The 262578-nt window shown below is 33.3% G+C and overlaps 6 protein-coding genes across 8 annotated transcripts; 2 read left to right on the top strand and 4 right to left on the bottom strand.

Moving 5' to 3' along the window:
• Nucleotides 1-1803: 1803 nt before the first annotated feature.
• Bx42 (Puff-specific protein Bx42) lies at nt 1804-8995 on the bottom strand. Its single transcript, XM_072541198.1, has 4 exons — nt 8094-8995; nt 3023-3274; nt 2440-2836; nt 1804-2169 (listed from the first exon to the last, which is right to left on the bottom strand). Exons 1-4 carry the CDS (start codon nt 8866-8868, stop codon nt 1983-1985), a joined length of 1611 nt encoding a protein of 536 aa, XP_072397299.1. The 5' UTR covers nt 8869-8995; the 3' UTR covers nt 1804-1982.
• Nucleotides 8996-9769: 774 nt separating this feature from the next.
• Nucleotides 9770-10754, top strand: LOC140448624 (gamma-secretase subunit Aph-1-like). Its single transcript, XM_072541722.1, has one exon. The coding sequence runs from the start codon at nt 9903-9905 to the stop codon at nt 10629-10631; it is 729 nt and encodes a 242-aa protein (XP_072397823.1). The 5' UTR covers nt 9770-9902; the 3' UTR covers nt 10632-10754.
• A 5046-nt stretch (nt 10755-15800) lies between these two features.
• On the bottom strand, nt 15801-32392 carry LOC140448120 (protein CREG1-like). The gene is made up of 6 exons (XM_072541197.1): nt 32290-32392; nt 28135-28265; nt 23948-24102; nt 23525-23644; nt 19034-19115; nt 15801-16075 (listed from the first exon to the last, which is right to left on the bottom strand). Exons 2-6 carry the CDS (start codon nt 28259-28261, stop codon nt 15930-15932), a joined length of 630 nt encoding a protein of 209 aa, XP_072397298.1. The 5' UTR covers nt 28262-28265; nt 32290-32392; the 3' UTR covers nt 15801-15929.
• Nucleotides 32393-39926: 7534 nt separating this feature from the next.
• Nucleotides 39927-40895, top strand: LOC140448623 (gamma-secretase subunit Aph-1-like). Its single transcript, XM_072541720.1, has one exon. The coding sequence runs from the start codon at nt 40044-40046 to the stop codon at nt 40770-40772; it is 729 nt and encodes a 242-aa protein (XP_072397821.1). The 5' UTR covers nt 39927-40043; the 3' UTR covers nt 40773-40895.
• An 8861-nt stretch (nt 40896-49756) lies between these two features.
• On the bottom strand, nt 49757-75938 carry LOC140448622 (protein CREG1-like). 2 transcript variants are annotated; one of them, XM_072541719.1, is made up of 6 exons: nt 75796-75938; nt 58612-58742; nt 55062-55216; nt 54699-54818; nt 52928-53009; nt 49757-50011 (listed from the first exon to the last, which is right to left on the bottom strand). In XM_072541719.1, the coding sequence occupies exons 2-6, from the start codon at nt 58736-58738 to the stop codon at nt 49839-49841; spliced, it is 657 nt and encodes a 218-aa protein (XP_072397820.1). In that variant the 5' UTR covers nt 58739-58742; nt 75796-75938; the 3' UTR covers nt 49757-49838. The 2 variants fall into 2 exon arrangements, with proteins under 2 accessions (XP_072397820.1, XP_072397819.1); XM_072541718.1 differs by lacking the exon at nt 75796-75938 and adding an exon at nt 62885-63014.
• A 52777-nt stretch (nt 75939-128715) lies between these two features.
• On the bottom strand, nt 128716-260993 carry LOC140448119 (forkhead box protein L2-like). Of its 2 annotated transcripts, XM_072541195.1 has the most exons (5): nt 260638-260993; nt 209671-209770; nt 147659-148050; nt 145894-146123; nt 128716-139761 (listed from the first exon to the last, which is right to left on the bottom strand). In XM_072541195.1, the coding sequence occupies exons 1-5, from the start codon at nt 260719-260721 to the stop codon at nt 139536-139538; spliced, it is 1032 nt and encodes a 343-aa protein (XP_072397296.1). In that variant the 5' UTR covers nt 260722-260993; the 3' UTR covers nt 128716-139535. The 2 variants fall into 2 exon arrangements, with proteins under 2 accessions (XP_072397296.1, XP_072397297.1); XM_072541196.1 differs by lacking the exon at nt 209671-209770.
• Between the last annotated feature and the right edge of the window lie 1585 nt (nt 260994-262578).

Genomic DNA, 262578 nt, shown 5'->3' with positions numbered 1-262578 from the left:
TATGGAAACTCATTAAAAGAATAAGGCTGGATGAGGAGTTTTAGCTCCACAAAGGTTGCACTGTTTCAGGCCGAAAGCTGCTGTAATTGTAATCTGTGATATACTTCAAAGATGTCTCTTTAATTTCAGCCAGAAAATTTAGAATTACTTGTAGTAGGTAAAAAGAAATAAATAAGACTTCTTCTTCTTCTTCTTCTCGTGCCACTCCTAGCGGAGATTGGAAATCATCATGGCCACTGCGACTTTGTTAGCAGCGCGCCTAAAAAGTTCAATCGAACTACACCCGAACCATTCACGTAGATTACGAAGCCACGATATTTTTCTTCATCCCACACTTCTTTTGCCCTGCATGATATTTCTTAAAAGTTCGTACTTTTCACCTCTCACAATGTGCCCCAAGTATTCCATCTTTCTAGTTTTTATCTCATTTAGAATTTCGCATCTTTTGTCTAAAGTTTGGAGTACTTGCGTGTTAGTGACGCGGTCCATCCATGATATTCTGAGAATGCGCCTATAGCACCACATCCCGAAAGCTTCGATGTTTTTTGTGGTCAACTGTTTTAGTGTCCAAGCCTCTACCCCATACAACAGGGTAGAAAAGACATAACACCGCAGCATTCGTATTCGTAACTTAATATTGATATCACGATTGCAAAAGAGTTTGCGCATTCTATTAAAGACTGATCTAGCGATTTCTTTTCTACATCTAATCTCTTTTGTTTGATCAGTATCGTCTGTGATCCAAGCACCTAGATATTTATAACAGGACACACGCTCAATCGTTGTATTGTCTATTACAAGATTAGCTCTGATGTTCTTTGATTTCGTGATTACCATAAATTTAGTTTTTTTCAAATTAATTTTCAAGCCGTAACTGTTACAGTATATATTGAGACTTTGAACGAGATGTTGTAGTTCTACTAGCGTTCCCGTTAGGAGAACCGTATCGTCAGCATACCTTATATTGTTGATAGTCTCACCATTTATTATCAGACCAAGATCTTCTTCCTCGAGTGCTTGTTCACAAATAGCTTCACTATACAGATTAAATAAAAGTGGCGACAAGATGCATCCCTGCCGGACTCCTCGACGGATTTGAATTTCTTCTGTTAGCCTACCCTCAACCTTCACATTTGCTGTTTGATTCCAATATAGGTTGCATATAATTCGAATATCTCGGCTGTCTATATTTTTCTTTATTAGAATTTGTCTTAGTGGTTCATGTTGTACTTTGTCAAAGGCCTTTTCGAAATCAATAAAGCAGGTGTAAATTTCTTGGTTCATGTCTAAGCATCTCTGTGAGAGAACGTTCATTGCAAACAGAGCCTCCCTTGTACCCAGCCCTTTTCTGAATCCCATCTGAGTGTTACTGATGTCTACGTCTAATTTCCTATAGATCCTATTATGGATTATTTTCAGGAACAGTTTTAGAGCATGACTCATCAAAGCTATCGTACGATATTCGCTGCATTCCCTTGTATTTGCCTTTTTTGGCAGTAGTAAATAAGACTTACAATCAATTTAATTATACTACCAACGACCGGTTTCGCATACTACAATTTGCTATGCATCTTCAGGTCTAACGGTACCTGGTAAATTCTTGTACCGGCATCATTTAATTTACCAGGTACCGTTAGACCTGAAGATGCATAGCAAATTGTAGTATGCGAAACCGGGTCGTTGGTGGTATAATTAAATTGATTGCGAGTAAGCCTTATTTTATTTCTTTTCGCCTATTTGAAATGGATTCACACAGGCAACACATTCACGAATTACTTGTAGGTTGTAAATATATAACCAATATTGTATGTTGTAGATATTTAATTGTAATCTTAATTCACAAAAATTACCTGACAAATGTGTTGTTTAGTTTACCTATTAAAATTAATGTCAATATAAAATATAACTATTTTAAAACAATTTAGAATTATTTATACCTATATTTAATATATAAAGGTTTCACAAAGAAAATGTAAAAACTTCTATTCTCTTCTTTTCCTCTTATCCCTGTCGTCCCTTTTTTCAGGTTCTTTTCTTTTACTAGCTCTTTTAGCTTGCGACAAGAACTGATCCAATCCGAACGGATCCTCTTCTTTTTCAAATTGTACAGGTCCTGATCGACCAGCTCCAGAACGATCAGTACCCCCAAATTCTTTATCTGGTACAAACCTAAAACAAAGAAAAAATCGTGTTTCTAATACTGTGTTAATAAACTATTAATTTTAAGCTACTTTATTAAGGTGTATAAAAAAAGCAGTTTTGAATTGATAAAAAATTAGTTAACAAGTTTTATAGTTTTTGGAATTTTTACTTCAATAGGCTAAAATCATTTTCTATTAAGAGTTATAACAAAAAAATATTCGACAATTTTGTCCATGCATGTATATAATAAAACTTGTATAGAAAATTGTGCAATAAATAAAAATTGAAACAATATACCTATTAGTTCTAATAGCTTTTTCAATGTCTTCTCCACCATACATATCTTTATCAATATTTTTACTTGGTCTGTAAATGTGATTTGCCATGGAACCTCCATCTCTCCAAGGTTTATCGTAGACATTATATGCTTCATCGTCTCCATAGCCGTGCCCAAGACCCTGAGCCTGACCAAATAATCTTTGATCAAACTGAGTTTCGTTGGATGTAGCACCCTTAGCTGGCATACCAAGGGCGATTTGTTCCGAAATATCTCTTTCGCGTTCTCGCTGAAGTTTACTGCGCTTATCGGGAGCTGCCCGTGCTAAATTACGATCTCGAGCACGCTCTTTATGACGATCTTGACGAAGCATGTCTCTTTCATGTTCTTCCTCGTCCACACCTCCCTTGGAATGACCTACAATTTCAATACTTCGAATTAAATATTGAAAATAAATAAATTGAATATTCAGATAAACAGATTTTATAGACCTGGGAACAAAAAGAAATAAAAGCGGAAAAGTTTCAAGAAAAAAAAATGAGTTTGTGATATCTCACTTTTTCGTAAGGTACTAATAAACTTCACTAAACAAAAAACACTTACCTGGAGCCGTTTTAATTCCAGCTCTCTCGTCTCTGGCCCTTTGGGCTAATTGACGTAGATGTTCTTCCTTTGCTTCTTTTTCTTTTTGGGCTAGTTTCTTTTCTAATTGTGCTCTAGTTTCAACTGCTTCTCGAGCCTTTCTGTCAGCTATATACAAAGCTTCTGCCAGTTTGGCAAAATTTTCATTAATATGTAGTTGCTGTAGGCCTCTACCATCAGCTGCCAGTCTTTTGTCCAGTGGCACAGTGTAACCTAAAAAATTAAATTTTCAACTATTTTATTGATATTTATTACACATGATATTGGGTGAATGGATATTTTTAATAGTAAACATGCTATACTTAAATATACAAAAATGTTTTAAAATTACTTTTGGAAGAACAAGAGAGTTTGTAAATTATGATTATTGTATAAATAATGTACCTTCACGTACATAATATTAAAGATTTAGGTATAAATTTTGATTCTAAACTAACTTTTAAATATCACATTAACGAAACTTCAGCTAAAGCTTTAAAAATTTTGGGATTTATTCTTAGAAACTGTAATCAGTTTTCAGTACAAACTTTAAAAATGTTATACTGTAGTTTAGTTCGATCAGTTTTGGAGTATGGTTCTCTCATTTGGTCTCCTTCATATAACAGTGACATCTACAGTATCGAGAGAGTTCAAAATAAATTCTTAAGGGTATGTGCTTACAAAATTGGTTTTATTAGACATCAATACACATATGATGATATACTGTCAATACTAAATATCTCATCACTACATGATAGAAGATGTCAAGCGGATTTATGTTTCCTTTTTAAAATTATAAATGGATATGTTCAAGATCCAGAGTTACTAAGTTTAATAAATTTTAATGTTAATACTAGAAGAACTCGTAACACTGAGATTTTCAACATTCTATTCCACATTACGAATTATGGCCAAATGAACCCATTACAAGAATTTTACGAACTGCCAATGAACACAGCAATAGTTTAGAGTTATTTGGAATATCTACAGCAACATTTAAGAAATCATTTGAGAAATTTTGAGCATTATTTAATAACTTAAGCTACTACTTTAATTGAATTTTGTTTGATTTTAATTTTGGTTTGTTTTTTATTAACGCAACCTATATATAAGCTTTGTAAAGGTTGACATCATATTTCTGTAAAAATGGTATATCCGTTAATTAAATAAATTAAATAAATAAGTATTATACAAAATAAATAATGACATCCAATAGAGGCGAAGCTTCCTCAGATTTATATGTAAACTTTAATTAGTATCCATAAAGCATAATAACCACTCCGTTATATTACACATCTCCTTCCTTAAAAACTCTTAATGTGGTTCTAAGGCCACATATGTTAAGCTCAAACAGAAGCTTATTCACCATGGTTTATAAGTCAATTAAGAAAGGAAAAAAATCAAATATTTTTGGACAAAAAATGGTAGTCTATTTGAGAAAATCTGAGGATTCGGAGCCTGACTGATGAATTCATTATGAATTTATATTCATAATGAAGACATAATAAAGAAACAAATATAGGTCAGTGACAATTATAGTAAGATTTTAAATTAAAAATGGCAAATGAATGTAAACTACAAAGCCAATCTATGTTAGATAAAGTTCAATGTAGTAATAGTACTGGGTTTAGTATACAGTGTAGGTAAAAGTTTATGGTCAGTATAGTAGAATTTAACAGGATATCTAACACAGATATAAAATCATATTTTCAGCAAATAGACTTATTTCCGATCCAGCTTATATGTAAGAAACAGCGGCAGGGTTGCCTTATTACATATTTGAATTAAAACATTGAATTGATTCGAAAAATTGGCGATTGCCATTCAAAACTGGATGATGATATTAAAAATGAAACACTAATTGACACAAATACTGGTACAAAATTTCTTAAATCCATGAGAAATTTACAGATTCGAATTTTTATTTGACGAAATTGTAGCCTAATTTCCAATAAAACAAGATAATTTTGGCAACATCGCCATTCGTCCGTTCGTTTCAATGGTAAACTGCATACAAGACAGGCCGAACGCTATGCTATGTATTCCTTTTTGGAGGTAACCGCGTAAGTGTGAAGATAAAAATTTGATATGCCGACTGTTTATACAACAGAAGAGCAGGTACAAATAATAAAATGGTACTTTTAATTTATTTATTATAGCTTTTGAAAATAGGCCAATACCTATAGAAAAAACTGTATTGGCAATTATTCATCAATTTGAAAAGTTTGGCTGTACTAATGGCAGATGTAAAAAATGCTGCCCATCAGATACACCTTGTCAAAAGAAAATTTCTCAAGAACGAGAAATTAGAAAAATTCAAGTTTGTGCATTGGCTGAAGCGACGCCGTGTTGAAGTAAACAAATTGCAGTTTAAGTTGATTTGAATGCAAAAACAGTGAGGAATATTTGGACATGAAAGACGTCATGCAAATAATAATTTTTTGAAAAATATTTTGTTTACAGATGAGTCCTCCTTCACAATTCACAAGATTCACAACATAATCCATCCATTGTACGTTATTGGTCTCAGGAGAATAAGCATTTTAGTGTGTCTGTGCGTAGTAGTATTTTAGAAGTATATTAAGCAGTATCCACAAACATTGAATGTTTGGACTGGAATTTTGGGAGACCATATTATTGGTTCTGTTTTCATTGGAGGCAATTTAAATGAAGTCAAATGTCTCCAATTACTGCAAAATCAAATTATTCCTGCAATTCATCGTCTTCAAATTAACTTCAACGAAATTTGGTTTCAACAAGATGGCTCTCCTGCACATAATGTAAAAGCCATTAGAGACTATTTAGCGTTCATTTTTGCTAAACGTGTCAGTACAGGCGGTACAATAAATGGCCCCCTCGATCACCCGACTTAGCTCCTCTAGATTTTTATTTTTGGGGGATGCTAAAAACGAAATTGTACAGGCATTAGTTCGAGCGAGCCACCAACTTGGAGGAACTGAAGGAAAAGATAATCCAACTTAGCCAAAACAATCGGCAGACGAACTTAACTCCATGAGAAATGCGATGTATAATAGATTGAACATTTAATTACCTAAAAATTTGGTTTAGAATTTCTAATTGCTTGGAATAGAATTTAGAAAAGAATTGGTTTAGAATTTCTAATTGTTTGGAATTATTTTTAATTTAAACAGTAGTGCTGGAATTATTTTTTATTTGATTTCATTTTTATAGAACAAATTTTATACTTTTCTACTAATTTTATCTTTTTTTGTTTCATTTTTATAGAACTAATTTTTATTTTCACACCTACTACCTCCAAAAAATCTAAACGAAAATATGGTTTCAAAGATATTATTTGGAAAATACCAAATAATATCTTATTTTTAATTAAAAGTTGTAATTTTTCGTCCAGTTTAAATGTAATATAAGACATCTACTCCTTCCTAATGCTTTACTAGTACTATCTTTATTTATTATGCTTTATAAAAGATCAACCCACTAACCCATGCAATATGCATGGCATGCCAAACTAGTTCTGTTCTGATCGTTACCACAGTATTAAAATCAAAGTGTTGTTACTTTAACAACGCGACATTGCCAAATAATTTTGTATGAAGCTTTTTTATTGTGGCGTCATAATGCAGTTTATTATTTTTATTGGGAATAAGGCATAATGTGACTTTAAAATAAGCTTATTTTGATGTTTAGATTTCCAATTTGGAAATCGTACTTAAAATACAAAACATTAATAAATTTTATTTATATAAAACAATTTCCGAAGTCGAAATCAAAATGTTAAATTAAACTTATTATAAAGTTATTATGGTATCAATGAACCAACTACATGATTGGTCCGGAGTGCTAATAGCCTACCAAGACAAATGGATATTTTTGACTCCAAAATTAGTTTGTTTAAAAAACAACTAAAAAGTATCTTACAATAAGTTTGTGGTACATCTGTATTATTTTTATATGTTTCTATTATTCTGAGGTGCTTGTTATTTTAATAATTTATTGTTGTTAAGGTGTAACTTTGTAAAACTTGTGATTGTTATTTTAATAATTTATCGATTGTAAGATGTAACTTTGTAAAAATTGTAAGTAAATGGATGCCGTATATAAATAAATAATAAAGTAAAATTGTGGCATATTCCCAATAAAAAACAGTAAGCTGCCATTTAAGTCAACTCACCCAAATTTGAATATCTTAGAACATTGTTCAAATGCTAAAAAGACAACAGGTCAAATAAAACCAATAAGTTTGACAACACTGAACTTCCCCTCTTTTATTATTTCCACTAATGCATTTTCGACAATATAAAGGGCGGGTCTGATATACCTCTCTCTTTTTAAACAGGTTTTTTTTACTCCATCTCACCTAAGATCCATACTGACCACAAACTTTTACCTACACTGTACTTTACTTATATGCTCAATCAATGAGACATAAGATTCTAGAACTGGAAGGATTGGTAATTAAGTTGAATAGACCAGATGTAATTGTAGTGGCTGAATATTGGTTGAGAGCTGGTAAAGAACCATATTTTAATGTGGTGGTGTTAATATTACCCTCAATCCAAAACATACAAAAAAGGCAATAACAATTCATGAGTTACAATCTCATAATTCTACATTCAATAGAACTGAGGACATATCTAATCAATTAAATCAATATTTTGCACATGTAAAAAAATCTCTAGCAAATAACATACCACCTCCATCAAAACTTCTAGTAAATATAAAGCTAAGAAAATACATATTTGAATGGCAGCAAGTCTCAGAAAACTGTATTAGAGAGGTCATAAGGCAATTAAAAAAGGAAAATCTCCAGGCTGCTATGGCTTTGGTGTGGATGTTATTAGAGAATTTGCAAAGATGCTACCAATTATGTCTAGATTAGGTAACCTCTCTCATTAAGCTCATTAATTAATAAGGATTAATCCTTAAGGATTAAGGATAGATAACTATGACTGTTTTACCAGAGGCATAGTGCAAAAGAATCATCAAATAAAAAGTCACAAGAGCCACAAAACCTAAATTTGCGTTAATCTAACCTCTCTTCACATTGTGACCACTAAAATGGTTTACTTACCTTTTGCGTTTTTCCAGTTGGAAATACATGGAGGTATTTTCCATTCTTTTTGTTCTTTAACTGTTACCCGCCTGGTTGGACTATGTAAGACAGGTGCAGGAGGTGAAGGGGGACCCCTTGGAATTTTTTTATTAATTTTAAATCTGGGAGGTTCCATTGGATCAACTTGGGCATCTACAAGTCTGATAACTCTTTGTTTTGCTCCTGAATTAAAAGCAGCACCTTGTTGTGATGGAGTATATCTAATAAATTCAGCTGGTGCTAATTTATCAGCAGCCCTAACTGGCATAGCCGCTGCTATTTTAGAGTTTGTAATTTTCATCAATGCTTGCCTAGTTCTTTCTGTCAGATCATCAATTTCTTCTTGGTCTGGTTTTTCAAGACTAGGATCATTTTCATCTACTACTTCTACAGGTAATAAGTCAGATAATTTTGAATACACTATTTTATCTTTACCGTGTCCTTGTCTAGCTATGGCATCGTATTTAACTTTACCATCAGATCCCAACTGAACAGCTAAAGCATTTGAAGAAGCATCTTTCTTTTTACCCATATCCAAAGGATATTGGGCAACATGAATTTCTGGAAAAGCACCTCCATCTCCGAAATCTGTTACACTTCTGGGAACCCAACCACGTCTTTGACCATACGGGGGTGCAACATTTTGGGTGCTTATTAACTGTTTAGAGGATAAAAATGCTGATTTTTTGCGTCGCTCATCATCGCGGTCCCAAATTGATTGTACTGGTGCAGGAAGAATGCTTGATAGTTCCATGCTTTAAACAGAACTTTTTTGTTAACTAAATATAATATATTAAATCAAACAAACTCATTGAAAAAATGATTACAAGTAAATATCTTCCTCTAATTCTGCCAGTAGTAGGAAAGTAGAAAATCAATCAAATGTCAAATGTCACTTCTGACACAAGACTTGACGTCTGTGAACGTGAACTTCACTACTAAATTTCCAGGCCTGAACATTACACGTTGAAAGATTGCCAAGCTGTCGAATATAAGACCTATTTACATGTACAATAGTGGACCTTTAGCAGGAAGAATATAATTATTAAAACTTATAATATTTAAAAGTAAAGTTTCTATACTAGCGTTTTCTATATTATATGCTAAGGCGAGCGTCACGGAAGTAGTACCACGAAATAGCGGTCAGAATTAACAGTTGGAAGACTCCATTTATGTGACTAGGAGTATCCGTATACAACATGTAAACTTTTTCAATTTTATTAAAATCTATAAAAATATAATAAAATAATAAAATTATTTTATTTAATTTTAAAAGTATTTAAATTTTAAAATTACAGAAAACATAGTATAAAGCTTCGCGGTAATTTACAGTACCCTTATTTGACCACTTTTTGAATAAATAAGTGAACAATACAGTTTGTTTTGTTTATAAAACTGAGGCATGCTTTAATATACAAAATATGCTTAGTGTAAATCCAATATAGATCACAAAATTAACGATAACGAAACTACTAGGAAATGTATATTTAAAGTAGTTTTGGCATGTCCATAACATATTGATTCAAAATGCGAAGATAAAACCAAACACTTAACGCGAATTTGGTATATTTTATATCTTTGGCGCTTAAAAATTGCATAGAGTATTTTCCCATCTCTAGTAAGAGTGAATCATTACTCTGTGAGTCATTCGACTTACTTAGTAATCGTTCGGTTGTCATCATTTTAGAATCGATATCACTTCTTTATTTTTTGTTAAAATTAACCAACAACATATTTACAGAAAATGTATTTGTAATTTGTGAAGTAACAAAAATTAATGAAAATAAAATGACCGTTGCCGAATTTTTTGGATGTACGTTTATGGCCTTCGGGCCACCTTTTGCAATGTTTATTTTTACAATTGCCCATGATCCAATAAGAATAATAATTCTTATAGCTGCAGCATTTTTCTGGTTGGTGTCTTTATTGTTATCATCAATTATTTGGTCTGCGATACCATTAAAAACGCATCTTGAATTTGCTATATTTTACACTGTTTTGTTCCAAGAAGCTTTTAGATTTGCAATTTACAAAATATTGAGAAAAGCTGAAAATGGCTTGAAGAAAATTACTGACAATAGTACAACTTTAATTGAAAATAAACACATATTAGCTTATGTAAGCGGCTTAGGATTTGGAATTATGAGTGGTGCCTTTTCCTTAGTTAATGTTTTAGCGGATGCAGTTGGACCAGGAACAATGGGGTTAAAAGCTGGAAAGGAAACATTCTTTATAACTAGTTCATTAATTGGTTTATGTTTTATTTTACTGCATACATTTTGGAGTGTAATATTCTTTCATGCATGTGATAATAGGAACTATTTACATTTGGGATATGTCATAATTTCACATTTAGTTGCCTCTTATCTAACATTATTAAATAGTCACTATGAATATTGGGGATCAATTACAACTTTGTATGTAATACTCACATTTACAGGATGTGCAGCATTTAAAGTTGCAGGTGGGACAATTGCTTCATTAGTAAATGGGCTTAATTTTAAGGCTATTGTTTAGAAAAATATGTTATTAATAAATATTTCAACTACTAATGTATTTATTACATTTTATTTCCGACTTACTGTATTATATTTATTTATATTTGTATTAATATAGAAATAAACAAATAATCAAAACTTTTGATTTGTTTATTTTATTTAATCGCCTTAAATTGTGTTAGTTGTAAAAACACATTTTTTACAATCTCTATGTTCATAATACTATGCAATTATGAATATTCAATATTTATGGAACATTTTCCTATACAGATTGAAAACTATCCTCAAAATAAGTAATTTACCTCTATGCTATTGTTTTTAACAAGTTGTTGAGTCAATATTACGTAAAACTTAAGATATTTTATCAAATGTAAACTAAACCCAAACCATATACGCTGTTGAACAAGCTTTAAAACTAAAATGGAGATGAGGTGAACTTATTCAATATAATAAAATAAATATCAAATGGTATACAATTGAGATATAGTGATGATATTAAGCGAATTGCAGGCTCGATGTGAATAAGACATGAATAAATGGTTAATAATGAGAGACATCTATATTTATAAAAAAAAATATCGTAACAGGCTGTAGATATATAATATATAATGATTCCTGGATAAACTTTATATAAGAATAAAATTTCTATTATAGTGCATATAATTTTTTATCTATATTTTTTGAACAGATTTCGAATTACAAATTAGTTGTAGACTTTTTACTATTTATTACTAATATTTCTTTTAGCTTTTATTCACTATATGGCTGCTACACAAACAGCCTAATGCTTAAACAAATTTTACTATAATATGTATTGAAAACCCAGAAAAAATATATGTTTGATAAAAGATAATACTTTGTAACTGTTTAGTTAAATTTGTAGATTAGCAATTTATTATTTTGTTCTATTGTACAAATTCATTTAAATATAAAGAATTTAATATTACATTTTTAATTTATTAATGATCAATTCGCATCAGGTATATTAGGTGACATACCAGCTAAAATTCTCAAAATTGGAGGACATACACTGATAGGTAGTTTTCATAAAGTAATAATAGATGCAATTATATGCGCAATCTACAAGAAGGAATACAAACTCAGTTACAAAAACTACAGAGGCATATCCTGACTCTGTGTGAGATGTAATAGGAAAATACCAGGCAGATTCAGACCAGGATGGTCTAATATTGACCAGATATTCATGATATAGAAATCCACCAAATCTTTGTAGATTTTCCAAGAAACTTAGAGTCCAAAACAGAGATGGACTCTGTTTAGTATATTTATGGAATATGTTATCAACAAAAAGTCTATAAACCCAAAAAAAATATTGTTTAATAAGTCTAAACATATGATGATGCACACAGACGATATAAACTTGATAGACTGAACCATAAGAGATATCACAGAACTGTGTGTGGAGCTTGGAGAAAATACGAAAGAAATAGGGCTGTGAACGTAGATAAAACTAAAGCCCTAATACAAGCAAAGAAACAATGAAACTAGTAAAATTTGACAATAGACGACGCAAATATTGAAGTTTAAAACAGCTCACATACATGTGCCACAATGGTATATATAAAATAAGGTTCAACCACGAGTTATATCAATATTATAAAGAACCCTCTATAGCAAATTATGCAAGAATATAAATATTGCGCTGGACAGGTCATCTTAACAAATAAGAATGGTTAATATCAGAACACCTAGTAGAACGCTTAGTGGATCTATGGTGCGATGTCGGCCAGTAAGAAGACCAAGGAAGAGGTGGATAGACGAAGTAAGAACCGATGCGATGCTAAAGTGATATTGAGGGTGGTTAACTGGAGGAGAGCAGCCAAGGAAAGGTATACTTAAAGGCAGATGCTGGGGAGGTCATGTCATGCTTTGGGCGTAGCGTAATTGACAAAAGTGAGGTATATTAGTTGACAAGGGGGAGTGAGTAATATGGATCAAGGTATTTGAAGGTGAATTTTCGTCTTCCACTCTACCATTATATGCTTCAAAAAAGTCACTAGATTATCATCAACTTTTTATATTTTCAATATATCTATAAGCTATTCATGCGGCACTGAATCAAAGGCCTTCTTGTAGTCAATGAGGGCAGTAAAAAGGTTCCTTTTTTTGGTGTATGCTTGGTTGGAAATGTTACTATTATCCAGATTTAGCCATACGGCTCACACTCCCTCTAAGGGGAAAATTCACTCATCCCAGATACCTACGGTATCAAAAGGATTGAGGTGACCATGTTATTGTTATTTATGGAGATCAACACTACCCGGGAAAAATAAGAGAAGTAGAAGAAAATAAGGCGTTTGTTAGTGTTATGATAAACATCAACTTTAATTCGTGGAAATGGCCAAATAAGGAGAATGCAATATGGTATGATCATACTGATATTGTGGAGAAGATCAACGAACCAGCAAGTTTAAATAATCGTAGAATGTACAGAGTTCCAGAAATAATAAAGTTTTCCTGTTTTAATTAGATATTTGATTAAATTGGTAATTATTTAGTAAGCCGGAACGCCTCAAAAATGCCAAATTTTTTGTGGACTTAGCCGAAAAAGTGAAAAAAATCTCAAATTTTAATGTTTTCTTTGCTTTAAACTAGTAAAAGTGCCCAAATAATCAAAAATACAGAAAAAATAACAAAAAAAGTAGTATGAATAAAAAAAAATTACATAAAAAGCAAAGAAAAGTATATATACATGTCTTAATAAAAAAAAAACGTAACTAAAACATATTAAATCTCATTGTTTTTTACTGTTAAATTATGAAAAAATGGGTAAAATTGTTTAAAATAATCAAGATTTTTAATATTTCAAAACAATATGGCGGCCATGCGCAAGAAGTTAAATTTTATGTACTTTTGACATTGTTGCCAGTTTTAACCTTTAAAAGATCTAAAAATTTCATGAAAATTACCTTAATTAAAACAGGTGGATACAATCTTAATACCCACGTGCAAAACGAGTTAACCATCGTCTTATTTTATTATTAAAAATGTAAACTAAAAAACCAAATCTAACCTAACACTGGTAAAAAAAAGCAGTAATATAAATAAATAAAATGTTATAATATAATTAAAAATCAAAATTTTTATATTTCATAAGAAAACATGAAATTAAAACTAAACCAACGTAACCAAATCTAATCTAACGCTGGTAAAAAAGCAGTAATAAGAATAAAATTTTGTATAATTAAAAATCAAAATTTTTATATTTCATAAGAAAACATGAAATTAAAACTAAACCAACGTAACCAAATCTAACCTAAAGGCAGCTTTACATCTAGGCTATGCAAGTCTCATGCTATGCAAGTCCGTCTTGCATGGCACATCTCTTGCCTAGCTTGACCTTTTTACATCTGAGATACATTCTGCTGAGATATTTCTGTGCAATTTTACAATTTTAGATCCCACTTTCATTGTTGCCAACAGAGAAAATATTTATCAATTTGAGGTTATTTTATTTTAAATAAATATAATTAAGTACTAAAATAAATAATATAATAAATAAATATACACTATTTATGGTTATTAAAAGGGCGAAGGATGTCAACCAAAGAAAAGAAAACATTGTTATTGTTGAATATTGCTGTTGTAGCAACAATCAATGCTGAGTCAAACCTTGGTTGAATGCAGGACTGGGAAATTTGAAGTTACCCCAAGAGTTCTTGGATGCTAGAGACGTTCAAAGTTTTAAAAACTTTCTTCGAATGAACGAGTCCACTTTCCTTAAGCTCCTGGAAAAAATTAATCCCTTAATTCAGAAAAGAGATACCAATTTTCGCCAGTGCATTCCATCAAGGACAAAATTAATTATAACTTTAAGGTATCTGGCAACTGGTGAAACGTTTCGATCTCTAAGCTGGTAAAAAAGCAGTAATAAGAATAAAATTTTATCAAAATTTTTATTGTTCATAAGAAAACGTGATAATAAACGTATAGTAACGTAACCAAATCTAAACTGACCCTTATAAAAAAGCTATACTTTTCAGTTAAAAGTAGGTAATAATTTATTCGTTTTAAGTTTTAGGTAAATTTTTATTTTTCATTAGAAAACATAATTTTGAATAACTATGGCAACACTGGTTAAAATTACCCTTCTTGATCATAAGAAACAGTTGTCATTCCTGTCATTTCTTGTTGTTTCATGGTAAATAATGGCGGTGGCTTTTAAAAATCGGGCATATTTTAAATCGGAATTATATAAAAAAGAACGCTTTGCACCGAATAAAAATCATTGCACAATCATTAGTAAGTGAAGGAGAATTCATTGATATAAATTTCATCTTCGTAGACACGGTTCCGGTTTATTAAACTAGTACCAAGTTGGTTTTTTTTATTTAAATACCTTTTTTGATATGCCAGGTAGGTGTTGGGTATTTTTTTGGATTCTGCAAAATTTGTAATGCCAGCAGGTATTGGGGACAAAATTTTTTTAGGCAGGATTTATTTAAATCAAATCTCCTTTTACATGTACAATTAGTAATAAACTTAATCATACATTTTGCTTAAGAGAACAAAAAATCTGAGTAAAATTAACGTTGTAATATCAGAAAATGCATCTTTCTGGTCTTAGAGTGTCAGGTACTGGCCTCTACCTTATTAGGTAGCAATGTATCTTTTTTGTTTTTGATTTTTCCAAGTTTCTTTTATTTCGTAGATAACTTCAAGTCAGTTACCTATAATGGACCGTGGAAGTGATGACGTAGATTTTATTGACATATGTCAGTTTCACTTTCCAAACAAACCTTGTTTAGTGTGGATAATTTGTATTTTTCGTTATTTTTTCATTTTTTTTACAGAATCTTTCCGCTTTTTGCAATATCTAAGTATTCTAATAGTTACTACAACAATTTTACAAGGTTGTGTAAACAATAAAGCATGTTGTTTTATAAAAATAGAATAAAATGCATGTATCAATAAAGTAAGGTTAGAATGTCTTTAATTTAAACTTTTAAACTATATTTCATAGAAATAGAACACTGAATTATGATGGTATTATCTTAAAAACACTATACTTAAAAGAAAAAGCAGCAGAGGAAGCAAAATGTTAACTTTATAGAAATTAAAAAGTCTTGAGATTGGACATTTCAACTTTTGTTTGGAAAGTAATTGACAGTTGTGACGTCACACTTCCACGGTCCATAAGATTATCAAGTTATAAAAATATAGCAACTATGAATATATAGTTTTATTTATAAGCATAGTTTACAAGGTTTACAAATATATTAGTCTACAAAGACTAAAAATATGATATTTTAGAAATTTTCTATTTGAATTACAGATACTCTAGAGAAAGGTCTATCTAAATTGAATGATAAGTTGTAAAATTGATAAGATCAGTTATATTGGCACTGAAGTAATCATCCACTGTGACAAATTTTAGGCCTCCAAAATAATCCAAAACTTCGATTTTTTGCGGAGAAACTTTCGCTACATAAAATTGGTGATCTGTAACATAAAAATGTAATTAATGACAAGAACTTAAGAATTACTAGAGTACATTATTTTTAGGATTAAGCATTATCCATTTAAATGGTAACGTTCGTTACTCAGTGCAGCTGTAAGCGGGTGTTTTCATTTTTAGGGCATCCTGAGCTGAGCGTGCCTAATCTAATCGTACCTACAAAAAATTGCATCTGTCATCCCGGGTTTAGTTAAAAATGTGAAGTCCTTTAGGATAAGGGTGTTTTGAAAAATGCAAGAAATTCAATTTATGGAACGGTGGTGTATGTATCTTGCAAAATAACACAGTCATAATTTGCCTGCAGCATTTAAACGACAATACGATTCAACATAATTACCATATTTTTTATATGCGTCATCTTCGGCAACGTAGGTTAGTTCTTAGCAATGATTTATCGACTGTTTGATCGGGCAGTCCAAATTTCAAATGACAAGCTGACTTGATACATATAAATTGCTATGAAGTGTGGAGATGGAACAATTCTAGTATGTATTTTTTGTGATGTTGATTAAAAATATTTTCTAACGAATGAATTGCGTACAAGGAATCGGTGCACAGAGCTATACTTTGATGACTGTCAAAAGGAAATTCAAGACCAACAGCCAACTCCATCTATATTTTGGGGTGCATCGACATAAAGCGCCTTACCATAATGGGACGTATTCACAAAATCCTTGAAAGCTAGTCGAAAAATGATACGTGTTTGTTGCTTATTTAATTTACAGAGGGAAGTGTTTATATAAGAAGCTGTTCTGGACCATGGATGGGTTTCTGATTTTATAGATGCAAGTGTTTGAGATAAGTTTTTGTCTTAGCACAAGGGTTGTAGGATCTGTGGAATTGAAACGATACATTTGGGCGAGTTTAAGAGTCCAGATATTGGTCTGTGTGATATTGGCCAAGAATAAATGCTGGGTTTGTCGGATCGATGAAATTTTACTGGCATAAAACAGGAGTAGTTGCTGCGAAATAGAGTGGGAGTTCATGAGATTCACAATAAAGACTTTCAGTGGGGTTGGATCGAAATGCGCCTAAGCATATTTGGAGAGCTGCGTTGTGAATACAGTTTAACGATTGTACTAAATGATCATATGGGGACGCAAAAACTATAGAACCACAACTTGTTAAACTGTTTGTTCGGGCTGTTATTCCGTTGTCTTATAAGATTAGTCCTCAACGTTTCGTCAACACTAGGTGTTGGCATCTTCTGAAGATGTTACGGCTTCGCTTGTAACCTGAAACTGACGCCGCGGTTTACTACGGAGCCATACATTGCTAGCTAAAGGGGGAAATTTTGCGATTGCACCCAAAGTTATACCCAAAGAAGATATCATCGCTAATATCGAGTCTGCGATTCGCAACTTACCAATCAAAGCTAAAATACCGAAAAATATCCTGAGTCACCAAGAAATCCGTGCCATAAAATCGTTAAACGCAGACAAAGATGTTGTAATTTTACCAGCAGACAAGTGAAACGCCACCGTCGTAATGAAGACAGCCGACTACAAAACGAAAATATAAAATCTTCTAGATCTGCGGTATATAAAAGACTTAAAAAAGATCCCACAGCAGTCATCCTATGGAAAATCAATAGACTTAAAAAAACTTCGTCCATAACAGAGGATATAAAGCCAAGAATATACAACAGCGAAGCAGTCCCACCACGCTTGTATGGCTTACCGAAAATACACAAAGACAATGTACCTCTACGCCCTATTGTGAGCTCCATAGGGTCTCCGTCTTACAGCCTTGCTAAATATCTGGCCAATATTTTACAATCACACGTAGGAAAAAACGATGTCTTTGTAAAAGACTCCGCCCATTTCATCCAGAAGATCAAAGGAATAACTTTACAGGAACATGACATTCATGTTAGCTTTGATGTTATTTCCCTATTTACAAGATTTCCCCTAGAAGACGTTCTAAATTTAATTGAGGGACTAGTTTCCAAGGATATGGTGAAATTATACCGTACTTGCCGCACTACCACCTACTTTTCATGGAAAGACCAGATTTATGAACAGGTAGATGGAGTAGCAATGGGAAGCCCACTAAGCCCGTTCGTAGCCAACCTTTTCATGGAACATCTAGAGAACAGGGTAATGAAGTCAGCATACAAGCCAAGGGTATGGTTTAGATACGTCGATGACACTTTTGTGATTTCGCGGAGTAGAAAAACTTAACGATTTCCTGTCTTATATAAACACACTACATCCAAATATTCAATTTACATGGAAACAGAGAAAGATCAACAACTAACTTTCCTAGATGTATTAGTAAATCGAAAGGAAGGTTACTTAGGACATAAAGTGTATTTCGATACACTTACACGAACCTACACCTACATACAAAAGCTACGAATGACGACACGCTCCCTCACGCCGAAACCAGTATTGGGGTGACGAGTAGAAAATATAAATATGGCCTCCGTAGTACAACACGGCGTCAGTTTCAACTTACAAGCGAAGCAGACATCTCCGGAAGATGCCAACCTCTAGTGTTGGCGAAACGTCGAGAAATAATCTCAGAAGACAACGACCTAACAGCCCGAACAAACATTTTAACAAGTTAGACGATAGCCGTGAAAGCCTAATGGATTTTATAGAACCATAGTCTAGTTTGAATCATATTAAAGTTCGGTATATTTTGAGTAGTACACTTTCATCGGCACCCTATTGATGGTGGGACAATTTTTTTAACAGATTCATTCTGCTTAAGTAGTTGCCTTTTATTTTATTGATATGATGACGCCAGGTGAGTTCATTATCGACGATTAGTCCGAAAAACTTGTAATGATCATTTAACTCTAAATTTGCTCCGTTTAGTGTTATTTTGGATATTTATGGGATGTTGTATCTCCTGGTTAATTTATTTATTTTAGATTTATTGACACTAATTGAAATAATATAACAAATGAAAAATACATTTGATAAATGTCTTACCTGTCGGCCATTTTCTCATAGAGGGATGTTTTTGAAATAAAGCCTCTTTTCCGAACTCATATTCCGGAGATGATTTATTAATCTAAAAAATAATATATACTTAAATATAAAGCCTTTTTTGTCTTACTACAGCTCATTGGTTTATTTTACATTTATATGTTGTAGTGTTAAGTAATTACCTTTTTACTAATATATGAATAAATGACTTGGTAGCTCATATTGATAATTGCTGCTGAATTCATAATTCACAAGCGTAGATCAAAAAAATTCTACAATAAATTAAAAAGAGAAAATAACCAAGAAACAAAAGCGAAAGAACCCCATGTGCTAGCAATAGCTTTTGATTATGCAAAATATTCCATTGCCCATGATTCCAGTACAGTAAACCTTATATTTGAGGCAACTAACAGTGAATGTGTTTTGCATTCATGATGTAAAAAGCAGTAAGTCTCATATTTATCTATACCACGAAGGGACCACCAGAAAATGTCCAGATGAAGTTTGTTCCTCTTCAGTTTACTGGAAGTCCACATTTATTCGGATAACTGTGGAGGTCAAAATAAGAACCATACATTAAACATAGTGTTTTTAGTCCTTATCGACAGTGGTCGGTTCAACCTAATTGAGCAGTATTATCCCATCAGATGACACTCTTACCTTCCTTGTGATAAAGATTTTTCAATCATCAAGAGAAAACTAAAAAGACATGATAGGGTATACACCTTACACCAAATAACCGAAATTATCATTACTTTATAGTGACAGAAGTTAGCACAGAAAATATACTAGATTTTCAACATTGGTGGCCAACCTACTATAAAAGACGTGCATTTCTTAGGAAATAAGAAGAAAAAGTGTTCCTGCTAAGGATAAGATATCTTTTGGCATAAGTTTCTTAATGTATTTAACTTATGGAACAGCTCAAGGTGTGATTGTTTGTAGATCTTTTATTGATGGGTTATCGGAACACACCTATAAACTTTCTCAAGTCAGCAATCAATCAATTGAATTCCCCACAATACTTTGTTATCCATCCGATAAAGTACAACTTAAAAAACTGAAGCTCCAAGATATTGGTAAGCTGTTCCCTAAATAGCGGATAGTGTCAGACATTTTTATTACGAATTAATGGAGTGACCAACAACTGATAATCCCAATTCTGGAGAAGAAGAAAATGACATCCAATAGGAAGACACATGGCATTCTGAAGCATTCAAAAAATTACTGACTATTTGTATTTAAAATTTTTACTTAAAATCGTATTTTTTTAGGTTAAATATATTTTTTTTTAAACAAAATGTGTTTTTTTGTATCATTTTCTAAATGTAAAAAAAAGTTCTAAGTCGACAAAACTTGAATATTTGTGTCTCTTTTTGTTTACACCGATTCATTTGTCTTTCTATCTTAATTATATAATTATATATTATAAAATAAAAAAAATTAAGTTTAAAATATTTTGGAGTCTGGAACAAGTTTCTACATAATTGATTTATATCGAGAAAGAAGCTGTTTATATAATGTGAATAATCTACATTATTATAATTATTTCAGCCTTTTTATTTTCATTGTGGATAAGAAAAATTTGAATCGTAAATAAAAATAACTATATATAGTTATTACCTAAGAATATGTTACCTAAGAGTAAGAGGTAAGTTTTTTAACATCAGTCTCATCAATGTACATGCCCCAACCGAAGACAAAGAGGAGGATGTCAAAGATCAATTCTATGAGGAAGTAGAGACCATCTACGATAGATGTCCCAGAAACGACATCAAGATCATAATTGGAGATCTTAATGCAAAAATAGGGAAAGAAAATATATATAGTCCATACATCGGAAAATGCAGTGCTCATGACGTCACCAACGACAATGGAAATAGAATAATAGGATTTGCAGCATCCAAGGGCATGGTCGTTGGAAGTACCTACTTCCCCCATAAGAACATCCATAAAGTAACATGGACGTCGCCTGATGGTACAACCAAAAATCAAATAGATCACATCCTAATAGAAACCAGGCACTTCTCTAATCTAATGGATGTACGTACTTATCGTGGAGCTAATATAGATTCAGACCACTTCTTAGTAGGCGCAAAAATAAGAGCAAGAATCTCAAATGCAAAAAAAGAAAAGGGCAAGAAAAGTACTCGCTACAATTTAAAACTCTTGAAAGAGCTCCGTGCACTAGAAAGGTATCAAAATTACCTTGAACATGAAAGCACAACAGATGAGAATTTAACAGCTAGCGAGCAATGGGATATATGTAGAAGAACAATTAAGGAAGCGGCAAACAACGTCCTAGGACCAGAAGAATCCACTCCACGCAACAGTTGGTTCGACGATGAATGTGAAGATATCACTAAAAGAAAAAATTATGCATATAAACTTATGCAACAAAGAAGAACACGGGATAAGGAGCAAATGTACAAAGATCTTAGGAAGGAGGAAAAACGCATACATCGAAGGAAAACGCGGACCTTCGAAAACCAGATTATGCAAGAGCTTCAATCATTAAAGGGGCAAAATGAAACTAGAAAGTTCTATAATATCCTAAATAAGACAAGAAAAGAATTTAAACTACGGCTGACGATGTGTAGAGACAAAAATGGACATATAGTCAATACCGCTGACGCAGTACAAAGCAGATGGGTTGAGCACTTCAAAGAACTACTTGGTACCGAAGTGGAAAATGATGCGTCACCCCAAAAACCAAGAAATAACACTCACGTAGAACCTCCTTCAATATTTGAAGTGAAAGACGCAATCACACGACTCAAAAATAGCAAGTCCCCAGGAGTGGATTGTATCCCCGCAGAGCTCATCAAACATGGAGGTAACAGCATTATGCACCAAATTCACAACATAATAGTCAAAGTCTGGGAAGAAGAACGAATGCCAGAGGAATGGTGCACTGGAATCATATGTCCACTGCACAAAAAGGGAGATTTGTTGGAATGTAAAAATTATAGGGGTATAACTCTTCTGAATACAATGTACAAAATATTCTCCAACACCCTGTACAGCCGTTTAAGTACGTACGTGGAAGAAATCCTTGGTGAGTATCAAAGCGGTTTTAGGCCAGGTAGGTCAACAATTGACCAGATTTTTGTGCTACGTCAAATCTTAGAAAAAACCAATGAATTTAATATTGACACGTTCCATCTCTTTGTGGACTTTAAGTCAGCGTATGATAGCGTCCTAAGAGGTAAATTATACGAAGCCATGAATGAACTTAACATTCCCCATAAATTAATAAGGCTCGTAAAAACAACTATGAGTAAAGTGATCTGCAGAGTGCAAATACAAGGCGATATGTCACAAGCGTTTGAAACATATGCAGGGTTACGGCAGGGAGACGCGCTGGCGTGCCTTCTCTTTAATATAGCGTTAGAAAAGACTATAAGAGATGCCGAGTTACACAATAGGGGAACAATCTTTAATAAATCAACGCAGATTATGGCTTACGCTGACGATCTGGATTTGATCGCACGTACTACACGAGGACTTAAAGAGATGACTTCCACCTTCTTGACAGCCGCACAAAATATGGGCCTTAAAATAAACGAGGAAAAAACCAAAATGTTAGCATCTATTCCAAATAACAGAGATAGAGCTAGAAACGCCGAAGAAAACTTCAGTATAGACCAATATAATTTTGAGGTAGTAAATAAGTTTACATATTTGGGTTCTCTCATAACAAACGATAATGACACATCTGAAGAAGTAAAACGGAGGGTACTGCTAGCAAACAAATGTTATTTTGGACTAAGCAAGCAGCTAAAAAACAGAAATTTAAGCCAGAAAACCAAACTAATAATATATAGAACACTCATCCTACCAGTGCTGACATATGGGTCAGAAACATGGACCATCTCCAAAACAGACGCAAATCTTCTGCTCGTCTTCCAAAGGAAGATACTAAGAAGAATAATGGGCGCATTCTTTGAGAATGGTATTTGGAGAAGGCGATATAATTTCGAATTGTACGAGAAGTATAAAAAAATAGTAAATGGTAGAGATGTAATATCCTTCATAAAAATAGGTAGGCTTAGATGGGCTGGACATGTGTCAAGAGCAAATGAAAATTACCAACCCAGACGAACTCTATTATCGGTTCCAGTGGGAAATAGGAGTAGAGGCAGACCACGACTGAGATGGAGGGACGGTGTGGACGAGGACGCAAGGAAAATCGGCGCGGCAAATTGGCAACGGTTGGCGATGAACAGAAACGACTAGCGAAATAGACTGGGGAAGGTCAAGGCTCAACTAGAGCTGTAGCACCACTGATGATGATGAAATAAAAATAACTAAGCAAAAAAACAATTCATTTCATTGACATATGTCAATTTGAACAAATTTGAATGATCGTGTAACAGGTAGATTTTTTAAATTTGAACAAACTGTAATTATGACGTCATTACAGTTTACTCAAACTAGTTATCAAAAATTTGACCGTCTGACACGGACTTTTAAAGATCAAACACAAATTACCTTTTGTAAAGTTCCACTAATAAGTACCTTGGCACATCGTGGGTCTTGTGGATCAAAATGATCAGTTACACAATAGTTAGTTTCTGCAAGTGTAGCCATTATCGTAACTCGATTGTCGCTCTAAAAAATATTAAATTTTATTTTCATATATTTATATTTATATATTTAAATTACAGTTATTTAATTTTTTGTAATCTCAACGTTACTTTCTTAACTTGATTTAGTTCAAAAAATAATCTACAAAGTTTTAAATTCTCAATGGAGAAATATAGGGATACAATGGGATCTTAAGTAAGTAGGTATATTGTAATAATATTGCATGAGCCGAATAATGCTATAAGCCGAATCTTAGTGATGTTTTAGCATTTCAAATATATCTTTAATACTGTTCTAAATTGTTACATAAATTATTTATTATTTTACCTCTATATCCTTGCCTGTAACATCCATTTCAGTCATGTAGAGGTAAGGGTTACCAGTTGAATTTGTAGCAGGTCCATCACTTAAGGATTTTAAGCTAATAAACGGATATCCTTTTATTGACGACTGCGTAGATATTGTTGCTATCGAGACCCAACCTAAAACAATTAGGAACACTTTTAAATATAAAAGTTTAAGTAGAAATAAAAGGGACATTATTATTCAACCAATCATAATAAATCCTGGTAGTATGAATAGCTCAGATTTTGACAGTAAAAAAATTTTAAATTTATGATATACCAATAAAAGTAATAATAAATTATTTTTTCTGCAGCCGTCCCGAAAATAAAACTTTCGAAAGTAGCTACTTTCGGGACTAATTTTTTCACTTTCTTGACGATTTTGGGTAGCTAGCTAAGAATAATGTTACGATAAATATTATGGCGCACAAAACTTTAAATATATTATTCTTTTCTGTTCTAGTATTTTCTCTGAGCCGCTATAAAAAACCAGTCTGAGTTCCTGTTCATTCGAGGCAATTCAGGTCAACACCGCTACGACCGGTTTTCCCCCATGTTCGAGCCAATTCATGTCTGCTTCGAGGGAATTCCGGAACTAACGGCACTTTATATTTAAAGAAGGAACTTTTCTGAGAACAGTTAGTCGAAAATAAATTGTTGTATCGAATAAGTTGTAAAATAAATTAATATAAATTATTGTGTTTATAGTCAATTAGAATAAGTGTAGAAGACTGTAATAAATTAGAATAAGTGGAAATAAAGATTAAATAAACTAAGTGTTAGAACATTTTAATAATAAATAAAGACAATAAATTAGATTAATAATAAAAATACAACAATAACATCAACTTTGTATTTTATTATGACAACGCTTGTCATTTAAGATTTGTGTGTTTTCCCTGTTTTTGTTTTTCAATTCCATGAAATGGAAATCAGGAATGAAAGTGAAGCCGAAATGATTCCAGATGAGATTAGGAAAACTGCTAAAGCCGCTATTTTTGAATTATTGCCGGTAAAGTCAAGAAAAAGGTATGAATTGGTCTACGATTCATTTCAAAAATGAAGCAATGATAAAAATGTACATACTATAAATGAAGAAGTCATTCGATATGCAATCTAATGGAAAAATCTAATATCTTGAAAGCCATCAAGCCTTTGAAGCAATTACTGATGCTTAAGTCCACACTGAACATTAAAAATAATATAGATATAAGCTGCTATCAAAAAGTTATTGTTTTCCTTAAAAGAAAATCCATCAGCTACAAACCAAAAAAATCGAAAGTATTGAATAAAGAAGAAATACTTTTGGAAAACGATCTGTATAGGAGTTAGACAGGGATGTGTTTTATCGCCACTTTTGTTTAACTTATATTGTGAAGAAATTTTCCAAAACACGCTCAATAATATCAAAGCGGGAGTTATCGTTAACGGAAAATTGATTAACAACTTACGGTATGCAGACGACACCGTGATCATAGCAACGAGTATAGAAGATCTACAGCATCTTATCGAAAGCTTAAGTATGAATAGTGCTGAGATGGGAATTACCTACTATAAACGCTAAAAAAACGAAGTACACGCTAATTACAAAAAGGCCACAAAATATACATCACCTATTGACAATCAATGGTAACGTGATAGAACAAGTAGAAAAATATCAGTACTTGGGAACTTTGATCAGTGAAAACATACTGCAGAAATAAACAGGCGAATAGAGATTTCCAGATCAACATTTATACGAATGAAACCACTCCTAACGTACAAAAATCTAAATTTGGAGATCAGACTACGTACTATTCGCTGTTGTATATTTTCAATATTGTTTTATGGAGCTGAGACTTAGACATTAAAAAAATGCAATTTAAAAAGAATCGAGGCTAATCGAACTCTGATTATACCGCAGAGTATTAAAAATATTATGGACTAATAGAATTACAAATAAAGAAGTACTGGAGAAGGTTGGTAAAGAAATAGAACTAATCACCACTATACAAACCAGAAAACTGGAATACCTAGGCCACATGATGAGGGGACCAAAATATGAAATTTTGAGACTCATAATACAGGGAAAGATTCAAGGAAGATCTGTTGGCCGAAGGCAGAACTCACGGTTGAAGAATCTACGTGATTGTTATCAATGCAGATCGATTGATTTGTTTAGAGCAGCAAGTTCAAAAATAAAAATAGCCATATGATTGCCAACCTCCGTAGGGAGACGGCGCCCTAAGAAGAAGAACTTTTGGAAAAATCGCCTGCACTATTGCTGGAATTTCTTAAATTACCGTATCCCAAAGAATACACCGGGCCGTGTGCTATTTAAACAATGGTAAAATCATTTATTAATTAATTATGAAAAACATATTTAACACTGAATAAACAAAATGATTAAGACGATAGAGCCCTGAAGTAGATTTTTATTCAGTTTTTTAGATATATTTACTTATATGCAATAAAAACACTTTTATTTCTGATTACTCGGTTTAAATATTTATTTACTGTTAATATTATTGGACAACCTGTTTCCAAAAATTGGAAAATCCCATTCATAAATGTATGTAAAATTCATAAATGTAATACAAGAGAAGTATATAAACGTCCATTGTAAGATTACCCATTTTCTAATTCTTAAAAGCCACGTACGTTTGGCTCACATGTTTTGGTTTATTTACGAATCTTATCTATCTTACGACAGAAGTAAGATAATTGTCTGTTCTTTAGGGTGTTAATATTTTTTAAGTGAAATCAAAGAGAACAATGTAACTCTCCTCCTTCGATGGTGACCGTCAAAAGTTGATTTAACGAGTTTTAACGTGGTCGCACGTTAGTTTGATAAGTCACGTCCAGGGGCGTGAAAGTGTCTAAAGGGCTACCACATAAGACAACGCAAAAAAATCCAGGATTTCGTTTTGGCAGATCGCCCATTGAACGTGCTCGAGATAGCGAAGACAGTAGGCATCTCAAAAGACTGCGTGGATTATATCCTACATAAAATTTTGCGCATGAGAAAGCTGTCGACGCGATAGGTGCAGTGTTTGCTCACTTCGGACAACAGCTGTAACCATGAGACCACTTCAGAGCAGTATTTGACGCTGTGTAAGCATAATCCAAAGGAGTTTCTGTATCGTTTTGCGACCGTTGACGAAACGTGAGTGCACTGGTTTACATCAGACACCAAGGAACAGTCGAAACCGTAGACTTCTCCCAGCCAACGTACTCCGATGAAGGCAAAGGCTGTTTTATCACTCTATATTAAGGGAGATCAACTTATGGCACTTCTTCTTCCTTTGCCCTATCCGTTTCGGACGTTGGCTATTAACAAGGCTATTTTGACTTTGTTTACGGCACCTCTGAACAGTTCGGTCGATGTTAGTCCGAACCATTGTCGCAGGTTATGCATCCATGAGTGTCGTCTTCTTCCCGGTCCCTCCTACTGTCGATTCTTCCTTGAACTATTAACTGTAGCTGCCGGTACTTAGTATGCCTCATGACATGTCCGAAGTACTCAAGCTTCCGTTTCTTTACGGTGAAGATTATTTCTTTGCTTTTGCCTATTCTCTGCATCACTTCCACGTTAGTGATGTGGTCTGTCCAGGATATCCGAAGAATACGGCGATATATCCACATCTCAAAGGATTCTAGTTTTTTCAGGGTGGCTTCCGTTGTGGTCCATGCCTCTGCTCCATAGAACAAGACCGGGAAGACATAACACTTGACCAGTCTTAATTTTAGTTCCAATGAGATTTTGCTTGTGAACCACTTTTTCATATTGTTGAACGCGTTTCGCGCTTTTTCAATTCGTGATATTATTTCTGTTGACTGGTCCCATTTTGTGTTGGCTGTGGTTCCAAGGTATGTGTATGTCTCGACTTGTTCTATTTTTCGGATGTTTAATGTCAATTGCATCGGAGGTTGTTGTGTTCTGCTGATGAGCATGCATTTAGTTTTGGTTGTATTTAGTTCTAAACCACTATTATGGCACTAATTAATTTATAAATAAAAAGAAAATAAATTAAGATGGATAGATCCCGTTCCCGTTGGAATAATAATCAGCAAATACATAGAATGTCCAAGTTACGATTTCCTTATATATAAAAATGTATTTGTGCATAATATATAACTGTCCAAAACCATAAAAAACTAATTCAACACTTTCTTCACATTTGAAATTACCTGTATTGTGGATAATATATCTAGCCATAAGTGCTGCTTGCCATGGAGGAGGTGGATCTCGTGGAACAAGTAAGGTTTCGGTAAAAACCGCACACAAACATGTAAAGAAGAAGCTGGTTAAGTACATCCTCCTAAAAATAATTAATTAAATTATCTAGTGACAATTGACATCTATTGGGAGTAACGATGCAATAGTACATTACATATTTTTCAAAAAATTTGTCATTACAGCAATCTTCTTTTTCTTTAATGGCGACTCCACTAATGAAGGTTAGCTATAACCATTAATGTCACGCTTAAGCTTAAACGTATTAGAAAACCCCAAAAAAACTCCAAAATTAGATGTTAGAAAACTGGATGAAGCTGACATAAAAAACAAACTCAATCAGAAAATATACGAAAACTTTGATAAATTAGATACTAACACCTACGAGATAAACTAACAATGGGAAACTTTAAAAAACTGCCTCCTCGTTCCATGGAAACAGTTATGAAAAGAACCTATAAGAAAGAGAGACAACTGGATGATCGACGAAATACTCGGCAGGATGGACCAAAGAAGATAAGCCAAGAACAAAGACAGTCACAATTACAAAATCATGAACAATGAAATCAGAAAAATGAAAAGAGAGGCAAAACAAACTTACTATGAGGAAAAATGTAAAGAGATAGAAGATTTTCAGAACAAATACTCAACCTAAAAATTTAAAGAAATGGCAGGGCTGCAAAACAGAAACCATAACACAACTCTTTTAGATAAAAATGGAAATAATATGATAACGACTGACGACAAGGTAAAACGATGGGAAGAATATATGGAAGAACTCTTCGACGACGAAAGAGGAAACCTACAAGACATATCTTTCGAAGACAGAGAAACAAGAATAGAAATTGTGAAACAAGTGAAGCATGGACACTTAACGCGTCGACTACTAAAAAGTTGGAAGCATCTAAGGAACTATGGGTGTGTAGAAGAATCCTGAAGATGTCATGGACCGAGCATGTAACAAACAACGAAGTCATGAGAAGAGTCAACAAAAGAATGGAAATATTGGAAACCATCAAGACACGAAAGCTGCAATACCTGGGGCATGTTATGTGTAATGAAAGATACAACATACTTCAATTAATTATACAAGGGAAAATCCAGGGCAAGAGAAGAATCTCATGGTTGCGTAACTTGACGGAATGGTACGGATGCACATCAATGGAACTGTTCTGAGCGGCAGCATCTAAGATCATTTAAGATCTAAGATTTAAGCATGTAAAGAAGAAGATAAGCATTTCCAATTCGTCTCTATCTGCTGCTTTTCTTAAAAGCGTCTTTGTGTTCAACCCGGTCCAGTCGCGAATAATTTTTAGCTAGTAACTCGATAAAATAGCCCTAAAAACACCAATACTGTAGGAAAGTTGTTTTAGAAGACCAAAACTCCATCGACCCCTTTAGAATATACAAATGTTGTCTATTATTTACCCAGTGTAGAGTGCAACTCCTGCTAAATTGGCCAGACCAGCCGCTCTCATTAAGGTCGCATAAGTTCTCATAAAAGAGACATTAGGATTTTCAAACCCTCTTGTGCCCTTGCACAACATGTCATCTCAACTAAACATCAAATCGACTGTACAAATGTCAAAATACTGGCCAAACAACAAAGTTATCATAACAGATCCCTCCTTGAAATGTGCCGTTTTCCCTAACATCCATTAGCCCTAAATAAACGAACCGACATTGATAAAATTTGAGCCAGATTTATCACTCTCGTATCTTACACAATAAATAAGAATCACATCATACTCCTTATTCCGAGTTAAACAAATAGTTGAATATTAGTCCGCCATTCAAAACCTCCCATCATTTATTCCATGAATTCCGTATACTTCTTCGTCAATTCCTTTCGCCAATTTGGACCGTTAAGCCATGACCACCCACTTAGGGATAGAATATACACATCTTCTTCTTCTGCTAGTGCCTATCCTCTGTGGATGTTGGCTACCACAATGACCCATCGTAATTTATTAGCAGCTGTTCGAAATAGGTCTATGGTGGTCATGCCTGTCCACTGTCTCAAATTCTTAAGCCAGGATATTCGGCGGCGTCCTGGTCCTCTATTTCCTTCTATTTTCTCTTCTAATATCAATAGTAGGATTCTGTATTTATTTTCATTTCTCACTATATGTCTGAAGTATGCTAACTTTCTTTCGTTCTTTAATGGATTTCAAGACTTCAGGTTCTTTTTGTAAACGTTGCATTACTGCGTCGTTAGTTATATGATATACGTATGATATTCTGAGCATGCGACGTGAGTGTTCGTGCCTCTGCTCCATGTAAGTTGGTAAGAGATGTAAGTTCAAGGTTAAATTGCAGAGAACTTTCTTCATCTGTTGAAAGGCACTCCTTGCTTTTTCGATCCTACATTTAATCTCGTATGAGTGATCCCAACTGTCCGTGATGTTGTATCCTAGGTATGTTATTTTTTCTGTTCTATCCAATACCTCATTGTCTGCCATAAAATTTGCATCTGTATCTTGGTTTTTGCTTATGATCATAATTTTCGTCTTCTTATTATTAAGTTTCATTCCATATTTTTACTGATGTTAACTACTTGATCTATCAGTCTTTCAAATCCTTCAGCACTATCCGCAACAAGGACAGTGTCGTCTGCATATCTTAGTTTATTTATTACTTCACCGTTAACAATCACGCCATCAGTCGTTTCTCCCAAAGCTTCTCGAAATAGATGTTCAGAGTATGCATTAAACAGCAAAGGCGAGAGTATGTAACCTTGTCGTACTCCTCTTTGTATTAGGACTTCATCGGATAATTGATTGTATACTCGAATATTGGCTACTTGTTTCCTATAGAGATTGGCTATTATTCTTATATCCTTGTCATCGATTTTTGCGATTCGCAAAGTTTCAATGGGCCTCTCATACTGTACTTTGTCAAATGCCTTTTTGAAGCCAATGAAACAGGCAAAGACATCTGTATTGACATCTCTTGCTCGTTGTATCAATACTTGTATGCTAAAAAGTGCTTCTCTTGTGCCAAGACCGCTGCGAAATTAAAATTGTACATCAGCAATACCCTCCTCCAATTTCTTGTATATGCGAGCATGGATGATGTTTAAGAATATTTTGAGTGAGTGGTTCATGACGCTAATGATTCGGTGTTCTTCACATTTCTTGATATTTGCTTTTTTTGGCAGTGGTATAAATATGGACATGTACCAATCTTTTGGTAAAGTTCCATATATAAAGATAGTTGGTAAAGTGTTTCATATATACGGTTAAATAATTCGGTCATAATGTAAGTTGATTATCTTCTATCAATTTCAATACCTCAGCATATATTCCATCAGGTCCTGGCGCTTTGTTGTTTTTTAGATGACTTATAGCAGATCTTACTTCTGATTTTGTTATTGTTGGTCCATTCTTGACGTTGTCATATATTTCAATGTGTTGGTTGTCAGTGAACAGTTCTGATATATATTCCTGCCATCTGTCCAGTTTTTCTTGCGTATTGAATAGTATGTTTTCATCTATCAAACAGTGCAGTGGGCATTGTTGTTCTATATATTCCTGCCATTTCTTTGATTTTCCTGTGCATATTGAATATATCATATTTTTTCTGTAGGATCTGTATTTCTAAGCATTTCTCTAACAGCCAATATACACATACAATACATCTGTTAATTTCTGTCGGCAGAACTAGATAATTTAAAAATAAACTGAAGATAGTGGTTACTTTGAGAAAGGCCTATGTTCAACAGGGGACACAGCAAGCTGGATGATGAATGGTAAGTTCAGGAAAGTATTCTAAGGAATTAATATCGTATAATAATAGCATAATAAACTAAAAAAGGTGAAACATTAAAATGGAAAAAATTCAATAATTTTTCATTAACAATAACTTTGTTCAATGTCAACATGTCTTTGTTAAAATCAGTAATGTGTTTGTTATTGTAAGTTATCTGGTTTGGGGAAATACGTATATACGTAAATATATATCTTAAAAATAAAACAAATACTATTTCAAATTATTAAACGAATATACATAAATATTCTAAGTAAACAATTTTTCCAAAACAATTTGATTTTTTAATATTAGTGATAATGTGTAATGTAATGTAATATTAATAATAGTGTAATCCTTACCTTTATTGTTAAACAATATTCCAAATAGAAGACTATATCTTTCTAAATAACAATGATTACTGATTTTCCAGTTTATTTAAAATGAACTAAGGCAAAGGTTAATATAATCAGCAATGTTGATTGATAGCGCGATTTTTATTTTTATTCCGCCATATACGAGGTATAGGCAAAAAAATTTTCAGACAACTATTAACATTACTTTTTAATATATTTAATGTACCTAATAAATACCAAATTTCACCTAATATCTTCCTTCTTAAGTAAATAAAACAATATTACAAACAACAAACCAAAAAACATCAAGTTGTCTTCTAATTCAAACATACAAACGCTTACTAATAAACTAAATAGCTTCCTAAAAAGTCAAAATTATGAAAATTATTGGTTCCTACAGCCCCCGCTGCTTCTCGCATTTCGACCGCCATCGTTTTCTGTCTTCATCATCCATTCGTCTTCTTTGATGGCTCCATCTCCCATTATGTGCCGTACATTTTCTTCCCAGGCAACTGAAGGCCTTTCCCTTCTTCTTCTTTGTTTTGGTATGTATGTAATTTAAAGCTTTCTTTGGCCATCTATCTTCATTAATTCGCTTCACGTGACCATGTGTGACCATACCACACTAGTTGTCTCGTTTCAATTCTGCCTACACTGGAATATACAGTATTTGTCCTCCTTCTAATATCTTCATTCCTGATATGATCTTTTTTGGATACACCACACGCTTTCCTTAGAAATTCTACTCCATTTCTACTACTTCTATTCTTTTTCTATTTTTTTCGTGATCTGCCAAACTTCTGCCCCATAAGTCATAATAGGCTCTACCAAGGTTCGATAGATTGTCAATTTTGTTTCTTGTCTAATATCTTTAGACAATAGTAGAGAGTTTAGAATGCCTACTGCTTTTTTCCCTGCTGTGTTCTGTTTTGGATGTCTCTTTTGGTAGTGCCTTCTTTAGATATTATAGATCAGAGATATTTATATTCATTTCATGTTTTTATGTTTCCAATTTCTAACTTTGGATCGTCTTGATCATCTCCTATTTTAAGATACTCTGTCTTTGACATATTCATATTGAGGCCCCATTTTTTATATTTTTTCTTTAGTTTTCTAAACATGTAGTCCATCTTCCATATTATTCGCTACGACTACCTGATCATCTGCGAAAAATAAAGTTGTTAGACATTTACCACCGCCTATTCCCATTCCGGATACTCGTTTCCTCTACTACTCTAGCTATAATTGAATATATATTTTAAATAAGGTCGGAGATAGACAATATCCTTGTTTAAGCCCCTTTGTTATTGGAAATGATTCAGAAATAAAGTTTCCTTCTTTACCGACACTTCTTGCATTTTTGTATACATTGGCGATAACATCCACATACCCTCTACTGAGACCCAGTTTCGTTAATGTTTGAAACAGTTTTTTCAAAGGTACCGTATCGTATGCCTTCTCTAAATCTACAAAAAAATATGTGGAGCCTTCCGTTTTTCGATTACCTGCTGCAGAACGAATATACATCAGTGCACGATCTTCCCGCACGAAATCCATTTTGTTCTTCTATGTCTTCGTATTCTGATTCTATTCTTTCTTTTATTATTCGACCGCACAACCTCCCCACTGAGCTGGTAACAGTTATTCCCCTATGATTAGAGCATTTGAGTGTATCCCCTTTCTTGAATATTAAGCTGATGTATCCAACATTCTAATCATCAGGGATATTTTGTCCTTTTAAGCATTTGTTAAATAGTTGAACCAACATTTCATGTAATATTTTTGGTCCATACTTTACTAACTCAATTGGGATGTCTCCAGGTTCTGGATGTGACTAGGAGTATCCGTATACAACATGTAAACTTTTTCAGTTTTATTAAAATCTATAAAAATATAATAAAATAATAAAATTATTTTATTTAATTTTAAAAGTATTTAAATTTTAAAATTACAGAAACCAGTATAATAGAGTAAGATCCCAGAGCGATCAGACATAACTTATTTTCACACAGATGAAACCTTAGAGCCTCAGTAGCGTATCGCGTGCTTTGAATACCTGCGTATTTATGAAACTTGCTGAGTGACACCTGGGCAGGTACCAGGTGAGAAAGGTAACTAAAAATAAGAACTATTTAACTTAAATTTACATAACTGATTTTTATACATATTTTGTAGAATATTATTTTGAAAATACTGTAATAAGTGTCAGACACCTGTCATGGACCAGAACTTTTGTCAGACGCTTTAAAGCTCCACTAAAATTAAATGAACTTTACTTACTTTTACATGTCTGATTTTTAAATATATTATTAATAGAACTATAATAAAGTTATGTTTAATCAGTCAGACAAATTAGAATGACCAAATATCACTCAAACACAAAAATTAGTTAACCAGAAGTATGAGCGCGAGAGTGCTGTGTTTGCATTTCAGAGTGAGTGAGACATTGCGATAATTATGTTACGATATACGCATAGTTTAAAAAATGATGATTCGAATGTATTTTTAAACACAGGCACCGGAAATAACCAGAGATACATTAATTTGACAAAGGTTTACGAGTATTTGGGACCATCTTTATGTAGAAGTTTGCCAGGGTTTCACGCTCTAACTGGATGTGACTTTAATTACGCCTTTTTTAAAAAGGGTAAATAAAGACCATTCAATATATTAATGAAGAAACATGAATATCAGCGAGGTTTCATGCAGTTTGGAGAATCAGAGTTGTTTACCGATGAAGCCACCCAAAAAGATATTTTCAAAATAATCCAAAAATTTATCTGCGAAATTTATAGTTTTCCTGATACGTGCAACATTAATGCTGCCCGGCTTCAATTGTTTTTAAATAATTACAGCGTATCTAATATTAACGAAGAATTCGATCGCAAAAATTTAAAAAATTTTGATGCTAGCAGTTTACCACCATGCTAAAGTGAGTTATTCCAACAATTCCGCCGTGCTAATTACATTTTTAGCATATAGAATAATGCAAATGCAAAACAACCAACCATTTTAACTCCTGAACACAATGGGTAGAGATTAGAAGAAAACCAATATCACTTTCATTGGTTTGATGGTGACCAATTACCAGCAAACGTGAGTGAATTCCTTCAAACTTCAGGTATTATACTTTGTTTTCAGGTTTAGAATTTATTATGTTTGTGATTTTCTGCTTTTTAATTCTTTGAATTATTTTTTGCAGAACAACCAGCCAGCAACAACATAACTGATAATGACGAAGATGATGACTCGGATGAGCAGCATCATGATTGGTTGAATGATGAAAATTGTAATAATTGCGACAATGAATATTATGATAATTAAAATATAGAAAAATGTTTGTTTCAATCAATCCCAGTTGAAGATTTTTTACAAAAATTATTTCTTTTTAAATTATCCTAACTAGTATCTTTTTTACAATAAAGTAAATATAATTTCTTATGAAACCAAATTGCTCCGAATTAATTAATTATCCCAAATATATTCAATACAATAATTTACTTTAATATTTATCTTAATGCTAGAGTTCATCATATTAAAATAGAGATGCAAAAATATTTAATCGGATCGAAAACAGTAAGTATTCTTAATGTATTTGAATTTTTTACTCTGAGGCTTATACGCACAGCACTCTCGCGCTCATACTTCTAGTTAACTAATTTTTGTGTTTGAGGGATGTTTGGTCATTCTATTTTGTCTGACTGATTAAACATAACTTTATTATAGTTCCATTAATAACATATTTAAAAATCAGACATGTAAAAGTAAGTAAAGTTCATTTAATTTTAATGGAGCTTTAAAGCGTCTGACAAAAGTTCTGGTCCATGACAGGTGTCTGACACTTATTACAGTATTTTCAAAATAATATTCTACAAAACATGTATAAAAATCAGTTATGTAAATTTAAGTTAAATAGCTCTTATTTTTAGTTACCTTTCTCACCTGGTACCTGCCCAGGTGTCACTCAGCAAGTTTCATAAATACGCAGGTATTCAAAGCACGCGAGACGCTACTGAGACTCTAAGGTTTCATCTGTGTGAAAATAAGTTATGTCTGATCGCTCTGGGATCTTGGACTATAAAGCTTCGCGGTAATTTACAGTACTTTTATTTGACCACTTTTTTGATTAAATAAGTAAAAAATACAGTTTGTTTTGTTTATAAAACTGAGGCATGCTTTAATATATAAAAATATGTTTAGTGTAAATCCAATAAATATTACAAAATTAATGATAACGAAACTACTAGGAAATGTATATTTAAAGTAGTTTTGTCATGTCCATAACATAATGATTCAAAATGCTAAGGTAAAACTAAACACTTAACGTGAATTTGATATATTATTATTTTGTAACTTTGGCGCTTAAAAATTGCATAGAGTATTTTCACATCTCTAGTGAGTCACCCATTTCCAAAATCAGTTAAATCCACTTGAAAAAATTTGTGGGAATAGGCCAATAACTAGTTGCGTACCTACCGTCATAGGGAACGTGATAAAGTTGTTATCAAAAAAAAATTAAAAAATAAAGCTTTTTCCTAATAAAAATTGTATAAAATTAAAGAAAAAATGTAGGCACTGTAAAATATTAAAAATTTATTATAGCTGATTTTGGAACAGTAATAGGATTTAACTACTTTTGAAACTATTATGTCATAGTATTATATTGTTGTGAGGGCAAAATTTTTGCTTTAGTTAGATTGTTACAATAATGAAGCAATTTTTACTGAAAAGTTTTATTCGTACATTTTTTTAATAGTATTTGGTGTCTATTTTTTTAATCAATAGATTCGTCCTCAGCATTCAGTTCAAAATCATCTTCTTCGTCATCTACAAAGTCGATTGGTTGTTGCAACATTTCCTCAAAAAACTTTAACTTCTGGTTGTTTTTCCAGTCTGTTCCATAATGGAGATCCAATAAACACTTTATATCTTTAATTTTCGCGTCTTTAACTGCCACACCTTCTGGTATTACCGGAACAGCTTGATTTCCGAAAACTTTTCCTCTTTTTAAAACTGACTTGGGCTCACCCGTTTCAAAGTTGTAGTTGGCCTCTCCTTTGATCATAGCTGTGTTTGGATTTCTTGTAGATCGTGTGAAAATGAATTTTTTAGCTTTTTGAAATTGGAAATGCCACTGTCCTGGAGGTTTTACCACAGCTTCTGTGACACTTTTCCAGTTACTGACACAGCAGTCTGCACCCAGCTTTATCACAGTACAGGTATTTTTAATGATATCAGTGTATTCGTCTGGATTGTTGATAACACTGAAATTTTGAAACTGTCGTTCTAAAATTCCAAAGACTCGGTCTGGCGGGATGAACGAATGTCCGACTACAGGAAAGTATAGTACCACCTTATTCACGTTACGAGGAGCATCCTTAATAAGCCAACTGATAAGCATACCAACAACAATGGTGTTTTTATTTTGTCCCCCACAACTATCAGAAAAGAGTTTGACTGTGGTGACATTTTCAAAGTTCGAGTTCTGTAATCTATGGTACAAAGCAGATGCTATTTGATTGGATCCCTTTTGATACTGGTTTTCTGTCCAAAGATAGGAGAATGTGTTGTGGCAATTTCGTGTGGCTTTGGAGTGCCCCTCACATATAACAAAGTTATAAAGATACAACTGACGCTTATAGTACGCAGCCTGATCAGGTATTTTAGGCAACACCAAGTTTTTTTGGCAGTCATAGCTGAACACAAGCTCGTTATCATTGTTCTCTCGTAAGAACATATAAAATTTCTCAGCACGAACTTTATGGACTTTCAACTCCAATTTTAAAGCTGCTCGTTTGTCACCATCCTTTTCGGTTGCTGTCTCGCATTCAAGTCGTATACATGTAGAACACTTATCAGTGTATGGGGCATCAAACCCGATATTAAAATTGGTGGAAAACACGTTTCTGAAGAAATCATACTTGCATGTTAATTTGGGAGTTGGATGTTGCTCACTGTACATATACCACATTTTTTTAATGCTCAGTTCACTCGGAAGATATTGTCTGTGTTTGTTCTTTGCTCTACAGTAGTGTTTCTGCACTGGTACAAAAGATTTAATAAAAGTTTTGATGCTTTCTTTCTTTGTGTTAAACTTTTCAACGTGGCGGGCTCCTCCACGAGTTTCAGATGGGAGTACACCTGTCTGAAGAAATTTTTGGCAAAGTAACTGCACCCGGTTTCGACTTTCTTGGAGTATTGCAAGTAATGCCGCTCGACTCACTTTAATATTTTCTGTTTTATTGTGTCTTTGCTTAGGTAAGTAGAAACTAGTGCTTACCATTCTTTTTGAGGTACGTTCTGGAATCCGGGTTCTTTTTGCAGAAAAAACCATAACATGTTGCAGAATAAATTGTGTCTTCGATTGTAGGTCCGCATCTTTGTAATATCTGCGATGGATTTTTGTTACGTCTTGCAAGGAAAGCTCTGAGCATCGATACTTGCTTTTGCTTGGATGTTTGCAGTTTGGCATTTGAGGAAATCCCTTTGGACGGTGCCTAAAAAAACAAATTTGTTACACTTTCAGTTACCTAATCGCTTTCGCTGTAGTTGACGTTATGAGAGTTTAGGAAAGATTAGCCTGAATCTAAAGGTATAAGTAAAGACGAATAATAACGGATTATAAAAGGTGTCTCGTAAATGTGCCAATAAATTTCAGGGGATAAAAGTATACCTCTAAAAAACATTAAAAATGGTTATGTTAACATACCATTCAAAATGTGTCGTTGTTGAGATACTTTTTTTGTATTGTTTGCCGATATCTCTTAAAATTTTAGTACCTACTGTAGATATGATGAAAGTTTGTATACTAGTACTACTTGATAAAACAAGCATTTTTTTCTAAATTGATCATTTCCAGAGGCGCAGATACAGAGTAAATTTTGGGTTTTTATCCCAATAACTTCTACGTCACTGTAAAATAATGAAGGTTGTTGGCATATTGACGAAACACTGTATAAATTTTTATTATAATAATTACAATTAACTTACCTAGATACTTTTGCAATGGTTTTTTTCCAAGTGGAAGGATTGCTTTTTCGTTTTTTAGCCAAAGAACCAGTTGCCTCTGCTATTACTTCAACATTATCAACGATTTCAGGATTTTCCGCTGGCCCCTCCATGATATTAAGAACTGTATCGTCCAGTAAAAGCACCTGTTATGGTTTATTTTAATGTTTTGAAAAAAAAAATAGTGTTATGCTTTTAGGTTTGTCTCAATACTACAATACAAGCGCTTCTATTTCTCACAAAAAATGTTTAACTACCTGCTTCGGTGGTCGATTTGTAACTAACAGTGGCTGTGGCACCGAACTCATGGTCATGTGGGTTTAGTATTTCTTTTAACTTGTTTTGACACCGTGACAGATTTAACTGGTTTTGAAACCGACCACCGAATACATTTAACTGCTTTTGGAACAGTCCGAACTTTTCAGCCGGTATTTTCAACGCAATGTAACTGAGTTTGGAACAGTTTGAAGATACACACATGTAAGGAGACTAACAAAGAATTCATTGAAATCATAACGTCCATTTTTTTAAATTTTGGATTTAACTGATTATGGAACTGGGCGACACTAGTAAAAGTGAGACATTACTCTGTGAGTCATTCGACTTGTGTTAGTGTTAGTATTAGTAATCGTTCGGTTGTCATCATTTTAGAATCGATATCACTTCTTTATTTTTTGTTAAAATTAACCAACAACATATTTACAGAAAATGTATTTGTGATTTGTGAAATAACAAAAGTTAATGAAAATAAAATGACCGTTGCCGAATTTTTTGGATGCACGTTTATGGCCTTCGGGCCACCCTTTGCAATGTTTATTTTTACAATTGCCCATGATCCAATAAGAATAATAATTCTTATAGCTGCAGCATTTTTCTGGTTGGTGTCTTTATTGTTATCATCAATTATTTGGTCTGCGATACCATTAAAAACGCATCTTGAATTTGCTATATTTTACACTGTTTTGTTCCAAGAAGCTTTTAGATTTGCAATTTACAAAATATTGAGAAAAGCTGAAAATGACTTAAAGAAAATTACTGACAATAGTACAACTTTAATTGAAAATAAACACATATTAGCTTATGTAAGCGGCTTAGGATTTGGAATTATGAGTGGTGCCTTTTCCTTAGTTAATGTTTTAGCGGATGCAGTTGGACCAGGAACAATGGGGTTAAAGGCTGGAAAGGAAACATTCTTTATAACTAGTTCATTAATTGGTTTATGTTTTATTTTACTGCATACATTTTGGAGTGTAATATTCTTTCATGCATGTGATAATAGGAACTATTTACATTTGGGATATGTCATAATTTCACATTTAGTTGCCTCTTATCTAACATTATTAAATAGTCACTATGAATATTGGGGATCAATTACAACTTTATATGTAATACTCACATTTACAGGATGTGCAGCATTTAAAGTTGCAGGTGGGATAATTGCTTCATTAGTAAATGGGCTTAATTTTAAGGCTATTGTTTAGAAAAATATGTTATTAATAAATATTTCAACTACTAATGTATTTATTACATTTTATTTCCGACTTACTGTATTATATTTATTTATATTTGTATTAATATAGAAATAAACAAATAATCAAAACTTTTGATTTGTTTATTTTATTTAATCGCCTTAAATTGTGTTAGTTGTAAAAACACATTGTTTTACAATCTCTATGTTCATAATACTATACAATTATGAATATTCAATATTTATAGAACATTTTGGTATACATATTGAAAACCATCCTCAAAATAAATAATTTACCTCTATGCTATTGTTTTTAACAAGTTGTTGAGTCAATATTATGTAAAACTTGGAGATTTTATTAAACATAAACTAAACCCAAATCATATACGCTGTTGAACAAGCTTTAAAACTAAAATGGAGATGAGGTGAACTTATTCAATATAATAAAATAAATATCAAATGGTATGCAATTGAGAGTGATGATATTGTTGTGAATTTATTAATTGTTAAGTCTTTAATTTATAATGTCTTGTTCTTATCTTAATTCATTAAAAAGCACAATGACTGATATTTATTTATTTTCACTAAACATACATAATTTATTAAAAAGCGAACGTAACATTTTATCGCGAGCGCGTCGTCCGAATTAACTGCCCTCCATATAAAAATGTTGTATTTATATACGAAATCCTGATATACTAGAACAGCATCGAAAGATCGAGAAGCTTGGCCGGCTCATTCACCATAATTTTGGTTCTAGACTTCCACCGAAATTTCTACAATAAAACAGAATAATTAGTCATAAAAGTTAGGCCAGTATATTTATCGTAACATTGCCCCCCTCTTAAAAGATGGTTCCTCCTGGAACCTTGTCGGGACTGGAACCGGAACTGTATGCTGGTATCGGCAACTGGACCCTCTTTTACAACTTCCAGTTGTATAAAAATGACAAGGGACGGTTTTCTCTCCGCACCAGTAACTATGCGGATTGCAACAGACTAACACCTGGACTTCGGTGTCTTTAAAGATCTCCTCCACCATATTTCGGATAACCCTCCAATCTAATTGGCGGCACTCCAACTTTGGCATGGCTAACTTTTGCACGTCGGACTCTAGTACGTGCTCTCTCAATTGAAGTAAGGCTTCCCATACATCTCGGTAGGTAGGTTGGTCACGGGCAGTGTCTTTTGTTACCAGGTAGAAAAGGTAACGTGATGCATCTTGGAGTTTCAAGGTTTTACCGGGAGCTGGCACCTGGCATTGAAGTTCTGCAACTCGACCAAACTTCCTTCGAAAGACGGATGCCAACCCTGGTGCGTCTTTGATACTGGCCGGGATGGTAAGGGCCAGCGAGTAGTCATCGGGGAGCGCGAGTAGATCTTGCTTTTCTTCAGTGGTAACACCATGTCTTGCTTTACCGGTACCTCCATAGGCACCCATGAATTCCTCAAACGTGAGGTCAAACACATCTTGGACTTGGTTTACTTCCACTTCTTCATCTACGTCGTGGTCACCTTCGAAAGATGCCAACCGGTTATGGTGTACTATCATCGGCTTTCCCCTCGGAATCTTGCTTATTCGGTAGATGACATCGTTGATCTTCTCCATGATGAGGTATGGACCTTCCCAAAACTGCTGCAGTTTGGGAGAACAACCTATTCGCTTCTTGGGATTATACAGCCATACTTTGTCGTTCTTCTTAAAGCAACCCTTTTCGGCTTGTGTATCGTACCGTTTCTTCATTCGGTCGCTAGCGATCTGAAGGTGGGAACGGACCAACTCATGTACATCGTCCATTCTTCTTCGTAATTCGATCACATAATCTTCACCTGCTACATCTTCTCCAGGTCGACACCCAAATTCTAGATCACAAGGTAGTCGCATTTCGCGTCCGAATAGGACTTTGGCTGGTGTCTGGCCTGTTGATTCGTTAACAGCAGATCTGTAGGCCATTGTGAAGAACGGAAGGTATTGGTCCCAGTCTCGCTGATGATCGGACACCATCTTTGTCAAATACTTGCCAACTGTCCTATTCATTCGTTCTACCATACCATCCGATTGCGGATGATACGCGGTAGTTCTTGTTTTCTTCATGCCTAGTCTATCACATATTCCTTGGAATAGATCACTTTCGAAGTTCCTGCCTTGATCACTATGGATCTCCAAAGGCACTCCAAATCGGCTGATATATTCTTGGATCAACTTATCTGCAACGGTGGCGGCCTTCTGGTCTGGAAGTGCGTAAATCTCGACCCACTTAGTGAAGTAATCCATTACTACCAACATGTACTTGCCCCCATTTTCACTTTCTGGAAATGGCCCTGCAATGTCCAAAGCTATTCTTTCAAACGGGCTTCCAACATTATATTGTCTCATAGGAGCTCTCCTTTTCCGGTGAGGCCCGTTACTCGTAGCACAAATAGTACATTTCTTACACCAGTCTTTTACGTCGTCGGAACTGTTCATCCAATAAAACCGTTCCCGAATTCGCTGAAGGGTTTTCCTTACACCAAAATGCCCTCCCGATGGACTGTCGTGTAACTGACGAAGTACTTCGGCTATTCTGCTCTTTGGGATCACCAACTGTCTTCTCTTCTCTGAACCGTCATCATTTTCCAGGACTCGTTTAAGCAAGCCATCTTCGATGATAAATGAGTCCCACTGGGCCCAATACGTCTTAACTACTGAGCATAGGTTTGATATTTCCTGCCAAGGTGGTCGACGGTTTTCCTCTTTCCATTTTCGGATTTTCTGTATAACTGGATCTCTCTCTTGTTCTTCCCTTATCTTAGTAGGCGTCCAGTCGTCGTTGACAATCGTCGTTCTTAGCACTGCTGCTTCCTTGGATTCCGTTTTGTTGCAGTGGGGACACTCTGCTGGGCATGGCCTTCTGGAAAGAGAATCAGCGTTTCTGTGGCTAACTCCGGCTCGGTGCTCAATCTTAAAATCGTATTCTTGGAGTCGTTCGATCCACCTGGCTATCTGACCCTCTGGATTCTTAAACTGCATCAACCACTTAAGGGCGGCATGGTCGGTTCGGATTAGAAACTTTCTGCCATAGAGGTATTGATAGAAGTGCTCTACTGATTTAACTACTGCTAGAAGTTCTCTCCTCGTGACGCAATAATTCCGCTCAGGTTTTGAAAGAACTTTACTAAAATATCCGAGGACTCGTTCCTGTCCTCCTTGAATCTGAGACAGCACTCCTCCAATTCCCACATTACTTGCATCTGTATCTAAGATGAACTCTCCTTCTGGCAGTGGATACCCTAAAATTGGTGCTGTTATTAAATGCTTTTTTCAAGGTCTCAAAGGCATTTTGGCAGTCTGTATCCCAGCGGTAATCTCTTGCTTCCTCCGTAAGTCGCGTTAATGGCTTAGCGATATCTGCAAACTTCTTAATAAACCTCCGGTAGTAAGTACATAGTCCAAGAAAACTTCTCACTTGATGTTTGTCAGTTGGTTTTGGCCATTCCTTAATGGAATCGATTTTTCCTTTATCCACGGCCACTCCTTCTTTACTGACTATATGACCCAGATAATTGACTTTACCTTGAAATAGCTGGCACTTCTTGGGGTTTAACATCAATTGGGCAGCTTTAAGTCGATTAAAAACGTTTTCTAAATTCCTCAAATGATCTTCGAATGTCTCCCCCAAGACGATTATGTCATCTAAATAAACCAGGCATGTTTTCCAAGATAACCCTCTCAACACATTTTCCATAAGCCTCTCAAATGTCGCAGGAGCATTACAAAGTCCAAATGGCATAACGTTGAATTGCCACAATCCAGATCCTGTGGTGAAGGCTGTCTTTTCTTTATCGACTGGGTCCATTTCTACCTGCCAGTATCCAGACTTCAAATCTAAAGTAGAAAACAATTTACTTCCAGCCAATGTGTCCAATGTGTCATCGATCCGAGGCAGAGGATAACTATCTTTCTTGGTAACGTTGTTCAGCAAACGGTAATCCACACAGAACCTCGTCGTTCCGTCTTTCTTCTTAACCAGGACCACCGGAGAGACCCATGGACTCGTAGAAGGTTCTATCACCCCGTCTTTCTTCATTTCCTGAACAATCGTTTCAGCTTCCTCTCTCTTCGCCTGTGGTAATCGTCGAGCTGTTTGACGAATTGGCTTAGCATTACCAGTATCAATTTTATGCTTAACAACGGTAGTTCTTCCCGTCTTTCCTCCTTTCGGTACGAAAATATCACGATACTGCCGCAGAAATTCCCTTAATTTCCTTTTCTCCATCTGATTTAGAGACTGTCCTGCAACTGCAACCATTTGGTCGAATTTGTCGTTGGAATTATCAGATGTTGTCGCCTGACGGATTATGGATGTCACAGGTACACAAGTTCCTACTTTTGTCTCTTTCTTTATGGTCACTGGGTAGTCGTTGACATTGATAAGTCTCACAGGAATTTCTTTAGCCGAAGTCACCAATTCCTTTCCAATTATGATTCCACGGCCAACCTCATCGTCGTGGTTCCAAGGCTCCATCATAACAGGTCTCCCTTCGTCTACAATTCCCTGTAGTCGCGCTACTATGATCGTTTCGCTTCTCGCAGGCACGACTGTATCTTCTGTAATGGCTGCTTGCACAGTGTTGTCATTATGTGGATGGAGAAATACCTCCTCGTTGCCAACTTTGATTACCTTATTCTTAAAATCCAATTGGAATCCATGCATATTCATTACGTCCATTCCTAATATAACATCCTCTTCGATGTCAGCAACTATAACAGTATGGACAAACTTTTCTGCCCCAATTCCCAATTGTACCTGGATTTCTCCATGAATGTTGGCATTTTCACCTGTAGCGGTCCGAAGTCGTAACCTCGTTGGTAACAGTTTCTTTCGGCTGTTTATAACTGTCGGGCGTATAATGGTTCTGGTCGCTCCGGTATCCACCAACAACGTATGCTTTTTACCATTTATGTCTCCATCTACATATACACTATCTTCACGACATTTCAAAGAAGCTATTAGTATAAGAGGGTCTTTGGAAGAGTTCCGGGTCGAAGCTGCCCCCCTAAGGTTGACTCGTTCTGGTTTTCCTGATGGTGAGTTTCTTGATTTTATGGTCTTCTTTTTCTTGCATGTCATGCTTTTCATCAAATTAAAGAGCTGGTCAAGTTTATCTTCGTCTCCTTCCTCTTTTACAGTCCTAACTTTACTGTACCCGCCAGAGGCCTGCGTAGCTGACTCGTATTCGAGGGCGGCGGATAGGACATCAACCAGCGTCTTGTGACGAGCTAATCGCAGTGTTCTCTGCATTTCATGATCACGAAGACCATCAATAAACGTTTGAACGGCCAATTTTTCCATCATGTCTTCGGGAGCTGTTGGATAAGCATATCGTACTAATCTGGCAATATCTACCTCATATTCTTGAAGAGCCTCATCTTTCTTCTGTCTACGATTTTTAAGCTGTGACTGATATACATGCTCCAAATGTTCGTGGCCATATCGCATATTTAACCTCTTCTTCAGTTGTTCGAAATCATCGGTCTCCTCTACGGCTATGGTCTGAAGCACATCTAAGGCATCTCCTCGAAGAGCGATAGTCAGGTTTACAGCCTTTTCTTTTTCAGACCATCCATTTGCTCTTGCGGCTGATTCGAACTGTTTCATGTAGTTGTTCCATGATGATTTTCCGTCGAAAGTTGGGACTTTAACATGAATAGAACCTCCACTTCCTTCAAATTTCGGCCGTGTCTCCAACTTAAATTTCGTCTCGTCTTCTTTTATCTCCACTGTAATCGGATTGTTACCTCTCTCTGCTGTCCCTGTTTCTTCCATCTTCCTTTCCATCTCTTTAATCTTTTCTTCGAAGGCCAACTTATCGGCAGCAACTTGGTTTTTTAACGAAGATATTCTATCGTCCAGGGCAGACATCTCAGAAGTGACTTTAGAGATTTCCGAAGAGATGTTAGCAGAGACTTTGCTTTCCAGAGAAGAAATCTCGTTAGAAACTTTGCTTTCTAAAGAAGCGATGTCGCCGGATACTTTGTTCTCCAATTTCGAAATCGACGAGATGACAGCATCATGTTTGTCTTCAAATATATAAGTCTCTGGGTCTAGTCCTTCTTCTAGCAAAGCGTTCTTTAGTCGTTGGACTAACTCAGCCTTTTTTCCGGTGGAAGATAATTCTCTGTCTTCAAGATGTCTTCTTAAATTAGTCACTGTCAGCTCATAAATCGTAGCCATTTTCACAATTTATTTTATACACTTGTATTATTATTATAAGTCTAATTTATGTTCGATCTCACTCTGACACCATTTGTTGTGAATTTATTAATTGTTAAGTCTTTAATTTATAATGTCTTGTTCTTATCTTAATTCATTAAAAAGCACAATGACTGATATTTATTTATTTTCACTAAACATACATAATTTATTAAAAAGCGAACGTAACATTTTATCGCGAGCGCGTCGTCCGAATTAACTGCCCTCCATATAAAAATGTTGTATTTATATACGAAATCCTGATATACTAGAACAGCATCGAAAGATCGAGAAGCTTGGCCGGCTCATTCACCATAATTTTGGTTCTAGACTTCCACCGAAATTTCTACAATAAAACAGAATAATTAGTCATAAAAGTTAGGCCAGTATATTTATCGTAACAATATTAAGCGAATTGCAGGTTCAATGTGAATAAGATAGGAATAAATGGTTAATATTGAGAGACATCTATATTTAAAAAAAAGTAACATAACAGGCTATAGATAGGTGAAAACTTTATTTAAGAATAAAATTTCTATTGGAGTGCATATAATTTTTTATCCATATTTGGAACAGATCTTGAATTACATATTAGTTGCAGACTTTTTACTATTTATTACTAATAGTTCTTTCAGCTTTTATTCACTATATATGGCTGCTACACAAACAGCCTAATGCTTAAACAAATTTTACTATAATACATATTGAAAACCCAGAAAAAATATATTTTGGATAAAAAATAATACTTTGTAACTGTTTAGTTAAATTTGTAGATTAGCAATTATTATTGTATTATATCGTACAAATTCATTTAAATATAAAGAATTTAATATTACATTTTTAATTTATTAATGATCAATTCGCATCTGGTATATTAGGTGACATACCAGCTAAAATTCTCAAAATTGGAGGACACACACTGATAGGTAGTTTTCATAAAGTAATAATAGATGCAATTATATACTCAATCTACAAGAAGGAATACAAACTCAGCTACAAAAACTACAGAGGCATATCCTTACTCTGTGTGAGATGTAATAGGAAAATACCAGGCAGATTCAGACCAGGATGGTCTAATATTGACCAGATATTCATGATATAGAAATCCACCAAATCTTTGTAGATTTTCCAAGAAACTTCCATTCCAATACAGAGATGGACTATGTTTGGTATATTTATGGAATATGTTATCAACAAAAAGTCTATAAACCCAAAAAATATATTGTTTAATAAGTCTAAACATATGGTGATGTACGCAGATGATATAAACTTGATAGACTGAACCATAAGAGATATCACAGAACTGTGTGTGGAGCTTGGAGAGTTTACGAAAGAAATAGGGCTGTGAACGTAGATAAAACTAAAGCCCTAATACAAGCAAAGAAACAATGAAACTTGTAAAATTTGTCAATAGACGACACAAATATTGAAGTTGTAAAACAGCTCACATACATGTGCCACAATGGTATATATAAAATAAGGTTCAACCACGAGTTATATCAATATTATAAAGAACCCTCTATAGCAAATTATGCAAGAATATAAATATTGCGCTGGACAGGTAATCTTAACAAATAAGAATGGTTAATATCAGAACACCTAGTAGAACGCTTAGTGGAACTATGGTGCGATGTCGGCCAGTAAGAAGACCAAGGAAGAGGTGGATAGACGAAGTAAGAACCGATGCGATGCTAAAGTGATATTGAGGGTGGTTAACTGGAGGAGAGCAGCCAAGGAAAGGTATACTTAAAGGCAGATGCTGGGGAGGTCATGTCATGCTTTGGGCGTAGCGTAATTGACAAAAGTGAGGTATATTAGTTGACAAGGGGGAGTGAGTAATATGGATCAAGGTATTTGAAGGTGAATTTTCGTCTTCCACTCTACCATTATATGCTTCAAAAAAGTCACTAGATTATCATCAACTTTTTATATTTTCAATATATCTATAAGCTATTCATGCGGCACTGAATCAAAGGCCTTCTTGTAGTCAATGAGGGCAGTAAAAAGGTTCCTTTTTTTGGTGTATGCTTGGTTGGAAATGTTACTATTATCCAGATTTAGCCATACGGCTCACACTCCCTCTAAGGGGAAAATTCACTCATCCCAGATACCTACGGTATCAAAAGGATTGAGGTGACCATGTTATTGTTATTTATGGAGATCAACACTACCCGGGAAAAATAAGAGAAGCAGAAGAAAATAAGGCGTTTGTTAGTGTTATGGTAAACATCAACTTTTCGTGGAAATGGCCAAATAAGGAGGATGCAATATGGTATGATCATACTGATATTGTGGAGAAGATCAACGAACCAGCAAGTTTAAATAATCGTAGAATGTACAGAGTTCCAGAAATAATAAAGTTTTCCTGTTTTAATTAGATATTTAATTACATAAGTTTTTGGGTATTACAATAATTACAGGTATTGGGTATTTTTTTGGATTCTGCAAAATTTGTAATGCCGGGTATTGGGGACAAAAATTTTTTTAGGCAGGATTTATTTAAATCAAATCTCCTTTCACATGTACAATTAGTAATAGACTTAATCATACATTTTGCTTAATAGAACAAAAAAATCTGAGTAAAATTAACGTTTTAATATCAGAAAATGCATCTTTCTGACCTTAGAGTGTCAGGTACTGGCCTCTACCTTATTAGGTAGCAATGTATTTTTTTTGTTTTTGATTTTTCCAAGTTTCTTTTATTTCGTAGATAACTTCAAGTCAGTTACCTATAATAAGATTATAAGTTATAAAAATATAGCAACTATGAATATATAGTTTTATTTATAAGCATAGTTTACAAGGTTTACAAATATATTAGTCTACAAAGACTAAAAATATGATATTTTAGAAATTTTCTATTTGAATTACAGATACTCTAGAGAAAGGTCTATCTAAATTGATAAGATCAGTTATATTGGCACTGAAGTAATCATCCACTGTGACAAATTTTAGGCCTCCAAAATAATCCAAAACTTCGATTTGTTGCGGAGAAACTTTCGCTACATAAAATTGGTGATCTGTAACATAAAAATGTAATTAATGACAAGAACTTAAGAATTACTAGAGTACATTATTTTTAGGATTAAGCATTATCCATTTAAATGGTAACGTTCTTTACTCAGTGCAGCTGTAAGCGGGTGTTTTCATTTTTGGGGCATCCTGAGCTGAGCGTGCCTAATCTAATCGTACCTACAAAAAATTGCATCTGTCATACCGGGTTTAGTTAAAAATGTGAAGTCCTTTAGGATAAGGGTGTTTTGAAAAATGCAAGAAATTCAATTTATGGAACGGTGGTGTATGTATCTTGCAAAATAACACAGTCATAATTTGCCTGCAGCATTTAAACGACAATACGATTCAACATAAGTGGCAGTGATTTATCGACTGTTTAATCGGGCAGTCCAAATTCCAAATTATCAGCTGACTTGATACGTATAAATTGCTATGAAGTGTGGAGGTGGAACAATTCTAGTGTTTTTTGTAAATGATGTTGATTAAAAATATTTTCTATCGAATGAATTGCGGACAAGGAATTGGTCCACAGAGCTATACTTTGATGATTGTCAAAAGAAAATTCAAGACCTTTGAAATATTGTAACTGTAGTGATAGAACAACCAACTCCATCTATATTTTGGGGTGCATCGACATAAAGCCCCTTACCATAATGGGACGTATTCACAAAATCCTTGATAGCTTGAAATGATATGTGTTTGTTGCTTATTTAATTTACAGAGGGAAGTGATTATATAAGAAGGTGTTCTGGACCATGGATGGGTATCTGATTTTATAGATGCAAGTGTTTGAGATAAGTTTTTGTCTTGGCACAAGGGTTGTAGGATCTGTGGAATTGAAACGATACATCTGGGCGAGTTTACGAGTCCAGATATTGGTCTGTGTGATATTGGTCAAGAATAAATGCTGAGTTTGTCGGATCGATGAAATTTTACTGGCATAAAACAGGAGTAGTTGCTGCTCCGAAATAGAGTGGGAGTTCATGAGATTCACAATAAAGACTTTCAGTGGGGCTGGATCGAAATGCGCCTAAGCATATTTGGAGAGCTGTGTTGTGAATACAGTTTAACGATTGTACTAAATGATCGTATGGGGACGCATAAACTATAGAACCACAACTTGTTAAACTGTTTGTTCGGGCTGTTATTCCGTTGTCTTATGAGATTAGTTCTCAACGTTTCGTCAACATTAGGTGTTGGCATCTTCTGAAGATGTTACGGCTTCGCTTGTAACCTGAAACTGACGCCGCGTTGTACTACGGAGCCATATATTGCTAGCTAAAGGGGAAAATTTTGCGATTGCACCTAAAGTTATACGCAAAGAAGATATCATGGCTAATATCGAGTCTGCGATTCGCAACTTACCAATCAAAGCTAAAATACCGAAAAATAACCTGAGTCACCAAGAAATCCGTGCGATAAAATCGTTAAACGCAGACAAAGATGTAATTTTAACAGCAGACAAGTGAAACGCCACCGTCGTAATGAAGACAGCCGACTACAAAACGAAAATACAAAATCTTCTAGATCTGTGGTATATAAAAGACTTAAAAAAGATCCCACAGCAGTCATCCTACGAAAATCAATAGACTTATAAAAACTTCGTCCATACCAGAGGATATAAAGCCAATAGTATGCAACAGCGAAGCAGTCCCACCACGCTTGTATGGCTTACCGAAAATACACAAAGACGATGTACCTCTACGCCCTATTGTGAGCTCCATAGGGTCTCCGTCTTACAGCCTTGCTAAATATCTGGCCAATATTTTACAACCACACGTAAGAAAAAACGATGCCTTTGTAAAAGACTCCGCCCATTTCATCCAGAAGATCAAAGGAATAACTTTACAGGAACATGACATTCATGTTAGCTTTGATGTTGTTTCTCTATTTACAAGAGTTCCCCTAGAAGACGTTCTGAATTTAATTGAGGGACTAGTTTCCAAGGATATGGTGAAATTATACCGTACTTGCCGCACTACCACCTACTTTTCATGGGAAGACCAGATTTATGAACAGGTAGATGGAGTAGCAATGGGAAGCCCACTAAGCCCGATCGTAACCAACCTTTTCATGGAGCATCTAGAGAAGAGGGTAATGAAGTCAGCATACAAGCCAAGGGTATGGTTTAGATACGTCGATGACACTTTTGTGATTTCGCGGAGTAGAAAAACTTAACGATTTCCTGTCTTATATAAACACACTACATCCAAATATTCAATTTACATGGAAACAGAGAAAGATCAACAACTAACTTTCCTAGATGTATTAGTAAATCGAAAGGAAGGTTACTTAGGACAGACATAAAGTGTATCGAAAACCTACACCTACATACAAAAGCTACGAATGACGACACGCTCCCTCACGCCGAAACCAGTAGTGGGGAGACGAGTAGAAAATATAAATATGGCCTCCGTAGTACAACGCGCCAACGCGGCGTCAGTTTCAACTTACAAGCGAAGCAGACATCTCCGGAAGATGCCAACCCCTAGTGTTGGCGAAACGTCGAGAAATAATCTCAGAAGACAACGACCTAACAGCCCGAACAAACAGTTTAACAAGTTAGACGATAGCCGTGAAAGCCTAACGCATTTTATAGAACCATAGTCTAGTTTGAATCATATTAAAGCTCGGTATATTTTGAGTAGTACACTTTCATCGGCACCCTATTGATGGCGGGACAATTTTTTTAACAGATTCATTCTGCTTAAGTAGTTGCCTTTTATTTTATTGATATGATGACGTCAGGTGAGTTCATTATCGACGATTAGTCCGAAAAACTTGTAATGATCAGTTAACTCTAAATTTGCTCCGTTTAGTGTTATTTTGTTGTATCTCCTGGTTAATTTATTTGTTTTAGATTTATTGACACTAATTGAAATAATATAACAAATGAAAAATACATTTGATAAATGTCTTACCTGCCGGCCATTGTCTCATAGAGGGATGTTTTTCAAATAAAGCCTCTTTTCCGAACTCATATTCCGGAGATGATTTATTAATCTAAAAAATAATATATACTTAAATATAAAGCCTTTTTTGTCTTACTACAGCTCATTGGTTTATTTTACATTTAGGTATATGTTGTAGTGTTAAGTAATTACCTTTTTACTAATATATGAATATATGACTTGATAGCTCATATTGATAATTGCTGCTGAATTCATAATTCACAAGCGTAGATCAAAAAAATTCTACAATAAATTAAAAAGAGAAAATAACCAAGAAACAAAAGCGAAAGAACCCCATGTGCTAGCAATAGCTTTTGATTATATGCAAAATATTCCATTGCCCATGATTCCAGTACAGCAAACCTTATATTTGAGGCAACTAACAGTGAATGTGTTTTGCATTCATGATGTAAAAAGCAGTAAATCTCATATTTATCTATACCACGAAGGGACCACCAGAAAATGTCGAGATGAAGTTTGTTCCTCTTCAGTTTACTGGAAGTCCACATTTATTCGGATAACTGTGGAGATCAAAATAAGAACCATACATTAAACATAGTGTTTTTAGTCCTTACCGACAGTGGTCGGTTCAACCTAATTGAGCACTATTATCCCATCAGAGGACACTCCTACCTTCCTTGTGATAGAGATTTTTCAATCATCAAGAGAAAACTAAAAAGACATGATAGGGTATACACCTTACACCAAATAACCGAAATTATCATTACTTTATAGTGACAGAAGTTAGCACAGAAAATATACTAGATTTTCAACATTGGTGGCGAATCTACTATAAAAGACGTGCATTTCTTAGGAAATAAGAAGAAAAAGTGTTCCTGCTAAGGATAAGATATCTTTTGGCATAAGTTTCTTAATGCATTTAACTTATGGAACAGCTCAAGGTGTGATTGTTTGTAGGTCTTTTATTGATGGGTTATCGGAACAAACCTATAAACTTTCTCAAGTCAGCAATCAATCAATTGAATTTCCCACAATACTTTGTTATCTATCCGATAAAGTACAACTTAAAAAACTGAAGCTCCAAGATATAGGTAAGGTGTTCCAAAAATAGCGGATAGTGTCAGACATTTTTATTACGATATATATCTCAATTCTGGACAAGAACATGATATCCAATAGGAAGACACATGGCATTCTGAAGCATTCAAAAAATTACTGACTATTTGTATTTAAAATTTTTACTTAAAATCGTATTTTTTTAGGTTAAATATATTTTTTTAAACAAAATGTGTTTTTTTGTATCATTTTATAAATGTAAAAAAAAGTTCTAAGTCGACAAAACTTGAATATTTGTATCTCTTTTTGTTTACACCGATTCATTTGTCTTTCTATCTTAATTATATAATTATATATTATAAAATAAAAAAAATTTAAGTTTAAAATATTTTGGAGTCTGGAACAAGTTTCTACATAATTGATTTATATCGAGAAAGAAGCTGTTTATATAATGTGAATAATCTACATTATTATAATTATTTCAGCCTTTTTATTTTCATTGTGGATAAGAAAAATTTGAATCGTAAATAAAAATAACTAAGCAAAAAAACAATTCATTTCATTGACATATCTCAATTTGAACAAATTTGAATGATCGTGTAACAGGTAGATTTTTGAAATTTGAACAAACTGTAATTATGACGTCATTACGTCAGTTTACTCAAACTAGTTATCAAAAATTTGACTGTCTGACACGGACTTTTAAAGATCAAACACAACTTACCTTTTGTAAAGTTCCACTAATAAGTACCTTGGCACATCGTGGGTCTTGTGGATCAAAATGATCAGTTTCACAATAGTTAGTTTCTGCAAGTGTAGCCATTATCGTAACTCGATTGTCGCTCTAAAAAATATTAAATTTTATTTTCGTTACTTTCTTAACTTGATTTAGTTCAAAAAATAATCTACAAAGTCTTAAATTCTCAATGGAGAAATATAGGGAAACAATGGGATCTTAAGTAAGTACATTGTAATAATATTGCATGAGCCGAATAATGCTATAAGCCGAATCTTAGTGATCTTTTAGCATTTCAAATATATCTTTAATACTGTTCTAAATTGTTACATAAATTATTTATTATTTTACCTCTATATCCTTGCCTGTAACATCCATTTCAGTCATGTAGAGGTAAGGGTTACCAGTTGAATTTGTAGCAGGTCCATCACTTAAGGATTTTAAGCTAACAAACGGATATCCTTTTATTGACGACTGCGTAGATATTGTTGCTATCGAGACCCAACCTAAAACAATTAGGAACACTTTTAAATATAAAAGTTTAAGTAGAAATAAAAGGGACATTATTATTCAACCAATCATAATAAATCCTGGTAGTATGAATAGCTCAGATTTTGACAGTAAAAAAATTTTAAATTTATGATATACCAATAAAAGTAATAATAAATTATTTTTTCTGCAGCCGTCCCGAAAATAAAACTTTCGAAAGTAGCTACTTTCGGGACTAATTTTTTCACTTTCTTGACGATTTTGGGTAGCTAGCTAAGAATAATGTTACGATAAATATTATGGCGCACAAAACTTTAAATATATTATTCTTTTCTGTTCTAGTATTTTCTCTGAGCCGCTATAAAAAACCAGTCTGAGTTCCTGTTCATTCGAGGCAATTCAGGTCAACACCGCTACGACCGGTTTTCCCCCATGTTCGAGCCAATTCATGTCTGCTTCGAGGGAATTCCGGAACTAACGGCACTTTATATTTAAAGAAGGAACTTTTCTGAGAACAGTTAGTCGAAAATAAATTGTTGTATCGAATAAGTTGTAAAATAAATTAATATAAATTATTGTGTTTATAGTCAATTAGAATAAGTGTAGAAGACTGTAATAAATTAGAATAAGTGGAAATAAAGATTAAATAAACTAAGTGTTAGAACATTTTAATAATAAATAAAGACAATAAATTAGATTAATAATAAAAATACAACAATAACATCAACTTTGTATTTTATTATGACAACGCTTGTCATTTAAGATTTGTGTGTTTTCCCTGCTTTTGTTTTTCAATTCCAAGAAATGGAAATCAGGAGTGAAAGTAAAGCCGAAATGATTCCAGATGATATTAGAGAAACTGCTAAAGCCGCTAGTTTTGAATTATTGCCGGTAAAGTCAAGAAAAAGGTATGAATTGGTCTACGATTCATTTCAAAAATGAAGCAATGATAAAAATGTACATACTATAAATGAAGAAGTCATTCGATATGCAATCTAATGGAAAAATCTAATATCTTGAAAGCCATCAAGCCTTTGAAGCAATTACTAGATGCTTAAGTCCACACTTAACATTAAAAATAATATAGATATAAGCCGCTATCCAAAAGTGGTTTTCCTTAAAAGAAAATCCATCAGCTACCAACCAAAAAAATCGAAAGTATTGAATAAAGAAGAAATAATTTTGGAAAAAGATCTGTGTAGGAGTCCACACTGAACATTAAAAATAATATAGATATAAGCTGCTATCAAAAAGTTATTGTTTTCCTTAAAAGAAAATCCATCAGCTACAAACCAAAAAAATCGAAAGTATTGAATAAAGAAGAAATAATTTTGGAAAAAGATCTGTATAGGAGTAAATTACCGTATCCCAAAGAATACACCGGGCCGTGTGCTATTTAAACAATGGTAAAATCATTTATTAATTAATTATGAAAAACATATTTAACACTGAATAAACAAAATGATTAAGACGATAGAGTCCTGAAGTAGATTTTTATTCAGTTTTTTAGATCATAACCGATATATTTACTTATATGCAATAAAAACACTTTTATTTCTGATTACTAGGTTTAAATATTTATTTACTGTAGATATTATTGGACAACCTGTTTCCAAAAATTGGAAAATCCCAGTCATAAATGTATTTAAAATTCATAAACGTAATAAAAGAGAAGTATAAAAACGTCCATTGTAAGATTACCCATTTTCTAATTCTTAAAAGCCACGTAAAATTTCTACGCATTCTGCGAATGCTGATAATGTACAAAGATCCAGGGATCTACGTAGTCGGCTTTTTTCAATTTGTACAACGCGGCTCGATAAGTATCTAACCTCACCGCCCGATGGGACTACTATCGAGAAACTATCGTGTAGTACGGCTAATGTCAAAATTTCAGACAAATCGGACTCATAGTTTTGTCACAGAATAATAAAGAATCAGAATGCCCACTCTGCTTGAAAAAGTACGCGTATCTTGTTCGCGCAGACGGAATCAGCCATGTTTTAGTCGGAACCAGTGCTGTTCAGTGGCATTTTATCTGGTGTGCATAGAAAAATTAATCCGGTTTAATTTATTTCCGGCAACTATAGATATAATATGCACTATTTTATTCGTACTTTTAGTTGAAGAATAGATTAAATTATTTCAAATGTACTAAATTATTATTCTCTAAAAATTTTAATTACAGTTCTCTCGTAACTTGTCACAAATATCTCTTCAAGTCTATGTTTCCGTCTTAAATATGGCGATCGCACAAACTTCAAAGGCGGCATCTGAGAGTGGACATTCTGATTGTTATTTATTTTGTAGATTTGTTTTGACTGCGTGTAGAAGCGAGGGTGTCTGTGATTTTATAAAAATTGAAAAAAAAACAGTCGGTGATTAGATTCTTGTTTTTGGAAGGTGGATCTTCTTCTCCTAAAGGTGCCTATCTTTTAGTGATTTTGGCGACCACATCTTATTTTATTTACCAACTGATCTATTACCTACTCAAATAGATCAGTTGATGTTAGAGCAATCCATTTCCTAAGATTAGCCAGCCATGATATAAGTCTGTATCCAGGGCCTCTCGTGCCCTTAATCTTGCATTGTAGAATCAACCAGAAGTCGGTATTTATTATTACGCATACTGTGACAGAAGTAAGATAATTGTCTGTTCTTTAGGGTGTTAATAATTTTTTTGTCTCTTCTTAGCCTCTGGAGAATATTTATGTTGGTAAGGGAAATCACGCAGTGAAATCAAAGAGAGCAATGTGACTCTTCTCCTTCGATGGCGACCGTCAAAAGTTGGTTTAACGAGTTTTAACGTGGCCGCACGTTGGTTTGATAAATCACGCCCAGGGGCGTGAAAGTGTCTAAAACGGCTACCATGAAAGACAACGCGAAAAAATCCGGGATTTCGTATTGACAGACTGATTGAACGTGCCCAAGATAGTTGAGACAGTAGGTATCTCAAAAGGCTGCGTGGGTTATATCCTGCATGAAATTTCTCGCATGAGAAAGCTGTCGACACAATAGGTGCCGCGTTTGCTCACTACGGACAACAAAAGTAACTATGAGACCACTTCAGAGTAGTATTTGACGCTGTGTAAGCACAATCCAAAGGAGTTTCTACGTCGTTTCGTGACCGTCGACGAAACGTGAATGCACTGGTTTACATCAGACACCAAGGAACAGTCGAAACAGTGGACTTCACCCGGCGAACGTGCTCCGATGAAGGCAAAGGCTGTTAAGATGGAGAGATCCCGTTTCCGTTGGAATAATAATCAGCAAATACAAAGAATGTCCAAGTTACGATTTCCTAATCTATAAAAATGTATTTTATATGTATATATATATATATATATATATATATATACCTGATAAAAATCATAAAAAACTAATTCAACAATTTCTTCACATTTAAAATTACCTGTATTATGGATAATATATCTAGCCATAAGTGCTGCTTGCCATGGAGGAGGTGGATCTCGTGGAACAAGTAAGCTTTCGGTAAAAACCGCACACAAACATGTAAAGAAGAAGCTGGTTAAGTACATCCTCCTAAAAATAATTAATTAAATTATCTAGTGACAATTGACATCTATTAAGATTAACGATGCAATAGTACATTACATATTTTTCAAAAAATTTGTCATTACAGCAATCTTCTTTTTCTTTAATGGCGACTCCACTAATGAAGGTTAGCTATAACCATTAATGTCACGCTTAAGCTTAAACGTATTAAAAAACCCCAAAGAACTCCAAAATTAGATGTTAGAAAACTGGATGAAGCTGATATAAAAAACAAACTCCATCAGAAAATATACGAAAACTTTGATAAATTAGATACTAACACCTACGAGATAAACCAACAATGAGAAACATTAAAAAACTGCCTCCTAGTTCCATGCAAAGAGTTATTAAAAGAACCTATAAGAAAGAGAGACAACTGGATGATCGACGAAATACTCAATAGGATGGACCAAAGAAGATAAGCCAAGAACAAAGACAGTCACAATTACAAAATCATGAACAATGAAATCAGAAAAATGAAAAGAGAGGCAAAACAAACTTACTATGAGGAAAAATGTAAAGAGATAGAAGATTTTCAGAACAAATCCGACCTATTCAACCTACATAAAAAGGTTAAAGGAATGGCAGGGCAAAACAGAAACTATAACACAACTCTTTTAGATAAAAATGAAAATACTATGATAACGACTGACGAAAAGCTAAAATGATGGGAAGAATATATGGATTTCGACGACGAAAGAGGAAACCTACAAGACATATCTTTCGAAGACAGAGAAGCAAGTATAGAAATTACAAAGGAAGAAATATTGTATGCACTAAAGAACACCAGAAACAGAAAAAGCCTGGGGCCAGATAAACTGCCTATTAATATCCTTAAAATAATAGAAAATGAGTACATGGATGTCCTCTTAAAGCTCTTTAATGAAATTTATCAGTCGGGTGACATACCCAATGAATGGTTGACCTTAACATTTACTTGTCTCCCAAAAAATAAAAATGCTAGAGAATGCACCGACTACCGCACCATAAGCCTGATGTCTCACACACTTAAAATGTTTTTAAATATCATCCATAAACGCATTTACAAATACTTGATATGGGTATTGAAGAAACCCAATTTGGATTCCGTAGTGGCGTAGGTACCCGTGAAGCTCTCTTTGCATTCACCGTACTGATCCAGAGATGCTTGGATGTGAACCAAACACTTTGTACTTCTGTTTCATAGATTACAACAAGGCTTTCGATAAAGTCCGCCACAAAGAGCTAATGGACGTCCTCAAAGCAAAACAATTACAATACAATAACCTTCGAATTATAACAAATCTATATTATAAACATCAGGCACACATACGCATTAATGAACACACATCAGAAGAGTTCGAAATTAAAAGAGGAGTGCGACAGAGGTGTGTAATGTCACCACTACTACTCAATAAATACTCTGAAGAAATTATGAAAAGAGCTCTTGAGGAAGAAAAGCAGGAATAAAGGTCAATGGAACACCAATTAACAACAAAGATATGCGGACGATACCATCATAATAGCAGACAACCTCCAAGACCTCCAAAAGCTAATGAACAAGATAGTTGGGTATGGAGAAGAATATGGATTATCAATAAACATCAAGAAAACTAAATTTATGAGGATATCAAAAACCCAAAATAATGATGAAAGCACGAACAAACTTCAATAAAATGAGAAAGGACCGAACATGTAACAAACAACGAAGTCATGAGAAGAGTCAACAAAAGAATGGAAATATTGGAAACCATCAAGACACGAAAGCTGCAATACCTGGGGCATGTTATTCCATAATGAAAGATACAATATACTTATACTCCCTTATACAAGGGAAAATCCAGGACAAGAGAAGTGTAGGAAGGAAAAAAATCTCACGGTTGCGTAACTTGAGGGAATGGTACGGATGCACAGCAATCGAACTATTCAGAGCGGCAGCATCTAAGATCATCTAAGATCTAAGATCTAAGCATGTAAAGAAGAAGATAGCCATTCCCAATTCGTCTCTATCTGCTGCTTTTCTTAAAAGCGTCTGTGGGTTCAACCCGGTTCACTCGCGAATAATTTTCATCAAGTAATTCGATAAAATAGCCCTAAAAACACCAGCGCTGTAGGAAAGTTGTTTTAGAAGACCAAAACTCCATTGACCCCTTTAGAACATACAAATGTTGTTTATCATTTACCCAGTGTAGAGTACAACCCCTGCTAAATTGACCAGACCAGCCGCTCTCATTAAGGTCGTATAAGTTTTCATAAAAGAGACATTAGGATTTCCAAACCCTCTTATGCCCCTGCACAACATGTCATCTCAACTAAACATCAAATCGACTGTACAAACGTCAAAATACTGGCCAAACAACAAAGTTATCATAACAGATCCCTCCTTGAAATGTGCCGTTTTCTTAAACATCCATCAGCCCTAAATAAACGAACCGACATTGATACAATTTGAGCCAGATTTATCACTCTCTTATCTTACACAATAAATAAGAATTACATCATATCCCTTATTCCGAGTTAAACAAATAGTTGAATATTAGTCCGCCATTCAAAACCTCCCATCGAACAATTTATTCCATGAATTCCGTATACTTCTTCGTCAATTCCTTTCACCAATTCGGACCGTTAAGCCATGACCACACACTTAGGGATAGAATATACACATCTTCTTCTTCTGCTAGTGCCTATCTTGTATGGATTTTATTAGCAGCTGTTCGAAATAGGTCTGTGGTGGTCATACCTGTCCACTGTCTCAAATTCTTAAGCCAGAGCTTCTCGAAATATATGTTTAGAGTACGCATTAAACAGCAAAGGCGAGAGTATGCAACCTTGTCGTACTCCTCTTTGTATTGGGACTTCATCGGATAATTGATTGTCTACTCGAATCTTGGCTAGTTGTTTCCTGTAGAGATTGGCTATTATTCTTATATCCTTGTCATGGATTTTTGCGATTCGCAAAGTTTCAATAAGCCTCTCATGCTGTACTTTGTCAAATGCCTTTTCGAAGTCAATTAAACAGGCAAAGACATCTGTATTAACATCTCTTGCTCGTTGGATCAATACTTGTATGCTACAAAGTGCTTCTCTTGTGCCAAGACCGCTGCGAAATTAAAATTGTACATCAGCAATACCCTCCTCCAATTTCTTGTATATGCGAGCATGGATGATGTTTAAGAATATTTTGAGTGAGTGGTTCATGAGGCTAATGATTCGGTGTTCTTCACATTTCTTGATATTTGCTTTTTTTGGCAGTGGTGTAAATATGGACGTGTACCAATCTTTTGATAAAGTTCCTGTTTCATATATACGGTTAAATAATTCGGTCATAATGTCAAGTTGATTATCTTCTATCAATTTCAATACCTCAGCATATATTCCAACAGGTCCTGGCGCTTTGTTGTTTTTTAGATGACTTATAGCAGATTTTACTTCTGATTTTGTTATTATTTGAATGTGTTGGTTGTCACTGAACAGTTCTGATATATATATATATATATTCCGGCCATCTGTCCAGTTTTTCTTGCATATTGAATAGTATGTTTTCATCTATCAAACAGTGCAGTGGGCATTGTTGTTCTATATATTCCTGCCATTTCTTTGATTTTCCTGTGCATATTGAATATATCATGTTTTTTCTGTAGGATCTCTATTTCTAAGCATTTCTCTAACGGCCAATATACACGTACAATACATCTGTTTCTGTAGGCAGAACTAGATAATTTAAAAATAAACCGAAGATAGTGGTTAGTTTGAGAAAGGCCTATGTTCAACAGGCGACACAGCAAGCTGGATGCTGAATGGTCGAACTTCAAGAAAGTATTCTAAGGAATTAATATCGTATAATAATAACTAAAAAAGGTGAAACATTAAAATGGAAAAAATTCAATAATTTGTCATTAACAATAACTTTGTTCAATGTCAACATGTCTTTGTTAAAATCAGTAATGTGTTTGTTATTGTAAGTTATTTGGTTTGGGGAAATACGTATATACGTAAATATATATCTTAAAAATAAAACAAATACTATTTCAAATTATTAAACGAATATACATAAATATTCTAAGTAAACAATTTTTCCAAAACAATTTGATTTTTTAATATTAGTGATAATGTGTAATGTAATGTAATATTAATAATAGTGTAATCCTTACCTTTATTGTTAAACAATATTCCAAATAGAAGACTATACCTATCTTGCTAAATAACAATGATTACTGATTTTCCAGTGGATTTAAAATGAACTAAGGCAAAGGTTAATATAATCAACAATGTTTATTGATAGCGCGATTTTTATTTTTATTCCGCCATATACGAGGTATAGGCAAAAAAATTTTCAGACAACTATTAACATTGCTTTTCAATATATTTAATGTACCTAATAAATACCAAATTTCACCTAATATCTTCCTTCTTAAGTAAATAAAACAATATTACAAACAACAAACCAGAAAACATCAAGTTGTCTTCTAATTCAAACACAAACGCTTACTGATAAACTAAATAGCTTCCTAAAAAGTCAAAATTATGAAAATTATTGGTTCCTACAACCCCCGCTGCTTCTCGCATTTCGACCGCCATCGTTTTCTGTCTTCATCATCCATTCGTCTTCTTTGATGGCTCCATCTCCCATTATGTGCCGTACATTTTCTTCCCAGGCAACTGAAGGCCTTTCCCTTCTTCTTATTTGTTTTGGTATGTATGTAATTTAAAGCTTTCTTTGCCCATCTATCTTCATTAATTCGCTTCACGTGACCATACCACACTAGTTTTCTCGTTTCAATTCTGCCTACACTGGAATATACAGTATTTGTCCTCCTTCTAATATCTTCATTCCTGATATGATCTTTTTTGGATACACCACACGCTCTCCTTAGAAATTCTACTCTATTTCTACTACTTCTATTCTTTTTCTATTTTTTTCGTGATCTGCCAAACTTCTGCCCCATAAGTCATAATAGGCTCTACCAAGGTTCGATAGATTGTCAATTTTGTTTCTTGTCTAATATCTTTAGACAATAGTAGAGAGTTTAGAATGTCTACCGCTTTTTTCCCTGCTGTGTTCTGTTTTGGATGTCTCTTTTGGTAGTGCCTTCTTTAGATATTATAGATCAGAGATATTTATATTCATTGCATGTTTTTATGTTTCCAATTTCTAACTTTGGATCGTCTTGATCATCTCCTATTTTAAGATACTCTGTCTTTGACATATTCATATTGAGGCCCCATTTTTTATATTTTTTCTTTAGTTTTCTAAACATGTAGTCCATCTTCCATATTATTCGCTACGACTACCTGATCATCTGCGAAAAATAAAGTTGTTAGACATTTACCACCGCCTATTCCCATTCCGGATACTCGTTTCCTCTACTACTCTAGCTATAATTGAATATATATTTTAAATAAGGTCGGAGATAGACAATATCCTTGTTTAAGCCCCTTTGTTATTGGAAATGATTCAGAAATAAAGTTTCCTTCTTTAACGACACTTCTTGCATTTTTGTATACATTGGCGATAACATCCACATACCCTCTACTGAGACCCAGTTTCGTTAATGTTTGAAACAGTTTTTTCAAAGGTACCGTATCGTATGCCTTCTCTAAACCTACAAACAATATGTGGAGCCTTCCGTTTTTCGATTACCTGCTGCAGAACGAATATACCATCAGTGCACGATCTTCCCGCACGAAATCCATTTTGTTCTTCTATGTCTTCGTATTCTGATTCTATTCTTTCTTTTATTATTCGACCGCACAACCTCCCCACTGAGCTGGTAACAGTTATTCCCCTATAATTAGAGCATTTGAGTGTATCCCCTTTCTTGAATATTGAGCTGATGTATCGAACATTAAAATCATCAGGGATATTTTGTCCTTTTAAGCATTTGTTAAATAGTTGAACCAACATTTCATGTAATATTTTTGGTCCATACTTTACTAACTCAATTGGGATGTCTCCAGGTTCTGCTGCTTTAATTAGCTTCTTATGTTATTGAATATTCAAAGATATTTGTCTTTGTCTTAACCCAAATAATCTTAAACAGCTTACTTTTCAGTTTGCTTTAAAAAATAACGTAACTGTTACTGATAACTTGACCAAATTTGAGACTGCATCTGCTGACTGGCTAACAAATTTTTTAAACGCCATAATGAGTTATCCATCTGTACCCCTCCTTCCAGTTTTCTGCACATGTCTTTGTTCAAGGTCCACGATTTAACACCATAAAAAAGGACAGAGAAGACGTAGCATCGCAGCATTCTTACTTTTGTACCAAGAGAGAGGTTGTGACTCTTGAAGAAGGCCCCCATTCGATTGAAGGTGGATCTAGCTTTTCCGATGCGTGCTCTAATCTCCTGGTCGTCATTCTTCATTTATTATGGTGCCGAGGTAGTTGTAGTGCGTCACTCTTTCTACAGGGGATTGGTTGACGTAGAGTTGACCTTCTGTTATCCTTTTCTTGCTAATTATCATAAGCTTTGAGTGCATATTGTTGACTGTAATACGTGATTTTATTTATAAGAACTTGTAGGTCTTCTAGGTTGTCCGCAAATACTATGATGTCATCTGCATATCTGATGTTGTTTAGTCGGTAACCATTTAGTAGAATACCTTTTTCAGTTTCGTGCAAAGCTTCGATAAATATTCTTTCAGAGTACAGATTAAAGAGTAGAGGAGACAAAATATAGCCTTGCCTCACTCCACGCATGATTTTCACATAGTTTCACAATGTTTATTTTTCCGCGGAAAAATTATCGAGAACATTTTGTTTCCAGTGGACCACCAGAATGTATAGGAACAAGCAATGCTTCTGGATGGATGACGAAAGTGGTTCCTAGTTTATGTAAAACATTTTCATAATAATATTAACTGTTCTAAGGAAAGTCCAGTATTATTAATACTGGACAATCACTATTTCCATTTGTCGGTTGAGGTAATAGATTATTGCAAGGAAAATGGTATTGTTCTCTTGACCTTGCCTCTGCATTGTTCTCAGCGATTGCAACCTTTGGACAGATCGGTGTTTGGACCATTAAAAAAATTTATTAGCAGTCAGATGGATGGCTGGATGAAAACTCATCCAGGAGTTACAATGATAATTTATAACATTCCATCAATTGTTGGAAATGCTTTGCCGTTAGCTGTAACTCCAAAAATATACAGTTCGGTTTTACGGAGCTTCAGTCACAAGCAGCTGCACAAAATATACGAACGCCAAGTACGCCACCACAAGTTATCAACAAGGAACCAGACCAAGATCCACAACTTTCAACTTCTCGCGCTTTGGTTACAGGACTTATTAGTCCTAAAGATATTTGTCCTACACCTAAAGCTCAACTCAGAAAAAATACTGCACAAAATAGGAAACGAAGACATACGGCTATTTTGATGGGCATTTATAAAAAGCAAGCATTATTACACCAAGAGCAACTGAGAAACTTAAAAGCTAATAAAAAAAATAAAACAAAAAGTCAAAAGAAAATGAAGAATGTTTCTGAATTATATGTTGTGATTCGTACACTAAGTCAAAATCAAAAGAGAAATAGGTGCAATGTGTAGACTGTAAGGGGTTTGCGCATGAATTTTGCAGTGACGGTTCTCAAATTTTTGTATGCATACATTGCTAGTCTGATTAGTCTAATAACTGATTTAAATAATTTTTAAAAATGTCGCACAATAGTTTGCAGTTTAATAAAAAATAAATAAATAAAGTTCATTTAAAGTTTTTTCATTAAGAAAATTAAAATATTCTTGGAAAAGTATGAAAGTTACTAGTGTAACAATTTGCTCCTGCCATATAACAACTTACCCAATTGGGGGGTAATTTGATACAATTTGCAAGACTAAACAAATATATATATTTTTCCTAAAAGTGACAAGTATCTTTTAAATCTACTATTTAAAATAATTATATCAAAGTGAGTGCTTATTACACCAATTTTTATGAGGTGCCTATTTTACATATTGAATGCACAAAAAAATAAAATCTAAAAATTGTAAAAACTAACCCCGGTCTCACCTACTTTAGAAGTTCTTTAAAATTCTTCATGTGGCCATTGTAGCTATAATTAATATTTTATGCTTTTATAATTATTATTTTATTTTTTAATAATAGTTCATTACTAACTAAACACTTCAACTTCAAAATAATGCCATTATTAATTATAATTGACTCTAATGTGAGTAAATTAGTTTTTATGTTTATTCTATTTATCATTCATCAAACGGCAGATAAATCGCGAAGATGATATTGATTTGACTTGCGAGGATGATCTGTTTCTGTACCATCTCCGATTTAAAGACTCAGATGGTTGACATATTGATAAATAATTAGTTGGTTAGTTGCGGAAGAAAATATTAAGAAAGATATTTGGACGAACCAACTGCAGCCATGGTTTGTGGAGAATAAAAATGAACCATGAGCTGGATGAATTAATGCAGAACGCCGACGCCTGCCGCTTTGCCATCCTTTAACTGTGTTATTGCGGAATATACTTCCTGCTGTAATAGTATTGGTCCATCATTTACCTCTTTTAGCTCAAAGGTGTTATCTCTTTGGTCTTTAAATAGTTTTTCTAGATATTCTTTTCACGTTCTTATTTTACTCTGTTTGTCCAAGATGATGTTTAAGTGAGAATCAGTTATATTTTCTTTCTGCCTTCGTCTTAGTCCCCCTATGAGTTCTTTAACTTTCCTATGTAAATTGTGACTATCGTACTTTGACAGCAGAGTCTCAATTTCTTCGCATCTTTCCCTTGCTTATTTTTCTTTCGCTTCTCTGATTTTCGTTCTTATTAATATATTTATGGTTTTATATTTCTCTGGGTCATTTTTGGCTTCTCTTCTCTCGTCCATTAGTTTCAGGATCTCATCTGTCATCCATGATTTTTTCTTCATTAATCTATCTGTCTTTAAGTGTTTATCATTTACATTTTGCACTATTTCTATAATATGTTGGATCGTTTGTTCTTCGTTCGATTCATTCAGCATACGTAGGTCGTATGATTGTGCTTTCCTTTTCTGCACGGTTTTGAGTTTATATACTCCCACCAGTGGAACGTGGTCTGTCTCCAAGTCTGCTCCAGGATAAGTCTTGACAGATGTAAAGCTGTTTCGGAATCTTTTATTTACTAAAATGTAGTCTAGTTGATTCCTAATAAATCTCCCGGGGATTTCTACGTGTACAGCTTGCGAGGTGGTAATTGGAAGAATGTATTGGTGATAACTAGTTCTGAGTCTTCTGCGAATTTTTCTAGGACTCTCTCTTTTCTGACTCCATGAATTTTATTAGTGAACTATATTTCATAGATCAACTCAGATTATGGAATACTTTGATGATCTGCACCTGATCGCCTACACAGATCGAAAACTTAAGGAGGCACTTCTTTTCTTTTTACGTATTACATAAAATGTGGGCCTTACAGTAAACCAGAGGAAAACTAAAGTATTGATGTTACAACTTTAGCATGGGGAAATACAATTCTGAGGTTGTAAACAAATTTATCATACTAGGTTCCGTCATGACTAATGATAATTGAAAAACGGAGAAAATAAAAATACGAATATTACTAGTAAACAGGCGTTATTTTGGATATTAAACAAACACTTAAAGAAAAGGAACCTAAGACAAAAAACAAACCAATAATAGGTATATACACTTGGATTAAAATAATTCTCAATTCACGTCATATTGCCCTTAATTACCATATTTTGTACAATGTTGGGCGCTTGTGCGTTTCTAGACCAAAAGTGTAACATGGCCGGCTGACCAGGTCAGCGCTTTCTTGTTGATTTTCTGAATAAACTCTGTACTAATTCCTTCTACTCTCTTCTATATATTGCTCTGTTTTTGACTTCATCCCATCTTAGACCAATTTTTTCGTGTTCCCGGGTTATAGTTCTCTTCCAGTTGTTCTGGTCCTCCTCTCTTTCATTTTCCCCCAGGTTGGTATTCAAGTACTTGTCCCGTTATATTGTTTTCATCTCTCTTCAATCCAATGGTATGGCCAATCTATTTTAATTTTCTTTGATTGTAGCAGATATGTTAGTTTTTTTGTTCTTTCTCATAGTTCTGTACTAGTTATTTTGTTGGGACAATTTATATTTTCCATATCTTTCTTAAAGATTTGTTTATAAAAGCTTGTAGCTTTTTAGTAACAGTTTTATTATGTTTCCATGTCCCTGTTTATGTTTTGCAAGCGTTGAGTGAATGATAAATAATTATTATCTGGATATCCTGATATCGGACGATCTTCTTGGGGAGAAATGTACCCAATCCCCCTGTGTATCCGCCACTGCTTTATCATTATTTTATTATTTGGCTGGTTATTATTGTTTTCACCCATTTAACATTAAAAAAAAATGGTGAAAATCTTGAATTATGAATATCTGTCAGTCCGTCCGTCTGTATGTCCGTTAACATAACTCCTTCGTTATTAGAAAAATGAGATGTCGAATGAAAGGTGGTAACCTAAAGATGGTATTAAAGTTGAGACTTTTACCTCGGACATCCGGTTCCAGAGTTGCAACAGTAAGTACTGTTTTTAAGTCGCCGAAATAGTACAAGCGACATATTATTCGACGCACCTTAGCAGAATGAGAAGCAGTAAATAATTCCAGTTTTTATATCACTTCCAGTTAAAAAGTTATGAGCGTAACTTTGGCAACAATGACTCAAAATTAATACAATCGTAAATAAATCGACGCAAAGTTACACGGAAAGTTCAAATATCGACTTCCGGTTTTACTTTCGGTCAAGTTAAGTGAAAACCTAGGACTTACTAAGTCCAATTGCTTGTTTTTTTTAAGATTTTGGTTCTCTCTTTGGAAGTACAATATAAACTTGTCAGTTTTTGTTTTCATATGATTTCGGTGTTCAGTTAGAAAGCAGATGCCATCTGCAAATTCAACATCTTCTAACTGTTCTTATAACTTCCATCTGATATCTGTTCGACCATCAGTTACTTTTCTTATTATCCAATCTATCATAATAAGGAATAAGGTAGGGGACAATACGCACTCCTATTTGACTCCACTTTCTATGGTTATTTCCCCTGTTATTTCTCCTGAGTGTTCCAGTGTTGTATCCTTCATAGAAAAGTTTGATTCAATTAATGATTTTTCTGGTACCTATCCCATATATTCTTAAGATTTTATACATGTGTACCCTATTAACGGGTACAGATGTATAAAATTTTATACATGCAGACGAATGTTGAGGATTCCATGGGTACAAAGAGTTACTAATGTTGAGGTACTTCGTCGCATGTGTAAACAAAAAGAATTACTAAGCATAATCAAAGAGAGGAAATGCAATACTTGGGTCATGTGCTGAGAGGCGAAAGATATGAATTACTTCAAGTTATACTGGAAGGAAAAGTACAGGGCAAAAGATCAGTAGGAAGACGCCAGAACTCGTGGCTGAAAGACCTGAGGAAATGGTTCGACCGCTCATCCGCAGAGATCTTTCGCGCAGCAGTTTCCAAAACTACAATCGCCATTTGGATCGCCAACCTTCGAAAGGAGACAGCGCAATGAGAAGAAGAAGACCCTATTAACACAGACTTTTCAAAGCCCATAAAACTTAAATCTATATTTTTATTACATTCAATTGCTTGTTCCAAGATAGTTCCAAGGGTACAAATGTGGTGAAGGGTGCTTGGTTACTTCTCAGTTTCTTATCTAGTTCTGGCTTAAATTTTTACCATATGATTTTGATCAACACTTTGGATGTGGCGCTTAGTAGTGTTATTGCATGCTCAGATCCCGTTTTCTTTGAATTTTTATTATCAATCCCTTCATCCACTTCTCTGGTAATTCTTCGTCAGTCCATATCGTGTTCAAAACTTTATGTAAAATTTTTATTGATCACTCAGTATCTGCTTTTTTACAAGTTTTAGTGTGTTTTTTCCAATCTCATCATCATCATCATCATTCTGGATTTATAATCCTGTGAGGATCCTAGCGTCCTCCAGAATTTCTCTTCAGTTGTCCTTATCCAACGCCTTTCTCCGCCAAGCACATATTCCCATATTTCTCATGTATTTATCGATGTTATCAAGAAACCTTGTTCTTGTTCGAAGTTGACTCGTCTTCTCCATACTCTATTGTCATTCACCGCTCAATGGATTCGCCTTAATACTTTTCTTTAGAAACATGTTTTCATTACTTTTTGTTAGGGTCCAGGTCACTGAACCATATGTAAGGACTAGGCGTATTATTTTTTTGTAGTGTTTTATCTTTGTATTTATCGATATAATTAAGAATTTAAGAAGGAAATTGAGCCCAAAATAGCATCTGTTGGCCGTGCAAATTCTGCGGTTTACCTCTGCAGTAGTGTTATTTTCAGAGTTGACGAGCGCTCCTAGATATAGAAATTCGTTAACTGCTTTAATGACATCGTTTTCTATAACAAGTGGCCCCAAGGATTTGTGGTTGGGTACGTATTTTCATGTATTTCGTTGGTGTTTATTATTAAACTTATTTTTGTAGGCGCTTCTTTTAGTACTACATACGTGATTGTGATTTTGACATACGTATTACTTTTTTCAGAGCCAGATTGAGCAGTATACAGGAAAGAGGGTTACTTTGGCGCAGCCCGTTATCTATTTTGAAAGGTTCAGACAGTTCCCCCTGAATTCGTACTCTACAATAAACTTTTTCAAAGGTAAACTAATTTGGTACATCCGGGTCTTTCATTGCTAAATTTATGGTGGGTATCTATGCCATATTCCTGTGTGTTTTTCTAAAAGCTGTCTCAGGATTACCATCTGATGAATTGTGAATTTACCACCTCTGAAACCAGCCTGATATTTTCCTATTATTCGTTCTGCATATGGTACCATACGGTGGCATAGTATAGCAGAGAATATTTTATACGCATTATTTAGAAGCGTAATTCCTCTGTGGCTAGAGCATTCATAATTATCTCTTTTTTTGTGTATGGTGCAAAATATTCCAATACTCCAGTCACTGAGGAGGAATTTCTGTGTCCATATTTCTTGTATGAGCTGCTGCAGTGTCATTATGGTATCGTGACCACCTTCTTTATATAGTTCAGCTGAGAGTTTATCTACTCCGGCTGATTTGTTTCTGGCTACATTTTTAACTGCATGTTTAACTTCAAGAATCGTTGGTGGTTCCTCTTCCCTCTCGTGTGTTCCGCTTACCTCATCTCTTTCGTCTTTCAGGTTTTCTTCTTCTTCCTTTATATTAAGCAAATTTGTAGGGATTGAAACTAAACAAAAACAAATATAGGTAAACAAAAAAAATTAAACGGTAATAGAGGAAAATATTTAAACAAGAAGAAAATCGTATAACAAATTACTAAAAGGTAAATTATAGATTCTAGCAAAAATATTGAAGACGAAGATCAAGAAAAAATAAGAGATGTTGAGGATATAAGAAGAATAACGAAAACGTTCAGAAGAAATTAAGCTAGGTCAAGAGATGGGACAGCGTTTATTTTCTGTATACTAACATATTTACCCGCATAATCTAAATAAAGCTATCTCATAAAGGGACATAGTTCAAATAAGAACTTTGAAAAGCCATTGCATATTGTGAAAATTTTATTTGAAAAATTGTATACATTTTAGTGAAAATGCCATGAATTTTTCTTTGCTTAAAATAACTGAAACAAAAAACGATAGAAGATCTTACTTCACGTCTCTCTTACGGATAGTGTCACTGCGTACAGAACGTGTGAGCTATTAAAAGAAAGATTTATGTGAAAAAAAGCGTCTTTCCTAAATGTCTACAAATTGTCGTGGCGGCAAATGAGGCACATTTATCTTAACTCTAATACACGCATTGCATATTTCCAACGAGTCGAGTTAATTTCATGCGAACCTTATAAATCGAGGAGATTTGTTGACATTTTTATCTGTTTGGAATTTTTTGGGTTTCAAAACTTTTTGCGGAATGACTGACTTTTATTTTTGTTTTTTTAAATTATTTATGGGTAACTAACTGTTAGTTCCACATTTTTCTTACACATTTAACTTTCACTCTATTAGCACTTGTAATATAAAAATAGTTAAATCATTTTTATGAGAATAATTATTGTAGTTAGCGTTACTAGCTCGACTTTTACCTCCAGGTGGCGAATCTGGGGAAACATGAGCATGAGTAAACCTGTAGAAAATTGCGGTAACCAACTCCAGTGGAAAAAAGGGTCAGCGCTTACAATGGGAGGCGCTAACGAGAGCGGGAGAAATAGTCCTCCAAAGAATAGACTGAAGGTTAACTACCTCTTCCTAGAAAAACGATTAGTTGTGAATGCTCAATGAAGAACAACCGGACTGATTAAACGACGATGATTGTGCGAGAAAAAGGAACACGATTTGAGGTTTACGATATGGGATATTCGAACCTTGTATAGATTAGGAGCTCTCAAAAACCTCCTCAAAGAACTAGATAGATACAAAATACACAGAACTCCCATACAAAAAATAACGTGGCTTCTAAACAATATAATCGAAAAAATAAACCATACGATTTTCTACAGCTGCGATTCTAAATATCCCATCTTAAGTACTGGATTAGTACTAAACAAGAGAGTAAAACATACGTAATTGGAAATATTTTATTGTAGAATCCTGGGCTTAAATTGTTAAGCTTTAATCCAAATCACTTAAATAAAATGTGGCTCCTTACTGAGTTTTATTTAAAAACTCAGTAAGGTGCAGGGTGTTTTATTTAAAAATTATTTGTACCCAGTACTTTAAAACTATTTGACATATCCTTGTCATACTTGACAGGAAGTGACGGTACTGTACACCTTACTAAGTAATGTTAAATAAACGTTTCTGGGTACTACCAGAGGCGTACGACAGGGGAAAGTGAAAGGTTGACTCTTCCCAAATTCTACGCCCCTGGGGAATTGCTATTTTAGCGCAATTTTTTAATTCTCTAATACTTTATATGTAAATAAGATACTCTTTAAGTTAAGGAACGATTAAGTTATTATTTGTCGAGATATTTGAAGTTAGATGAAGTGATGCGGCACAATTATTTTGATTAATGTATTAATTATGTCGGTGTTTTTGGGTCATAGGATTGCATTTATTGTGCGTTTATAATTATTTTAATTGCGTAGTACTATCTCATGATAACGTATCATATCGTATTTTTTTGTCTCATGAAAGCCAGCTGTGTTCAAAGTGCAACCAAACAGGACATTTCTCAAACAATTGCTTAACTACAGTAAGTCAAGAGCCTGCAAACAATTCCAATATCTCTACCACTCGAAATGAAATTCCATACCACGACAGCTCTACAAATAAATGACAATCTTCACTTTTCCGACCTTTGAACCTTAATATAACACCAAATATACTATTATAATAATATATATATATATATATATATATATATATATATATATATATATTTAGGGATTCTACAGTATTCACTGCCTTCCCTCGCTCAACCGTTTCCATCTCTCTCTGTTGTTCCATTCTCCATCGTTTAGTCCTCTCTTACTCATGGCGTCGTCTACTTCGTTCCTCCAGGATTTTCGGGGTCGTCCTCTTTTCCTCCTTCCTATGGGGCTCCATTCGGTTATTCTCTTTATCCATCTGCTGTCGCTAGCTCTTCTTACATGTCCATACCACTTTAGTCTTTTTTGTTCTATATATGTTAGTATGTCTGTTTCTATTGATGTTCTTTGCTTTATTTCGTCATTACTTCTCCTATCCATTCTTGTTACTCTGCAGCATCTTCGCAGGCATTCCATCTCTGTTGCTATTATCTTAGTGCTGTTTTTTCTTGTTTATGGTCCAATTTTCGGCCCCATATGTCATAATACTTCGCACTAATGTTTTATAAATCTGCATTTTTGTCTTCATATTTAGGTGTCTATCCCACCATACTGAGTTAAGTTGTCGGATTGCTGTTCTTGTTTGTCCTAATCTTTGTGTAATTTCTTCCTCTGTTGTTGCCTTTTTCGTGATTATAAACCCCAGGTATTTGAATTTATCCTTTCCTTTGATTGTTACGTTGTCATCAATCTGTAGATCTTCTATGTCTTCTTCACTTGTAGATAGGTACTCTGTTTTCGCGAGGTTAATATCTAGGCCAGCCTTAGGGCCTTAGAAGGCTGGCCTAGATTATAATAATGATACAGATAAATATCTAACCACAGACATTTCTTCGCCTACCCCAGAAATAATGGAATCAAAAAATTTACATAAAACAAGTTCCAAACACAGTATTGCAGAAGTAATAACACCTCCCCCGTCCTAATAAACTGAACTTACATTTTCAGTACGAACTACCCAGAGAAAGAAGAAAACAAAAATTATTACTGAAGAAGAATCTTGCCTAAAACACTTGAACCAAAATCTAATAAAATATTGCCGTTACTGGAACCTACTCGAAGAAGAATCGTTTAAATTCAGTTTTGACCAAATTGTTTATTTCTTTGAAAATTCTAATAATGTTCATGACTTTTTAAAACTATTATCTAAAATTCACCCTTATTTCACTGATAGAAGTATGAAAAACAGAAGTACGAAAATAAGACGTAAGATTTTGAAGCACTAAAAATTCCGCTCTAGGTCCAGATGGTATACCATCAACTTTTTTGTTAAACCTACTAGAAAGTGGTCTTGGCTGTTAAAATTATACACTTTTATTTGAACAAATCAAGTCTTCCCATCTCTATGGTCACACAGCATTATAATTCCTCTGCTCAAAACCGAACAAAGGTAAGTACCAAATAAGAGAAGTATATTATAGAAGTCTTTAGTCAAAACAATGTGAACACTAAAAGAAACTAGAAAATATCTCTCTCGGAGATATCAAATTCCGTCCTATGAAATATGGAATAGGGCGTGAGTAAAAAGCAATTGACAGTATATTTTTACTAGAAGCCTGTGGTAAAGCAAGCCTTTAATGGACAAAAATTATTTACTAAGAATACAACAAATCTGTTGATATCCATCTAAAAGTGAAAAATTGTAACAATTTTTTTAATACAATATGTATCTGGAATGCTAAAAAGTGTTTTATTCCAAAAGAAAAAGTAATATTATTACAAGATAAGATTTTATATAAACATACCTGGTCCAAATGAAACAAGAAATATGGGTACTGGAAAAACTTGTGCTGATAAATTTGGGAAATAAAATAGTTTATACTTATAATATAATTATTTTGGTATAAATAGTGATTGTATTAGATAAGATATTTGATTAGATACATACATTGTAATATATACATAAATTATAATAAATAAATCCGAAAGGTTAAAATACCAAATTTTTGTGGAATTTTAATGGCTAGAATTGAAATATTCAGGTTGATTAAGTATCTTTCAGTTTATGTACCTGTTTTGAGATTTTTAATGAGATATAATCACTTGATCACAATAGGTTTAGATAAAAACAAGTTGCAATTGACAGACTAACACAGATAAGAGAAATTTTTAATATTTTTAGCAAAAACTATAATCAAGTCTTAGAAATCGTTGCAATTTTAATATTAAGCAATATACTTTCCCTAAACCCAGCAAATATAGACTATATTATTGCCAACGTTAAAATGTTTTACCTGAAAGTCGTGTCGGTGTATTTTGGGTTCCAATCTGAACGTCCCTACATAATGTCCTACGAAATACAATAGTAAAAAGCTTTGTGCCACCGCCAAATGTACCAATTGACCAATCGTTCACCAATTAACTTAGTTCTTAATAGCAATCGTTTACCAATTAAATTGGTTCATAATCTGCAAATAAAACTACATACTTACCATAGTAGGGACTCTCTGAAAAAATAAATATGGAATTGGGATGAATTTTTAGATGGTAAGAAACGGCCTCAAGTATTTTTGGTTTTCGTTCATTCAGTACTCTTGTATCATAAAAACCGAAGAAAGAAAAAATATTTCTTTTAGTGTTTACCATGTATCTCCACGGACGTAAAAATTCTTTATCGACGAAAATAAGCAAGATAATCTAACATTTTATAATAATTGCGCGATAAACACAAGACCACTGCTTTTTGAAGCAAAGCTTTTTTACTGACATTGTATTACTTTTTCTCTACAAATTTTAATGCGAGCGTCACGGAACTAGCGCCACGAGAAGGCGTCGTCAGGGGTAGTGTCATAGAGTAGCGGTTTTTGACATCGATTCACTACTCTCGATCAAATCGTTTCTAGTAATTATATATGTACTCTAAACAGGTTTAAATTAAAAACTGCTTTTAAAATTACTAACAAAATATAGGCATTAACTGAGAAGTAAAAAATTAAAAGAATATCGGTCACTGAAAATTCGATTCGTAATGATAACAATATTTAATCATTATCGTTTTAAAATAATTTCATATAAATACAATTATTATTATTAAACATATGATTTAGTTTATATAATAATTAAATTTACTATGAAATGATATTTATTTATATGTTCATAATTTCATATAAATATAATTTCTTAATATTGTTCTGAAGCTATTTTCTTGTGGCATGTTAAAGTAATTACTATTTAAATGGGAATAAGCCACAATTAAAGGTTAAAGTACGTTTATTGACGTTTCAATTTCCACTTCGGGAATTGTTCTCAAAATACAAACATTAGTAAATTAAACAAATTTTGTTTTTTTGTTACGTGATGAAATATTCTTCTAATAATTTAATTTTTATCTGACTCATTTATATTGACAATTCAGGCATACATTATACATTTTAAAGAAGACGACTTTAAAATGATATTGCCAATATTGTTGAGTTGCGTTCCTGGGACGACTTTACTTGTAAGATAGTTCATTCGATTACATGAAATCAACTTTAACTTGAGAATATCCGTCAGAAGAAAAAAACGTATTAATTAAACGTACTTTAACTTTTAATTGTGGCTTATTCCCATTTAAATAGTAATTAAATATAATTTCATATAAATACAAACATTTTAAAAAAATTCATTTTTATACAGTCACAGCGGAAGAGTCCATTTGTGTACCTATCGAGGAGATGGCCGTTAAGTATACAAAATGTCAAAACTGACCATAATTTATTATTTTGATTTTTGACATGTTTAATAATTTTTTAAAATTTAAAAATACAGATTTATATATTTTAAATGTAGCTGCAATAAATTGGTAGCTTAGCTATTAATGGGAAAAAAGTAAGCTTTCTAAACATTTCTTACGTCCAAAATTTTTAGAAAAATTGCATTTCCCAGCTTATTGAGGATCATGTTAGGGTTTGAGCTCTAGAGAGCTACGTCTCAAGACATGCACATAACAGTGTAAAAAGTGTTGCGTAACAACAACATTGAATATTTTTATTCAATTGTCACCTCGGGGGAACAAATAAGGGTCTAACCACCTTCTGTTATCTCCGGGTGCTCTGTAGAGGGCTTCGAATATAGCAGTCGGAAGCTCCTCTACCCAAGTCCATTTACTGGGTATGGACTTGTAAATATTTATCTTCTGATGGCTTGTCTTGAAAAAGACAAGATATTTCTTACATGACAAAGGTGACTTACATGACCAAGTCGAAATAAAGCATCAGGTCGTGGTCTTCTGAAGGCTTGTCTTGAAAAAGACAAGATATTTCTTACATGACAAAAATATAGGTCGAAATAAAACATCAGATTGTAGTTGAATAATATCTCAGCCACAGAGTATAATTGGAACAGCAGGAAGAAGCGCCCCACGAGCACTAAGCTCTCGGAGAGCCCGTAAGGGACTGACCTGGCTGACCTGAAAATCGCCAATATTTATATGCGCTGTTCGAGCGATAAATAGGGATTTCCAGGTCAAGAGCCAATGGGAAAATTCGAGGCGGGGCGATGCGCATCGAAGTGTGTACTATCGCATTCGATGACACAATTTTGTATCATATCATCATATCACACTGTATATTATTGTTCTGAAGCTATTTTCTTGTGTCATTTTAAATTAATATTTAAATGGGAATAAGCCACAATTAAAGGTTAAAATACGTTTATTGACGTTTCAATTTCCACTTCGGAAATCGTTCTCAAAATACAAACATTATTTATAAATATAAATAAAACAATGTTTGTATTTTGAGAACGATTTCCGAAGTGGAAATTGAAACGTCAATAAACGTATTTTAACCTTTAATTGTGGCTTATTCCCATTTTAATATAAATTACACTGTATATTAGTTTTAAGGTTTTGATTTGTAAAATTCCTTTGTACCACTTAATAATCTGTACGGGCGTCGATACCTTGTATTTAAAAGAACTTTCTAGACATAAGCTTCTAAAGTTGTCAAAGAATCATAACAACAATGAAACGATCATTAGTAATTTTCAAATGATCGGTTTGAGTCATTAGAAAAATCCCAACAGCAACGCAAGTTGAAACATAACATTTCCCATCGACCATAAACCTACTCAGGTAATTTTACCAATGAAAGGAGAGTTGAAGATTGCGAAATGTAAACAGATCCTTCATATACATCGAGGGTCAAGGGGGCAATTTCTTAATTTTAAGAAACCGTTCGGGGCCCAGCGTTATTCAAGGGGGCGAGTTGAGATCAGTTCGAATCAATCATTGGCTGAGATCACCGACAAGTTTTCTAGTTTTATTTGCACATACACTCAAGACGACTTAATTTAGTAAATCAGCTGTCGTAGGCAAATTATCGGCGTCCAAAATACGTAGTTGTAATTTTTTAAATAGACTTGTTAAAACGATCTTTGCGAAACTTTCATTTGTCCCAGATTTCTAGGTGGTCCTTCAGAAAAGCATAGAGAAGTGAACATATTTCCCTAAGGTCAAAACTTGTTTCCCAAGGTAAAAAACTAGCGACCTATGACTGGTGCACGAAACAGAGGCATCAGGTCGAGGTGTAAGGAAAAATACACCTGTATCTTCGCACAAAAAGTAAACTGAGTATTTCTGAAATTATTTTCTTGTGTCATGTTTTTCACTGAATCTGTTAAATTGTAACGTGTCGAAAAGCTTTTACGTTTCAATTTAATTATTTTCTCTTTAGTTTTCTAATCTCGTGGAATAACCTATATATTCAATTATTCCTCTGTTGTCCTTTTTATACAACGGCAAACACAAGAGTAGTTAAAATAGCAAAGGATAAATCACCAAGTGGTAGAAGAAATATCGGTTGAATGCGACAAGAGATGGAGTGACAATCTTCCATTGCAGCAGTAACTCGCCAATGAACCAGCAAAATTTCTTATATAAAGGAAGAAGAAGAAGAGGTTTCTCAATTTTGCTTTTTGTCGCTATTAGTATAAAACTAACAATTTTGCATATTGTGTTTAAATGTTTAAAGACAGAAAGGACGGTCTAGACAGACAGACCTATAGAAATACCCAGATATTAAAATACCACAACATTTGATACAAGCTGAGCCATAAAACTGTTGCTATCAATAATTTTGAAACGAAGTATAGTCGATTTTCGTTTTGAATTAGTTGGTTTTATTCTATTGTTGCTACTTATTTAATTTTAAATTTAGACCAATGGTGTATCTATTTTTGTAGATAAGTAAGGTATTAAAGACAACCGACTCCTGATTTTGTGATCCGCTACTGTATAAAAGTGTGTATAGGGATTAAATAGGAATGTTTACGAGGTGGATATTCTTTTAAAATAGCAACGCATAAGCAGTGGCACGGCGCGACAGGCCCATCTCGCGAGAGTTGACAAGACGGACTGCCAACAGCTGAGTCCCTGAAGAGTTGGAAAAAGCAGAAAGATGTGTTATAGTGAGTGATGGGACTCAACTCCTAGTGGTATGTAACTGTAAGTGGCCAAATGTCAACGGCAACTAATTTACTCTACAACACTGAAAGCAGTGCCTAAGATCTGTGCTAGCCATTTTCAGTTTTTTCTCGGTCTAAATATATAATTTATACAAAAATGTAACTTCAGTTAAATAAAAACTCATAAATATCTATAAGCTAAAAATAAAGAAGGAACTAAAAAAAATAAAGAAACATCTAAATGAGGAGGAAAAAATAGGTTGAAAAGGAACGAAAAGGAATCGAAAACAAGCAATCTTGTAATAACTATTAAAGATTGATACAAATGAAGATATAACAAGTTTTAAAAGAATACATAAACGATGAAGTAAATGCAGAAAAAGCAACAAAACGGGGGCAGAAATTTTTTTTGTTACAAATACGAGATACGTGGAAAAAAATAGAATTATGCAAAACAAGAGTCAGCTTCTCACTTAAAGGGAGAAAAGGTATTCATAAAGGATGATCTAACAACTAAAGAAAGAGAAACGAGAAAAGACATAACTGAAAAATGTAATGAACTCAGGGCAAATGATACATAAAAGGGTAAAAGTAGGTTTTAAAACATCATAGTAGACGGATGGGAGGTGGAGATGGGAAAAGAAATGCTTAAACCATTTCAATAACAACTCGTTTGACTATCCGTTGTCTGAACATGCATATATATGTACATCCTATTAGACCATCCCTCTCTAAATGTGGAGCAAACCTAAGATTAATAATCATCGATTAACATCCAATCGATGGCTAAAGATGAAAAGGTCTACGAATTAGAAGAAGAACTATCCAAGATAAAGTGGGATATTGTAGGACTGTCAGAAGTGAAAAGAAGAGGCGAACAATGCATGTATCTAAACTCTGGAAGTCGCCTATACTATATAGGGAAAATAGACGAAACATATGGTGGAGTAGGATTTCTTGTTAAAAAGTATCTCACACCATACATTTCTACATATAAAAGCGTTACTGATAGAGTAGCTTATATTATAATAGAGCTAGATAATAAAACCAAGATCAAGGTTATACAAGTATATGCTCCCAAAAAAACACACCCGGAAGAGGTAGTTGAAATGTTCTACGAAGATTTGAAAACAGCATTAGAAGAAAATAATACAAAGTATACCATCATTATGGGAGATTTCAACGCAAAATTAGGTAAAAAAGAAGAAAATACTGAAACTAAAATAGGGATACATGGTTATGGCACACGAAATGAAAAAGGAGAAAAATTATATAACTTCTCAGAACAACAAAATTTATATGCTTGTGTGGGAACAAAGACATTTTTGAAGATATAACTGCTTTCAATCGATTCACAACTGGCAGCAATCATCGCCTTTTAAGAGCAAGGATTCTTGTTAAACAGACGAAAACCAGTAGAAACAGGCCACATAATTATTGTAATCATATAGATCAAACTAAAATGCGACAGAGGGGAAATGAGTACAGAGAAGTCTTAAGAAAAGAATTTGTAGAATATTATCAACAACAATATTTCGACATGAACATAAATAATAAAGAAATGCAACGAAAGCTCTTAAAAGCAGGACTGACTGTTGCAAAGAAAACGAAAAATAAAGAAGACAGAATAAGTGTCAGAAGTGAATACAGTCAGAACGCTAATAGAAAAAGCCAATGAATATCACTTGAACTTATACATTGGCTTCGTTGATTATGAAAAGGCAGTCGACTCCATAGAACTTTGGGCAATAGAGAGAGCTATGAACAACTGCAGGATAGACTCCCGATACAGAATGCTCATACATAATACTTACAAGAAAGCTACAATGAAAATACAAATAGATGCGAAAACCAAAGCTATACCAATCAACAGAAGAGTTCGCCAGGGAGATTTTATCTCACCAAAGCCATTCACACTTGGACTGGAAGACATGTTCAAAGACACTAAGTGGGCAGATAAAGGAATAAATGTTAATGGAAGAAAACTAAGTCATTTGAGATACAATGATGACATTGTAATATTCGCTACAAGCTTCGAAGAACTACAGACCATGATGACTCAACTATTTCAAGCTTCGGAAAAAGTAGGTCTTAAGATGAACATGGAAAAAACAAAAGTAATGACAAATACACCGAACATTAGAGAAATAACGTTGAACGACATAAATTTAGAAACAGTAAGCGAATACATCTACCTGGGACAGATAATGAAAGTTAACAAAGAGTTTACGATCAGTGTATCCTCTCTATACTCACTTATGGTTCACAGACGTAGACACTCACCAAATCTAATAGGGATAAAATAGTAAAGGCACAAAGAGCGATGGAAAAATCAATACTCGGGGTGAGACTTATAGACAAAAATCAAACAAATGGATTAGAAGCAAAACCAAAGTTAAAGACGCAGGAGAACATGCTGTCAAATTAAAATGGAGCTTCGCAGGACACAATGCCTGACTGAAAGATAAAAGATGGAACCACGAAATACATAAATGGAGACCATGGTTAGGAAAGAGAAGCAGAGAAAGAGCACAAATGAGATGGGCTGATGACATTAAGAAGATCGGAGGACACAACTGGAAGCAAGTAGCGCAAAATAGAAGACACTGGATTGATTTGGGGGGAGGCCTATGTCCAAAGTTGGATTACTTAAGGCTGAAGAAGAAGAAGAAGAAGGGGGACGTAGAAACCAAAAGTACTAACAGCACATAATATAGTAATTGTCCGTCCACGTTCGGATGGAGTGGCACCACCCATTTGTTATTGTCCTCTTTTGGCATAAAATGTTCCTGAATTTTTCTTAACAGTCATTATACCAGACTCGTCCACATTGTAGATCCTATCGCCCCTAAATTTAAACTTGTTCAAAACGTCTTCAAGTTTAAAAAATATCTAACAGCTTCAGCATTGAAGGACGAAGGACTATTCGTCTCAAAATCCAAGGCATAACTCAATAAAATAAATTTCCTAACTTTATTAAGTGATCTGCTAACTCTGCTTCTTGTTCTTTTGCTTGAACAACAGCAGTTTTCAACGCGGTTGAAAGACGCTAAAGTTGTCCTTATCTTGAAAGGTAGATGGGACGAGGAAGAGGTATGCTTTCGGCCAATTTGCCTTCTTAGTTCGGTAGCTAACTTGTACGAGCAGCTAGTGGAAGGCCGCCTTGAGCGACAGCTGAAAGAAAAGCATGCACTGAGCCCCCGCCAATATGGTTTTAAAAAGGCATCATGGGAAAAAATCATGTTCGGGCTGAGAGAATTGGGGGTTAGTGAGTATCTGGTCAACGTGATTGACAGATACTTTACTGACAGGTCCATAAGGAAAAAAATCAGCATAGGTTGTCGCAGGGTGTTCCGCAGGATCCGATACTAGGTCCTACTCTATGATATGTCCTGTACAACGTGGTGTTGAGGCTACAGATGCCAAGGGGATGCACTCTTGTAGCTTGTGCCGATGACCTCGCACAAGTGGATCAGAGAGAACGATCTACAGCTAGAACCTCAGAAAACTGAGGTGGTAGTTCTTAAAGGGACCCGGAAAAATTCCTCTCTTCACTTTATAGTGGAAGGGGTGGAGTTTGCACCGGTTAAATCGGTTAAGTATCTCGGACTCTGGCTGTCGAAAGGTCTGAAGACGTTGGAACGACTGATGCCGATCATTGGAGGCCCAGGTAGCACCAAAAAAAGGGTGCTAAATGGAGTTTTCCGGTTGGTAGTGACCTACGCTGCCCCTGTGTGGTGTAGCGCACTAAACATTGCGAAATACGCCAAGCTGATGAAGACTTCGCTAAGGCGAATGTTTTTCAGGGTATCTAGCGCCGACAGGACGGTTTCAAATGAGGCTCTGTATGTCATTGGAGGAGGATGGATGGAAATATAGATGAGGAAGAGAGAGAGATAGAGAACGATAGAGGAGTGGCAGAGAGAATGTAAGTTCAGGAAACTAGACTACTTCCTGACGTAGTTTCTGACCGAACTTGGTAGTTTTGACACCTTTACAAATAGGACAGGCAAATCTGCCTCAGCAGAGTGTACTGTTTGTGGGGTGCAGGGCGCTCACGCCCACATTTCTAACTGCCAGGGATGGGCAAATGAGAGAGGAGACTTCGACAGGGAAATGGGTTTTAGGCTAGATGAAAGAAACATGGTTAACATAATGATGAGAGGAGAGAAAGAATGGAAAGAAGTACACTGCCTAATCTCTGGGGTGATAAAGAAGAAGGAGCAGGAGGACAGAGGAAGAATTGAACCAGGGATCTGAAATCTTATTTCTTTTTTCTCGAGAGCCAAGAACCAGTAAGTACCAAAATTAGTTTATGGTCTGATGGAAATATTTTCGTTCTTTTGATTTCTTTTGGTAAAAGACAGTTCTTACACAATTTTTTTTATTTATGGTGATAGGTATGATTATTTGTAAGTTTTTCCCTAATATAATATAGTTATTCTTCTTTTAAGCTGACAGTTTATATATGGATTTTGGATAACAGTGGTTAAGGTTTTATCCGGAACACGGTTAATCCAGCACGACCAGCACTATCCTGGGATCTTCTGGCCTAGTATCCTACTCTGTCGAAAGATGCCAGGGTGTCTTGCTCTGTGACGTTAGATGTCTAAAAAAGATTTCCCCCACCGCTGCCTGCCAAAATTCAATGGATACCTTCTTAGGCTCTTACTAGAATCTTGCAATACAGCAAATAAAAAAAATCATCATCTTAAATGATCACACGTACTGTTGACTCCGAAATATTAAAATTTCTAGCGGCTGTACCTATTTTAGCACCTGAGTATTGTACAAAAGTATAAGAAAAACTATCTACTTCAAGCTTCAAAACGGACAGTCGACCGTTTCTACTAGTTGCCAGCTTTCCGTAACAGCGTACACTTCCACCGAGGTAATATCGTCATCGCGCGATATTACCCCTCCTAACTCAAATGTTCTATTTTACATTTATAGACGATCTACAACCGACATTGTTAATTTTTTTTCTTCGCCTATTTTTATATTATTTATTAGTTTAAAAAAATATTTTTCCTTAATTTAACTGTTCTTTTATTGTTGTTTAAATTCATTACAGTATCATTTATAGTATCAATGAAAAGGTCATTATCTTCTTAAACAGTCTTGTAACTTAAGACTTCTATTTATTTTTCATTGTCAAGATTAAGTTATTTACGTTCAAATGTTTTTCAGTTTAATCCCAAGTATATTTTTAAATGTACCACAATGGCTATAGATATAATTTTGAACGATTTAACCGTATAAATGCTCCCATAAGATACTCTAAATACTTTAATCTCGATTTCACAATCCCGAGATCCCCTATTAATAAACACAGTCATCACTAAATCTCACCAAATGTAATACAATTTCAGTTTTTAATTCCCAAACTCTCAAATGTTTACTGTTTCTTCTGAAAATAACACCATTATTGTGGTATTTTTCTGGCAGTTGTTTTCTAATAAATTTTATAGCGATTTGCAGTCTTTTAACAAAAGACCTGGTCAACGGTTTAAGACAATGGTTATTTAATTACTTTGTGTACAAAAAACCGTCAGACTTTATATACTTCTAGAGAATTATGAAGTAAAAGGTATTACACGTGATACATAGATACAAAATGTTAAATGGTTGATAACTAATAAAATATGGTAGTAGTGGTATATTAAACTATTAATATTATTTTGAGTACACTCTCTCTAAGGGGAAAATTAACTCATCCCAGATTGTACCTACGGTATCAAAAGGATAGAGCTCTGGTGGACACTCTTTCGGTGTTATCAAACTCTAGGTGACTTGGTCACTGGAGTGTCTCCCAAAAATTTTTGTACACATCTGGACGTTGAGAGTAGTACAGCTTTCTGCATGGTCTTGTAGAGCTGTTCATTCAGACCTAGCTTTTTTTATGTTTTCTAGGAGGTTGTTTGGAATGACTACAGTAGTAGAGAGAATAATAGGTATTGCCTGGGTACTTTCCATTCTCCACTGTCTTCGTATTTGAATTTCCAGATCCCTGTACTTGGCGATCTTTTTGTTCTGTTCAACACGAAGATTATTGTTGTTGGGCATCGCCACATCAATTAGTGTTGTTTGTCTCTTTAGTTTATTAACTAGTATGAGATCTGGTCTATTATGTGCCACTGTTTGGTCTGTGAGTACAGTGCTGTCCCAGTATAGCTTGTAGTTGTCATTCTCAAGTATACTATCAGGAACGTATTGATAATATGGAAGATGGTTTTTATTTGTCCCAGGTGAAGAAGTCCCAGTTTGATAGCTATCTCTTGATGAAGGATTTTCCCTACTGAGTCGTGCAGTTCCTTATATTCAGTTGCAGCAAATGCCTGATAGCCCCGGTAAGATGTTGGATGGTTTCCTGAGCTTGACATCCATATCGGCATTTGTGATTTTGGACCTGATGGTCTTCGGATATATTTCAGGTAACTTTTGGTTAGTATAACCTAATCCTGAATGGCCAGTAGTGAACCTTCTGTTTCAGGGAACATCTTTCCTGATGTCTGCAAATAGTTCGACGCTATATTACGACATGGTCTTGACTGACCTCATTGGGATGTCGCCCGTGCAGAGGTTTACCCATCCAGGTACGTATTTTTTCGTCCTTAGTAAGATGGTTTATGCGCATTTCTGGTTCCCTCAGTTTGATCGGTGTTGTATCATCTACTAAAATAAATTCTTAAATTAGTAATCTGTTTTTCTACTTGCTCACTTATATCCATACGTCCTCGTCCTCCTAAATACCGCGGTAATGTCGTTCTTTCTACTGCACTTCGAGGATGGTGTTTTGGTGCATTTGTGAGGTGTGTTCGTACTTTTCGCTGAAGATTTTCTATATCTGTTATTGTCCACTTAACAGTACCAAATGAGTAGCTAAGCGCGGGCCATGCGTAGATGTTTAGTGCCTTAAACAAATTTTTACTGTTAAGGTGTGAACGAAGCAGCTGTTTTACCCTTCGAATAAACTCAGTAGTATCTCAGTTTTCATTTGCTTATGGTCAATCTTCCGCGCTTGCTTGATTCCGAGGTATTTATACATATCATTTTCACCTATGGCCTCGATATTCTGGCCATTTTGCATATCGAATCCGGGCTGAACCTTTCCTTTGATTATATTTAAGACACGGCACTTGTCAAGACCGAAGTGCAGACTAATATTATTAGAGAAATTTTCTACTGTTTTTAACATCTGATCGAGGTGACTTCGAGTGGAAGCCAATAGTTTTAAATCATCCATATACAATAGATGATTAAGCTTTGCAACAACAGTAGTGTTATTTTTTATGCTCAAACCTGTGTCAGTTGAGTTCAGTGGCTGGGATAGGGGGTTCATCGCTAGACAAAATCACAGTGAGCTCAACGAATCTCCTTGAAATGGGCCCCGGTTGATTGCAATATTTTCAGTTTCGGTATTGTTTTCACCAGGTATTTGGAGGTGAATTTTTGTCTTCCAATCTGACATTATATGTTTTAAAAAGGTCACTATGTTATCATCGACTTTAAATATTTTTAATATATCTATAAGCCAATCATGCGGCACTGAATCAAACGATTTCTTGTAGTCGATAAAAGCAGTAAAAAGATTCCGTTTTTTGCTATATGCTTGGTTAGAAATGACAGAGTCGATGATAGGTTGTTCTTTGCAGCCCATGGAACCCTTAGCGCATCCTTTCTGTTGACGCTGTATAATATTGTTTAGAGCACAGTGTTGGTTGATACGCCGGGCTACACAGGATGTGACCAATTTATACAGAGTTGAAAGACAAGTAATTGGGCGGTACTTGGTTGGATCTTGGGTGTTATTTTGATCTTTTGGTATTATATAAGTTGTTCCCTGGGTTAGGAAAGATGGTATTTCCTGCGGATTAGAAATAGTGTGATTAATTATTGCTGATAAGCACTCATGAATACTCCAGAACTTCTTAGCCAGAAGTTCTGAACGCCATCTGGTCCAGGAGATTTCCAGTTATGAAGATCTTTGATAATATTTGAAACTTCTTCAGTAGTGAAGGGTTCGAAGGGAGCAGTAACGTAGTGTTGGCAGTTGTGTGCCGTATCTTTGATCCATCCAGCATTGGCGTTAAGAGCAGTTTTTGCGAACGAAAAGTTAATTTCCTAAAAACTCATGGATTTTTTCTCAGCTTGGGTACCTAAGATTTATTGGCACTTTCTTCAGTAGAATTGAGTTTCCGATAGAACACCTTTTCGGCATTCTCAAAAAACGTATTGTATGAATATTATTATTATTATTATAAGTGTAATAGATCACTGTTGCTTTTTTTGAGATTTTTCAATTATTATTACACAATTATTTATTATTTTTATAGCTTCTAATGCCAGTAATATTTTTGCTGCTCTCGTAAAATTTCCAATCAACTATTATAGAAATTATGCAGTCTAAATTACGCCTATTCTATGCGTAAATGCGTGTTTGCCAAAGAGCACATATTCAATGGAGGAAATAAATTAATTTTGTAATTGTACAGTTAAACAAAAGCGCAATGCAATAACAAACATTGTAACGTCTGTAAATGATTTCTAAACCATTTTTAATACTGACTGGTATTATATGTCATTTTGGAAAAACTCTGTCAACGTTAACAAGACCACTCTAGGTTGAATTAATTGAATAAAACGGTGTTGTTGAAAGCAAAATGACTATTTGCTGTACGGAAATTAGGCCAGGTTTTTGTTGTTTTATTACATAATTTAGCAAAAATTACAAATACAAATTTTGGCGTGGAAACTTCGAATATAACTTGTAGTGAATTTCAAGGTAGGCGATATTCTATTTGATATTTTATTTTTGTACGCCTTATTGGAACAAGAACTCGTTCTGTCGTTAGTAATGTGAGAAATAAATGAATCTTTGCACCTGATAAAAGCCTACCAGTTTTAAATACAACAAGAATGCAACATTATTCAATTTTCTTACAAGGTTTGAGTTATAACATTTGTTACAAGATACAGGTTCTCATCTTAATGCTAATGCATTTTCACGTCTACCTATAAAATCAGAACAAAATTTCATACATGATGAACTAGATATTTTCGAAATAAATCAAATTGAAAATTTGCCTACTAATATTAGAGATCTAGCTTATCATACAAAAAATGATCATACTCTAAAAGAATTACTTTTTGGGCTAAAAACAGGAAAATCTGTTGATAAACTATTTAGTTTCAATATAAATCAAGCTGAATTTTCATTACAATCTAATGTTATTATGAGAGGACAAAGAGTAGTTATACCTACTAAATTGAGAAATAAAATTTTGATAGAATTGCATATTGCACATTTTGGCATAGTTAGAATGAAATATTTAGCTAGTAGTTATTGCTGGTGGCCTCTCATAGACCAGGATATTGAGTCACTTTGTAAACATTGTTTAGAATGCAATAAGCACAAGAACAACCCAACTAAAGATAACTCTCATATATGGCAGCCACCAAAATTTTTCTTTGAAAGAGTGCATGCTGATTACGCTGGACCTTTCAATGGAAATTATTATTTTATATTAGTAGATTCCTTCAGCAAATGACCTGAAATTCATTTTACAAAAAATACTACTACAAAAACTACTATTGAAATTTGCCGAAAAATTTTTGCAACTTTTGGTATTCCTAAAAATTTTGTTACTAACAATGATAGACAATTCGACTCTCATGGATTTGGAAGTTTCATAGAATATGGAATTACACAAAAATTTACTGCACCTTACCATTCAGCAACTAATGTACAGGGGGAGAGATATGTCCAAACACTAAAAAAATTGTTTAAGGACTATCAAAAGTGAGGGAAATGACAGGGAGTTCGAATTATGTGAGCTCCTTATGCAGTACCGCAGAAGTCCACATACCGTTACAGGCAAAAGTCCCTTAGAACTTATGTAGGAAGACAAATAAGGAATAGATTAGATTTACTTAAACCTTCGTGTAGTGATAGAGTTACCTATACTGACAAAAGTCTAAGAAACTTTGATATAAGAACGAGAGTTTCAGTGAGAGATTATTTTCATTCTAAATGACAATTTGGCAAAATTGTACTCAGGTTAGGGTTATTATTACGTTATTTAATTCAGTTAGATGATGGTAGAACCTGGAAACGTCATGTAGACCAAATACGGCAAATTGGTGAATATACACCATCTCAAAATAATCAGACATGCTACATTTTAGATACCATGTCTCACAATTTGGTTGCAAGGAAGGCATCCATTCCCGAGCACAGTGTCTCATCACCACCTACTGAAGTGACTACCGAGGAATCGAAAATTTCAGATAATATGGAAAGTTCCAGTATTATACCTGGGGCTCAAACTAAAACTGATGAACCCGTTTTAAGGCGTTCCAGTAGAGTAAGCAAAACTGTTACGAGATTAAATTTGTAAGTACTTTAGTTATCTTTTGTAAATCATGGTCAAGAAAGGAGGTGTTATGTTCATGAAAAACTCCCTAACAAGAAATGTAGGTTGGTATGACGCTGAAGATCGGCTGTTACTCGAGGATTCATAAAAAGGTCACGTTTGTATACTTTTCCGAAATGAAACTTAAATTATTACATTACGTTATTAGCATATTAATGAGGTGATTAATTATAATTACGTCTTTCGACGTGGCCCTCTTAAAACCAGGGAAGGATTCAGCGGATACAAAGATTTTTAGACCTGTTTCTCTTTGTGTCATCTTTTTAAGGCGTTTGAAAGAATGATACTGAACCGAGTCGCTGAAGAGGAATAGCGTGACCATATGCTAGAACACAACGAGACTCCAAAATACCTCGGCATGCGTCTAGATAGAACTATATCTTACCGACCCACTGTTAAGATACCAAAAACTAAGTAAGAGCAAGAATTAAAATCATCCATAAACTACCTGATACAAAATGAGGAGCAGAACCATACATTCTCCACATCTATGTCTTAGCATTATGTTTTGCCGCCGCAGAATTTGAAGCACCAGTATGGGCAAACTTCGCTATCGCTAAAAACGACGAATTGGCTGTCAATGAAACAGTCCGCAACGAGTTGGCTGATGTTGACTACCATCCAAGAGGTTTACTTCATTATTGGAATCGGTCCCATCACCAATCACAAGATAAGTCACGTCACAGTTAGAACGAAAGAAGCAGTTCAAAGTAGTCCCCACCTAGTAAAATGGGTAAACATGAGAGAGACCTGTACATATGAAGACCTAATTTTAGCAAATGACAGGTTAATTTATGTTAAAATTTACATTTGTTACCTGAGAAATGTGATATGTGTAAAATGTTGAGTTATTAAATTAATAAAGAATGAGATGTTAACTTATTTATGTATGGATTCACAAAATATGGAAAACTAAAAAAATTTATAAATAAAAGGAGACTGTTTTACTAAAAAAACAGATGCAATTTTATTGATATTATTAGGAAGAATAATAGCTGGCAAGAGACTGATACTAAAAAGGTGAAAAATGGAGAAAAATTGAAGTGTTTTTTAATCGTAAGGATGGTTTGAGTGTTACTGTAATGCTGTATCAAATATTCTATTGTATAATTGAACTTTAAACAAATTCTGAAATAATCTCAGTATATGTAAACACCAGGAATTTACTTGGCCATAATTATTTTTAAGTAGAATATGTATCACAGATAATTTGTATTAAATTGCCTATGTCAATACATAATTAATAATTTACATAAAATTTTTATTTCAAGAAATGACTCAAAAATACAAAAAAAGAAGAATTTTTGTTAAATTTTTAACTACAACTTATAAACTAATTTATTATCTCAACAAAATCACATGATCGGTCTCAAAAATATATTAAATAAATTATTTGTACAACACAATTTTAAGGGAGACAAATTTGGGCTTATTGAAAAACATCAAATTTTGACTTAGGCACTTCTTGTACCAAGCCACACAAATAAGAGATTAGGGTACGATTGATTGTAGATATAAAAAGTTGAAAGAAGTGATAAAGGATAAGTTTAAGAGTTTAAGAATATGAGTTCAACATATAGAGAGTTAGATATTTTGAAAAATTTTGAAAATTGTCTTAATAGAATTAGGGAAAAGTTAGGACATGTAGGATAAGATATGATTTTCAACAAGTCCTTATTCGTCCTTGGCGACTTTTCATAAGTTATTTCGGTGACTTTGACCCGGTTAGGTATCCGACAAGATTTTGAGTTTTATGGACTTCGAAAACCAAACCCTCTATGTTTTCTGTAGTGGGTTGGGTTTACTTTTTAAATTATTAAGAATTTAAAACCAGAAATGCACAATTTTAAGAACTTTCGTCTACCAGTAAAAAGTAACGCATTTTAAACGGATCTGGAGGTAAGTATCTGATACAACACATTGAAAGCTTTAAAATGGCGATTTATGAATATTGATCTATTAATTTGTTGCTTAGAAAACTGTATAAAACCTAAGAATTCCTAATTTTTAGAATTCCTAATAACTTTTGTAAAAATGAACCTACAACCTTGATACGGCGTGAAAGTTAGGTCTTGGGTCGTATAGTGTTAAAATGTGGTTAAAATTTCAAAGTGATTTGCCAATTAGTTTAAAAGTTATTTAATTTGTTTATCTTAAACAACATTTTTTTGCAATAACATAAGTAAGAAAAACATGAATGATCTTACAATGATTCTACAGATAGTCATTAGACAGAGAGTCATTATATCAAAAGAATTTAAGAAAAGTTAGAAAAAAACCATTTCCAACATTGCAAAACGTACAAAACCTGCATAAACATTGCAGTTTTTTGCTTATATACAATTTTAACTAACAAACTTTTTGCTATTACCCCGGGATAAAGTTGTCCTACAATTATTCTGGACCGAACCCACTAGGAAACAGAGGTTTTAGTTCAGATCAAAATCTTGTCAAATACCTGTCCAAGTCATAGTATAGCAGTACTTTTTCACCTTTTTTCTGGACTAATTATAAAATTTTATAATATTCACATTCTCCAATTTTCCTGGTTGTATTAGCGACTAAACTACTGGCCTAAATAATATTTTGTTAGGCACCATGCCTTACGATAAAAATAAAATTTCTACTAGTTAGTAATTTATTCGAAACAACTGGATTCATGGAGTGGGAGTGACGTTGCGATAAATTTATTTGTCCACAGATTTAACAGGCAGGCATTAGTTGTAGTGATAGATCGGTATTTTTACGTTTTAATGTGCACTGGACTGAATTTTTATAAAACAAAGATCCGTCAATTTTTAATACTTGTCATTGAGATTTTTTAAAAATAGAGAGGGTCAAATATTACACGAAGCCTATGACACTGCCTAAAAGATTTGATTTTATAGTATGTAAAAATATTGAATGTACATAATAGAATCTAAATTCGGTAATGTATATATTTTGAGAACTAATAAGCCATAATAAGATACATGCTTAACTTCATAATAACTGTAACTAAAGCGCGAGAATTTAGAGGTTGTGGATCTTGGTCTGGTTCGTTGTTGATAACTTGTGGTGGCATACTTGGTGGTGTTTGTATATTTTGTGTGGCTGCTTGTGACTGAAGCTCCATATTTTCTTGAAGCTCAGGTATATCTGTAATGGATGATGGCAGAAAATCTTCATCAGTAAAAACGTCCCTATTAAAAGGGGAAAATGCCAGTTACACGAAAACCGGACTGTATATTTTTTGGAGTTACAGCTAACGGCAAAGAAGTTCCAACAATTAATGGAATGTTATAAATTATCATTGTAACTCCTGGATGAGTTTTAATCCAGCCATTCATCTGACTGCTAATAATTTTTTTTAATGGTCCAAACACGGCAAGGTCAAGAGAGCAATGCCATTTTCCTTTCAATAATCTATTACCTCAACCGACAAATTGGAATTGTGATTATCCAGTATTGATAATACTGATCTTTCCTTAGAAGATTTAATATTCTTATGAAAATGTTTCACATAAACTAAGAATTCCACTTTCGTCATCGTGATATATCTTTGAACATTCAATAACATAAGTAGCTAATTCATTTTCTTGTAGGTCAGAGAAGATCTTCCGATTTTTTTAAACATCCTGTGGGCATGGTATTAGCATCTGAAAACAAAAAAGAAAAATTAAGGAGGCATGTGCTATATATGTGTTCATAGAAAAAAAAATTATGATTTTACTACACTCACTATCAAGCAGAATTTTCTGTATCTCTGAAGCATCATAAAATTAGTCCTAAATTCATCCGCTACTGGTCCAAGAGGTCTTTCATTTTCTATCGTCTTCTTTGCTGCAGCAATAATGATTTCTTCTGGCGTTTCATCACGCTTAGTTTTTCCTTGTAGGTTCTTATTTTGATCTATTAAAAATTTACAATTTTAAATCATGAATGTGTTGCGTATGTGAGTCCATTTTAAAAAAGGTAAAAAAGAAATAATTAGACTTACTCACAATCAGTTTAATTTTACTACCTAAGACGACCGGTTTCGCTTTCTAAAATTTGCAAAGCATCATCAGGTCGGTGGTACAAAGTAAATTAAATGCTGAAATTATAAAAAAACCCATATTAGGGTGCTGTCTTATAAGGATATAGATCAAAAAGTTATAGATAAAAAAAGCATCACAACTCCAGAAACACAATTAAGTCTTACTGTTCCCAAAGGTAAAATGTCCTCTTTGGTGAGATATATCATAAGAGGTATGCTGGTGAATCAATTGTCAAAAAACAACTTGTAATGTTGATGTTTTGGTATCGAATCTGCTAATTTGACAACCACGTTGCTGCTCACACTAAGATTTGGTGCTACTAGAGGTACAACATTACTCTGGAAACTAGCAAACAAATTAAAGTCATAGCTGTACCACTCAGACCGGAGTTTCTAATTGTAAAATCGAAGAAGGTAAATTTTCAGAACCAGTAAATTTTGTATCATTTTCTAATCTTCTCAGATTTCCTTTCATCTAATATCACAATACAATAAATTTCAATTTTTTTTCTCCGTAAAAAACTATGTTTTACTATGAAATATAACCCCAACTTCGAGCACTGTTTCACGTGGTTCAGAATTTTAAGTAGAATGAACTTGAAACTGCGCACGGCTGCCTATCTCGCCGTCAGAACTATGCCGCATATCTCGCGTACACTATTAGTACGTGTCAGATATGGGCTGCCATGCAGCTACGACAAAAATTGAGTTAAAACATTAAATAATTTTTTTTTGGTTTGTGCCATTTATGGCACATGATGCGGTAAAGGGTTATATAGACACTTTCAAATTCTCACTTTTACGCAGCACAAAGAAATCAAGAGAATTTTGTGTATGCAAACAAAAATTGTATTTTCTATCATTTTCTTAATCAAATTCTTTTTCATTAATTTGATCAGTTTTTTTGATTTAGTTTACATTTATTTTTTTTATTTAATGAATCGATAAATAAACCCCTTTTTGATTTAGTACAAATTTGTAGCAAACAGTTAATCATTAAATAGAAATAGTTATTTTAAAATTACCTTGTATATCAAATTGATGAAACATCCACTTCGTGGCGGTCCTTTTACTACCCATCCGATGATTTATGTTTGACATTTTTAAGAGCTCAGTAGTCGTCGGCAAGTTTGAGTAAAATATCTTGTTTAGTAAATACTATTCAAGTATTTAGCACTAAATGAGGAGTGTGAACGTATGGGGTGGTGAACTCGATACAGCGGCGTCCTCATTAAACATTCCAATAATTTCATACACTGCTTAAAACTCTAGGAAAATGCTTAAAAAAATCGTTAAAAGAATAATGAAAAGGTTGCTATTGTGAGCACATATTCACGAATGTTAGGGACATACGTTTTCTACTCAAAATCCATTATAGGTTTTTATTAAAGTTCGTAAAAGAGAATTTGCTTACGGTTTCGCTGTTTACACACTTTTACAGCATCTTCAGGCTTCCAAGAAACTAAGGCTAAAACACATGGTATTGAAAAGGGGAGGGATGGAGAGGGAAGTAACATCCCCCTTTTCAGGTCGATGTATATTAAGTTGAAAACCTCCAGACAATACGTTAGCAAAAATGAGCATTTGAAACACGCCATCTTAACAAGAGACCTTGTATCTGAATGTAAGTACTGCTTATAATATCTTTATACTAATGTCACCTTTAAATTCAATAAAAAAAACTACCCCCACCCTCAATTTAACTAACATTAATAATATTGGCACCTTTTGTACCATACCTGATGTAAGGTTTTGTTAAATTAGTAATATGTATTATAATATGTAATTTTTTTAGCTTTGTTAAGATTGTACTTTACCGGTGACCTGATGATGACCAGAAAACTGCAGTGTCGAAACCGGTGAATTTATGTCGCTTACTAAATAAATAAATTTCGAGTAAGTCACAGATCATTTATTTCTACTACCCAGATTAAAAATAATATTTATTAGCTTAATATTTAATTAATATTTGTATTATTTATCGTTGCATATTTATAACAGAACTTTATTTTAATATACACACATCAAAATAATTTAGTGGACACCTATATTAATAGCTTTTTTTTTATTTATTTACGCTGTAACCACCAGGGTTATTAGCGACCTAAATATATAATACAGGTAAAGTTATAAAAAATTACAATAATTAATACAGTCCTGAGTCTTTAAGATAACTTATTGTGTTTTTAATGTTCATGTTTTTTCCTAGGGCTTCCTTTATATTATTTGGTATAGTGTGCTTCTTTCTTGCTGCTTCATATGTTTTGCACTGAGTTAGTATATGCTTCACGGTGAGTGTTACTTGACAATTTTCACACATTGGCGGCACAGTTCGCGTAAAGAGGTGTTTATGTGTAAAGTTACTGTGTCCTAGTCGCAAACGTGTTATTCTCACTTGGTCCTGTCTATTCGCTGTGGGTTGGAACCATGGTTTCACTAATTGTTTGATTTCCTTGAGTTTATTTTGTGATGCACTCCACTTATTTTGCCACGCACTTAACACTTTATGTTTTATTTCTGACTTAAAGTCATCTGAAGAAACCTCATTAATAAGAATGGAGTCCTGGCTGAAGGATGCTAAGCGTGCTAGTTCATCTGCTTCTTCATTTCCTTGTATACCTGAATGTGATGGAACAAACATGAAGTCAACAGTGATCTTATTATTATTTAGAATCTCTATTTCTGATTTGATATGTGAGGCAATTGGATTATTGGTATATAAACGTTTGATAGTGTGAAGTGAGCTTAGTGAATCGGTTATTATGAGAGACGGGGACCGTTTTGACTCTTTTATGTGGATAAGTGCTTGTAATATTGCAAACAACTCCGCAGTATATGACGAAGTAATGGGCTTGAATTTAAATTTTAAGGATGTATTGGGTGTAAGGATGGCTGCACCAACACAGTTTGAAGATTTGGATGCGTCAGTGTATATCTTATAGTGATTTTTATAAGTTTCCATTTCTGTTAAGAATGATTGTTTGATCAGGTCTGTTATAGTCTCACGTTTTTTATATATACTAAGGTTAGTATTAATCTTGGGAATCGGTATTAACCAAGGTGGAGAAGTTAGGAAATTTGTTGGGAGAATTTCAGGAAATTTAAGAAGGTCATGAAGGTTTCTTCTAACTCTTTCGTAAAATGGTGGATCTAGTCTTGTTGTAGAGAAAGTGTTTTGAAATCGATCTGTGAACGTATTGGTATAAGTAGGGTGTTCTTTATTACTAACTATTTTAGAGGCATATGAGAGAGAAAGGTATTTGCATCGTAAACTTAGTGGTGGTTCTCCTGTTAAGCATTGTAAACTTTCAACTGGTGTCGTTCGAAACGCACCTGTAGCTATTCGTAGAGCTGTGTTTTGAACATTATATTAATAGCTTTAAATCAATGTAAGCTGCTAATACAAAAATAAATTTGTGTTTTTAATCTTTTTTGTTATTTTGTCCATTCTTGTACCACAACTAAGTTGTCATATGGCACATGTCATATGACAATTTAACATTTTCGTTAAGACCAGGGGCCATTCTCTCTCCTAATGTGTTAGTGTATAATTTTAAATGTTTATGACATTCTCAATATATTGTTTGATAGGTCAAATTTGACGAAGTAAGTCTAAAACGTTATATTACGTAAAAAAATTTTTATCAACCGTTAACTTCGAGTTTTTTCGAAGTAAATAATTTTCTTCAGTTGAAAAAACGTTTTTTTGGCTTATTTCAGATGCCCCCGAAGATGCTCTAGGAGGCGAAAGTACTTGGGCAAGATTTAATAAATAAACTGTGCTCGATATCTGCCTTGTATTGAATATAATTCATATTGGGCAGACGCATTTTACAACAAAATATTGCGTTCAACACAAGGCAGCAACTGTTTGAGGGCCTTTCAATGGAGTGGAACAGAATACCGTAGCAAGACATTGACGATCTGATCATGAGTTTGCTTTACAGACGTAGGGCAGTAATTAACAAGCGTGGAGGTCATACACTATACTAACTGACCGTAAGGTCTACTTTTTTTTGAGTTGAGGAGCAATACATTAGTTTGTTATTTTTTTTGTTACTATTTTTTACTTATGGAGCTCTCCTTTAATTTTCTTAAGAGCTGTCACGACCCACGATTAGTTTATCGTGAGATATATTTGCTATAAAATATCATTTTATTAAATTAAAATAATATAGGACGACAATTTTCATAGAACTATTTATTGCTTAACTATACATGTTTACAGAACTGTGTCGAATGCTACTACTAAAAATACATTACAAAACGTATAACAGAAGCCCCTAGGGAAGGGGGGTCGTTTCTAAAAACTATAAGATTTTAACTTTTAGAAATAACGTACATTACAAATTTATTCATATTGTCCTTATCAGAACCATTTACAGACGCAGCGACTGCGAAAACAATAGCCGACGGATTTGCCGGTACCTACTTTCTAAACGTAGGGTTTAATCTACAAACTTTCACCAGAAATATGTAAAACTGACAAACATTTTAATCTTTTAATAGATTTCTTGAAGCTAATTTACCCAAACTTTAAGAATTACAGATATGAATCTAAAATAATAAAATAAAATCGACAATAACATGAAGTGAATTATAATGAGACGGAACAAGAGCTATTGCGATAATTCTAAGAAAAAATGTTTATTTTATATTTGAGACAATTGTTTATAATTTTTTAATAAAAATATTTGAAATCCTTCAGTAATCTCTTATTTTGTTTTTGTCCCCTAGATTATTATGATGTGTGTATGTTTCAATGTATATATTTCAAAGAAATCAAAATTAATAACTCACAGTATATGAAAAAATATTTCAAATTATATTTTGTAACTTTTATGCAATACAACTATTTCATTTTTAGTTGAAAGAACAGGATGCTATTTCTTAAAAAATTCTGTCTTAAAAAAGTTATGAAATAAAACTGGAAATAATTTTTGTGTATTTTTTCATAATCATATTACGTGACGCCACTGTTATGAAAAGTGAAGACAAGTGTTAAGAGGGATGGAAGTCATACATTTTAAATCTGTATCCGGCAAAGAGAGGTAACATACTAAGATAACTGCTTCATCTTCCTCAGCTGTTTCTTTCATGTCTCCACCTTATGTCATTAACACGTGAACACCTTTGCTTCCCTTATAATACTTATATTTTTCGGGTAAAAATGAGCTTTTATAACGATTTTGTGTTTCAAATTATGGTAAATTAATTTTTAGACGAAAATCAAATCACAGAATGAACAATTTAAAATATGTTTTATTTGTTTTTTTTTTCAGATTGACCAATAGACACCAATTGACTGTTTCTAAAAATCTTATCAAATTAACCCACAGTTGTCTTTCTTCAACTAATAAATTATAGATCAACATTGAAGATATCTAGGCAATTAGGCAAATGTAATGCTCTTTGGTTTTACAATTGGCTGGTGTATGAGGAGAGGGATATAATATGTCGAAAAATGCGAAAAATGAGCTAACTACACAATACCTTCCAAAAATGGATATTACACCTCAAGGAAAATGTCGATATACACCATATTTAGTACATAAAATGTGTTATTGTGTCAGAATTAAGTTATACAGAGAAGCTAATACACATGTTATTGAAAAATAAAATAGTATTGTATTGCCGTCCCATAAATCACAAAAACCTGTTTTCCCAAAATTATACTTTTTTGACATATATCTCTTTCCCCATACACCCGCCAATTACTCCAGAACTCAAAATTTGCAACGACAGAAGAGAATATAGAAGGCAAACTTATAAAACGAGAAAAGAAATAAAGAGCAGAAAAAACGAATTTTTGCAAAATAAGTTGATAGCTCAAAAGCAAGGGAAGCATAAAAAATGTTCAGACAGAATAGATACGCATGTATCCCTAATAGTGAACTAAGTATATTACTATTACCATCTATTACTTGTCATTGTTAAATGACAAGAATTAAAATTAAAAATAATGTGTTACTCGTGTCTAATAATTTATTACATTATAAATTCATCTACCTACAGCAAAAAACAAAAATGTATTAGGCCAAACCTTCAAAATGCTCACGTCCAATAACATCTTAGTGAATCAGAAGGTTGTACCTTCTTTACAAAGTTTGTCAAATCATTTGAAAATAAAAAGGAAGTACTTAAAAATCAATTAGTGACAAACCTGTTCCACCGTCTTTACATTGACGAATTAAAATAATAAAACAGTATTACTAGGTGGGATGATACTTCTAGTACCGCCTTTATTATTAATTTGGTATATTCCTACCGAATTAGCAGTTCAGAACTGACTGAGTTTATGATCTTAGACAACTGTTAATCACAATAATGATCCAGAACCGCGTTAGCGGACGAGGACTATGGCGGAATTAAAAATGAAGAGGATCAATAAAAACCGTCTATACTAAAACAAAGGCCACTTATACGAAAACAGCTAGTTCTGGAATCAACAAATGTTCCAAAATTCATAAAACCGGTAAGCCGTCGTAATTTTTTTATAAATTTGTTTAAACAATTTACAAGGTTACTTTAAAATTAAATTTTATAACAAACGGCATATTCGTAATATACATAAAGAGTACATACAAATTATAAAAAAATTTTAAAATCTATCAACAAGAACCGAAGGTCTTATAAAGCTTAAGTTTGAAGTTCATATTTTATTTCTCTATATCGCCGATTTGAAAAATGTGTCAAAAAAACTTTGACACTTTTTTTTTTAATTTGCCAACTATTCGAATATGAAAAAGAATATTTCCCCGGGGAATAGCAAAAAAGTTATTCGAATTTTTATGAGCAAAAAATGGCAATGTTTTTGCAATCAAGTTCGGCAATGTTTTTGCAATCAATTTTGCAATGTTGGAAATGACTTTTTTCTTTTTTTTACTTGTTGATGTTTCTATACTGCCTAAGTTTACTTTTTTTGAAATTATTTTGATAAAGTAACTCTCTCTTACTTATGCTATACATAGAATCATTTCAAGTCTAAATTTTTCTGACTTATGGTATCGTAAAAAAAGTTGTTCGGAGTAACAAATTTAATAGCCTTTAAACTTTAACCTTTAACTCTATCTAGCCAATATCAAGGCATGAATTTTAAAGTACCCCCTCAGCTTTGCCAAGCTGAATGAATAAGATCCATATTTTAAAGCTTGATAGACGACTTTTTGAAACTTTTCTACATAAATTCAGTTCTTAATCTTTCAAATGCCGGTAATTAGGTGGGTTTCTTAATTGTTATAAATAAACAAGGTATAAATTTTGAAAAAAAGGTGACTAACTTCGTCTCTAATAATTATCATAGGACAATTTGTTTTAAATTGTGAAAAAATGCCAGGCTTTTCGAAAATGAAAAATAAATAATTCTTTCCGGGCAATAGCGGATAAGTTATTATAAATGGTTATAAGCAAAAATTGTTTTGCAAAAAACTGTTTTTGCAATGAAGTTTTGCACTGAACTTATTAATACTTTCAAATTCTACGTTACACTTAGAATTATTGTAAGGTCATTTTTTTTTACTTAAGTTTTTACAAAAAAAAGTGATACTGTAGACGGTACTGCAGACTAGCTCGAGGCTTCATACTATGTTTTCTGTACTTTTAAATTTTAAATATTTTTTTCCAAATGAATAAAGTGCAATAATTATTTATTTATTATTTTTTTTTATTTTACGTTTATTTTTACAGTCATCGATTTACAAAGTTTATTTATTTATTTTAACAATTTTTTGTGCATTTGAAAGTACATAAAACCTGTGCTAGTTAATATTCTTGTTATATATTTTAATAAAATAATTGAATAAGTTTACATGTTGTATAACGGACCCTCCTCGGCGCGTAAATGGACTCTTCCAATTATTTCGTGTCGCTTCTTTCGTGACGATGGTCTCACCATTTTACTGTAGAGAAAAAAGTACTACAACGCCAATACAAAAACTTCGCTTCAAACTAATTGATGAGTCATTCTGAAATTTTATTAACATTTTTAACCCTACAAGACCCAACTTTCGACGCAATATGGAGGTGACAAGGTTTATTTTTACAATAGTTATTAACATTTATTGAAAATTAAAGATTCTTAGGTTTTACAGTTTTTTAAGCAAGAAATTATTAAATCAACACCCAAAAATCGATAATGACGTACACAGCGGAAACAAGAGCAGATACGGTGAAAATATAAAGACTACTGGAAACAACAGAAATGAAAGTCTTACGAAAAATAACATCAACACATCGAAAGAATGACAGAAAATAGAATAGTACGAATAGCAAGAGACAAATCGCCAAATGGAAGAAGATCATTGGGACGACCGAGGAAAAGATGGTCAGACAACGTCAATTGAGGCTAAAAACCGAAGTAAAACAGGCATTTTGCCTATTTATAAAGTAGGAAGAAGAACAGAAGAAGAACACCCAAAAATCGCTGTTTTAAATCTTTAAATGAGTTTTATCAAATAATTAAGGTGTATGCTAAGCTTTAAAATATTTTTGTTGGATAGTGGGTCATATTAAAAAAGGTGTCACCACTGGAGCTATTCAATGAACTACTTGAAATTACGTAGAAACTACTAAAATAATAGCGTATTTTTACACGTTTACTGGTCAATTTAAAAAAAAAGTCATGGCGATATTTCCAACCCGTGTTGGCAATATCGCCAACCTATTATTTCGAATGCAATACGGTCTAACAGTTGAACATTATACTTCAAAATGATATTTGCTGAAAAATAACAATAAGTAAGTATTTAGGAACAATAAGGACAAATATATGATTGAACAGTGTCTTCTTTTGTTAGTCCAAGGCAGTGCTTATGTAAGTAACACAAACAAACCTTGCATAATCTCATATCGGCTACTCTATCCTCGTTACATACCTTGCAAAAACTATTTTCCTTGATACTCGAAGAACCTTTCTTGGAATTTTTAGGTAAATTGGGTTTCTTACGGGTGGTATTGGTTTTATCGGTGTCGAACAGATCTTTTGTCACAACTTGCACTCTATTATTGGCAGCGGCTTTTCGTTTTTTGCTCTTGTAGATTTTTGTGCCATATCTGGAGTGGTTAGCATACCTGAAAATGAAATTTCATGTTTTTTTTCATCTGATGTTTTCATCTTACTTAACTCTATATCATCAGAATCACTGTTGCTTGCCGATGACTCTACGGCAGAACGTATTTTCAAACTTTCGACGTACTTGGAAAAGCTGACTGCCTTTGATAAGAATGTGCTCAAAGTGGATAATTCTCGGATAATAGTTTATCGGATAAGGTGTCATGGACTTATTCCATAGTATGGAGAAAATGGTCCAAAATTCCAGTATTTTAAAACCTCATCGTACCAGAAGTGCTCGAAGGATCTAAGCCTTATCATCCTTCTTCTTCTTTATGTGCCGTCTTCTACCGAAGGTTGGCGACCATCAAACGATAGGTTTCTCGGTTTTGTGCCGCATGTATTATGTTCGCAGCTTCTGATATTTGAAACCATTTTCTCAAGTTTCAAAATTTCAAGTTTCAAAAACCCACTGCAGAAAACATAGAGGTTTTGGTTATTGAGTCAATCAATAAAACGAAAAACTTGTCAGATACCTGGCCTGGCTTATTTTTCTCTTCTTGTAAGTCAACCTAAATCTTATAAATACTGTACTAAAAACTTTAAGATTTGAAATAAAATTGTATTTCATTTTTTAAATAAACCAACCAATTATTGTGTAAATAAAAATTTGTTTAATAAATACCGTCTTATTAATTTGTATCTCGAAAGGAAAACAAATTAATTGAATATCCGATTTAAAATATGTTAAAACAAAATAGTTTTTCGTTTTCTAGCAAAAACTCAAAACATCCTGAACGAAGGGATACGCGAAACGTAACGCGTTCGCGTGCTTATTATGAAAAGTGTCAAACGAAATCTTTATGTTTAGTAAACGAAAGTGAACATTTTCAACAAACAATCATCTTTGTATTACAAACATATCATTTTATAGTAAATACCATTATTACTTATCACTTAAATGTGTTGAAGTATAGCGTGAAGTGTTTTAGACAGGTGTTGTGGGTTTATTTTTAAAACAAACTTTTTTCAGAATAAATAATGACACTCTTAGAAGTGAGAACACACGCAGATTTTTACTGTTCACTTAATAAAAATACTTTTATCTATGTATTATGAATCAATGTTAAAAATGGTTTTTTTGGCGTCAAAAACAAGGTCATTTGTAAATTTGATAATAAAGCAAAATAAAAAATATGCCGAAAATTTTGATTCTACTATATTATTCTTGCATCGGCAAATGTACTGAATACAGATACAAATATTGTAACTTTAAATACTACAGAATATCTCACGAATTTAAGTTTTTTTTGGATTAGGTACCAAAGCTTTGAATTAAACAGTCCCTTGTGCTGGGATAGTTAGTAGCAAATTCTCCCAATATTTGAAGCACTCTCGAAGACAAGCTAAAACACGGTTTTAACTGATAATGTATTTTACATTTATTTACAGAAATCTACAATTATTAGTGGAAAAATAGAAGAAAATTACAAATTCTATTGTTTCTTAATTGTAGTGTTAAGTTTTTACTGGTAAAATAATAACAATAATACTTAAAATTTTTCTTAACGAGAAAATAAAAATATATTTCCTTACAGTGTAATTAAGAATTAGATCCATACTCGTAATCACTGTCGTCAGAATCTTCATTTGGATTGTAAATAATGACTGGGTCAATTGCTTCGATGTGATTTTCTCGCATCCAACATTCTTCTATTACCTTTTCACATTTCTGCACAGTTTTTTCCCAAATGGCAGGAGTAGCAGTATTTAACGCTTCTTGGCATGTTTCCAAAGCTGCTGGGTCACTGTCACCGTTTCGTCCAATATAGTTATCGTGGTAAAAAGGAAAAGACAGTTAAGATTTGAATTTGGTTTCGAAAATTAGTCTACGATTTTATTATCGTGGTAAGTTTTGCATATTCTCCAAATATGTTCCATGAGATAGAATTCACAATGGCAAGAGGGCAGTTTTAACACATTATGTCCACTGCACGGATATAGTTGTGTATACTAGTCCTAACTGCTTTATTTTCAATCATTCTCACAATCATTTCTCACACTCTAACAAAATTCACACCTGTCTCTCTTTGCATTCTGTTCCTTTCTATTATCCATCTGTTGCACTCTAACATCGAATGTGTCAGAGTCTCCAAGTGTCCGCAGTATAGGCATTCGTCTGTGTTAGCCTTTCCGAACCTAGAGAAGTAGGGCCTAAAACACACGTGTCCTGTGAGCACCTGCGTCAGGAAATAATCTAATCGCCTGTGGCTACAGTCCACCCAATCTCTTATGTTCGGGATCAGCATTTTCGTCCACTGTGCCACATCCTCCGTGTTATTCCATTCTTCTTGCCATCTTTTAATTGACCTTTCCCTTTCCTGTCTTCTCTCGGCCATAGTAAGGTTTGGGCCTCTTCTCTCATAGAGCTCTTTTCTTTCCACCGCCAAAACATGCAACGGAACACATCCAGTGATGGTCCACAAGACTGTCGCAGACACAGTGATGTAGACGCATGCCACTCGCAACAGACTTGTTCTGTACACTCGTGTTATGAGCCTCCTATAAGCCGTTATCTCTACCGCCCCGCTCCAGACTGATGCCGCGTAGAGGACGACCGACTATACAACACCGTGTAAGACCCTCCTCCTTTCGGATTTGGGTCCCCCAATGTTGGACAATACTCTCTTTAACGCAGCTGCACTATTTTCAGCCTTCCGGGCCACCTCCCGCATGTGCTCACCCCATTTTCCATTCTGGTGCAATGTCATTCCTAGGTACTTTACGTGTTTCTTGGGTGTTAGACATGGTCCCGCACATTGTAATTCAACACTTTGCCTGCTCCTTTTACCCTTCAGAATGACGGCTTCGGTTTCCTCTGCCGCAAGTTTCAGTCAGTGCTGCGTCATCCATTTCTTTTCGACGCGGCCTACGTTCCGAACCCGGTATTTGAGATCTGGCCCATCCCGCGCCGCTACCAACCGCACAAGACTTATAAGACAACAGAAAAACATAAATGGAATGTAGATACGAGTATTATATAGATGAAATGTTTTATATTCTCTGATAATAGGGCATGAGATATATTCTCAGACTCACGACAGTGGCCCAAAAATTAACAAAACAAATGTACTTGCTAAATATTCAGTAGAATAAAAACCAAAAAAGAAGAAGAAACTGATGTAATTTACCGATTCAATTGTCTTCAATAATTTTGTCGAACAAATTAAATTTATATTCTTATATTCTATATATAAGTTTTTAATACAGAAAGTAATTTCACAAGCTTTTTCAACACAATACTTTGGACGTTGAGAAAAAAAAATACTTCTGAGATTAGGACGTGTAACTGTTCCAAGATGATTTCCTTTACAATCTATCAAATGAAGGTAAATAATTTATACTTATATCTATCTATGCAACCATACTTAATGTAAATAATTATCGTAAAACAACTACTAAATTTCTTTTATTTCTTTCGTTAACGTTTCCGCAGCTTCCTGTTGTACTACTTTGTAATCGGTTTCAATTTCTGTTAGATTTTTAAGCTCTTTTAGAAGTTTCAAAGTCAATTTGCTACAAATAAAGAAGAGTGGCCATAAGCGTGCTCAGGCAGTCTTAATATATCTCCGATCAAATATATCACACGGGACTAGTAAGATATTTCAAGATTTCAACTAATCCCGATATGAAGTTTGTGAGATCGTAATTCACTCGAACTAATCACGTCCAACATTAATGCCATTTTTTGTGACATGTTTATTTAGCCATTAAATTTTATTACAATCCAGTCAGACGGTTACTCTTTTTCGGTGTATTTATAGGCGAGGATGTGGAATTTTTCGAAAAAATATCTTCAATTTTCACTAAATAAATATTTATTTATTGAGGTACCAAAATTATTCTTATCAACTCTTAAATGATTCAAGTAAAGGTCAATAATCTTCTTACTATAATTTGGCATTAGATGTATATTACGTTTGAAAATTATTTATAGCAGTTTTTATACATAGCACAGATGAAATTGATCACTGGTCTGCAAAAAAAAATTGTCATTCTTTTTGCTTTCATGCACAATAACGTTATTTTGGTGCTTTAAACGAAAAATTTACTATGGAAATAAACCCAGCATATTTACTTTTTATATAATCTTCATTTAATCAAAAGGCGATAATATTAGAGTAGCAACTATAAAAAAAGATTATAAAGTATTTAAGTTTTACAGTAAAAAATATTATTTTTTCAGGTGCAGGTACTCAAAGTTTCACTAAATCTATCTCATTAAGATGATAAAATTTATTTTGTAGTTTTCTTCCTTTTCATTGTTTCAATTAAAGTTTATCGGTAAATCGACCAACAGACGACAGACAATCGCTCAACATCATTGCTGCTGAACATTTCCCATTGTAGCCTCTTCCAATGTAAAATATATCCCGATGAAACCTTTCACCACACTCATCTCATACGGCATCCAGATTTTCAGGAAAAAAATTTAAGTGCGAATCTAAAAAATGAATCTTGTGTGACGTTACATCCTCGATTTTTATAAACAAAGAATTTCTTGAATGATTTCTCGGTGAGCTTTCGTATTGCCAAGGAAACCAAGGACTTATAGTCTAGTGCACTAGAGGTTCTTGAAATACATTTTTAACTCCAAGTGTCAAACTTTTTCTTTTTGGCCAATTTTTAACTTCTTCTCGTAGCACTATAACCCGGGGTGGGTTTTGGCTGACTGCACAACTTGCTTCCATCTTTAACGGTCGTCCATAATATTTGGGTCAGTGGGTAGCCCCATTGTTCTTAGATCTGATCATATATTGTCTCTCCATCGCATTCGGGGACGTCCTAAGGGCCTTCTTCCTATGGGGGCTTCCTCCCATATTAGCTTGAATATGGGAATTTTTAACTACATAATGTTTATCCCTTGCACGACTGTCCCATTCACACAAAAAACAGCAACACTTAGTATGTTCTCCCTGTAAGCCAGAAAGTATAGCTATGACTTTCAGATCAGCACATTTACTCTACAGGTATTGTGAATATTTTATTATCTCAAGTAATATCTCCAAATTTGTATAATTGTCTTTCATGTTTGTTATATGCGCGAAAGGACCTGAAGGGAATTTATTACCATTGTGAAGCAAGATGGCTTTTAAACTAATCTTAAAAGCATCTACAAAAAGTCTCAATTCTTCATATTCTTCTGGGAAATTCAGTTTTTGAAGAAGCCCTGCAGCATCATTACCATACACCAAATCATCCTCTTTGGAAATGTGATTCGTATAATTTTCTTGCCTTGTGCGAAAATATGGGATTCTCGTATTCCTATTTAACAAATTCCACTGTTTTTAATCTTGAATCAAGTAATTGAGCTTTAGATTGGACTATTAAGTCCAAAATCTATAACAAGGTCATTCAAATCAAAGTAAAGATTACTTTAAAAAGTAAAGTTCTTTTGATTCTCTTAAAAATCCAGTTCAAGTGTACGAATATGTTGAAGTACATTAAAAAAAGAAACTCGATTGAATCTGTAGACCAGAAATAATTTTCTCGTTATTTGTTGGAGGTACTGAAAGCAAAGTGGTATTTATCACGAATAACTGGTCTTTTTACAGATGTGATGTTTGGATATATAATTTTATCTTTATGTTTTCTCTAGAATCCTCGTATTGATATCATACAAGAGTAGCAAAAATTTTTATGATTCTGAGGTTCAACCAAAATCATTGGTATTGCAAACGACATAGATTTGTGACTTGCTTCAAGCCTTCCTTTAACGTTCTTGAGTAACTAGTACAGCATAATTCTGGCATCCAATTTTTATCCCTTTCATTGATAGGAAGTCCAAAATAAAGCTGATAGGCTTCTCTGACGAGATCTGTTATTTCGTTTCGTTGTGTTTTCAGGGTAATTTAATTACAAATGTAACAAAAACACCGAAGCATAGGCATCAATCTTTATGGGCGACTGGACCGCAAAAGATGAGGAAGTTGGAATAGTGGGTTTTCACGGACTTAGTACTAGGAATGACAAAGGCACTAGATTCATCCAATTCTACAAAGAAAACAATATTGTAATAAAATAAGTCTAAACTTCCTAAAAGAAGACTATATAGATAGAAATCTCCTCAAGATGAAGAAAGTCATGTTGTTTGAAACAAAATATACCTATATTTACAATCAAAGCAAGATATAGAAATAGCATCGTTAATGCCAATGCCTAATACGGATTCCACTTAGAAACAAATCATAATCCCCTCGTATTAAGTATGAGAGAAGAAGTTAAAAAAACCCAAAACCCCAACATGGACAACAGAATCAACTAGATTAAAGCATTTGAAGAACAAATAAACCAATATAAGCAACATGTGAACATAACTTTAACACAAACGTAGAAATAAACAACCAAAGTTGTTAAAAGCACAAAGAACAACAGAGTGGCCACCACAATCTCCAGATGTTACACCACTTGATTTTTTTCAAATCAAATGTTTACATCGACTGACCACAAAATTTACAAGAATCAGAAAATAGAATAAGATTGGAAATTTGAAGTAAAACTCTAAAAATTATCCATAATATTCAAAAAGATTTGTCGTCTTCGGTTCAATTAACGGCAAGAGACAGGTGGGTGACAATTTGAATATTTAGTTTTTATTTTTATTTGTCAAATAATTTTTCATTTTTTCTGTTTTCGGACAGCAATGAAATGTATTTTGTATTAAATACATTTCATGCACACTTCTTCTTTTTTACTATTGGCGTGCATATCAGTGTATTTGCCAGTACATTCTTTGGTGTTTCTCATGGCAATATGCGATACTGTTTGTAAGATATTAATGAATTGGATAAAATCGTGTTGGTAACACTGTTAGTAAAAAATATAGCACAGCATTTAAACTTTTATCTCTCTGGGGCAACGGTGGAGGAATATGCAGTCTAAAAAAAGTGGTACAGTAGGCGGTACTGTAAACTAGGGCGAAGCTTCATACAATGTTTCTGTATTTTTAAATTTAAAAAAAAAGTTATAATACATTTCAAAAATCAAAATAACAAATTATGGTCAGTTTTTTTAAAAATGTTTTACTACACAATTATGTTTATATGAAATTATATTTATATGAAATTATGAAACTAAAAATAAATATAGTTTGATAGCAAATTTAATTATTATACAAACTTAATAGATGGGACAGTAGGCGGCACTGTAGACTAGCGCGGAGCTTTACTGTGTTTTTAAAATTTAAATAATATATTTAAAATTAAATAAAGTAATTTATTTATTTATTTATTTATTTTTTATATTTTAAACAAATTCATTAAATTATTATATTTGCTGCTAAAGCCACCTGTTAACGTATTATCAAAGTATAGAAGCACACGTTGTTTACTTATGAGAGACCTGTCAAATTCAGACCAAATATTTTGAACCTCTATTCTATGACGCTACCCGTGATGACGCCTTCTCGTAGCGCTAGTACCTTGACGCTCGCCTCAGCATTTTACTGTAGAGAAAAAAGTAATACAACGCCAGTATAGAAGCTTCGCTTCAAAAGTTACCTAGGGTTATAACAACCAAGAAGAGGTACAACTTTGGGTAAGTTTCTTTATAAACGTTTATATATGTTTAAATATCTTATATACTAAAAGGCTAAGCCCTTTTCTTGTGCGCAATACTCCTCCTAAACGGTGATAGATAGGAGAATATTTTTTTCAAATAATTAAACAGATTGTTGAGTAGATTCCTCCTAAGGTTTAAAATTTAAAAATTCGAACCGGTTTAAAAATGGCGGCCATAAAATGAATTTTTCCTATAGTAAAGTATAGGAATTTTACAGGTTTCATTCTTCAAAATTTAAAGTCCTAATTTTCAATGTATTTTTAAAATATGCCCGCGTCTACTTTTTTCTTATACTTACTGATTGAATTCAGAATTATGAAACCGGAAGTATTTACTTCCGGTAAGATATCCCAGCCTAACCTAACCTAACCTAACCTAACCTAACCTAACAGAATCACTTGTCCAGCTGACTGTCCTGTAAAAACTTCACATTCCAAACAATTGGGGGAAGTGATTTGATTTTGAGTCGAGTGCCATTTATGAGACCTTTTGGTGTGTTCATATTTCTCATAAGTAAAATGACAGCATTTACTTTGAGAGGAAGACGGTGTCGTGGCAAGCCTGAACCTTCTACTTTATTCAAGAATTCCGTAGGAAGTAGGAGATGTTCATTGATGTCATCACTGACGACTTTATTATACTTCTTTTTCTTAAACGTGGCATTTTGCAATCTAAAATATGTAAAAAAAAAGTTACTTCCGGTTTTACTTCCTTTTTTTATTTAAGAGGGGCGGAGTCTAACAATCATATTGTTTCCGTTTGCTAATGTAAATCTTCCTGAAAATCCTAAAAAACTACTGTATCGATTTTCAATTTATTTTTATTTTTAGGATTTTTGGAACATTTGGAACAGGCGACGGAAACGATGGATCGTTAGACTCCGCCCCTCTTAAATATCAGCAAAACTTACATCAAAACTCGATGTCGAGTTGGTCCGCTAGTGTTTTATTTATATGTTCAACTTATTCATGCTTAAAAAATGATTTAAAACTTCTATTTGTTTTTGATTAATATTTTGTAATATAACTTTGATGATAGAAGTGTCAGCTGCTACTGCAGCTTGTATTGAATTGCTTTTATTAATTGGACAATGAAGGAAAATGTGATCTAGATCTTCTTCCTGTCCGATGCGTTTAAATGTTGATTCGATGTACGAGCCCCTTCTCATATCAATTGGCCCACCTATGGAAATGGAAGTTTAAGTCGATTAACATAAACAAATTATACTCTGTATGTTTTTATAAGTTCCCATATTAATTAATATGGTATTTTTATTAATATTTATTAAAAACCTTCCCTTAAGGTTTTTATTTATTTTCAACAATAAAAAAAAATCACTAAACCCTGGCTATGCATTTACTTATGTCAACATACGTTGATTTTTTCATAATTACATTAACTCCAGAGGTAGGTAGGTAAATCCATTGTAAAGCTTTTTGCCGTTTGTGGATTGTACAATGGGTCGAGGTAAAGTTATCGATGAGAAAATTTGTTCAATCATTATTAGATTTTTTAATTCTGGAAAATCCAATTCGGAAATAGCAAATATGTTGGAATTGTCACGCTATAGTGTAAGAAATATAGTCAGAAGATAAAAAACTACAGGTTCGGTCGTGACAAATCCTAGAAATGTACGAAAAAATAAAATAAGCGAAGCAAATCGAAGGGCATTAAGACGCATTATAGTGAAAAATCAACGAAAAAATTATATAGAGTTAAGCGTTTTATGGAATGAAGTTATTGGAAGACACGTTTCTAGATCAAAATGTTACCGAGAGGCCCACACATTAGGATTTGGTAGTTTCAAAGTAAGTTTTATAGTTGAAAAAATTAGTACGAATTGTTTTTGATAAATTTCATTTTATTTAAGGCTAAGGAAAAGCCACTTTTAACATTACAACAAAAGAAAAATAGACTAAGATGGTCAAAAGAGCATAAATATTGGACTCAGTCGCAATGCGATTCAATACAATGAAGGGATAAGTCCAGATTTGAAGTGTGTGTTGGAGACAGTAGGAGTCGCGTCATTCGTAGGAAAAATGAAACTTTCCATCCCGACTGTCTGAAGAAAAAAGTCAAATTTCCTGCATCTGTCATGATATGGGGCAGCATGTCGTCTAAAAGTGTGGGAAAGTTACATTTTATCGATGGGATTTTAAACACGGACAAATATTTGAATATTTTAGAAGAATCTCTTTAACAATTATGGAACACCGTTTAACATCAGCGAAAGATTTTGTCTTCCAACAGGACGACGCAGGTTGTCATACCTCAAAAAAGAGTTAAAAAGGGATTGAAGATCATGGCATACCTCTTCTGGAATGGGTTTCTAACAGTCCCGACTTGTCCCCGATATAGACTTTGTGGCGAGAAAAGAAAACAGCTTTGAGAAAACATCCTGCCAGGTCCGTCAATGAATTGAAGAAAAAATTGCAAGAAATATGGAATTCGTTTACTGTACAATTTTGTCAGAACTTGGTAAAAACTATGCCTCGAAGAATTGTGAATGTCATTAAAAATAAAGGGGATGTAACTCACTTCACATTTTTTTTAATATTACATATTCTGTTTTTTTTTTTAAATTTATTATTATTCTGTTTAATCAATAGTTTTGATTACGTTATAAAATATTTTGTATAATTAGGAAATTCAAAAATGTTGTTCAATGCATTAAAACTTCTAAAATTTACGCTGCGCTTTTATTTTTGTTCTCTAAAATTAAATTTTCTTATCAATCTAACGTTGGGCCATCTGATATAGGAAGGGGCTCGTAAATGAGTTTCGAGTGTAAATTAATTTAATTGAAAAATTAAATATTTTTTGACCACTGTGTATAAATAATTATGTTAATGTTTATATGATTAAGAAGAGAATTAAATAACCTTTCAAATGACCTATCACACGACGCCTATTCTCATTTTTAAAAAATCATCGATTACGTCATCACGTCCAGATGGATAACGCCACTAATAGTATGATGATATATATGGCAAAAAATCATAATTTAAAAATAAAAATCAACCTATTTTGTCTCCAAAGTCGTCTATTAATATTAACTTTATTACGGCTCTGTTTAGTTTATTTTCGAAAATGCTAGCAACAGCCGTGGAAAAGTGTTTCCTCTATTTCCTAATCTAAATATCAGGAGACATTTGTGACAACGATAAATTATATTTTATGGGATTTGTTTTTTAAGTACATTAATAAATTTAATATGGTATATCTATAATCATTTCCAATGCTCCATTCCTATAAGAAATTAAACTAGTTTAATAAATTAGTAAATTTACAAATTTTTTTAACATCTCAATTTGTTGACCATCTTTAAATTTAACTTCATTTTACATAACAGTCCACAATTGATTAAATTGAATAATTGATATGTAAAAATTTAGCTGTCAAAGTCTTGTGGTGAATGTTTTTCTTTAAAACCTTTGGGATAGATTGCATGGGTAGCGCCATTTTGCGCTGTGAAGGAAATCTATTATAATGTGGCCAGGAAATAAGTATTTACGGCCAAGGAGCATATATTTTGACGTTTTTTTAGCGTTTTGACTTTAAGGTTCCAATTGTATATATGCATACAACCAAACTTATATGGAATCATCTGATATTTCTTATTATTTTAATCGAATTAAAAAACGAACCGACGAAGTCAAAGAATATTTATTTTAAAGCAATTTAATCACCAATACACAAAAATAAAGAAACCGATAAATACGAGTATCTTAAATAATAAAATTGAAATTATTTGTTTAAAGTCAATAGCATACAAAATTTCAATGTGCAAGGAATAATGTTTAATTGTTTTTATTTATTTACGTTTTTTTAGTAGTCGGTGTTACTAAGCCCTTATGCAAGTTCCAATTCGCGTGGGAATGCTCCTAAACAATTTGTCAAGATCTTATTGTGGTAGGTTGTTTCCTTTATTCAAGAGCAGTTTGTACTAGCTGTACGGTGTTTTGTGAATTATGCCGGCGAAGTCTAATTCTTTTTTAAGCATATCCCACAAATACTCTATAGAGTTAAGGTCAGGTGAGCAAGCATTCCACAGAAATATTATATCTGCTTCAAGGAAGTCTGTAGTGACTCTGCTGGTATGTGGAGATACATTATCATACACGACAATTAAATTTTTTCCACTGCACTTTTTCAGAGTCTAACTGCAGGTTCTAGAACCAAATGAACACACCTACGAGCTATTAAAGTTGGTTGAATGGAAATTAAAGGAGTTCTTTCACCGACCATATTACTTGACTAGAACATAACACTTCCTCCTTTAAGTACACGAATTCATGAGTTATATGATTTTACACTAATCCTGGTTTCGACTGAAAATAGCACATTTTGCCAATTTCTAATGTTCCAGTTTTGGTATTGAAGACACCAATTTAGGCTATCAATCTTGTGCTGCCCTTGTTAACTCGGGAACCCGTAACTATCTACTGTTGTATAGTCTTTAGGCACGAAGTATTCTTCTTAAACTTTTTTTTCATTTTTATAGAGAGGGGGTCTGTAATCTTCAAAAGACATCTCAATCCAGGACGTCGCCTGACTGACCTTAGTGCAGGATTCGTTCTTCGTACTCCCGGCGATATTTCCCGAGGTGCTTTAAAATGCCCTCTCGTCGTCGAGTCTACGCCGAACGTCTACCTGCTAAACCAGACCCTCCTCTGTATCCAGCGATCCGGAAGCGGAATGGCCGCTATAAGGTCGGCATCACTTCTGAAGCACTACCTTCATTCATTCATTCTCAATTCATCCACATCCACACTCCATTTATCAGCAAAGAGACTCCCTGTGTCGTTCCAGGTAGTGTGTAGAAGACCCTCATCGCTCCAAGTACGGCATTACTCCAAGACGTTCATTTCCTCCTTCCCCACAGTCTGACTTACACAGTCTCTCATACAGTCTGACCCACTTTTCTAGCTTCAACTTCCAGCTGCTTTCCCTCTTACCTTTGTCGTCTTTCTTCCTCTTCTTTTTTCTTGATCACTGCACGGATATAGTTGTGTACGCTAGTTCAACCTGCTTTATTTTCAATCATTCTCTTAATCATTTCTCTCACTGTAACAAAATTCACACCTGTCTCTCTTTCCATTCTGTTCCTTCTTCTTCTTCTTCTTGTGCCACTCTTATCGGAGATTGGAAATCATCAAGGCTATCCTGACCTTGTTTACAGCTGACCTAAAGAATTTATTAGTGGTACAGCCAAACCACTCTCACAAATTACGCAGCCATGACATTTTTCTACTGCCTGGATTCCGTTTTCCTTCTATTTTTCTACTATATGTGTCAGCCTTTCCGAACCTAGAGCACCTGCTGAAACTGAAACACTAAGACCTGTGCCTTCGAAAAACTGCTTTTCAAGTTGCGGGTGACAAAGTGTTGGTGTACTGTTGGTGTTAAATAGCTTTATGAGTTCAGCATATGCATTGTGAGGTCCAGGAGCTTTGCCATCTTTTAGTTGTGATATTGATTTTTCCACTTCAGCTGATGTGATTGGCAAGTGGTCATTACAGTAGGACAAAGGTTGTTCGGACCTATTATCATCAAAGAGGTCTTGTATGTATGATTCAAACATTTCTAAACAGTGACACCCTTTTCTTTTGAAGAGCTGTTCTCTTGCCTGTTTCCTTTTTGTTGTTTTATATCTATTCTTTCTTATGTTATTCATCTTCTATTCATATTCTATGAACGGCTTCTTATGTTATTCTTTCTATGATAGGCTCTTAGAGCCCATTGTGTACCGGTGTTCTAAAATTAATTCTTCACAATCTAGATCACCTTATTATGATAGAGCATAATAGCCGGACGTCAGTCAGTCCAGTCAAGTACGTGCCGAACATGCTTCAAGAAAAAAATATGTTACTTATAACGTAACATTTAAAATACATTTTGTTTGCGTGAGTTTCTAATACTAAAGTCGGCAAATATAGTTCAAGTAGACATTTACAACATAATTTTGACATTAAACGATATATGTGAAGCTAAAATCAGCCAAAGTCGTAGTCATATATTTTTTTATTGTTAAAATAAATATTGTTTTTAAAAATAAAGTACTTATAAGTACTTATAAGGAACGAAGAGAACCAAGAAATCATAAAAAGAATGGCCAAAGGTAGTAAGAGTGCTGGGAGCCTGACTAAGATACTGAGGTCGAATATAATATCCAGAACAGCAAAAAAACGAATATATACAACAGTTATCCGACCTACAGTACTCTATGCTAGCGAGACCTGGACACTAAATAAAGATATGGAAGTAAAATTAGATAGATGGGAACGAAAAATTCTTAGAAGGATATACGGAGGTGTAAAAGAGGGGAACATCTGGCGAAGAAGAACGAATGAAGAAATAATGCAAATATATGGGCAACCAAAAATAACAAGACTTGCTAAAATTCAAAGATTAAGATGGCTCGGACATATAGCAAGAATGAAGGAAGGAAGAGTTCCCAATGAATTAATAAACACGGAGGCTGGTACAAAAAGAAAAAGAGGCCGCCCCCGAAGAAAATGGCTGGAGTCGGCAAAAGAAGATCTAAAGTCGCTGCGGGTACAAGATTGGAAAAACTTAGCACAAGATAGAAAGAAATGGAAGAAAACCGTTGAAGCCTTGGGTCTTTGAGGCCTGTTGAGCTGAACTATATATATATAAGTACTTATTTATTTTTAAAAAATTGTCACTATAAACACCTATTAATATTAAAAATAAAGATGATACAGTAAGCGGTATAGTAGACTAGCGCGAAGCTTCATACTATATTTTCTGTATTTTTAAAATTTAAATAATATTTTTTAAATTATATAAAATGATTTTATTATTTATTTATTATTGATATTTTAAACAAATTATATTAAAATATTTCAATAAATTATTATGTTTGCTCCTATCGCCACCTAGTAACGTATTAACAAAGCATACGTTGTTTACTTCTGACAGATCTGTCAAATTCAGACGAGATATTAAATTAATAATAAAATATAAATATATATCATTTGATAGTAGTCACGAGAAGTGTCGTAAATTTAAACAGATGATTTAATATTGTTTTTAATTAGATGACATTTATGACTTTTAAATTTTGTCAATCGTTATGAAACGGATCTTTCATAGATATATATATTCTTTTAATTTTTTATTAATAATTTGTTGTTTGATGGTTATTTTTTATGCAGTTTTTAATTTAAAGTTACTTGGAATAAATATATGATGTCTAGAAACGAATTAATCGAGACTAGTGAATCGATGTGAAGAACCGCTATTTTGTGACGCTAGCCGTGACACCTTTCCCTCGTGGCACTAGTTCCGTGACGCTCGTCTCAACATTTTACTATAGAGAAAAACATAATACCACGTCAGTGTAGAAGCTGCGCTTCAGAATATATTTATACCAATTTCCCACTTCTCCAATTTTTTCCTAAAAATATACCAATTATTGCAGTCACACTATTATCCTAATACGCTGATCAGCTTAAGTCACTAGCTTCCTAATGTCCTAATCAGCTTAAGATGGAATACTGGTAGTTCTGTTATGACATTGTGAAGACACACTCAACTTCTAATACGGTGATTGGCTTGGGTCACTAATTACCTTATATGGTCACGAGTAGTTCGGTGATGACACATAAACACAGCGGAACGAGAGATAATAATTTAGTGTGATTTAATTATGACCATTGTGAACGAGTTTGATTTAATTTAATAAAATAGCTATATTTACGTAAATACGTGTTTTAACTATTTTAATAGACGATACTATTTTAATAGACGATATCAGAAGTGTGTTAAAGAACCTACGGTAGAATTTAGTGAACTGTTTTTAATGTTAAGTGATTGAAAGTGTCCAAAATGCCGAAAAGGAAAAAGTCCAAGCGAGATAGTAGTTCCAGTAGTGAAACCACAACAATTTCGTCTACCGATTCTTCGCCGAGAAGGTAGTCAAGGTATACAAAAACGAAAAGAACACGTAGAATGAAGTAAGTGTACTTAAAGGTTTTTACTAGTCGATATGGAAGAGAAATTTTAATAAATCATACACGTAAAATGTATTAAAGACACTTATCACCTTTTTACTGAATATGGTTTGCAGTAGTAGAAATATATTGTTGTCCGGCATAATAATATATGTGGGCTTACTTTGTTTTACATGCAACAGAACTTTAATTTTATGGAAGTAAGTAGCGATATATTGTTTTATTTGAAAACGAAAAGTTGATTAGGTGTAACTTATTTGTTTATTACACAAATTATCTGCTGAATGGTAAGTCGTATCATTTATTTGGTTTTACCTGTATGTAGAGCGGAAAAAGCTGAGAATTTTGGTATACTTAACTCAATATTTTAAAATTTGTCATTTACCTGGTTTTCGCAGTATACCGACGATATTTCAAGCGATTTCTAAGCTTAAAAGTACCGCTAAAACATGGTACGCTAGTTTTATTGAAAATGAAGTTGCATGGTCTCAATTTTCTTGGGCAGAATGGAGATCAGTGTTAGAAAATACTTTTCAAAGTACACGAAATACTTATGATCTTTTTATGAACGTAGCCCATCATAAACCAACAGAGGGTTCTTCATTATATGAATTTTATTTTGAACATTTAGCAAAAATTAATAAACTTAAAGTAAATTTTTCCGAGTCAGATAAGATTTCTTTAATAATTGGTGCTATTGGAGACGAACATATTAAATCTGCTATTGAAGTTGCTCAAATCAAAGATGTCAATTTATTGGCAGTTTATTTAAGAAATAAGCTTTATCACAAAAGTCCAGAAAAATTGCCTGATTTAACAAATCCAATTGTTTTTTCCAAATCAAAATTTGTACATAATAACAAATTTAACAAGAATAAACCTTGTATGTGCTGTGGAATTCAGGGTCATTTAAAAAAAAGATTGTCACCACAGAAACCAAATATGCAGGTTTTTTTTTTTTAAATTAAAGGTCATATTGAACAATACTGTTTTAAAAAGAACAAAGAATGTCAAGAGACAAAAGTAAATAAAACGAACAAAAATTTAGAAAAAAATAAATCTGTTAAACAAATACAGTTTGATTCATTCGAAAATAAATTTAATAAAATTATTTTCTTAAATGAGCACAGCCATACTGCATTCATTGATTTTGGCAGCGATTGTTCGCTAATTTCAAAAGAATTGGCAGATAAGTTTAAATTAGAAATACAATCATTAACTAAAGATGTAAAACTTTCTGGATTTTTGGGAAATTCTTTATCAGTTGAATATTATGTATTTGCTAAAAGAAAAATCGATTTTGTAGAATTAAATATTATGTTGTATGTCATGGATAAAGATTGGGTTATAATGACCTTCTAATAGGAAGAAATTTTACAGAAGATGTAAATATTATGTATTATAGGATAGATAATAGTTTAACATTTAAATTCCTTAGATAAAGAAAGACTTAGATAAATAAATAAGTACAGGAAATATATCTAAATACGAGAACATGGTGTTGGAAAATATTTTGCTAAATCACGAGGACTGTTTTTATACAAATTTGAAAGCTCTAAAAAAATCGCATTCTGTTGTTATGAGAATCTATATTACAAGTTCAGATGTAGTTAAGCTTCGTCCCTACAGAATACCTGCAGCTGACAAAGAAATTTTACAAAAAACAGTACAAGAATTATTGGATGCAAATATTATTCGAAAGAGTAATTCATCGTTCGCAAGCCCTTCTTTTCTTATTGATAAAAAAAAGATGTAAATTGGACATGGACATAAGAAGAAACAAAAATTGTTAAAGAAATAAAGAAAGTTATAGTCTCAGAACCAATTTTAACAATATTTAATCCGTAACATGACATAATAGTTTACACGGATGCAAGTAGAGAAGGATTTGGAGGCATAATAACTCAAATTGTTGATGGTCGTGAAAAGTCAATTGCCTATTTTAGCAAGCAAACCACAAAAGAAGAAAAGAAATATCATTCTTTTGAATTAGAGCTTTTGGCTATTGTCAAAACCCTAGAAAGGTATAGATAATATTTAGCAGGAAGATCTTTTACTGTAATAACAGACTGCAATTCCGTTAAAAATGCATTAGTAAAACAAACAATAATCCCAAGAACAGCAAGATGGGTTTTGTGTTTACAAAATTTTTGTTTTGAAATAAAACATAAATCAGGAGTACAACTACAACATGTAGATGCCTTAAGTAGGAACTTTGAAAGAACTGAAGCAGGGGAAAGTCTTGAAATTAAAGTGATGCTCATCAAAGAAGACGACTATCTAAGAGAAGCACAGGATACAGATACGGAAATAAATAAAAAAAGATTATTCTTTTGTCAGGAGATCAGGAAAATCATAAGGATACTTTCAAGAAATATGATTTAAGAGGAAACAAAGTTTATAAAATAACGGAATATGGTAGAAGATGGTATGTGCCTAAAGATTGTCGTTGGCAAATTGTCAAAATGAATCATGACGATATTGGACATTTTGCGTTGGATAAAACAATTAAAAGAATAAAAGAACGGTATTGGTTCCCACGAATGCGAAGATTTATTAAGAAATACATTTCGGCTTGTCTTGCCTGTTTATACCATAAACAACCGGGAGAAAAAAAGCCTGGCTATCTACATTCCATTCCAAAATATGCTAGACCGTTTCATACACTCTATGCCGATCATTTAGGGCCATTTGTGTTAACGAAATCTCAAAATAAATACATCTTGGTTTTGATTGATGCCTTTTCTAAATTTGTGTTTGTTGAAGCTGTCCCAGATACATCAAGTAAACATGTTATTTGTGCTTTAGAAGAATTTTTTTAAAATATTTGGTAACACCAAACGAATGATATCAGATGCACGATCAGCTTTTGTTTCAAAAAAATTTTTGAATTATATGGCAGAGAGAGGAATTAGAGTGTTTACAACTGCAGTAGGAATGGCAAGAGGCAACGGCCAAGTAGAAAGGGCAAATAAAACATTACTGGATACCATGGCCACAATGGGTGCAAAATTTGAGTCCGATATGTGGGATAAGAATTTAAAAAACATTCAACAAGGAATAAACGGAACAAAACACCGAATAACTAAATCTTCTCCCAGTGAAGTGTTTTTCGGGTACAAATTAAGAGTTGATGGAGACAAATACATAGATGATAATGATATGGACATTATTGATGTAATGTTATTGAGAAAGGATGTAGCTAAACGATTAGAAGAAAACAGAATCAAACAGAATAACGAATTTAATAAAAAAAGATGCTCTCCAGTGAAATATGCTGTTGGTGACCTGGTATTGACAAAAGTTACAAGTTTTCCAGCAAACAATGAAAGTAAGAAGCTTTTAGAAAAGTATAGAGGGCCATTCAGGATTGTTGAGGTTCTACCAAATGATAGATATCGTGTAACAGAAGATGTACATTCATCAAGAAAAAGGCGTCCTTATGAAGGAGTTGTTGGTGGAGAAAACATCAAGAGATTTAAGATTCAAAGATCTTAAAATTATTCAGGTTAGTTACATGATAGTGTAGTCATTTTGTAGAATGACATAAAGATATTCTATTGTTTAAAAGGAAAAAAATATATTTTAATTGTCATTCTGAAAAATGACAACAAAGTGTTTTAATGTTCTGAATGGATTTTCAGTTCGTCATTCTGCAAAATGACAAATAAATGTTTTAATGTTCTGAATGGATGTTCAGTTCGTCATTCTGCAAAATGACAAATAAATGTTCTAATGTTCTGAATGGATTTTCAGTTCGTCATTCTGAAAAATGACAAATAAATGTTATAGTGTTCTGAATGGATTTTCAGTTCGTCATTCTGAAAAATGACAAATAAATGTTCAATGTTCTGAATGGATTTTCAGTTCGTCATTCTGCAGAATGACAAATAAATGTTTTAATGTTCTGAATGGATTTTCAGTTCGTCATTCTGCAGAATGACAAATAAATGTTTTAATGTTCTGAATGGATGTTCAGTTCGTCATTCTGAAAAATGACAAATAAATGTTCTAATGTTCTGAATGGATTTTCAGTTCGTCATTCTGCAAAATGACAAATAAATGTTTTAATGTTCTGAATGGATTTTCAGTTCGTCATTCTGAAAAATGACAAATAAATGTTATAGTGTTCTGAATGGATTTTCAGTTCGTCATTCTGAAAAATGACAAATAAATGTTCTAATGTTCTGAATGGATTTTCAGTTCGTCATTCTGAAAAATGACAAATAAATGTTTTAATGTTCTGAATGGATATTCAGTTCACCATTCTGCAAAATGACACCCAAATATTTTAATGTCTTGAATGAGTTTGTTTGAATAATAGACAAGCTAGCAAAGGTAGCTATTTGAAACAAATTTATTCACATTGTCATTCTGAAAAATGACAGTCATATGTTTTAATGTTTAAAAATGAGCTTGTATGGATAGTTGTAGCTATCTGAAACGAATTGATTTAGACTATGTCATTCTGCAGAATGATGGAGCCTTTCTGTAAATTGGCATTCTTAATAATAAAGAACATATTATTTTTTTTTTAATAGGTGTTGTACGATCGAGGACGATCGTGACGTCAGGATGGTCGAATGCAGTCACACTATTATCCTAATACGCTGATCAGCTTAAGTCACTAGCTTCCTAATGTCCTAATCAGCTTAAGATGGAATACTGGTAGTTCTGTTATGACATTGTGAAGACACACTCAACTTCTAATACGGTGATTGGCTTGGGTCACTAATTACCTTATATGGTCACGAGTAGTTCGGTGATGACACATAAACACAGCGGAACGAGAGATAATAATTTAGTGTGATTTAATTATGACCATTGTGAACGAGTTTGATTTAATTTAATAAAATAGCTATATTTACGTAAATACGTGTTTTAACTATTTTAATAGACGATACTATTTTAATAGACGATATTATACGCAATCCTCAAGGTTCTTTACTGCTTTGCTGTATTTGGGAAGTATTAATTTATAGAAAACGTAAAATAAATCAAACCTGCTATTATACTTGTTATTATTAATACATTTGTCAACAGGTCATCTATTAATATGAATACATAAATTAGAGACAGATCCGTCTTTTCCAATATTAGCTGGGCACTAACGGTATACGAGTAGGCACAGCAGATGTTTGGAAAGTGATGTCAAACTTGTTAAATATACTGTCTCTTCATCGTGAATTATAATAATGTATAACACTATAACTACGATCCAACGATTTATATTTATATAGGAAATATTAATTGGTTATATTACGCTATAATAAAGTATTAAACAAACAAATAGACTATTAGTAACAATGCTTACATTGATTATGACTGTGTTTTGTGTGTTAATTTTGAATTGCCCGCAAAACGGTGGCTATAAAAACACAAAAGAATCGATTAATATACACGAGCGCCGTATGCGTGATTTATCCTTTGTCTTAACCCTTGAGTAATGGTGTACCTTCAAATTACATGAACAGTCGGGTGGGGTCTGTGAAGTCCAGTTTTTATTTTACACAATACATTGGAAAAGATTAAAATAAAACTATCCGATAATTGTATAATCTTTTTTTATTTCATTTTTAATACATCTTAACCATTTTAAAACCAATGATAAAATAAACAACATCTTTAAGAAAATGCAAAAAAAGTTAACAAAAATGTACATCTCTTATATTTAATAAACAAAATTCTAATCCTAATTTCAATTTTCATTGTAGTCTTCCCAAATCGGTTTAACATGCTCTAAGCATAGTCGTTTTTGGCATTTGACACAAAAATATCGTGTTTTACGATTTGGACAATAGGCGCAACGACCTCATGTATTTGGACGCAGAGGCGCTGGATCTACATGTATTCCGCTTAATTTTTGGGCGATATTTCTGATATCCTTTTGTAAATGAGGGTCTCTTGCTCTGGTTAGCATGTTCTCTCTTGTCAAGGCTAAGCTAATTGATTTCAGAAACAATCTTCGTTCCGAAATTAGGTCGTTTTCATTTGTATTACATTTATGTATGACGTGAGAGTTTATGCCTGCAATGTGGAGTAAATTATAAAAAATGACCACTGGCCATCTTTTGGTGTTTCTGCTAACGTATAAGACGCATATTTCTGATCGACTGAGTCAACGCCCGATTTTGTAATGTTATAAAAAGTAATAATATTGTTCTTACAGGCATCTCCAGAATCTTCATCAACCGAGCCATCATAGTGAAAAAATGACTCGACTCGCCACGACTTTTTTTTTCTTTGGGTAAGTAATGGATTTGGAAAATGCAAACATAGACGAGTACTGTGGTGTGCTGGGATCAAGAAGTTCCTTTGGAATCTCCCTTTTATTTTTTCGAATTGTTCCAACAATTGTAATTTTGTGCTGCTTCAGCATGCGTTACAATTTCGTAATAACTTGTAAACCAATTATCCATGGTTATATTTCTAGACGATCCAAACACAGATTCACATATTCTTTCCACTAAATTAGTGGTTTTAGTACTAACGTGATATCGCCTTCGAAGCTGAGCTCCAACGTATTCTTCCATTTTTACCGTGTAAAAACATTGGGTGTCCACTAAGGAAAATAGTTTTATATCCTATGTGGCTGGTTTATTCGTGATGTACATTCGGAATCCGCAACCTTCACAGAATAAAAAAAGCATCTCGTCTTATTTTAAGTAAGATCCAGGAACGTAATTAAGTTTGCATTTCTGATCAAATTGATCAAAAACGTTTCTTATTGGTGCAAGTTTGTCTATGGTTCTTTTTTCTTCTCTAGTATTTACGTCATCAAAACGCAAGCAACGTAGCAAGAATAAAAATCGCCTATGAGCCATAGTAGCTCGAAACACTTCTTCACCTTCGGCGGCTTTCTTTGAAAACCCCAGCTAGGTATAAGAGACCAATTAACGCCTTTACTTCCACAGTATCTGTAGGTCTGGCTTCATTCTGATCTGCATAATTGTTTCTTAGTTTAAAAATAAATATGTTTGTGTTCTGTACAAAGATTTCGAGAATATTATCATCAATAAAACATTTCCAACACTCTAAAGGATCAACTGCTTGACGAGCATTTCCTCTTAAACCTGGTAAGTATGAAATTAAATTAGAACTTCTTGTCCGAACATTTTTTGGAGGCTCATTTTTTCTCCAGGATACCACATCTTTTGTATAATAAATGAGCCGCCGGTTTTCCGTATTTGTTTTAAAATATTTTGAAGTTGCAGGTTCCTCCCCCAATCCTTCCTCCAATTCTGTTTCCAATTCTTCCTCCCATTTTTCTTCTGTGTCTGTGTTGTGGTCAATTTCTTCACACCTGTCTGATTGTGGTACATCATAGAACTGTTGTAATCTTTGAATTTCTTTCAGATAAGGATCCATCACTGAAATCTGAAATACAAGAGAAAAAAATTAAAGGCTGGAACATTACTATATGTGTATATAACCATAGGAATTAAAATACTTACTCTATGTAGGTTATACTTCCCAAAAAATAGGAAAGTAAATTTACTTGTCGAACTCACAAAAGTTACTTGAATAGTCGGGTGGGGTCTGACAGACCAGAAGTGCAAATAACTAGCAAACTATTATACACTAATGCAAACCCCGTTGTTCTCTGTTTGACATGTAGACGGAAAGGTACTGACGAACGCAGCGCACTCCGACATATAATAAGCAGTGAAGCATTAGAAATAAATTGTCGCTGGTCTCACAGGCCCCACCCGACTACTCAAATGTTAAGGTACGTCTCATTTCGAATGGAAGTGATTCTCATAGCTATTTGTATTCTGTTTACAGTTGCTCTAATTTGAAGAACACTTGAACCATTCTCTGAGATTACGGAGCTCACACATTCGTCTTGATCCAACGCTAAGTTTCCTATAATCTTTCCCTGACTGATACTTGCAGAAGCTGGTATGCTGTTCCTCTCACCTCATGTCCTAGATGTTGTAATTTTCGTATCTATATCTAATTGGCGGTCTTAACTCAGTGGCTATGTTACTAGTTTAACAAGCTGGAAGGACCGATTTCAATTCCTGGTACGACACCATATATTTTTTAAAATGTAGAATTTAACTGAGTCGCTACCGAGTTTCGGAGGGCACGTAAAGCATTTTTCAATAAAGGCATGAAATAAAACAGATTTTCACATAGAAATTATATTTACTAATAATAACTATACAATTTAAATTACATAAATACAGAATTCTATTACACCTAAAGAAAATTGAATATCTTTAACGTTTATATCGGACGGAATTTAAAAAATTAATTTATTTTTTTTACTTTCAGCGTCTTAAAATAAATGACATTGTTAAATATGTATACATTATTTTACTTTTTATACATTAATATGAAATTTGGTTTATACCTTTATTACAATAGAGCTAGCGGTGAATACAGTCAACAAAATTGATTTTCGTTTCTATATCTCCCCATCCTAACTACTTTCTGAATCATAAAATATTATAAAAACTATGAACAATCATCTTGGTTTAGTATTTATGTCGTTAAAAAATGTTTTCTTTGGAATACCAATCGGTCTAGCAATTTAACAAAATCAAATAAATATTGCCAACTATTAGGGTGGCCTTTTTTGAAAGAACAACCCTGTACGTAAGATTATAACACATATCAAAAATTAAAATATTTCTAAGTTTCATAAACTTCTAAAAAAAATCGTTCTGAATTTATTTATATTTAAAACTTGTAAAACTATTCCAGGTGTCGAAAAATTTATTTTAACCCTCCGTCGGTCGCATGTGTATCAAAATAATACAAGCTCGCCAATTATCAATACTATTATTGAACCCTAAAGTAAGGAGAACCCACCTTTATAGTACCTTCCTAGATCGGTTTAGTCTACCGCTCAGTCGTATTCGTAACGTCCTATAGAGCTATATAGTGCTTGAATGTGTTGATACAAGCGTATTGTATCATATTGATACATTGCGACATAACGTGTAAGTATTGTTTTACTTTGGTCGTATTTTAGGCTATTTTCGGCCTACTTATTATAGGTGAGTGTTATTTTATATTTTTATTTTAAGTATAATGGCTGCAAAGCGGATTTACAACCTAAATAATTTCAATGATGTAGAATGTCTTCGAAAATTTATGTTAGAAGAGGATGAAAATGAAGATGCCCCTAACCAAGTGAAAGATTTCGAGGATGAACCGGACACAGATGCGGAAGATCAGCCAACGGATGAACGGTTGGTGACTCTGATACTAAAGAGAGTGGCGCAGAGGAAGAACCAGATTTACACGACAATTTATTTTACTTTGGAAAAGATAAAACCACTAGATGGATAAAAACACCGCGCGCGAAGAAGCGATGCACTGAGCTACATAACCTGGTTACACGTCTCTCAGGAGTAATACATGTAGCACGACTAGCTAAGTTACATATAGAATGTTGGAGTCAGATATTTTCTGATAAAATGCTACAAACAGTAGTCAAGTTCACAAACCAGTACATTCATCTTGAAGTAAGGGATCGCTTTGACCGACAACGTAATGCAACTGACACGGACATGACAGAACTCAAGCCCTTCATAGACCTTTTATATTTAGCAGGAACTTTGCACGCCAACAAAATAATGTTAGAGGATCTCTGGGGTACAGATGACAACGGCGTGGAAATATTTCGACTGGTTATGAGCCTCAGAAGGTTCAAGTTTCTTATGAGATGCCTGCGTTTCGATGACCGCATCACAATACTTGAAAGGAAAGCTGTTGACAACATTGCGCAGATTCGTGAACTCTCCGACGATTTTGTTCATAATTGTAAACATAGCTATTCACTAGGATAGTGTGTGACTACTGACGAAAAACTGGAGGCTTTGAGGGGACGTTGCAGGTTCAAACAATATATCCCTTCAAAGCCATCCAAATACGGAGTAAAAATTTATGCTATGTGTGATGCAGTTACTTTTTATATTCATAGTCTGGAAATATATGCTGAAAAGCAACCCCAGGGACTCTATGAACAAAGTAATAAACCATATGATGTCGTTAGAAGATTCTTCTTCTTCTCGTGCCACTCCTAGCGGAGATTGGAAATCATCATGGCCACTGCGAATTTGTTAGCAGCGCGCCTAAAAAGTTCAATCGAACTACACCCGAACCATTCACGTAGATTACGAAGCCACGATATTTTTCTTCTTCCCACACTTCTTTTGCCCTTAATTTTGCCCTGCATGATATTTCTTAAAAGTTCGTACTTTTCACCTCTCACAATGTGCCCCAATTATTCCATCTTTCTAGTTTTTATCTCATTTAGAATTTCGCATCTTTTGTCTAAAGTTTGGAGTACTTGCGTGTTAGTGACGCGGTCCATCCATGATATTCTGAGAATGCGCCTATAGCACCACATCTCGAAAGCTTCGATGTTTTTTGTGGTCAACTGTTTTAGTGTCCAAGCCTCTACTCCATACAACAGGGTAGAAAAGACATAACACCGCAGCATTCGTATTCGTAACTTTATATTGATATCACGATTGCAAAAAAGTTTGCGCATTCTATTAAAGACTGATCTAGCGATTTCTATTCTACATCTAATCTCTTTTGCTTGATCAGTATCGTCTGTGGTCCAAGCACCTAGATATTTATAACAGGACACACGCTCAATCGTTGTATTGTCTATTACAAGATCAGCTCTGATGTTCTTTGATTTCGTGATTACCATAAATTTAGTTTTTTTCAAATTAATTTTCAAGCCGTAACTGTTACAGTATATATTGAGACTTTGAACGAGATGTTGTAGTTCTACTAGCGTTCCCGTTAGGAGAACCGTATCGTCAGCATACCTTATGTTGTTGATCGTCTCACCATTTATTATCAGACCAAGATCTTCTTCCTCGAGTGCTTGTTCACAAATAGCTTCACTATACAGATCAAACAAAAGTGGCGACAAGATGCATCCCTGCCGGACTCCTCGACGGATTTGAATTTCTTCTGTTAGCCTACCCTCAACCTTCACATTTGCTGTTTGATTCCAATATAGGTTGCATATAATTCGAATATCTCGGCTGTCTATATTTTTCTTTATTAGAATTTGTTTTAGTGGTTCATGTTGTACTTTGTCAAAGGCCTTTTCGAAATCAATAAAACAGGTGTAAATTTCTTGGTTCATGTCTAAGCATCTCTGTGAGAGAACGTTCATTGCAAACAGAGCCTCCCTTGTACCCAGCCCTTTTCTGAATCCCATCTGAGTGTTACTGATGTCTACGTCTAATTTCCTATAGATCCTATTATGGATTATTTTCAGGAACAGTTTTAGAGTATGACTCATCAAAGCTATCGTACGATATTCGCTGCATTCCCTTGTATTTGCCTTTTTTGGCAGTAGTATAAAGGTCGAACGGAGCCATTCCCTAGGTATTATTCCAGTTCTATATATTGTGTTAAATAGATCTAGGAGTATTTTAATAGATTCATCGCCCATAAGTTTGAGCAGTTCTACGGGAATTTCATCAGGACCGGGGGCCTTACCACTTTTCGCTTGTTTGATTGCATAATCTATTTCTTCTCTGATTATATCAGTCCCTGTATCATCTGTATATTCGTTTGAGATTTCTTGTCTATCTTTGTCATCAAAAAGTTGTGATATGTATTCTGTCCATCGATTCATTTTTTGTTGTAAATCTGTTATGAGTATACCATCTGTATCTTTGATCTGTCCTATCTGTGTTGTTCTTCTCCTTCCTGTCATTTCTTTAATCTTTTTGTGTACATTAAAAAAGTCATATTTTCGCTCCAGTTGTTCCAACTCCTGGCATTGCTCACTTAGCCATCTTTCTCTAGCTTCTCTTATTTTCTTTTTTATCAGTTAGAAGATTGGCACAACCTATTTATGGAACGAGGCGCAATATAATGGTAGATAATTGGTTTACAGATGTGCAACTTGTTACCGAATTAAAAATTAATAGACTGTCGTATGATGGCACAATAAAAAAAATAAAAGGGAACTGCCAGTAGATCTGCAAACTGTAAAAAGGCGACCACCACAGTCAACTATGTTTGGTTTTGGAGAACACTCCACTATTGTTTCCTACGTACCAAAAAAAGAATTGAAATGTTCTTGTTATATCTTCTCAGCATTACGATGATTCCATAGATCAGACGTCAGGACTAGCTACGAAACCAGACATGATCACATATTATAATAAAACCAAGTCAGGTGTCGACGTTGTCGATTGCGCTTCCTACAACGTTGCTAGAAACACACGTCGTTAGCCCATGGTCGTCTTTTTTTTTCCATGCTGAACGTTGCAGGCATTAATGTTCAAGTGATTTTAATCGGAAATGAACAGGAGAATATACGGTGTCGCCTTTTTCTTCGAAAACTAGGCCATGAGTTAGCCTTACCACAATTTCAAAAAAGAAGTCTTATGCCACAAGTTTAGTTGACATTTCAAGTTGACAAGTTATTTATTTATTTCGTTTATCAAGAAAATTTATCTATATTTGTGTAAGATAACATTTACTAGCATCAAGTAATATTGTTTTTCAGCTAGCTCTAACTATTACTTCAATTGCTTGTTTCAGGTTACTTCCAAAATTGTTCAAAAAATTTTTGAAAAATTAGGATTACGAAGATCATTAGTTAACTACATGACTTAACACAGATATGGCATGAATGCAGTGAAATTTATGTTTTTCCATAAAAGCATTTTTTAATAATTTAGGTAAATACTTTATTATACTAACAGTAGAATATCTGTTATTAGAACGCTGAACCTTTAAAATTATTTTTAATATACTTTAAAATATTGTACAAAATCACTAGTAGTATTTATTATAAATGCAAAAAAGTTACCAAGATATGTTTATGAGTGTATTAGTATAACACTGCTATTAAGTAACTAGTGTATTGCGACGTACGATAATTTTATGATTGCATATATATATGGAAGTACGTATTATATAGTTTGTTCTAAAACTTATTTTCTAATTTGAACACAAAAAATTCGACGATAACTCAGTAATAAAAATAAAACGGTCACGTAACAGTTTGCAACGTTCGACAAATTTCAAATATATTAATTCTTGTAACTAAGGTCTATATACACTTCCCCTATTTGTACAAAACGTCGAAATGAGGTGAACCAAATGTAGCATATTTTGTATTTATTTATTAATATTCTTTTACCTGAAATTAACAATATTATATTACAACGAAGTAATTTCTCAAATTGTAAAGGATTGTTCACATCTGAGTACAAAATCGTGTCATTTCTGAATCTTGACAAAGTCTAGATACTGTTATGTTAGCTGCGACTCTAAAATAATCTCCGACTTTCGATAAAATACTAGTAAAAACCGGTATCCATAGACGAGGGTTCAACGAGGTCAAGTTTCAGGTAAAGACTTTACGGTGCCCTGTGAAGTAACACCGAAATGGTAGCGTCCATCACTGTCATGCCATCTCACACACTCAGACTGGACTATTTGTGGCAAAACTGCCTCTCGAAAGCTGACGAGTCGCTTTAACGCTTTAACGCAAACGTCCAATAACAGAATTTTAGTGCAATACACTAGTTCTGAAGTTGGACGTAGACGTAAAAACGGATTGCAGGAACAATAGTAACTAGAGACACAGTCTTTGTCACATTTAGCTAAAAAAACACACTCTGGAAAGAACATCCCATCCAGGCAGAATCTCTCACCTCTGATTCGACTTGCCGACTCCATCTCAACAGCCTCTAAGATGCTTCACAACACACGCCTTCGTAAACTTGCCCCAGTGCCTTTTTCGGCGCTGTTATCCCTTACTGTGCTAACCAACAAACATTCAAAGCAAATCTGAAGAGGATCACATGATCCTAAACGGGGACTTGTTCAATCCTAGTAGTAATAAAGTATCCTTACCCTTATCCAAAATGAACAGTGAAGCTAAGGTAAGCTTAAGAATTAGTCTGCAAAGAGGATAAAAGGAATAAAGCGCTTAACGCTGGCCTGAATTTAAATCGGTTAGTTAAGTTATAGTTTTGGTACCCAGGACTCCCACACGAAGAGCATTTGGCTGATAGTTGTGCTCCTATTGCCCATCAGAGTGCTATAGGGGGGAAAGGGATGGTCTGGAGCATTAGAGCGTGGTAAAGTGACTCCTGTTTTACACGAATTAATACACCTCGCTCCAATATATTGTTAAACCCGAACGTAATTCTAAGGGGTGAATATGTCTCACAGGCTGGGTTTAATTAAATTGCTTGCTTGCTTGAATCAGTCTGCATTATAAACTCGTATTGTTAAGTCATAAATAAATGTATATTATAAATTAAATAAGTAATTAGGTTTTAGTATTACTGTAAATAAATTAAAATAATGTTAAAAATAACTGTAAGATAAAGACATTGGTGTAAATTTATTAATAAATAACTAAAAACAGTGCATTTCGTGTCAGAAGTGGAATATTTAAATAAATTTTGTGAAAATGACTATGAGAATCAGCGAGTTAAAGGTGACAGCGTTACGCAAGGAACTAGAAGATAGAGAACTGAATTCCATTGAAAAAAAAAGCTGATTTAGTACAACGTCTGAAGAAGAGGGTTTTAATTCAGAAACTTATGTGTTAGACAACAGGAATTCTGCTGTGATTTCGTTAATCAAATCGTTGGAAAACAAAGTTTCTGGTGATGTCTACAAAGTTTCGGCGTATATTTTTCCGTTGGAAAACAAAGTTTTTGGTGATATCATATCTTTTCGTTACTCATTCTGCAAAGCCCTTAGAGCAGCTGAAGATAGAGATCAATGGAGAAAATGTGTTAGGAGTATTTGAGGAAATCACGATACTCAGTAATGGGAAAGCGACAAGAGAGAGAGAGAGAGAGAGATAGAGAGAGAGAGTGAGAGAGAGTGAGAGATAGAAAGAGATAAGAACATTGGTTATTTTTAGTACATGTGTCTGATTAAGGGTAACAAAGATTCGTTATAAATTATAGAAGACACTTTAAACACTCCAATATTTGATTGTCATGAAACCTCTCTTTCAAGATAAACAAAATAACTCTTCTGTTTTGTTTTTACCTGAATTTTATGAATAAAACCACTAGCTGGAGTGTAACTATTGCTTTATACATACTTTTAGCAAAAAATTATACAAATAAAAATAAAAATTAATATAATAAACTTTGTTGTACTTAGAGTCAGGGAGATCGGTTTCCATAATACCCTAACTTTTGATGATATATAATAGTCTCCCGTTTTATACCGCGTCGCGGCTTTGGGAGTATAGCAGGGTAGTCTGCTATATCTAGGGCCTATGGTATACAAGGAAGGTAACATGGCCAGTGCTACGCTTCAACCGCCTATTATTACCCCTGGTTTTACCCAAGGTACTCATTTTATTCAGGCTGAGTCGACCTGGGGCCTATAAACATTTTTAAAAATGTCTAGTTGTTCTCGCCGGCGGTAGGATTCGAACTCCGGACCACCGGCATGCGAGGCAAGAATCCTACCGCTTGCCCTACTTTTGATGATATGATATCATTTATCCGTCGTACACTACTCAGTCTGTAGTGAGATCAAGAGAAATTATCTGTATATTCATTGGTATGGATTGTCTACAGAGATCATTTCTGATGATGATGCTTTCGGTTTCTGACCTAGGTGTTGCTTTCTTGTTAGTGGTTTAAACCAGAGATCATTAGATCATTTACAATCAAGTGAATGTGATCCGTCTCCTTGACTGGCTTGGCTATTTGACCGACAAATTCTGCAAACCAATTGTAAACAGTCTTATCTGATGGTGCTTCATTTCCAAAACTTTTTAGAAACGATTCGATGCATTATAGACTAGGGAGGATCTGTGAAAAAACAACTACATTTGGATGTAAGAAGTGGATTCGGATTTTTGCAGAAAAAGTTGTGAGATAATTTCAGTAATAATAATTGACTTAGCTTTCCTCGCAAAGAGGTCGCGAATATTAATAAAAAAAGTAAAATATTTAAAAATTACAAAAATACTGTTTTGGTTCCACTTTCCTTGGTTATATGCACAATACCGATTGTTTTTATTATTATAATATATATTTTAAATATATTAAAGATATAAAATTTTTTTTTGAGAACGAGCTCAAAAGAAAAAGGTATTAGTTTAAAGATTACCATCCTATTGTTTATAACTTCGTCGCAAATGCCGGTCAACTTTCTTGCCGTTGTATCTCAGGAACCAATGCTCGTAATTCAAATTTTTTTTTTAAAAGAAGAGTCTTACCAAGTCTTTGCTAACACCATGTTCTGAATTTAATTTAAACTAATATTTAGTGATATATTCTATTTGTTTATAAGCCAAAAAATTGTTTACAATTTAAAACATTCTTGAGGCCGCCAAATAATCCGTTCATTTGTATAAAGTATCTTAGATATGTGGCGTTCTTCTTTATATCTAAAAAAATTAGCAAACTTTTATATGCTCTAGTTTTTGTTTTGCAAGATTTTAAAGAATTTCAATTAAAAAAAAATTAATTGATGGATTCGACCGTTACTTGATGGAAATTCATTTTATGTAACAATAAAACACTGAAAACTTTGATTCTTCAAAATTAATTTTGTGGAAGTTTTGAAAACAAAGTTTTCAGTATTTTATTGTTACAAAACAAAATTAGATTGCAAAATCTATTAAATCGATTTTAATGAAATTTGGTGGACGGTTTGGTGGTCCATCAAATGTGGTATTATATTATAAGGATTTTGTAGGCGAATTATGAAGGTCCTAACTCCTAAGTCCTAAGTTTTTGATAAACATTGAATAAAAAAGAATTGTTTTTACCCTATTTTTTTTTGGATTTATTGCTATTTTACAGCAAGATTCTTCTTCTTCGTGTGCCTCATCCTTTAAGTACATTGGCGATCATTACGGCCCATTTTACTGTGTCTGCAGCAGTTCTGAAGAGTTGTATTGTTGTTTTTCCACTCCACTGCGTTAAATTTTTCAACCAGGACGTGCGTCGTCTCCTCAGTCCTCTTTTTTCTTTCACTTTCCCTTGTATAACCAATCGCATCAAGTCATATTTTTCATTTCTTAGTATGTAACCATTTTTCTTTATAGTGTTGATTATTTCTTTTTCTTTTTTCATCTTCCTTAATGTTTCCGTGTTTGTTACGTATTCTGTTCATGATATTTTTCACATTCTTCGATAACACCGCATCTAAAAGCTGGCAAATATTCTTTCACTTGCGTCCATAACTGTCCAGGCTTCAACTCCATATAAAAGGGCAGAGAATACCTAGCATCTCAAACAGCAAGGTTAATAAATTAAAACAATTTTGACCAGTCTAATTTAATAATGGCTATTTTATTTCAGTACGACTTTGCCCCAAAATAAATCCTTAAGCAAGGAAAATATAAAAAATGATGTTTTTAATAATTTTTAAATATTTTAATTTTTTTGTTAATATTCCCGACCTATTTGAGAGAGAGGATAAGTTAATTATTATTACTGAAGTAATCACATAACTTTTTCTGCAAAAATCCATCACCTCTCACATCCACTTCTACAAAGATCCGCCCTGATTTATTATTAGTCAGTAAGGTCTTTCTTAAAACCATAAAAAGTCATCTAACTCAACTCTTCAAGAGTAATTTTCAAATTTGCACATTTCTAAGTTGCTGCTGACTTAGCAATAACAAAATGTAAATGTTCACGAATACAGTGACGTCACAACTCACTAACGCCATCTATTCATTGGTTGTTGTAAAAGCTTAAAAGGCAAACAACGTATTTGTTTTGTGAATAGTGTGAATAGTGTGAAACATGTGAATAGTGAGACATAATGTGAGAGATATATAAAATTAATTTTAAAACATGAAGCTTATAGTTGCTTCCTATTTTTCTAAATTTTTGGTATCTGCATATACCGGAGTTTGTCATAAAAGCGGATCACCCTGTATATACATGTACCCTATTTCAGTACTTGTTGATATATAATTATCTCCAGTTGTTAGGAAAAAAATAATATTTTCTGATTAATAAATTCTGACATCACTGGTGCCAATGTCGGTAAGAACTGGATCTGCATTACCGGCAGAGATAGCAGTGTTCAAACCCAGTTAGTCAGGGTCGAATCAGGAGTGATTAATTGCAGAGACCCGATCCGTCAACTGCGCAGATGCGAGGACGTTCGAAATGTCTCGAACCTTCAACTGAAAATGTTGAGCGGGATCTTGTCTTGTCGAAAGTCTTTCAAAATCTTGTCTATCAAAGAATATATACGCGTAATGCGTCTATATTCTTTGATTCTACTTTGATCTTTGATATTGTATTTGCACGTGTATAAAATCACAGCATAGAAAATTGTTTTGAGTAGTTACCTATTTGGGTAGTTAGCAAATATCTCAGTGTCCTATTTTCAATTTGGTAAAATTTTCTCAGATCAGTCTAATTTAAATAAACATATAAAGAATATTCATGGCAAAGTATCAGTAATTAATTATGCTTTATTGTGGAAAATACGAAAAAATAGAGACACATACACGTGTATTGTTATTATTATTGTGATCGTGTAGATGTACACCGATAAAATATCGGGAAAATGTGCGTTTCAATAAGTGTCTTAAAGGTTGTAAGCCATCGTTTCAATTCTGTGGGATCTTTGAGCTGTGTAAAATAGTCTGCTGATGATTTTACTTTCAAATTGGAGAAGAATGAATTAATATCTTCAAAAAAGAAAATTTGAAAAACATGCATTCTTCTTAACAAGGAAGAAAATTCAAGCTACGATAATATGAAGCAACTGGATGCTATTGAAAAACGTGTAGTAGATGACACCCCTTATTCTAAATTAATTGTATACATGATGCATATTCTAATAATCATATTGGTACAAAAAATTTAATCTATGTAGGTATATATTGTTTGATACGCATATAACTATTTATTATTTTAGTCCAACTCACAATAATCTGCGGTGGGCATAATTTCCTTATTATAAAATATTTTCACATAGTACAAAATATAAGTGTGTATTGAAATTTTTGTGCTCCATAGCTATGTTAAAAAACTGATAATTTTATGTTATTCCTTATGCCACCATGGTGTTTGTGTTAAAGATTGCATATGCGCAGTTGACGGATCGGGTCCCTGCCATTCCTACTTTTTCCGTCTGTCAATTCGTCTTTTTTAGATGTCTTAAATCGTCTTTTTTTCCGTGTGTTTATTCGTCTTATTTTTGTCTGCCAAAAACGATTACCGAGGCAGCGCAAAAGCGAACCTAACCTCACGATGCGACCAATCTTAGATGTCACATAGAACAAAGCCAGATGGTACGATGCCCTCAGCAAGATGGCGTGATTAGTACGTATTGGTAGAATAATCGAAAATAATGTTAACAAAGTCAAATGAAAAAAGAGAGCAGTTGATAGAGAGGACATCAAGGTATATAAATCGATATCCAGTTATTGAAATATACCGATAACTGTATAATTCGTCTGCTGTTATATGATAAATGTGAAACAGCCCAACATCCACTGTTCGGCATAGACCTCCCCTAACTGCATACCTAAACTGCTCTATAATAAACACCTCCTATAATAAACGCGAAACAGCCCAACATCCACTATTCAACATAGGCCTCCGGTTAGTGTATAATATTAATATTAGTCTGCAGATAAAACGAAATCTACCCTTTATAGGATCAGGTATAAACACCTATTCGATTCTGAAGAATATTTCGTCGCTTATTCTATATTATACATACACAGTGAATATAAAATTTACTCATATTATATTACAGCCCTTGGATTTGAGAATAGTATAAAATATTGTTGAAATATTAATTTCTGATACAGAATGTAGTTTTTCTATACATTTTTGTTCTTTTTTTAAAGCAAATGAGATTACAAGGAATCCTACCTTTCACTAAAGTCGTACACTTGGTTCACCTCATTAAAATCATCACAAGAAAAAACAATTATTTTATAAAATTCATATAAACATTTCACTAGGAGAAGTGATCACTTCACTATCCCAATTTAAATCACATTGCCTTTTTTCAATAACAGTCACCACTGCAGCATCAATTGGGTATCCGTCGGGGGCGATCCGTGTGGTCCTGGAGAATAATCTCCCTCGGGGGGCCAGTACGGAGGAGGGTATCTGGTTGCGGCGTCCTGTCGTACACTACACGTACTAAAAGCTGCGGGGGAAGGATAACCTTGCTGAGGATATGCTGCTGTATTGCAAGTTGTATAAGAGGCTAGTTGAGTTTGGCCAAGCCAATTATCGTATCTGAAAAGAAAGACCGTGTTTTAATATTTTTGAATGTCTAGAATTGTATATTTAAAATATCACTCTGAAAATTTCACAGAAAGAAGAAATTGTTTTCGTAGTTCGTTATAATTCTCTAAATTTAGCAGTAAGTAAGTCATTTAGTAAGTATTAATATTAGCCAAAGAGAGAACAAATCCTACTTCTGACGATATTTACGCTGAAGTTTAAACGCACTTCTAGAACATTGGGGTATTTTTTTATTTTTGGAGGTTAATTTTGGTTGGAAGAGAACTGCAATTATAACCCACAATAGCACAGTTTCCATGAGCAATCAAATGATAACAGCAATAAGTTAAGCATAGCAAGATCACTTAGAGTTGCGGTGAAAACAATCCTTATAATGCGATAAAACTGGTACAGTAGACTCCCTCTATAACGAAAACTGAAATGACAGACTAATTACCTCGTTATAAGCCGATCTCGTTATATCAGACAATCATAATACTGTGCATACATATGAATCTGTAGTTTTCTAAACCATTAACTTCCTATAGTAAAGCCATTCGGAGCAATATAAGATGCTAATAAATATTGTTTGAATGGTGTTTTTGAAAAAAAGTTATTTACTTTTATTGTCAATGAAATATATTAAAACATAAAAGAGTTGTTTACTTTTATTATCAATGATATACGTTAAAACAAAAAAGCTGTACTTATATTTTATATATTTTCTAAAGATGTGAAACAGTTGTATTTATTCATTGTAAAGAAGTTTATTGCGGGCTGCAGTTAAGTTTATTGAGGGGCTGTTTGAAAAGGTATTTATTTATAGCCACGACCGGACTAAAAACGTAAAAAACACAGATCTTATTTTCTCTCGTTATAACCAAATTTGCCTCGCTATAGACGGTTATGGTTCAATAGAAATTTCACGGGACATCTAATGTATCTCGTTATAAGCGAAACCTCGTAATAACCGTGTTCGTTATAGAGAGAATATACTGTATAATACGCTACCAGCGTGCCTTCCTGCAACAATCTATGTAAAAAAGTTGATTTTATTTTTGTTTTTTTGCACACGTGTCATTTGGAATAAAATACTTGAACAAAAATGAACGGCAAGTCTCTAGTGTACTTTTTTCATTATTTTTTACTATACAGCGTTCCACGTTAAGAAAATAACATTAGGCTTATGGAGATCAGTGTTGCCAAAGCTCTCAGGCATGCGGTTTACTAGATTGTCGATATATTTTTCGAATTTCCATTTTCAATTAACATTTAACTGTAAAGTCAGAATTACAACTGAAGAACCACAAAACCTTATTATCATTATGTAGTCTCAGAGAACGACATAAAATCGCTGACATACGTACACCGTATTATCTTAAGTTGCAATTAGTAATTAGATATACGCATTCCAAGCGGTCCGTTTATTTGCTTTTAAAGCTTTAATAGCCGGCAAAGTGCATGATTTAACTAGCAATATTTTCTACTGATTTCTATGATTCATGGTATATGATATTCTTACCGAAAAACAAATAAACTATCGTTACTATAATTAAAATAAGATAAAATAAAATTATCTTTTGTAAATACTATTTATTTAATTAAAATAATTTTCCCTACTTTTCATCTCTTGTTTCGAATGGGCACTTTTCAATGGAATCATTTTGAGGATTGTACCAAATAAAACGTAATTTTTTGACATACTAAACCAAAAAAATGTCGAGATCGTAGTTTACACACAATCCTAAAATTTTTACAGATACGTTAAAGTGAAGTTTAGTATTTATTTGCTAGACAAGGTTCTACAAGACTTTTAATTATTAATTAGGCCTATTTGTCATTACAATTTTTCCAGTACATTATTTATGTTTTTTTAGATGTCTCAAAACCGACTGCTTACAGAAGCTGAACTCCAGTATATAGCGAATCATCTAAATGATGAAGAGTGCTGTCTTTTCGAATTTGATGGCGATGAGGAAGCGGACAACAATTTCCCTGAGACAAGCTTAATTTCCAGAACTCCGTCACAATCCTCGACTACTAGTATCGACAGCCAGTAGACATGTTCCAGTACTTCAATGCAGCACTTAAAAAGGGTGCGCCAATATACTCTTACAAGAAAGACAAATAATTCTAGTGAAAACGAAGATTTTGATAATTCGGATCAAGATCCTGACTTTGATCCAGATGATGGATTTGGTTTAAAACACAAGTTGGCTAGGTTATTTCCTAAAAAATCTTTTCTGATGAAGAAGACGAGGATGAACACCTGTTCAAGAAAAACATTCCAATTTTCCTTTTCGAATCATTTGATTTTACTGAGTCTACAAGTGCCAATGTTGACATTAATTCAAGTAAACAAATCGACCTCTTCAGAGTTTTCTTTAGTGAGAGTATCTGTCAAACAATTTCCACAGAATCGAACTCTACGCTACCCAGAAGAATTTGCAGCTTTTAATGGATATGAAAGAACTCGACGCTTTCTTGGAAATACTTGTAGTCATGAAGTTTCAGAGTTCCAACAAGAACGTCATATTAGTCCAGCAATGAAAACTTCCATGTTGAACGTGTGACTAAAGTATTTATATTAAAAAGGTTCCTGAAAGTCTTGAAATTTTTGTATCTAAATAATAATGAAAATATGCCCCAACCGAAAACTAAAGAGTTTGATAAGCTCTACAAATTTAGATCATGCATAAACCATCCTTCAGAGACCTTTCAAAATGCTTTTACGCCATATAGACACCTATCAATTGACTAGAACATGTGTGCTTTAAAAGGACGTATATCACTAAAACAGAATATCCCAATTAAACCAATAAAAAGAGGCTTTAAAATTTGGGCATAAACGGGATCCCTTCTAAATTTACAATCAATCAAATCTACTGAATCAACGTCAGATATGTTAGAACGTATTGTTTTAGAACTTGTCGAATTATCAAAATCGTGGTGCATACACTTTGATTTTTTCACCACAATACCACTGATACAGAAACTACTGGAAAAGAAAACTTTTGCTTGTGGCACTGTAAGGCAAACAAGAAAATATTTTCCAAAACAAATATTATGTGTTGATAAAGAGCTTTCCCAAAATCAGTTAGTTCTGAGGAAATATCTGTGTATAAGTGGAAAGATCTACCTAATTTTCAAGAAAAAGCACAGGTTTTGAGAACAAACCCGGAAGCCCGGAAATAGATTATGACAAATACATAACTGGATTCTATCAATATTATGCTAACTACTAGATCGTATGGAAATCCAGACGTTGGTGGGTAAAAATATTTTACCAACTTTTAGGCGCAGCAATAGTAAACATCTTTATTTTATATAAGGAGACTGAAAAAAAAAACTAAGTTCTAAGCCTATGACTGCAATACAGTTCCGCAGTGAACTAGCTGATAATTTGATTATCTCTTTTACTTTCAGAAAAAAGTCTGGACCTCCGTCAAACTCAACTTTAAATGCTGGTTCACGCTTACCCACCAAGGGAACTTATAGGCGCTGTGCTCTTTGTGATTTATCTAAAAAGAAATAAATGCACAGCAATTTAATTTATCAAGTTTGTAGCGTTGCTCTATGCAAAGACTGCTTTGTAATTGTTCTTACCGGTCGCTATATATACCATTGCCCAGTAAGTATTAGTTGTTTATCAAAATGCACACTGGTAGCTGTATATACGAGCCTAAGATAAAACTAGAAAACAGACTAAAACCTGAAGAAGTACTAGACACGAAAAGTAAACAAAGAAGAACAAGAACGAATGACTGAAGAAAGAAAATATGAGCAAAGAAATTCAAGAAGTACAAGAACTAGGTAAGCCAACAGAGACAAGGGAGTTTTACCATAAACTAAAGAAAAGCAGAAAATAATTCAAACCGGGAACAACGATGTATAGAAATAAGGTGGGTTATAATATCATATTAACAGACCAGCAAAAAATACTAAAATATGGCAGAACAATTTAAGAAAAATCTCGGGGCAGATAGGATGGAGGCGAACTCTGATATACCATTAGACCAAGCAGACAACAGAGAAAAGAGTCCACTAACAATGGTCGAGATTTGAATAGCAACTACTCAAGGAAGGAGAAGACGGATTATTAAAAAAAATACATGAGCTCATAACAAAGTTACTGTTAAATAAAAAGTTACCAGCGAAGTGGAATAGCGATAGTATTGCACATTACATAAAAAACAGACCAGAATTTGGAAACTCCTGTGGAATCACGCTGTTAAACATAGTATACAAAATAATGATATATGGAACTGTGCATACAAAACTTTCTGGTATACTAATGTCAATATATTTACATTATTGTGAGAAAACATGAGTTTTTTATAAGACTACATACAACATAACATAAGCATAAAACCAATGCAGAAAAACGCTTTTTGGGTAGTGGTTGTAAAAAATCATCAACAAGATTCCTATTTTTTTTAGCGTAGACTAGGTGTCAATCTGCCAGCTACAACATGACTAATACCTCATACATAAAAATTAAATGACCGTAAAGTCCATAAAATATCAATAACAAAGAGCTGACTAATATGATTTAAGTACTGAAATTAAAATAAGATATAAGTTAAATATCATATTAGTCAGCTCTTTCATTTCAAAATCATCAGTGTGTTCAAAAAAAAGTGTACATAATATAATTTAAAATTCTTTTTTTATGTTATCTCCTTTTTACCTATATTTTTACACAAACAAGATGATGAGGTTTTCAGAGTTCCACAGCAAACTCTTGAGCTACTTTTTACTCAATTCGACAGCTGCTTTGCTATGGACTGTCCAAGTTGCTCACCACATTTTTTTATATATATATTTTTTGATAATTGACACTACAAGACTATTTTGGTACTTGACAGAAACTTTACTAATGCATTATAAATTCTCTCATTTCCATTAGCTAAGAGATTAAGGATATTGGATGGGGCCTGTATATTGAGATCATGTAATTGTTGAATAAAGCGATCTGTTTCATCCTTTTGGCATCCATTTGAAAATAATATGATCTAAATCTCCTTTTTTGCCACAATTTTGGCAATGATCATTTTCAAAAACTTGAATTTTATGTAGATGTGTGGGTTAACAGCGTGGCCAAATCCAAGATGTGTCATAGTTGTGATATATTTTCTTGAATATTTAATGGCTGTAACCACGTTCTATTCGGTATTTGATTTTGTATACTACAGTATCTAGAATGGTTGGTATAACGTTCCAACTAACCAACATTCGTTCCAAATATTGAGATAGTTTATTCTAATATAAACTACTGCATCACAAAAACATACAGGTAGTTTTTGGTCAAACCATTTTTTACACCTTTTTTGCCAGCATATCCACATACTCGTTATGCTTAAGACCGATATGTGCTTTAACCCATACAAAATTAATGTTTTTGTTAACTTTTTGCAGTTCTAAAATCCGTTTTTTAATTGCATATATGATATAATTGGAGGAGTAACTTGGATACTTAGCCAAACCCAAGGACAGGGAGTCCAATATAATTATTGCAGAATCAATTGTAGACTGTTTTAAAAATATCAAAGCTTTGCAAATTGCAATAGGTTCAGTATTAGCAAAGATTCGTATTAATAAACCAAAATATGTTTCCTGAAATAGAAATTTTTGATTTTAGGTATATACGAATAACTAGCACTAAAAACAATTTATTACAAAAATAAATTACATGATTCGAAATTACGAGTATGTCTATGCACACGAATAGAGTTATCTTGCTCCCGTGTGCGTGCTTATACCAAATAAACATGTTTTGAAAATATTATTTATATAATTCTGATTTTGTATTACACAATTGAATATCCTTGACACATGAAGACCACGGCTCTTATAATGTATGGTATATTTAAATCAATTTTTATTTTTTAACTTTTTTGAATATATATTTTTATTTGCTAGGTACTATTTGTCTACATCTTTCCTTCCTTGAATTAAAACCCGTCTCCATCTTTGTATTCTTGAACCAGAGCCTCCTGAACAAAATTATCACCAGCTGCCACTGCATCCATGTATCACATATGATTAAGTTTCGACATTACACTTTTATTAAAATTATTCTTTTATTAGAAATTTGTATTTATTATAGCATATTATGTTAAAGGTAGAATATTTTATACTAACCTGGAATAAGCAGGGGGATACGTAGGTGGGGTAAATATATTCCTAGGTAACGGTAATCCGTGCTGGCTAAGGGTGTCCCCGAAAAAGGCTTTTGGATAAGGTTGAGCAGAGCGATAAGGTCGCTTCATTCTTCTTCGTCTTCTGTAATTACCGTTCTCGAACATATCTTCGTACTGAGGATCAAGCGTCCAATAGTTACCCTTTCGTTCACCGCCACCTTCTCTGGGTACCTATAAAGAAAAACAGTGAAAGTGGTATTTTCTTATAAGAACTTAGCATTGATGTATATTATAAAATGTTTATCCAGTCTTATAAAACAAAAGGTAAACATTAAAAATTGCAATGAATTGAAGCGAAATACATCACGAATAACGAAATTTCCGCATTTCTGCAGCAACCTTGTTAGGAGATATTTAGTTGGTTAGCTCCTCCAATTCTTCTGCAGGTGTGGTCAATTGTTTAGAGAACTTTCTCGAATTCGCTTTTCTAAGATTCCACCTAGGTCGAGGATATGATCTTATTATTGGGATTGAAAGGTCGATGTTGAATACATATGTGGGAAGTCTGTAAGCACACTTCTAGCAGTTGTTAGTGATCTATCATTGGTATCTTTTAAGACAAAGCATAAATCTGGGTTATATTGTTTTCTCCAGGCAGCTGATTTATATGTTCCTCTGTCTTTAGCATTAACAACTAGATATGTGTTGTGCGCTTCGGACCATTTGACCAGTGGCTCCCTATTTTCATTATTCGTGGTAAGTATACTATACACCATATTTCGTGGTGGCTGTTGGAAGTCGACGCAGTATATAGTAAAATGTGGATGGTTCTTTACCACATGTGGTCTCCATATAGTGGCTGGAGGTTTATGTATGTTAACTACGGTAATCTCTCCAATTTTGGTGACCACTTTATGTATATTGTTGGCAGACATTTGTTCCGTTGCTCTGCTGCCAAATTTTGCTACTAATTCATTTAACTTTATGCAGGGTGCACCACGTGAAGGCGAACTAGCATTCCAATTATTGATAAGGGTCGCGGACTGTTCTACGATTTCGTGTACGGTAGAATCAATCAAAAATAACTTAACTATATTCTACAAATTATAAATTATCTAAATAGCCTACAAATACTCTACATACATATAAAATATAAATTGCTTCGCTGTCTTAGCAATAAATTGTATTTAGTTTCTCACAAACTGGACCGAAACTGATCCGGCTCGAAGGACCAATGTATAAAATTTGATATATAAATTCGAGTATAATATATTTCGAATATAAATGCTTATGTCCGAAGTTCTCGATCGACGATGTGAAATAATTCTTGAAGTCGTGGAGTAAGTATTTTATTGGTAGCTCCAAAATAAGTATACTCGACGGAAATTTCAAACAATGACCTAACGATCTTTATCGAGGTGAATATTCTGTTAAACTGCACATTAAAGAGTTCAACCCCAATTGATAAGCCCATAAATAAAGCTACAATTCATCCAAAAGGCCATCGCCTTGTACCTTGTGACTTGCACGTTGAACCGAGTGTTTACATAAATATAATTGGAACTAGAAAGTTATTGCAAACAGAATTTAGCAACTAATATAATTCAAATCCAAATATTATCATTCAAATAGGTAAGAAATTATGTACAGGTATATAGGAAGTTAGGATTAATGTAAAATTACAAATTAAGGGGTTTAATGTATGATGAACAATGCCAAAAAATAAGTAGGTAATGTAAAGGATTACTTAAAAAATTTGTACTGACCTTAATAAAACATTCATTTAGACTTAAATTATGTCTAATGGAATTCTGCCATCCTCTTTTGTTCCGTTCGAAGTAAGGAAACTTCGAAGTGATGTACTGATATATCTCTGAAAGTGTTGCTTTTTTCAAATGACTGCTCTGGATTGCCATCGTTATTAGCGCTACGTAGGAATATGGTGGTTTACTTTGGCTGTTGGTGGAAGATGAGGAATTGGACGTCGAAGTGGCTGTTGAGGAAGATGGTTGAGGTTGAGGCGATTGACAAGATGAATTTGAGGCAGTGCGGAGTTCGTCGTTGGACTCTACTCCAGGTGTCTGTGGACCAGGAGTGGTACTACCACCGGTCAATGTTGAGTTGGCTATCGAAGTAAAAGGGTTAACAGGTGACATAGCTGAAAAAAAAAATATATAAAGTGAAAATCGATATTTTTAAAATTCTCGAGGCAAAATTATTAATAAAAGTAATTTTATATATAAATGTTATGTTTATATGAGATTAAGCTACAATTGGTTGTAATAAAATTACATTTTAAATTAACTAATGTTAGATGTTTCAGTTTCCACTCCGGAAATTGTTATATAAAAAAAACTATTTTCTAAATTGTGCAAAAATGTACGACCAACAAGTTGTTGTTAGTAGTTAACCTATTATACAAGTAGGTGTACAACGAAATAAACCTAGAAAAAGTATTATGAATTTGGGAATTTGGAACATTTAGAGAATATCGAGGAAAAAAAGAAGATCTAAAGGTATTTGAACAATTTAAAGCTTTTGTTAGAGAAAAAAATGCCTACTAACAATTGCTAGAATAATAATTGTATATCAAAAAGAGTTATTCAAAAAAAACTTCGCATGTTACTTAAAGAAAAAAGTGGAAAATTTAACTTAAAAGTGCAAAACATTTCTTCTAGCATAAAAAATTCACATTTATTCATGGAAAAGACCTACCTTAATCAAAGATCGATCATCTACTTATTTTTAAAACACGACAAAACAATGGCAGAAGTAGTAAGGGATGTTACAAAAGGAGTTAAAAAAGGAGCCAATTGTGGATCAGATAACATATTAGCACTAAGTGAAATTTTATTTACCCATTATTGCATGGAAGTCAGGGAAGGTAACGAATATGAAACGGTATATTTACTTAAATAACAGAGTATACGATTTCGGTATGTAAATAGATTAAACCAATAACTTCAGAACACTCCGATCAAAATAGATATCGAAAAAAGCACAAAAGCGTAACATAAGCTGTACATTAAGTTATTAAGGAAGCAATAGATAGAAGCTCGAGATAGAAGCTCGGCTTGAACATCGAGCTGCAGGTTGAGCTTGTGACTCGTGTCGCCACCCAAGAGAAAGTGTCTCTATGGGTGTTTGATAGCAACTTAGAGTCTTTATCTCAATTGCTATCAAACACCCATAAATACACCTTCTCTTGGGTGGCAAGCCCTGAGAGTCATGCTTTGCCATGATGTAAATCTGTTTATAACTAAAACATTATTTAAATTTATCAACAGATATGTAATAATTTACAAAGTTAACAATATTTAAAAAGTTTTTACCCACATATTAGTGACTTCACTCATGTATACCTGGTAACTGCACTGATGATGAAGTTATTAGTCAGAAAACGTTGTGTGATGTATCTCGAAAGGGCATTTTTAGATTATATATACCTTTTATAAAGGTTTTTAATGAAGGTTTTTAAGAAATATATTGTTTAATAAGTTTAAACAGATTGTGATGTACGCAGACGATGTAAACTTGATGGGGCGAACCGTAAGAGACACCACATAACGTTATGTGAAGTATGAAGAAAATACGAAAGAAATAGGGCTAGCCGTCAACCTAGATAAAACTAAAATCCTAATGTAAGCATACGAAACTTGCCAAATTTGACAATAAATCACGCAAATATTGAAGTTGTAAAATAGGTCACATACCTCGGTGTACAGATAACTTAGGACGGTAGCGAAGAGGAAATACGGAAAAGGATAATGCTTGCTAACAAAGCATCTTCTCTCTGTGTTTAGATCCGCAAATTTCAAAATATATGAAACTATCATATGACCAATAGCAGCATATGGCACAGAAACATGGATCATGACAGAAAAAAACGTTATTAATACTTTTGAAAGAAAGATAATGAAAATGATATTAGGACCCATTTGTCATAATACTATTTATAAAATAAGGTCCAACCACGAGTTATATTAATATTACCAAAAACCCTCTATACCAAATTATCCAACAATACAAAGATAGCACTGGGCAGAGAACCTTGTAAGAACAAAACACCTAGTGGAATTATGGTGGGACGTCGGGCATGAAGTAATTCGTGTACCTCCGATGTATAAAACATCAGCGGAAAGACATCAGCGAGACCTGGCCTTTCGGCATATGAACTTTCGCTAGCCACTTACTGGTAATTACTTTCAATTCATCTTAGCGTCACCGAGGTCGAAAATAAAGCATTTTAGAGTTTGCTTAGTATTTCACAGATGTGTATTTCCTTTTTATTCTTTGATCGAAACCGTTTAAAGATATTTTTCGTCGTCAAATGAACGAAATATTCAAGTTTATATGTTTTGTTTATACCAAGTTGGGAAGCGAATGATTTTTAAGAATTAGCTCACTCTCGCTGAGGCGTTGTCAGCTGCTTCTAGCGTTTGTCCAAATTGTTCGTCAAATTTGAAATGTTTCTTTGTTTTTCGTCTTATGTAATGGAAGATTAGTAGCTTTGCAGTTAATTGTGCAGTAAGTGTAACGTTACGTACAGTAGTTACAGTTTCAAGTTATAAGGTTTTAAAAGATAACCATATGCTGCCATTATATCCAGTTGCACCTATTCCTGTTTTGTAAGAAGCCAAGTCGTTTAGTGCTACTTCAACCTCACTTATTTGTGCCTGGTCGTCTTTCCAGACCATTGAAGCAGTTTTTTTTGTTTGTGTTCAGAGATTTCCCATCCAGTTCTACCCCCAGAAATTTTAATAAATCCAGTTTCCACCCTCACAAGTTTCAGTGCGTTTTTAGTGAAATCAAGGTAACTTTTTTATTTTAAACTTTAAACAAAAAATAGACATTTTTTAATATAAATAATAATTGCTTTCATTAAAATTTAAAAATATTGTAATAATTAAAATTGTAAGTTTTAGGGCGTGGTCTTAGCTGTCATTTTATTTGTTCTGTTTTTAAATTTGGCGTTGAGATATGATAGCTTAGTTTTATTTTTTTTACACTAGTTTGTTTTGTATTTGAAAAAGGTTAACCTCGGTATATATTTTATTTAAAAAGATAATTTTTATTAGTAATGATTTACTTCTGCCACAGTTTATAGTCCAGTAACATTTGTAAGTTTTGTAGCAACGGATTTTGTAAACAAATGGGACATATGTAAGTTTTTTCTTCTTTATAATTTTGGTATAAATCTCTGTAACTATTAATATAGTATTTTTTGTGCCATCTGTATTTTGTACTGTTTGTGTTGAGACACTAACAAATGTTTAATTTATTTCTCTGAACCATTTTGTCTTTTTATTTTAGAAAAGTCTCCTAACCCCTGTTGTGTTTCTTTTTTTTTAGGAAGGAAGAGCCTTTTTTTCCTTTATCCAGCAAGACTAGGATTCTTCGAAGCGGCGTCCTTATTTTAAATAGTTAGAGGCTTTTCTTGTTGTTTTTGTAGCCCATTTGTCTAGGAGATTCATGTAAGTACCCCCTTTGTTTCATTTTTTGTAGTTGCCCCAATCCAACCCCCTTGACATTCACTTATACACGACCCAGCTACTCCAAATAAACCCTGAGTGCCGTTCGCATAAGTTTCGTTTATTTTGCTTGCCCTATCTCCACCCCAATAGTTTCTGTCCCCAACTTTTAACCCCCATAATAATACTCTATGTGGTAGGCAAAATATAACGTTACAAAGTGAGGACCGATGCTAAAGATATATTGAGGGTGGATAACTGGAGGAGAACAGCCAAGGAAATGGATGTTTGATGGCGGATCTAGGGGTGACCAGGGTTGTGACTTGTGTTGTAGCGCCATTGGCGAGATAGTACCCATATTAAGCAAGCAGTTTAAGATTACATAACTTTTCCAGCGTGTGTCGTTTATTATAAAAAATTGATGCGTAGCTTTCCTCCTTTTCCTAACTCAACTATCTTCTTAAAATTTAAAAAATTTACCTTATATAAATTATGTCACCAATTAATTGGATATGATTGCGTTTATTCCACATTCTGGAAATCATTAAATTTTCGAAATTTTTGTATTAAATGTAAACAAATAGCCAGCTGTATCCTTCGACATAATTCTTATAATAATTATTAACTAATTAAAAATACTTGTAATCAGAATTTCGTATTCAAACCAAAAACCTATTCATTACTTATCGCATCCAGTCAAGATCATCTTTGCGGTGCCAGTCCTTGATTAAAAAATATGGTACAAGATCAAAAAATCTAATTATTGGAGATAATCGTTAAAGTTGTTTACAACTGTAAGTGCCTAATACTATTTAGGCCTAATTATAAAACGAATCGCTCATTAGTGGAGCGCATGTTCTCTATTTATTGCGATAACCCGGGATCGTCAAGTTTATCATTTTTAATTCGATTTGCAGCCTCGGGAAAAGTTAACGAAACAATTTTATAAAATTATGTTTAAAGGATTGCTTTATTTGTCTGAATTTTATCAGATAGTTATTTTATTCATAGATTTGTTATTGTTTTTCTTCTTCTACCTGTATATAAGCAATTTTGCTTGATGTCACTCTATTCCTTGTACGAATTGTGTAATTTTTTTGCAATAACTACATAGTTAGTTAGTATTAAAATTAAAAGCAACGAAATACCTACCGAAAAAGGTATTGTACTAAATGGTTACCGGCTAAACAATATCAGATATGCAGATGACACCATAGTATTTGCGGACAACTTAGAAGACTTACAAGTTCTTATGAACAAAATCACGTATTACAGTCAACAATATAGACTCAATATAAACGTTAAGAAGATAAAGCTTATGATAATTAGCAAGAAGGTCAACTCTATGTCAACCAATCCCCCGTAGAAAGAGTGACGCACTACAACTACCTCGGCACCATAATAAATGAAGAATGGACCAACAAGCAGGATATTAGAGCTCGCATCGGAAAAGCTAGATCCACCTTCAATCGGATGGGTGCCTTCTTCAAGAGTCACAACCTCTCTCTTGATACAAAAGTAAGAATGCTGCGATGCTACGTCTTCTCTGTCCTTTTTTAGGGTGTTGAATCGTGGATCTTTGATATGTGCAGAAAACTGGAAGCATTTGAGATGTGGCTATATCGGAGAATGCTTAAGATCCCGTGGACTGCTTGCTTAATGTGACCGAGTCACACATGAGGAGGTCCTCAGAAGAATGAATAAGAACCGAGAGGTAATGACCACCATCAAATCCCGAAAGTTACAGTTCTTCGGACATATTATGCGAAATGAATCCAGATATGCTCTCCTTTAAGCCATCCTGCAAGGAAAAATATTTGAAAAACGAGGTCCAGGAAAAAAAAGAACATCTTGGATAAAGAACCTCAGAATCTGGTTCATCAGAATCTGGTTCAATACAACATCAGTGTAGCTTTTCCGCGCCGCTGCAGATAAAATAAAGTTTGCCATGATGATTGCCAACATTCGTAACCATACGTCAAATAACTGTCAAAGTGAAAATTTGAATTTAAAAGTTCTCCGAGAAAAATTATAGTTTTTAATAATTTTAAACAGTATTGATTTAAAATTTAAGTGCAAAAACCATAATAAACGGACGCGTTGGCGTGTCTCCTCTTTAATATTGCCTTGGAAAAGGCAATCAGACAATTAAATATTAGAATGAATGGAACTATTTTTAATAGATCGACGCAAATTCTCGCATTCGCTGACGATATAGTTATAGTGGGCAGAAGTATGAGAGACATGGTGCAGTGTTTTACAAGGCTTGCGGACGCAGCAAGTGAATTAGGACTTGTGGTAAACGAGGAAAAAACCAAATATATGTTGGTTTCTAAAAACCCTCGAAATATCCAACAAAGAATTCAAATTAACAACCATACCTTTGAGCAAGTCAAAGAATTTACATATCTTGGATCGCTAGTAAACGCAACAAACACGACAAGCGACGAAATAAAAAGACGCATAGCAATAGCAAACAGAACTGTTCACGGCCTCCAGAGACATTTAAAAAATAAAAATATAAAACGTGCACTAAAGCTTAATATATACAGGACCTTAATAAGACCAGTTTTGATATATGGGGCTGAAACGTGGATCTTATCTCAAAATGATAAAAGACTTCTTGGTATTTTTGAGAGAAAAATTCTTAGAAAGATTTTTGGGGCCGTAAATGAAAATGGGCTATGGCGTCGAAGATACAACTTTGAACTGTATCAGTTATACACCGATCCAGATATTGTGAAATTCGTTAAAGTGCAGAGACTTAGATGGGCTGGACACATTGCTAGGATGTCAGATCACGAATACACGAAGAGATTAACATTTTCAAAACCAGAGGGCACAAGAAGCAGAGGACGACCACGAATGAGATGGATTGATGATGTGGAAGAAGACCTACAGATTCTAGGGGTTAGAAGATGGAGGGAAGTTGCCAGGAATCGACAGGAGTGGCGACTTCTTTGTGAGCAGGCCAAGATCCACAACGGATTGTCGAGCCACTTATGATGATGATGAACCATAATAAACCAGTCGGTTTTCTAATTAGTATTGTGATTTACTTATGTATAATTAGGATTTTAATTTTGACCATATAGTTAAACGACAAGTGTTTTACGGTTGTAAACTTATATTTTGTTCCCCCAATGGGGGACTCTAGTGCAGGGACGTCCTCGTTGACGCAAATGTTAGTAGATAATAGTGAGGACCACTTAAAAATAACTAATAATCAAAGCATGATCATAAAAAATGTCAACAGTGTAGGTGCTGTCATGGAACCGGAAAAGAAAACCTTTAATTTACGCTCAGATAAGTATAATATTAAAAATATTTGGGTTTATATTGAAAAAGTAAATGTTGAAAATTTAGGTAGATTACATCCGATGACTGTTGGTCACATATTATTCAAAAAATTAAAGCTTACAAATATTTTAGAAATTAAAAGCATAGGTAGAAATCGCATCAAGGTTTTGTTAAAGTCTTTACTGGAAGCAAATAATTTAGTAAATAATCAAGCATTAAAATTGGAAAATCTTAAGGCGTACATACCTAATCATTTGTTGGAAATCAAGGGTTTAGTACGGGACGTAGATACTCAGTATGACGTAGATTATTTAATAAATACTATAGAGTCATCTTCTAAAGTTATTAATATATATAGAACTAAACGTAAAGTTGTTAATGATAATAAAGTTGAATTCATAGATAAAAAGACAATAATTATCACATTTGAAGGCAACGTTCTGCCAAATTATGTTTCTTTTAATAAGGTATTTTGTCCTGTTGAACAGTATATTGGAAAAGTCGTTCAGTGTTATAAATGTCTTAGATTTGGACATGTATCCAAACAGTGTAAAAGTACACAAGAACGGTGTATTCAATGTAGTGAAATTAAAGAAAAAGATCATAATTGTAATAGAGAAGTTGTATTTTGTATTCATTGTAAAAGTAGGAACCATCTGTCGATATCTAATAAATGTCCACAATATGAAAAACAGAAAAAAATAAAAAATATAATGGCTGAACATAACATATCTTTTGTAGAAGCACGTAATTACTGTGAAAAGTCCTTTTCAAATTTTGTAAGTAACAACTCCTTTGAATGTTTAGCAGAATATGAAAAAGATTTTCCTAGTTTGCCTACAACTAGTAAAATTATTCCGGTATCTAAACAAGTTTCACACAAGCCAAATTCTGTTTTTACTCACACTGATTTAAATTTTACGAAATCTCAAACAAATAAAAAAAGAAAAGTCAATTCACCAACTACACAGTCGTCTACTGAGAAACCAATGTTTCCTTTTGTTTTTGGACCTGATAAATCTTTACCTGTTAATCGAATTGTACCAAATTATGAAAACGTTGAAATTAAAAGAAATGTAACTGAAAGTCTTTCTACTTTTATATATCAGCTTTTACAAAGTATACAAACTTTTGATGATATACGATCTATAGATAAACAATTAATAGTCAATAATATTGAACAGGTATTGGAGGGTACTCTGATTAATACTAAATAAAAACCTAAGTCTTGTCAACCTAAGTTAAAAATAATGCAGTGGAATGCTCGTTCTGCTGTCTCAAATAAAAATAGTATGATGCATTATTTAGTAACTAACAAAATAGACATAGCTCTTATTAGTGAAACATGGTTTAAAAAAAATGTATTATATGATTTTAATGGGTATAATCTTGTTCGTAATGATAGGTTGGATGGTTATGGTGGAGTTGCTATACTGATAAATAAATCAATTTGTTTTACTGAACTAAAAATTGAAAATAATAATTACAATAACGAAATACAGTTATGTGCTATAAAAATTAAATATGGAAATAGTCAAATTAGTTTTATGTCACTATATAGAGCCCCGAAAATAAGATGCACGATAAATGATTGGATTAATATATTTTCCCAGTTACATAAACCAATTATAATAGGAGGTGATTTTAATGCCCATCATACTATTTGGGGTTCAAGTACAAATGATGGAATCGGAATACAGCTGATTAAAATGGCAGATGATCTTGAATTTACAGTTTTAAATAATGGACAACCAACAATACTAACTCAACCTAACCAAAATTACTCAATGATTGATGTAACTTTCTGCAGTCCGGATCTTGTTAGTAAGACTGAATGGTCTATCTCTTCAGACACGCTAGGATCAAATCATTTTGTTATACATTTGGAAATTTGCATTAAAGCCGAAACAGAAAAAATATTACCAAAAAATAAATGGAACATCAAAAAAGCTAATTGGCCTTTATATACTTCTTTAGTACAAAACTTTTTTAACCAAAATACTGAAATTCCAAATAACACATCAAGCAAATATGAACATTTAATTAATAGTATAAATTATGCTGCTCACATTGCAATACCACAATATAAACCTTTTAAGCCAAAAACTCGAAACCCGCCACCTTGGTGGAATTCTGAATGTGACACTATTATTAAAAACCGGCAAGATTCACTCATGAATTATAAAAAAGAACGTAATTTTGAGAACTATATAAAATGCCAATCAAACATGGCAAGTACAAAAAAACAACTAAAAAGTATTGCGAAACAAAGCTGGGTCAATTGGGTTTCTTCTCTTAATAAATCAATACCATCATCAGTACTTTGGACTCAAGCTAGAAAGTTATACAGAAAATCACCAACAAAAAAAAAAATCTTTTGAAAATATTTGGATAGAAGAGTTTTTTGATATAATTGCTCCTCCAACAGTGATATCTATGCCTAATAAACCTAAGAAAATAGTAACCGACAAAAACCACTTTTTACTTCAACCGATTAGACAGACAGAACTAAGCTATGTTTTAAATAATCGTTCTAGCACAAGTCCTGGTTATGACCACATTAAGTATCCTATGCTTGATCTGCTTCCTCCAATCGCTAAAGATCTTTTATTGGAAATATTTAACGAATTTATGTCTGCAGGTACGGATGAATTTAAAGAAGTTATTGTAATCCCAATTTTAAAGCCAATGAAGGATCCGAAACTGGCAAAATCATACAGACCAATTTCACTTATGTCTTGTGTTCTCAAAGTATTAGAAAGGATACTAAAAGTAAGGCTTGAATGGTGGTTAAGTGAGAAAAAACTACTTCCAAATTCTCAGTTCGGTTACAGACAAGGATGTGGTACTTTGGATGCACTCGCTACCGTAGTAACTCACATTCAAAATGCATATTCTCGCAATACGTATGTTCCACTATTATGTTTGGATATTGAAGGTGCATATGACAGTGTTAATTTAGATATGCTAAAAGAAAAAATGATTCAACAATTCCAAATACCTTTCCTGCTTGCCCAAAATATTGTCAATTTCTACTTAAACAGGAAAATATATATTAGGATGGAAAACAATCAACTCATTGGACCACGTTTTAATAGTTCGGGTCTTCCACAGGGCTCAGTTGTAAGTCGACTTCTATTTAATCTTTACACAGCCGATTTTCATAATATTAGTATCGAAAAAATTTCATTTAATACAATACAATATGCAGATGACTTCTGTATCTATACTGAATCTAAAAAATACAATGACGGCTTAAACACATTGGAATGTGTTCATGAACATTGCTGTAGGTGGTTTAGAAAAAATGGTTTTGAGTTGGCAAACAACAAGTCTAACATTTGTATATTCACTAGACATAACTTGCCTCAAAGAGAACAAATAATATTAAATGATAATTATTTTCCCCTCTGTAAGTCGATAAAATATTTGGGTATGATTTTGGATACAAAACTGACCTGGAAACTGCATGTTGATTTTATGCTTGATAGGTGTAATAAAGCACTAAACTTTCTCAAATCAATTACAAAAACTTGGTGGGGTGCTGATGTTGAAACATGTCTTCTATTTTATCGTTCTTATATCAGGTCCATTATAGATTATGGCTCTGTACTTTACGGATCCGCTAGTAACAATATTTTAGGCCGTATAGATGTTTTTATAAACACAGCTTTGCGGTGTTGCATGGGTGTTATGAGATCTACCCCTATTGAACCACTTTATGTTGAGACAATGGAACCGCCCAGTAAATTTAGAAGAGAATATCTCAGTCAAAAATTTCTCCTTAAAGTTCGTGGTTACAACACTTGTTTATATAAAGATATTAGTAGTTTAAACTATTTCGACTTAACAAATAAATATTGGACTCACAAGAATTCTCCACCCTTATGCGAAGCATTTCGAAATACTGCAAATAAAGATACTGAACTTACAGTTGCAAATAAAGTGGTAAATTTTAAAGATTTCTTTGAGTTACTGGATCAAGTACATATAATACAACCTATTTATCATGAGAACCCTTTAATAAGTCGTATTGTTTTAAACAACTATCTAACAAATTGGCCAAAATCTGTTTGTATTTATACAGACGCATCTAAAAGTTCAAAGGGTACTGGTTGTGCCTTTTATATTCCAGATAAATTTATAGAAAAAATGTTTAAACTGCCCACAAATTTCTCTATTTTTAGTGCCGAGGCTGCGGCCATATATGAAGCTTTAATTTATTTTAAATTTGCATCCTATAGTTCAGCAGTAATTTTATCTGATTCATTATCTGTACTTACAGCTATTCAAAAACCGCAACTACCATGTAGTACTTCTAATCCATACATTTTTTTAATTAAAAAATGCTTATTTGAAATTAATAAATACACCCAAAAAATACAATTGATGTGGATCAAAGCACATTCAGGACTTACATATAATGAACACGTAGACCAGTTAGCTAAAAATTCCATCATTCATGGAACACTAACCAACTATCATCCTTGCATTATAGATGCTTTTGCTTGTTCAAGAACTGAACAAATGAACAACTGGAAAGCACACTGGGAAAAGTACTGTAGTATTTCAACAACACAATATAGTTTGATACAACCAAATATTCCAAAAAAACCTTGGTATAACAATTTCATCCTCCCTCGCAAATATATAACTACCATCAGTAGACTTAGATTTGGTCATGCATGTTATCCTGCACATTTATTTAAAATAAATATATTAGATTCCGATATTTGTCAAAAATGTCAGATTAAAAGTGACTTAAACCACATATTTTTTGAATGTCAAAAGTATAAACAACACACCAACAACCTTATTAAAAGAATGATGGACAAGAACATCCCACTTCCTGTTAATATTCTCTTTCTACTATCACTTAATGAAAAGAAAATGTTTGACTGCTTGATAAACTTTTTGTCTGATAGTAAAGTATGCCTGTAATTAGATTTGTAACCTATGTTTGGAAAAAATAAAAAAAAAAGATTAAAAAAAAAGGAATATAAAAAAATACTTAAAAAATTAGATTAAAAAAATAAATTAAAAAAAAAATAAATTAAAAAAAAATAAATAAAAAAAAAGATTATAAAAAAATATTAAAAAAAAAAATTAAAAAAAAAGAAAAAATAAAAAAAAAAATAAAAATATAGTAAAACATTCACTAAGAGGATCTAAACCTCCGAGGTGTTGAATCGGGTTTATGTCCTAACGTAGTGATTAAAAAAAAATATATATTACCATAGTTGTATTTATTAACATAGTAGGTAGATATTTTTATTTGTAAGATGTATACACTATGTATTTCACGTCTGTCAATAACTGAATTATAATTAAGGTATAATATAGTATTTATTAACATAGTATGTACATTAGCTAAGTACGGAATAATTATATTATTATTATTATTATATTAATCATGTTTCACTAATTCTTTAAATATTTATATGCATATTTAAATTCGAAAATAAAGCTCATGCTGATTGTGACTGGCTGAATGACAATTGTCCAAGCCAAGAAAAAAAAAAACATTCGTAACGGATAGGCATATCAAAAAGAAGAAGAAAGACCTACCCGTATTGTATGGCAACCTTTGTTTATTGTGAGCAGAATTGCTCCTAGAATATATTTTATTAATTGCAAAATTATTTTTTAATTCTAATGTATCACAAAAATTTAAGAAGCTCCTGTAAGAAATTTAACAATTGTGTTAAAGTGGGTAAATTGTCCAGTTTGCAAGTTTGTCTTTCCCATTCCAAATTTAAACCCGAATATAATTATTTATTCGCAAACCAAAAGATTAATAGAGGATCCCAATTAGTGATATCTCGCCCTAATTGCTTAGTTTGCTCCTCCATGTTTATGAATATCGTTTACAAAATTCTGGACTTTTTCTGCTGCTGGTTTATGAATATTTTAGATAGAAAAAATTGTTTTCAAGTGTTCATAAATAAGTTTTTTCTTATTCTCGAACCCAGGTAACCAATCACGACAAAGATTGTTACTTTGGCCGGCCAACCACAGCCCTCGTTATTAACTGTGTGCTGAAAATTCTCAAACACGATGTGTATAAAAGAGCAGCACATCTTCCGAACGGGATCCAGTCGTCATACACTACTAGCCCCGTAAGACCTTGTTGGTTCGGTGCGATACGAAGCTACCTTTGAGTTTTATTAATTAACCAATATCCTGCTATCGTCGAAGACGTCCAAAAATTGAAGAATAATACCTAATAATGGTTATCCAATTTAGAAGTTAAATCATCAAGTATACGAGAACCGGCGTGTCGACTACAAAACGCTTCCTGACAGTAGAACACGACTTTCTGAGATAGAAAAGACATTGGTCCTATAACTATCTCAAATCGTGTTGAACTGACACAGCTTTATTTGGGCCTGTCACGGTAAAGAGCGAATAAAAGCCCCGACGGGGACTTGTAATTGCTTTTCCGATCAGGTTGAGCTGCAATACCACTTCGTCTCCAAAACCTTATGTAAATAGTAACTATATGAATTACTGATACTGGAACTTCTTGCCCGTAGTGGCCGGTATCTCAATCAACTCCTTAAATAAGGAAGACGGACTCTCGAAATTTGAGATCCTCTTCGAGAGCGACGGTTGTAGATCGTCCAGAAACCCCTGAAAACCAGGAGGACGCTACGGCCGTACGACACCTACTTGTAATATAATAATGTCCCATGCAACGTCATAATTATCATAAGTTAGCGAAGGTCCCTCTAACGCACAACGTAAATAGTGGATTTTTTGCGTATCGTTTAATCATAAAAATCACAAACCAGGGATCAGAATTAATGCCAGAAATAACTCCATACGAAATCAAAATGGCACTTTTAGAAATGAAAAAAAAAACAAATCCCCTGGCGATGACGGAGTAGTGATCGAAGCGATCAACCTAGGTGGAAATAAAATTATCCAGACTTTCACCAAGCTTTTCACCGAATGCATCTACCATGGAAAAACTCCTTCTTAATGGAACAATGCAGTCATTGTTTTATTATACAAGCAAGTAGACATAACAGATCTAAAAAACTACCGTCCTATTAGTTTGTTTTCACACATAGATATATAAACTTTTCACAAAAATTATCAAATAAAGACTTGACGCCAAATTAGACTTCTATCAGCCTAGAGAACAAGCTGGATTTAGATCGGGATACAGCACTAACGACCACTTACTAGTCATAAAGAACCTGATAGAGAAGTTTGCAGATTACCACAAACCATTGGCACTGATATTTGTCGACTACGTGAAAGCATTCGATGACCAGAAGCCATCAGAACATGTTACAAGCATTGACAGAATGCCGAATAGACCGTCGCTATACTAACATAATCAAATATATCTACCAAAATGCCACAGCTAGCGTAAGACTATCTGAAAAAGAAACAAATAAATTCTGTATACAGCGAGGAGTACGGCAAGGAGACACCGTCTTTCCAAAGCTATTCACGACGGTTTTAGAACATATTTCGTAACTACGTAAGAAGATACATCTGAACGAGCATGGTATCAACATAAATGGAGAGAAGCTCAGTTAGTTGAGATTTGCAGATGACATCGTACTTATAGCCGATCCTATGCATGATGCAATAATAATGTTTAAAAAATTATTTCACGCTTGGAGGTCAAACTTTGACCTCCAAGAACTTTGATAGACCCTTTGGTCAGAGAAGAAGAGAAAGACCCAGAATAAGGTTCCTTGATAAGGTCGATGAAGACATGGGAAATATGGGAATATGTGCTGGGCGGAAGAAGTAAGAATGATGATAATGAGTCAATTTGCCGTTAAATTTAGGTAAAGAAATGTCCGGTAATTTACTACCATCTGTTTGTTGATAAAATGTTGGAGGAAGACAATATCCTAACCGCGTAGATATTGATTCGTCTATTTTATTACCGTATGAGTATTGTTCTAAAATGTGCTTTGCTACTTGCATTGCATCAAAAAATGAATGTTCAAATAGTTGCTGTTCGACTAGCTGCTCTTCAGCTTGATCGTCAGCCTAAAATTCGATAAATGCGCTGTGATATGTGATATTTAAATTCTATTAGTAAGTAATTTTTCGCATGATTATATCTTTCCTTAAGTTTAATTATATCCACGAGGATGAAATCGGAAATTTTACCGGCAATATCGTCTAAAAATGTAAAGATTGTTAGCCCTGCCTTTACAGTACCCCTATTTGTATAATATATAATCTCATTAATCCGGATATTGTATAGAAAAACACTAAATCTTTGACAGATAGCTACAAGTTTGATTCAAAACAAAGGAATTCAAATGAAATAGGAACGCTGTTTTATATAAATATTATAGTCGACTAGCCAAATAAAAGTTCAGGTTCTTAAAAGAAACAAAAGAGAAATGTAAAGAGAAACCAGAGGCCTACAAGAAGTACAAAACATCAAATACTCCAGAATCCCGAGACACTTAGAGAAGAATACGAAATGAAACAAAAAAGCAGTTGGTAAGAAGAACAAAAAATGAACACTGGGAACAGTTTACAAAAAGGATGTAAAGCGACTTCTATGGTACACAAAAACAAATATGTAGATTCATAAGAAACCAACGGAAAGAAATGGCAGAATTGTAGGAATACAATAACATACCAGCACACGAATGGGAAAGATACCTGACGAAACTGTTTAAAGCAAAGGAAAATAATAATCAACACAATAACGTACCTGAATTAAGACCCGAAATAGAAATCAGTTTTCAGGAAGTAGAAATAGCCATAAATTCACTCAAAAATAGAAAGTCACCAGGACCAGACGGAATAACCAACGAGCTTCTTAAACACGGATGAGAAAGTATAACCCTAGGGATGACAAAAATTATACAAAAACTAATATTGCACTGCAAGATACCAGACGCATGGAGAAACAGCATAATGATTCAAATGTTCAAGAAAGGAGATAAAGAAGACCCCAACAATTATAGAGGTATAAATCTACTGAACACCGCACTTAAGCTTACCACAGAAGTCCTAACCAACAAAATCAATAAACTAACAACTTTATCATATGAACAATAAGGATTCAGATTCGGAAGATCCTGCGTAGACGCCGTATTTGTACTAAGACAAATCACAGAAAAGGCCATCGAGTACAATAAACCAGCATATCTATATTTTATAGATTTGACAAAGGCTTTCGATCGCATCCAAGTCGAAGACGTCTTATACCTACTGTATAAAAGAAACATACCAATCAATATTATACAAACTATTGAAGATATCTACTTCCATAATCAAATACAGGCAAAGATAAATGAAAATCTAACACAGTGTATACCAGTACAAAGCAGAGTCAGACAAAGTGACTCGTTAAGCCCACTTCTCTTTAATATAATAATGGACGAAATAATACAAGCAGTACGTAAATTCATGGTTACAGAATGGGGAACAAAGAAATTAAAATATTATCTTATGCAGACGAAGCCGCATTCATCACCGAGACAGAAGATGAGCTCCAAAGATTAACACACATCTTCAATACAACAGCCAAGAAATACAATATGATAATATTGGCAGAAAAAACCAAATGTATAACGTCTAAATACCCACTACGATGTAAAATCGAAATTGATGAGAAAATAATAAAGCAGGAAGCAATTTTTAGATATCTGAGAATAGATATAACTAGTTACGGAAATGTTGAAGAAGAAGTACGACAACAAAGCTTAAAAGATAGTAAAGCGGCGGGATCTCTTAATGACAGAATCTGGAAGAACAAACACCTAAGACAAGACACAAAAACAAGAATATATAAAGCAGCAATTAGACCTATATTAACATACACGGTGGAGACAAGACCTGACACATCTACAACGAGATGACTACTAGAAACAACAGAGATGAAAATACTTCAACGAATATCAGGGAAAACTCTGTTGGATAGGGAGAGAAGCGAAAGCATAAGAAGAGCATTCAATATAGAATACATAAATGGCTGGGTGACAAAACGGACACAGAAGTGGAATGAACACATTAGTAGAGTGACAGAGGATAGGATAGTACGAATAGCACGAGATAAGTCACCAAATAGACGAAGAAGTATTGGCAGACCAAGAAAAATATATTGTAATAATTTAAACAAATTAGGAGGCTAATATTGAAGAAGAAACAGGCTTTAAAACCTAGAAGACAAGAAGGAAGAAGAAGGAGAAAACTAGCTAACTATATCGTTCGACAGCAACGAAGATTTTGTTAACACTTGTCTGGATCGCCTGGTGGTTTTGTTTTGGAACTTCTCAGCTTATATGAGTGCACATGCACTCTTCATGCACCTGTAGTTTATTTTCACTTAATTTCTGGTACAACTATATTACATATTTGGCTCGAAGGACCAGTTGTTTATAGTACTAGATATTAAAAATAACTCATAGACTCAAAACTGTATCGTATTTATTGATAAATAAATAAAAGTAACTTTACAAATTGTATATTGTGTACACATACTTATAGACTATTGAAAAAAAAGTGTGAAGTGAAGGCAATGTCTGTCCTTGCGTACTCGAAGGAACCGGAACTGCCACTCGACCTTATCCCATTCGGCGTTGTCAGCTTTACAAACATGCGACACACAACCAGCACACAAGTGCCACACTAAGTATAATTTGTGGCGTAAACAGAGATATCTTAATTTTAGAATTTTATTTATAAATTCAGCTTGTTAAGCTAATTTTTATTTAAGTATCTAAATTGTTTTAAAATCAATATATATATTATAATAAAAAATATAAATATATTTACCGCAAACATATTTTACAAAGTAGTAACAAATAATTTTTAGCATATTAACAATAACAAAACAAAAAATGTGACATCTGTTTAGATTTGTATGTAAAACAAATCAGTTGTTGGCATTAATTCGTTTTAAACAATTTAAGTCCATTTGCAAATATTTTGATTTTCTATTTATCAACAAGTACTTCAAAGCATAACACATTTTAAAATTTTCCACAAATAATCATCCATTAAGAAATTAATTAATTAGAAAGAAGAATCGTTTGTTTTAAAAAAAACCTGATTCTTTATACAGTTGATATGTAATGCTAAATATTTTAAATAAATATGTAATAATTATTTTATTATTAAATACCAGTTAATGAAAGAATATACAGTATTAGCGGATTTATAATCTTGTTTTATAAACATACATTTCCAACAAATGGGATATCGTTGTGAATAGTAATAGCAGCGCCAATAATAGTAATCGTAGTTTTAATAACAATAAATGTAGAACTCATAGGCCAGTTAATGAAAGAACATACAGTAGTATCAGATTTATAATTGTGCTTTTAAAACTGACTATTGGTCAAATCTTCTATAGATTTTCACACAAACTGAGCTACATTTAGTATCTTTTCTTCAGAAACTAGAGGAGAGAAGGGTATTATGGAATAGTCGGGAAATATGGAATACCGAGTTTACAGCTCTCTTAAGTGCTGCTATCGTTTGGAAATACCATGAATTACAGAATAATACTGCCATTATTGTTATGCAGTTAAAGTTGACCGCTTGTTGTTGCTGTACAACGCGCTACAGAAGAAAGTTTGTTTTGTGATCTTCAAAACTTTTGTAGGTACGTTTTTAAACATTTTAATCTACTACTATACATTTGATTTAAACATTGGGGTTTTTTTATTTAAACATTGTTTTGTCCATCAGTTTAAAGGTTATTTTTCCAAGATGGTGTGTCGGTTATTATGGAATAATAGGTATTTTATAATATCCGACGTCAAAGTATAGTGTTCCAGAGAAGGAAGGAAGGTGAGAGAAATAAGCGAAAGCTTTGGAGTCAGGCGGAGATGGTTAATGCTATACAAGCTGTTCGTGAGAAAAAGATGGGGTACCCTAAGGCATCCAAGAAATTCCAGGTTCCCAGAGCGTCTCTCTTCCACCTTGTCAACATTTAGGAGAAGGACAGGTAGCAGTCTTAACTACTCTTGGTCGAAGGTCAGTTTTCCCTAAAGATGAGTTGCAAAAATATTTACTTGAAATAGAGGCCATTTCTATGGGCTCTTAGAAAGAGTTGTCTGCAGCTTATCAACTGGTGGTTCACAATAATATCCCCCACCCATTTAAAGATAAATCTCCTGGCAAAGACTGCTTTTATGCTTTTATGAAAAGAAACCCAAATTTTTCAGGCCGTAAACCAATGGGTGTACCTTTTGCCAGAACTAGGGAGTTTTTTGTCCTGGTCAACCAAAACACAATTATCCTCCTAACAGGATATATAATGTTGATGAAACAGGTTTATCTCTTGTAAAAAGTAAAAGTAAAAGTTTTTCATGTAATAGGCCTAAAAGGAAAGACACAAATTGGGTCGCTTACTTCGACTGAAAGGGATTTTCTCGTGACTATTATTTCGTGTATGAGTGCAGGAGGTGACTTCATTCCTCCTCTTGTGATATTTCCGAGGAAGAACATGAACTAACAACTTCTTAGAGGTTCTTCTCCAGGGACCATTGCATCATGCCATCCGTCTGGTTAGATTGAGACAAATATTCTTACTAAATGGTTTAAACATTTCATTGCTGTAACAAAACCTTCAGCTGATTTGCCCATTCTGCTTCTCCTTGACGGACACATAACCCACAAACGGAACATTGATGTAAGTAATTTAGCAAGGGAAAATCATGTTACGATTTTATGTCTTCCCCACATAATTTACATAAAATCCAACTATTGGACAAAACATTTATGGGTCCGTTAAAGTCTCTCTATAGTAGTGAAGTGGGATCTTTTTTAAGAGATAGCTTAAGGTTCTTGAGTGTTTTTGATATGGTAGAATTGTTTGGCAAGGCCTAACCTAAAGTACAACTTAGGGGCATAGCAGTAAACGGCTTCAAAGTGACTGGTATTTATCCTGTTAATAGAAATGTTTTTAATAGTGAAGATTTTATTGCTTTTACACTTACTGTTTCACTCAACTATTTCTAATTCATTTTAATCCTGTTTTTCTAAAAGTCCTATTGTGGTTTCCTCTGACGTTTCTTAATTAAAACTTTTTGTCCTATCGAAAGATATATATCATCACCACCTCCAAAAAAGCAGAAGTCAAATAGACGCAGGATAGCTGAATGTTCTTCTATAATAACCTACTCTCCATATAAAAAGATCTAGAGAACGAACTGAATGAAAAGACCAGAAAAAAGGACCAAAAGTTTCAAAACAACAAAACAAGACCAAAATTCAAAGATCTCCTGTTAAGAAATTAAACTTAGAACTACCCTCTTCTAGATCTAAACCTATTAGAGATGATTCCAGTGTAAACAATGATGGATCATTTTTCTCTGATGTATCATCTGTAATAAAATTCATGCCATCAGCTAAAGAATCAGAAAACAAAGACTCTGAATGTATCTTCTGTAATGGAAAATTCTCCGAAGTTGAACGAGGAGAGATTTGGATTTAATGATTAAGCTGCTCTTTGTAGGTCCACCTTGACTACTGGAGCAGAGAAACTTAAGGTCTATAAAAAATTGCAGGTTTAAACAAAAACTTCACGAAAATGGAGTCTTTACCCCACAGGAAATAAGGCCTTCACATTTAAAAGCCTCCGGAGAGCATTTTATATGGCTTTTGGCTGAAACTCTCGATCCACTTCCGATGACAAAGAGAAGAAACAAGTACTTAATGGTCATAATGGATTATTTTTCAAAAAGCCTGTAATAAAAGCCGCTTATAATCAAGAAACGACTACAGTACCAAAATCATTCATAACACATGTCGTATTAAGACATGGAGTTACTTTAGAGTTATATTTTAAAAAAACTCGCACTGCGCCCCTCCATCTGCAATAAAATGTAAGGGTCGAAAGAACTACTGGTCGATGATTACCGAAGAGGAAATGAAGTTTCGTCTAAATCTTTTTTTCTAAATTATTTTATTTCTTTTTTTAAATGAAGAAGAAGGTTCATTCCTGACACACATCGAAAATTTGAAACAAAAATTGGAAAAAGTCTACAAATTTACTCGTAAAAGTTTGAATCTTCAAAGTGATAAAGCCAAGGCCAGACTCAAAATCTCTGCTACCGGGACAACTTTCTAAAGGGGTGACCCAATATGGTTATAAAATCCCACACGTAAGAGAGGGCTTTGTCCAAAACTTCAACGAAACTGGAAAAGTCCAAACACCGCCCTGCAGAAAATAAACGATCTGATGTACCGCATTCAGTTTTCGGCTAGCAGTAAACCCATGGTAAACCAGTTACTCGAGGAGAATATCTATAAAGGAGGGAGTATTATTACGACAGTTCCGTGAGATTTATTACATATAGAAGAAGTCCGTCGAATCTTTTCTCACAGTGACATGTTATTAAGGCGTATTTCATCTAATAGGCATATTTTTATTTAAACCTGATTCTAGTCTACGTTCAAATAGGTCACCCTGTATATTATATTTAAGCAATGATTCACTCTATACTTGATGCCACGTGTTAAATTCAAGGCGTTGTATTGACCCAGGAAGTTAAGAGGTGCCCCAAAAGTTTGAAATATAATATTATCAAATTAGTTAATTTTTTGAATAAGCTGATAAATAAAAGATTCTCCAAAAATAAAGCAATTAATGAACTAAAAAATACGTCCAATTAAGGAACAGCGTTTCTTACATTATTTCATACAGTTGAATAAACAAAATTTCCAAGAAAACAATATATTCTTTTAGATAAGCCGCTACAGGAGATAAAGATGGAAAAGTGATGACAGTGATAACAGCTGATTTTTTTTCTTTCCTTTTTATGGCATTGGCATAGCTAATAATTGACCAGTTATAATAGCTGATTAATTAGTAAATAATTAGAATTAACTATAAAAAAACGCTAAACTTTAACATTACAAACGATATAAAATGTTTAAAACCCCTTTTTTTCGCTTGCACAAGTACGGTTTTCGAAACTAAACAACTCCCTCTAATGCCATCTTCATGGAAGCATTTTCCTTGGCGTGAGATCATTTGTAATGTGAAAGTTTAAATTCAGCGTTTTTTAGACATATTTCTAATGTCTTTTTTGCCAAAACTCAAAATCGAAATTTCATGCTATAGGTTTTGAAGAGTAGGCTCTAGCAATAGAAATTCCTTAGTTACCGCTGGTCGGTCAATGGAGGTGATAAATTTTATAGCAGCATTATTTATTCATCCGAACAAGCCATCTAACAAACATTGAATATACTCTTCTATTGGGATGACTTCTTGAAGCAAAAGGTAAAACATGGTGAGTTTTTCTATAAAGGTTGTTACTTCTGTTACAGAAAGCATTACATTGAATTTTCCAGCTTTCTTTTAATTCTTGTTTACGCAGCGAGACTAAATAACTTCTATTGAACCAACTAATTTCTAATCCTTTTGAAGCCGCTTCTTTAGCAAAATAATCTACTTTGGTGTTACCCGAGATACCAGCATGTCCCTTTACTCAAATGAAAGAGACTGCATTATTTCTTTTAAGTAAGTTTAGTTGATTTCCTAAAATTTTGACGATAATACTGTTTTTGTATATATGCTTATGCGAATTATCTAAAGCAGACAACGCAGATTTTGAATCCGACAGGATAACTATTTGTTGATCAGCCTTTTTCTTCTCAATAGTCTATTCCAGAGCTTGATATATTGCAAACAGTTCTGCGAAATAAATAAAACATTGTTGGTTTAATTTAAACATAATGTGTTCTTGATTATTTTTGATATATACCGCACAACCAACTCCTAAAATGGTTTTTTACCCATATGTGAATATCTGAAGTTGAATGACGTTGTTATCATCAAAAGTAGGGTAGAGTAGGGTAAAAAACATATAATCAACATCAACCATGCAGGGTTATTAGTGGAGTAACGTACACAAGAGTTCATTTTATTTACATTAAATATATGTATATAAACGTAAATCTTTTAAATAATTTATTACATGGTCAGTGTTTATGGTTAAAGTGGTTTTGATGTCATCTGAGATTCCATATTTTCTTCTTGTTTCTTCGTGGTACTGGCAATCAATCAGAATATGCTTCACCGTCAATGGGAGAGAACAGTTTCTGCAGGTTGGAGAAGGTTCTTTGTTGATTAAGAATCTATGGATCAGGGCAGTGTGTCCAATTCTTAGTCGGTTAATTATTACTTGGTCCCTTCTATTGGATGGATTATTTAAGATGGTCTTCACAAGGGGATAAATCTCATATAGTTTGGTTCCTGAATCTTTCCAGTAGTCTTGCCATATGTTCATACAGTAATCTTTAATTAGGTTTTTGAGATCGAAATATGGGTAATTTATTGATTTGGTTGTGTATTGTGAGTTTATTCGACTTGTGTTTGCTAGGTTATCCACTTTCTCATTTCCAGCTATTCCTACATGCGACGGTACCCAGATAAATGCTACTTCTTTTCGAGTTGATTGAATTACATTTATCTCATTTTTCATAGCCCGTAATATTGGATTTGTAGGGTATATTTGTTTTACACCTAATAGAGCATTTAATGAGTCAGTGATGATGACACATTTATTCTCACTACGCGTTTTGAAGAAAATTAAGGCTTCCAAAATGGCTGTGGTCTCGCCTGTGAGAATGCAGCAGTTTGTAGGTATGGATATAGTGTGAGTAGTGTATTTACAGTAGTATGCAGCAGCATGTCCGTCATGAGCTTTAGAGGCATCACTGAAAATTTGGAGATGATTAGGATAATGAGATATCACTTCGGAGTACAAGTGCTTAATGAAAATCGGATTTGTAGTTGATTTGGGGTATTTTGTGAGGTTTAAATCAATGGTAAGTGGTTGAATTATCCATGGAGGAAAATTTACACTGACTTGTAGAGATCGATTTAGCTTATCCATATCAAAGTTAGAAGATTTTATTCGTTCTATAAGGGGAGTACTATTTTTAGTTGGTTTTGTAGAACCAATACTGGGATGACAAATTTGGGAGAATACTGGATGTTGTTTCTGTGCTGATATTTTCCCTATATAGTTTAGGGATAGTTGTTGGCGTCTAATATATAGAGGTGGTTCTCTCGCTAAAGCTTGTAAGCTACTAATAGGACTAGTTCTGAAGGCACCCAGTACTAATCTCAAAGCCGTAGATTGTATGCTATTTAGTTTTTTTAAAGCAGTTTTGCTTGCAGCACCGCAAGATATGCAACCGTAATCTAATTTACTTCTAATAAGTGATTTGTAAAGGTTAATTAATGTTTTACAGTCGGCACCCCAAAATTTATAGATAATATTTTAAGTATGTTTAACCGCTTGTGGCATGCTTGTTGTAATTTATTAATATGCATATTCCAATTTAATTTTTTATCGAAAGTTGGGCCTAAAAAACTTACTTCTGTTGACTGTTTTATAGGTAAATCATTTAATGTTAAATTAATTGTATGGTGAGTGTTATTTTTACTAAAAATTACGTATTGAGTTTTTTCTGCAGAAAAATTAAATCAGGTTTGTAATGCCCAATTTTGAAGTCGATTTAAACTTTTGTTTGGGAATAAAGAATATTGAAATTAGATTGGAAGAAATTAATTTCAGCTGGGATTTCGAAATAGGAAGAAACATTAGGAAATGCTATAGCTATAGTTGGAGAATTTTTGTTATGCCACCATTTTTCAACTAGGTCAGACACAGATATGTGGGATATTTTTTGCAATAGGTAGGTTTGTTTATTACCTTGACATTTAAGGATAAACCGTTCAGTTGAAAAAACGTCTTAAATGTAAGGGAGGTTCCATACATTCGGCTAATAGATTTTCAGTAGGTGTAGATTTAAATGCACCTAAAACCAAACGCAGAGCTTTGTACTGGATTCGGTCTAATTTTAAGTCTAGTAGATGTAGCAGACCCATATAAAAATCAACCATAGTCAAGATCCAGTATATAGCCTATAAACATTAGATTAACCTTAGGATGAGCGCCCAATTTCGTGACGGTTAACCACCCTAACATTTAGGCTTTTTTCGCGTTTAATTAAACAGTTATTAATATGTCCTTCCCATATTAATTTGGTATCAAGTCTGACGCCGAGATAAGTATAGTGTTTTTGGATAGGTATACTAAGATTATCAATTCTGATACTGGATATATTCGGTAAGCGATGATGGCGAGTAAACAACACCACAGCGGATTTATTCGAAGTAAGTTTTTCTATAGAGTCTATCTTTCTGGCCTTCTTCATTTACATTTTGATTCCTTAGCGTGTTGGTGATGTTTCCGAGTACCTTTCTGCATTTGTTGCATCTCTCAGCTTTTGCAGATTTCATTTCTTTCTATCTATTTTGTTTTCTTTGATGGGGTTTTAAATTCTAGCCCTCACTGCTGAAATTACTAGGCAATAATCTGAGTCTATGTTGCGCCTCTATAACGTCCGCATTTCATTACGTCTGTTCCATGTCTTGAATCTATTGATGATCAATTTGAATCGTTGTTCTTTCATCAGGAGGGCTCCAGATGTATATTCTTGTGTTCAAAACAATACTACATTACACTTTTTAATTTTATCTTGTATTTTCTAATGTTTAGTAGTTGCTACAATGATAGTGTATAAACGTAATACGAACAAAGATAAAGCAATACTCTATAAATAGGAATAACGATGATTGGCAAGCGTGATATGGAAATTTTGATAGTTAGTAGATATACATACTTTAGTGATCTCTTTACTTTGCACACTTAAGATTTTTTAATTACTTGAAAAATCCATAAAACAGAATGACGTTTTCTTTTACGTCACGTATCTACAGTTGTTTGTCCCGCTGACATTTTGACCTCAGTTTTCTGATAAGGACCATCAGGGTCATTTAAACCAATATCGCGCCACTGTAACCGTTAATTATATTCGTAAATTAGTCATTAAAAGTTTTACAAAACAAGAATCGATTTTGATATTTTATATCTGTGGAAGTATCATTAAAGAAGAGATAAAACCAATAAATTATTCGTCAATATACTTCCTATATTATACGATTTTGGTACGTTATTAGAATTTTCATTAATTTTTAAGTTTATGGTCGCCATTTCTTCTTGCCATATAAATCTTCTTCAGTGAGGTCTCTTTTTCCATTGCTGTTTCAATTTTTCTGTTTCAGTGTAATCTAGGAGGTTCTATTTTCCTCCTTTTATTTACTTTCGAGTTCCAAGTTCTCTGCGGTTTTCTTGTCCCATCCATCCTTCGCATATGTCCATATCAGAATAATGTTCGTTTTCCTATTTTGTCATTTAGTATCTCCTTTACATTCATTAGTTCTCTAATTGTTCATTTCTCACTTTGTCCATTAGTGTTAATCCATAGCTTCGTTTCCAAAATTTTTATTCTTTTATTTGTCAACCACGGCTTTGAACCATGCACTAGGCGTTTCACTATTGTCTTAAAGATTTGGTGTTTACTTTTCCTTGTTATATCGTAGCTCCATATAATTGAGTGTAATTGTTGTGTTATTGTCTTTCCTTACTTTATTTAATTTATTATATCCGTATCATCTGATCCTCTATTTCTTAAAATTACCACCAAGTAGTTATATTCATTTGTTTGTTTTATAGAATTGTCATTTATCTCTAAGTCTTCTGCGGTGTTTTCAATGAACATGTATTGGTTTTTATTATAATTCATTTTCAAACCCCAGCTTCCAAATTCTTCTTCCAGCTGTACGAGAGAGAAGGTCACTTCAATTATTTTTGGAACTAATAGCTAGATGACGCCACTTTACACTTAGTACGCTACTGCCAACGGAGGCCACTAGGAACACGGGAAAATTAAAGTAAAATTAAATCAAAATAATGTAATACCTCTTAATATATTTTTAATAATATAAAAATTTTTCAATGAGTTCATATTGTACGTAGTGGTAAAAAAATTCCAATGCAAAACTGGTAGTTTTTACGTTTTATCATGTTAGGTATGTTGGTTTATTGCATTGTAAGCTCAAAATTGTAAGTAATGCAGAGGGGTTAACTTATATTCCGATAAGGCCATCTCTCCCGGAGAAATAGGGAGAGATGTAAAAATGTAAGGTCATCTTTACAATTCGGTAAAGATGACCTTATTATAAATTTTATTTTTTATTTTTAATCAAATATTTCTTATTTAATTGCAGATGCCTAATATCTACAAGAGAAAAACAGTTACAGGCTGCTATTAATTCTGTAAAACGCCGTCTACACTCTCGATCGAAGTTCTTCGGACGAAGTGTCTAAGTGAAGTTAATCGCGGCGAGGTGACTCTCTACATACTCGTTGAATTGCTGAAAAAACTCAGTCGGTGTCGGTAGGCAGGCTTTATTGCACTAGCAATGATCTCGAGTAAAGTGAAGTCGAGTAATGTAGTATGATACTTCATATTCGAACTTCGGGCCCTTTGACTCGGAAGCCAAAAACTTACACAAAACAGAAGTAGAACGAGGCGAAGCGAAGTCACATGAAGTACCTATCAACACTCGTACTCGCTAAACTTCGATCAACTTCGCGAGTAGTATAGTGGCGGCTTTAGAAATGAAGAAATGACCATCCACTCTGCATCTAAAACCTTTGGCATTCCACGTAAAACATTGAAACTTAGATAAAAAGACAATGATAAAAAAGGACCCTAGGGGCTCTATTTTATGCTTGGGAAACGAAATGAACAAAAACTTGTTACTCATATAAACACCATGCGAAATAAAGGTTTTTTGTTAACTATTGCTAATGACATTGAGACATTGAGCAACATTGAGATGGCAATGGGTAGCACATGTACCAAGACAATATACCAACAGATGGTCTCATTAAGTGACATTCTGGAGATCTCGAGAAACAAAAAGAAGCGTGGGAAGACCCAAAAAGAGATGGATAGACGATATAACAGCTGTAGCTGGAAAGCAGTGGATGAGAATTGCAAAAGATAGAAAGGCGTGGAAGCAATTGGAGGAGGCCTACGTCCAACAATGGATAAATGAATGCTGAAGAAAAAGAGATTGATGATGACGGACAATACACAGGTCGAACGGTCGAGGAATTGTTTCATCAGTAACAACAGGCTACTTTCCTGCACAATGGAAGTTAGCAGAAATCATTACGATTCCAAAACCAGGAAAACCTTTACTTTTTGCCAAAAACACGCCACAACTGAACAAGTGCATAGGGTGGTAGAAAAGATACAATCAGCCTTCCAGGAAAAGAGCTTTTCCAATGCTATTTTCCTGGATGTTAATCAAGCATTTGACAAGTTTTGCCATCCAGGACTACTATTCAAACTGAAGAAAGCAATATCTCAGCCGCTATACACGATATTAAAATCATACCTCGAAGAAAGACTATTTTATGTCAGATACGAAGATCTAACCAATCTTTACAGCTGATTTCCCAAGTGGAGAAGATTCCACATTCCCAACATGCGCAGATGACATTGTAATTCTAGTCAAAAACCCAGATCCCAAACCCAGAACAAACCATACATTTAATTGAAATATGGGCTAAGAAATGGAAGATAAAGATCGACAAAGCAAAATCAGTTAACGTGGTATTTACTAAATGTCACAAAGAAACACCAAATATCCTAATGGATAACAACAACATTCCCAAAAATGATACTGTAAAATATCTTGGATTACACCTTGACAAGAGGCTAACATGAAGGACACGCATCTGGATGAAGAGGAAGCAATTAGGAATAAAATTCAAAAAACACTACTGGTTACTCGGCCGTAAATCCACCTTATCATTATCTAACAAAATATTAATGTATAAAGCAATCATCCGGCCCATCTGGACATAAGAAATTGAACTGTGGGACAGCTAGAAACATAGCAATACGAGAGCGATTTCAATCTAAGGTTCTTCGTGCCTTTACTGATGTGCCGTGTTTCATTCCAAGTGCAGAGATTTACAGGGACTTGAAGATCGCAGCAGTGAAGCAAATGATTGTTAAAAGCAGTGATAGATATTTTAAAGGACTAGAAAAACACCCCAAAGAGCAGTAAATTTATTGGACAACTCCACACAACCAAGTAATAATAATAAACAACAAAAATGCTTAGTGTTACTTGTTTATACGTAACAGATTGTATTTTAAAACAAATAAAAAAAATGGTTCTTAGTAGTTTCGTCTGACTTTTATTTTATATTTATTGTCTTTGTAAAGTGATTTTACGGCATTATGTAGAAAAGGTGTTATCTACTCCATGATTTTTCATTGCTTTCGACAGGTTGTGTACTGGTACGATATCATTGGCTTTTCGGAGGTCCACGAATACAAGAAACAATGGTTGAATGCTATTCATTTTTCTATCAGCTGTTTAGAAAATCTGAATGTTTAGAAAGTATATTATCAGTACATGAGCATCGGAACGAAAACCACTCTGGTCTTCTAAAGTTAATAACTGTTCCCCCATCCTTTATTTAATGATTTTAATGTTTTGAATGTTTTTAAGGTAACAAGTTTTACTTTGTTACCTTATATTTTGCCTACCTTAACTAGCGGTTTTCTATAACATACTGACTAATCTTACATTTCACGGCTAATCAATGTATCACTCTTATTTTTAACTACCAAGCTGTAAAAATGTTGTATTAAATTATATCCGGAAGGCAATCACTCCCCGTGATACTACTTATTTAATTAAACCAATTAAGCAGCACAAAAAGCTGCTAAATTAGCCTTCGAAATCCCGTATGATATTTCCCCCTAATTTAAAGGGAGCGACAGGTGAAATCGAGCCGAGCACCCCGAAGGCAACTGGTGGGGGAAGAGCGAATGATCCTCGGTAATTAGTAATTAAGGGGTAGACGGTTCTGCATGCACTCCCAGTTCCGAAGGAAATTTAATATCAACGAACGGATCTGTTTGGTTTGTTTATGAAATTTATTATAATGATCAGGTTTGAAATTTAAATGTAAAATGTCATTTTTTGAAACTTTTATATCTCATAAAAATGTTCTGAAACTGTTTTCTTGTGGCATGTTTAACTTAGATATTATTTTATATGGGATTAAACCACAATTTTCTCGATCTGGTAAATAATTTAGAAAATGAAATGGTCAGACAGAAAATCGATATTCTCTGAATTAGTGAGGTCAGATAGCCTTGTAATGGTAATAAATTGTCCCACAAGCAAAAATTGTGAGAAACCGACTACATTTGGATGTGACAAGTGACATTCGGATTTTTGTAAAAAAAGTTATGTGATAAATTTAGTAATAATAATTGACTTATCCTTTCTCTCAAATAGGTCGGGAATATTAATAGAAACATTAAAATGTTTAAGAATTACTAAAAACATCGTTTTTTTCTAGTTTCCTGGCTTTTAACTTTAAAACAAGAAGAAAAGACAGTTAAGATTTGATTTCACGTATAGTGCGTCTGTGTATCCGCTTATACGTATTTCACCCTAAAAGTGATCTTCGTAGCGCCTATTCACAAACGCCCTGAAGGTGAAAATAATCTTTCCTGTGATATTAGAAGCAACTATAAAATGGCTTCGATCTAGACGCAATAGCGACATCTGATAGATAAATCCGTAAACTAATTTTCGAAACCAATTCAGATTTCTGCTTTAATCTGTGTCTTCTAAGAATTGCAAGGCAAAACAGAAGTTGATAAAGATGTTATTAGAGACATGGGGAATCTAAAATTGCATTCTACGACTTTTAGACAGTTAAGATTTGATTTCATGTATAGTGCGTCTGTGTATCCGCTTATATGTATTTCACCCTAATAGGATCTTCGGAGCGGCTATTCACAAACGCTCTGAACGTGAAAATAATCTTTCCTGTCATATTAGAAGCAACTATAATAGCCGCTCCGAAGATTCCTTTTAGGGTGAAATACGTATAAGCAGATACACAGACGCACTATACGTGAAATCAAATCTTAACTGTCTTTTCTTTTTATTCCGATTTACTCTTTATAAGTACGGGAAACCAATTCGCTAGGATTTTTGCTTAGTTGAGGAGATATGTTGTGGAATGCAATTTAAGATTCCCTATGTCTCTAATAACATCTTTATCAACATCTGTTTTGCCTTGCAATTCTTAGAAGGCACAGATTAAAACAGAAATCTGAATTGGTTTCGAAAATTAGTTTACGGATTTATTTAAAACAAGAGTTAAAGTCACCCTTATTTTCCACAGCAAATTACTATATAGGCATGCAAATGAACCGTTCCTATACTTGAGTTCTAGTCTAATTCTGTTGTTCAATTATATCGCTAGATGTTACCTTTTTCTTCGTTTCATTTTTCCCATCTCTACTTTAATTCATTCTAATTGCCCCTTCAAATATTTCTTATATTGGTCAACAAAAATTTGTTACATTAACATCTTTCATCAATTCGTTACACAACGCAAATCGTTTTAAAAAATTCTGAAATAAAAATTATGACTGATCTTAACTTGCAAAAATGTTTATATTTGGCGGTGACTGGTATTAGTTACCATCCACCGCCAATTATAAACATTTACAGGTTAGGATTCCTCGTTTTTATTATAGAATTCTTTAAAAACAATTTGTAAAATATTTATAGAGCATTTTTTGAAAGGAATTTTAATTCTCTATTTACAGACGTTATATTTTTACAAGAAAATATTTAGTACACGACGGAAAAAATTTTAATTTCTTTAAATTTAACTAAATTACAATTAATGCTTAAATCTAGGACTTTCTGAAGTAACTACTCAAATAAGCAAACATAGATAACAAGAATAATGCTCACAAAAAAGTGCTCTTAAAAACAATAAATATTTTGTGTCAAATGTTAATTATCAAGCAAAAGATAATCGATAACTTGCATAACAGATTTATAGAAACTGATTTCATTTTACAAAATACAAAAATTTCTTACGAAAACTGTACTCTTCACCTTTAATTTTTGTTGATAGGACACTCTGATCAAAAGATATCGAATTTTTACCGTCGAGTTGATACAAATTTTATTTAAAATTGATTTCGCACGCGTAACTGACATTCAAAATTGCCGGTCGCTTCAAGCGTTGTTTCTGAGAGAACGGTTCATTTTACACAAAAAGTGCTAATAAACAGTTTTGTTTAAAATTATCTCAGCTGCATTTTTTATTTGAAACATTTTTTTCTACGACTTACAGATTGTTCGTAAATCGATTTTCCCCCTAAGAGGGGCGATTTTAGGGGAAAGCCGGGGGATTTGGAGTATTAAACTTTTTTGCATAATTTTTGGGGCCTCAAAATTGACATTCTTTGCAAAATTCAGCCTATTCGTATAATTTTTAGAGGTCAGTACTCTGACGACTGGACTAATAGTCAAATCATTAGTGTAATATGTGTCGTAAATGTTTTGACATTTTAATGAAACATAATGTATAAAAATATTAATCCTTAGTGCATCACAACATTGTCATCATTCTGGTTTTACAACTTTGAGTGGGTCCTAGCCTCCTCAAGAATTTCTCTCCAGTCGTTCCTATCCATCGTCTTACTCCACTAAGCATCCATTCCCATAAACAACACAGCAAGATATAAGTAATTTATTTAATGCAAAATATCTAGACAACTAACTAGACTAGACAATATCTAGACATCAATCGCCGTAGTGAATTAGAGAAACTGGACATATTCTTGAACATATTTCAAACATTGGGCATTTTAACGTGATATTTTAATAAATGTACATGACAATGTTAACAGCAGTTCAAAAATAATTCGCGTAGATACTGAAGTTTCTGAACGATTAGTATTACGTTTTTAATACAAACCCTTCAAAAATTTAACTACATCAAGAATTAAACGAGGACGATCCCAAATGCCGACTGCAGTTCCCTAAAATACTGATTTACGTCCCATTAATACCATTATTTTAACCGACAAAGCCAAATTTTTCCTACATGATACAGTGAATCGTCAAAATTGCAAATATTGGAGTCACAAAAACTCACATTGGATAACTGAAGTAAACACGCAAAATTTTCGTGAACTGAATATATGGGCAGGGATCATTAATGACAGAATCATTGGTCATTTTTTCTTCAAAGGAAATCTAACAGGAGAACTTTAAGTCACGCCTTAGATAAATGAACTTAAGATACCTTGCACATGTACTCTGAAACAGTAGATGAATGGGTACGTCAACAAACAGAATTGTTGAATTTGGAAGAGTACCAATATGTAGATAAGATTTGATCCCAAAAAGTCACTGTTTGGTGTGGATATCGATGCGTATTTCTTGAGAACGACATTGGACAAGCAATCACCGTCAACATTGAGCACTATAGATCGATGATTACTAACTTATTTTACTATAGGACGGTAATACATGCCATACAGCTCCCGCCAAAGCTCATTCTGCACAAGTGATTTGAGGGTATGGTCACTTAACGTGGAGTAGATGTGAACTGGACACCGAACAGATCGTACGATTTCACCCTGTTAGACTCTTTTCGTAAGTCATGAATGAGCCACAAACCACAGTGGTCCTCAAAGCTAATCTATCTTATTCCATCGGGTCAAGTCAGTCTGATTTGTGCACCAGAGTCATGAGACTAGAGTCAAAGATATATCTTTGAACAAATTCTTACCAATTATTACTGGCTATTTAGAAAGTCGTGAAAATATGAGGGTATTTACATGATCCAGAATATACTTCATAATCCTTGGAATATATTCCATGAAAGTGTTTTTCTAATTCTTTGCTATACTTTATTTTCCATGTGGTAGGACTGATGACCACCTTCTCCGCCAAACCGATGACGTTGGTTGTTAAAACTGCCGTTTTGGACTTGTTTCTTGTAATAAATTAGGTGCTCCGTTAGTTATAATGACAATTGTTATTGTTAAATATTTATATATTAATTTCAAATTTTTAGCCGGATCATCATTAATTTTATTTGGAACTTTGCACTATAAATAGCTCACGCAGTTATCAGTTTTATATCATTTTATTTATTTCTGGTACGAACAGTATCATTTTTAATTTTGTAAAATACCTAAAATTTAGTAACGAGCATCAAATTTCATTGCCAAAATTTTTATGTAAGTTTTTAAAAAAGACTTTTGATATGATCGCCAATGTTTATAATAATCGGACAGGGTACTGAAAGAACAGAAAAAAAAACAAATTACCTCTATCGACTTAGGGACAATCGCCATACTGTGTATCACTATATCGCCGCCATAATGTAATCACCAAAATACTTGCAAAAGGATTTTTATGACACGGTTTTAATTCTGCTAATAATTGTTAGGATGGCAATGACAACCACAGAGGGTTTTATTAAAATGGATCATAACTTTCTTTAGAAATACTAAGGGCCAGATTAGGTTAACTGCTCTAGTATTGTTCGGTTCCATTGGCAAAGAAATGATTAAAAAAAATTTAATAAAGTGGTTATTGAAGAATTTATCTCAAAAAAGATAGATGACTCGAATATCAATACAAAACTTGGTTGTGACATTTAAAAACTAGAATACCAGGTTTATGTTAGTAAAATACAGTCAGTGTAAGTTTTTTTTTATAGCTCCTAATAGTTTTAAAAAAAAGAGAAGGTATAAAAATGATACAAAAATCAATATCTAACAAAGTGAAGATGTGTTCGTCCTCAATATTAACACATACAAAAATGATGTATTTCACAGTCAGTATTATCAAGCGGAAAATCGAAAGTTGTTAAACGTTCAATAACAAATTAGGTCAAATTTATATGTCGAAATATGTTTATACATCCATAAATAACAACTAATGGAGCAAAAATATTATTTATATAACATCGGATTTTATAGTAAACAAGCTCAGCATATATACTTGTTCTTTTATTAATTGCGAAACATTTGTCCTCCCAACAAACGAACGAACGAATTAACGATTATAATCTGAGCTATTTTTAAAATAATCAAATATCATACCAATAACCATTCGTCATTGACAAATCAGGAAGATATTATACCGTTACAAAATTTAGACTGAATTAAAGTCGCTTTTTAAGGCTAATAGAAAAAACTTTTTTTTATATAAATATAGTATATTGTTTTACAGTTTTGATACTATTGGGTTTATTATTATTATTGTTAAAGTCATAACATATCTCCACTTTACCTTTTTCAAAAACATCAATGATACGCCCATATAAAAATAATTATACACTAATGACAGTAAAACATGAGATATCAGATATCAACTTTTATTTGTCAATTCATTAATGTCAGTGTCCCGTTTTACGTTTTGGTAAGTTATATATATATATATATATATATATATATATATATATATATATATATATATATATATATATATATATATATATATATATATATATATATTACAATAACTGTTTGTTCTTATTCGTGTACATTATATAAATATGTTTGAATGGGTTGGAGTCAATAAAAAGGGGATATTAGGTAACTATTCTTTATACTCAAGCTGTCAAGCGCCGGTTTGACCAGAGGTCTTTTCGGGGCTGTAGCACCGGGAGGTTGAAGGTTCCCGGGCGATACGCACGAAGCGCGTGCTGTTCCGAAATTATATGTTTATGGTGAAATAAAATTTGCACACAAATCCGCATGATATAATAATAAAATTTTGTGTTATCATTAACTTTGAACCTATTTTGAAGACTTCAGAATCACCTGTGTGATTCAGACACACCAAGAATATGTGCATTTAAAGCATTTGTTAATGTCTCTTCCCCAATTAAAAATAGACACTCCTTTAGAATTTAGAATTGCGTATTTTTTTCTCCATAATGGTCGCAAATGCAAGTGGCGAACCCTCTCTTTCCACACTAAAAAGGGTAAGAACCTACCTAAGAAATGCAATTTCCCAAGAAAATTTGAACTTTTTAGCAGTTTTATCCATTAACGAGGACCTGCTAAATGAATTAAATATAAATGATATAACCGAAAACTTCGCTTCAGCAAAATCAAGAAAACAAGCTTTTTAATAGTAAAGGTATTTGATGTTACCTCATATTACCTGTTTGAATGTTATTAGGTACATTTTTATTTTACTTTTTGAAGTTCGCCCTTAATTTTTTTTTGTTGTATTTTGTTAGTATTCATTTAAGTTTGAAACCCAAAAAAGTTGTAATTGTTTTACTTATTTTAATAAACTTGTATTCAAAATATGTTTTGTTGAATTGAAATAAAGTTAAGAAATATTTTTGATCCTGGGCGCGGCATCCGTATCAGCACCGGGCGGCAGACTGTGTTAAATCGGCATTGCATTTCATATATATATATATATATATATATATATATATATATATATATATATATATATATATATATATATATATATCTTTAAGGTATATGACCGTTTAATTTAATATAAAAAAATGTGCACTCGTAAGTGAATGGGATGTTTTCGGTCAATTTGGAGATAAAAAAGACAAGAGTTGTGCTACTTTATCTATTTATTGAAGACGTTTCGCCTATTGTTCAATAAGCATCATCAGTTCATCTAAAAGAGTGTTATTAGCGATACATCTAATATGAAAAAACAATTAAGTAAATGATCTTACCTTTAAAAGATCTGTAGCATTAAAATGTTATTATTGCAAAGAAACATCAAAAAATTAATATACTAAATATATCAGAAAAACATAGAAACACAGAACGCCAGAAGATTCCCAATTTAACTAATTTGTTTTAAATTTCACTTTTGAAAACATTAATTGATTAAATCTATCAAAAAATATAATTGTCAATTTTGAATTGTTATATTAACAACGGCACGGCTAGGGTTCTTGACTGTTATGATCATATCATGAAAATGAAGTATTTGAAAGCTCGACTGTCAGAAATGACAATCAGCTGGTGAGATTGAAGGAAAAGTTTTATAGATGTCAACATAAATGTTATGATATAATAAAAGAAGTTGAAGAAGAAACCAATAATTAAAAGTAGAATACGGAAGAATCAATTTTGTAGTATTAGTGCATGGTAAATTTGGTCCAAATTCCATTCACTTACGAGTGCACATTTATATATATATATATATATATATATATATATATATATATATATATATATATATATATACAGAAAGGTGCTTAAATAATTGACCAAAACGAAACACTAGATACAATACTTTAAAATATTACGGTTTAAGCCAACTTGCTTTAATAATAAAATGTTGATATTAAGAACGACACGGGATGTTAAAAAGGAAAATTAGAATATTTTATTTATTTTTCGCTATAACTTTCAAGGTTGGTAAATATTTATGGATAAAAATTTACAATTGGATCCTTTTGAGTATTTGGAATTATAATTTAATGCATACTTTGATGTAGCTAATAGAGTACGCCACATATGCCATATATGTGGCATAAATTTTCGCTTAACTTTTTTGCTCCATAAGTTAGCGCTATTTGGGTTAAAAAATATTAAAGATAAATTATTAACAAAATTTTCGAGAAAATCGCATTTTACAAATCTGCTGCATAATTCTGATTTAACGCAATTACTACAAGCAATAAAGGAAAAATCGACAAAAACATCAATACTTCTAAATTTTCGTATGAAATACCTTTAATTAAATATAATAGTTAACGAAATATTAAAGAAAATAAATATATCAGTAGTATAATTACCAATAGGATTTGACAAAATAATAGGATAATAAGATTTTACATCAAACATTTTACATTTTATATTAAATTAGTCATAATCAAAACATTTTATTTACAAAACCAAATTAAGAAATAGTTACACTAATTAATATCAAAGTAAATGTTTGATATGTCTACCATTTTCTTCAATGCACTTATCCATTATACATTTCATAAAAGATTGTCTGATATTAAATAGCATCGTTGGTTTAAAAGAAACTGCTGTAGTATTTATTTCTTACCAAAGTTGGTTGCGAATGTTTATGGGATTCTTATAGACACGTTGTTTCAAAGCTTCCCATACACCAAAATCAAGCGGATTAAATTCTCGGCTACGTGGTGCCCAAGAAAAATGACTATCACGACCAATCTAACTTTAAGGAAAGTTGGTATTTAAGTCCTTGCATAAACCACATATTTTGCCTTAAGACATGACGACGGCCAACGTCTGAATACGGACACGGCACCTAAAGAAGAAGATAGAAGCTTCGCTTCAATAAGACATAGCAGCCATAAAAAAGCATTTTGTGATATTACATTACCATCTTTGAGTTGTTTTTATAGGAAAAAACTATTAATTATGGTTATCCACAGGCATTTAGTGCTCAACCGCACAAATATCACAATTAAGAATTATTATACAGCTGATTTATAAAATGCGATTATCTCGAAATCTGTTGAGTTTTCTTCAAGTTATTAAGAATACCATTACAAAAATAGCACTAACTTGAAAATCAAAAAAGTTCAGCGCAAATTTGTGCCACATATGTAGCATATTATCAACAAAGAAAATGTTACAATGGAAGCCCAAAGGAAGGCGAAAAAAGGAAGGCCCAGAACGAGATGGTTGGATGACGTGGAAGACGGCCTGAAAACAATGAACATAAGACAATGGAAAAGAAGGGCACAAGAGATATCTGAATGGAAGGACATAGCCAGACAGGCAAAGACCCATCCAGGGTTATGATGCCAAAAGAAGAAGAAGAAGATGTAGCATATTATTATTATTATTATTATTATTAATAATATTATTATACATAAGCGAGGGCAGAGGAACATGTCTTTGTTATGCCCAAAAATAAAGAAATTTCATTAATAACCTACTAGTAAATAATAAAATTACAAAAAAAAGAAATAAAATTACAATTTTTGGTTTAAAAGAAAAACAATATTTTAACTATAATATAAAACGGTCAAGTCTGTTTTTAAACGAGTTGGTAGAGGGAGCAGAGACAATGTTATCGTTAAGGTTATTCCAGCACTCAAAAACTCTATTTGGTAGAAAGTTCTGCCTTGATCTTGTAAAAAAATTTTCTTTCTTTAGTTTAAACTGAAGACCTCTGAGGCGTTCATCTTGATTCCAAAATTGAATTTTAGTATTTTAAATGTTGTAATTAAGTCTCCACGTTGTCGGCGAAGTTCAAAAGCAGTTAGGTTAGCCATACTAAGTCTTTCTGCGTAAGAAGGTCTTCTCGGTCCCTAAGGAATTCGAGTGGCTTTTCTTTGAACGTTTTCCAACAAAATCTTGTCTCGAACCAAATCAGGATACCACGTTGGTCCAGCGTATTCAAGTATGGGTCTTACGTACAGAGTGTAAAGTTTACAGAATGATTGCATTGAAACTCTCGAAAAACACCTCCGAAAAGATACAGTCTGGAGTTCGCACGTTTACAAATAGAGGTAATATGGTCGGACCAAGTTAGGCTGCTGTTTACGATAACACCAAGGTCGTTATACGAAAACACAGAATCTAATGGCTGCCCGTTAACAAAGGCGCCCTCTATCAGCTACATCAAAGTGTTGAATGTATGAAGAATTCGACATATTACTTAAGTTATCCAAGCCTGGAAAATATATTTGCCTACATTTTTTTCTCATTGATATTCTGTATCATAATGAAATTATCAACCAATGTCTGACAAAAACTTTTCCTTAACATTGAATGAAAAATATCCTACAACAATACTTCAGTTTTCTTTCAAAACATCCTGTATATATGTTTAATAATTTCGCAAAACGTCTTCCTGCACTAATAGCAAATTATTTTAAAATAGCAGGATAACCCAGACAAATAATTCATCTCGACAAACCATTTTGAGATCTAACATCTAACAAAACGTCTTTCTCTCGATTCAAAAGCCTTACAAATTATCTCAAAGTGTTAATTCACATTTTGAAAGTTATTTGCAAATAGAATTTCTTTGATGTCAACACACAGATATATTTATAAAACACCCAGAAAACGTGTAACAAATAAAAAAGTAGAGAAATTAAATGATTTACTCCGGAATTGTGACGTCTTAGAATTTCTGAGAGAATTACCACCCTGATATTTATTATTTTGATTTAAAGAGACTTAGGCTGAGTTTACAGATGGTGTTTATACCCTTAATTGCTTTTTAACACCACTATTCAAGCTATTTGATTTATGCGTCTTTGCTGTGTGGTCTTTTATTCTATTTTTGGTTATTTTCGGTAAGGTATGTGAAGCGTTCGCGAATATTTGAAATTTATTCGCCAAACTTTAATTAATTAAGACTATTACTTATATGTTATCTAATCCACAAAACAACGATAAATTAAATATTAAGTTTTTAATTATTAAGTATTAAGTTTTAAGAAAAGGGGGTAGTTGAAAAATCTAGATATTAGTAAAAATAAAAAACTAAGAGCAATAGACAGAAATTAACAGAAGGATGAGGCGAGTAATTGGAATAACAAACAAAATACAATTTAAAAGAGAGATTCCCAGTGGTTGGCTGTATACCATAGTTTAAAAAAACTTACAATGAAGTAAAAATTTATTTTTGTAAAACAGTATAAAATTTTATTATTAAAATTTTTAAAAATTATCCAAAATGGAGTTTTGGAGTTATCCAAGTTTTTCAAATTGGAAGTTTCGCATGGAATTAATGTTGGAACAAAATGATTTGCTGGAAAAAGAGGTAAACGAAATAAATTAGACTTACTCACAATCAATTTAATTTTAGTACCCAAGACGACCGGTTTCGCTTTCTAAAATTTGCAAAGCATCATCAGGTCAGTGGTACAAAGTAAATTAAATGCTGAAATTACAAAAAAGCCCATATTAGGGTGCTGTCTTATAAGGATACAGATCAAAAAAGTTATAGTAATTATGCCAATATTACATGTCTGTGTTTATTAATATGCATAAAATTGCTTTAGCAGACAAAGTAACAACCCACAAATTGGTAAGAGAAAAAATCTGTTGAATTGTAATAAATTAGAAATAAACAAAATACTACTTACATTCCAGTACAAGAACTATGTATCACCAATCACTATATAAAAACTCTTATATAGCAACATATATAATTAATCGATTAAAAGCTACTGCAGTGCCAAGTGGTAAACTTCCAGCAGAAATTTGGTTTAATAAAAAAATAGATCTAGACAAGATACGAATATTTGGATCGAAGGCTTGGGCTCACGTTCCTCAAGAAGTAAGAGGAAAGAAGTCAAGAACAAAAATGGTCAAATAAAAAATAATTAATAAATAATAAAATTACTTTATTCAAATTTAAAAATATTATTTAAATTTATTGAAGCTTCGCGCTTGTCTACAGGACCGCCTACTGTACCACTTTGTTTGTCTCTTAGTGACACAATCAATTCAATAGCTTACTGTGAGGTTTTATAGAAGCTGTTTCATTCTGTAGTACAAGTTTCTGTAGTACTCAGTAAGTTAGCACTCCCTCCACTGCGCTAACAAACTGGTTACATTGAAAATTGTTATTATTACAATTTGTTGCATTTAACAAAGAATCAAAGAATATATTTAAGTTTGATACTTTGTTAGATATTATTCTAATATAATACATTTTCAATGTTATTCACACATGTTATAGTTCTAACAAGCCACTCATAGCTGCCAAGAGTAATTTATACTACTCCCATTATGTCTCTTGATGAAAACTAATAATGTTTTGGAAGAATTACCGTTTATGTTACCGCATAAAATATAATAATTCGAAACTAAACATTAAACGAGGCCCCTAACGAAACATTAAATGAGATTGCCCCAGTTGTCTGTTCATGTATTTCATTAACAAAATTCATTCAAAAATTCAAGAATTGAAGGGTATCTTTATCTTTTGTTTTATTAATTTCTGTTTTTTCTAACATTCCTCCCTGATGTTTCTCTGTTATCTTCTCGGCTTCATCAATTCAAGAGTTTCGTTGGTCATCCGTTGTTTTTTTATTTGTGATTCTTTTTTATTATGTGTTTTTATTATTTGTGACATAATATCTTTAAACGTTTTCCATATTTGTACACTAGTGTTTTCATGTATTAAATTTATTGCATTAAATTAAATTTTTTCAGCTTGACTTTGGTATCAGCTATTATAGGATTGTGGTCTGAATCAATATCTGCACTAGAATTATTCTATTGACACTATTTTTGAATATATTACCCTTACTTATCCGCTTACAGCATCTCAAACCAAATTTTCAGTTATAATATGAGGTTTCGACCACAGAATACTTGTTTGTGTCCTCAATAACTTTAATGATATGCTTTATCCATAATATATTCTGAACATGTGTTGATTAGTCTCTTTTAAACAGATCATGTTATACATGAGACATCTAACCATCCAACCCAACATAAAATGGCTGCTTTCAATAGTTATATTCACAGGTTACTTAAATTTCCACTTTCGAATGATAACTTTAATTTAGAACTTAATACTCTCAAGGAAATTGCTTTCAATAATGGTTATGATCCCAACATTATCTATAAGCTTCTAAATAGAGCTAAACTCAAAATTGCAGAAAAGCTTGCATATTCATCACAATGTCTTCTTCAACCTAATGGTTCTAACATCAGATATTTCTCTTTTACTTATATTAGCAAAATTTCCAATAAACTAGCTAAACTTTTTACTTCTACAATTGAAAACATCAAAATTTCCTTCAAGTCACACAACACTTTAGGTTCCTTTTTAATCAACACCAAAGATATGATGAACACACTTGACAAAAATGGTATTTATAAATTAAAGTGTGATGATTGTGATGCCTTTTATGTAGGTAGAACCATTAGAAAGTTATCTACTAGAATTTCAGAACATTTGAAAAGACCAAACTCTTCAAGTTTTGGTCAACATTTATTATCTAGTAAACACAATTTTAACATCAATACTGGTTCGTCTATAGTCAGATTTCTTCTCTTTTTTACAGTATTGATAGTGCCTGGTAGACCATTTTATTGTAGTCAACCACCCACTGTCTAATAGATTGTTTAGTCTATTTCTTTCATTCACACTTTATGTACACTGCATTTGCTCTTAAACTAACAACCTTATTATTACAGACAAGTGTGAGTGTGAGATCTGGATTATGCAATCTAGTTAAATTAAATGTCATATTTCATAAGCTGATTTTCTATAGTAGTGTTAGTTGGACCTTTGGTCAATGCCAGCTTACTAACACACAATTTTAATATATGCAGATCACATATCCATGATTGTGCTGCCCATCAAAGCTGTCATATGTCACATGTCACCTTAACATTTCCGTTAAATGCCATTCTCTCTCCTGTTGCCGACAAGAATGTAGCGTAGAATAATTTTTTAAATAATTTTAACTTGTTTGTCCTTGTTTTAGTGTAGTGTTATGTACAATTTATGTTTAATTTAATGTTTATTACATTCTGCGCTTGCTGGATAGCCCAAATTTGACAAAGTAAGTCTAAAACGTTAATCACAAAAAAATTTTATCATCCATTAACTTCGAGTTTTTTATCGAATATCGAAGTTAATCAATTTTCTTTATTAAAAAAAAAACGTTTCTTGGCTTATTTCAGATGCCCCTGATAATGCTGTAGAAAGCGAAAGTACTTTGGCAAGATTTGATTATTAAAATTGTGCTCGATATTTGCCTTTAATTTTCCAAAGTTCATTTATTCGAGCATTCAACCTTATATCAATCTTTTAAAAATGTTCTTTTCATATAATTATGATTTTTTTCCTCTTTTTTTGGCCTTTGGGAGCTGTTCCTATTTAGCCAACAACACTGAAAATTAACGACTAACTAAACCTATCATATGTCAAAACTCTTACGAACCTAATCCAACCATCAACGATAGGGAAGGGAAAAACTGTTCACACCCAGGGATCGTTCAGGATAACTAACCACAAACTAAATAAGCCACGGAATAAGGGGTGTTATTACCAGGAAAAAAACGAAGGTAACTTAATGCTAGACCTAACCCTAACTTGCAATTTACAAGACTTAACAAAACCTACTGACGGACCTCTGTAGCATAAACGAAATACGTATTAATCATACATTTTTCCCTCACAAAGAACAATTCAAATACACTTTTGAAAACAGTAGATGACAAAGATCTATGATAGACTATATTCTGTCGAATCGAGAGTTACAGCCCTCTCAAATCCTTGATGTAAAAGCACTAACATCAACAGAAATAGGAAGCTATCATAAATTGGTATTGTGCAAAATCCGAATGAAAACACATACATGTGGTAACAAAACATCAGAATACACCACAAAGATAAAAGTCGAAAGCTTACAGGATGACTCCTCAAGATACCTATTCTAAAAAAGAATAACCGAAAAAAGTAAAAATATATATATCACAGAAAGACGAAAGAAGCTGGGCACAAATTAAGTCTAATATCTTAGCCTCGGCCAAGGAAGTTCTTGGTGAAAGAAATATAAATAAAAATAAATCGTTCCCAAGGCGAACTTCATGGTTTTATACAGAAGTGAAGGAAAAATGTAAAGAAAAAAAAGGCTTACCTGAAATACATGTCTGAAGCTATTTTCTTGTGGCATTTTAAATTAATTACTATTTAAATGGGAATAAGCCACAATTAAAGGTTAAAATACGTTTATTGACGTTTCAATTTCCACTTCGGAAATCGTTCTCAAAATACAAACATTAGTAAATTAAACAAATTTTGTTTTTTGTTACTTAGTGAAAAATTCTTCTAATAATTTAATTTTATCTGACTCATCTATATTGACAATTCAGACATACATTATACATTTTAAAGTAGACGACTTTAAAATGATATTGCCAATATTGTTGAGTTGAGTTCCTGGGACGACTTCACTTATAAGATAGTTCATTCGATTACATGAAATCAACTTTGACTTGAGAATATCCGTCAAAAAAGAATATCAAAAAAATATGTGTCGCGAATTCCTCGGCAGAATGTAGTAGGATCTGGTTACCCATATTGAAAGAGGAAGTTATTAAAAGAAAAATACCAGTATTGGTAAGTCAGTAACATATAGAGAATACATCATTTATGTTTTTTAAATAACAAACATATAAAATCGGAATTTGGTGTTTATTGAAGGTAAACTAAATGCACGATCAAATACTTACCATGTCGGGATAGTATTATGAGGTTTTTTCCTGGTTTTTCCCACATAATTTACTATGGAATCACTAACAGGAGAATTTTTACTGTCATCATGGCATGTATTTGTCTTTTTAAAGACGAATTACATGTTATGATCTTTTCTGACGGATATTCTCAAGTTACTTTAAAATGTATATTGTATGTCTTAATTGTCAATATAGATGAGTCAGATAAAATTAAATTATTAGAAGAATTTTTCACTAAGTAACAAAAAACAAAATTTGTTTAATTTACTAATGTTTGTATTTTGAGAACGATTTCCGAAGTGGAAATTGAAACGTCAATAAACGTATTTTAACCTTTAATTGTGGCTTATTCCCATTTAAATAGTAATTAAATACATGTCAACCAAAACACAAGAGGCATACCATAATTATAAGACAATTAGGAACGAAACACATGATCACTGATCACTGGGAACGCTTTGGAAAACGAAAATTGGAAATAAAAGTTCGTTTACTAAAATGCTACGTATTCTCCGTTCTTTTATATGGCGTGGAGTCATGGACCTTAACTGAAGCATCACTGAAGAGACTCAAAGCATTTGAGATGTGGTACTATAGACGCATGTTGAGGATTTCCTGGATAGACAGAGTTACCAACGGGTACTACATAGAATGGGTAAAGAGCGCGAACTTGTCGTAACCATAAAACGTCGCAAACTAGAATACCTGGGCCATATAAAGCGCAATGAACAACGATATGACCTACTTCGGACCACACTTCAAGGTAAAGTGCATGGGAAAAGAGGTCCAGGACGAAGAAGAATATCCTGGCTGCATAACCTGCGAAAATGGTTTAACTTAACCACTGCCGGACTTTTCAGGGCAGCAGACAACAAAGTCAGAATAGCCATGTTAGTGTCCAACATCCGTAACGAATAGGCACCATAAGGGAACGCTTTTCGAAAGAAATGGAACATGATTTTTACGGTTTGCAAAAGGAAATATGGTGCATCATAAGAGGCCAAAGAACTGAGGTAAGAATAGAACCAAGACACATAGTGGACCACATACGTGGAGTGGCTACCTAAAAAAGCTCTATGCAGAGGAAGAACAAACGACGCTAGAACCGGAAACACCAGAAATTATCAGAAATGAAGAACTTAATAAAAATGTAGAGGAAGTTCGTAAAATACTTGAACAGCTAAAGAACAGAAAAGCAACAGGTAAAGACGGGATACCAAATGAGCTACTGAAATATTGTGGAGCAGCAATGACAGAACAGTTAACAACATTAATTAATAAAATGATAAAACACAATAAAATACCGGAAGAATGGAGAACGAGCGAACTAATTCTACTATTCAGAAAAGAAGATAAATAACAGCTAGAAAACTACAGAGGTATTAACTTGTTTAATACTACCCTAAAACTTACAACTAAAATTACTAAAAGTACTAATAAATCAGAGGATGTGTTTAGCAGATGAACAACAGATTTTTCGTAGTCTAAGAACGTGTACAGACGCAATATTCGTTATAAAGCAAATTACTGAGAACTCACTGACCTAAAGAATTAGGCGATTGACCTAAAGAAACCGTTTGATAGAGTAAGACTCAAAGATGTAATCCATCTTCTGTATAATAGAAGAAGTTCCCCTAAATATTATAAAAACTATCGAAAACATTTACCAAAACAGCACACTGGAAGTCAGAAGAGATGAACAACTTACAAAAGCTATAGAAACAGACAGCGGAATAAGAGAAGGGGATTCATTGAGCCCCATGCTCTTCAATTTAATCATGGATGAAATCATCAGAAGCGTTAACAAAGGAAGAAGATACAAAGGAAACAAAGAAATAAAAATATTCTGTTACACAGACGACGCAATATTGATAGCCTAAGATAAAGATAGTCTGCAAAGACTGGTCCACAGATTTAACATAAGAGCAAAAGAATTTAATATGACAATCTCATCTCAGAAAACTAAGCCTAAAAAACCTAAAACTAAAACTAAAACTAAACTAAAACAATAGTAGTTAGCAAAGAACCAACCAGATGTAAAAAGAAATTGATGGCATCAGTATTAAACAAGTAATGGAAATAAAATACCTGGGAATTACACTCTCTAGCTATGGAGACCTAGACAAAGAAGTGAGAGATCAAGTACAAAAAGCAAATAGACTGACAGGATGCCTTTATAACACTATATGGCGAAACAGACACATTAACACTGAGATGAAGTCAAGAATTTATAAAGCCAATTATAGAACCAATAATAACATATGCCTCAGAAACAAGACCCGACACAGCCACAAAGCAAAGGCTACTGAAAACCGCAGAGATTACTGAGAAGAATTACAGGAAATACGCTGAGGGATCTAAAGAGAAATGAAGACATTAGAAGAAAATGTAAAGTACAGTGTATAAATGAATGGACACAAAATAGAAAAAAAGAATGGAATAACCACATAATCAGACTGGAAGAGACCAGTGTCGTCAAAATAGCAAGAGGTCACCAATCGGCAAAAGAAGTATCGGACGACCGCGCAAAAGAGTGACAACCTTCCACAGAGGTATTAATCCGCCAATGAACAAGCAGAATTGCTTATGAAGATTAAGAAGAAGAAGAAGAACAAAACAATACCTAAAAATATTCTAAAAATTAACGGTTTATTCAGAGTTAGTAAGTTCATAAGATTATATGGAGGATAAACGTTTTCATGCAATAGCTGAATATTTAATACATTTCTTTGTGTCACATACTTGCATATGCAAAAAATATATTATCCAAGTCACTTATTGTATTGCAATTTTCGCATAAATCCGAGTGTAATAAATCGATTTTATATAAATGTGAGGGATAACAGGCGTGGCCGAATTTTAGTCGAGGGATAGTAACAATATCGTATCTTGAAATCTAAATTTTTATGCCAATAATCCGTCTGGATTTTGGGATGCAAAATAGTTTACATTGTTGGACGATTTAGACAGTATTGATTCCATTTAATTTTCCAGTTATCATATATAGCTTTGCTTTATTTATGATTTCTGATGTTTTTCTACTATACATCTCGTTTTAATGAAAGAATTTTCGCTAATTTATTTCTCTACTTTAAAGTATATAATTATCTTTATAAATATTATAAAGATTTAATGATTATTAAAAAAATATTGAAAAAAATTTAGTATCTGCTACTTATCCTTGAAAATTGGATAAATGTACCCAAAACATCCGAAATTTATTGTTAACCTCGATTTGTTTTGAATTTATTGAAATTGACAAATGAATTCGTTCGTACAAAAATATACATAAATCCATTCGACTGCCGCTGATTTAAGTTGATATGTCAAGACAGGTGTTTATAAGTAAGTTGTAGGTGTCTCTATAATCCGAAAGTACTCCTTGAGCACGTTTCGCTAAGTCTAGTAGAGACCACCGAACTGTCAGCGTGCACGTAGAAGTCGATTTCTTACCTTCAACATGCACAAACACATGAGCGGATCCGTGTCGACGGCCTTTTTCCTTTTGTCGCGAGCCTCGAAACATACGAACGTGCCTTTAAAACGGTTAAAGGGAGCACAACTCTAGGTTAAATTTATTTCGGGTCAAAGTTCGGAATATTACCTTTTAAAAGTGTGTTCAGTTGGTTCAAATATAAAATTGTTAGGAAATTAGAATGATATATTTGACAATTATATAACATAGAAACCTAAGTTAATATATTCGAATAACTTTGAAGTATCAACGAATTTAAAAAAAATGAAGAATTATACTTATCTTAATTACTATTTAAATCGGAATAAGCCACAATTAAAGGTTAAAATACGTCTATTGACGTTTCAATTTCCACTTCGGAAATCGTTCTCAAAATACCAACATTAGTAAAATTACTAATGTTTGTATTTTGAGAACGATTTCCGAAGTGGAAATTGAAACGTCAATAAACGTATTTTAACCTTTAATTGTGGCTTATTCCCATTTAAATAGTAATTAATTTAAAATGCCACAAGAAAATAGCTTCAGAACAATATATTTATCTTAAATTGTTCATTATTAATTATATCTAAATTTTTTAGCGTGTCTCAACAGCAGTGATTATTGTCATTATTATCATCTACAAATTTCTGTCTTTGGCTATATAGATCCTTTATTCTGTTGATATCTTTACTGACTTGATCCTATCTGCACTTTGGTTTCCCTCTAGGTTTTGTATTTGTAGGTTTCCGGTTTAATATCCTCTTTATTAATTTATCCTCTCCATTATCTGCTTATTTACTTCGTTATTAACACGTTCCGTGCGGATGACATACATGTGAGCCACATGGTGCCTTGCCTTCACCAATGTGCGGACGGCGCGCATGTATGCCGTTGATTATACACATTTTTATCAATAAATAAGTTTAAGTTAAGAGTATTAAGTCTCATGATCGGACATCCGCACGACCAAAAAAAATTTTTTCGTCCTTTTTGTTTTCATGCCTAATAACGGTATTGTTGTTGCTCTAAACGCGAAATTTACTATGGGAGTAACTACAGTACATATACTTTTCATATAATCTTCATTTAATCAAAAATCGATAATATTAGAGTAACAACATAAACACATAGCATAAGTTATGTAAAAAGTACTATGTTTAATTATTACAGTAAAAAAAAACGGGTGTGGCAGTCCAGTCGGACTGCAGGTGGAAGTTACACTTCTATACACGCATTCGCCGTTACAAATTTATTTGGGAGTCAATCTGCACAATCATTACATATGTATAGGTAAGACATAGCAGAAAGAGAAACATAATTAATAAGAACTTAATAAAATGAAGGATTGAATCAATATTTTGATGAAAATGTATATTTTTATTTTCATATATGTATGAAAGGAGTTGAATGCAAAAATTTTTTTACACATACTCTGCAGTAAAATTCATTGTTTATTTTGTTATTAATATAATAATACAATACAAATTAAACTGCAATATTCATAAGTATTTAAAAATGACAATAATATACATAAAAAAATACACTACAATACAGTGCAGCATAATTCCATATAATAATACAATACAAATTAAAATGCAATATCCATAAGTATTTAAAAATGACAATAATGTAATAATATTAATAAAAAAGTACTCCCCGACTGGGAATCGAACCCCGGTCTCCCGCGTGACAGGCGGGGATACTGACTACTATTCTACCGAGGACATAACAAAAACGTATTTAAAAATTGACAGTTCTGGATCATACAGTGATTTATTGAGATTATTATTTTGAAATACAAAAGACTAATGTAATTATGAACATTTAATAAATAATGCAAAACATATCACATAAATAATAATATTAATAAATATTTTATTATATGTATAATATTATATGTATATATATATATATATATATATATATATATATATATATATATACAACATTATATTATTAAATATATATACAAAAGGAACATTTTTATGTTCGAGAGAGGAAGAGAGAGAAAATATATCTTCTGTCTCTCTCTTACTCATTATCTTACATATGTAATGATTTCACAGATTCACTCCCATACAAATTTCCAACGTGGAGCGCGCGTATAGAAGTATAACTTCAATAATATTTTTTCAATTACACGTCATGAAAGTTTCATTAAATCTATCTCATTATGATGATAAAATCCAAGTTATTTTGTAGTTCATTGGAGTTTCTTCGTAAATCAACTAAAAGACAACAAACAATCGATCAAAAGCATTGCTGCTGACCATTTCCCATTATAGCATCTTCCAGTGTGCAATCTATCCTAGTGAAACTTTTCATCACGTTCATCTCATAGGGCACCCAGATTTTCAGGAAAAAAATTAAGTGTGAATCTAAAAAATTTCTCAGTAGTTGTCAACTTTCATATTGCCAAGTAAATTATGACACACTTCAATTTGAGCTGCACAAGTTCTTTTGTCTGCTCTGTTTAACATCAAATTAATAGCTATATCTATCATAATCTCTCGTACTTGCGAACCAACAAAATTCCTTTTTTTAACTTTGCGCCACTGATTCGGAGAAATTTAGTTCTAAGATAATGAAATCCTTTACCATTTTTGATTATTGCTTTTTCGAAATTTTTTATGAATTCCAGCGTGATGTGAAGTGATGGCAGGAAAACTTCTGGTCTAGTGGCACTAGAGGTTTTTGAGATAAATTTTTAACTCCAAGTGTTAAACTTTTTCTTTTTGGCCAATTTTTCACTACGTAATGTTTATCTTTTTCACAACTGTCCCATTCGCACAAAATACAGGAAAACTTAACCCTGTATCTGATCCTGTAGCTTTTTGGCTACATAAACTTTGAACGATAATTTCAATAGCATAGTGCTTTGCATACCCTATCTAGAAAGGTTGGTTTAAACTACAACGTCTTTTATTAGTGTTAAAGCTGGAAGCACTATCTATTACCTTTTTACTACCTATTACCTATTTTTGTACAATATTTTGGCTTCACATTGAATATAAAAGTTCATTACTTTGGTTTATTTTTAAATATTTACAGTGATAAAAGACCTATATAACGGTAAAATCTGCATTAAAAAAACTATGTAGGTTTTGTAATTTTGTTGTAGGTTGTAGGTTGTAATTTTTTTGTTGCAGATTTTACAAAGAAAGCTATTTTTTTATTACGGATTTTAAGCCAATCAGGGCTGCACGTTTTTATGGAAAGAAAAAAACGCTTGCAATAACTCCGGTAGATCCAAATATTTCACAGATATTTCCGATTTATCAGATTGGGAAGAAATTCATTTGCAACACGAAAATATTTTCGAAAACTCTGATGATGAAACAGATAGAGAAGCTGATAAGACTGAAAGAAGAGGAAGTTGAACAAAGAAAAAAAGCAAAAAGAGATCCTACTCATTTTAAATGGACAAAAGATGATATTGCAACTACTTTCATTTCTGATCCAGATCGATTTTTCAGTAGAGAGGTAGCTGCGTCTTTGTAGTACATTACCAAGTTGTTTTCACTTGACGTTATTGAAAATGTAGTGTACCAGTCTAATTTGTACAGTACACAGGTAAGATGAAAAATCCATCAACACTTCGCCCCGTGAAATAACAGATTTCTTATCCATTTTATAATTCATGTGAGTAATAAATTTACCAGCAGTAGAAGACTATTGGGCGACATTCTCTGGAATATCCCAAATTACGGATATTATGCCACTAAAACAATTTCAACTTCTCTGAAGATTTATACACTGCAATGACAACAGACAAGTTACAGACGAAACACTTTTGGATGCAGTCAGATTAAATTGCCAGAAACATAAATTGAAAATCACTATTCCACAGACGAAACTATGATTGCATATAAAGGTACTCGTTCAGGGAAACTCAGGCAATATAATCAAAATAAGCCTCATAAGCTGGTGCTGGTGTAGCTGGTGTGTCTGGCTACATTGCCGATTTTATTGCATACCAACGAGCTTTCACATGTTCTGAGTTGTACAATACTCTAAACGCGCTTACTGCAGAAGAAACTTCTTTTGGTGTATGTGCTAGCGTTGTTATAAGTTTGTGCAAGGCCATTTCTGATCCCTCAAATTCAAAACATCCATTATATCCGTAATACTATTAAAAGCGATTAAGAATAAAGTTGAACTAAGAATCGAACTTTGAGGGATTCCATTGTCTAGTATCTTAGATGAGCGATTTTTTAAAAAGTTTTTGAAGTTATACTTCTATACGCACGGTCGGCGTTGGAAATTTGCATGAGAGTGAATCTGTGAAACCATTACATATGTAAGATAATGAGTAAGAGAGAGACAGAAGATATATTTTGTCCCTCTTCCTTTCTCGAGAATAAAAATGTTCCTTTTGTATATATATTTAATATTATATATATTATATATAATATTGTATATATAATATTATATATAATATAATATGTATTAATATTATTATTTATGTGATATGTTTTGTATTATTTAAAAGTAAACGTTTATAATTATTTTAGGCTTTTGTATTTCAAAATAATCACTGTTTTACCGAGAACTGTCAATTTTGAAATCCGTTAGTTTCATGTCTAATTGGCAAGTCCTTTTCGTGTTTGGTTCATACGCTGGTGGCTGTGAGTTCGAATCCCAATTATGAATTTCCTTTTTTATTTTTGAAATATTTAAAAACCTCACGTTAATCTTATTAAATATATGTAATATACGCAAAAAACATAAATTTTAAAATAAAATGAAAATTTACAACATATCCGAGTTTTTGTTTTTTTATTTTTATCTTCGTAAAGTAAGTTATGTATATTGGCAGTTTTAAATACTTATAAATATTACATTTTAATTTATATTGTATTATGTTGCAGTGTATTTATTGTATTGTAATTTTTATATTAATAACAAAATAAACAATGAATTTTACTACAGAGTATGTGTAAAAAAATTTTTGCATTCAACTCCTTTTATACATATATAAAAATAAAAATATATATTTTCATTAAAATATTGATACAATCCTTCATTTACTATACTGCTATTACAGGTCAAATGTTTATATACAGCAAACAATGCACCATATACCTATATAACTAATTCTTTTTCTCTCTCTCTTACCTATAGCATTACATATGTAATGATTGTGCAGATTGACTCCTATATAAATTTTTAACGGCGAACTCGTGTATAGAAGTATAACTTCTACCGGCAGTCCCACTGGACTACCACACCCGTTTTTTTTATAAATGCGAGTATGTGGCCTTGAATGCCAGTATCTTTCAATGTTTGTAGAATAAAGTGTCTACATGCTCTATCGTGGGCTTGGGTTATATCAAAAAATATTGCTATTAGTTTTTGGTTATTTGCAAAAGCTTAATTAATTAAAGTCTGAAATGCAATGTGATTATCTAATGTGGATCTACATCTTCGAAAACTACTTTGGAAGGGAGTAAAAAAATTATTATTTTCTAAGTACAATATAAGGCGGAGGTTTGAATTTTTTTTCTAGGATCTTGCACATGTATCATGTAAGAGAGATAGGTCGGTAAGAGGTAGGGTTGCCTTTTGGTTTGTTAGGCTTAATAATGGGATTGATTATTGCTTGAGAGCAGAGGTCTCTGATTGACGCATTTTTATTGTGTTATTTTCAGCTCTTCTTTTAGAAAGAAAAAACAACAAACAGAATTCTTTTTCTCAAATTTAATTTAGGGTTCCTATCTACGTAAATTTAACAGGAAATAAAAGATTCAGTCTAAAAAATATGAGTAAATTCCGATGACAAGACTTTTATGTTAACAAAAATACAAAATTGCAAGATATTTATCACGGAAATATAGACATTTATGAGATATGTTTACGAGTTTTTTTCAAAGGCAGTTTATTATATTGCCTATCTGTTACTAATAAAAACATCAAATCCTTAATGCATTATACACAACGCTACGAGCATTAAATACGAATTTAACAACAGTGTAATAGCAAACATCTGGGTAGCTTTTAACATAGTCGAGACGGGAATATGAATTATTCCTAATATTTAAGAGCTAACGTTTGATCAGACATATGTTAATGTGTGTAAAATTATGATTAAATATTTTAAATCCAATAAATTTTTAATAAGTGTATAATTTGTGTCATCATTGTATTTTTTATTATTGTCAAGTAACATTTAAAAAGCTTAGAATTGCTGGAGTACTTTAAAACACGTACAAATAAGATTCTTCACGTATATCAATTAAAATATAACTATAAAAATGCACCATCTAATTCTTCGTGCTTTTATTGCTCTAACTATGTTCTCTTGACCCATCCATTCTTGTATTTCGTGATTCATCCATTGTCTTGCATCCTCTTCGTTTTCCCGCTTTGGTCCCAGTACTTTTCTGATAATCTTCCTCTCAAAAACTTTCCATTGCTCTTCTTCTCTTACTGTTAATGTAGATGTTTCTGCACTATATACTACTATTGGTCTTATGGTCGTTTTGTACATTTTTATTTTTGTGTTTCGGATTATCTTCTTATCTCTAAACCTTTTTTTATTTCTATAAAACGCTGTATTTCCCGCTTGAATTCTTCTTTTCATATCTACTCTTTCATTTCTTCTGTTGACTAGTACTCCCAAATATTTGAATATTTCAACCTTTTCGAAACTGTGTGCATCTATTGTCAGTTCTGTCATTTGTGTCTTCTTTTTTTGCTTAAGTTCATGTATTTTGTTTTATTTTCATTTATTTCAAGTACTCTCAGTTTGGGTTCGTTTTCTATTTATTGGAAGGTTTTCTTTAATGCCTTTTTATCTGTTGCTACTATGGTTATATCGTCCGCATATCCTATTATTTGTACTGCATTCTTGTTTATAATTCCTGCGTTTGACAACTTTTTACTATTTTTTTATTATCTTGTGTAGTGATAGAATAAATAGTACCGTTGAGAGCGCATCTCCTTGTATATTACTCTCTTGTAAGTCTTTGATCATTTTTCTTGTGTTTACTTTGTCAAACGCCTATTTAAAGTCTAGGATAAGTATATGTGTTTCTCCGTCGTATTCGTATGTTTCCTCTATCGCTTGTTTTACCGTATGTATAGCGTCTATCGTGGATATTTCTTTTCTAAAACCGTACTGGCAATCCCCTATGCTTTGTTCTGTATATATTGTTAGTCTGTCTCTAATTATACCAGTCATTACTTTATACGTCACATTCAGTAAATTAATTGCTCGGTAGTTTTTGCATATTCTATGGTCTCCTTGTTTTGGGATTGTCACTATAATTCCCTTCTTCCATTCTTCGAGCATTATTTCTTTGCTTCATATGTTCTGTATTAGTTAATAAATCTATGACATTTGTACCTCCCCACCGTATTTTATAAGTTCTGCGCATATCCCGTCTCCTCCCGCTATTTTCCCGTTTTTAAGTTTGCATATATTCTCTTTCACTTCTGTATAGGTCAATTCTTCTTCTTCTTTATCTTGTTCTGTGTTTGTCATTGTTTGTTTTTCTTCTTCTCCATCCGTTTCTTTATATATTTCCTCGAAATACTTCTGCCATTTTTCTGCTTCTAAAGTATTAGCTGCCCGTTTTCGATTACCTAGTTTTAAGTATTGGTACTTACAATGATTTTGAGTCGTGTCTTTTACTTTCTGTTTCTATCTCGGTCATAATTTCTTCTACTTTTTGATTTTATTTTTCGATTTAAATAATTTATTTGTCTTTTGCCTTTAATATTAGTATTTTACTCGTTCCTCTTTTTTGCTTGTATTTAACCATTTCAATCTTGTTTTATTCTTTTCTTTGCTAATTTGCACTCATCGTCAAACCAATTATTTCTGCCTTTATTTTGTATTTTGTTAACCATTTACTTTGCTGCATTCTTTATTTCTTATTTGAATTGTTTCCACTGTTTCTTCATTGGTTTTTCTTTGAACTGCATCTCTGTATTTACTTCTTGTACAAATCTTCTTCTTACTTTTTTCTTTTTCAATTTATCTACGTCCCTTTTTCTCTGTGCTTTTCGCCTTTTATTCTTCGTTGTTTTTATTTTACATTTTGTAATCACTAGCATATGGTCCGAATCGATGTTGGCCTCCCTGTGAGATCTAACGTCATTTATCGATTGTTTGTGTGTCTTTTTAATCACTATATGGTCTATTTGATTTCTCACCAGACTTCGTGGTCTCATCCATGAAATGTCGAATATCCCTAACGAATTACCCCAGGCGAGTAGAGATAGTATCTCTCGCACTGTAACTTCAGGCAGTTCATCCACAAAAATATCACACAATAACTGAGTGGTTCATAGTTACATTTCACTTAAATACACCAAGTTCGGAAGAAAAGCTGCTAGAATTAGAAAAAGAAATTAAGAAAATAAAGGTGACAGTGAGAAGAGAGGAGAGGTACGATGAAAAGGAAAGCAATGTATCGAACTAAAAAGCGGCCACCAACAATTCTACCAAGGAGATGAAAATCAAGGAGTAGGCGGCGTAAGCTTACTTGATGGAAAAAAATATGGCAAACAAAGCAAGGTATGTAATCTTAATGGGCGATTTCAATGCAAAAATAGACAAAGAAGAAAACCAAAATGAAATTTTAATAGGACTTAAATGGATTAGGAGAAAGATATACTAGAGGAAAAATAATAGTAAGTTAGGCAAAAGAAAATAACCTAGATATACATAACCTATACGATCTTTAAAAAACCATGAAAACAAGATAGACCTGGCAAGGTCCAAAGTGCACAACAGAGAATGAAATGGACTATATATTATATAAGAATGACCTAGTGTTTACGAAACGAACTGTGATAGCGACACGTTGATCGGTCAATTAATGGAGCTCCTAAATTAATTGGAACGGGAAAGCCCCTACGCTGCAAAATTGTAAAATTGATTGAAATTGTTTGGCCTAGGTACAGTTTTAAATAAAATGGAAAAAATAAGAAAAAGAGTATTATGTGGAATTTTTTGATCAAAGAGAGACGTTACCGAGGAAGTGAGATTTGAGAACATCGTTGTTCTGATTTTCTCCAACGTTCTGTAAATACTCCAACAGAAATTAAAGACTTTGGGAAGCAGTTGTTGGATAAGTTAAACCAATGTTTTTACCTTATAGAGGAAAATAAAATATATGCGGAAGCCACTTTATTAGATCTTCGCAGAACAATTAATCCGCTTTTGAACAAGCAAAGCAATCTTTAGTGACACAAGTGACTGCTTTAATAAGTCTAACTAAAAAACAAAATTCATTGAACCCTACACCACAAACGAAGATCATGGTGTGGAAGAGACACAAATATCAGTGTGGGCCGCTTTTGACAAAAAAGTAATTAATCTTGTGAAAACAAACAGTCCAAAAGCATCAGCAATAACAGAAGTTGACAAGTACCTTGGTGAACCTCTAAAGGCTAGAAAGGACAATCCGGTGCAATGGTGGGATCAAAGTAGTCATATTTATTCCCAGCTTTTTAAGTTGGTCAAGAAAAAACTCTGCATTGTTGCTATGTCGGTTCCATCAGAACGATTTTTTTCAAAAACGCGATGTACTTTGACAGATCAACGAAATCGATTTAAGTGGTAAAAAAGTTTCACACATTTTATTTGTAAACTCAAATTTATAATTTGTAATTATTTTTGTTCGACCCGATGTGCTCACATTTCTTTAAAGTACTTTTTATATTTTGTTATTTTTTTGTTTATAAATTTGTAGGAAATAAAATCCATTTTAATTGTTGCATTATGATTCACTCATAAACATAAATATCATTATCGAATTTGTAATTTTACTTAACTGTTTTAAGTATTTTTTTATATTTTAATGATTCTGAAACTGATTTGAGAAATACAAATCTAAATGCCAACCTTAAACTATATTTCGTTCTTAAATTTATTGTTTTAACAATATCGAACTCTACACATAAACAACAATATAATTAAAGTCGTTCTAATGAACGAATCTCTATGAACGGGTCCTGCATTATCATTAATTCATATACTCTCAGAAAGATTCATAAATATAACAATACACAGTTAACATTTACACAACAAATTTAATTAGTCGTTGATATGAACGGATCTTTATGAACGGATCTTTATGAACGGATCTTTATGAACGGATCATTTTAATGATTGACCTAGAAGACCCGGGTCACCGAAACGAACCAGGTCTTCCCATCACTAGTTCAAAACCTCATCAAAGAAACACAAGATTTAATAAAAAAGATAACAACTTGTGGAAGACCGAGCACTTAATAAAATAAAAATAACAGAAATCAACAAAATAATAAAGAACCAGTCTAGAGAAAACATAAGAAAGTACAAAATAACACAGTTAAATGAAATACTACAAGACAAAAAGGCGGACGAGACTGGAAGAAGAACACAAGCGAAGGTAGGAATCTATCTAATTATAAAACTAATTAATGATGAAAACGAGGAAATTATCGAAATTCAAAAAATAACCATCATGATAGAAAACTACTACAAAACATTATGTGAGTCAAGACTAAACCACCACCAGGTAAAGTCGAAAAACACAGAAAAATAATAAAAAATGTTGGATCTGAAGATATAACAGATGTAAAAAAAGACAAAATAAGAGACGCAGTAAACAGTATGCGAAATAAAGCTGCAGGTGAAGCCAAAATATTATTAGAAATGATAAAGTATGGAGTACAACTCATCATTAAAATGATACAAATAATTTTTAATAAATGTATAGAAATGAGTGAAGTACTCACAGCTTGGATAAATACTGTTATACTGCTGATATTTAAAAAGGGAAATCAAAATATAAATTAGAAAACTATAGACCCATTAGCCTGTTATCAGTCTTGTATTAGATGTTTGTGAAAATTGCGAAAAGTACATTGCGACTAACAAACTGGATAGGTATAAGTCTCGAGAACATGCTGGATTTAAAAAAGGTTACAGCATCATAGATCATTTACACAGGTATGGAATAAGAACTTTAATTGAAAAATCAAACGAGTACAATATAACATTCTGGATAGCTATGGTAGATTACTAGAAGATATTTAATTCCATAGAAATTTGGGCTAACCTTAACGCCTTAAGCAACAATAGAGTTAATGACAAATGACAAAAATTATTAAACATGTATATAACAATGGTACAAGGCAAATAGAAACAAGAAAAAACCAAAAATATACAGAGAGGGGTCAGACAAGGAGATTCTATCTCACCGAAGATAAAGGAGTGACGATAGACGGCGAAAACCTGAACCATCTAAGATTTGTCGATGATGTTGCGTTAAAAGCAAAAGAAAAGAAGAATTGCAGGAAATGCTATTAGACCTAAATACAATATCAAAAGGAATAGGATTAAAAACAAATGTCATAGGTCTAAGCGTGTTATTGCTAACACGCTTCAGGTCGTCAGTCCATCTAGTTGGTGGGCGTTATCTGCTCCGTATTGCTTTTTGCTGTGGTCTCCACTCTAAAATACGTTTTGTCCATCGGTTGTATGACAATCTGGCGACGTATCCTGCCCAATTCCATTTTAACAACGCAATATTTTCGATAGCGTCTGTTGTTTGTGTTCTACAACGTATTTCCTCGTTTGGGATTCAGTCTCTCAGAGAGACACCTAACATCTGGCGCTCCATAGACATCTGAGTCACAAGAATCTTATTAACTACCTTTTTTGTGAGTGTTACGTTTCCGCTCCATAATTGAGTACAGGTAACACACATTAGTCAAAAATTTTCCCTTTGAGGCATATGGGTAGATCCAATTTAAATACATAGTTTAATTTACCAAACGCTGCCCCGGCTAATCCTATGCGACGTGGGAGCTCACATGTCTGATTATCTCTGCTCAACCGAATTTCATGTCCTAGGTATACGATGTAGTCTGCACAATATTCCTTCAATCAACAGCTATATTTCGATTTAGCACCAGATTAGTCATTATTTGCGTCTGGTTCATATTAATCTTTAGTCCGACCTCCAAGGAAGCGTGATATAATTTTTCAAACATTATTATTGCATCATCCATACGATCGGCTATAAGGACGATGTCATCTGCAAATCTCAAATGACTGATCTTCTCTCCATTTATATTGATACCATTCTTGTTCAGATGTGCCTTCTTACAAGTATGTTCTAAAAGCGTCGTAAATAGCTTTGGAGAGACTGTGTCTCCTTGCCGTACTTCTCGCTGTATACAGAATTTATTTGTTTCTTATTCAGATAGTCTTACGCTAGCTATGGCTTTTTGGTAGATATATTTGATTATGTTAGTGTAGCGATGATCTATTCGGCATTCTGTCAATGCTTTTAACATTTTCTAATGGCTTATGATATCGAATGCTTTCTCGTAGTCGACAAATATCAGTGTCAATGGTTTGTTGTATTCTGCAAACTTCTGTATCAGGTTCTTTATCACGTAAGAGGTCGTTAGTCCTGTATACCGATATAAATCTAGCTTTTTCTCTAAGCTGATAGAAGTCTAATTTAGCGTCCAGTCTTTTTTTGATAATTTTTATAAAAAGTTTATATATATGTGAAAGCAAACTGATAGAACGGTAGTTTTTTTAGATCTGTTATGTCTCCTTGCTTGTGTAATAAAGTAATGACTGGATTATTCCATTGAGAAGGAGTTTTTCCTTGGTAGATGCATTCGGTGAAAAGCTTGGCCAAAGCCTGGATAATTTTATTTCCACCTAGTTTGATCGCTTCGATCACTACTCCGTCATCGCCAGGGGATTTGTTATTTTTCGTTTCTAAAAGTGCCGTTTCGATTTCGTATGGAGTTATTTCTGGAATTAATTCTGATCTCTGGTTTGTGATTTTGGGCAGGGGCTGATCTTGCCTTCGGTCGGTGCTCTCATACATTTCGCGATAAAAGGATTCGACAACTTCAAGGATTTTGGTTCTATCTGTATGTTTTTTATTTTGTACATATTTTCCTTGCCTATGTTGTTTGTATTTCGTCACAAAACTTTTAAACTTTTGTTTTCTTGAATTATTTTAGTTATTTCCCTTGTATTGTTTTCTATTACGTCTTTTCGGATTGACCGGTATATATCTTTATTTAATTTCTTTATTTTTGTGTAGTTGGAGCCGTATTTTTCCGTTAGCTGTCTTCTTTTACCTATTAGCTCTTGTTATAAACACAAATGTAGCAAAAACTAAATATCTAACAAACGAACTTCTAGATAAAACTGAGGTTTTATCTAGAAATCTTTTATTACTGTTCATAATTCAACAGTAATCTAAAATATTGCCATGTTAAAATTAAACTGAGCAAGATCCATGGGAAAAATGGACGACAACTGTTGGACAAAGCGAGTTGTTCAATGGAATAAATAAGAGAAGTAGATACAGACCTCAAACCAGACTGACTGATGACATCAAGTTAATGCCTGGCCATAAATGGATGTCAAAAATAACGAACAGAAATTAATGGACACACCTGAGGGAGACTTATATCCATCGATAGATGGAATAGCTGTTTATGATGATGATATTTCATCATCATAAACAAAGGAGTTGTTGTTTGGCATTTTAAAAAAGAATAAAGGAATTTGAGATAATGATCTCAATCAAATGATCCTTGTACTTGACGAAAATGATATGTATTAATATGATATACTTACCATGACCATGTAATGAAAGGGAAAGTGATGGAAGGATGCTGTTATAGCCTCCGACATCTGGCTCCGATTTTACTTTGTGCAGATTTGATGCTAATAATTCCTGTAAATTTAAACCGCGTTAATAAAAACATATTTGACTAAAATGTAAAAATAATAAAATGTTAAATTGGTTTGATTGTTTCTAAAAAAAATTATTAAAAAATTGAATGCAGTTAAACCTGGAAAACTAAGGATCTAGAAGGACTTTTACTGCTTAAAAGAGGTTTTTTGTTTATTCATTTTCCCAGCTACGCAACGATATTTAGTTAGATATCAGTTTTAAGATGACTTCTGTCTTCCTCTTTTAGATAGGATATAATATCGTAGGAGCTTTACTTTTATTTCCAGATTAAGGTTGTGGCTTTTAAACAGTTTGGCCATGTTGTTAAATGCACTGCAAGGATTCAATGTTCCCAATTTTCCAAGGCTTCACTAAATATTTCATCTGAATACTTCAAATTTTTATATACACATTTATAAAAAATACACAACATTTTTTAAATAAATTATCAAATATTGAATTTAATTCAAATAATACTTTGGTAAGTTTTGACATAAATAGTTTATTTACGAATGTGCCATTAGATAAGACTTTAAATATAGTCAAGACAAAATTCGATAGTGATGATACATTGGCAACTATAACAAGACTAAACATATCAGCTATAATGGAGTTATTAACAGTATGTACTGATAATACATATTTTCATCTAAATAATGAATTCTATAAACAAAATTTTGGTCTAGCAATGGGCTCTAATTTATCATCATTATTAGCCGATATATTTATGGAAGATTTTGAGAAAAAACATTTCTTAGCATCTGTTTTATTAAAAAATTATTATACTTTATCGTTTATAAATAAGGAATTTTCAACAATCGATCGAGTAGAACAGAACAACTTAGAACGAGATCCTACAGCATACACAAGAAATAATACGAGGAAAATAACAATACCATACATAAAAGGATTATCAGAAAAACTTAAAAGGATAGGAAATAAATTCAACATTTCCACAACATTCAAAACAACAAACACATTAAGATCTATTTTGTCTAAAACCAAACCTAACAATGAACAAGAAAGGACAAAGAATTGTATTTATAAAATACCTTGTGAATGCGATCAGTTTTATTTAGGTGAAATATCAAGGCCATTAAATGTTAGAATAAGTGAACATCAATCTTATATTAAAAATAGAGAATTTGATAGATCTCAAATATGTAAACACGCATGGGATAATGAACATAGACTTCAATGGAATGATTCAAATATAGTCTATAGTCTAAAAGAAACGGATGGTAAAAAGAGAAAAATCAAAGAAGCGGTTCTAATTCTAAATGAGACCAATCCTGTCGCAAATTCCTCGGCAGAATTTAGTAGGATCTGGTTACCCATATTAATAGAGGAAGTTATTTAAAGGAAAATACCAGTTTTAGTACGTCAGTAACATATAGAGGATACAGCATTTATGTTTTTTAAATAACAGACATATTAAATCAGAATTTGGTGTTTATTGAAAATAAACTAAATGTACGACCAAATACTTACCATGTCGGGATAGTATTAGGTAGGAGGTTTTTTCCTGGTTTTTACCTCATAATTTACTATTGAATCACTAACAGGAGAATTTTACTGTCATCGTGGCATGTGTTTGTCTTTTTACAGACGAATTTAATGCTATGATTTTTTCTGACGGATATTCTCAAGTTAAAGTTGATTTCATGTAATCGAATGAACTATCTTACAAGTAAAGTCGTCCCAGGAACGCAACTCAAGAATTTTTCACCAAGTAACAAAAAACAAAATTTGTTTAATTTACTAATGTTTGTATTTTGAGAACGATTTCCGAAGTGGAAATTGAAACGTCAATAAACGTATTATAACTTTTAATTGTGGCTTATTCCCATTTAAATAGTAATTACTTTAAAATGCCACAAGAAACTAGCTTCAGAATAATATTAGAATAGAGAAGGCTAGGAGTGCATTCAACGACATGGCCAAACTCTTTAAAAGCCACAACCTTAATCTGGATATAAAAATAAGGCTCCTACGATATTATATCTTCTCGATATTACACTACGGAGTGAATGCTGGACACTCACTGAAGCGATGGAGAAAAAAGTTGAAGCCTTCGAGATGTAGTTATACAGAAGAGTCCTAAGGATATCATGGACGGTCAAGATAACCTACGAGACTGTACTACGCAGAATGGGGAAAGATATAGAAGTGATGTATACGATTAAAAGGAGAAAGTTAGAATATCTCGGACACATAATGAGAAACGGCAGTAAATACAGATTACTGAAAATAATCCTTCAAGGCAAAGTATTCGGAAAGCTAGGACTTGAGAGAAGAAGAATATCATGATAAAAAAAACCTGAGGAAATAGTTCTCCACAACAACAACTAATCTATCTAAAGCATCAGTTAATAAAATAAATATAGCCAGAAGGATCGCCAATATTCGAAACAAATAGACACCAGAAGAAGAAGAACCGACAAATATCCACTAAATGAAATAAATAAAATATTAATATTACTTAAGTCTCTATAATTGAAAATAAATTCAAAATAAAATCCATCACAAGAAATGTTTAGACCATTAAAAATTAAAACAAGAAATGTGCACTCGGGTCTACAACCATAAATTCTTTCCAGAAAAGTCTCTCGCCTGAACTAAGACGAAGACGAATGCTTAAAGTGGATATTTTAAAACAATATATTTATAACTGATTTACAATATCAATAACTACATACAGTCCATCTAATTTACTTACCGTTGCACGTCATTATCATTGACAGAGATCGAAGTTGACATAGTTGTCAAAGTATAAAAAAATCCTGAATCCATTTTAAATCAAATAGGTCACATAATTATTGCAAAAGTGGATTATACAACAAAACAAATTAATATTTAATGTAAATCAATAAAAACAAAACAAAAGTTAAAAATATTCTTGTTAAAAACAATTTGAGCCGCTTGTATGCGTCGTATAAAGATGTAAAATGGAATACTTAAACAAAAACAACACTTTTTTCATTACTTATTAACATTAGTCAACACCGCAACTGTCAAATAAGTGTTACCAATTTATGCCAAAATATCTCCTTCGTTCGGTTACAGTTACAGTGTGTTCCGAACAAATGTTCTTCATAAAAACGCTTTATAATGCATTTATACAAATTAAATGAAACATATTATTATTGTGTATTTTGTGACAAATTAAAGTGATTCTAAAAAAGAACACACATACCGCCTAAATATTTCGTGTTGGTATCATGTGACCTCACGGGCTATGACGGGGATGACTTACAAAGGTAAGTAAATTAGATGAAGTATAAATATATACAACAACTAAAAAATTATACTGTGAAAGGCGTGTACGTGTCTTGTTTGAAATAAGATGAAGGTAATATTAAAAAAATAATTTATAAATATTATACAGCATTAATAATACCTACAAATGTGTATACAACAGAAAAAATTATGTTAAAGGCATAATATGTCAATAAACACCTTAATGTTAAAATTTATTCCTTATCAAAAATGTTTCAATCCGATCCTGTACATTTTGGTAGCTAATCATAAGCAGAATAATGTTGTATACGTAAAATGTCATAACAATAATATTATCGTTATAAATTGTGGTGGAATCTTGTTGAAGCTAAGAATAGGAATTAGAAAGAACAAGAAATTTATTGGCTATAATGTGTAATTAAACGATTAGGATATTAATTACTGCTTTAAGTCTTATTTCAAATTAATTTAATGTTTACGATATAAACTTCAGGGATTACTAAAAGGAAGTAAGACGTCGTTTTCAATGTTTTTTACAAGATAGTCTGTAGTATATTTATATTTTTAATCAATCAAACATAAAAAATGCTATTTTCTAAATAGACAGATAAATCAAAGTACATGATACTCGGAAATACAAACCAAAATAAGTTCACTTTCATATCGAAACATGAGAATATAAATTCGAGGGAGTGGACCATAGAGAAATTGGAAAGGAGGGGAAGAAAAATACTCGGAGCTAAATATAGAGGCAAAAGCAAGAAGGAAGTTTAGGTACGTCGAGCAAATAAGGGGCTAGAACTATATAATGGACCCACAATAGTATCTGCCGCTTCATAAGATCGCAAAGAGTTAGATGGATGGCACAAGGAGTGGTCTTCAGTACTGGTCGGGGAAGCTTCTTCTTCTAGACCGTAGAAGATGCTCTCTGGTGGTCAGTATGCTTACCGGTCACTGTAGACTCAGGCGGCACCTTCATCTATTTTAATTGGCGGATAGCCTACAGTGCCGTCTTTGTAATGAAGATTAAGAAACGCCAGCACCTGGCCTCTCAGAGGTGGCAGATCCTGTGTTCGGTCTGTATGCAAACGACCCAACTGAGAGAGTTACCCTTAAAGAGACTTGTCTTTCTGTGAGGCCACAAGGTTACTAAAGGATTAGACTCTTGGAATGGCAAGAAAAGCTCAGATTTGGAGCCCCTGCTGATAAAGCAGATATGGGAGCTCGGAACAGCCTGGACCCCAGAAACTTCGAAGACTAGGTCTTCGGAGGGGTGATAGATCTGATAGGGGTGATACAATGGATTCGTCTTAAGAGGTCTAAGTGTCTGACGGCTCACAAATCGGCCCTGCCCCGACCTACCATAACCATAACGGCACATGCCTTAAGAAGGATAATGAGAGAATGCCAAAAACAGGGTCTATTCAAGAAAAATAGCAAAATACAAATATGATTTGATAGCGTACAAAATCTTAGATGAGTAGAAGTTAATGACTGGCGAGAAGAAACAACAAACAGAGATACATATAGGAGAATAGTACACCATGATTAGACTAGATTCAATATGGATATTTTTGAAAAATGTAATACTTTATCCGCATTTTAGCCCTATACCTACATGACTGTAAAGCAATAAAAAAAATAATAAGGTTCTAAATATTTAAAACATTTACATCTAGTCACAAAGGAAATAAGTTGTAGGATAAGAAAATAATCTAGAAAATTTTTATGGATAGTCAATCAGTACTACAGGAAGATTTGCTTTTAATACTACTGATTGTTTGGATCAGTTCAGATTTATCAACTGATCTTATAAAGAATGAATTCGAGATCTTTTTTGAATTGGGGAGCTACGAAATGGGATCTTGTTGTGGCAAAATAGTTAATGTTATATTTTTACTCACATTAACTAAGATTTCATTTAGATTTTCAGGGTTTGGAAGAGAAAATGTTTGAACTGTGTTAGTTTTATTTTAAAGATCGTTTATTATGGACCAAGTTTCTCTTGCAATATTTATAGAGCTTCCCAAACGATTCTGGTATTTTATGCACTGAATGAGTACATTTTTTAAGCTGTTCTGATAATTTATAGATAGGTTCCTCTGTACTTGGAGATATACTCAGTGACAAAGACGTTGGTAGTAAATTTCATGATGTACAGTAGTGAACGCATATTTTTGGCTGATATGCGGATACCTTTGGTAGTCCAGGGTTTGTGATGTTTTAACTTAATTGTAATTAAAGGAAATGCCTTATTGAAAGTACAGACAAGCCTATCTAAAAAATCACTAAAATTATAGTCCAAGTCAATAGAGGGAAAGGGCCACCCAGAAGTCAAGCACAAATTTTGGAATTTACGAAAGTTCTGAGCGGAAAAACTCTAACTCTACCTAAACGTTTGGTTTTTGAGGATTGTTTGTTAAGAGTGCTCAATCAATAAATCGATAAATATTCTTTATTTCATCTGACTTTTACAAGTACTGAAATGCTTCAAATACAATCTATGATCAGTAAAAACTATAAGTACATAAAAACAGTTAACATAAAAACATATAAAATACACACAAAAACATACAAATTGTTAAAAAGATGCCTGCAAGTATTCCTCTATCGAATAAAAAATGTTTACCAGAAGTAAATCCTTAACTGTTCTCTTAAATACATAAATATTTGACGCTTTAACATAATTAGGTAATTTATTATACAAACGAACGCATGTTCGTTCTCTAAAAATGAAAATTTTGCTACGACTGGTCAAAAAAATGCTAATAAACATTTTCATTCAAAAAATGCTAATAAACATTTTCATTCAAAATTATCTCAGCTACATTTTTTATTTGAAATATTTTTTTCGACCCCGTAGAGATTTTTAATAAATCAATTTTTTTCGTTTCCCCCTACGAAAGTGCGTTTTAGAAGGAAGCCGGGGGTAAACTTTTGAAGAGTTTTTGGTGTCCTAAAATTAACATTCTTATCAAAATTCAGCTTGTTCGTATGTTTTTTAGAGGTACAGTGGAGTTTTAGAGGTACAGTGGATTTGTCTTTGACGACTGGAGTAATGATTGTTAATTAAATTAAAACTGATTCTATATTTTTATAAATTGATTGATATACCTACAGTTTGTATAGATAAATTTAAATATTAATGTATTGTTAAGGAATCTTGCTATTGTTTCATAAATAAAGTACCTTGGACGTCAAATATGTATTTTGTGGCAAAGTTGTGACTTTTGGTCAGAGAAATAAATAGATAACAAATTGAATAATAACGAATTCATAAAATTTCATGCATTATGTTAATATATCACATATTTATAAAATCACATGCGTTATGCAAACTTTGGTATAAAATATAACACAAAAAACATAGGTTTGGTAGTTTTATCATAAAAGGTAGTATAAAAGTGTAAAATATTTCTGTATATTTATGGAGTGGATACTTTTATCACAAGATATTTGGCTATCACGCTAAGATAAGTACCTTTGGTAAAACCTGGGATAATAGAAAATTGAAACTAAGCACAGGCTTTGTTACGTTTTTTGTGTACCCTGTGCTCAAGAAAAAGTAGACTAGCCGACTATGCTCTTATGTTGCTCTTGTGATTACACTAAAAATGGAATATGAATTTTTTATATCATACAACTAATACAAGAGTTGTCTTAATTCTCCATCATAATAATAAATTATGTAACTGTGTAAGTAACTTGTTATTTGAACTGTATCAATTTCGCCAAGTAACGGGCATGTTATTTCTTTAAAAGTTAGGTTATGTCCTTTAGCTGAAAATATGCAAGTATCAATTTGCATATTTTCCATCCATAAACTTTTAGAATTATTATTTTAACGGTCTTTTGGAATTGGGTCCGTTTGAATAAGAAGGCCATAAATTTTTTTTAAGCTTTTTACGTCCTTTAAACAAAAACACACACGTAAGTATCAATTTTCTTCATGGTTTGCTCCAAATTTTAGCACAGACACGTGCAAGTTCTTTCCTTAATTTCGGGTTCACTTATAAACGTGAGTAAACTGTTGGTTGTACGAGGTCATACATGACATATTAGAGGCAAGCAGAAATAGAAATATTGCAAATTTAGCAGAACGTGAGGTTGTTAAGAATCCTACAAGTAGAACGACAGTACGTATTTTGCAACTTGAATTTCATCGTTTAAACTCTGCGTTAGTCATAGACAGGGACGTATTTACTTATTTTTAATTTACGAGGGTTAACCAAATTCTAGTGAATAATCTTTATATTGTGACCTTAATCGTTTTTAAAATATAAAATTGTTTATAAAGTACTTTCTTTGACACATTAAAAAACATTGTATTCCAAAACAATTTAAACTTTTGATACTTATGTCTCATACGAAACACATGATATTCCATCACACAATGGTGATGGAATATATGTAAAATAAGAAAAATGAAACCTGAAAATATATGGACGAAGTCACAATCCTGGATATGAGAAGGTATAATATAATCACATTTTCATTTTGCTGTGGGTTTTGTATTTTTATATAGTACGAGTATTGTGAGTCGTTGTTGATGTTAATTCGCTTCCTTCTCTCTCAACGTATCCTTTAATCATGGATGTAGTCGTCAAAGGCGTCAAAAAAAGAAGAGAAATATAATGTTTACCAAAGAAGTCAAAATACTCTGTTACACAGATGACGCAATGTTGTTAGCCTAAGATACAGATAGTCTAAAAAGACTAATCCACGGATTCAACACAATGGCAGGTCTGCCTACTAGTAAGGCGTAAAAAGAACCCGTTGTAATTAATGAAAAAAATCTCGACATCAAGAAGGTAACGACTTATACCCAAGGTAAAACATTGGAATTCTATTACCATCATGAAAAATCACAAATTCTGAAAATGATGATTGTGATTGAGATAACTTACTTACTTACTTAGTCCTAAGCCTTTCTACCGTTAGGTGTAAGGCTGGTGGGGTTAAGATTTGCACTGTTGTCTCCATGCTATCCGGTCTTGTGTTAGATTTCGTGCACTTTCCCATGTCAATCCTTTCTTCTCAACTTCTTTTCTGATTTCGTCTAGCCACCTAACTCTTGGTCTTCCTCGTTTGTTTTTTCCTTGCATTCTCGTTTCAAACACTCATTTTGTTAATCTTTCATTCGACATTCGACATCATCTTAGTTGCCCCTCTACTATTTTTTTGTTTATTGGTTCTAGTTTTAGGTTTTGTCTGATTGTTTCGTTTCGTATTTTGTCTGTCCTCTTTCTGTTTGCTATTTTCCTCAGGAACCTCATTTCCATAGCATTGACTCGAGATTTTTGTCTCCCAGTCAATGTCCATGACTCGCTATTATAGATGATTGTAGGTCTAACTACTGATTTAACGACTGCCGTTTTTACCTTCTCCGGTATTTCTTTTTTCCCCAAAAATGTTGTTTTCATAGTGTTAAATAAGCTTCCTGTTCGTCCCATTCTCTCATTTATTTCCATGTCTTGTTTACCGTTTGATTCAATTATTGCTCCTAGGTATTTAAAATGTTCCACTTGTTCTAGTTGTTTTCCGTTTAATTGTATTGCGTGTGTCTTTCTCTTATTTGAAGTTATCATTGTTTTTGTTTTCTCTGTATTTATTTTCATATTTATGTTTGACAGTTCTTCTTCTAGGATTTCAATGTTGTTCTGAATGTCTTCTCTGTTTTCTGCTATCAAAACCATGTCGTCTGCAAATAGAAGCTCTGATAGTTGAGTCTGTTTCATTTGCCAGTATCCTAATGTTAGTTTTCTCATTCTTCTCTTGGCTTTCTTTATTGCTTTATCCAGTACCACTGAGAACAGCAGTGGGCTCAACACGCATCCCTGTTTGAGGCCTTGACTTGTAGTAAATTCTTCGGATTCCTCGTTGTTGGTTCTCACCGTATTTGTATTATTATTGTACATATCCTTTATTACATCAATTGTTATCCTGTCAACTCCTCTTTCCTTTAATGTCCTCCATACGTCCTTTCTTTGTATTCTGTCAAACGCCTTTTCCAGATCAATAAAGCATATATGTATTTCTCTATTTTTATTGATTACTTTTTCACTTATTTGTCTTATTGTGAATATGTGGTCTTGCGTGCTTCTGTCCTTCCTGAATCCACATTGTGGAAGGTAGGTTTATGTTAAGTAGTTTCAGCGTTAAAAGGTTTTTATTGATTTTTTCGGAACGCAGATTTTGAACATGTGTGATTTCCGAACTCACCGATTTAATTATATTTTAATATATTAGATTTTTTATACAGAACAAGAATATTAGAGGAGAAGATCGCTGGGAATAAAAAATTAGAAAACGATAACATCGAGTTAAGCTTGGAAAACTCAAGAATAACATAATTAACGCAACAACAGAATCACTTGGGGAGAGGAAAGTAACGAACACTAACATATTAAAAAAGAAAACACTATAGTTTAGAGAGGAAGTGAAGACAAAAAGTGAAGAAAAGAGGAAAGCCTTTTTACAATACAGAACACAACAAACACAACAGGCATATAACCACTATAAACAAATCAGAACTGAAACAATTAATTTAGTTAGACATATAAAAAAGGAACACTGGCAGGGCTTCTCAAAACAAATGGAATACGACTTCTACGAACTGACAGAAACGAAACACATTCAGGAGGAAACATGGGCAGACTACTTTCAATCCCTATTTACTAAAGTTAACGAAAATGAACCATCAACACCGGAATTGACGACAAACGAAGAAATAAATATTGAGGAAGAAGAGGTAAAGGAAGCATTAAGGAAATTAAAAAATAGAAGAAAATCACCGGGAGACCCCAGAGTACCGAACGAACTGCTAAAGTATGGCGGACCAGATCTAACCAAAGAACTATTAAATCTAATCCAAAAACTAATAGAACAAAATAGAATTCCTCAAGATGGATATCAAGCATCCTAATATCTCTTTTTAAAAAGCGAAACAAATCGGACCCAGAAAATTACAGAGGAATTAATTTATTAAACACAACACTAAAATTAACAACCAAAGTGATAACAAATAAACTGCATGAACCGCACCGACGCTGTATTTATAATGAGGCAAGTGTAAGAGAAATCATTAGAATACAACAAAACGGCATATCTATGTTTCGTGGACCTTAAAAAGGCATTCGACCCGGTTAAATCCACTTATTGTACGTAATAGAGATATCTCTAGGAATAAACAAAGCGCTCAAACATATCTAACAAAACAACACAATTAAAGTAAAAGTAGAAGAAGAACTAACCGACCTTAATGAAGCTTGCATTAGGATAAGATAGGGAGATTCCCTGAGTCCTCTATTGTTCAACCTGATTATGGATGAAATAACAAAAAGAGAAAAACAACTTAAAATATTCTGCTGACACAGAGAGGACAAAAAGGCTGTTCGAAACAGCAGAGATGAAAACACTTGATGGTAAGACACTATGGGACAGAGCTAGAGGTACAGATATACGATATAGATGCAAGGTGGAGAACATCAAGGACTGGGTAATAAATAGTGGAGTAGAATGGAACGATCATATAAGCCGAATGACAACAAATAGAGTAGTAAAGACGGCAAGAGACGGTTCGACATGGAACGAGAGATAGAACGAGAACTTACTGGAGGCTCATTGAAAAACAGACAGTCATGTCTACAAGAAGAAGAATAAGAAGATATTTTTTATAAAATCCACTATTAACCTGTTACGGTTAGTGCAATAATTCTAAATATAAAAAGTTTCCGGTTTCACTTATTGCACAGTGAATTTTGTTCGCTTTTCCCGACCTTAGATACTCCTTTTTGAATTATTTTTTTGCGGTATATCAACTAATTGGTAAAATATTTTTATATATATTTATTTGTAGACATGCTTATATTTTTCTATCGGCCAAGAAAGAGTAATTCGACTTTGATTGGAATGTCTGTGAAAAGTGCTTACTGATTTTTTTAAGTTCACTGAACTTCGGGTTAAATGGACTTTTTATTCTAGCATCTGCCTAAGTCAGGTGTTAAAATCATTATTTTGCAAAAGTTTTATTCAATTCAAGAATGTAATTCCAGCATTCTTAGAAATTTAACTTAAGAAAGATGGAATAGTGCAGAATCTATGGAATTGCGGATCATGTACGGTGAACTTTTGCTTAGGATAATTTTTTAAATTAAATAAATATATTTTTGGTTGAGATATCTCGGTTTTAACTTATCTACGAGGAATTTTAAAGTTATGCATTGTTTCACTTCGAAAATATATACCGGATTTAACTCGTTGTTATAATTGGCAATAGAGTCCCACAGTGATATGTCATACAACTTAATACGGTATACAGATATTTGAAGGTTCTAAAATGTATATGAGGAGTCCTCCTCAATCTTTTCTCCTTCGTAAAGATGTAGTGGCGTCATGTAATTTGTTTGACTATTTCTGCCCAATTATCTCTCTCCTGTGCGTGTTGTTTTGTTTCGGAGAATCAGTAACCAGTCATCTCCTTTATTTGGTCCGACCATCGTACTGGAGATCTTCATCTGGATCTATTTCCCGCTACGTTACCTTCAACTATCATTCGCTCCATGCCTTCTCTTCTTCTAGTTATATGTCCAAAATATCTCAGTATATTTTGGTTGATAGTTGTGATGAGTCTCGTTTTTATGTTAAATTCTGCTAGAATTGAGTTACTCGTGCGATGGGTGGTCCATGGTATGCACAACATTCTATGGTAGACCCACATTTCAAATGCCATTATACGCTTTGAATCGGCTTTTTTTATTATCCAAGTTTCTGAAGCATAGGTGGCGATAGGAAATATCAATGCTCGAACAAGGCGTAATTGTGTGGTTTTTGTAATGTCAGTGTTCTTATAAATTTTTGTGAGTTTAGCTGTTGCCGATCTGGCCATTGTGATGCGTCGACGGATCTCGTCTTTGCATCCTCCACTGTTAGTAATAACGGAGCCTAAGTAATTAAATTGCCTGACCACTTCGTAGCCTGCCATGATTCTTATCTCTGCCTGGTTTTTTCTGATTCTATCGATGATCATCACTTTAATTTTCTGCATATTTATTTTCAAACCGTGATCGTGCTGGTTCTAGCTTGCGTGGGGGAAGAGCTCTGAACTGAGTAGGGGCTTTTAGGCACTTCACGGAAGACGAACTGGGCGGGGGAAGTCCTCAACACCGACACGGCGCGTCCCAATGGCTGATAGACAACGTTCCTGTAGATATGCAGGACAGGTGCGAATAAGGTCCAACCAAATAAGTACCCGCGGATCAACTGAGGGCATGACATAGGGCAGCAGCTATATCATTATTGTACTGGGGCTGTATGATCCATACAGGTCTAGTGTGAATTACTCACAGGCGACAACTACATCTTAGATCAACCGGCTGTGAGACTGCGATCAGGCAGGTAACGGGAAACCACCAGATTATCTTCCCAGAGGGCGTCATGAAATGACTAAGTAAGAAAAAATATGAGAGGTAGCTGATGTTCAATGAAAATCTAGTGAAAAAGCACACTTTCCAAAAAAAAAAACAGAACCTTCTATGACCTTCTTCTTCTTTTTTTGGTGCCTATTCGTTTCGAATACTGGTGATCATTCTGGCTATAATTATTTTATTAACTGATGCTTTAAATGGATTAGTTGTTGTGGAGAACCATTTCCTCAGGTTTTTTAACCATGATATTCTTCTTCTCCCAATTTCTTTCTTTCCGAATACTTTGCCTTGAAGGCTTATTTTTAGTAATCTGTATTTAGTGCCGTTTCTCATTATGTGTCCGAGATATTCTAACTTTCTCCTTTTAATCGTATACATCACTTCTCTTTCTTTCCCCATTCTTCGTAGTACAGTCTCGTTGGTTATCTTGTCTGTCCATGATATCCTTAGGATTCTTCTGTATAACCACATCTCGAAGGCTTCAAGTTTTTTTCCACGCTTCAGTGAGTGTCCAGGATTCAACTCTGTAGGATAATATCGAGAAAATATAACATCACAGAAGCTTTACTTTTACCTCCATATTAAGGTTGTGGCTTTTAAAGAATTTAGCCATGTTGGTGAATGCACTCCTAGCCTTCGCTATTCTACACTTTACCTCTTGTGAGTGATTTTATTGTTCGTTTACTTTTGTTCCCAGATAGGTAAACTGTTTTACTCGGTTCACTGGTGTATTATTGATAAGCAGCTGGACGTCTCTAATTTTATTTTTGCTGATGTCCATAAATTTAGTTTTTGATATGTTTACTTGTAGTCCAAATCTTTCACTTGCTTCCTTTACTTTGTCTATTAGTTGCTATAAACTGTTTAAACTGTCTGCAAAAATAACTGTTTAAACTGATGTTGTTTAGGCGTTCTCCATTTAAAAGGATTCCATCTTCGTAATTTTATAAGGCTTCACTAAATATTTCCTCTCAATATAGGTTGAATAATATAGGTGAAAGTATACATCCTTGTCTAACGCCTCGCAGAATCTGGATTGCTTCCGTCGGTTCATCTCCAAGATTAGTTCTTATTGTGGCTGATTGGTTCCAGCATAAATTTTGTATTATAATCCGGTCTTTATCATCTATCTATTTGGGCTTTTGTTAGAACATCCATCATTTTTCTGCGCTGTACTGTATCAAATGCTTTTTGGTAGTCCACAAAGCAGGTGTAGATATCGCAAGTTATATCTCTGCATCTTTGGAATAATACCTGTAGACTAAACACCTCTCGTACCTAAGCCTTTCATGAATCCAAACTGTGTCTCTTGTATTCTTTTTTCGCATAGCTTGTATATTCTGCGATGTTTGATTTAAAGAAAAAGTTTTAGTGTATGGCTCATTAACCTATATTCTCCACACTTTTTCGCTCCCTGTTTCTTTGGTAACGTAATAAATTCTGAAACTATCCAATCTTTTGGAATATTGCCTGTGTTATAGATATTATTGAAGATTTTACATAGTATTCTTAAAGATTTATTATCAATAAGTTTAAGAAATTCAGACTGTACAGAATTTGTCTGGTCCAGAATCTATGATCAATAACAAGAAACAAGCTGAGATATTGCAGCGGACAGTTCTCCACTCCCTTTTTCAGTGACGGTATTTTACAAGTACCATGATTTTAACGGGTTATACTTTCTTAGTTCACTGTGTATGTCATCTACTAGTTGAATCATCAAATTTAGAGCTTCTTTTGCAATTTGTTCAAGTTTTAGCTCTAAATGATAATAAACAATGGAAAAATCGTTTTAAGAAAAAAAATGCTATCTGGTTTCCTATTACTCATAGAAGGTTCTATTTTTTTTTAAAGTTTGTTTTTTCGCCAGCTTTTCATTGGGCCTATATACAAGTGTATGATATAAAAAAATGTCAAAGTTATTATAAATGTTTATAAGCTAAAAAGTCATCCGTTTTTCAAACTATTTTTTAATAACAAATTTAACAAAATCTTGAGATTTTTTAATATATCTTATAAACAAAGCCTTAAAGAATTTAAGGTACTTAATACTTTTAAGGTATTTGGTGGATCCGTTTGAAATTTTACATACTTTAATAACTCATTAAATGCCACAATTTTCAATAGTTATATTACATGACACTATGTAAAAAACAAGGTTATTAACATTTATAAATTCCTGAAAAAATCAGGATTTTTTAAAATATCTCGGTCAATTCCTTATCCTTTTTTTATTTTGAAACTCAATATTAAAGAACTTTTTATGATCTATAACTTTTATTTGAACGATTTTTTTCTAAAACTTATAAAAACGTTTTTTTCGAAACAAACTATTTTTTTTTTACTTTTTACGATTGTTTAAGAAAAAAAAAACAAAGCAGAGTTAGCAGAAATTCGTCACATAATTGTCATCAGCTACCCCTAATATGCTTTTTAGAACCTTCTGTATAATATGTTTTCAACTATTTTTTTCTTGACTGTGGCAGACCAGTTTAATGTGAAAAACTGTGAGAAAATCACGTAAAAATCTTAACAGATATTAGACGGTTCTAAGAGCTATATGGAGAGTAGATGATCAGAAGTCCGTAAGGACGTACTGGCTTCTCTTGTTTCTTAAACTTAAAAAGTGAAAAAAATAGTTTTTGTCTATAAAACGTTTTTTTATATATTTTAGAGTAAAATGGTTCAAGTAAAAGTAGACCATAAAAAGTTATGTAATTTGGAGAGTATCCAAATTAAAATACATAAACAATTGTCCGAGATAATGCAAACCTGCAAGAAATCATTATTTTTGCAGTAATTTATAAATGTTAATAACTTTGTTTCTTGCATAAGGATATGCAATATAGCTAATTGAAATTACAGCAATTAATGAGTTGTGCTAAATATCATCTAGATAGGGCAAATAGTTTATAAGTCATTTATATATTAATTTGTTTATCACGAAGAGCGATTATTTACAACTGTACTTACTCAAACAGTAACTCTTCAGGTATTTTGTAAATTGCAATCGATTCTTTAAAGCTTCAGTTTTAGGGTATATTAAAAAAACTTCAACATTTTATTAAATTTTTTATTAAAAAACAGTTTGAAAAAGGGCTGGCTTTTTAGCTTATAAACATTTATAATACCTTTGATATTGTTTATGCCACACGCTTATAGTAGGCTCCATGAAAAGCTGTGAAAAAAACACACTTTCCAAAAAACAGAACCTTCTTTGACCAATAGGAATCAAGATAGCATTTTATTCTTAAAATCATAGCGTTTTATTCTTAAAATCATGCTTATATTGTTTATTAACATTAAGAACTGAAAATTGAAATGATTCTAATGGCGTATACAGTAAAGGGGTAAAAAGTTAAAACTCGTTAAAATGGTGGTAGTCATAAAGTACCGCCAATAAAAAGTGGAGAGGCTCCGTTTTTTTTTTAGACTGGAACTGGAAGATCCTTCATTTTTTTTAACTGGGGAAGCTTAACAAAATAATAAGAGTTGTGCTATTTTCACCTCTCGGAGAATCCAGGAAAAATAAATGAATTGAATTTTTTCATAAAAAATTTGACTATTTGTAACAACATTAAATTAAACATTTGTAACAATCAATCATTGTAACAATTCTTACAATTTATAAACAATTAAACATTTGTAACAATTACGTTAAATTTTGTGTAACATGTTTATAAACAATTACACATTTGTAACAATTGTTTTTTTTTTTTTTTTTTTTTTATGGCTTCGGCAGTTTGCCATACAGCCAGTTACATGATCTTTTAATCTCATTAGGTACAGTAAAAAGTTTATGAGTTATTTGAAATCGAATAGACTAAAATAGATAAATTTACAACATTTAACAAAAAGAAGAGAAAAAATATAAATAATACATACTTTGTAACAATTAATTATGTTAAATTTTTTGTAACATGTTTATACATTTTAAGTAACCTAATAAATTGTCCGGAACAAAATTTTGTCAAGAAATGCTTTGTTAAGGTTATTTGGAAAATTGTAAGAATGTCTTTATTTTATGTATTTAGGACAGGCTATCAAGAAGTACTTTATACAGTCTACTATATTGCATATTTGGCATTTTGGAGGTTCACTATTTGAGAAGAGATAGGCGCGAGTATGCCTACAGTGTAGTCGTGTAATAATAATTTGAGATCTTCTACTTCTAGCAGTCGACTTCCATGAAGAAATGTCACTGTTGATGGTTATGAGTTTAGAACTGGAATCATTCCACTCCCGATTCCACACACTAACACCTTATTTTACACTTTAACACTTTTAGATCGCTAGGGACACTCCGACACTCTGTTTCTGATGCCTCATTGGTGATAGCGTTACGCGCACTAATATCTGCTTGTTCATTCCCTTCTACTATATGAGATGGTATCCAAGGAAGTGGATTCTTCTGAAATATTCTTGAGCTTCCATTAGTTCGGCCTTGATCATTTTCTCAATGGGATGTTTAGGGTATACATTTTGCATAGCTTTGACTGCGCTGAGAGAGTCGGAAAGGACTAGACAACAAGGGATGCTTTTAATATTTACGTGTTTCATGGCTTTAAATAAACTAAATAGTTCTGCAATATAGACGCTGGAGTTTAGAAGAAAATTTAAATTAAAAAGGGTATATTTAAATTTTATTTATAAGTGTATGTTATCTATATAAATATATAATTATAATTATAAATTATTAAAATACATTTATTTCTTTTATTTTACTTTATAATGTTTGTTTTCTTTCAACAAAACAATCGAGTGACTCACACTGAGGAGTAGGCAGATTGAGACCTCAGTACCGTTTAACGGTTCTCGTATTTCTGGAGAACAAGGTACTGGTCTACTGGTACCAAAGAATATAGACGCTTATATATTCTTTGCTGGTACGTCACGAGTGAGGGGAGTAGAGTAGGCAGATTGAGATCCCGAACTCGAACGAAACCATATCCGTTCTGATAATGGCTCCCTTTAGAAAAATACAATTTTTTTATTAACATGGGTGAATCAAAATTTAAAAATTTATTCAGCCCCACTTTTTTGCAAGAACTTATAAGTTTCTGGCACCCACACGTTAACTTTTAGCAGTCTTTTATGCAAGAAAATGTTATTTGCTCAATAAAAACCCTATGACAAGAAGGTCTGTTGATCGGATTGGTACTACCTGTCCTTTACTGAATTCTAACTCCAATATAAAATGATTTTGTAACTTCAGTGTTTCATTCATTCATTCATTTAATAGCATGTTTAGCAAGAAATAAAACCTAGTTTATTCAAGATTTTTTTATGTTAATAATGATAATTAATATTTAAATGGGAATAAGCCACAATCAAAGGTTAAAGTAAGTTTATTTGACGTTTCAATTTCCACTTCGGAAATCGTTAATAATGATATTTGCGCAGATACACAAAATACAAAAAGTCTTTCAAGTCATACAACGATTGACTCATTGAATAATCGTAATGAGTTCTAGGTACTAGCAAATAAAGAGAACCGAGCAGAAATCAATAAATTATTAAACAATAGACGATAATCTATATCACCTATTGTCACTAACGAGTTAGTTAATTGTTAAAAAGAATAGTGAGTAAGTTAGTGTAACCATTGTTTGTGTCGTTAAACAGCTGACTTTAGCAGCCTATAAACTTTTATAAGTGATACTTAAATATTTTCATAAAATTAGTAGCGCCAGATTTTATTATACGTACTGAATTACTAACTGCAAAATGATGAACTATAAAAATAAATCGTCAGTCTAAAGTTATCCCAAAATCTGTAAATATCTGTATTTTTGCAAATTTATCATGCCTTCCATAACACGGCATAATGGTCTGGTGCCTCCAAAAGAAAAAAATAGTTCTAGAACCTTTTCTTTAATGAAGAAAATAAATGAGATCAGTTTGCAACATGACCGTTTACATCAATTTTTCAGCCAAATTCTTTCTAAGAGTAATCCACATCAACTACACTACACTTATTAGCAGTTAAGCAGCCACAACGTGTTTCTCTCTTTCACTCTCAATGGACATCATCAACAACTAATACAATAATCGAAGATACTACGGTTAACTTAGCCTTTCTGAGTTTGTAACTGTGACAAATCATACTCCTGATACTAACTAAGCACTGAAATTATTATACTTACACAAAAACTTACTTAACAGCTAATAATTTACTAAATAACAGCTAATAAAATAGTGTACTTAAGAGATAATAAAGCATTCTTCTTTTAATGCCATAAATATTTCCCAACAAGTTTACTTTAAATCTTCACTACTTCGTCCAGTCGCTAAATTCATTAGGATGTCAAATCACGAATACACGAGGAGATTAACATTTTCAAAACCAGAGGACACAAGAAGTAGAGGACGACTACGAAGGAGATGGATTGATGATGTGGAAGAAGAGCTACATATCCTAAGGTTTAGAAGATGGAGGGAAGTTGCCAGGAATCAACAGGAGTAGCGACTTCTTTCTGAGCACGCCAAGATCCGCAACGGATTCTTGAGCCACTTATGATGATGATGAATTAAATTCATATAGCAGAACTTTCTTGTTTCTAATAACCATAATTTTGACCATAGTCTTTTTTTTATATCATCAAATAAAACTATATATCTTTTACAATTATTGCTAGTTTCTTTTTATTATTCATAGCATAGTGGCAAACATAAACATACAACGCGGGAACCAGTAGAACTGAGAGATTTGTCCGTGAATGTGTAGCATTAACGAATTTGTCTGAAGACACATATGACTATATAGAGCTAACAACGGATCTGTCCGTCGGTCATACACGCAGGACAGATCCGCTTGTGAATAGGGCCCTTAAGCAACACATAAATATGTTACTGGAGAGAAGGGAGCAGCGGCAGAATGATGATGATTTCTTAATATATGAGAAATAGTGATTTTTAAAATAATTCTCTTAACTGTGAAAAACTTTTTTTTAATCATTTGATGGTACCATATTTACGCAACCGCCTAATATTAGAACATTGTACCATTCTGTATAAAATGTAAAAATAGTTAAGATAAAAATATTGTAGTAATGTAGTGGTATAATAAAGTTTATTGATTCTTGAAATTACAATTCGGAAGACGGTAACACGTTTTACCTTTGGCATTTGCTATTATAAATATAACAGCGATAAGGTTTGATTTTATTTAATCAGTTTCATTACAGGTAGTCTGAGAACTTAATTGCGAATACAAATTACAACTATGTCAAGAAGCAAGAAGCATTAAATATCGTTGTATCGATAAACGTATATACAAGTCAGCATATGATTATATACACCTATATTAAAAAACTTTAATTAATTCTTTTAACATTAAAGTAATTTTATCGAAAATATTTGCCTTTATTTTTAGTAAATGATTGGCAAAACTGTATAAGTAAAGAAAAGGAATATGATGTAATGTTAGCTACTACTGAGGATCCTCATATCAGCACTCGTTAAATTTCACGTCAATATGATATTAGTCAAACTTCAGCGGTAAAAATTCCTTCATAATCATAATAATGTTGTCTATCACATACCCTGTGCAGGGTATAACTCCTGCTACATTGGCCAGACCAGCCGCTCTCTTCAACGTGGACGTCGTCTAACTTCCCATAATATCCATATATGAGGATTTCCAAACCTTTTTGTGCCTTATCGCAACGTGCCATCTAAACCAAACATGAAATCGACTTTACAAACGTCAAAATACTAGTCAAACAACAAAATTATTATAAGAGATTTCTCCTAGAAAAGTGCCATATTCTTAAACATCATTAGCCCTTAATAAGCGAACTGACATCGATAATTTGAGACAGGTTTGCCACTTCCTTCGAATAAACTATTCCACCAACACCGTATAATTTTTTTTACCATTCCTTTTTCAACAATTCGTTCAGTGAAGGTACCAAAGAATATAGACGCTTATACGACGAATATAGACGTCTATATTCTTTGAAGGTACGATCACCCACTAAGAAATAAAATAAACACGTGAGCTGATGCTCCTTTTTTCTATACAAGTAAGACGCAGTGTCTTTTTGATTGTTACCACAAGAAAACCAAATGGAGCCGTCGGTAAAATTTAAACTCACCGGACAATTGGATAAATGGACTTTAGTGTTTTGTAGTTAGTTGTGTTTTTGTTAAGATATTTGCTCTATAGATTGAATAACTTTACAGTTTCTAGAACATCTAAAAGACTACAAATTATTTTGTAAGTATAGTAATGTAATATGGTAGGCGTTTACTTATAAATTTCTTTATTATATTTGTAGTGAGCTTTTGAAAATTAAAAAAAAAGCGAAACGTATTCAATAAACCAATGAAGTAGCCGACTTTTCTTTTTTTGCCAACATAAATGACCGAATAAACCTATGCATTCACATGCTTAATATTTTTGAAATTTAAATTGACGGTCGCATTCCTTGCTATATACTGTAAGGTCTCTTTTTATGCGAATTATTTTTGAAGTTATACTTCTATACGCGCGTTCGACGTTGGAAATTTGCACGGGAGTGAATCGGTGAAATCATTACATATGTAAGATATGAGTAAGAGAGAGACACAGAAGATATATTTTCTCTCTTTCTCTCTCGAGAATAAAAATGTTCCTTTTGTAAATATATTTAATGTTTATTAATATTATTATTAATACTAAAAAAGTAACTAATATAGAGGTGTTACAAAGAATGAAGAAAGAATGTGAAGTCATAAAAACTGTTAAAATTAGAAAGATTAAATATCTGGGTCATATAATGAGGGGCGAGAAGTACGTATTACTTAGATTAATTATGCAAGGGAAGATACAAGGGAAGAGAAACACAGGACGACGCAAAATATCCTGGCTAAGAAATTCTGGCTAAGAAAGAGTGGTTCGGTTGCAGCTCATTAGAATAATTCAGAAGCGGGGCCAATAAAATTAAGATAGCGATGATGATTTCCAACCTCCGATAGGAGAAGGAACCTGAGGAAGAAGAATATTATTACTATTTTATATAATTTCGGTAGATATATACATTTTTCCAAAGTCTTATGCAAATAAATATTCTTCCTGGAACTTGTATGATTCGTAATAACCTTTCCATTTTTGGAATACAATAAATAAATAAACACAAACACAAAATACAACCGAAAAACTGAAATAATGTTCTTGACAAATAATGACATTGATTAGCCACCTTATTAATTAAAGTTTCTGGTCGAATGAGTTGAGGCGCGGTATTTAGAACCAGGTTATCCATCTCAGAAGAAATGAGTTATTTTTTCACCGACCGAGAGTTAATTTAATAAGATTTTCACAATTTAGTGGGGATTTTGAAACGGTGCCACAAACAATAAAAAATGCAAGGACCTAATGATTTATACAAAATACAAGTGCTTTCAAATAATATATTAATTTCTCCATGGTCCTATTAAAAAGTATCTTACAAAATGGCGCCAAGACGCTATTAATAAAATAGTTCAGTTACCTAAAATTTTGTAATTTAAGTTTTAAGGTACAGAAAAGAGTTATTTGGGTGGGACTTATTTCGTTTTTGATTGTACTTCTATACGAGCGTTCGCCGTTAGAAATTTGTATGGGAGTGAATCGGCAACATCATTACATATGTAAGAGAGAGACAGAAGATCTTTTTTCTCTCTCTTGCATTTTAATTTGTATTGTATTATTATATTGAATTATGTTGCAGTGTATTGTATTGTATATTTATATTAATAACAAAATAAACAATGAATTTTACTGCAGAGTATGTGTAAAAAAATTTTTTTGCATCCAACTCCTTTCATACATATATGAAAATAAAAATATACATTTTCATCAAAATATTGATTCAATCCTTCATTTACTATACTCCTATTACAGGTCAAATGTTGTTTATATACAGCAAACGATGCACCGTATACCTATATACCTAATTCTGTTTGTCTTTCTACTCTCTCTTACCTATAGCATTACATATGTAATGATTGTGCAGATTGACTCCCATATAAATTTATATTTCATCCAAAAATTTCTATTATTAACCATTATAATTTAATATTAACTATTCACATCCAGATGTCAGTAAAGTGAGAATTTGCAATTCGAGGATTCCCTTGTTACATGACGTCATTATACATCATTGCGAGTTTCGCATTGAAAGGTATACCCTGTTATTGTTTTAAAACAATTTTTCTCTTAGCGATGCTTCGTTTTATAATAAGTTATTTAAGATTTTGCCGATTATAAGACAGTATAATAAGCAGCACGATTTTCGGATAGAAAGATTTCAAGTGAGTGTCGTAAAGTTTTATTTTTCATTAGAAGAGTCGTCCGAATCCAACACACCTGGGACACCTTCCCAGAGGTATTTTGAAGATTCTCACCTCCCAAAAAAAAAGAAGAGGTTTTTTCCATCTCAAGATTTTATTTATCTTGATTTATATCAAGATCCAGATTTTATTTGGCCCAATGGAGAAAACAATCAATTTCGTTGGAAACGAAAATTGCAATTTTAGATCACTTAGGAAAAGGAGAAGGATCTACGACAATTGGAAAATATTTGAATTTAGACAAATCAACTATGAGAGCAATTAAGATTAATGAAGTTGCTATAAGAAAATCTATCATTTCTGGTACAAAATAAAGCGCCAAATTTTCATCTTACTCAAGGGATGTATTATTAGAAAGAACAGAAAAAGCAATTGCAATTTCGATTGAGGAACTAATTTAAAGAAGAAATTCTGTAGTTGGTTATTTAATGCAGGAAAAAGCTCTTCAGTTTTATGAGTTAATGATACAGTCAGAGCCAATAACTTCCACTTCCCAAGCTGGTAAAAAATTTTCAGCTAGCAAAGGATGCCTAATCTTGTTTATAAAAAGAAATGCATTTCATATCAAGATCACAGGAGAGAGTGCTACAGCAGATAAAGCAGCAGCAAAAATATTTTCACAGGAGCTAGCGAAAATTATTAAAGATAGGGACTATTGTGCCGATCAAGTATTTAACGCTGATGAAACGGGAATGTATTTAAGAAAATTCCTAACCGTACTTACATCGCAACGGATGAAAAAAGTGCAAGTGGACATAAAGCAAGTAAAGATCGAGTAACATTATTACATACTTTGTAAAGAGCGTTCCAAGTTAAGAAAATAACGTTGCGGAGATAGGGCCATGTATTTCTTATGGACGATAGAAGCGCATCGATGCCACGATGAACACAAGCACGATTCAGGGTTGTATAATTTGTATTTTCGTTTTCACAGACATGAATTAAATTAATGTTTTTTAACGTAATTGACCAAAAGTACCCATTCGAAACAAGAGATGAAAAGTAGGGAAAATGATTTTAATTAAATAAATAGTACAGTGAAACTTGGATAATTTGAATCTCAAGGCACCGTTAAAAAAATTCGAATTATCCAAAAATTCGAATTATCCAAAAATTTGAATTATCCAAAAATTCGAATTAAAAATATATCCACAAAAAACAAAGATGCCTAAGAAAACATCTACAAATGATAAAAATCAACAATAGTTAACCATTTTTATCGCTTGCAGATGTTTTCGTTACAATTTTTGCCCGAATTTTGTCAACCGAAAAAAATGGGCCAACAAAATTCGGCCAGAATACAAATTAAAGCATTTGCAAGCTATAACAAATGGTCAATTATTTTTATCATTTGCAGGTTTTCTCATTGGTACTTTTTGGCCAAATCTTGGCCGAAACAATCGGCAGATGAAAAATTCCCAGTGCGAACGCATCAGTAAAACAATAAAACATTTTGTCTCAAAAAATTTATTGAAAATAAGAATACATATTTGTTACAATTAATGAAAATAGACTAATTTTTTCCAAAGAAATCCGAAATTTTTAGCTGCTTTTTAGAATTTAACTTCTCGGCAATGACAAACGATTCTAAGATGTTCAGTGAACTAAAAATAGAGTGACTTACATCATTTTTACTTTCAAAGTACCGTTTAAGTTGCGTAATATGGTGTGTTGCTTCAGCCGCACTCGGAACATGTATTTCTTCCGCCACTGATGATGCGTCGTCTTCATCACTCTCTTGTTTTTCATCATTGTCCTTAAGTACTTCAGCAATGATCTCTGTATCGGTTATTTCACCACATACTACAACATCTTCATCCACGTTGACAAAATCTTCATAAGAGATGGCAGGATCAGAAATGATGTCCCCCCAGCAGTCAACTGAAAGCAGCTCTTCTGTTAAAGTGTTGTCTGTGTTCTCCTCCTTTTTTATAAAACCAGCTCTTTTGAAACAGTGTTTGATCGTTTCAGGTGTTACTTGGTCCCAAGCTTTCTTACACATTCGAGATGCTTGTAGAATGTCTAACTTTATTTTAAGGGTGTCGCAATCTTCCATCAATATGTTTTCAGCCAAAAAACGTCTGTAAAAATATTTAAAATTTTTTATGACACCCTGGTCCATAGGCTGGAGAACTGAAGTCATGTTAGCAGGAAAAAAATAACTTTTACATTTTCCATCAGTGTGATAGTGGTGTGTGCCGTACAATTGTCAATAACCAAAATAACTTTTCTTTTTTCTTTTATGAACTTTTTGTCTAATTTTTTCAGCCAGTTCTCGAAAAGATCACTAGTCATCCAAGCTCTTGCGCTGCTCACATATTCCACTGGTTTTGACTTGACGTTCTTAAAACAACGCGGATTAGCCGACTTGCAATCATCAGTAGAGGCAGTCTTTCCGATCCGTCCATGTTTGCACCAATTAGGAGAGTTACTCTTTCTTTACTTAGTTTTCCTCCGTGACATTTTTCGTTTTTAAATGCTAGCGTTTTGTCAGGAGTGCATTTAAAAAAGAGACCCGTCTCGTCAACATTAAAGATATCTCTTTCATCTATACCCTGAATTATCTTTTCCAAATTTTTTTCCACTGGTTGGCTTCTTGTTTATTAACGGTTATGCTTCTTCTTGGATTAACGGTCCCACTTTCTCCACAAATGGATTTGAAAGAAATTTTGTTGCGTTCTTTAAAGCCGTCGAGCCACCCTGTACTCGCCTTAAAATTATTTTTCCACATTTCAATAGCAAATTGTTCAGCTTTGCTTCTTATAAGGGGACCACTCACGGGAATCTTCTTATCCCTAGCTTGTTTGAACCATTTTAACACACAACTGTCTAAATTTGGATTTTCTGGCTCCCTTAACCTTTTTCGATCTTTACCGCACTCACTTTCACTGTTGAGAATTTTTTCTTTATTCTTCAAGTAGGTGGATAATGTTTTAGGAGGAATTCCAAAGTCCCTGGCAATCTCAGATTTTTTCTTCGTCCCCTTTTCTACTTCTCTAATTGCCGCTATTTTTTCCGATAACGTTAAAGTTTTGTATGTTTTCGTATTACCATGCGACGACATCTTTACTCAATACGAAGTGACTTGACGTGATTTGCGGTGATTGCAATTGCAACGCCAACGCATCTCAACTGAAGGGGCGTGCCAGATGGGGTAGAATTTGGGTGACAGGTACGGGTACACTGTACAATGGCCTTGAATGCCTTGAAACAAGTGGCACGTTAGAACAGAAAAGAATACTACCTCTTTTAGCGGAAATTTCCAGCATGAAAATGGCATTTTTAACTTTTTAACTTGTAGAAAAGTTCGAATTATCCAAAATATAATTCGAATTATTCACTACTTTTTAACATTACTTATATAGGAAAAGCTAGGGAGTAGAATAAAAATTCGAATTAAAGAAAATTTCGAATTAACGAAGTTCGAATTAAGCAGGTTCTACTGTATTTACAAAAGATAATTTTATTTTGTCTTATTTTAATTATAGTAACGACAGTTTATTTGTTTTTCGGTAAGAATATTATATACCATGAATCATAGAAACCAGTAGAAAATAGTGCTTATTTAAATCATGCACTTTGCCGGCTTAAAGATTTAAAAGCAAATAAACGGACCGCTACATAACAATAATAAGGTTTTGTGGTTCTTCAGTTGTTATTCTGACTTTACAGTTAAATGTTAATTGAAAATGGAAATTCGAAAAATATATCGACAATCTAGTAAACCGCATGCCTGAGAGTTTTGGCAACACTGATCTCCATAAGCCTAATGTTATTTTCTTAACGTGGAACGCTGTATAGCAATACATCAGGAGATAGGATGTTGAAACGGCTCTTAATAAATAAATCTCTAAGACTACGTGCTTTAAAAGGCAAAGAATTACTTTACAAGTAAAACAAGAAAATGCAGTTGATGTTAGAAAATTGATAGAAAAACATTATGATTTAAACCGGAAGAGTATTGAAGAACTAAGCTATTTAAACACGTTTTAGAATGAGACAACTTGGGAAAACATCCACCTGCAGACGGAGTTCATAAATAATTAGTTTACTTTCACAAAAATATTAGTAAAATAAACAGGTTCCCCTATTTTTCTGTTAATAGACACGATATGAATAAATATAAATAGTCACAAAATCAAATAGAAATATGGACCAGTTTTGCCTAAAATAATAGCAAAATATACTTTACGAATAAAACAAGAAAAAGCAGTTCATGTTAGAAAATTGATAAAAAAACATTATGATTTAAACTGGAAGAACATTGAAGAATTAAACTATTTTAAACAAGTTTTAGAACGAGACAATTTTGAAAAACATCCACCTGCAGACGAAGATTATAAATAATTAGTTTACTTTCGAGAACAATAGTAGTAAAATAAACAGGTTCGCCTGTTTTCGTTTTTATCGACACGATATGAATAAATATAGTCACAAAAAGAAATACAAATATGGAACAGTTTTTTTAGCTTTTGTATGAATTTTTTTCAGATATTCGAAGTAATTTATCATGCAGCCTATTTCTTTTAATTTCTGAAAACTTTTTTGTTTTTGTCTTACTTTTCTGTACTTTTAGAAGGCTACGGGACGTATCCCTACTTTTTCAAGGCAAGAAATGTCTTTTTTATGCAATTTTTTTGTATTACATGGGCATTTCTATGGAAGGTATCCAGCGCATCAAACGAGACCTTACTGTATATAATATTTTGATTGTCATTCATTTATAACCTTCTCTTCATGTTTTTGTCATCAAAAATATCCTAAATTTGATATTGGATTATTCGTTGTGATTAACTCAAGACTACCTGTTAAGTTAATATTGATTATTCTTTATTGTTAAGTCAGGTTTATTTATTTTTTTGATCAAATAACAGCGCTTTGATTAAACTATATCTTCAAATTAAATAAAGGTAACCAGAAAGTCGTAAATGTCTATCCACTGCTAAAACAATCAGCATCATTCAATACCTTAACCGTTTACAATTCTGAACATAAACTCAAACACGAGATGTAATCTGATACTGTTTTGCGACTTGCTGCCAATTGAGCGTATCTAAATATGTTAGGTACTCATTTATATCCTCCGGTTCATTTCATATCTTTTTTATTTTATGCCGTCTGGCTTGCATTGAATAACAATCAATATGTATACATATACGAGTAAGCCAGATTTATTTCCATCTTGAAGAAAAAAGTGACTTTATATTTGTTTATACGCGTTTCTAATAGGACAATGTTATCCGCAGTTTTAACTTGAATATTTACTTGTTTATCCTGAGTTTTAACTAAATATATCTCTAAAATTTTAGGTCTGCTAGAAACATGATACAAGTAACAGTACACTAGCTGACATGGTACTCCTTAAATTGGGTCTTGATCTGTACAGATAAATGCAAGGAGAAGTAATTCTGCACTGTAGTTACTTAGAATAAGCTCAGCAATCAAATTTGAGGCTAAAAAGACCCGGAGGTCATCGAATGTAGTCTAAGAAACAATAAAAGAGAAGGGAAGTTCCGTTAAAATTAAAAGATCGGCAAAAGCGAAACGAAAGAAGCTGTAGTAAAAATGTCACTCCGCATCGCATGCGTTTTTCACTACTTGTACCATGCATATTGGTACAATTCTTTAGATCAGTGATTCCCAACCTGGGGGCGATCGCCCCCCGGGGGGCGATTTGAGATATTCAGGGGGGCGATAGAGCGAAGGGGGCGATATGGGGGCCGACAGAGAAAAGGGGGCGATAACAAGGGGGGGTTTAGCATCCGGAAAACGAGAAATGGGTAATTGAGAAAAATAAGAAAAGAGAAAAAAAATACAATACTTTCGATCGGATATCCATAGCATAATAAAAAGTAAATATATGTATACCAATGCAGGTAATAATAACACAAACATCTCGTCTAGTCACAGATCTTATTGAACACGAGGCGTCACAATATTAGAATCAGCTGTGACAGCACAGCTTTGCTGCTGTCATATGTCCGATTCATTGACGACAATGGAGAAATGGCCGAGAAAATGCTATTTATTAGAAGTCTGATTACTGATACAAAAGGATCTTCCATATTTGAGGTCATTAAGAGATTTTTTGAGGAAAAAGAGATTCCCTTATTAAATATGATCGCCTGTGCTACTGACGGTGCAGCAGCAATGACAGGACGCCATTGGGGATTTATTGCACATCTGAAACAAGCAGTACCTGGAATTTTGTGTGTTCACTGCATCATTCACAGAGATAATTTGGCTGTCAAGAATTTGAGTGGGAGGTTGCACGATTGTCTTCGACTTGTCATAGATGCGGTAAATAAAATTAAAACAAAACCAAAGAATGATCGAATATTTCGTATACTTTGTGAAGAAAATGATGAGATATTTAATACATTGCTACTACATACGGAAGTCCGCTGGCTTTCTAAAGGCAATTGCTTAAGGCGGTTCTTCAGTCTCATGGATGCTGTTATTGAATTTCTTAATACTACTGACCCCACACTGAGTACAGAACTACAAGAGAACCGAAATGACATCGCTTACTTATCAGATATTTTTAAAAAATTAAATGAAATGAACCTGCAACTTCAGGGGAAGAACATAAATATGGCCAAAGCGAAGGGAGTAGTAGGAGCATTCATTAACAAACTATCTATTTTTGAAGAAAATATGCAGAGAAGAGAGAGAAGAAAATATGCACCAAATTCCCCAACTTGAAATCTTCTTGTGGTGATTCTGAGGATCTTCAAACATACTGCCTCCACCTTCAAACACTGAAAGAAGATCTGCAGTCCCGATTCCAAGATTTGACTAGTCTGAAAGTGCCAACTTGGTTTATCAATCCTTTCAGCGTGGAAGTTTCAACGGTATGTTCTTGTCTTCAAGAAAACTTGATTGATTTGAGACATGATGTTGAAATTGAAAGTTTGTTTCGGGAGTGTGGGTACGAAAGTTTTTCTCCGCCGATAAAATAAGTGTATCCAATCTTGTGGAATGCAATCAAATTATTATTATTGGCATTTCCCACAACATATCTAGTGGAGAAAGGTTTTAGTTCTGTGTGTATATTGAAAAACAGACAAAGAAATAGGCTCGACATAATAAAAAGAGGGGATTTGAGGTTGTTATTAACCAACATTGAGCCAAACATAAAGAAATTATGTGAGGGATACTAGGCCCAAGGAAGCCATTAACAATTCTTTTACACACATATAACCATTTATCATTTTACGAAATGTAAAAATAAATAAATATGGATACTTACCTTTTGTATAGATTCATTATTTGTTTCAATTTAATTGGGTAGGGGGGGGGGGCGATTGTAGTATTCATAACTGGTGAAACCTGTCTAAGGGGGCGATCATGGGAAAAAGGTTGGGAACCACTGCTTTAGATGACTTCAGTTTTATGCGTCATATCTTTACAATCGCTAGTGGTATCTGCATATTTCATACTAATTTTTAATCGTAGAAAGAACAGAACAAAACCACTGTGTTAGAGAAAAGAACGAATTTACATCACACTTAAAACTTTAAATCTAAAATAGAAATTCTATATTTGAAAATTTTACTTTTTTGCTCCATAACTCTGTTGTACTATGATAATCTTCAATAATAAATTGAGTCGCTCAGAAGCAGAGTGGCCCAACTGATTTTTTTGTATAATTCAGATAGGTAGATAGTAATAAGTGACATTTTATCATATCTTTTCACTGTATACCAAGATATGGCACGAGTTGTACAGTAAGGCTACGTAAACATTTCATATGATTTAGTTATGGAAATGTGGCCCAAGTGACAGTTGGGCCAATGTGCAGTATCATATTTTAAACATTCTCACCCTTGTCTTGTGTGTTTGTATCACTCTTGTCTAGCGTTCATTCGTCTTTTACAGTGCTATCTTTTATATGGTTTATGTTTGTGCAATCCTGTGTAACGGTGAGTAAATTATTGTATTGTATACTAATAGTGATTGTAAATATCTCGGCTTAAAATTTAAATTAGGATTCTGAATTTTTTAAGATTATAACTTTAAAATTATAATCTTCACCATCTACCGGTTAAGAGTGTCTCGAGGCATGCATGACAAAAGTCAATGGTTATTACACGCAATAATATTTATTCCCAAAACTTCTAACAGTGCCTACAGACAGTACCTTCATTGTTATCTTGGTTCATAAGCAAGATCATTTTACCGTGTCGTTTCGTTTGCCGGAACAGTTTAGTGAGAAGTTTAAAAATCTTAAATGAGCTTAAAAATTTCCCATGGGCTTGTAGTCTGATACATTTATGTGTATGTCCCATCTTTTTGTATATCATTCATGGTGTCAACTAATAAATACTAAGACCCGTTTACACGGGTAGATTAATGATGCAAGTATTTGGTAGAGTAGAGTAACTCTACCCGTAAAAACGCTCAGCGCAGTAGAGTAGCAAGTAGAGTGCATAGTACGTGGTAGAGTAGAGTGACTAGCAGCAACATGTGGCAAAGTAACTCTACTCTACTACCACCACCACCGCCAAAATATCCACTCGCCTGCGCACTCTACCCATGGAACGCGGTCAATTCTGGTAGAGTAGAGTAGGTAGGAAAGTGCATAGGGACACTGTCATTCCGTCTGGAGTTGTGTTTTGTGTAAATAGTGAAAATGAAGTTCACCGAAGATGAACTTCATTTCACTTTCACTTTAAAACTTGTAGAGATGTATGACGAATACCAGTGTTTATGGAATTTAGGTAGTGTACACTACAGAAATAAAAGCATGAGGCGAGCTGCGGAGGATGAAATCGTCGAAAGAATGGCAAAAGGGGGCTTTGGAGTAAACGAGCTCAAGCAAAAAATTAAGAATATAAGGTGCACTTATAATCAAGAGTGTTTAAAAATACAAAGGTCAAAAAAATGGGGTTCAGGTTCAGCCGATGTATACGTTCCGAACGTGAAATGATTCACTCCGTGAAATGGTGCAAAAAGAAATAAGAAAACTGAAGGCTCACGGGCAAGTTACAGGTTTTTATTACCTACTTGTTAATAAAAAATACAATAAGAAATAAAAAAAGTATTCTTATCAAGATAAAAGAGCTGAGGCCCCGTGTGTATTCCTTCTTTTAAGCCACTCTCTCATCCACTCTTTTCTTTGTTACAAAGCGACCTCAGTTACAAATGCATTTGCAACAGTAGCCAAACAATTTTGAATCAATTTTCTTTTTCTTGAATTCATTTTGTACTAAACAAACACCTACTCCACAGTATACTAGCATAAGTACTATACTTGTAACTCTCCTCGTGTGAACGGTATCAAGCCATTTTTGGTAGAGTAGCGAGTAACAAGTCTTAAGACGAGGTTAAGAAATATTTGTTTGAAACCTGGTTAGTCACGGCTATTAATTTTAATTATGTGAGATATATCAGATTACATTTTAGCAATTTGGTGATCGAGTAACGAGAAACGTGAAAAAATTCATGATGTATTTTTTTTTATAAAATAATTGTTAAAATGACTCATTTCCGGTGAGTTGCCAGTACACATAATCGGTAATAATACGACTTATTGCCAATAATCCATAAATTCCGATTCAAAATATTAAAACTCTTTCGCTGCCAATATTTTATTACAAAATCCAAACTGTTTCCTGTAAATTAACGTTGGGAAAGCAATAAAAAAAGTTAATGCTGTAATAGCCGTTTTCCAAGTGTTAAATCTAATTTAAATCATATTTTAACAAACTTTGCATGTACCCCAGCTATAGATTTATTTCACTTCTCGACGATAACTCGATATGTATTTATGTTTCTTAAGCTATCGCTTGCCAGGGCACGTACAAGCAATGCTGACAAACTTTAAAAACTGCTCCATATTATGTTTTCAATTTATGGCTGTCCAGGATTGCCAACACAGGAGTAAATGGATTTTTGTTGGTAATTTAAAACGGTTATTACCTAAAGGTTGAATAACAAAAATAATGTGGAATGTTATTTGTGACAGATAGCACCCAAATAGAATCAGACCATTGATATTTATAGATTTAATAATATTCTAGTGCAATAATATTTGCTAAACAAAGGAAAGAGAAATAATTGCAACGAAACAGTTAAAGGAATGTTTAACGATATACATTCTAATTTCAATAAAAACTAAGTTTGTACTACCACGTGCTATCTTAGATTTATAGTGACAAACTTATCATAAACATGTTATATATATATATATATATATATATATATATATATATATATATATATATATATATATATATATATATATATATATATATATATATATATATATATATATATATATATATAGGGTGTTGTCTGCTCCAGTTGCGCTTTCTTGGTTTTCCTGGTTTGGCATGTCATCTTGAAACATTTCCGTTATATAATTACTCCGTGTTTCAAATATTTCTGGTTCGTCACTGATAACGTTTCCTGGATTATCCACTAGAGTATTAGTGTTTTTCCTATTATACAGGCCAGAAACTTCACGAACTTTCTTGTGCAGCAAATTGAATATGTCATGCTTCTTTAATAATTTTTACATTTCTAAAGCCACTTTATTTTAGCCGATCATATTTTTTATGAATTTACAAAACAGTCATCAGACCAATAATGATATAGGCGGCAGAAACACGGAGGGCAAAAAGGATGTTAGAAACAGCAGAGAGGAAAATGATGATGGTAAGACACTATGGGACAGAGGTAGAAGTACAGAAATACGACGTAAATTCAAGGTGGAGAACATCAAGAACTGGGTAAGAAATAGAAGAGAAGAATAGAACGATCATATAAGCCGAATGACAACAAATAGAGTAGTAAAGACGGCAAGACACGATTACCCAATAGGAAGACGATTGATTAGTACGAAGACCACGAAAACGATGGAACGACAAACTATTGGAGACACATTGAAAAACAGACAGAGTCAAGTGTACGTAAAAAGAAAAATATATTTTTTGTTCTATTTCTCTTTGTTTTTTTCTGTATTCATCTGCCTTGTCCTTGTATCGCCTTTGTCGTTCAAAAAGGTCTAGTATTTCTCCCGTCATCCATTTAATCTATTAGTTACATTATGTTCTTCTATTATCTTGGTCATACGTACACGAAATAATTTCAATGTTTTCTCAATATTTTCGGTCGTTCTTATTTATTTCATGTGATTATTTACATCATTTTCTATTTTACTTTTGTTGACATCTGAAATAGTAAAATTCTTTTGCTGATATTTTTTCTCTATTCGTTTTAGCTTAACTCTTGCGTTTAAAGGGTTGTGTTAGATCTAATATCTGCTCCAGGGTAGGTCGTAACTCTACTGATGGATTTTCTAAATCTTTTGTTCATAATAATGGAAGAAAGAGGTAGGTATTAAAAAAAATTCAATTGGAGTTACTTAGTACTCCTATGTCCATAGATTTGACAGAGACTCAGATGCTTTCAATACTGGCATCCAGAGAGCAGACGAAAAGGGTTCCGGAATTATTAAACCACTTCGTCTTCTTTGAGCCAATCAGTATCATCGGGCGATGTGTTATTGTAGCGCACAATGCAGGGAACCTCATTTGCCCATTTGGCAACAAAATGCTGTGGGATGTGAAATAAATTCTACTAGTTGACTACCGGCTTATAAGCTTGATTAATCATGTCACTAAAGCGTTCACTAAGATCATTCATAGAAGAATATATGACAAATGTGAGTCAAATATTGATAGATCGCAGTTTGGCTTTCGGAAAGCACTAGAAAAGCATTTGACAATGTCAATCATGAACAATTGATAGATATTCTGCGAAAGACAGGTATTGACGACAAGGACATTCGAATTGTGGCAAACCTATACTGGGGTCAACCAGCAAGAGCAAAAATTGGCAACGAACTCACTAAAAGTGTGCAGATCAAAAGAGGTGTCCGTCAGGGTTGTATATTATCCCCACTCCTATTCAATATTTATTCCGAAGAAATATTTAATAAATGTATGGAAAATGCAAATGAGGGCATAAAAATAAACGGCGAGTTAACGAACAATATAAGATATGCCGACGACACGGTGATCCTTGCCAGTACCATAGACGAATTACAGCAGGTAATGGAAAGAGTTTATTCAGTTAGTGAGGAATACGGCCTGAGCCTCAACTTCAAGAAGACAAAGTGGATGCTGATAAGCAGGAAGCAACAGCCTGCTCGACAGTTACGGATAAGTTACATACTAATTGACCATGTAGAATCTTATGTGTACCTTGACACCAACGTAAATGCAAAATGGGAACAGGCCACAGAAATTAAGGCGAGAATAGAACAAGCTAGAGCAGCATTTAGCAATATGAAAAAGCTCATAAGCAGGGATTTATCTCTTCCCCTAAAACTACGTCTAGTTAAATGCTACATTTTTCCGATCTTACTGTAGAAGCATTCGAAATGTGGGTGTACCGACGCATTCTTCGTATATCCTGGACCGAACATGTCACCAACATAGAGGTAATCCAAAGAATCGGAAAGGAGAAAGAAATCGTGAATACAATTAAACAAAGAAAGCTTGTATATCTAGGCCACATATTAAGACACGATAAGTACCGTCTACTGCAATTGATTTTCCAGAGAAAAATAGACAGTAAGCGAGGGCCAGGCAGGAGAAGACACTCGTGGCTCCAAAATCTGAGGAAGTGGTTCGGGCTCACATCGGTCGAACTATTCAGAAGCGCCGCAAACAAGATCAGAATTGCCATGTTAATAGCCAACGTTCGCAAAGGACAGGGCACTTGAAGAAGAAGAAGTTGCACATACTCTGTTCTTGAGGTCGTATTGTAGTGATGGACAAAAGAAATCATATTTAACCTGCTTAAATACTTTCAATGGAGGTGACAGATCAAATAAAATCCACGAAAAGTGTTGAAAACTTGCATAATCCTTTATCTAACTGACTAAGTACCACAAGCTTACTTGGGATTTGAAGGATTGGGCAGGCTGACTGCAGGAAATTCAGAAAAACAGATTTCGATGCACTCCTCAGAGTGCCAACAGGAGCATTCATTAGTGCATTTAATCACTTGCAATAAATATTGTGAGTACTATACCATGCCAGATTAAGTTCTGCTAGACCCAGAAACCTATCTTCAGCTAAGCTGTATTCTGCCAAAACATCGTAGTTGTCAATTTTCACGTTTTTTTCAACTTTTGATGATATTACAGTATGAATGCAAATTGTAGATCCGCCACTGTACATCGGCGCACTTTTAATGAAATTACTTTAACACAAATTTAAAATACTATAAAATACTATAAATACTATACTAAATACTATAAATACTATAAATACTATAAATACTAAATACTAAATACTATAAATACTATAAAATACTATAATAGTAGAAAATCCTATATTTGATGTTTCCTTTTAACCTTTACAATTTGAATCTTATCTTATATCTTTTCCGACAAAATTTTAAAGTTTCAACTACAAATACTATTCCTTGTCTTCAACAAGAATTTTAGCTATAGCAGTGTTATTTAACAAGTTAATCAATTATTCTCCTTCCCCGTCCTGCTATCTCGCAATTTGAATCAAATTCTCTGACTATCCATTCGAATCGTATGGTTGGCTCTTAATCTCGTATTCAGACCAATATTCTATCCGGTGTCGATTTGTTTCACGATTATCATCATCAATAGCTCGATAACTACTGTAGTAAGTAGATAGTAACTAGTGAACCTAGATTGTAAAATTTTTCACGCTTTCGATGTTATGGTCTCCTATTGTCAGATTCTGTAGGTTTCTGTGGCCTGTCGATTTGCTGGCCTTCATATATTTGGTTTTTATTTCGTTATTTTATTTTTCTTCTTGTAAACTCCTACTCCAGTAAGTGTCCTAACAAAATCAACGTGCCTAAGTGTTTTCCATGAAAATTAATTATCTGCCGAAAATGCCGGTTTCGTTTTCAATGCGCCGCCCTGTATACGGTGCACCATTACTATAATATACATATATGTTCGAATAAATGCATAAACGTATTATTTATCTGCTATCAAACATTCTAAAGCAATACATCTACCAATCGATGAATATTATAGACAAAGGGATTGTTTAGCATCTTACACCCTTTAACACTACGACCTAAGACATTTTATCGTCTGCTATAGAGCTTCTTATGAGACCTCTGGTTACACATTTGATGCCCACTCAAGGACATAACAAAAAAAAACAAATTGGGGTGATTCATTTTGTAAATAAATATACCAAAACATTGAAAAAATTATCCTCTTGTAAACATTTAGACGAATATACACTAATTATTACGCTTCTGATTTCATCGAATATGATGATGTGATTTCCATAATTCTAAGACTGTAAAAATTACGTAAACAAGGCTAAATTATTTCTCTATAAAAATCGAGTCATGTTAAAGAAGGAGACGATAACAGATAATAAAAAAAATCGGCACACAGAAAAGTGTTATCAGTTTGTTTTTGACGTATTAAAAATGGTACCATCAGTCATGTTACAAAATATATCGGGGGCTCATGCTATAAGGTCATTGCGATCGGTACAAAAAATAACTTCTTATCTTATAAAATGGATAACTAGGCGCATTTATGTATGGTTTAAATAACTTATTTAATTATTGAAATTATGTAGATATCTTGTTCTATATAAGCCATCATTAATGTCAATTTTTCTTATAAATATTATAGTATTATTTGAATTATTTGGTTATAAATAACTATTTGAATGAAATCTTTCGTTCCAAACAATATACAAAAAGTAAAATAAAATAAAAACAAAATGTTTGGTATTTTTGTTCATTTTGTGAAGCTTTATGTTAATTAGCCTTGAAAATATCAATGATGAATATTCAAATTTTTTATAGTATTCAAAATTGTATACTTCGCTTCAAAGATATATCGCCATTCAAAGATATTTTCAACATAAATAGTACTTATTCTGTACAGATTGTTTGCTTTCTAAGTGTTTATCATTAGTTATTGAAGTGACACATTCAAACTTTTTAAAGGAGCCAATTTCCAAAAATGATTGTGGTATGGATGAGGCAACTATAAGATTTTTTAAAGGAGTATTATCCAGAAGAGATAGTGGTTTGAGAGGTTGAGAATCTATCTAAACAGGTTGAGAATTTATTGTTGTTTCCAAGGACCCATTATCTTGCAGGACTGATTGTGCTGTGGAGTGATTCATTTCGTCAGTAAGTACAGTAATCGTCCCTGATGGTAAGGAATTATTAAAACCTATAACATAAATATTGGCGTCATTTGGATCTGAACTGAGCTATAATTCAGATACTGCTTTAGCTGCAAAATTTGCTCATTGAACACAAAGCGGTCAGGAGGCCATAATCCCGTTCCTTAAAAACTATTCAGAGCTGTTTCAATGGACAGTGGAAGTGTGACGTCACAACTGTCAATTACTTTCCAAACAAAAGTTGAAATGCCCAATCTCAAGACTTTTTAAATTCTATTATAAAGTTAACATTTTGCTTCCTCTGCTGCTTTTTTTAAGTATAGTGTTTTTTACGATAATACCATCATAATTCAGTGTTCTATTTCTATGAAATATAGTTTAAAAGTTTAAATTAAAGACATTCTAACCTTACTTTATTGATACATGCATTTTATTGCTATTTTAATAAAACAACATGCTTTATTATTTACGTAACCTTGTAAAATTGTTGTAGTAACTATTAGAATACTTAGATATTGCAAAAAGCGGAAAGATTATGTAAAAAAAATTAAAAAATAACGAAAAATACAAATTATCCACACTAAACAAGGTTTGTTTGGAAAGTGAAACTGACAGATGTCAATAAAATCTACGTCATCACTCCCACGGTCCATAGTAGCTACTCTGGTAAAGGATTTGCCTACCAGTTCACTGATATTATCAACAGTTGAATTTTTTCCTGGTCTGTCATATAATTTTGTTGTAATTGCTGAAGAAAAGTAGGTATTTAGTAGTTTAAAGAATCTGACATCTAAAGGTTTCATCTTATGCGTGCATTGTGAATGAAATGAAATCATAATAACATCGTGCTCACGAGCTTATTCTAAAACTTTCATGCTATGAGTATGACTACTGTATCTATTTAATACAATAATTAATACCTTGCTCGTTTGAGATGGTTTAGCACAATTAATAAAGTGCCCTAACCAATGATAAAATATATCGACATTCATCCAACCTTTGTTTTGACACTTAAATGTGGCAGCCGTAGCTCAGCGGATGTGTTACTAGCTTAATAAGCTGGAGGGCCCGGGTTCGAATCCTGGCACCGACAACATTTTCAATTTCTAATTTAACTGAGCTGCCACCGTGCTTCGGAGGGCACGTAAAGCCGTCGGTCCCGGCTACGAAAGTAGTCGTTAAGTCATGTTAGGGGCGCTTGCGCGACCTGAATACCCTAACACTTGACCTTAGCAAGAAGGTTACACTTAATTGACACTTAAATAGAGTTCCTCGAGGTGCTCCATATATTATGTTAAACTCCCTTTCATGCGTTTTCTGGCAAAATTCAGTGACAGTCATTGCGTACATTCCAGTAACACATTTGGTTTTGACAATTGTCGCAAAAGTAATCCATTTGGCTCCATTTGGTTATTATCTTTATCCATCTGCTGTCGCTAGTTCTTCTTACATGTCCATACCACTTTAGTCTTTTTTGTTCTATTATGTTAGTATGTCTGTTTCTATTGATGTTCTTTGCTTTATTTCGTCATTACTTTTCCTATCCATTCTTGTTATTCTGCAGCCCTACATGTCCCGCAAAAACTGCGTTTTTATTATTATTGGAATGGTTTGGTAATATACCTTTTATAGGAATTACAAGTCAGCATGAAGAAAACAGAATATTTAGTTATCAATTCAGATGCAAGGTTTGAAGTGTTGATAGACGAGGACGTGGAAATCAAACAAGTGGAAAAATTTAAATATTTAGGTGCACTCATTGATAAGAACGGCTTTGGAGAAACTGAAATTAAACACCGAATTAATCAGGGACGTAAAATTGTAGGATGCCTGAACTCCTTATGGTGGGATCGCAACATTTCCAAAACGAACAAAAAAAGAATAGGGCAAACCATGGTTGAATCAGTTCTTTGTTATGACTCTTGACGTATGGACAACTAATGCAGAGCTGAAGAGAAGATTGTTGGCAGTTGAAATGGATTATTTGGGAAGAAGTACTAGACCATCAAGGCTGGAAAGAAAGACCAACGAATCTATAAGAAACAACATGAATGCTACAGAAACGATCATTGACAGAATAGAAAGAAGAGGTTTAAAATGGTTTGGATACCTAATGAGAATGCCTGACGAACGTTGGCCCCAAAAACTTCACAGATGGAAGCTCCCTGGAAGAAGAAAAAGAGGTCGACCTCGACGCTCATGGAATGAAGCAATTAGAAGAGCGATGGAATCGAGAGGTTTGGAGGAGGAGCATGCCTTGGGCCGGGAGGATTGGTAGATGAGAACGAGAATACGGCGATAGCCGTCTCCAATATATTTACAAGTTGGATCCTATAATGTATATATATATATATATATATATATATATATATATATATATATATATATATATATATATATTTGGTAATATATAATGCCCTGATATCCGTCTAAAGATCTGCTGGGCGGTAACTTATACCAACTATTCGTTATGGCTAGGTCTTTGTCTTGAAAGTACTGTATCAATCCATCCCCTCTGTCGTTTTTTGACAAGGCCATAAACAATAAACATTATTTTTAAAATAACCCGAATTGATCTAAACGAATTTGGAATTATCTAAAATGAGTAGGTATCTACATAAAATAATAAAGCGTGAATTTTGTTTACGTTATCTTTTTGTATGGAAAACATACAAAACACAAAACATAAAATATTTTACAGTTTATCATCTGCAGAATTTAAATATTTAAATATTTGTGTTTCTAATTTCTTAAACACAGGTTTATAAAATTTATCTGCGACGACGGTTTATGTATTGCTCTTCAATCAATAATTGTTTATTTATTTATACATGTAACTTCAATAAAAATAATTTGTTTACAAAACGTTCTACTCAGTTTCCTTTAAACGGTCAATTGTTTTTGAAAATAATATCCATGTTGTTACAAAGACGAAAATATTTATATAATTATTTATAATAATCTGCAACTGCAGTGCCGTATTTTAAGTTTGAGTGATACGTCGTAATTTGTTGTTGTCCACCTTGTGGAAATCGTAATATACTGTTTTCGATAAGGGCATGTGAGGCACGTACTCTAATCCACAGTGAAACTAAAAACTTTCTGCGTAAATCTGGACCTAAAAAAAATTATAAATCTTTTGCCTCAAGCAGGGTTTTCCAAACTTAGATCATTCATTTAACAAAAACCTCATTTAACAAAAAAATTAGTTGGCGATCCCCATTGTCTTATCATACCTAGTTCATTCGACATTTAAAAACACTGCCAAATTAAGGAGAGGATCTAATACGCCATCTAAGATTTGGTACAATTATTTTTAGTTGTAAACAGTACAACTAAAAGTAACACCTAGAAATAACAAACAGGAATGGATGACAGAAGAGATTTTACAATTAATAAACAAACGAAGAGAATCTAAAGGAAAAAATGACAAGGACAGAGAATACAAAAGACTAAATAGAATAATTCGAAAAAAAATAACCGAAGCAAAAGAGAAATGGCTGGAAACAAAATGCGTGGAAATAGAAGAACTACAACAAAGGCACGATTTTTTTAATTTACATAAAAAGGTAAAAGAGTTTACATCGACTACCAAGAGAACGACTTTTCACACCATGCTGAACACGGATGGCAAACTGCTAGAATCAACGGAAGATAAACTGAAAGAATGGGAAAACTATATTAAAATTCTTTTTCACGACATACGAGAAGAACCAAGATTGGAAAATAACAACGAAGGGCCAACAATTCTGAAATCTGAAATCATACATGCAATTAATCATCTTAAAACAAATAAAAGCCCAGGTCCAGACGGAATATACCCAGAAACGTTAAAATTAATCAGCGAAGAAAATATCGAAATATTTGTCCTTTTATTCAATCGCATTTATGATACAGGCAAAATACCCCAAGATTGGCTGGAGTCAATATTCATCACACTACCAAAAAAGCCAAACCCACAACACTGCAATGAGTTCCGTCTGATAAGCCTTATGAGTCATGCAGTAAAAGTCCTACTAAAAATCGTACATAATCGTATCTATAGAAAGTGCGAAACAATCATCGGAGACGATCAGTTTGGATTCAGAGCATGGGAACGAGAGAAGCCCTGTTCAGTTTACTAGTTCTCGCCCAAAATGCTACGACCAACAGAAAGATATATTTATATGCTTTATAGACTTCGAAAAAGCATTTGATAGAGTAAGACACGACCTACTATTAGAACGTTTGCAAGAAGTCGGTTTAGATGGAAAAGACATCAAATTCTTAAAAAACTTGTACTGGAACCAAAACGCCAGAGTTAGGATCGAAGGTTCCACATCCGCAGAACTAGAAATTAGGAGGGGAGTTAGACAGGGATGTGTTCTGTCGCCTCTGCTGTTTAATCTTTACTCCGAGTTTCTATTTAAGGATTGGAGGATTCCAAGGATGGAGTCAATGTGAATGGCGTAAATATCAACAGTATCAGATACGCCGATGATACAGTGTTAATTGCGGATTCCGACTTAGGTCTACAACGACTCATTGACAAGATCAACTCGACCTGTGAGCAATTTGGTATGAAAATAAACATTAAAAAAACCAAAGTGATGTCAATCCGACAAAAACCAAAACGTACCTCAACCTTGCACAATAAATGGGCACATTTTAGAACAGGTCATTAGATTGGATCGATAGCAGCCTAAATCCTAATCTAGAAATAAGATCGAGAATAGAACAGGCCAGAAAATCTTTCGAAAAAATAAAAAAACTGCTTTGTGATTCTCGAATAAAACTCGAAATTCGACTACGTTTATCAAAATGCTACGTCTGGTCGACTCTTCTATATGCAGTTGAAACGTGGACCCTTAAAACATCAACCGTAAATAAATTGGAGGCCTTTGAAATGTGGATCTACCGGAGAATACTCAAAATTTCATGGACATCGCATACCTCAAACGAAGAAGTGCTGCATAGAACAGGCAAGGAAAGAGAACTTTTTAACACAGTAAAAGTTAGAAAAACATCATACCTAGGCCACATACTGAGAAATAATAAGTACCAATATGCCCAACTTATAGTGAAAGGAAAAATCGAGGGAAAGAGAGGCCTATGAAGGAAAAGACTATCGTGGCTCAGAAACATCCGACAATGGACAGAGCTAAATTTTGAACAGCTAATAAGAACAGCTGAAGATAGAAAAGAATTTAAAATTGTAGTAGCCAACCTCCATTGAGGAGAGGGCACTTTAAGAAGAAGAATTTTTAGTTGCGCCATCTATGAGCCAGTTACACAATTTCTTTAGGTTTCCCTTCCGTATTTAGCCAATAAAGGGAATGTGCTACATTAGTGCCTAGATTTTTCTGGAATTCGACTTTATAAAAGCGGGAAAACGTGATTATATAACAAACGTTGCGTTGTTCTGCTGTAGTAAAGTGGTACATAATTATTTGTATTACGTTCGTTTTTCCATCTTTACTATTTTATTAGACATGATAGATTTTTAAAAAGAAACGAAAATAATAAAAGGAAAAACACGTTGTACAATCATGAGCAACTAGAGAATATATGGCTTTTTATTTATTTTGGATTAATCACAGTGCGTTATTTGTGGATAAGTTTTGTCAAAAGAAAGTGAGGAGTCAGGGGGAAAAACAATCGTAGTCCACTTTTGGTCGAAATTGAGATGACGAAGTTTTCTAGTGATGAACACATATTTATTACTTTCGGATGGTACGGAGTAAAAGGGAACACATTTACGGTTCTTTTATTACAAATGTTAAATGAAACGTTGTACTGGGAAGAACCATCATAGTCCGCGCGCTGCGAGGGAATCGTCAGGGTGCGAAGGCGCCCCCTCTCTGTCTCAACAGGTCGGGTCGGGTGCAGCATTTCTGTGATTATCTTTCTTAGTTTAGCGACTTCGTTGGTGTGTTCTAGTTTGCTAGTTGATTATATTTCAACAATAGTAAAGTAGCGAGTACATATTGATTAAAATGGAAAGTAGTGGTAGCTACTGTACTGATGTAGATGTGGGGACTGCTGCTAAAAAAAAAAAAAGAAAAACAGGCCGTGTTCGTGACGTTACGAAACTTCTGAGAGCCACCACTTATAAGGTAGAGCCAAATTGCAAGTTCCACCGTTTTTATTGTTTTGAGAACGTCAATGAAACCGAAAGGCGACGTATTTTGACTCAATTCAATGAACTTGCTAACTACGACGATCAGAATATGTATTTAGGTGGTCTAATAACCGTTCTCTCAGTTATGCGTCGACAGATTGATTGGAGAGAACTCCTCCGCAACAGCAGAGTGAAACCGAAACCGTTCCAAGTGGTGGACTGTGTAAAAGATATCAAATTTCTGAATTGGACTAAGCATTTCTCCAACAAGTATCCCAAGAAATGCCCAATGCCTACGAGACATATTCGAGTGTTGGAAATCAGGAAAAATAGCCCTAAATTTATCTTTCACAAGAATAAGTATTCTTTGTTAATTGTAAGCTCGCTGTTTGAATACAATGTTAGGCGAAACCCGAAAAGAAATTTAAGGAAAGCTCATAATATCACAATTCCGGAAGTTACTAACCAGAATCATCCCGAAGCTTTGTACAACGGTTGAAAAACGTAAACTCTAGAAAGTTCTACACTGATTTACGAGGTACTGAACAGGCGGGAAGTTCGGAGGAAGAAACATTTTGTGACACAGAAGCTTGAAGGTACTGGGGAAGAACGTTCATGGTCCATGCTGGAACACTTAATTTTTTGTATGATGTTTCGCAAATCAAGTATTTTTTTGTCTTATCTTGATTTTTCGTCTGCAAACATGTCAACGTACCACTGAAAAAATTTACCGATTTATACGGTTTAGTTAAAACAATTTGTTTTAATTTGAAACATTAAATTTTGATTTCCATCAAAACTGTTTTTGTAGACTCAGATTGTTTTCCCCCTGACTCCTATAGCAAAATAGTAAACATCCAGACAAAAAAAGAGAAAACTGTAGAATTTCTTAAAAGATAGCTAAGGTCTCTTCACAATCAAGAAGCAGTTTTTTCGTCATCAACCACTACAAAAGAAAAAGCATTCATAGCAAGCTATGGAGTAGGGTTTCAAGCAAGACACGGAACAGGCTCTTGTCCTGTCCCGTGTCCAGTATATTGTCTAAAAATAAATATATTTTTATAATATTGGTATAAAGACAAATTTAGTATTTCTATTTTTTTCTGAGCATATTCTGTTTTTACAACTTGGCTTCACAATTAAACATGAAAATTATATTATTAGGAGAATTTAATAATTATTTAAGTGTCCACTACAAGTAGCACCTTTTCCTGTACAATGTATTATGTAACAATTTCATTTGTTTCGAGTTTCTCCCGTTTAAATAGCAACAATTCAATGAGCAGTTTTCAAGGTTTTATTGTCGTATATTTTTGAAAATTTAGACCGGGAGGGGAAGGTAAAAGATGCCCCACCTTTTAATTTAATATATTTTTTTATTATTTATTACTTTTGGTTAGACTGAAAATCGCTGTGAGCGTTCTTATTTTTCCTGTTAATTTACAATTTATCTATACATCGATATGTAATCTAGAATGCACTGACAAACCAGTGAATTTTTGACAGCAAATCTCTAATCGCTAATTAGAATTTATAAAGTAAAAGACATGACACTCATATTAACACACAATACAGACCGTTTGATATCTTTTCCTTTGATGTACAAACTGCGGTTTCTATTGATGATATAAACCGTAGTTTTTAATTGGAATCAAATTTTCTTAATAACGATTGTCAATATTGGTAAAAATAAAGGTACCTACTTTATTCTTCATAAAATTCATATTTTTTGACAAACTGGGTATGCGACTGAAAAAAATTAATATCTGATGAATGTATTTATGTTTTAAAACATGCAAAACTTTATAAAAAATAACTTTTTTCATAAAACTAAAAATATAAGAAAGTCCTATTTGATACCGACTTAATTGGACTGAATTTGACTGATTTAATAGAGTCACAAGCCACACTTGAACAAAAAAGTAGTTATTTTAATGTCCATTTATTTTACAAATCTTGATTTATATATATCTAAAAGTCTCGCTGAGCCGGCTTCTTTGTTTTCTCATGGTCAAGCCGACTCTGGAGAAGAGCCTTTCTGCTGGGATGGACGTAGTTGGAATTGATAGGATCTCTTTGGCCAAACGAGACATTTATTCTGGTTGTCTTTCCACCAAGATAAGATATCCACGTTTCTGTCTTCTCGTTCTTCTGTTAAATATCGATCCAGTTCTTCATCAAGGACCCTTTTCTTGTACAGTGAAAAAATTTTGAGATCCTTCTCTCAACTAGAGGACCCAGAAGAAAATCTAACTTCCTCGTTGCTTCCAGCTTGAGTCTCTTTTTTATATTTTTTATATAATTCTCTGAGTTTTGTTTCTGTTTTTTTTTTCAAGGAACGGCCCCATTCCGATAAATGGAAAGAATCCAATTTAAGGTGGAGATCGATTACTAGAGAAATACAGTACACCCAATTTGTTTTAATATAGTATTTAATAATCTTATTTCTAGCTGCTATAAAAGAGTTTTTTAAATTGAATTTCTCTTCATAGTTTTTTTTTCAGTATTAATTTGTAATATTTTTTTTGTCGAGATATTCGAGTAATAAATGTATGTACATAACCACACTGGACAATTCCTAGTAAGTGTATAACTTTTTGCAGTTTTTTAAGGAACCTTATATTGGTTTTACTAAACCCCACTCTGCTTCTTGGATTCTGAATGGTAATAATTTTGAATTAGTGACGCAGAAGAAAGTAAGGGAAAGAAAATTCTTTTTATTTATCAGGTTCACAGTTAAATTAAAATGTATCATCATCTGGTGGTGTCACCGTAATGTCGAATGGCAGTTTATTAAGAGAACCTAAACAAAAACAATATTTTGCATACCAGGCGTGTATTGCAATAAATCAAAAATAATTGTCGAAAATTTTAAGTTTTCTGTTATTTTACATCTTTAAATTATGTTTCATTAATATAAATTATTAAAACAGAAAACCTTTTAATTTCTATAAATATTTTTATGTTGCAAACAGTGTATATACTTGTATTTATTTATCCTGTATCCATGTAGTCATTTATTCAGGAAAATAATATTGCAATCTTCCCAAATTTAAACACAATTCTGATAATTTATTTAACCCTTCCAATAAGCAATGCAAGCAGTGAAAGATCATTCTCAGTAATGGCCAGAATAAAAAAAATTTTAAGATCACATTAGGCCAACAAAAATTAAATTGTTTATCATTACTGATCTACTAAAAAATGTTTAATATGGTAATGTACAATGCTGAACGAGTTATTAAATAACTCTATTAATTATGATAAACTGATTGACGAGTTTCTTCTTCTTCTTTATCTTTCTCTTTATTAGCAATTCTGCTTGTTAATTACTTGTGTCCGATACTTCTTCTACCGAGTGGTGACTTATCTCTTATCTTCTATTTTGGGTCCATTCATTTATACACTGTACGTTATATTTTGTACTAATATCTTCACTTCTCTTTCGATCTCTCAGCGTATTTGCTGTAATTCTTCTCAGTACTCTCATCTCTACCGTTTCCAGTAGCCTTTACGTTGTGGCTGTGTCGGATCTTGTTTCTGAGGCGTATGTTATTATTGGACTTACACTTCTTCTTTATGTGCCGTATTCTACCGAAGGTTGGCGACCATCAAGCGATAGGTTTCTCTGTTTTGTGCCGCATGTATTATGTTCGCAGCTTCTGGTATTTGAAACCATTCTCTCAAGTTTCTCAGCCAGGATTTCTTCCTTCTGCCCAAACTTTTCTACCTGCAATCTTGCCTTCCACGATAAGCTGTAGCAGACTGTACTTATCATTACGGTACACATGGCCTAGGTATGACGCTTTCCTCCTTTTAACAGTTGTTAACAATTCCACCTCTTTACCCATTCGTCTTAATACCTCTGTGTTGGTAACTCTGTCTGTCCAAGGTTTTCTCAGTATGCGTCGATACAGTCACATTTCTAGAGCAGCTAACTTCTTTATAGTTGCTGCTGTTAACGTCCACCCTTCAACTTCGCAAAGTAGCGTAGAGATTACGTAGCATTTCGTGGTGCGCCATCGGAGGTTAACGCTTAGGTGGCGGTTGCTTAAGAGCTTTCTCATTTTGATGAATTTGGATCTTGCTATTTTAATTCGGATCTTAATCTCTACGTCTGGGTCCCACTTATCATTTCCTGTATATCCCAGATATTTAAATCGGTCTACTCTTTCATTAAATATGTTCGGCTTCAATATTCAGGTCGATATGTTAAATGTTCTTTTGACTGATCACCATAAATTTAGTTCTCTTGCTATTGATCTTCAGTCCAAATTGGTTGCCAGTTGTATTTACTCTATTTAGCATCGTCTGTAAATCTTCGATGTTATCGGCCAGTATAACAGTATCATCTGCATATCGGAAATTACTTAATGATACGCCATTAATCTTGATGCCCTCGTTGTACTCTTCCAGTGCCTCTAGAAATATTTTTCCGTGTACAGGTTGAAAAGCAGTGGCGAAAGAATATAGCCCTGTCTAACCCCTCTCGAAATGGTTACGTTTTCACTCACCATATGTCCATTCTTCATGTGGGCTGTTTGATTCCAATATAGATTACACTGGCTTTATAAACTCTTGACTTCAAATCAGTGTCAATGTGTCTGTTTCGCCATCTAGTGTTATTTCTAGTCTACAGTCTATTTGCTTTTTGTACTTGATCTCTCACTTCTTTTTCCAGGTCTCCATAGCTAGGCAGTGTAATTCCCAGGTATTTTATTTCCATTACTTTTAATATCTTAATATCTTTTAATAGAATCTTTTAATAGATTTAATACTGAAGCCATCAATTTCTATTTTACATCTGGTTGGTTCTTGGCTGACTACTATTGTTTTAGTTTTCTGAGATGCGATTGTCATATTAAATTCTTTTGCTCTTATGTTAAATCTGTGGACCAGTCTTTGCAGACTATCTTCACCTTGGGCTATCAATATAACGTCGTCTGCGTAACAGAGTATTTTAATTTCATTGTTTCCCATTCTGTGTCCTCTTTCTTTGTTAACGGTTTTGATGATTTCATCCATGATCAAATTGAAGAGCATGGGGCTCAATAAATCCATTTGTCTTATTCTGCTGCCTATTTCTATAGGTTCTGTAAGTTGTCCATCTATTCTGACTTCCATTTTGTTGTTTTGGTAGATGTTATCGATAGTTTTTATAATATTTAGAGGAGCTTCTCTATTATACAGAAGATGGATTACATCTTTGAGTCTTACTCTGTCAAACGCTTTCTTTAGGTCAATCAGACACAGAAATGCTGGTCTATTATACTCTAGTGATTTCTCAGTAATTTCCTTTATAACGAATATTGCATCTGTATACGATCTTCCACTACAAAAACCCTGTTGTTTGTCTGCTAAACTTATCCTCTGATTTATTAGCACCGTTGATTGATTAGCCGTTAGCACTTGTAAAATTTTAGTTGTAAGTTTTAGCGTAGTATTTAACAAGTTTATACCTCTGTAGTTTTCTGGCTTGTTTGTTTTCTGTATTCCTGCATTTAACGTCAGTGTAAGAGAAGTCTCAAGATTCTACCTATTTACACACCTTCACAATTTGCTGGTATAGTCAGTGCAGCCAAAAAAAACTGGAGAACCTTATGTTGTGTAGGAATTACACTTCACTGATTTCTATAATTTTAAGAAATTAGCTGGAGAATTTAACGTTTTTCTTAACACAGAGAAAGACAAAGTGGAGTGGTTAAAAATAAATGTGCTAATGATGGAAAAAGCCAACCAAATGTCATATTTTAGAAAACATCATGAAAACAGAAGAAATTTTTTAAAATACGGATGAAGACAGTTACTATCCGAGGAAGAAAAAGAGTGAGTACTTCAACATTATGAATTGTATGTTCCATTCCAAAATTTTATTTAAATTACTGGAACCGTGGCAATCTTTAAAATTCGATTACATATCTCGAAACTTGGTTTTAGAAGATACGACACTTGTCATCTCAGAGTGAGATATTTCAAAAGAAAATAAACACGGAATTTACAATCCAATTTTAGTCCCGTGTTTTAGTGGATTTTTTAAACAAATCTGCAGATGTTGTGATGAAAAATGCTAAAAAATTAAACGACCAAATAAATCAATGATTTATTTGGTATAGACAAAAGATATCCCTTTTGATAATTTACCAAGTATATTTTACTATCTGATAAATTTTCCGTCTTCTGTTTTTTTAAATACGTTAGACATAACTGAATCAAAAATCTGGTACGGATATTAAAAATTCGTATAATAAAACCATGCTAATACCAAATATCAAATAGCTTTCTCTACCTATGAACTCAGCATCTTGGATGGAATAGACCGATGTAACTGTTAGACTAGACTAGATCAAAACACGTAGCAACTAAATCCATCATTGAATAGCCAAGAAATACATCAAATTGACTTAGGAACTCGTTTTAAAAAGTAAAAAATCATTAATGTAGATCTAAAAACACTAAGATTATTTTATAATTCTTTATGACTTAAAAAGTTACTTTAATAGGTGCAGGAGACATTTTATGTAAGCAAAACACAGCTTTAGATTTCGTTAAATTTAAAACTAAGTGGTGAGTAGAATGTCTTTCTTCAAACAAGGCAAAAGTGTGTAATTTTGTACTTACCGAATTTAACCCATGATCGGTAGTTAAACTACCGGCTCCAGTAACCGTCAATTTGAGTGCTTCTGGAATTTCCTCCATAATCATTAAAATAAATACGAAAAATCCAAAAATTAGTAAAAACAACCACTATTGTCACAAACTTACACACGGCACTTTACGTTCGAACAAAACTTACTAATTTTATAATTGTTCAGTCACGATGTGCAACCAAAAACAAACACAAAATATTTTGAAAATATTGTCTATATCGATTAAAATGTGACATGCATTATCGGTCTTTCGAAAATAATTCAACAGTACCCGAGTATGTCAGATACAGTAGCGCTAACCAACGGTGGCGAATAGCCTTTCCAAAGCACTCTGGATGCAAATTATGCCGAGCGCCGACCACGTGACAAGAGCTGTCTCGTGGGTGGGGAAGGGAGCTTTTGCTAGCAGGAGTTTTAGTTTAGACACCGCCTATTTTTGACAGGTGAGCTTTAGCGAGGCTTCGCTTATTTTGTGTTTTATTTGTTACAAGCTCGTGAGTTTTACGCAATATATAACTGGCTTTTGAACTGAAAAATGTACCGGAAACAATGGTCATAAAATACTTATTTGGTGCTAAATTTTAGTATCAGAATTTTGGGTCTATTAAACTGGAGATATTTATTTTTTCTTTATTTTAATCATAGTATATCGATTGTTTGACAATTAAGATGAATAATACAATTGATACAACTTTTTGTTTCTAATTCTTACTTTTGAATTTATAGAGAATGGTACAGTTTTTGAAAAGTCTTACTTAAAATAGTATAATCTCAGTCTTTTAACAAGTTAATTAAATCACTGTACACATTGTTTACTTTATATAAAATTGTACAATCCATGATTTTTAAAAAGTTGAATTGGACTGGACTCATTTAGCGAACTAAGTATTGTGTCAAGGGTGGATCCAGATAGGAGGCCATGGGGGCCATGCCCCCCACGAGAATTTAAATAAATATAAATTTAAATATTTGCAATTCAAACGTTTATAGTTTTCTCTAAATTTGAGATACATACACAATAACACATTGATGCTTATGAGAACATAAAAATAATAAGTGAAAATAAAAAAAAGAGGAAGAACAATGCCTGACAGGAGAAGCCTTGGGAAAAATAGTATTAAACTTGTTGAAAGAACTGCACTTGGATCCGAAGAAATGTGCAGGAATTGGTACTGACAGTTGAAGCCTAATGAGTTGTTGCAGTAACGGAAATAAAAAAGTTAAACAACTCCCTTTTAACTTCCATTAATGCAGAGTCCATCAGAAACACAGTGGGAACAATGAAATCAGTAATATCATTTTTAACATGTCAGCCAACATAAATGAAGTTTTAAAACTGAAACTCGGACAAAATTTAACAAGTTTATGCGAAACAAGATGGGTTGAAGGTAATAAATTTTATCAATCCCATAGAACCTCCCCTAGCAAACGCATTCAATCAGTCTCTCACATTACCACAAATAATATCTCCTTTATTAGATTCCATCAAAATTTCCAATACTACTTCTATGTTCTATTTATACTCCCAAAACAGCTCCATGGATGCACAATCTTCCAATATTTAATACTGGTTTATGCAGATTCGACAAAACAGAAACCCCAAACTCAATCTTTAAAAAATCCTTCCAAAACATCCCCAACTTAACACAATTTCATGAAATTTTATACATCGATGCGTCCAAGAATGAAGACTGTTGTGGCTCCGCTGTGTCCACACTGACGACGACAATAAGCTTTGTGCGATTGCCTAAAAGTTGTAGTATCTACACCGCAGAATTATATGGAATACTTCAAGCATTAAAGACTTCAATTCATCCTACTTCAAATGAAATTATAAAAATCGCGATTTGTACTGATTCTCTTTCCTCGATTCATTCCATAAAATGCATTTTCTCGAAAAACCAACTAGTCC

This window comes from Diabrotica undecimpunctata, chromosome 8, assembly GCF_040954645.1.
Source record: "Diabrotica undecimpunctata isolate CICGRU chromosome 8, icDiaUnde3, whole genome shotgun sequence".
NCBI lineage: Eukaryota > Metazoa > Arthropoda > Insecta > Coleoptera > Chrysomelidae > Diabrotica > Diabrotica undecimpunctata.
Note: the sequence above shows the minus strand (reverse complement) of the source record. Positions and strands in the feature narration are given on the sequence as shown.

Coding starts and splice junctions, on each gene's coding strand:
- Bx42 (XM_072541198.1), bottom strand. CDS start 8,868: ATGGAACTATCAAGCATTCTTCCTGCACCAGTACAATCAATTTGGGAC. Junction 2,837..3,022: donor TGGAATTAAAACGGCTCCAG/GTAAGTGTTTTT, acceptor TTGAAATTGTAG/GTCATTCCAAGGGAGGTGTG. Junction 2,170..2,439: donor AAAGCTATTAGAACTAATAG/GTATATTGTTTC, acceptor TCTTTGTTTTAG/GTTTGTACCAGATAAAGAAT.
- LOC140448624 (XM_072541722.1), top strand. CDS start 9,903: ATGACCGTTGCCGAATTTTTTGGATGTACGTTTATGGCCTTCGGGCCA.
- LOC140448120 (XM_072541197.1), bottom strand. CDS start 28,261: ATGTACTTAACCAGCTTCTTCTTTACATGTTTGTGTGCGGTTTTTACC. Junction 23,645..23,947: donor TTACAGGCAAGGATATAGAG/GTAAAATAATAA, acceptor AATATTTTTTAG/AGCGACAATCGAGTTACGAT. Junction 19,116..23,524: donor TTAGTGGAACTTTACAAAAG/GTAATTTGTGTT, acceptor ATTATTTTTTAG/ATTAATAAATCATCTCCGGA.
- LOC140448623 (XM_072541720.1), top strand. CDS start 40,044: ATGACCGTTGCCGAATTTTTTGGATGCACGTTTATGGCCTTCGGGCCA.
- LOC140448622 (XM_072541719.1), bottom strand. CDS start 58,738: ATGTACTTAACCAGCTTCTTCTTTACATGTTTGTGTGCGGTTTTTACC. Junction 54,819..55,061: donor TTACAGGCAAGGATATAGAG/GTAAAATAATAA, acceptor AATATTTTTTAG/AGCGACAATCGAGTTACGAT. Junction 53,010..54,698: donor TTAGTGGAACTTTACAAAAG/GTAAGTTGTGTT, acceptor ATTATTTTTTAG/ATTAATAAATCATCTCCGGA.
- LOC140448119 (XM_072541195.1), bottom strand. CDS start 260,721: ATGATTATGGAGGAAATTCCAGAAGCACTCAAATTGACGGTTACTGGA. Junction 148,051..209,670: donor CCTTTCATTACATGGTCATG/GTAAGTATATCA, acceptor TTTTTTTTTCAG/CTATGTCACCTGTTAACCCT. Junction 139,762..145,893: donor TATCCCCCTGCTTATTCCAG/GTTAGTATAAAA, acceptor CTTTCTTTTCAG/ATACGATAATTGGCTTGGCC.